Here is a 257,100-nt window from a genome sequence, read left to right on the forward strand (position 1 = left end):
ACGTACACACACTGACAACAGCCTGTACCTATTCATTTTATTTATTTCGTTCCAACCACTGGTGCTGACCGAACTGTGTTTTGTGCCACTGTGAGGGTTGTGTGCTATAATAGGCCTTTTTGTGGATGCAATGTATACTTGTGATTGTAGTGAACACAGTGACACAGTTGGCTCCTGAAATGACACATATTCAGCTTATAGATAAGACCTCATGGTACCATGTTGGTTTTTTGTTTATGTAGCAGTTGGTTTTAGTGACTAGTATGTAAACAGATATCTCTGTATTATAATACATAGACATCTTCGACATAATGCCTCTTATTTCTTCACATTCTGCTGATAATTTTTGAAGTTCGGATGTGGAGGTCTGACAGGATCACTGAGAATGTACTCCTTTGTTTTTTCAAGCAAACAGCAGTTTGTTTTTCTTCTGTATGGAAAAGATGAAGAGCTCAGTACATTTGATTCGGGAGAGACAATTCCCAGGGTGAAGATAGATCTGGCTGTCACTTCCACTGAATCCATTTATCCACCACACGTGCTTCATTATGCATTTGCTGCCCATTAAGATGGAGCTATCCTATGGGAAATGCAGCTGTGCCCTCCAGGATGCAACAGCCCGCCCGGTGACAGTAAATATCCACTGACATTAACCAGCCTAAGCAGCCACTTCCTGTCTGATGCGTGCCCGTGGCAGCTGCTGTTTTTTGCCCCGGCTGCTGTTTTCCTGGTAAGCTGATTGTTTAGAGCTGGCTGCCAGGAGCTCCCAGGCCCCAGCGTATATATCGGAAAATCTGGTTTTCCTGCATTGCACAAGCTTATGAATTAAATATGACTCCTCTCCCTTTGTTTTCATGCACCCCTCCTGGTGTTTGAGATGTTTGTGTTTCTGCTGAGTCACCCTGCTTTGAGCTCCAGCCGGTGGAAGAATGCAATGGCGGCAAAAACCCCAGGGTGAGTGGGAAGTGAGTCAGATCTTTATTTGGCCGATGGCAGGAGAAGTTTTTGTTGAGTGTCTGAAATGTTTGCAGTGAATTCAATAACAGCTGCGGTCAGCAGATCTACTGCATGTGCCACCCTATAGATCGAGCACCTGTTAGTGGATATTATCAGTTGTTTTTAAAGGACTTTTAGGGCATCTAGTTTTAGGCTTGCCAGGGATCAGAATGTCAGTTCACACATGGAGCTCTTAGCACAAGTTCAATCAGGAAGACTATCCTCACATTTTCATCACTTCTTCCAACGCCTCTCCCTTTTCATCCTCCTCACACTTTATCGCTCCTTCTCCCTCGCCCCTCTTCTCTCTCTCTGCCTCCCACTTTAATCAGGTGGTTAATATTGAGCAACTCCCCCTCCAATCTTCTGCCCTCTTCTGCCCAATCACAGCTCAGCAAAAATCATTTAAAAGTTTTCCATCCCCCGTCCAGCTGTCTTTCAGATCGATTTCGGCAACCCTTCTCCACCCAAAGCTCCACCAGTTCCTCAACAGCGCAAGGCCTCTTATCCCCTGCTCTTCAGCTCCTTCACCACCACCAGGTCTAGACCCGGGGGGATTCCTGCTTAAGCGGCCTCATCTCCTGTCCTTTTGGATGTTGGTAGGTTGCAGGATGTTGGCAGCAGTGGCTCAGTGGTAGAGCAAGGTTGTCTAATAACCAGAAGGTTGGTGGTCCCAACTCCTCCCTAGTCACTGTTGTGTGTCCTTGGGCAAGGCACTTTACCCACATTGCCTCCAGTGTACTCACTGGTGTATGGCGCGCCTTGGCAGGTCATTGTATGACATCGCATGGCAGCAGCCTCAAGAAATGTCCCCTCTGTGGGACTAATAAAGGATTATAAAAAAAAATCACATCAGGGTCTAGAACGCCAAAGCACATTTTATTCATTCATTGTACTTCAATAAAGATTTTGTCTCATCTAATCATCCTAGTCTCTCCTGATTGAAATCACCTTTGTTGGACGTTCATGGTTCTATAAGCAGGGATCCCATACACTCCAGTATTAAATGACCAGTAATATTTCCGTATTAAAATGGGCTCTATTGGTGGTGTCACCCCCCTGCTTGTGGTTGGACAGACGGTGGGCATGTCTACATTAGCTCCACTTTCCAGAAACTACATCCACTTATTTAATACAGTCTGTGGTCTTGCTCTCATGGACAGATGCCAGGAAGTTACTGGGACAATATAGGAAATGTGATCTTAATGTAGTTTGCAGAAAGTTGCGCTAACCGAGCTACTGCTGTGAGACAGCCATCATCCGAGGATGCACCCTCATGTCAGATTCTATTTTAGTTCAGCCTCTGTATGTAGATGTGTCCTGCTGTGACTAGATGACAACATTTGCACTGCACTTTGGGGGTGCACACACTCCATCTCTGTTTATGTCTCACAGAGTGATGCAACAGCCATTTCAGTGGGGCAGTAAATGCATTACAGTGTGATGTGCTCACACTGTCACAGTAAAAAGAAGCCCTGGGCTGAAATAAAGCAGCATTAAATGAACATTAAAAAAAAAGTGGATTCATGCATGTGTCTATAAATAACCGTCGTCACACTGATGAAGGGTTTTGCTGCAGTGCAACATTAAAAAAAAGTAGAATTAATTAGTTGCTATCGCAGCATCTGTGAATGTGTTTGCATCCAGAGGGCTTGGAGCTGGACCACAGCTTCTCATTAATGTGTAATTAGCTTCAGCACAATCCTGGGATTTGTACATTCATTTACACGGTTATCCATGAATTCATTAAAAGTTCTCTTAATCCAGCTTTGTGCTATTGTGATGCTGTTGTCTGGGGAACAAACCGGAGTGCAGTGTCATGATTAGGCTCTGGGGCTTCATGGTAATATGCAGAGTTTGTCATTTCTTGGATGTAATGTTGACTCATCCTTTTTATTAGAGGGTGCACACTAATGTAGCCTCCAATGACATTTTTTTAAATGGTGGGCGGAGACCTCTCAGACCGTTGGAGGGTACCAATCAGAACAGACTGTTAGGGTGTAGGGGAGTGGTCTCTGTAGCTCTCTAGGAAAGGTGTAAACTGACTGAGTGGGCAATAATTAATTAATTAATTAATAACCTATTAGTCAGTTGGGGGCAGTAAAATGTAACAACAACATGGATATTGGTTTTGGAAAATATCTCAGCATAAAGTTACTTATTTGCTTATACATAAAGCACAATTTTAATAAATTAAATCTTAACACTGCATGTTAGAGCCTATACATAGGTAATATTCAAGTCTTATATGTAACAATAGTAGCATTTTGGTACAGTCATTTTAATATTCAATTTATTAATTTACTGGCAACAGAAATGTGATTAATTAATTTATCAATTAAATAATAAATGTCCTCCTGTTCCCCCAGTTTATCCTATAGGTTATAAATCCCAAAATGTTGATGAGCTTTAAACAGGACTGGAGAAGCACATTAGAGGGTCTTTACTTAAATAAAGAGAATTTCATATCTAAACAGAGAATATACGATTTCATAAAAATGTTGGGGTTAATGTTATTACTTTATTTTAGTAGGCTATTTATTATCTGTTTGACAGCTTAATTGTACCTTCAGCCAATGAGCTTCAGGAATCGACTGCAGTAATGAACATACTACACCCCTCAAGTTCCCAGCATGCATTGTGGAAGAGAGAGAGACAGAGCGTGGGGGCTTGGCTGGGAGGCTGAGGAGGACCGTGGACCTGAGCGCAGAAGAAGAAGAAGCAGCAGCAGAAGAAGAAGAAGAAGAAGAAGAGGAAGAAGAGAGTCATCTTCCGACACTTGCTTATCACTGACAGCAGCCCAGGTAAATTGTGTGCTTTTCCATCATAATTTCCATGTTTTGTTTCCAGCTTTTGTCAGCGTGTTTGTTTTTCCTGTTGTGGGGAGGGCTGTTTGCAGAAACAAGGTCTTTTTTACACAATGGTGCTTATCTGTCCGAGAATTGAATTATTATCATCTCCCCCCCCTGCCACTAATTAGCCTTTTATTCCACGGATAATCTGTGGCGTGAACCAGTGTTTCAGTGTTTCGGTGTGTCAGGCTGACGTGAATAGGCATCTTTGTGATACACAGAGGGTCTGTGCAGGGATTCCCTCAGCCGTGTCTCTGCAGCCCACAGTCCAGTCACTCCTCCGCTCAGCGTTTCACTACGAGAGGGAGGTGAGGAGAGGGGGTATCCATTTCACACCAGTGACCGGGGGGAGCCGCTGCACTGTTGATGCAGGTAGTTTATTTTTATAGGCTGTGATCTTGCAGTGTGGAATCTCATTTCAAACCGTGACACAGAGACAGATTAAGCTGTTATGTCACCCAAACTGTGCATTTCTCTGCGATAGCAGCTAGCTTTTATTATGTTCTATGTTTTTTATTTGTGTTAATAAATGTTATGAATGCCTAGTCATTTTTAACTTATTAATAGTTATCATTTTTAACTATTTTTGGCCAATTGAGGGCAGTGGAAATTGGTATTGACACATTAGGTTTACATATTAGCATAACGTTAGCCATATTCAACAGTCACAGTACAACATTAAGTATTCATTTAGAGTCAGGTTGTTGGCCACCTGGGAAATATATACTAACATTCACAAAATGTTTGCAGATAATAAAATCAAAAGAGTTGACTGTTTAGCTGTTAATGTTTCAGTAGCTATCTTTCTGGAGGCTCACATGCTAGCTAGCTTGCAGCTCACACTCAAACTAGCTGTTTGATGTCAAACAGGTGGTACAGAGAGACAAAGTCAAGTGTAGCCATAAGTTGGATTTTTAACATGCTAAACAGTCATGTAAGACACATTCCTACAATGAACACCTTCTATAGCTGGTCTTGCATGCTAGCTGTCAGCAAATCTGTCTAATACTGTATTTTGTGACGTAATTATTTCCCTAGCACATTGTAGAACAAGGGCAGGTTCTCTACATGATCTCAGTGTCTTTCCAAGCAGTCCAACATCTTGAAGTGCTGCTAATATAATTTGAAAGTAGATTACATGCTGTACTTCCTGTGATGGATAACTTCCGGTCTTTTCCCACTTATGACACCCATGCATATTTACACACACAGAATATCACACACATATCAATAATTTTAGAATATTTTTATTGCTAAACACAGCCCTGTTAATAATTCAAAAGTTGCACAAAAATCTAAATAATGGGCACAAAAACGCTAAAATGGGGACAAGCTTCTTAGGTTTATCTCAGTAAGTAGCATCTTTGTCCACTGTCAATGTAAAAATAATGCTTTAATTTGGTCTTACCTTATTTTTGTGAGTAAAACCTCCAGTTACATTTCTGCTTCTTACCTTGTATTTTAGTATAAGGTATCCCAATTGTCACTTAGAGATAACAAAATGAAGGATAGCTGCTGAACAACCAATAAATATTATTATAGTTTGTTTAGTCAGGTATTTAATAGCATAAAAAACTGTAACCATGTAAAATGTAGTTTTCAGTAGCTATAAAGATTCAAACATCCATAGCTATAGATATAAGGTGGATGTTGTATTATAGCTCAGTTCTGAATATTGACTGATAATGACGGCATACTTTAAACACCATGAAATATTAACCAGGCCATCAGGAGGTGGACACAAGCGCTCTGTCCGCAACCAGTTATCAGCTTTTCTTCCAACAGATGCTCCTCAGCATGAAAGGATGGCTGCAGCCGCTAATGATCCTCGTTTCTGGCTAAATGATGAATTGCAAAATAACACTGACCTTTCTGTCCTTAATTAGCTGCTGCATCTTGATGTGCACCAAGTCCAGGCAGAAAACAAGGCTGATTTGTGAAAGATGACCACAGTGTAGCGGGAAGTTATAGTAATGTGGGGGTTGTTTTGTTCTGAATGAATTGATGTGCTGTTGATGCTGTTTATATAGTAATGATTCATCAACACAGCTTTACTCATAACCAAGATATAAAGGGAATGACTGGTCTGTTGTAGTAAGAATGGATGTTGTTTCATTTTAAGTGCTGAAAGCAAATATTTTGTAGGCATCTGTTTTTACTGAGTTACAAAAGCTTGTTGCTTCTTAAGCTGTTTTAAATGGGCCAGTTTAATCTCTGCAGTGGTACAGAACATATAGACAGAAATACATTTCTGCCACCAGGCCTTCTGTGTGCATGTGAACTAATGTGGCATCTGCAGTGTGAGGTGTGGTGAGGTCACTGCATGTGACTCCGTGTCTCACCAGCCTGTCAGCGCAGCAGACACTCACAGTGAGCTGAGACTGTTGTGTCACAGAACACATTCTGGCTCTGCAGTCATCGAGGTTCACAGTTCAAGAATGACTTTGGCATTCCTGCTGGTTATTCAGGAAACACAGAGAGCTGTGAGAGATCCAGATAAGGGCTTATACTTTGTGTTCTTATTTTCATATTCAAAGATTACTTGAAGAGTCAGAACAAAACAGAAGCATTGTGCTCAAAGTGATTCACAGCATGTTCGCATTTTGGTGCAATGAAGTCAACAGCCTGAACCTAATGGTGTCTTCACAAGCTGACATTTTACAAGGTTGTAATAGCCGATTAAAAAAAAAAATGAGAAATGAGCAGCAGACTTCTATGTACAGCCTTCCCCAGCAACTCAACAGCATGTCTGTGGACATTTTAGCCGAAATGCATGGGAAGTTAAAGATGCGTGAAATGTATGTACCATCCTGTATAGTTCCTTGATGTTATGATGTCAGTGGACTGTGGACAAGCTTAAGTCCTTAATCTATTCAATTCTGGGGCGTTACTGTTGGTATTATAAATATATGACAGTGGTTCGTAAGGAGAAGTCTCTACAGATGCTTTTTCCACAGGATATTTATCCTCCTAGTACGTACATTAATAAGATTGCAGAGTGCTGCTAGGCACACAATGATGAGTCATAATGTTAACATCACTGTTCCCTGTAAAGTAAGAGCAGTGTGTGACTTAGACGGGATGCTGCCCTGTGTGTAGGACTACAAGTAAAACACAGTTGCCAAGTGACTGTAGAAACGCTGTAGCTCATCTGGTGCTGTTGTGTTTTAACAGTCTGGATCTGTTCATTAGCAGAGGGCAGTGCATGCAGGCAAGTCTTGAAAAAACTCAGATTAGGACGTCTCTGCCTGTAGCCTCTAACTGAACCAAAGTTTGGGACATATATGTAATTAAAGAGGATGTGCAACATCACTGTTTTGTAGATATTTGAGTAGATTTATGAACAGAAAACAGTGAGCACAGCTCAGACAGGGACATGATAACTGGTTAAGATGACATAAGGTGATTGCTTGAGCTAAATGTAACTGCATGAAACCATAATTTTAGGTTGTTAAAGATGGAGTCAAAAACAAAACAGTGATTACTTAAGTGTGAAGCAAGAAGGCAGGACGGCAATGCAGAGGGATCAGAGAAACATAAATTGATTGGTATATATTGTGTGTATAATATGTGTCTGCCCTCTAGATGTACATTATTTTACATATTTCAATTTGCCTTTGACAAGTTGAAGAGAATGATTTACAAAAACAGCAAAGGGTAGGATAAAAATCATTCTTTAGAACCATTAATAGTTTCTGTCTTAAGTCAGAGCTGGACATATGGACAAAGAATAAAAAATATAAATATAATCCATAGTAACCATGACAACAGCGCTGACTCCAAGGAATTCTCACTTTAAAACTCCAGGATACTAACTGTTGAGAACATCCATCTGCCAGCGAGTCCCACACGTTTATTAATAATCCCCCAGAATCCCTCAGGGCAAGTTGCCGCTACCTCCTTGTCCCAGCATTACTGTATGTCTCTACGCTCTCCCACTCTGTCGTCAATTTAATTCTCCTCACTGTGACTGAGGTCCAGCCAGTGACCCACCACACCCCTCCAACCCCGCTCCAACCAGTCGTATTCCCAACCCCTCCGCTCTGACTGTCATGAATAATAAAAGCCGTGTACGACTGCTCGTGGTGACATGCCGCACACCAGGGAGTCAGACACTGATCCCTTAGCTCGTTCTAGTTTACCAGTGTTGTTACAGTGTCTGTTGGAGTGGGGTGAAGGGAGTGTTGTATGTTCTTGTAAGCTACAGAAGCTAAAGGCACTAAGGATTGTATCAGTATGCTGGTGTATGCTGTTAAAGTCTCATCACAGTTTCCTATATCCAAATAACACTTTGAGACCAAAATCACTTTTTTGTGTGTTTTTTTTACACATGAACAGAATAAGTCAATTTCCTGAATCACATACAGTAGGCATTTGGATGGACGGAAAGTGGTGATGCCTCTGAGCAGTAAACACTTTGGTAAAAATAAACAGTATAGACATTACAAAATGCATCCATTTTTTCCACAATTTTCTTGGCAATCATGATGATGAGCCACATCTGACCAACATATTTTGCATGCACTTGTTAGCCACATAGCTTTAGAAATCACCCTTTGCTATCTGTGATCCTCTCCCTCCCTCCCTGTCAATTAAAGACTGTTATGCCTGAAAATATAACTTAAACATGGTGAGGACAGGCTGTTCTAGCAGTAACAGAGGACTTACTCACGTTTTTTTCTGTCACATCTGATGTCATGAAAGCACTGCTGGAAATCTTGCAGCTATACATTAAGTAATCAACAATGATAAACCATAGGATGCAGCATGCAAACCAGTGACTTTTTTTACACCCTTCAGTCAAAGTCGAATGCATGTGCTGCTTGAATGGGGACAGATAACATTTGTGGCTAAGACAGCAAAGAGTTTTTGAATTTAGTAAACACCTAGTAAGTGTCCTGCCATGGTGCCAATGGACGAAGGAAATGGCACATGTCACAACAGTTACTCGAACAATTGTGGCGCATTTGATGTGTAAATACACAGAACAGCCAGTCAGAATAGGTGATAGAGTTAGCAGATTCACAGCCAGGATGTGAAGAATGTAGGAACAGGAAAGGCGCTGCTATGTCTCTTGTTCTCGACTCTTCATCAATTACAAGATTTTTAAATATAGAAAACTCACATCGTACGTCAGAAGGTCTCAGATTCTGGTGTGGCATTATCCTGTTCTTCCCAATCATTATAGAGCAAAGCCTGTTACGGGTGAGCTGTAATAGTTGCTGTTGGAGTTTAAGGACTTCTCTAATGATTCCTCAGTATGACACTCATAGGCTGTCAATCATGAGTGTACCTTAGAAATGATCTGACATTGTTTTATATTGAGCTAAAGAAGGCTATTTGAAAGGTTAACACACAACGGTTATTGAAAGAGCATGAGCATCCATCCAGCTCTCCCTCTTTCAGTCTCATCAGTGATGTTTGTCATCAGGCCGGCAGTAACAAAGCATGGGGTTCCTGTGGATTCCTCCCCCATGTGGATATAGTGCAGAGAGGCAAAGCCTGTAAGGATTTAATAGCTCCAGGCACAGAGGGAAAGCAGATTATGCGATGTTGAGAAAGTGGAGAATGTGAAAGTGGTGTAAAGATAGTGATTTTCAGTAGACAGCTCCTTATCTGTTCAATAGGATCAAGCGTATCCCAAGAGAACAGAGCCAGCAATCAGTGGCCCTGGCTGTTGCAGCTGTTTGTTGTTTGTCTTTATTCTGTCTGTTTTCTAGTAATTTTCTGTAATTTGACATAAGCCCTGCTCTTGAACAGCTTTGTGGTGATTAATACACTATTCCCGGGGGGAAGGCAGTCCAACTGCTACAAGACATACTGTATTACATCTTCAGTTTTGCTGGTATTGCTCATGAGAACAAGCATCTTGCTGACTGAGGTGAGCATAGTGAGATGACTATGACTATACTATGACCAAGTCAGTCCTAGATGCTTCATCTTGCTGCTGCGTACAAGGGGTCAAGTCAGCATCTTGGACCTCCAGAGGGGTCCCCACACAAGCAATGATCATCACATAATGCCCAATGAGCCTCTTGAAAGTCATTCCTGTCACCAGGAATGTGGATCTGAACTTATCCACCTTCTATGTAAAGGCGATGATGATGATGGTGGTGTAATTCTTTCTGAGGTCCAAGCTGGCAACTTCTGCAAAATCACAATTCGCTAACTGCTGACTTTTTTCTTTCTACCTTGATACCTAGATTTGCACTGTAACATATATTCTGAAACACATCCAAGGTCGAAACAAGTTGTTTGCTGCTTGAATGGACATTATTACACTATTATATCAGCTCCCGGAGCTAAAATACTACAATACAGGTTCTATGGCGCTCAGATATAAGTTTCTTTTTGTTCTACATACGATCAGACAAAGACTTCCTGATGATGATCGCCTAACTACATTAACTTGTCAAAATTAAATATTTGCTCCAGATCCTCTTCCCCCTGTCATAGGCCTGTAAGATCCTCCTCCCCCTTTCTCTACAACCACACTGCCACAAACACCAGGCACATCCGCCTGAGACATGATGCCTCAATAAGAAATGCACTTTTATCTCACCCAGGCTTCACTCGCTACGAGAGTGTCCTAGTTTTTATCAGGTTTAAAAGTTTCTGTTCCCTCTGCTAGCATGCTTGCTTCCCTGCAGTTTGATAGCTAATCTGTTTGAATGTCTCACACTGGGTTTCATGTGTTATGTAACTGTTTTCTTTCTCCCAATGGGCTTCATCTGCCTTGCAAAGAAAAAAGCTGTGAATCTCATCCAACTTTGCATCATCATTGCTGTGTCACTGAATTATTTGCCAGCGGTTTGTATCCCACCCTGCCTGGGTAACTTCATCGTATGCAAATCAGCTTTAGCAGATTCACAACTGCTATAAAAAATCACAGTAGAACACCTTCAACAACATGGCAGTCATATCTGTTCCTGTATAACACCTTCATACGCTGACACTTCAGTGTTTTCCAAGTCCATTCTTTCACTCAAGATCTCATGTTTGTTAATTGGTGTGAATAACAGAAAGTAGAAAAATATCATGTTTTGCTCTAGACCATCTGTGGCATAAAATCCAATCCTGAGCTACATGTGCATTGCTGGTAGACAGCTGAAGGTTTAAAACCAAAGTTATTGTTTCTGTTAACATCGTAAGTGTCAGTGTTAACTGTATTAATCATCAGCTGCTCTCTCTTGAGTTTATTAGTTCTTTCTTGTTTATGATATCTGCCTCCTAAGGCTTGAATTATGATTGAAAGCAGCTAAAAACTAAATCTTAGTGTGAATCAAAATCACACATGAAAGTGTGTAAAGATGTGAAACTGTGTGTAAACAGGCTTTCTGTTATGCCTTGTCTCCCCTGTAGGACCTCAGGCATTCTTCCCCCTCACCTCGTCTGGCCTGACTACCCACCAGCCTGTCACCATGAACTACCTTCGCCGGCGCCTGTCAGACAGCAGCTTTGTGGCTAATCTCCCCAATGGCTACATGATGGATCTGCAGAGGCCAGCCCCTCCTGGTTCTTCCACATCCTCTCCTGCCTCTCCGGCCACAGAGAGACGGCAGCCCCCGAGTGTCCCGAACCAGGCCCAAGGTGGAGGCCCTGCTGCCGGCCCGGCCTCTGGCACAGGGAGCTTCCTCAGCTCCTTCTCCAGCGTGGTGAAAAGTGCACAGATGGCTCAGAATGTAGCCGCCGCTGCTCATGCCAAATCAGCGGCAGCATCAGCAGCTGAGGGAGCCTCTGCAGGAAGCAGTCAGCCAGCCAAGCCTGTGGTACGCAAGCCCAAGATCCTTCTGGTAATCGATGATCAGCACACAGACTGGTGAGTCGTAAGTTGTAGAATTATAGTGTGTGTGCAGAAATTGTTCCTTCACACTATGTTGCCTGGTTTTTGAACTTTGAAATAATAGATCATAAGAATCCTCCCAAATCAGTACTGAGTTCAACACACTATGACAAACTGAAAAACTTTTTAGTTCATTTGAAGTTTGTCCCCTTGAATACTTCCTATGAAGAATCACTAAAACAAATGAGCATCCTAGCTTACTTACTGATTGGAAGTATCATCTCTAAAGTTATGCTCTGTAGGGTCTAGGTTAGAGCTGGCTCAATAAGGAGATGATAGAATCAATTGGGCAAAGTATTGCTTTCTAATAGTTAGTGGAGTTCAAAGCAGAGGCGGTTAGCCTCCCAGCATGACCTTAGCCTAGTGGGGTGTGCCTAATTTAACTTGATTCCCAGGTTGTTCCTCACATAGAATATATGCACTGTTAGTATGCATAACAGACAGCAGTTCACATAACCGCCACAGGTGTCACTATTAACAAGGGTTTTATTCTTACTTTTACATTTAATCTTCTCTTCTAAGTCTAGACAAAAAGTAAATGGGTGAATTTTACAAAATGTTACTTTGGAAACAACTTCCAAGTGTCGATTAAAAAACATCAGCATATGAAGAGAGGTTCCATTATAGTGCTCTTTTAAGTTTTATTTCCTGCTAAATCAAAACATTCTTTGATTTTAGTTTTGAAAGGAGTGAAACAACTCATTCTTATACGTGTTTGTCCTTGGCTTTACCGTAGCTCTCTGTCATGGAATAAGAATTGTCATGGTAACGGGAGGACTTTTTGGTGGAGATGACAGGAAAATAAATGAGCTTTAATGAGAAAAGACAAGTTCATCTTTATGAAAGCTGAGATCAGCTGCCTTTTGCTCCACACTATGTACGCATTGATTTCCAGAGCTGTAGTCAAGACGCACAGCAGCCAGTTTATAATGTTTGTCTTGCTAAATCGATAAACCACTCTTACGTTTCATGAATTGTTATTCTGTTGCCAGACATTTGCTGGTGGATTGACCTCAATGAGGCAGTTATTAGCTGTTTTCTGCCCTTTAAATCTGTGAGCAAAATTAGCAGATCTTTATGTACAGAAGCATCCTCTGTGGGGAGATCAGGCTGGGGTCTAAAAATGATTACTAAATTAAAGCGCCTCGCTGACAGCTGTTTCAAAAGCACCAAGATTGCTCTCAATTTTCTGTGAAGCTGGGTGGCCTCCTTTATTTAAGCCAGTAGGATAAAATCCCCAAAGGGCCTGTTCCTCTTCACACCCTGGTGTTTTTGAAATAAGTCGTCCAACCTCTGAGGAAGCCAGGCTCATTCAGTCTCTCTGAAGGAGCATCCTTACTCTCGAGAGAACAGCAGGGGCTTTTTATTCACCTAAACAAACTCACTTACTTAAGTACAGAGAGGATAATGGAGGCTTTGACAAGTGGTCTGTTGCTTTTTTTAGTGTAAAGGACACACACGGTTGAACGGCAACAACACCTGCACAATATAATACAACCCAGTGAAGTGTGGGGTTGTGCTGGATTATACTGTGATGTAGTCTAAGCCTTTGATTTAAACATCATCCTTTTACTTTAACAGTGGAGGGCTGATTTTAAGGTATAACTATAAACCAGTCATAATGCAGTTTGCTGCTTACAATGTGATGTGTTACTAGATTCACATATCTTGAGCAGCTCTTTGACATGGTTTGCATTATTTTAATAAGATTTTGTGGCAGATTTTTACAAGGGAAGGAACTCATTCCCCTGTTTGGAAAGATGTGGGAAGATGTTTCTATAATCCATATGCAAGTGTAACAAATCTCATTTGTGTGAGGTGGCTCACACTGTCTGTCTTATACCCTCATTTCACTAGTTAGATACAAATGCTTTCTGCAGAGACAGAAAGATTTGCTCCAGCTCTTGAATGTTTGGCTCCTAGTTTCAAGTGTAGCATGTCATTTTGTTTTTACTATTTTAAAAGCAGCAGCACAAAATATATATTTTTACTGCTGATTATTAGCATTAAGATTGGATTTGTTTGTGTTTAGCTGTCCCATTATTAGCCATAGTGTGGCACTATAGTTCAGTTGAAGCCTCACCATCCTGTCTTGAAATTTTAGTGTTGTAGTGAAGAGCTTTGTCCAGTAGATGGCAGTATTTGACAGTTCTGACTCTTTCTCTGCCGTGGTTCTTCATTTGTAAGAATATATTGACAAATGTCAGAGAATATTTGAAGCTGTTTTAGAGAAGAAAGTACCAAATGACTGCTGTCTTCCCTAAGATCATTTTTTAAAAAAAAAAATGGAGTGTAATTCTTTCTAAGACTTACGAGGGCACCATAACATAAATATGTCACAAGGGGTAAAGGTACAACATGAACAGGCGTCTGAATAGTTATTGCTCAACTCCCAGATGCAAGTAAAACTCAGAAAAAGCCAAAGGTTTGGGCTGCTGCTTTGGAAACATATCTGTGATGATGTGCAGCAGAGCTGGCTTGTGTCATTCTGAACATTAGGAAACAGGTATGTGCAGCTTTACTGTTTACAATGTCTGTGCTGGATTGCTCTAACAATAGCAAAGTCTGATGCTGTAATGATTCCAAATATAATCTCAGTTTTATTTTTTCAATTTAAACTACATAAGTCTAAATGCCATCCAGGAGTCACCCTCTAAACCAGACTTGGGCAAAGCACAGCCCGCGGGCCACACCCGGCCCACTTGCATCTTCAATGTGGCTGGCGGACCATGCACACAATATTAAACAAAGGCAGCAAAAGTCAGCTTTTGAGCACGGCATTACCGGTAACGTCTTTTCAACCCTCCTAGTCTGCTTCAAGGTGCTGTACTGCATAATCCCATCTACTCTCTGAAGAGACAAGGTCATGCTGTGTACACTTTAAAAATGCTGTGCGACTATGCTATATACGGTAAAGCACACAGAAAGTCCACGGCGCATTCAGATGTTACCGCGGTGCTGCAGTCGACATATTTCCTCGTCATCTGCTCTTAAAAAGCACAGATCTTGCCCGACTTTCAGAACTCTGGGATTTGCTACTTTACCTTTTACTTTAACTCTGTTTTCTCCTGTAAAAATATCTTTACATCATCTGTGCTGCTCTGCACTGTGTGTGTGTTTCAACATACAACCAGCACACACTCAAAGTAGACATGGACACACACACAGAGGACAGAGGAGTGAGCAGTAAGTGAGCAAAAGATTCTTACAATGATGAAAATGTAACAGGAGCATATTTATAATATTATCTACAATTTATAATATTATTTATGAAAAAATGTGGCTCTTTGATTTTCTTATGAAAGTATGTGGCCCTTGCAAAAAACAATTGCCCACCCCTGCTCTAAACAGATGTGTTGTGTTTTTTAAGCATTTCCATAAATCAACATGGATCTAATCCTGTTAGTGGCCACCCGGGTTTAACAGGGACCGCAGCATCAACAGAACAGCTTTATCTGGAGGAAAGCCTATGGTAGAAGGAGAAAACCACAACACAACTTTATTCAGTTTTGTTGGCAGATGTTCATCGCGATAGGTGGTAAATGGTTCCAGTTTATCTTCTGTCAGCATCATTACTGTTTCAGGCTATGTTCAGATCAGCAGGTTTCAGCAGCTGTCATCAATATGCCTCTAATCAATGATGTAAACTTTAAAAGTATTGATTATACTGTTCATTTCGTGTAGTTTACCTCTGCGGAGCATTGAGGCATCATTGTTTTGGTTTAAATGACATGTAGCTTCACTGTTTTTGTTTCCAATTTAGTTACATTTAGACGAATTTCTTCAGGAGTTGGTAGATATACATAACCTGAGGGATAAAACATGTATGTTATACTTTCTCCCTTGGACCTATGTGCTAATTTTGCACACACACACCAGCCAAGATGTCCTATGAATATTTATGTGTAACACGTATGTATGTAAGTGCTACTTGGTTCAGTGCCACAAACCTTTCCTTGAACTTTCACTATGATGACAGACAGGTCACTTATCAGTTTGTCCTGTCCCTCCGTATAGCCATGATGGTGTCTGTCCATCCATCCTTCACTCCCCCTGGGGCTGAATTTCCTCCTGGGCATTCCATCAGAGAGGCTGGGGTCTCTGGGGAAACCCTGCTCTGTCCTGACAGGCTTGGCCTCCAGCAATGACTGATGCACAATAGCAGTACACAGCAGTGAGAGCATCACTGCAAGCAACCAACAATCCCTCCTTTTCTGTCTCCATGTCCCTCTCTCACTCTCTTTCAAGCTGGCATGCAAGACAATTTGCCAAGTAGCTGTCAGTCTGTTTGCTCTGTGTTCTGAATAATATGAGCATCTGATTGCTCAATTCAGCCCTGCTCTGGCAAAGTGTTTACTTCTTCATGTATGCAGCAGAGTTCGATGAGATCCTATGGTTGCCCTGTGCCGTGAAAGAGGGGTTTCATTGTGTTTTGAAACCAGAAGGCCACACTGGCAAAAATAGCTGAAAATCCTCATGTTTTAATCAGGGTGGTGCCTCAAGAAGGCAAAAACTGCCAAGTATTAGCATCTTTAACATAACCTTAATGTTAGATGCAGAGATTGCTGTTTTCCAAAAATTCATAGAAAAATGGTCCACAAACGTGTTGATCAGCGCTTTTAAAATGGCAACCACTTCATGTCAGAGAAAAGGCAGTAGTCTGAGGGTGATTGTTAGGAATTAAAACCCAAAATATCAACTGTTAATCACTCAGGTGATTCTTGCAAGGAGGAGCAGTCACATACACAGACAGAAGTCTCTGAAGGAATGTTTAAGGTCTTTTCTAAGCAGCTCGCTTCTTATACCCTTTGTTATCTGTCATAACAGCTCAATACACAGTACATGAAAGGTCACAGGAGCATAAGTATAGTCACAAGAGTAACTTAGAATACAGGACATTAGACTTCACATGTATATGATTTAGGATAGAAATCACCAACAGTGATAAACAGGTGAATTGGGCTGGTTGGATGAGTTAAAATCCACATTCCTGGATGACAGCCATCATTACTGTGACCTTGTGGAATCTCAAATAGTGCTAAATAAACTTTGTAAATGTTTGCCTGATTTATTAGCACCACAGATATAGGCAGCTCAAGGCATTGATTGTAGTGATTAATTTACAAAGGTTTGTAGCTTTGTTGGCTAATTGCTTTGGGTTTCTGGCCTCAGCTTTACTGTTGCTATGCAGTCTCACAGCCGTCATGATCATAAATGAAAAGTGGATGTGCATTCACCATGATGTAATGTTGCTATGTAATGTTGCATTTGTGTTGACAGTTTGTTTCTGTTGGCGTCCAGTGCCCAAAAGAATCAGTGGTTGCAGGAACCTTGTGAACCTTGTACCATACAAAAGAGAGAACACAGGCTAAACCAACACGTGGAAAATTTAATCTTCATGTAAAAATATGTGGCCATTATAGAAAATCTCCTCTGTAAACACAGCAGTATTAGTATAACTTCAGGAGTGGATACAAATGGAAGCAGTGATAACTGTAAGGAAAAAAAAAACCCTGGAGCGGCAATTGGTCCTGTGCATGACTCATACACTTTCTATTAGTGGTACACAAAAGAAGTAACATATTCTCATGGTAAAAAAAGGAGGAATTCAACTTCATGGTGTTTATACAGTGGGTGTGTGCACGATTGAGACGTGGAAAGCCCAGACCTCTTTGCAGTTGAATGTTTACATTTGAACACATGTAAAACGCTTGCTCAAACCAGACAGCCCAGCGGCCTATAAATTAAATTGATCACCCAAAGTGACGACATGTTTTGCAATACATTGAAATGCATACCAGTCATTTTTAAGCAGTGAGGCTGCAGGTCCTGCTTAATGCTCTGAGGCGGCGGTGGTCCCAAGTGACAGGGGGCACTGCCTGTTGACTATGTAGGTCAGCCGTGCTGAAGATTCACCGCTTCCAAAATTACAGAGAATTAGACAGCTATGGACCTAAAACTAAAAAGTCCAACAGCTGGGATATGTCAAGAGCAGGATCCTCCTCAGTGACTGTAATAAACGCTAATGAACAGACCTAAAAGGACACATGTAGGCAGATGAAAAAAACAAGAGCAGGGAAACATGAAGAAGACAGGAAGAGGAGGCTTTGTTTGATGAGAGGCAAAAGGGAGATGTGTTTTAGTATGTGAGTAGGTTGAAGAGCACTCAAACTCTCAAACAGCATGTCCCAGTAACATAAGGCCTCTAGCGTGTAGCCTAGATCCTCCGCTACTCAGCCTGAGGCCCTTGACAGATTGTTAACTGTCCCACGCCTGGGAGGGGTGAGAGTTCAGCACTGAGACCCATAGAGCACTGGGACATGGCCGTGAAGACACAACAATAATGTGTGCTTGGAAAAAAAGACATGAAATATGGTGCTTTTCAGGACACGTTGTAACATTAGTACTAATAAATGCATTCTAGATCAGATTAAAAATGTGCTGCTGCCTTCAAGACAAAAAGTGGGTCATCATCAGTCAGGTAATCAGATCTTATCAATATATAAATATATATATACTAGACTGCTGTTGCAAAAACCTTATAGAAAAGGAAAAAATTAAGTTACTAAGAACAGGTAGTAATGTCAGCATAAATTCTGTGGTGCACAAATATCTGTTGTCTCCACCCTGTTTTACTTCATTTTAATGTATTAGTACACTCAGCTATAGTTTGGTGTGGTTAGTGTCTAGTCAGAAATGTTTGATACAGTAAAATAAGTGAACATGAGCACAGATTGTGATTAATTGTTTAGCCCACAGTCACCCAAATAACTACTCAACATATTCTTTTTGAATATTCACAAATTGCTGTTTTCAGGCAAATCAGGAACATTTTAGCTGTGATTTTGCTACTAGCTAATTAATATCTTGCCAAATCTGATTTTTATTCAGTCAGTCTATCCCTATAACTGGCTTGGTCCTGTACAAGTCACGGTGGGGTGGAGCCCCAACAACAGAGACAAATAACCCCTGACACTCACATCTATTGCAAATTTAGAAACTCCAGTTATCCTAACATGCAGATCTTGTGTGAATGTGGGCAGAAGGTACAGAAAGAATGTGCAAACTCTACACAAAAGGCCACTGCACCACCCCTCAAAGTGGTTCATGAATGCTAAACGAATGAATGTTATTTATAAGTATAAACTCCATACAGATGCATGAATTCTAACATGTCATTTCAACCCGGTCATTTAGGAGAGATTTTATAGCTTTTCATACCATTAGCCCTGGTTGTAGTGCCTCATCTTCTAGTGGTAGAGTACTTCTGATGACACTCTGAACATGTTAGAAAAAAACATTGTTGAGAGAGAGTGAAAAAAACTCTAAAGACAGTCAAGTGACAGGATTTGAATCAGATTGTTTTTGACTCAGGCCTGGTGGGATTGCATGTTAGCATATCTAAACAACCAGTAAACAGGTTTTATTGTGCAGTGTAGACCTAAATCAACCAAAGAGAAAAATGGAACAATGTCAACTTTCCACTATGGTTTCACTGGGAATCCACACATGTCTCCTGGTCAGTCTAAATACAGCATGTCTGATGGTCAGGCAGATAAGTCTTCCAGTAACTGGAGTTTCATTGTCCCAGACTTCAAACAAACAGATCTATCAGGGCAGGATGATTTCTCTATTCTATTTCATGCTGTGGTCACAAGGCTCCTGAACTGTGTGAGCTGTGTGAGAGATAATTGAATGCATGCTGTGATTTATTGAGTTGTTGATATAGTTTGACCATACACTGCCGTTAGACACACACGGACAATCTCAATCAGTGAGTTCTCTTTATTAAAAGCATTTTATTTCATTAGTTGCTCTTTGCCATGGGATTCTGTTTACTTGAAGCCCTGTAGGGTCAGATTCTGTAATCATGGAAAAAGTGAGTCATTATTTTGCCTACTTGCAAGATTTGTTGAAGGTCTGTTGAAATTTCAGCTCTCTTTCGATCAAATAAACAAAAAGATATTTTAAGGTTGTTTTGACTGTTGGAGTGTTTGAGCATGTACGCTTTGCTGCAGGGAGGAATCCACATGCTGAAGTGCACATATGACCCAGAGAGACACAAATCAGTCTATGCATCAGAGTGATTTATCCTTTAAAACGTGTAGCACTGCCATATAGTAGGTTAAATCACATGAAATGTGTCAGTTCCTTCACACTCTGTCTTCTTTTTCCATGCAGGGCGAAGTATTTCCGAGGAAAGAAGCTGAACGGAGAGTATGAAATCCGAGTGGAGCAGGTGAAGTATAGTTAATAAAGACATTTTGTCAAGTGAAAAATTAATATGAATAATCAATCATTCAAAGGCTTCAATTGCTTAATGTATGTGTTCCCTTTTTAAGTGAATAAAGTCTGCATGGCTAAGTGCATTATTTAGAGCACATACAGCGCATTATCATGTATCGTAAACTATACTAATACATTTTGCCAGGATGACAGGGTTGATGCTACTCTTATGTCTGCACATTAAACAGAAAGCTAACAAGCTTAGGATAAAGGTAAGCCATTTAGCAACTAACACATTATTTTGTGCATTTCTTTTTGCAAGGGTAGCCACTCCCAGAAATAATATTCCACTGCTTCATGGAACTTAATGGCTAGCACCAGGTTCATTGGCTGTAGCATGTTAGCAGGGTTAGTGCTAAAAGTTGGGCTGACATGTTTTATCAAACATGTGCAACTTGCATGGGCAAAGTCTGCAAAATCTGTACTCCTCACCTTGGTCACTTTTGTCTGGAGGCACTTACAATAATGTTTTCTTATAACAGGTTTTACAGCTAAACCTGCACTGATAGCCTAAATGCTGCATTTAAATTAATCATATTTCATGTAGGTAAACAGCAGTCTTTCAAGAGGTTGGAGCAGGGCAACTGGATTTGTTGAGTTTTCATTCTTAAAATTTTGACGTTTCGCTGCTCCTCCAAGCAGCTTCATCAGTTACCCTGCTTTAAGCTCTCAAATGAAAATGGAAACCTGGATGACTGCAGTATTTGAGTGCCTAGACTGTCTCAGTGAGAGTGATGGCTTCATTAGGCTGTATTGAATATTTTCATTTGTGTTACACCCTTAATGTAATGCAGCTGTTTCTTCTTGAACTGTTCCTCCTGTGCCTCCAGGCTTCATGCTAAGCTAGGGTTAGTGAAGCAATCCCAAGTTGCAATTCCATACTTTATAGACAGAAATATCAATCTTCTCATTTAACTCTAGAAAAGAAGAGAGCCAAATGTTGAACTAATCCTTTAAAGAGAAGCCTACATTTAATTCAATGCAGTTGAGCTAATATCTCATACAGTATGCACAGAAATATGTTTATATGTCTAGACACACAGTATTTACAGTGCATAGATAGCATCTAATTTACCTCAAGTAACTGCTCAGTTGTACATGTGCAAGCCATTGTTAAGACTGAAGCTCTCTTTGAAATGGAGTGCTGGATTTTTATGGGAGAAGGAAAAGGGACCACAAAAAGCTGGACCGGTGATTTGCTCAAACCGACTGTTGTGGTCACATCTTCTCTGTGGGACAGAGCTGGAGCTGCAGTGGTACTTTTCTATGATATATAATTTTCTTTTAGATCTTGTGTCATTGTACCTCAATAAAATGTTGAGTTAATTAGGCCAACAGTGGATATTGATGGGGGTACACATCCCCCCTCCCCTCTATAGCTTCAGCTGACCTACATCGTTCTTGCTGGACCCTCCACTCTTTCCCAGAAGCCCTTTGTGGCAACGCTAACAAGTCAGTTGCTAATTGCCTTCAGCAGCCAGACCCTTCATAGGCTGTTTGTGCACCATGCAGGGAGCCTTTGGATGATGGAAACCCGATCTCTGTGTGAAAAGTTAGTGACACGCTGGGATGAACCCTTTTAGTCTATGACAATAAAAGTCGAGGGGCCCATTGCACTTTCTCCTCCTCACTTCAATCCCACTTTTGTTGGCTTTCAGCATCTCCACCCAGCAGACATTTGGACAGTGATAGTCATTTTTTTTGACTGTACCTACTTTGAATAAAAGCAGCAACTCTAATGTTAAGGTAATTCATCAAAGCTCCTAGATTTTTATGTTTAAGTAGATATTTGACTTGTCATTTGCCATCTTCATGGGTAAGCTCTTTCAGGTACATCTACCTAGCCCTAAACCATCATAACTCTTCTCTGGTTTGCTTGCTCCAATATAAGGTACCATCATCGACTGGGGCACAGACTCACCGCAGCATGTGATGCCACAGTGTGGAGGCCTGATGCCAATCTGTATGAAAGAGAAGAAAAAAGAGAGAGCAGCTTTGATTCTGTGATGTGATATCTCTTATTAAGGCTTGTCTGCCACCACAACCTCGTCCAGCCACTGCCCTCCACAGCGTATTTGCCTGCCCATTATTGTGGATTACCCCCTCTTAACCCACTTTGAAGATACATTTGGTAGTTGCCTGAGGTCCCATGTCCACTAGGACACTAGAACCACTCTTCTTTTAACCACAAAACAGATGCTCATGGGAGCTCTGGTGGTGGTGGCTTTGTACACTTAGGTGACTAATAAAAGCAGGCTTGAAGCCATTGCTTTTGTACAAAATCATGACATATTTTTAAAAGTACTTCTACTTCTTGATCTGGATGCCAAAACCAAGCCTTCCTGACAGATGGATTTTAAACAAACAACAGATAGAAATTAGGTTTCCCTCTAGATCTCTAGATCTATTAAACGCATAACTTGTAAAGCTGGGAGTAGTAGTGTCAGTTGGTCCTCAGTGGGCTGAAAGTAAAGTTAATGTGCAGTTACATCAGGTCAGCACTTATACATCATGAGCCTATGAGTCACAGGAGATCAACAGATGTGATAACACTTAAGGCACCAGAATGGCCTGCATCAAACACATGCTTCATTTTCTTTACAGTACTGTCATGATACTGACTTTGTAACATTTTAATTAGCTTGTTACAGCTGAGTAGGCTGTACTCGGCTGCCATCAACTGCCTTTGAAGTTAAATGCTAACATCTAGATCTGGCGTGGCAAACCAGTCTCTGAGTGGTCGGCCACCCCTGATTTAGATGTTTAGCATCACTGTAGTTTAGCTAGTAGTAGTAATTAATGTATATAATTATACATTATAGGAAGAATGTCATTCAGTTTGCAGGATTTTAAACAATGTGTGAATCCAAGCCCTTTGTATAGTTGTATAGCTATCTAAGGCAGATGAGCTACATGTAGTGTAGATTGGCTAAATGGTAGAAAATTGTGTTGTTTTTTCTTTGCTCCTTACAGTCCCACTCTGACCTCAGTGTCTGACCTACTTGTGTCTTATTTTATTCATTGATATGTCCCCGGGGAATTTTATCGTGTAGTAGGTAGCGGAAGATATTTCGTCTCTCTGACTCACTCAATTTGCTCTCTGAACACATATGCCCACTGCCTTACATTTGGACTTGGTGCATTCATTCACAAGACTGATGCATTCCACAAATCTTTGCAGCTTAGGGGATTAGGCTTTACCTACAGTGCCTTTTGTGTGCCTTTTGAAGTATCTTGGATGCAGCCCGGTGGCAGTGCCAAGCTACAGCACTCCTCATCTGGCGTTTTGTCACCATGCCTGCATTACTTGTTAGCATTTTTAAAATGATGATAGTCTATTGTAAAAATCTCAAAAATGCTCCCGAGCTGCAGTCAAAGTTGATCACATATATAATGACACCCAACAGAAGGCTGCCAGACAAACTGCCTGTTTACTACCCACAAGTCATAAACACTGCAATTTACACAATTGGGAAAATTAAACAGAACTGAAGAGGTCTGTTGTTTGTAAAAGAACAAGGGGCAGTTCTGTGGGGTTGCCGGCCCATGTGCGGTTTGGGTCGTGCAGTGCAACATCTGCTCAGCAGGCATATGGCCTCAGCCCTGTCCATGCTCCTTTCTGCTGCAGTCATGGCAGCTCACAGTCAGTTGGCTGTATGTTATCCGTACCCATTTTTGGCCAGTATTTGCCCATGACATAGGGCATCTGGGGAGTGCTTGCTTGAAGACTGATGACTTGGTTTGTGACCTTGTGCAGACATTTTGACTGATCCTGCTCTCTTGCCTTCTGTTCTATTTCGCATCTGTCTTTCAGCATTTAGTGGCCCAGTGGAATATTGCATTGTTGTAAAGGTGATAGTTATTAACTGCAAATTCTTGTGTGATTCATTATAAGTAGTCATCTGAGCTTTACATTTCTTGATTGCATCATGTATTTGTATGTGATTTAGCAAGATTATCATTAGAATTTAAAGAAAATACACGAGGGAAGAAGAGATGATGAGACACATTAGAGAGGAGCGGGTAATCACCAGGAGGAGGGAGCACACAAGTAAGGGGAGGACAAGACATGAAATGAGAGAAGTCAATGATTTCAGTGTAAAATACAGGAAATAATACAAAACCAAACTAATACAAAATAAAAGCCCCGCCTCAATGCTGAAGCCCTGCCATGGTCAATGATTTTCCTGTTGAAACTGAAGTGGTAAAATCATATAAGAATCACTTTGTTATAGTGAAATATCTATTTTTTCAGGTGAAAGGAAACCACACAATGGGAGTCTGGGATAGACTGATTTTTATCAGCAGCTTTTCCAAAAATAAAAAAAGGACTTATCATTGGAACAAGGTCAGTGTTAAAAGGAATATAATAGGCACTTGTAGGGAGGAAAAGTTGAAGTTCAGTTAATTATGGCTTAGATTTGCCTAAATAGTACTGAAACATCTATTTTCTCACATTTTCATGTGCTCCCTGTAATCCCTGACTCTAGTGCTGTTTTGCATCATATAAGTAGTACTTTATACATAGGGCGCGTATAATGTCCAGAGCACAGAACACCCTATAGAAGTGTGTTTTAGTCTAATATTTATCTAGGATTTCAAATCTACAGACAATGCTTCAATTCCTTACACCTCAATACAACTGTTTTTATGTCTCCCAAGAATTCAAAGAAAGTATCTGCGCTGCTGTAAACTCCGTGTGCTTACACTTTAACTGCTTTTAGCTCCTACAATTCAACTGTCCATTCAGCTGTCATGCCACATTGTTTTCATGTCAACTAACACTCCATAGTCTTTAGTTTTGTATTTGATTATTGGCATTTTATGCTAACAGTTGCTTTTATGGCTATGAAATGTTGTTTTCACTGTTTTGACTTCTAACACCTCAGGTGATAGTATGTGTTTGTAGTGTGGTAATTTAGTTATTGCAAATCTTGCAAGGAAAAGGCAACACACTGTTTATTTGTAGCGTTTGCAGTCCTTTCCAGCTGTTTTTGCCAAAGGACAAAAGCTAACCCTGTTTACAATTTGACTCATGCCATAACAAAAGGCACCTTAACCACCTGAACTTATGTGACACAAGTTAGTCCAAATCTAAAAATACTCACAAAGATTCCAGATGAGCTGTTGTCAAGTGGTGTTTACTGCACAGTACACAGGTTCACATGACTTTGCAGGAAGGACAGAGTGCATGCTACAGCACGAATAAATGTTTGACAACAGTAAAAACATTTCTATTGGTCACAAGGTGGAATAAAAGGTTGAGCTTGACTGTTATTTAAAAAATGATGTAGTATTGTGTCATGAGAGAAACTGTTGCCTGCAGAAAGATAGTTTAAAAAAGTTGAAACAAATTCAGTAGGGAGCTCATTTTAAGCCACATTTGAACTTAATCATGGGCCCACTCAACCTTCCAAAACTCTGTCCCTACTAGCAGTTTGGCTAAAACCCATTCTCAGCCTGAATGCAGGTCAACAGATGAGAAGAATCAGCTCTGGAGGCAGTTGTCTTATGTATTACATCCTGTTTTCCTTTCCCAGGGCAAGAACTGCTCCAAGACAAGTGTCTGAATGTGTTACCGTGATGGTAACCATGGTGCTGTAAAAAGCCTCCTGTCCTGGCTTCTGGACCTGTGCCCTACACCAGCCACTTAATGTATTACTGGCCAATGATGGTGGCTGTTCTCCCCCTATACCCAGAACCAGCCAGTCAGGGATGGCATAAAATACTCTGCCTTTGCCAAAATGTTTTTTTTGGTTGCAGGAAAAATCCTAGTAGGCCCCAGTGTTTGGGATGGGATTTGTTTGAAAAGTGCATTGTGTGTCACAGATTTGGGTGTGTATGCTTTTTAGGCGTCTTTTTTTGGCAAACCATGTGCTGCTGAGCACACAGATGTTTCTTTCAGAGGCGGGTATCAGTAGAAAAGGACCAGAGCCAAGTGCATGTCCTTGAGGCACACTGAGCTTGATCGGCGCCTTGTTGTCCCTTAAATAAGATTATGGCATTTACTCGCCCCCTGCTCTTCCCCAGAGAGTGCAAGCAATAAATACAAGAGGTGGGTGGTTTTTTTCACTGTCTTGGCAAAAAACTGAAAAAAAAAACCCTGTTTCGTTACGTTGGCACATTCTTTCAAAGCCGACTCACTCCCCCATGAGTTTACATGGGCCACAGCACTGGATGAAAGGGAAATTTATCTCACAAGAGAATATTGCTGATAATATTTCCTTTTTATGTAGATGAAAGCCCATGTAAAGCAGGCTTAAAGTCTGAAACGACAATCACAGCATGAGAATGTGTAGATAGCAGTTAATTTAACTTGCTATGCAAATGAACGCAGGGTTGAGTGGGGGGTCAGCTGTAGGATTTGCTTCAATCTTCATATATGTTGGCGTTTATGGAGGCTGATCTGTGTGGTGCAGAACTTGTCTGTGGAGGCACACAAAGCAGAGCAGTGTCCTTCAGGTTGGTGGTGTCAGGATGCTGTCAGCCATGTTGTGCTTTTTACACATCCAGCTGATATGGAGAGACACTGGCTTATATTGTACAAATGGTTTAGGGTTTGGTGAGTGTATCTTAGATAATCAGTTCAATTTTAACTCTGTTGTCTTCTCCACTGACCTGTTAAGGAAAATATCTAACAGGTTATAGTACAGTGAATGTATCAGAGCTTACCACTGACAAATGTCGCTCCCAGATCATCACATTTGGATGCTTGATTACAGGAAGGGTACATGCAGGGTAGTCTGATAGCCTTCAATAGAAGTCCGTATCAGCAAAACACAACATGAGGCCATGGATAGAAAGTGCTGTTACTGTCACAGTTGCTCCTTTTCAGTTAATGAATCATGTTGCAGATGGGTAGGGCTTATTGCTATTGAAACTGAGACCCAAACCCAAACCTAATCAGACAGCGAAATAAAATAACGGAAAAGCAGCATGGGTAAAAGTCCTGTGTGTTTGTGCTAACATAACCTGTCCTGCTGCCTTACAGTGACTTTGAAAAAGGCCTCAAACTTCATCAGACTTCCCAAAATGTTTTAAACGTGAACTAGCTGCAAAGAGTTTCCTGCTCTTGTATTAAGTTATGTATTTGTTTAACTAGTTCAGGATTTAATCCATCAACCCTCCAGGTATAAACCTTTTTCTCTGATTAGCTGACTGCCATATGCCATTAGCCATGTGCAGTGCATGTGTGCAGGGCTTCACTCCAAATATCCTTTTCCCCTCTGTGTGCTTGTGAAAGGCTTGAATAGTAAAAATGAGCTTGTTCCCACTATGTTAACGCAATGTCTTAACATACTTTTCTATAACTCACAGCAATAGGGATTTTACAGGAAAAGTGTGATATACATTAATCTAGTGCCACTCCTTTTAGACGAGCCTCCACCCAAAAGCAGTACTTACCAACACACATGTGTTGTGTGATTCTGAGTCTTCATGTGTGTCATGGGATATTACCACCAGAGTTGATAATCAACTGAACATGGCAGCATTTGAATATGTGATTGAATATGATCCACAGCTGACTTGGGGTTATAGTACTTGCAGATAAATGAAGCGGAGCCACGCTCCCTGTGTAGTGTTGTATTTGGTAGTCGACCACGTCACGTCAAATTGAATTTTAGTTTTTCCAACTGAGAGTCAGCAGGCTACTTGTTTAGGGCCCATTAAATCCACTACATTAGTGTCATGTCTCATACTTTTAAGTGATGTGAGGAGTAGCAAAAGGCAGTGCATCATGTCTGAGGTCAACTGGTGGCTGTTTAGCATTTCTCCAAGCTGTGCAGTACCTGAAGAGGAAAAGGAAGTTTAGGAAGTGATGCAGCCTGACCAAGGCACAGAGGACTCTTGTTAGGGGTGCATAGTTTTCATAGTGCTTCAGGCCAGCCATGGAAATGGACCGACCCTGACCTACCCTGCCTTCTTTTTAACCATACTGCAACTACAGCTATCCCCATAGCACAAGAGGGAAGCAGTGACTCAGTGGTAGAGCAGGGTTGTCCAATAACTGGAAGGTTGGTGGTTCGATCCCAACTCCTCCCTAGTCATTGTTGTGTGTGCACTTTACCCAAGTTAAGCAATTTCCCTGATGGGATTATTAAAGTATTTCAAAAAAAAAAATTCCCTGTCCTGATTTTTTGCCTTTGAGGCTAAAAGGCCATTTTCATGTGCCCTCGACCACACCGAGCATCTTCTATTGGTGCACAGAAATTTCCAGGGTTTACAAACTTTTGACTGTGAACATGTAATAGAAGCCTTTGAGCTATCTGGGTTGAGTTATCTGTACTAGAGAACCTGCACTTTTATTTCACACTTTTACACAAGTGAAAATATAATCATAATGGGAAAGCATAATTCTTTTTAGCAAAGCTAAATTTGTCACATCAATAGATTCCTGGACTGTGGTGACAATCATTACAAGGAAAATCACATTTTCTCTCTCTGTTAAGAAAGTCCATTCCCAGAACTGCTGCTCTCCTTTTTGAGTGTTTCTGGGAGTTTGACAGAGTCATTAGGTAGCCCAGCTACAGCCTTTCACAAGCCCCTCGCTGTCCAGGAGGCACCAGACTGGGGATAACTTAATTTGCCTTCTCTCACCAGCTCACTCCCTCTCTTACTCTTGTCTATTACTCTCTACAGTGTGAATGCAGAAATGATAAATGAAGTGAAAGATTATTGTTGCGTGGTCTTGTAGGTACTTTCCTGTCATGGTTTTCAATTTAATGGAAGATAAAAGTTCCACCCATAATCCACACAAAAACACTTTACTGAACTTGACCTCATGCAAAGATGGTGGTGTGAGATGTAACGTGTTGTCTTTGTTTTACCCAGGCGGAGTTTTCAGAGATCAACCTGGCCTCCTACGTGAACTCGGGATGCATGGTGGACATGCAGGTCAACAAAGGCGGCACCAAAGTGGTCAGGTGAGCTGTTCTAAGCTTTAGTCCTCTGAGACACTGCCTGCTACAGTAAGCTTGCACAAGGACAGCATTTAGGTATGGCTCTGTATTACGAAATGTCACCTGCACTCAAAAAAATCAAGGGTGTAATATGATTATGCCAGTGGATGACCTAAAAACAGAACACATTTTCACCTTGCTGGGAAATTTGTGTGACAGCAGTACAAAAAAAGAATGTCTCAAAATATTGAATCTTGTCACCAGTTTTAGCTATAGTTCTCATAGTGTCTCCTTGACATTTGTGTGCAGGTAAGAAGCACTTGGGTCAGTATTTAAACTGAAAACAACATATATCATTTTGCAGGGCTTGGCGTGCCTTCTAACATTTTTTGTGAAGCTCTCTATTTACTTTATTTATTTCTTGATTCCCCCTTGGGGAAAAATAAAGTAATTCTGATCTGATTCTGATTTAAAATGGACAGTGCTCAGTTTTGTAAAGATCACTGGTGATCCAGTGATGTGGGTGACAAGGGTGACTTCCTATGTCAGGCATGCTTTTCACAGTTGTCAAACCTGACAGCAATCAGGTTTGACAACTGTGTAGAAAAAATCAAATCAAATGGTCCCTAGCCACCTTTGATCTGCACACAGTCAGCATTAGCAGCTTGCTTAATTGAAAAGGATGGACATACACACAATGCATCTCACTGCTAGAAATAAATAATAAAAATAAATGGTGAATAACTTCAAGTGGCAAAAAATTACTAAATAACATCACATTTTTTTCAGCACCTTGTACATTTACACACTTGTTCATACATATTCCTCCTTTGTATTAGTTGGCCTCTTCGACCTTGAATTCTTCATGCTGCTGTAAAAACGAGCACCCTCCAGTTGTGCTCCCACCATGAAACTCCTTTGATAAAAAGCCCTTGAGGCAGAGGTAGCGATTGACTGCATGGAGGCTGAGGTCTCAGTTTTTCTCAGATAGTACTTGCTTGCAGTTTATTAAGCAGGGTACCTCAGTTTTACCTTAGGCCAAAAACAATTTTGGCAGCATGATTTACATTCAGTGAAGTGCATTTTACTATTGCAATCATATACTGCTCTATCTGAATATTTGTGCATGTGCATGCTATCCAGTGTCATTCTGCCTTTGCCGGGTAATAATCAGGTAATATGTGCTTTTGGCCTGGACTCCGTGCAACAGTTACTGGAAATGGCCTGACTAAATAGTACAAATCTAGTCAGAATAATCACCGACCAGGGGCACTACTAATGTGGCTGATGTTACAATGCAACCTGTTGTCAGAGCTGACAATGAGGTTATTGTGTGGGCTGAATATTTTGGGGATATTGCTGTAATGATAGAGAAGCTAAATTGGAGGCAGATGGTGTGACTGCTGCCTTGCTCACAAACACTGGCTTTCACTGCCAAAGTGTTGCGGTTAAGCTTATCATTTATGACTCTGAACTTGACTGCAAATGGTTTAATGTTTGATTCAAGCAAGCCATCTTGGCTGATGACTAATACTGTGTAGTGGTCCTGCAGCAAGAAAGGCAAAAATTCTGAAATGTTTTCATCATAGTCCCTCATTAAGTAAGACACCAGAGGGTTGACCACGTCCAACGAAAGCTAATTATTTCTTTTTTAGCTATATGTTTCATTTTCAGCCAGAGGAATGTCGTGAGCACAATTAAGCACACCCTGTGTGATTACACACATGCATGCTCTTTATTTCTGCCTTTTCCACACGTCTCCTTTCTGATGTGTTCCCTGTGACCTCTGACCTCTGTCCACGGGCATGCTCACTCTCTGAGCACATCTCCCCCACTGGCTCCATGCAGCAGGGCGCTTTCTCACAGTTCTGTGGTTTCCCTGCTGTTTATGCAGGCAGTTTTCTCTCACTCATGTCATGTTCGCTGCACATTAGAAAAATATATCTGCTGCCGGGTTAAACAGTTTAAACGTATGAATAGATTTGTTTTGTTTGCGAGCAATAATTTAAAGTTTAAGCTGTATCCTTCAAAACATTACATTTGAAATAAAATAATGGTTAGCTTTAATGTAGAAAAAAAATACCTCAAAAGTAATGGGACACCAAGATAATGTTTGGCTAGTGTTTCATGAACTGCTGTGTTATTTTAATATTAGTTCATGCACTAATATTATGCACCAATATAAATTGCCATTTAGACTGAGGAAGATTTGTCTCTCAGAGTTAACAGTTGGCAGTGCAAGTTAAGGTGGCCCATATAATATAGGTTTATAGCTGGACATATTTTTTGTCATCAATCAAGATTCATACCTCAGAGGAGAACCCAATGCAAATGGTGCTCAAAACTATTTTAGTCAAGAAAATAAAGCTAATATATAGAAAAAAATCTGATCCATAAAATCTGCAGGACAATACACACAGGGTAGAAGCAAACAAAGATCCTTCAACAGTCACCTGCACTCTGACCTGCAGTCCACCTGCTGAAGAGCAGAATAAAGGAGAGACCTCTATACTTTTGGCACTTTATTTATTAGTTTTATCTATAATGATGCACATTTAAGAATTTGGCACCACAGTGTATTCCAATTAAAGGCACAGAACTGCAGCACAACTGTCCAAAAAAACATGTTCTAAACTTCTCTTCTACGTGCAACGTGGCACTTGCTGTTCATCCTACAGTACAGCAGAGGGACATGCCACGAGTTACAGTAGTTGAGGCGTGCTGTTCCCTGCTGCACTGCTGTAGTCAGCCCTTTGGCTTCTCCGCTTTGTGCTGCCAAAACCTCCTGCAAGCTGCTGGGTTCAGAGTGGGAACGCTGGTCTGGCTGAACGACAGATCGTGCTGGCCAAACATGATAAGCCACAGAGCGGCCATCGTCACAAAGCTCCTCCTGTGGTTAATGAAACCAGATGATTAATTAGTGATTTATGTTGGGCAGCGGCTGCATTGACTGCTGCAGATTGAGGAGTTCGTTTTACTGTTGCTCTTGGTGGAAGTATTTTACTGCAGTAAAAATATGCTTGACGTGAATGTTCATGTGATGTTCTAACTGTTGAGGTACAATGGGCAAGCATCTGAATTCAGTATTATTCAGTTTATATGCAGAATAATGAAAATGAAGGCGGTAAAATGTTTGCACAATTTATTTTCAATATCGTGGTGCTAAGTGGTGCAGGACAAAGTTGTCCGATATCATAGAATAGACCATAGTATAAATGCAATATAGTCAGTCAAGGATTGACATTTTTTCTCTTCTGATGCCAGAAAGTAATCATTTTAATGACTTGAAAGTTGCTTTTCAGCGGATTTTAATTTTTAATAAATCTTCATAGATCTTAATTAAATTTGGCTAAAGAATATTTAACAAGATACCTATAAGCCTCATACAAATGACTATTGAATCACATGGGCCATTTTTGTAGCATGTGTGGGGTTCCTGTGGGCCTAATTGCCTCCTCACATTCCTTCTACCATTCTTGGCCCTACAGATGGGTGGAGGGAGGGATGCAGCCAGATTACATTAGCAGATCCTTGTCTGATTTCTTTTTTTTTTTCCTCCTTCTGTTCAATTTTCTTTGCTGACAGCTACCAGTCTCAGCCAGACAGGGCCACCCCCACTTAACTTCCCAATCCCTTCAGCACACAGAACAAGTCTCTTCTCCTTTGGTTTCCTCAGGTAACACAGAGACAGTTCACACACACACACAAACACACACAGACAACCCTAAACCCCTCCTTCCCTTGACCCCCTCTTGAAAGCCCATTTTAATCAGGGAAGAAACCGTCTGCCTGGAGCAGCCTTAACACCTAATACCTCAGACAGGTTCATCTTGTTACCAAGCAAATAAATCCCACTCACAGACACGCTGAGTTCAGACATGGCTTTAGGAGGCCTGAGGGTGGTTTCCTTACGGAGCCCTGTGACAGAAAATGAAAGCATACAGCGACCATGAGGCCCACTCCTCCATCTCTGCTTTTGTAATATAGCCATGAATACAAATGGCCCCACTAATTCACTCAAACTCCTAACAACACTCATTTCCCTTTCTGCCAGAGGTCATTTGGTGCTCTATTGCTCTTGCAGCTCTTTTCTTCATTACATCTGCCTCCCATGGGACAATTGTCCAAATCCTCAACATAATCACATTCTCTAATTTGTTTTACACAATCTCCTGTTTAAATTTCACACGTCTGATTGAAATAAATCATTGTTATTTTAGTAACTGGCGTCCAGTTTTTTGTTGACCTTCAGTGTGGTGTAGAGATGAGCCCTGGAGTGAGATTGCAGCTGAAGTGCAATCCAGAGCTCTGGCAACCCTACTCAGGGACGCCGCCCAGGATCTGAGTTGCTGCCAGGTCGCTCTGGTGCCACCAGGCTGGGAGCCACAGCCGCAACCACAAGGAGTCTTAGATACAGCCCAGGGGACCACAGCATGACGCTAGGCTACAGGGGACAGTGTACACAGAGAGGGAAATGGGGCCTTTCGGTACAGTGCTCGACAAAAATATGACAATTTTGTGCCTCCGTGTAAAGTTTGTTTCTGCTCTACAGTCCACGCTCCTATCAGGAACACATTGACTTTTGTCTCCAAGGTGCATTTCCCTCTTCATGATGGAGAGCCAGCATGGCACAATGCACCATTGTGTAGGAGTGCGGTGCTGATCCTTGGTATGTACTGTTTGACATTTGTGGCATTCCTGCCCGAGTTCTACCCCGATTATCCTTATCAATGAGAGACAGGCTGATGGAGAAAGATAAGGCCCTCACCAGCTTACCGAGTCAGGCACAGGGCTATGTTATGAGGACAAATGTTCCCCACAGCTCTGACATCCCTTTGGAGCCTATTAGAAGGTCAGATATTCTGTATGATGAATGGATCTGGAGACCAAAAGGCAACATATTGTCCTGGGTTTGAATTGTTTCCTGTCCAAGGAATGCTGATGAAAACATCCTGTTGGGACTGTTGTACAGTATATTGTGTAATGGTCTTATATAACTGTCAGGCCTGCTGTGTATTCAGCTCCAGACAGAAATAAAGTAAGGTGTTCTTCCTTTTAACATGTTTATGGGTGCTTCGAGTGTTACCTGCCTTTGGCTGACACTCTTCTTTACTGGCTTTTCTCTCTCTCTCTCTTGTCGAATGGGAACACACTGACACACAACATGGTAATGCTAATATAGTTGCTTATTACACAAAAGGAATATACGGAGTAACATTACATAGCTAGCATAGTTTTTGGTCTCAACCGACTCCTGAGAGAAATATCGGGCTGAACGCTCTGCTTGTTGCTTACTTGAACTGTCTAATGCTTTATTTTGGACAGGCAGCATAGAATGGCTTCAGCAGAGTGCTATCTGAGTGCTAAATCCAGCTGTCTGGTGCATCTGGAAATGCCTAATGACAGCTAAAAGACTCTTACTGAAGTACCAGATGCTGTAAAACCAAAACAACGAGCTGAAAGAACCTTTCAGGATAGAAACAAATGGATTTGTTTTGTATGAATTTCTTAACATTTGGGGCAAACATTCAATTATACATGAGGATGAGTGATTAGAATTTGATGTTAAAAGAACACTGTGACCTCACAAACATTTTTGGCAGAAAAAAAATCAAATTAAATTTCACCTCCAATCTAATCTAATTTAATCTAAATCTTACACAGTAAAAAGAATGTGATATTCAAAATGTCAAATGTATACCTCAGTGTGACATCAGATTCCTTACCAGTCTTTATTATGCAAACTGCATTATCTGCTAGATTTTAATTACACTTATGTAGGGCCATTTACATGATTTAATCCAGTCAGATATTCGTGTTGAATGTTATGTCACGTTTTACGATAGCAGCACGTTAGTCCCTATCTGGCTTAGTTTACTATTGAAGTACTGTGCGTGGGCTCTTAATTCTACAATGATCCTTTCTGTCCTTGTGTCCCAATCTATAACCCTGCAATCCGCCATCAGTACCACTTATCTGCCGTTATTGCACCACTGATAACCCATTCAAAGGGTACATTAGCATATCACCCGTGAAGTGGTGCCTCTAGGGCCTGCACAATTTGGATCGTAAAACACAAATGTGCTGCTTTAGTGTTAATTCTTGTTCTGCGGGGAGCGCTGCTTTGACAGACTGAATCTGAGTGAGGAGACACAACAACAAAGTTAATGGGTGACAAACCTCAGTAATGCTCTGCTGCTATAGGGCAGTGCCTCCATTAACCGTAGCCCGGTGAAAACCATCCTAATGTGTGGAATGTCATCTGCATCTGGCCTTTCTGTGGTAATGAGGCAGCACAAAGGTTTTCATACATGCTGTAGCAGCACACTGAACAGTATTACTATAATGGGCAATAGTTAGTTATTGTACTGAGGACATCTCAATATAGAACACTGAGCAACTGACTGTGCAGATGCATGGTAAATATTTCTTAAAAACATGAAAGAGGTGACTGTGGCAGTACATTGACATTCCTGAGATGCTCGTGTTTCCAACCTAACATGGACTAGTGATGTTACCATCACAAGCCTTGGTTGTATGTTACCACCAATAAATTCAGTTTACACCTATATCTGTCACACATTTGTGTATCAGTGTATGAATCTGGCTTATATGGCACCTTTTAAAGGTAGGGTAGGAGATTTTGAAAACTCAGTGAGAGTCAGCCAGATATCGAAAGTAAACACACACCCCTTTCTCTCGGAGCTCACCCTGAAGCCACGCCTTCGATCACATGGACGCGCATTACCTGAAGACGAGCTGCGTGTGATTGTGGGTTAAATTGTGTACACAAAAATCTTATCTTATTTAGTTACTTTTATCTTTGACAGTTGATCCTTGGGATAAAATTAACATTTGCACCAAATTAAAACACATTCGGTTGATGCCTATTGGACCAACAAATGACCAAATCAAAGTACTTACTCGCTGAAGCTTCTATTTCTACACTTGCTGCGCTGTAGAATGGGTTAGTGTCAATGTTAGCATTAACACACATCTTCAGCAGTCATGCCGTGCTCCCTTATTTGGCTCTGCATTTTGTTTTACTCTGATAATGGTTTAAAAAAATAACGATTATGCTGCTTTTGCTCTGAATGTTCGCTTGGAATAACATGTGTCACCAATCATCCAATGTATTTATCAGGAGGTCGTGAGTCTGGTTTGGTGCTGGAGCCTCAATAAACAGCTCTATCCAGTATAAATAGCAGAGGCCTTGGTCTGCTGCCACTGAGTGCAGCAGTAGGGAGGAACAGCTGTAGTCGCTCTGTCGCCGAGACCAGATCGCTCCTCAGCCATCGTGCCAGTCTGTTCTGTGCTGTCTAACATAAGTAACACTTGAGGACCCAGAGCCTCTTTTGAGGGGCTAGCTGTAATTTCAGCCCTCTACCTCATGTGTATACCTGTGCACATATACACGCATACTTTTACTGTGTGATGTGCCGTATCTAAACTTTAGCTGTATAACTTTGCAAGTATTTTACTTACACACTGCTTACAGTTCATTGTGTTGGGTCACTCTCACCATCTACAGCTTTGTTTCAGTTGTTTTGTTTAGAAAACCAACTTCAATTTCTGGGCATACATGTGCACTAATAAGTCAGACAGTCCCAGTCCTTTTTACACAGTACTACACAGTAAAGTTCCTAAGAACTGCATAGATGAAATTCTCCTGTATGTGAATGTCGAGCGATAATAGCCGTAATCAAACCTTGTTTCCATATTTAAATGGTGCACTATGTATGGAGAATGAATGAATGAATTTTGGTTGCATATACATTTCCGCTCCAGATAACTAACATATAAATTGTAAATGGCTGCATAATATCTTTAAACAGCTGCACACACAAACAGCACCTTTAACATGAGTCAACCTGTGTTAAAATTACAGATGAAAAAAATCAAATGGCCTGGAATCTGGGTTGCATAACACCGGAATCACAGTTGGAAACATTAAAAGGTATAAAAAGACTTCATTCAAAGTGAATTACCTGTGTTTAATATGAAATGTGTCTTGATTTAAAGGAAACTTGCAGGTCCTGGTGAGCCAATTGGCCATGTTCCTGGAACAGTTTGTTAAGGAAGGATTAGGCCATGTTAATTGGATAGATGGTCCAAAAGATTAGGTGCTGTGAGGAGCATTTCTTCACCCCTGCAGCCCGCCACAGTCAGTTGAATAATGGAGCCCCTGACTGTAAACGCGAGGCCCAGATACTGTGTGTTAATGTGTCAGCCTGGGAGGAGCCAATGTGCTGGAGACGTCCGATCTGACCTGAGCAGTTAGGTCAGGTGGGTGTTAGGAAGGGGATCTTTTGATGTTTCATTGCGTATTTATATACTATATAAAATATTATTTAATTTAATGATAATAAAATAAATAATGTTCAGAAATGGTGTTTAAAGAACCCTCGTATTTATTTTTAGAAAGTAATGGTTTAGAATTTCACCTTTACACAATTTAATTTAGTAGCATTTACTAAGCATACCTTACATGCCTATTAAATGTTAAGCTGGTCAATCATTTTTTCTTCTTTTACCACTGATTGTGTTTCTTGGAAATGGTCTGTGTTTGTAGAGGACTTTTCTACCTACTCAAAGTTCTTACTTACATTTACTCTTTCACACATTCTATCACATACACTTTCACACTCCAATGGTGCAACCACTGGGGGTAATTCAGGGTTAAGTGTCTTGCCTAGGGACTGGCATGCAGCCAAGGCAGGGGATTGAGCCACCAAGCTCATGGTTAGTGGACAACCACTCTAATGCAGCCATCCAGAGCGTGAGCTGTGAGTGTGATACCGGACAGTTGCCAAATAATTCTGCCATGAAAAGCCTCCACAGACTGTTTCCTCTTTTCACTTCTTGCCTGCTTCTCCTCTTGTTGGCCTAAAAGCAGACAACACCAACTAAGCACTCACAATACCATGTAATGCTCCAAAGTGAGATTACACAATGATGTGGGCTGTGGCTACTTGTGTAGCATGCATGTTTCAGGGATTAATTCTGGAAAACAATATATTGTACATAATGTGTTTGACACTAGTTCAATTTTGTATGTTTTAAACTTGATACAGCACTAGTATACCAGGTTAGAACACAATGTGCATCGTCGTTTCTTCCAATAGTTTATGAGATGCTGGCCTGAAGTCAGTAGAATTGAATGTTGCCATTAATCTCTTAAAAACTGAGCAGTTCTTTTCTATTTTGTTGTAACTGCCTACATGTTCACCATTCACCTCTTCTTTTACATGCATGTCCTTCTGCAGGTCCTTTAAGCCAGACTTTGTCCTGGTTCGCCAACATGCCTACAGCATGATTCCTGGCGAGGACTTCAGGAACCTCGTGATTGGCTTGCATTTTGGTGGCGTCCCGAGCATCAACTCCCTCTTCTCCATCTACAACTTCTGCAGCAAACCCTGGGTGGTAAGTGAGTTTTAAAAGCTCTCTTCGCTCTTCTTTAACCCGCACAAGTGTGTTGCAAGTCCCATCCTCAGCAGCTGCCTCCGACTGATTTATTTGGGCTATTAAACGGAGCTGTAACACCTGTGTCTAGAGCAGGCGGAGCAGGCAGCCTCCGCCACCACCACCACTACCACACATTATTAGTCACTCTGTGCTGAAAGAAGCTACAAAACTCCAGTGAAAAAGTATATGCGTGACAGTGTATAGATGGAGTGATTGTAATTGTAAAGCCATTTACTGAAGCAGATAACTGTCCTCTGGTTGTTATAAATGTTAAGCTGTGAGCACAGGTGTAGCTTCACCTAACCTCTCCTGTCCTCCACAGCTTAAATAATGACGACTTGTATATTTCTTCTTGCAGTTTTCTCAGATGATTAAACTCTACCACTCCCTTGGCCCTGAGAAATTCCCCCTGAATGAACAGACCTTCTATCCCAACCACACACAGATGGTGAGTGCCTCAAAGATATTCTTCTTCTTTCAAACAGTGCAGAGAGCAAAGAAAATACACACAAAAAACATCACAAAAGACTTCTTCTGTGGCCAGTTTTTCATTAAATCTTTATTATAAAAATATAAAACACAGAAATTAAGTCAAACATTTCTATAACACCTAAAAGGAAACACCCCCACCCACACAATTCAGGAATCGGTGTTTACACTTACACACTGTACACAGCTTCCTTTTTTTTAAGGATTAAACTTGACCGAGTGTTTCTGTATTAAGCGGACAGTCTATTTACACGAACATGAACCACAGAAATAATGACACAGAAGTGCCACATGGGCAGAAAGAGCCTCATTATCACTTACAAATGCAACAAATATTTCCCCTAGAGATAGACAATAGATAGGCATGCCAAAAACAAAAAATAAACTTAGAAAGGTCACAACATAAAATCAGTATACAGCCCTGTTCGTTAAATTCTGAAGTCCACACAGTCACTGTGGCATTCTAACAAATGTTTGCTAGCATGCAATTCAGCAACTCTATTCTGTGATACAGAATATAGTGATAATTGGTGAGCTTTAGAGGCGCTAACAGGCAGATTTCATTAGTTGAATATAACCAGGGTCTCTTTCCTGCCTGGAAAGCTAGTATAGCTTAACTTGCGTTGCACTACTGAAGCTTATCTACAAGATCATACTGTTAGTTTGTGGTGTTGATCTAGTTGTATAACAATAATAAGTGTATTCCCCAAAATGCTGAACTGTTCACAATTTTTAATGATCATCACTTGTCAAAAAGGAACTTGGTCAAAGCAACATGTTTGTTCTCAGTGCATAAAGTGGCTCTTACTGCCTTTGAGGCCAGTCTGTGTCTGTCAATGGAATGAACTGAAGGGAAAAAAAACATAAGAAAAACAGTAGATAGGAGCAGGTGAAGAATGAATTTAGTGACAATATTGTTACTTTCTTCTATATATATATATATATAATGTCCATATAATGTCAAATAGTTAAATACAAAATATTGAATATACACTTACAAAATATCAAAATATTTCATTCTCTGAAACCTCTGCTTACTTTTACTGGATCGGTGAAGAGTACCAGTCAGGGCAACTATGATCGAGCAAAAGAAGTACCATGATATTTAACTCGGAGAGGCTGGTCCTTCATTCTGGATGATTTAACATGCTGTGGTGGGTCTCACGATGATGTTCTGGCCTATTTTCTTCAATTTTGCACATAAACCCCACATGGTTACAGTGTAATAAAAAAAAAAACAACATATAAATACATGTATTACAGAGGTTTCAGCTGAGTTGATAGTTCATTTCTGTAGCTTATGTTATATACAGCAAAAAAATAAAACATCACAATCTCTGCAGGAAACAAGCTCTTCCCTGCATTGGCACTGCATCATTTTAGCATTTCTCTGATTTTCATCAGTGCACAGCAAAAAGAGGGGTGCTGTTTGTGGTGCTACACACTACAAACATTCAGGGAAGCAGAGATACTACCATCAAAAAGATACGGTACAGTAAAAACTGTCAACATACTTGATATATATATACTTCACTGTGAAACAATACCATTTTCAGAAAGTTCTTTGAAGTAGAGGTATAATACTACAGAGCCCATACCTCACATATGTTGGCACTACATCTGGCTTGTATTGTTTTTTTAATGATTTAATTTTTCTTCAAGGTTTGGAGAGTCCTTGCTTTTTAAAAGAGGAGCTGCCAAATAGCAGTAGGCTAATTGCAGGTTTCTAGTTAAGGCCAGTGCTCATTGATACTAAACTAAATATTTTTACAAGATTTCATCACTTCTAACTATGACAATAGACTCTTAGTCACCTTGGTAACACTGTTGAGACAGTTTGGTGCAAGGACTGTGACTGTACTATGGAAAAAGTATAATAACATCACAGGTCAATCAGTACAAGAAAAAAAAGGTATTGTTTTCTACCAGAAGTGCTACGAACAGGCACTATAATGGATTTTCGTTTTTCTGCCTCTTTGAAGGAGGCGGTCACCCAGACCAGTGAGCTTCAAAAGTCCTGTAATAATCTAAAAGTGATCAGGGATGGGACGGAGTCGAGGAAGGCGGTGGTGGGTGTTTGAAGAGAACACGTTTAGGTTCATGGGTCGGTGGCATTAATGGTGGTTTTATCGCGGGTTGTCAGGCCTCGGTACCAGCTGCAGTAGCCCTCCTTCTGCTGGATGCAGGCGTAGTGTCGGGACTGGTAGCCGGGATAGCCAAAGTGGGACAACATGTCTGTCCATAGGCACTCGTTCTTTGAGGTCACGAAGCAGGGCAGGTAGTGACAGGGCTTAATCTACAGAGCCGGAAGCAAAAGTAAAGATGAAGCCATGAGCAGGAAACAAAACAATACTAGCAAGAAGAACTGTCCACTCGCCCTTTTTATCAATATTTTCATGATTCTATGACATGAAAATTATGAAATATTGTATTGTTTGTTTTTTAGCACCCATGTTTGTATACCTAAGATGTTAGAGTCTGCAGGAATTAGCTTAGCTAGGATAACAATTAGAAATTGACAAAAAAGTAACTGTTTGGCTTGCTTGCTTACCATTGTTCCTCAGGCTTTAGCATATACACACATGATTTTGATATTTCATATCCTCTTTCTAAAACAGTGAGCCTTCAGAAAGAGTACAGGAGATTACAGGCAGAATTAGCCTAAAAAACAGAAGTGTGTAAGTGAAAAGAGCTTGGATCATTAAAGAAAGTAAGTGAACATGATTTGATTAAACTCGAAGGTGCTCTAGTGCCATTCTGATTTGGCTCTCATTCATTTAATGCTGCAGATTAATTGATCAAGTGTTTAAAAAGGCAGCCAGGCACAAAACCAGCATATGCTTTCCGCTGTGGGATGTTAAATTTAAACTAAACTTGAGCTGCCTCTGTGCCAGTGAAGTTTTTGTAGTTTAATTTTTGTAGGATTCATTCATATTTTACTCAGCCGCCTCTGTGCGTCACTGCTCCAGGTGCTCGCACAAAACGCAGCTTCATGGATGAGACCTGACAGGAAGATTCACATAACTACTCGGAGAGGTGACGAACGGAAACGCTGTGTTTAGTGACACTAGAACTGAGTCATCAGCTGCACTTATCTGGATATGAATGCACCAGTGAATTCAATTAGCACATAGGAGGGCACGCTTCCCATTTTGCCTGTTTCTGGTACTCAGGCCCGCAGAGTCTGTCCTCCGCGGTTCAGAGATGTTCAACTTCCTGGTTTAAGAGCTTTTAATGATCGGTATAGAATATTTTTCTAACTGGTACGACACGCTTCCTGCTTTCCTGCTCAGTAAATTATCATTTGTAAAGGAATGCGGAGGAGGCAGAGTGCGTTTAATAGGTGTGATGATGTTTATGCCTGGTTGTGCTGACTGACTCTCATTCTGAAGCCTTGCATGATGGATGGGCTTCTCTGGATGCCTCTGGGCCACTGCCATGTACGCTCCGGGCACAGTTTACAGGCCCGAGCCCGCATTGGGAACAAACAGGTCTCTCTGTTAATCCACTTATACTGATAGGGGCCGATGGCGTTAGCAGATGTCCGGGACCGTGCTGGAGTGTACAGTAGGACGTTTACGAGGTGGGTCAACAGCTGCACAGCGGCAGGCTACATGTTTGAGTCACATGAAACTTGGAATGACGGCTTGAACTGATTCCAAAGCTGTTACTTAATAATTCCCAGTGATAGTAGTAAAACATTTTTCCTATATTTTTGTCTCTGCTGAATATCCATAATGTATGATGATACATTAGAGCTTATAACTCAGTCTTAATAAAAAAAAAATAAAACCTCCATTTCTTGGCTCGATGAAGTCAAACTGCAGATTTAATAGTCCTGAACTAACTTGACCTGGACATACAGTGCCGCCAGGATCATTTAGGTATTTCCCTTTAAGGAGTGGTCAGCCAGCACTTTCATTTTTGGTATTTCCATCAAAAACAACCCATTAACAACTTAGCTCCTCCTCCTCTTGACCCTGTGACTGACTCACCCTGCATTTGCAGCCCAGCTGGTAGCGATGGTTGATGCCTTTCTTCTGGGCCAATGAGAGGCGCTCCCACCGCTCGTTGAAGTTGCACAGCCCTGTGTAAACCTTGTCATCGTACACGCGACCTGTGAAGGCAGAGAATAGAGGAGATAGGTTACAAGATGATATGAGGTGATGCCTTGTGTGTCCTGCATGCATCTTGCTTGCATCCTATCTTGTTGTGGATGGAGATACACCTTGAAACACCTTTCATTCATTAGTCTGATATTCCCCCTGTGTAACACAGGATACTCTTAACAAACTGCTCAACCAGTCTGACTTGTTTATCTACAGTAAGACAATCTCATATGGTAAGCCCATATTAAACTAACACCACTATTTCTGAATATCCAAAGGTCAGCAGACATCTATATTTAGCATTAGACCATTTGCAGCTTACAGACTCCTGAGACAGGTGCACCACAGTGCTCAGGAACATCACGATTTGTCACTATGTGCCTTCTTCACAGTGTTGTCACCATGTGGGAATTTGACAGCTCACAAATATGTACTTCTTCAACCCCTCCCGCTCAGCCTGCATCCCTGCGCTGGGATTACTGGAGTCACTCTCTGGCTTATTACACGGTGTTGAGTGTGTGACATGCTCCGAAAATACTAATCAGGGCCAGAGTATTCAGGACTCGATCAAAGCAGATTCAAGCAGGTCATCTCGCAGGCAGCGGTGTGTTCAAATTGCTGTTGTGCACTCCTGATCATATGCAGGACTTATTATAGATGCCCTGAGAGCAGCGAAAGACATTGGTGATGTCACTTGCAACAGGAATGGGTAAACATAGCTACCGCTGCCTGGCAACGCCAGCTCGTTGGCCTGCACCGTGCGGTGTAGTTACAGTATTTACAGGTCGGGGACTTAGCGACAGTTATATACACCAAACACCGCAGGGTCCAAAGTAAACTGCACCTCTGTTGGAAATAGCAACTCTTAAAGTGCTTCTGCTGGAAAACAGCAGTCGCTTCCTGCTGGCTTTTAATTACAAGTTGTAAGAGGGAGAGAATGCCAGTGTTTCCAGGCTGAGAACCTGAAGGAAATGACTGCAAGGTTTGTGTGAGAAGGCTGCTGCTTTGCCTTCTTGCACAGTGGCAAACAGGAGGTTATAAATAGCAGGAAAGTTTGTGTCACAGGACAATGATGAAGTCATCTGGGAGGAAAGGAGTGGGGCGAGGGAGTACCTTTGGCCAAACAACAGTTCTAATGCTGGTAGCCAGATGCTGGAAGGACGAGGCTTTTGCTAGTAACAGAATGTCGCCTACAAAGTTTTCAGCATATCTTTGGAGGAAAGGGAGTTTGTACGAGTGACAAATTATAACAAGTGAATTTTACTGCCACAACATTGTAGTAGCAGATTTAGATACTTTAACATGTAAAAACAGTCAAGTGTTGGTTTAATGAAGACACAAACGGCTACTAACATGCACAAAACAAGATTTAGGTCGATGTTGCATTAAAAAAAAAAAACAGAGAACGCTCACCTGTGATCAGATACTGGTACTTGTTGATGTCAAACTTGACCCCGCACAAGCTCTCAGAAGCATCTGTGTAAATGTGCTGCACGTGCTGGACCTTTTCAAATCCTTTGTACATCTGCAAGGGGAAAAAAAGAGAAGTGCAAGGTATTAGCCCTCACCCTGGCACTCATCTCTTACTCAGCCCCTACACATAAATAATGAGAGATGGAAAGAGTGTGATTGCTTTATCAGATGACATTTCTTAAGGAATGCCTCAGGGGAGAAGGAGTATTAGGCTCTGCCCTCAGCTAAATCATAGATAACACAGTACAGTTGTGTAATGCACTTTTGACTTTGATGCTGTTTTGGACCTCAGCTCCACCTTTTCAGTTCAGGTATGCATTGCCCAAAGTCAATATTAGCTCTGAAAACTGTTTTTTTCAGTGTAATTTATTTGTCTGGGAACAACAGGAAATCCCTGTTTAGACGTGTCGCTCCCACAAAAGCAGAACAAACCATTACTTAGGCCTGAAACTGTGGAGCTTGGGGATCGCCAAAGGCATCTGTCTCACAGGATTTACTGAAACTTGGAAAATTCTTTAGACACAGAAAGCAATGTTGCAAGCAATGCAGTACAACCCATTAGACTGTCATACAAATACATAACCAAGAGGTGCAAGGGTCACATCTATTAATCCTTATAGTGATAATTGCTATGCTTTACCAACAAGAGGCCACTTAATGCTTTTGTTACAAACTGAGTTTAGTGATGCAGTGCATGATGTTTACACTCAGAGCGAGGGGTTTGGTTGAACTGTAATGCCAGTAAGCCTGTTAATCCTCTGGCCTGGCTCCTGGCTGAGCAGCAGGCCCATGTCAGCATCTGTCAGAAATATGCAGCGTTATGTAAGAATATAGAGGAAGTGAAGAACGGGCTTTCAGGCTAAGTTTCCCAGACTGCTTTTCAGCTATTACCCAGCAGCTGAGGGGGCAGAGTGCCTGCATCATACAGTTCACAGTTATATCAGTTGGCCGATAAAATAGTAGGCCAAAGAGTGGAAAAAATAACAATACTTTGGTAAGAATTGGTAATAATTTAAACCAATTTGATTCTGTAGAGGTACGGGGCCTAAAAATTCTTTCAAGCAAAACTTACAATAACCTGATTTAATGACCACCTGAGTGAGCTAAAGGACTTGCTAAATTATTGAAAAAATACATTTCTTTGTTAACTTACAGATATTAAATAAGACTGATGCACAGTTTGTGTGTGTGCAAAGTGAAGCTAGAACCATGTTATGTTAGCTTAGCTGAGGCATTAGACAACATGTACAAACAAGTAGGTGAATACTGTTACCATGCCAATAGGTTTCACTTAAGAGTGAAGCCTGCTGCTCAGCCAGGAGCCAGGCCACAAACACACAGCCTAGCTTAGCATAAAGACTTGAAGCAGGTGGAAATGCATAGCAAGGCTAATGTTCAATATCCTCAGTGTAAGAAGTTTACCTGTTTACCTGCTAAGTCTGTACGGTAGTTAGATTGAATGGTTAGCTTGACTGAGCTATTAATCAGTCATGTTAGTTACAGTTGCAGGTAATTGGCAAACTGTGAACAAGGCCAATTTTTGTGAGAAGCTATGCTATTAGTACTCCTAGCTTTATACTTAACTCACAGAGATGAGCCAAGTATCAGCAATAAATAAGACAATAGATTTGCCTAGAGCATCAGTGTTTTGCTCCACAGCACCTAAGCAGAGGACTGATGGTCTAACCTTCATTTGCTTGACTGTGTAGCGCATTGTTCCAAAAGGTCCATCTCTCAGGAGCTTCTTGCCCACCACTTTAGCTCGAATCACTGTGAAGAAAAGAGACAGTCACATTCCTTTTAGCATACAAGTTTGAGCTTTCCATTCCAATCCATCAACTAATACCAGCACGGCCAGTAGGAGGCATTAGCAAACCCCTGATAAATACCATCTCAAGACCAAGTTGGCACCACAGCTAATCCATTTATCCGATTTTCTGCATAGCTGCACTGTTTGCCAAGAAGCACCAATGGAGAAAAAACACTGAAGAGACTTCTGAAGTTTATACAGAAATTAGGAGGAATAGGAGTAAAAGAGGCCACATCCATGTATTATAAAACCATTGTGATTTGTTCTGATATTGGAGTGTTCTTGGATGACCATCACATCCACTTTTTCTCCCTGTGATTGTGTGGAGTTTGTATTCAGATCAGCAACGAAAAAAAAATAGTGACTCCATTTTGGCTGATTAAACTACATCACGTGTGTCTCGTCTGTTTAAACAGGCTTCTGTCTATATTGGGATCAGGACTTGAAAAAGATCATATCTGTGTGCAGGACCCTCATGTAAACGTGAGGCAGGTTTAAATGCCTGGTGGTGATTTTGATTTGTTTGCTTTCACTGCTGTCCTGAGTGAGGGGGCTTATTGTTGAAGGCAGGAATAAGTGATCATTTGAGCTGCTGCAAAGCCTCTAACTGAGTCTGCGGGTCCTGCATAAGTGTTCAGACCTGTGTGAAGTTCACCTGCTGCAAAAGGCGAACGGCCGCAGACACAACTAACACTGGCCATGTTTGTTATCTTCTCCCGGTGGAATTTCCTTCCCAGATTCTTTGGGGGCTCACATTCCCCCAGAAAGGGAAAAAATGAGCAGGCTTTCATTCTTCTTAACTGGAGAAAGAAATGAGGCATGCAGCATTTTCTATTAGGTCTAGCTGTCTGACTATGTGGCAAATGAAAATTGTGCATAAAAAATGACCTAAAAGGGAAGCAGTCATTGCATGCCCACCAAAAAAAGGGGAGTTTTGACATAATCTCCTAATTTGAACCAAGAGTTTATTTAAATAGTGCAGAAAATCTTATTTTCAGTCAGTACATTTTATATTCATTGGCCAAATGAAGTAGTGAAGTAGTAACTCCATAACATCAGTTGTACAATGTAGAACAATTTGATCTTTTCAGTGAAGACTCAATAGTCGCGTTTCCCTTTTCAGTTGCATCCATTAATAGTGCAGCACAACTGAGCTTCCAAACTGCATGTAAAGTGGTACTTTGCCTCTGTAGCAGAACTCCTACATGATGTTTTTATTTTGTCACTCCCTAGCATTGTGTAGTCACTCACTGTTTTACACTGGTCACACAGGCCACTGCTGTTCAAGTGCTAATTATTTGATCCATTAATCTGTCAGCTCTTTTAATATCAACCTAAAGGCACTATTAAGCAGTGCTAAATGCACTCGAATGCTGTTTGACAGACATCTGCTTCTGCAATTACAGAACCAGAGCACAATTACACAGGAATGTGTGGATATAACAGAATACTTTTGCCTCAGTTGAATACACGGCTGTTTTTCAAGTGGCACCCCAAGACCTAGTTTCCTACTCTGTCCTGACCTCAAAACCAATCCTCAGGAGAAACAAATGTTCACATTTGAAGGGCCACAGGTCAGCCGATTTAACTGAAGTACATCCAGATAGGACCCCTCTTGTTGGACAGCAGCCACTAATTGGCTGGTGATGGTGCCATCACCCAGAGGAATGTGTGAAGGGCTTCAGCTGCTCCGGAGACAGAGGATTTGTGTCATTCCCCCTGAGGTGACCTCTTGACCTCCTCTGCCGTTCAGCAGTTATATTTCCATACAACCACAGGGCTTCAGCCGGCTCATGTCAAAAAGTCTACATTACAAGTGTTGATTTAACCCAGTTCCATAATGTGATCTCACATCAACCCGATTCAAACCATGGGCATTCTGTGTGGATTATTCTCCCTTCCAAAATTTTTTCACATAACACCTGCTGATGTACATATATTTACCAGTAAGACAAGCTAACAAACAGTCAGTTGGTACATTAGCCCCGCTATATATTCCTGTACCGTTTGACACGAGGAATTACAGGCCAGCACTGACGCACAACGATTCATTTTCTGCAGACACATTTTCTATTTTCTTTTTTCTTTGTCCAAGAGTGGGAGGCTTTTTTGTGATAAGAGAGATAACCAGGGTCTGAGAACAACAAAAGAAATGAAATCTATTTTTCTTTTTTACACTGTTGCCTAAAGCAGCAGATTACACAAGCATGGATGCAAATGCTAAATCTTAAGGTGTGCATGTAGCTAAGTTAAACATTTATTTCAGCCTACGTACAACGTGGCATGACAAAAATAAGGTTACTCATTTGTGTGTGTGTGTGTGTGTGAGGGAGGGAAAGAAGACGAGACCTTTATTTTAGTATGCAGAAAGTTGTCCAAGCTCAAGGAGGTGAGTGGGAGGAAGAGGAATTCTCAGGACGACACAGTACCACGATCAAAAATAAACACTGAAACCGAATCCCTGCTGCATGTAACGTTCACTTGCAGGATGGAGACTATGCAGCTTGATCAACGGTAGAACAAGAAGACTGACATGTCAACGTCAATGCAGACCTCAAAAACGCCTGCTGTCTAAGCTAAAATTGCTGCCTTTAAGTAGGCTCTGGCCAACGTATGTCTCCAAACATGGGAGTATCCGTAAGAGACAGGCATCCATGCCACCCTTGCACCTTCTTTGCATTTGGCTCTTTTACCTCTCTATCACACACTCAGACAGATAATGATGCAAATGTCAGTGATATTAAATAACATTCACATCTGTAGGTAGTTCTTACCTCTCATTTGTAAACCGTCTAATTCTTATTTCTGTTACTATGGTTGCATGGTCAATAAAGGTCACAAATGGCATTTTAGACAGACTGAGGATGATTATATTATTGGCTTGTGATCTACCATTGTGGTCTTCATTCATATGTGTTTGGCCTTTGTCCATCTCCCTTGTGCTGGCCCCCTGTTTGTAACGGTGAACCCCAGGGGGATGGTGTGGTCATCAGAGAGGGGAGGGGTGGAGATTTGATACGCCTGGCTCAGAAGACGAACATCCCAGGCTTGTAGAGAATCCAGATCCTCGTATTTTAAGTCACTTTTGGAAAAACTAGGGCTATCTGATCCAGGCTTACATAATGTGTCTCATAACAGGAGTCCTGGCTTTACTCAAGTCATCATCTGTCACCTGTTGACCTAAAGATCAGTGGGGAGGGGATGAGAGTAGTGATTTAACCAAAGACTGCATAGCTCATTACCAGGAGGAGGAGGAGGACATATTGGTACTAGGAAACGCGTATCGCAGCAACCCAGACCATGCATAACACTAAAAGCTCTACACTACACTTGCAAAATGCCCAGAGCAGGCACTCCATGGCATGATCTCTAATCTCAAAACTGAGCATAAACTCATATCACGCTAATCCACATCGACTAAACCGGTTCATGGTGCAAGCATGTAAAGGTTTGTTCCTGTCACCCTGAGCGATATTGGATTTCAGGGTCAAAGCTTACTACCTCGGCCTCTAATCTTGCTTTGGGAGGGCTTTGGAAAAACAAGCGCTGCTCATTTCCCCTTATGAATGGACTGCTTTAACCCAGTTGCTTAATAGCAGCCAGTTAGATCTCTGCATAAGACTGCAGCTAGGTCATTGCCTGGGGTGCAGGTATGGGGCAAGGGTAGTATGAGGGAAGGTGAGTTCTCCAACCTGATCAGAGTTCAACCACTGTGGAGGATTTCTGACTGGCTACTCATCTAAGTATCCCAGTGATGAAGTCGATACTAAAAAAAAGGAAGGATGTACCAGACGCCAAACAGGATATCATAGCTGTTTGTTCGTCAAGCATCTTACATATTTAAATTCAAATTCTGTCAAGTAAAGAGACAGACTCCAATAACCCAATTTCCAATCCTTTAACCTAATTGTGATTCATCCAGTCGAGTGCCTGCGGGTGATTATGGGTCGGGGCCAAGAAAACAAGAGCAAAACGCTTTGAACTCCTCTGCGGCTCTTAAATTGGGAAGATTCAGGCCTGCTGGCTTTGATGTTGATGGTAAGAATTACAGGGTTTCTCCCTTGTCACATTAGCATTTCCGCCTCATAGCTTGTTGTTTTCCTGCATGGGTGATGAAGCACAGCTTTTAGTTCAAGGTCAAAAAGGAAGACATTGAACACCGATGACTCTTTAGACCTGTGACCTGTCACAATTCACTTGAGAATGCACAGATGATGAAAGTAAAGTGATTTTTAAAACCCTATCACTTGTCAAAAATGAAACTCAAACAGACTAAAGTCGATCCACGTGAATCCTGGTGTGACCTTCCTGTTCATCCAGTCACTATTTTAGAAGTGCTTCCCTTAGAGGACAGAGTCATCAGAGCTCAAGCAAAACAAGCACCTTGGAAATGGGACTTGTGGAGCCCACAACTGATCACTGCCCCCATTGAAGCCAGTCCCAGATTCTACATTGGCAAGTCTCAGCAAGTGTTTGTGGAAGGGGCACTTTCAGTCACTCCAACCGGGTCACTTGGCTAAGAGGCACTGCTGATCAAAAGACAGATGTGGCCATTTTTAGGTCAGTGATGTCACATTATCTGTATCCTAACAGCGTCCAAAAGGGGCTAGTAGGCTGAACCTGCACCTCTATATGTTTCAGAGACGACAGAGGATTCACCAGAGCATCATTGTCAGTTTCCGCCCACATCAGAACCAAACGAAGTGCCTTATGCCTACAACAAGATATGTGCCAAATTTGAGTAAAATAAGCCTCTCTTTCACAGTCAGATTTGACAAAGAATGTGGAAAAAGAAAAGCCTGTTTAGCAAAACAACTGCAAAGTAATATTCATACAGTATGACAATTATTATTTTTATGAATTTAATTACATAAAACAGCCAGGAAGTTTTGGTAAATATGATCCTAAAAACGCAAGGGTAACCCAGAGGAACAAGGGTAAATAAAATAAATAAATAGTAACAATAAACAAATATATATGTATATGTTAATGTTATTGTGAATTTAAGGCATCAGTAAGCACTGTTATGCATCATCACTATCAGCCTCTACTGGTGACCAGTTATAAGTACACTGTCATGAAGTGATCACTGTGTGTGTGTGTGTGTGTGTGTGTGTGTGTGTGTGTGTGTGTGCTCAGTTTGGACTGAGAGATTATTGTTTCATTTTTTTGGGGTCAAGTGATACTGTAACTGTTCCTACAAAAACTGACCATGTGAAGCACTTCAATCAGCCCAGACCACCTGCAACCCTCAAAACATAATCCTCCAGTCTCTACCCGTGTTCTCTAAAAACAGGAGGCCTGGTAGGGCAGGCGTTCCAGGCTGAGCCTGATCCTAAGATCATATTATTCTGGGAAGGCAGAGAAAGCCTATAAAACAAGCCATGCAAAGCCCGTCCACCCTTCCACTGCTGTTTGTGGACCACGGGCCAGGCATATCATGCTGTCCAACACATAAATACCAGAGCAGGTAAATAAGCAGGTTTTGAACTGTGGAGCTGACTGTGGGTTACTTTATTAAAGGTGTCCAAAGCCCAGATAGACCCCAAGCTAAACCTTTGGTGTGAATGAAAAGAACTTTTTAGGCAGGAGATCCTCGACATTTTATCATGCTGAGTTAGGAGCAGTAAACCAGAGAGGGAGAACATCAGAGGGCAGTGGAAGAGAAGAAAAGTGAGTTAATTTCTTAGATATAAACAGGTTTAAGTGTTTAAACCAATGCACTGGAGTCAGCACTGTGATGATATCCTTCTCTGGCATAAATGTATAAAATGTTCATTATATCATTAAAGGAAACAAAGACGGACTTCTGACATCTGTTCCCTGCGTGCGCAAAGTCTTGGTGCGCACAGTAAACAAGCAGCAAATCTCCCCGCTGTCCTGACTGACAGGCTGCACTTGTGACTCAGAATGTGCTCTCGGGTAAAAACACTGAACGCTCTATAAAACGCTGTGTGTGCAGAGTAATCGGTTACTCACCTATGTCGGAGTTGCAAAAGGCGTCTTGTGGGTGCGTCAGAGCGCACGAGCAGCCATCCGTCAGCTGGTTAACGTGGAGGCTGCTGAAGACAAACAGCAGGCTGATCAGGTGCTGAAACACTGACTGCATTTCTCCAAACTTTTTTTTCCCACTCCTCTTAGAAACGGTATGGATCCGCTCTGGTCACGGTGCACCGCCTGCTGCTACACTGGCGACAGTAGCGATGGTAGTAGAAGGCTGTGTATGTAACGTCCAAGTGCTGCTGGTTGCTCGCTCTTTCCTCCCTCTCCTCGCTTTTGAGCGTTTCTCTGATCCCGGAGAGAGGCGCACAGCCCGTACATATAGCGCGCCGAGACACGTTCACGCCGCCCCCTTTGCCCCTTAGCGGTCGGGAACAGCCAATCAGAGGCCGGTGATGCCAAGCGGACTCACAGGCGCGATGACATACTGGAACTTCAATTTATTTTACCAGACTGACCGAATAAAAGTGCACAAAAACAGTGTATGACAGTGTATCTTATTTTGGAAAGATAGGTAGAGGAAAAGATGGATAAAAGATTAACAGAAGTAATTTACACATTGAGGTGTTTTTTTCCTCTCTAACAAACAAAACACTGCTTTAGTCTTTTATTTTGTGAAAAGAATGCTTCTTTTTGCTCACATATCTCCCAGAAGTCTCACTTAGTCATCCTGTCCACCCCCTGACGCCCCCTTCATTAGTAAGACTTAGTAAACAGTCTGCAGCAGGCAACCAGATGACTGTTTTTGTATCTATAACCAGTGGAATTATTACATATAAAGTCACATAAAGGCATCACTTGTGTTGAGTTTCCAGAGTAATCTCCTGCAGACGCTGAGTGTGTGTGCCTGCTTTCACTATTGCCTCATTTTTCTCTGACAAGGCTTCGCTCAAGTTGCTCGAGAGACTTAATCAGTCCAAATTAGCCAATTAAACCCTCTTTTCTCTCTCTCCCCCCTGACTGTGTTCACGGACCTGCTGCGTTATCGCTGCAGAGGCTTATCTGCTGAGAGACTGACGGAGCTATGTTAGGAGTTGATGCTACACTTGCGATTATATAAGCAAGTCAGAAATAATCAGGTCGGGGAACTCTGACCCTTAATGTGCCTTCATTAACAGTTATCTCAGTTTAAAGGAGCTGCACAGACAGAGGCTTTATTTTTGTTCTTAGCGTGGCACTGATAACCTTGTGCTTCAGTTTTATGAGTGTTTTAAAATAATGGGCAAAAAAGATTTGATGGCCAGTTGTGAAGACTTTTTTTGTCAGAGCATTGAAGATTAAGATCTATTGTTAAGCGTAAATAACACACGAACATTTCCACGCACCATCCACTTAATCATGACAGCTACTATTGTCCTTTCACTTCCATTCTGGGCCAATTGCACTTTCATGCGTAATGCATCGACACATATCTATTCAGACCTGCAGATGAGAACAGCCAAAGTCTGTGGAAACGTCATCACCGTGCTCAGATCAGAAGTATGGCCCAATTCGAAGTTTGTATTCCTCCAGACACACAGGAAGTCAAAGGGGAGCCGGAGAAAGGAGTGAATCACATATGACTTCACTCACACACAAAGAGCCCAGCATTCCTAACATACATCCCAAACATAACACACTGAATCAGGACGAAGGAGGGAACAAACCTCATAAGGTAAAATCTGACACATGACAGATACTATTAAAAAAAGGCTCCTTTTACACAGGCACTGCACACCTAGACTCATCACCATGCTTGACCTTTATGTGTGAACACATTATATATTAACTGGTCTTGATCCTGCTGCTCTGCAGTACAAAGTGTGGGTGATGTCTAATAAACTGATGTATAAATGCAGCCGGTGTAGCTCAGAGGATTTACAGTAAATGTGTTAGCAGTGTTGATGCTATCTCACATATTCAACTTTTTCTGTTGGCTTGCATCGCTTTCCACAGGTTTGCTGATGTCATTCAGATACATGTAGTTACGATATTGACTGCATGCTCTTCCATCACATGATCTATTTAAAGTAATGGCAATGACATTGGCACATTTGTCTTTTTTTCCTCTGGCTCAATTAATAACTGGTTAAATGAATCACGATGACTCCACGTTGTCTTCATCTAGTGTCACCTCAGGGAAAAGAAGTGGCAGTGGCTGCTTGAGGCTTGCAGCAAATAGTACACGCAATCTAGTACAAAAATACTTCGGGGCTCAAACTTGAAGCCCATGCGGAAGTGTCAAAACTTGTAGTTCACGCCGCAACTGCTGGGGGCTGGCTCCAAAAGCGAGTCATTTCCCATAGACTCCCATGTTAAAATGGCTGACTTCACAGCAGAAATAAACATATTCACAGCCTGGTACTAAAAAACATTCTGGTCTCAAATGATCGGTTCTCTTCTAGTGTCAGTTGTATGGGGAGTGAATTTTTTTATAACTCACTTGTTTTAAATATATATTCGGACTTAAAATTATGCATAATTATGGGCGTTGCCGCTTGAGCGACAGACGGTTGCCGTATCACAGCGCGAGTTTCCTGCTTCCACGATCGCCCGCCCCCCTAAACTCCGCTCGTGCTCCCCCTCTTTGTCCATATTAGGAGTTTTAGCAGATGTGATGCTGCCAACATGGCGCGGTCAGAGCGTCCCAGAGCCTCCCACCGAGCCTCAAAACGGCTCTTCAGAAACAAATGGGTGACGTCACGGAAGCACTGTCCATAGTTTTTACTGTCAATGGTGCAGACACTTTGGCACCATGGCTTCATTGTAAGCTGGTATTTTTTATTGACTGGACCTTGCAGAGTTGCTTGCAGACTTAAGTGAGATAAGGAGCTATAAATGAACCTTTCTCTTTCTTTAATCTGGACAGAAAGCAGCAAGTTGACCTTGTCCTTGGTGATTCTTTAAAAAAACAGTCATATGTTGATGGTTAAAGCAGGCTTTAACGCACAATAATGTCAAAGCCGTGCATCTCTTCATCAGAAACGAACTCTTGGAGTGCATCTAAAAGTGATTGATTAGGTGTGAAAGTATATGAAGGCGAAGTTGGCAAAGCTGTTCACTGTATGTGTGTGGGATCAGTGAGTGTTTTTTTGGCTGTTGCAGAATTGTTCAGGCAGTGAGACAGATGAGGAAAGATGTGTCAGAACAAGTTTTCTTTATTTTAATTTTCTAGTTCTACTGTTAAAAATCAAAGCATGTATGTGCCAAACTGCATGCTCTACTTCTACCCTCAGAAATGGGACAAGATAAAACGGAAGAGAATATTCTGGATAGTGTGTCCCTCTCAGCTTGTCACTGTGGGGCTTCATCCACACAACTAAAAAAAAAAAAAAACATCTCGAGACCCTCTGGAAATGATGTCGCCAAAGTAGGCCACTATACTGTAAGCATAATGCAGAGCATAGTGCATTTCATCCTAAAAAGTCCAATTATAGAAATAGGGCTGTTTTGAGGCTGGCCGGTCGCCGGGGGAGCAGACAACAGCATTGTGTACCAGAGGTCTTTAAGCCCTGCGTGGTTCTGTTTGACAAAAGGGAACAGAGCAGTGACTCAGAGGAAATACCTTTCATCCGACTGACAAGCCGCTAAAGACACACAGGAAGAGTTGAAACTTGAAAAGATAGCACAGCCGGGAGCGTCGGTCACCGAGGGAGAGTGTCCAGCCCTGACTCACCCCGGCCCTGTTGCGCAGCCCACATGCCATTCTAGTTAAATGGGACAGACAGAATGACCCCTGCTCTGCAGCTCTGCACTGTGTGGAGGACGAGTGGTAGAAGTCGTGCCACAGGAGGTTAACATTCAGTGGACGCTTCCATGTTGTACAGAGCGGTGACTGTAGTTTTCAGGACGTGAGGAGGATTTGGGATCTCGTGGTTTGGTGATGCATCTCTCTCCAACTTGTTGGGTGGCTGCTCTGACGGAGAGGAAACACCTGTAGTCAAATGTAAATGCACTGCATGGATTGCTGACCACCGTTGTTGTGTTGTTGCTCAGTGGAAGGATAATGATATATCATGTACAATAATTATGGGATGTTTCCTAAGCAACCTGGTTATGTTGCTTCAAAGGCTGTATTAACCCCTACATCCCCACGGCCCTCTTATAAGGGGGCTTTTTCATGCACCCAACAATAAAAGCCATATAACACTATACTAACCAAGTAAAAAATATAGCATATCAAATTAAACAGGAGAAACTCTACTACAAGCACATATAAGCCATATTTACACACATCAAACATAACTTCAACACCATGCAAATTAATTATCACTCATCATAATAAAATTCTCATATCAAAGTCGACCCTCTTGCCACATGGCTATTGCTAGCTCTCTGATACTTTAAGTCACACCAACAAACAAGGTGTCATATGAAAGCTGAGACTTTACCAATTGGCACTGTTACATTTGTTTTGCTATATTATAAATATTTGGTAAATTAGTTTAGAGCGAGTAACAAAAAATCTGTCTTTCTTCTGTAAATTTGCAATCAGAAGTCATATTTGAAGGCAATAAATGCTTGGTCCAGCTAGACCAACATGTCTGTGTTTATTCAAGACTAAGAATATTAGGATTAGATTATCATCCTAATCAACCTGTCCATTGTAAGGTTACGAGCCTGCTTATTTGTTGAGGTATTAGCTTAGCAATATCTGGGCATGGCCTATCTGCTTTATACATCTGTTATAACCTATAAATGTGTAATAATGTATATACAAGTAAAAAGTGATAGCCCTATAACTAAATATTGGTGTGTGTACAGTAATCTTTCTCATCTAATAAATCCACACGAGAGTTTAACTGCTGTTAAAAATGTCTGAAGTTAGTTTGTGTTAACAAAAGTATCACTGATCATGTGCAGGCTGTAGACTCCACATCTGTGTGCACACGAAGGTCTGTTTCAAAGGTACTCACAAAGTTGTTGTATCTTTACTGACTCTCACAGACTGTGGTTATTAGCTACAAGGGCAACAGCTGCACATCAACTGAAATGAGCACAAAGCACAGCATCTGAGAACTGTTGGTGCTGTTAGATATTAGTTGTTTCTGTCGCCACCCTGAATGGGGAATATTATGGCTTGGTGGTGCTTTCATTAGCTGTTCAGTCACTGAACATTTCAACAGATGCTCACTGGTTACAACTTGTGCACGACTGTCATCTGATGTGGAGTTGAGACATCAGTGGAGGAAAAACAAACATGGCCTTGACCCATGATCCCACTCACAATGGGACTCCCCCTGCAATAAAATATGATGAACGGTCAGTAACTTCCCATTCAGGCGGGCCAAATGCAACCACAGCACTCGCTGCTTAGACGCAGGGTCCCCTGTTCTACACTGTACATATTTGGTGTGTGTGCGGTCAGGAAACCCCACAAAATGACTATGTTGTATTACGGCATGAGACAATGAGACACCAGGCCTAACCATAAACACGGCCATATGAAAGCATGAAAATAGCTTTGAAGAATTCCTCAGGGTTGAGGGAATGCCTAAATTGGGTTTGATGCTGAGCACAGAAAAAATATGTCTGTTCGGTTTAGTCTCAAACTTGGTCATCATAGGATTAATCTGTGACATGTTTATTGTAGGTACACATAACACTGTAAAGTTACTTCTTTTTACTTTTTTACTTCTGCATTTTCACAGTAACGTTTGGAGGAAAATTATAAACTAAAGTCAGAGTTTACATCTATCTGCATAGCATTTAGTAAGAAAATCTCCACCCATAGCCAGGGTCTGATTGTTATTTTTTTTTTTTTATTACCGTGTACCCCATTAAGTACTTTAAGTAGAGCTCATCTGGACCATGCAGTAAACTGTCTTCCGTTCAGAAAATGAATAAAAAGTCAGTGTTTCCCAGAAACCTGAGCAGTGGCGAGAAGGTGCGTGTAGGAGGAAAAAGAAAGTTAATTTAAGGAAGATGTTGGAGTGAGTCAACAACAGGTCAAAGTTCAAGGGTGTCAGCAGGGTTCACAGGATGTTACAAACTGGGAGGGTGGGGGGACTTGGGTAGGGTTAAATTTAGACATTTAGAGATGACATCACTCGGTCAGGACGCCCCTGCTTTTTTTCCACTTGTGTAAGCATGCTCTGCTGTATGTGACGTTTAATTCCAAACCCCTTTCACAGCTCTGGTATCTACCCATAATGTGTAGTTGAAAACTGAGGCAGTAGATGAGTTACTGTATGAGGAATGAGTCATCCAACCTTTTCTTAAGAAGAGCTATTATTTTAAAAATAGTACAATTTCATCGTCTCTGTGGGAAGTGAAAAATGCCACAGAAATGACTGTTCATCATTAAACTCTGAACAAGGAGCAGATGAATCCTCTGAGCTTTGGGGGTTACCAGCTAATCTAAACATTCAGCACACATGTCCTGCTCAACTACTATGTTACACTTAGTTATGGCATATTTTTTACATTTTATATGTTCAGTGTAGACTTTATATGAAGATAAACAGACCCCTTTTCCTAACCTGTAAAGTATTTTTTAAACCTACACGTATCAGTGTTTTTGTATTAACTTTACCTGCTCAGCTGCAAACGGCAGACAATTAAAGTAAGTGAATTACAACTGTATATAGAATGGCACAGGGACGAGGTAAATTTGGGGAACTGGAAGGAACCAGAAGTGCTAAAATTAGGGTTAAAGGAGTCATTCCTCTACAGTGGAGCTTTTAGCAACAGATAATTGACAGAAAACAAGAGCTGGTTGAGGGAAAACTCAACTTTAAAGCTGCAAGCAGCAATAGGCGGGCCCTCGCACTACTCGCTGTCCGTGGGACTCGCAGCCGTCGCCTCCCCTGACATCTCGTGGCTTCTGTCCCCGTTACTGTCACGAGCTGTGGTGTGCAGGGCAGAGTAGTACACCAAAATACACATATACAAAAGACAGGTTCTCCGGCCAGTAGGTGGCGCAGTGACTGTAGCATATTAGCATATATCAGATGTTCAGCATGACTGTAAAGTTTCATCCACATAGAAAGAAGTATGTGGGAGATGCAGGCAACAACACATCAATTTCCTGTGTGCTGGCTAAGGGTCAAAGTCATGGCAGTGTCACAGGCAGAGCATGTAATAATCTGGCATTTTTTATGAAAAAGTGTTGACGCCAACTACAGTCTACAGAACCTGTCAATAGGCAACTGTTATCATTATATAACATCTTTTTATCAGCCTCTAATTTGTCAATACCTTTGACTAATTGGCCAATACCTCACTTTTGCACTTGTGGACAGAAATCAATTATGTTCCTATATACAGCATGTACAGTAAATATCATATTTCTTTTCTATATGAACTTGTGACTTTGTGCCTCCTACTTTGTTGGCTTTGACTCCACGGCAGAATAAATGTCTGGAAGTGACGTCTTATCTGCAGCAGAAATAAAGTCTGACAGTTGTTAGAGAGGTATCCCACATGTTGAACCAGTGTTTGTTTTGATGATAAGCTGTTGTTGGGAGTTTTTCCTTTAAAAGCTCTTCTTTTAGATGGCTCAGTCTTTCTGTGGGTAGTGATTAACCGCAGCCCTCTGAGAGCAGAGGGTGTGATTGTTGTTGTCTGTAGCTGACCATGATTTGCTGTACAAATCACAGCAGGAGGTAAATCCCACATGTATTTTTATGGCTGGAATCCCCCATTAAGTAGACAGGAGACTCTACACAAACATTTATGCACAGCATGGAAACCGGTCACATTACACAATTATTTTTGTAGCTGTTAGGAAATTCATAATGGGGTTTAGATAAGACAACAGGGTCTTTGTCAAACTTTCAGTTAAGATATGTAGCTGTTATCTCAGTCATGTCACTCTTGAATCTTTGGCGTATTTGTTCCTTTGGTTCTTCAGAATTTGACATATGTATTCTCTGTGTGTATGTCCATAATCTCCGTAAAGCAAGGTCGAAAAGTGCAGAGGTTGCAACATTATTTCAATCGTGAGAGACTCAGCAAACTGAATGAGAAAGAATTTATTAATACAATAATTGTGTATGTGCATTGGCGTCGTGAGGACCACGTCCGAAGGGGGGGAAAGCTTCAGAAGACCCCAGAAGCAGGAGAGCAGGAGAGAGGAGGCCTTGAACTTCATGGATCGGGAGGTGCTTGGGGTGGAGGAGGGTTGCCGGATTCGATCAGGAGGCAGCTGGAGAAGAGACAGAGGCTTTTAAAATTCTTGCTACACTACGATTGGGCAGGAGAGGGACAGATCGACAGCTGATTGGTGAGGGAGGTGCCATCTATTAAACACCTGACTATGTGGGAGGTCACTAGAGGGAGTGCAGTGCAGTGAAAGAGAGAGAGAGTGCGAGGATGGTGAAGAGGGAGAGGGAAGCGGATAGAGATAAGTGGTGGATGATGTGAAATAGAGTCTTCATGATTGAACTTACGCTGAGAGCTACATTACTGGGCAATGAACAAAGTAAAAATAGTGTGCTACACATAATTGTGTTTTTTCCCCCTCACTGTATACTTAATAAAATTCATAGACAACAAGCCATGGCTCAGAGAAATGAAGCCCCAATCAACTGATCAATGTGCTTTAGGCGTTTGGTGAAATACAATGAAGGTAGGCTACATCATCATTTATGATGACTATTTATTATCTTATTAGTGCATTTGAGTACTTTATGTCATGATTGCTTATGTTGTTTGGCTGTCACTCAAAAGCTTGGCAGACCCGTTGCCATGGCAGCCATTGCAATATGGTAACCGCTGTAAATTGTTTTGTTTTGTCAAAAGAATCGACCCATGTGCCTAATCTAGGACATACTGTATGTTGGTTGGCGTGCTCTTACCAGGGCTTCCCCTTTACCTTTACTGGAAGACACCCCACTGGAGAGACATACAAGTGTAGGGACGAGCGGACGTTATGCCTCCACTACAGATGTGGTGACCCCGGACAGATTTGAGTGTTACACAGTGGGGAATCAGCAGCTTGGGCAGCTTGGTGTGGTGACTGGGTTGGTCACAGACACTTTGTCCATAGCTGTAAATAGTCTATGCAGTTTTTATAGTATTAGGAATAAAAACAAGCTGGGATCCAATGCTGGACAGTTCCTTCACTTTTGTAAGATTAAAATGTAACCTGTACCGCTGCAGGACCCTTTAGTTATGGGGTGCCTGCTTTGCCGGGTGAGGAACATGGGTACACCCAAAGCTCAGTTTTTGAGGTTTCACAGCAACAATAGCAAGAAAAACTTAGGCTGCCTTCATCAAATGTATAAAAAAGTCCAATCAAAAAGGATGGTTTTCTAATTCATACATTTATTTCTTGTTGCTTATTTAACATACTGGCCATTTAAGATTAAAGGAGTACATTTGTATCTGCTGGTAGTGACCGTAAAGCCTTTAACTACGGTACTACAGCATCCACTACAAAGTCCATTTAAATGAGCACCACTCTATTTTTGCATTCTCAATAACTTTATATTTATTAAATTATATTTAGTAGATCATAAAGCCTGAGTTCAACAATTAATGTGTGAATACTGCTGCATTACAGAGCACCACCCGTTCCTGCTGCTTGTACAGCTAGGTCTATAAATACAGACCAACTTTACCACATCCAGCTGTTCCAAAACATCTTCCTCCTTGATGGTTCCTCCTCTGTCCTCCCTATGTACCGTGTCTTAATTGAAAACAGTAGCGGTGCTGACATTTGGGCCGGGCCCTGGTATGCATTCTGCAGCAGGAGCAGCCCGCCTTTCCTTCCTCTGCTGTCAGGAAAAGTTACTGACTCACTGAATTCACGCATCCCCTCAATTACTGCACCCTATCAAGAACACAAGACAGGAAATGTTTTTTTATTACTATATCCTGAGTCATTTTGTAAGATTTTTATTTCCAAGTTCCAAGTTGCACTTTCCTTCCCTTCACATATTCACAACAATGCACAGGAGACAGTAAAATTTCACATTTTCTGAAACGCATTAAAAACCGTTGATTAATGGTTTACTCTTTCACACATAACAGTGGGTGTAGTGTACTGTTTGACTTCCCACTCACTATGTTTAAATCACTTGATACCACTGTGGAGGGATTTCATTTATGCTTTGGCGGGCTGTAATTTTCTTAACAGTGTTGCATGAAGCATTGGCAAACAACTTAGATAAGTTAAGGCAACAGTCCATCTGCTTCCTCAGATCCAGACACTTAACATCTGCTTTATATCCTAAATTTTGCAATCTTCCTGCATATTTTTAGCTTGCTTCATGTAAGGTACATTTAGTGGAGGGAAAAAAAGGATATTGAGGCTGGAAATATTCATAGGACTGTGTTGATGTTTTCTTTGAAATTGGAGAAGATGGCAACACCTGCCAGCAGTGTGTCACGGTGACCTCTGACCTTTCAGAGTGTGTAGTTGTAAAAAAAGTACCAAAAGCCAGCTCTTGTGCACATTTATCTGTCACATGGATCACAGGTGCAGGTTTGGCTCTGAGATTGTTTTCGCCAATATCACTAAGCTGAAAGGATTGACTGGATAATTCCATTCAGTCCATGCATCATGGGACTGGGAATCCAAAACTACACACAGCCACCTCATTTCTGCTCAGCCTTTTCCGAGACCTAATACTGCCGGAGCCCTTGGAAAATGGGAATGAAACATCACTTTTCCTTCTTAGACAGAGAGGAATGTGGCACAGTGTTGATGGCTTTAGCAGGGTTGGCCTGTCTGTCCCTTTTCTTCTGAAGCAGGAATGTAGGTTAGTGAATTGATTATCACTAATAAGGCCTGTTCAGGACCCTATTACAGAACCACCACAGAGAAGCTGGACTTAAATAGCTCCTCTTTAGGACAGTCTGGGCATGTACTTAAAACTGACTTTCAAACAAATCTGTGTTTATTTAAAATGAATAGAGTGGACCAAAGCAGTGGCTGTGTTCTGTTATTAAAAGGTATTGGTTAACCATCTGTAATATTAACCACCTGTGACATCACTGAGATATTACAAGCTGCTCTCTCATGATATTTTCTCAGACAGGATAAAGGAGCATTTATAGTGGGGTTTCACTTTTAGCTACATTATTGCTGACATGTGACTCATGGAGTAGGCCTTTTTTTAGGGGGTTACAGGGGTAGTCAATGATGAATGAATAATAACCATAATAACCATTACCTAATACATGAATGTGTGGTGTTTAGTGTTTTGATTTGAATAGCTCATTTTAGTATTTGCCTTAGCAAACATTATTATATGATTCATTATATTATTCATCTCCAAATTTTACTTGACGTGAATCATTAGCTAAACCGGGCCTCATATGAAAGAAACAATCTAGCCTTCATAGCCAGTGTCTGCATATTTGGCTTATAAAGGGATGCTACATGCTGTGTAGTAAACCGTTAACATCTTTTGCATGCAACAGTTGAGTTAATCTGTCTGCAAATAAACTCTGCCCCAAACAAGTTGTGATGACAAAACAGGTGGCGCTTGACCACCAGAAGACACCGCTGGCTGTTTCCGTCACTTCTCCATCAGCACCTCAGTGTTGTTAGGAAGCATCCGCCCTGGAAACTTCCAGGACTCAGTTGTGTGTTCCAGACAGCTGCCTGCCTCATGGAAATACACCAGTATGGAGCCTAATGGAAGCCAGATGAGCTCAAATTCCACAACAATAATTACCATACCCGCATTAGACGGCTTTTACTGTATACACAATGCAGTGGGCATCGGTTATAGCTTGCTTGGGCAGATGTTAGCCCAGGGGGTTACTATGACAACTTGTAAATGTGTGTTATGGGGGTGTATCCAGGAACTATGTGTCATGGTGATGTCACTTACGTTGGGGACATGTGTAAAATTTGTTTAAGTGGTTTACAGTCTGACGCATTTAGCCTGCTGGGGCTTTGTAGACTCAATGCTCATTTCTAAAAAGGATTATCATTTAGAATTAGTATTTTTATTTACATGTGTTCAGATTCAAACACCAGTCCTACGTAGTAAAAATCTACATTTCACAGGGATTTTTTTCAGAGCCATCTTTTCAATGCTGCTCTCAATAAAAGGCTGCCCTCACATGTTTACACTTTCAAAGAGAGCTGTATTCACTCCTGTCAGGTGTATGAATTCAGTCAGTAATGTCGTAGGGACTCACGTGATAAACGTTACTGGTCCTTTGTGGCTCACTTAATCTGCAGGCAGGGTTTGATGTGGGCAGGCTGCCTTTGGTCCCACTGCGGTCGGACTCTTGAAAAGGATTCTGGGTCGGGGTCCCCCTGCTCTCTCTGTCTGCCTAAACCATCATGCCTCATGTCTTCTCCTTGATGTGGCAGGTTTGAGTGGCCATAATAAAAATTAAGAGATCATAAATGCAGGATGGAAGCACCATGTGTTTTGGTTTATAATGCATGTGCCCCTGAATGAGAGGTTTAACGCCCACTGTTCTCTACGAGCTTTAGATAAAGTGTGTGACCCACATATTATACTTTACAGGTTATATAGATTTCTTTTACTGTATGAGTACAAAGGTGCTGTAAATACTATTTTATCACCGTCCAGTTTCAGATGGGGAAATTTTCAGGAATGTCACATAAAGCTGTTTTAAAGTTAGGGAAACATGACTCACCTCAATCCCTAACCAGAGGGACACAGAGGGAGGGGGTGTGTAGGTGGATGGGTTTCCCTGAAGTATTTCCATCTTGTGCCAAATCTGAATGTCTGGCACTTTTTCTGTAAAAAGAAGGGAACCTGTGTGTTTTCGAAAGAAAACTTAGACTGGTGAAATCACCCACCATATAATTAGCTTTTTTAGCATATGACTTCTTAACATCTTTACCACACTGGATGCTGGGAACAAAAGCCTGTGTGGTGCGCATGCAGCTCAGATGAAACAGAAAACTAGTTTCAAACCAAAATTTCCACATCTGAGAGCTCAGGCCACCACATATGGTAATGAGGATAAGATGCACAGCCAATCATCTGTATCTTTCAGTAGAGAATAAGGGGAATAATTCAGTGATGATAAGCAAGAATTGATTGATTGGCCATCATATTTTTCCACACTACCCTGACTTTATTGTGTTACATAACATACATACAGTATAAAGGAATGCTACATGCTGTGTAGTAAACCGCTAACATCTTTTGCATTGATAAACAATTAGTTATGACAAAACATGTGGCGCTTGACCACCAGAAGACACCACTAGCTGTTTCTGTCAGCTCTCCATCAGCACCTCAGTGTTGTTAGGAAGCATCCGCCCTGGAAACTTCCATCCCCAGGACTCACTGGATGCCTTTTACAGATTGCTGCTGGGAACAAAAGCCTGTGTGGTGCGCATGCAGCTCAGATGAAACAGAAAAACTATAGTTTCAAACCAAAAGTTCCACATCTGAAAGCTCGGGCCACCGGGCTTTTTTAATGATGGAAATTGTTTTGTTGAGCAGTCTCGTTAAGAATGTCAATCACCATAAAGTACAGTATTTCCCATAAAAATGTACGCCCTCGTGAAGGAAAGCTCCCAGCCACAGTCCACACCAGTGACACTAAGATGTTTTCTTAAAACTCCTATTTACAGCTTTAAGGTAGGGTAGGAGATTTTGAAAACTCAGTGAGAGTCAGCCAGATTTCGAAAGTAAACACATGCCCCTTTCTCTCGGAGCTCACCCCGAATCCACGCCTCCCAATCACATGGACGTGCATTACCTGAAGACGATCTGTAACTTCGGCCATCATGCACGTACCTCTCTGGTGCGTGCAGAGCAGGAAGAGAGTGACAACCAGCCAATACGCAGGGTCCACCCGGAGGAGGCTGATGTTTTTAGCATTTTATAGCTTCCACCGATGATTAATATTCTTCGTTTTAATGTCAAACTGCCGAACTAATTCGTTGCTATCAGATTGTAAAGAGAAGTTACACTAATTTAACAAAAAGTGCATCAGAATGAAATCTCCTACCCTACCTTAAGGCTTCAGTGTGGGGCTATGGTTACTAAGCTCTGGTTCTATAAGAGAAGAGTCAGACAATAAACAAAGATACATAAAATTGTAAGACATAAAGGTAACATAAGAATCAGATCATCACTTAACAGATTCCTCCACTGAATGCATTATTAATCACTTTATTATTACCATTGAAAGTTTATGAGTTCACCTACTGGCTATGGAGCTTTGAAGCTCAGTTTAGCTTCCAAAACTCTTTCTCTCATGTTAAGAACATGTTTTAGTCTTCAATGGGACAGGAGTTGACTTTGAGATTCTGCCCCAGTACCAATTAGCAGTGCAGGAAGTATGGCAATGAGACCATGCTAATTTGCTTGGTGGTCAGTGGATCAAGTAGAAAACAATAATGAGGGCGTTTCTCTCCCATTTCATCGGTGGTGGAGGATGTGGTCTCACCTCTACTCATCTGCCGTCATTGACATGGTGATGGGAATGACTGGAAGTAACATGTCCAGACAGAGTGGGTGGCTGCAGCCCCTTCCACCCAAAGCAGACAAACATCCACACACACCATGCTGCTCCCAGGCTCTTCTCAGATATGTGTTGAACCTCAGGCATCTCATCCTTCGTCATGTGACGCACACATGTGCTGTGATGCACATTCTGAACTGCTGACTGGTCTCATACTTTCTGCTGTAAAAACACAGATCTCCTTTAAATTATTAAATTAAATTAAATTATCTTAATTTATTATAAGAGTTGAGGTAAATGCTACAAAGAGGACTTCTCCATGCAGCCTCACTCGCCTTCTGCATCGTGGCATTTGTAAAGTGATTATGAAGACAATTAGAATACATTTTATCATGGCAGCAAGTCGGCCAGGCCTGTCCTATCAAAAGCTGTCAGCAAAAGTGCTGCTCACACCCTTAAGGAGCTCTGTGTCAGTTCAAGACTCACTCTAATTTGACATGAGCATTAAGATGAGCCGTGGTCCTGTCATCCCTCAGGATAAAATGATAGCAGCTGTTTGGGCGTTTCCTTCCTCCTTTTAGGCTTCATCTTATATTTTCATGCACAACTTGCCCTCAGGCCTCAGGCCAGAACTATTCAGTCACTGTCTTTATGTAATTGTGGACTTCACCTGGAGGTATCTGCAGAGATAAACATTGTTAAACTGTGTTTGGATTATTAATGATGTGTTTAAGGTTATTACCTGGACCTCTGTACTGCCCCTGAACACAACACAGATGGAGTTGCTTGTCATACTATGCCACAAAGTAAACGGTGTTATATCGATGTGTTTGTGAGAATGCCAAATGCACGGAAGCCTTCAAACACTGCAGAAAAAGTAGGTCTTCATTAGCATGCCATTCCAGGTGATTTTGTACAGAAGTGTATCAGTATTTTAAACAGTAATTTGCTATCAACCAGACCTTAAAGCCCTTTTGTGTAACTTGGAATGGGTGCCTGAGAGCTATTTCACACAAGAGTGGGAGACATACTTATGAAACTGGAAAAAGTCCCTCTTTCGATTACATCCCATTTACAATCCTATCAGTGGATTTATCTGGGCGTTTAAACCGCACGGAGGTTTGAAGTAATCTGTTGATGTTTCATCTACTTCTACAGACTATGAGAAATAGCATGTTTGTGGTCTTCCTGGCTTGTCCATCCCAATGAGCTGTGGTCGTCCACCCAACTTCCCAGAACCCCGCTCTTTTGTGTAATAAACCAACATTCTTCCGACTCCTCCTCATACTTTCTAAACCGGGCATCTTAACATCCAGTAGGATGGTTTCCTTACAAAGCTACAGTTCTGGACACTTAAAGCACACGTCCAAATAGAGGAAATAGTTTTCCGCTTTTGGTGGTGTCTCCAATGTGGTGTTTACCACATGTCTGTCTTACTGTATATTTAAAGTAGTTTTGATTGTCCCTACTTAATGTGACATCCCTGCCTGATTTTACTTTGTATAGTCCAATTCAAAAGATTATTTTTCCAGACTTTATTCCCAGAATTGTTTAATTTAGAGAAAAAAGTCAGGATTCTGACTTTGAACGTCTTTGAAAAGGTCAAGAAAGGTCTTTCTATAAGATTTATTCAATCTTATAATTTAGGGAACAAACTCAAATTAAAAATTTAATTAACTTAGTTAATTTAAGAATTACAAATAATCTTAATCTCAGAAGAATTTGGTTTCATCATTCAGAGAGGAAAAAAAACATAATTCTGACTTGAATCTTAGAAAAGCTTAATCTCAGGGGAAAAGGTCACATTTAGGATTCTGGATTCTTCATAGGACTCAGTGTGTGACACCCAGCTCATACTGTGATGTGTTTGTCTGCAGGTTGCCACCCCTTCCTACCCTGCGGTCATTAAGATGGGACACGCCCACGCCGGCATGGGAAAGGTGAGTTCCTTCGAAATGCACAGATGCAGACTCACACACATGATTTTGCTCTTTTATCTTTGTGAGAACATTGATTCAAAGTCTCAAACACCAGATTGTGAAATGGAGGGGCGAAGTCCTCTTCCTGTAGACTGCCATGGGACAATAATATACGTTTAATGACCAGAGATGATTTGTTTTTGATCTTGTTTGAATTGTTGTATGAATTACATACATGATGTTTGTCAGTTTGAACTGTGATTTTGTAAGTCACAGTTTTACTTTCACACATGATGTTGGACACCTGAAACCTCAGCTCATCTAGTTTGTATAATCAGACTGCAGAGTGTGTGAAGTCTTTCTGCTTTTGCTGTGGCTGAGCAGATATCTGATTGTTAGAAAGGCAGAAGAACACAGACATACTGATAAGGAGCAGCCTGCTGGTAATTTTACTCTTGCTGAAACTGTAGACTGATGTGTTTCTCTGATTACATAGTTATTACCAAATAGGTGTGGCGTTTTCCCCTTTAACTTATTTAGCGTTTGTCATTTATTTATTTAAAGAGGAGTTACACAACTTGCAGAGTCAGTCTCTGTCTTCCACCCCTTATTTAACTTCAGGGTGACACTTTCTCAGTGTTGTGCCCTTGTCTGTCTGGATAGGCTGGGTTTCCTGTTAAGGAGCCAGACATGCTATAGGATTTCCCATAAGGCTCGGGGGGGACTTGTACCCTTGTAGACCAGGACTTTGCTGAAACTCTCAGACCTCACAGAGCATAGAAATTGGACAGAAATATGTGAGAAATATGTGAACACCAGACTTGTATGTCTGACTTCTGAAAAAATACTTAGTGGACACAAAACAGGAAGTGGGTGCTATAAAATGATGTGTAACATAAAACAGAACACTATTTGCAAATAAAAAAGTTGACTTTGTAAGTTATAAAATCAGGGCTCTAGACTAACTTTTTGCACTGGTTGCACCGGTGCGCCTGACCTTTTTTTCTTGGGTGCACCGGCACAAAAGTTAGGTGCACCGCATCACACATCACACAGCAGTTTGTTTTTTAATTGCTGTCCATATATTTTATGGATCAGGCCTTAACTTGACACCTATCCTAATGCAGAAGTTCTTTTCATCTTCTCTCATCATCTGCAGCTACATCTACTGTTTACCTGACGGCCTTGCAGGGCTGTAGCCAAAGTTTTAGAAATACTGAGGTCCAAAAATTGATGTCTAGGAAATATGAACAGGCTTAATAATCACATATCATCCTAAACTGACTTTGGACCTTGTTTAATGAACACAGGTAAATACAAATAAATAAATACATGTACCGATAGTACTCATTCAAATTATGGACAAACAAGCCAACAGGTCTGCCTGTCAGAAATCCATAATGAAGATTCAAAGTTCATACAGCACTCTTCAGTTCCCTGTTTGCTTTCTCTCTGTATTTTCTGGCTGTTGCTCCTCACTTATCTATCTGGCAATGGGAATTAAAAATGATTAAAATCATATACACCTTTTTATTTATTTATTTAATAGTTGTGATTGAGATATATATTTTGTTTTCTTCAACACATTTCTAATGCAGCTACAGTATCTCTTCTCTCATCTTCCTCACCTCTTCCTCTCTTCCTCTCTGTCTCCTCTCTTTCTAAAGCTGAGCTGCAGCTGACAGACTTTTCATTCTGTTACAGTTTAGCTGTATGCAGACATCATACTGGCAGACAATGCTCTACTATAGCAGGATAATAACAATACTGTTTAAATGGGCGTTCGTCATGTAACCATGTACTATAACTCCTTAAACCAGTTGACTGCTGTCAGTCAGTGACTCAGCCTTCATGGACGAACCTCACAGGTCAGATAACACTGTCCGTCAGACCTGCTGTTCTGTTATAATGCTACGAGCACGTCACGCCCCCTCCCTGAACATGACCGGCTCGTTATCATCCGTCATTCAGGTCAACAGCAAATTAGCAAAACCCGCATAGTAGCAACAAATCCTGCTCCTTCACTTAAACTGCGGTTTCTGCAGCGAAACGTCTTTAATACCTGTCTGTCTGTGTGTGTGTGCGCGCTGCAGTGAGAGGGTCGTATGAGTTCTGCACACACGTTTGTTTTAAAAAGTCCGGGCCGAAACGAACTTTGTTCATATCTCTCTGTTCTCGTGGAGTATGGAACAAGCTTTATCACACAGCATCAGCTCTGCGCAGCATATGTCCGCGTTCTTCTCTGAATGTTCGGTCTCTGCTGACCGCAGCAGACACGTTTTCAAAGACACACACACGGAGGTCCCGCCCTTCACCGTCTCTGATTGGTTTAGACCATAATATGGGCCCGATGTGTGTCTGTTGCTGGAGACTTTTGAGAGTTGCGGAGAACGTATCTCCCTCTTACAGCTGGTCGTACCAGTGCGACCTCTGATATTTTTTGGTTGCACCTTTGAGAAATTAGGTCGCATGTGCGCCCAAAATGGTCGCACTCTAGAGCCCTGAAAATACATTCTTCAGTTTGCTATTTTGATGGATTATACTGCTACATCCTGATGGCTTATGTTTGCTATAGTTTGCCGATTGTATTTTGTTTATTAAATCTGCTTACTTTTCTTTGGACTAACAGAAGTGACTGTTTGAAGTGACTGATTGTTACTGACATTTTCCATTTTGTGTTTTTACACCAGTATCCTCTGTTTTGCTAGTGAGCGTGTCATTTTGTCTGGACACTGACCAGCATGACAGGTGTTTTTCCAGCAGGCATGGCCCTTCATCTCTGTGCCAGTGTTTCACCTTCTCTTTGCATCATTACAGTTTGTTTGGTTTCTCAGAAGAGTTGTGTAATTCTCTGGATGAATCCTTGTACTTGTACCTCAGAGCTGGACTTGGTGCACACTATCAGGTTCTTTCTCTGGAGCCATGATGTGAACTGTGTCTCACTGGTACATTGCTTTTTGGCATGCCATCATTTAAAAAAATGTCAGCTAATATTGACAGTGGGTGCTACAAGCTTATGGCTGTGAAAGAAGGCCTCAGTGCACTAATATGAGAAACAGTGTGTTTATTGCTATGAAAATATACATTTGAATTTTGTAACAGTGTAGTTGCTTTCCCTCAATTTGGATGCCAGACTGTGTGTGCTAAGAGAGGCAGCTGTACATGCTTTATCTTCGAGTCAACAGAGTTGACTCGAAGATAAAGCATGGTCTGACTTCTGAGCTTGTTTAAGAGACTAACTAATCAAGTTACATCTTCATGTGGGTTCAACAAGCACATCATGTTATTACCCATCAAAGTGACAACACTGTTTACTAGACCACATCAACCGTCAAAGTCGCCCGCCCTTCTTAAAATGCACTTTTATTGTTTTGGTACCCAATCTCACTCTTGCTCAGTTTTTCCTTATTTGTTTTCCTGTTGTCGATTCTCTTGTTCATTCTCTGGCGCAGCGTTGCATCACTTTTAAAAGCAACTTGGGATTTCTTTGTTCCACCCCAACAATTTGCAATTCTTTTTCAGTGGTTTGTTTGTGTGTGAAAGTGCACTGAAGTTAGGCTCTTGTAAACACACCATTAAACTGACCTCACAAACTGCAGAATGGGTCGCCTTTCCATTCCATCATCAAATATCTTTTATACTTTATTTGAACCGCATTATAAAGAAACAGAAAATGTTACAATGCCCAACATGCTTAACCTTAAAAGAAGAGAATAAGTAGGCTGTCATTGAGTGCTGAAATAATGTATATGATCATTTGCAGACAAAGACTGATAATTATGGGTTTCAAAGTCTCTAAACAAATTAGGTGAGGTGAATGGTGTTAGCATGCTTAGCATTAGGACACAGAAGTACTTGAGTAAGTTAAGCAATAGATTTCTGTTTTCAACAGCCTTCCTATAAAACCTATGATCACCAGGTAAACATGAAAGGGCTGGCATGTGTCAGACGCCCTCCTGTGGCTGTATGAATACATTGTATTCTTATAACTCAGTCTATTGCTAGTGAGAAGAGAAGTTAAGTCACAGAAGCCTCTATTTGTGAACTTTTGGTGGCCACTGGAACCCTTTATGCCAGCCGGATTTGTCAGTCTGTCCATGAGTTGTTAGAAAATGAACTCATTTGTGCGGCTTGCCTTTGTGTTGTATGTGGCATATAGCTGCAGTTATTTGATCATTTATAAATGAGACATAACTTTAACCCTTTGAAAAGTGCTCCAGCTGCACCATTTTTTTGTACTAAGTCTTGAGTCATGCAATTTATATCTGGCTTAGTGACCTCCTGCATGCCATTGTGTTGAATAGTATCTGTGGCACAGTTACTGTCTTATCCTGTACACCCCTAATAAGGAAATGTAACCTGTAGTGGCTGACTTTTCCATCCCATTTTAGAAGCAGCTTATATTCTTTCATTTAAATGTATATTTTAGGATGTGCAAAACACAGCAAACACAACTTTTGGGACCTCCTTATCTGTTTTCTTTATCTGGTTTATCTGTCTTTTTTCATGATGGCACATCAGTGTTCCCACCATCTCCCCTGTTTGAGCGGGACAGTGATGAGTGAGTGGAAGCTCTGGAATAAATCATTTTGCATCTTATACACTGGTCACTGACAATGAAGCTGCTGGTTGATGAGTCTGCCTGCTAGGATGCCCCTTTTCCCATGACCTGATGGAATACACCTCATTAATCTTAGTATCATCTGCTGAAATATCATCCACAGAAACACCCTAGGGGAAGTGACGTTTTTTTAATTGACAGGGAATTGACAAATGTTTGAATTCAAAGTGCTAGAGTCCTGAAAATATTACCTGTTAGCACTAAATTTCTGCATTTGTGTGATCACAACACATTGTTGCCTAGTTATAGTGTAAATACCTTAAACAGGTTCCCCTCAGTCTGTGTCTACAGTCTAATAACTTGATGTGACGTAGTTCAAAGCTGGCCCTGGCAGTGTTTCCCCCCAGGGACCCCTCATTATTCCGCCTGTGTACAAGTGTGAAATTCCTGTGGGACACTAAGCAGCCGCTGCCTTCTCTGATGCTCGCATGCTTTGTAATTAGCCCCTCACTAACAAGTGGCGTCTCTCCCACAGATTAAAGTGGAAAACCAACAGGACTTCCAGGACATCACCAGCGTGGTGGCTCTGGCCGGGACCTACGCCACCACAGAGCCCTACATCCAATCCAAGTACGACATCCGCATCCAGAAGATCGGCAACAACTACAAGGCCTACATGTAAGATGCTTCACACCACTGCCATTTGGTTCCCTGTAAACTCAATCATTTAACCGATAATTGTACATGTAAACATGGGTTAGACATGTTTACACGTTTCGTGCATGCTTAGGACAAACAAAATGTAGTGTGGTTGCACCCTGTGAGGGTCTTGGTGGAGTGAGTCCTTAACCACAAACATAGTGAACTGAGAGTTTGTTTTATGAATATAGGTCTGAGCCAACTTTCAGTCATAATTGGTAAACAGTCCTTATAAAGCCAAACAATTAATTACCAATACGACCATTATTACACTTATAAGACAGATGCTTTGAAAGAGGAGTCAAAGATCCTCTTTCAAACCATAGGTTTGTCTACTTTTTTGTCCACTGTCTCTAAGGTAGATGGACCGTTGAGTCCTGGCCTGAGGAGCCGCCTCCCCTGTGCTGTGCCATCCAGGGTAGACTACATTGCTCTGCCTTTCCCTGCATGTTCTCTCCTTGGGTGAAGCGGTTTATGTCTGCTACGGATGTGATGTCTATTAAAAATCCTTCTGAGTCTTCCTAGGAAGTTTAACTGCCATTCACACAGTAATTACATTGGGCCATTAACACCACACATGGCCTCAGCTTTGGCCTGTTAGCTACCCATAACAAACACAACTATATGTGGAGGCAAGGGGTCATCAGCCACCTTTAGTCATGTGAGTTTCCATGGGGATCCACCCACAGAGGTACTCGGCACATAAACCAGTCTTTCTATGTACCTAAATGTACATTCTGCTTTGACAGTTTTTGAACAAAACATTCATTGTTTAGATCATTAATGCAGAAAATGGATTGACATTGCTCGTCTCTGATTTTCGTCATCAGTGTTTTCATGGTTTCATTCCTCCTTCTAATACACAAACACAGTCATTTTGGAAGTAATGCATGTTTCTCTGTAAATTCAGCTGACCCTTTAGCAACACAGAATGTGGGCTAATATTCTCTTAACTTTCAATTTTCTTTACGTAAACAGCTGCTTGATCTGAGATAGAGAAACAGAGAAGCCAAGACTTATCTCATCTTGTTTTTTTCCCCTGGCCTTGCCATGAAAGGGTGTTTTTAATTGACTCTGACACAAACATAATGTAGGTGTGGATGGTAATCATCACCACTGATGAACTGACGATAACTTCTCTCATGAGGGCTGCCATTCACAAGCAAAGGTGGCGAAGTCTGGGTGAAGTATTGTAAGACAGGTTGACGCATTTCCTGATGACTTTTATCTTCTGACTTTAAGGAGGACGTCCATTTCTGGCAACTGGAAGGCCAATACAGGTTCCGCCATGTTGGAACAGATTGCGATGACTGACAGGTGAGCTGACCCAAAGCTTTGTTGGGTAAATGTGGACCTGCTGGTGCGACACAGAGCTTTTTGTATAATTTCTTCCAACAAAGAAATCTTTAGAAGTCTTTATATTATCTTTAAACTGGCGCTGAATTAGTGCACATCTAAGTGCCACTCCTACCAAAGAAAAATGTGTCTTCAGTTGTTTTTCTGCTGACACTGCGTTCCAGATATCGGATGTGGGTGGACTCCTGCTCTGAGATGTTTGGTGGCCTAGACATCTGTGCTGTGAAGGCCGTCCATGGAAAAGATGGCAACGACTATATCATCGAGGTCAGTGTGTTTTCAGGATGACCCTCAACTCCATGCAGATTGCAGCTAAAAGAGGAAAGGGTGCCAAAAAAGTAAAATATACCTATATGTCATCTAAATTTTCACTGGATTATTGCAGCACTTTTTCACCCATTTAAGGAAAGGTAGCCTGGTGGATGTGAACTGATTCAGTCTCTTTCCCTGCTGATAATATTTTTTGGTCAACAGGGAAGGGTGTAGCCAGACTTGATGGCACATGATCATCAGAGCCTTGAAAGAATGATTAGTCTGCAGACCAAACACAGACAGCACAATGAAAACAACATCAGGAGTCAGTGGTTGACTCACAAGCATCTGCTAACACTGCCCGATTATTTCAATCCACCCTAATAGAGTTTGTTATTAGACAGTATGGAGACAAAGGAAAATGTCATGGTGTGATCTGACAAAAGTGAATGAGTTAGTGGATCCACTGGGCCATTGCTGCTAAAGCATGATCATGGAGTGCAGTGTTACAGCAGCTTTCTAAGAGAAAAATATTACTCAAGAGTTAGCAAAGATGGACACAAAGCTGTGTCTCAATTCAGGGGCTGCACCCACCGAAGGAGGAGATGTATAGATATATGTATATCTCATAGACTAGAGTTAACACCAGTTGTTGTTAAAAGGGACTGTTGACTGTGGAAACTTCCTGTTTATACACAGATAACACTGTCCTGTCACCTAGCAACCCGCTGTTGATAAAAACAATAATTGGCCATTTGAGTTCAGTTTGTGTAGTTTGCTGTATTAGTGGCTCAATGGTAGAGCAGGGTTGTCCAATAACCGGAAGGTTGGTGGTTCGATCCCAACTCCTCCCTAGTCATTGTTGTGTGTCCTTGGGCAAGGCACTTTACCCGCACTGCCTTCAGTGCACTCACTGTTGTGGCACTCCTTGCTGGACATTGAATGACACTCCTTGGCAGCAGCCTCTGGGATTATTAAAGTATTTAAAATAAAAAAAATAAAGAGAATCCAACCATCAATGGTGTGCAATGAATCCTGGGTTATAGTCATTGTGAAGGCTTCACTTGATACATCATCATATACAAATGATTAAAGAAGGTCTTATTTGTTGGCTGCATTTGAAGGCGTCTTGTGAAATGGGACAACTGTGTGGTGTCTGACAAGTGCGTCCTTATAAGAATGCAGCCTATAACCTTGGGTACTGTGAATATGTCACCATTACCTTTTCTTTCTAACATTTGTGTACATCCAGTTCCTCCATTGTTGAAAATTTCATACAAGAAGACGGCAACAGAGGAAGCACAAACACCAATGTTCAGACCAGCAAGTGCTGAAAATAGACTCAAATTTAATAAAGCAACAAGACGAGGGAGTTTTGAGTGAGGAGAATAAATTGCTTCCACACAAATGGAAGGCATCTCAAAGTGCTATCACACTATTGTCACATTGTCCATGAGATTTTTTTTATGTATGTGTTCATATATGTCTAGGCTTGTTCTATATAGGCAGGAAAATTAGTGAAACTGAACTGGATGGGAAGGCAGAAAGGCAAATGTTAACATAGCCTGACAGCCCTCACAGAGTTATTGAGATAAACTGTGTAAGAGGCTGCTTTTAGAGGAGCCTTTAGAGGAGCCTTTGAGAATTATACCCAGGAGAGAAGCAGGAGACAAATAGCTGTATCATCTGCAATCAGTTTTGTTTTTAGTACAGCTTCCTATTCCCTCAGATCTGAGGAAACAGGCCAGTCTGGGACAGTCTGAATGCCCATATTTAGGCTGAGAGCATGACATCACTCTTCTCTCTATCTGTACGCCGGGTGAGGTCAGCAGCGAGAAAGTACGTTTCTTTTTTTAAAACAATCTCAGGAAATATCTATGTGCTCCCGCGGGGATGCGTAGTCTCAGAGAAAGCAGTGACACAGTTGAGTAACAATGTTCCCTGACAAGCATCACTTCCTCCTCTTCTTCGTCCACCATGTTGAGCTGCCTCTTTCTCTACCCCTTGATGGAATTTAATTAACCGTGACGGAGAAGAGCTGTCGGTCCATCACGGCTGGAATCAGTTCTTTTTTTTCCAAGTCAAACACTACAGCCGTGACACCTCTCACTAATGAGAAGTAATGAGCCTCTCATTAACAGTACTACAGCTAGTATTGACGTGACTGTAGCTTTGTGACACTTTTGACTGGGAATGTACGAAGATAATCGGTACAGTGTTATAGCATTACAACACAACCTAATGACAAATAACATATTATTTATAGTATGACATGACATTATGCCAGCCAGAATAAAATGACACTACTATGACAATATACTGGAGTGTGAGCACACACTACAGCTTAACAATATAAAGTAATATGATATACACAATACTTGCTGGGCCGCCTAGTTTGTCCAGATGTAGTAATGCTGCATTAGATTGTGTATATAATAATATGAACTGACATGACAGGAAATCCACAGCATGACAATGACAGGACAGGATGAGTGCACTCTGGCCTGATGTAGTGAAGTGGTTAGTATCATACAGTACTGGGAATGTAATATGTAAGAACGCTCACTTCTGTCAGAAATGACATCACATTACAGGAAGGAGCAGTGGCCTGTTATTCAATGATAAAGAAACATGGCAGATGTATGACCCTTGTCATGAACAAAAACCTGATAAAAGTGAATAATAAAAATGATGACAGGAGGGAGGAGGTCTTAAACTTTGTTTTCCCCGAAGCCTTCACCCTTCCTTCGCCCATCCCTGTGCATCATCCCTGCATCATATTTTTCAGTGAACACATTTCACATGTTGTGCTGTGTGAAATTTCCAATGCAGACGGGTACATTGTCTAGACAGAAAGCTGTGCAGAGAATAACACCTTTGTGTTCCAGTGGTAGCTCCATGTCCTGCTAGATGACTCTGTATCCTAATAAATCAGCAGGGTGGATCCCGGCTCTGCTCGACACCACACGCCGTTTGAAGTGGGGCCTGGCGGTTGCTTGCCAGGCCTCCACTCAGTCCCCTGTGGTAATGACTCAACTGGCCAAAACACCGTGCCACACCCAACTTCACTGCCAAACCCTGTAGCCAAGAAGCCTGGGTACACACAGGAAAGGAAGGGCTGCAGAGGGTTCTCTGGTTCTGTGTAGAACAGTATGAGATCTAAGACAGCTTTGAAAAGTACAAGTGTGAGGTTACTTAAATAGACAGGACTTATTGTTTCATGCATTCCATAATTAAATAGAGAGCAAAATTCTAAGGTTTCTTCTTCTGCATTAAAAGTCACTTTTATTGCAGTTTAACCAAATACCAGAGCTGCTGATGTGTCCTTAGAAACAGCCAACATGGCATTTCCCCTGTTTTATTCAGATGATACCACCAATAAAAACAGCTTCCTCCCCTGAGAGTTGTTGTTGCTGAGGTGCATGCCCAGCACTGTGTTTACAGCTTGCGGTCGGATGCGGTGCAGAAGCTTCGTCCACACGCTGGGCATCTGCTGCACCCAGCCTGGCAGCCACACTCCCCTGCTCCTGTTTTGGTCTTCAAGGGAGGAGGACGGTGGGTCTCTGAGTCTCGTGTGCACTGTGTTACTGCTGCACACGTGCATATGCATGTGAGCTTGAGTGGTGGGAAAGTTGTTTTTTTTTATTATTATTGGTGGTAGTGGGTTTGGTTTCTGCCCTTCCAAGTCATGCCTGGCAACATAATATTTATAGATGGAGTCACATTTTATCTGCAGCTCACTGGAACTTTGGTTTTTGCCCATCTGAGGGTAGCACAGAAAAAATAGCATCTTGAAAGATTAGATTTTTGCTGAAATATATAAACAGCTTCAGGGTGAGGAGCTTTCTGAGGTGCACTACAGTGCATGGGAACATGCAGAGCAGTCAGTGTCACGCTCAGTGCGTCCGGCAGTTAACTAGATTTAAGGCCACCACAGGGTTGTAGAGATTATATCTTCTGTCCTCCACAATGACGAACTGCATATTTGTGCATGTGATCTGCTCATAATGACTCATCATGTTTGGCCACAAACAAATGAGTCCACTATCTCAGCAGTGGACTCATTGGCCCTGAACAGGGCTGCCCTACTCTACATGGTAAGAAGAACAGCACTGCCATCTGGTGGGTGAATTGTAGCATTACAGTAGTGAAGGAAGCTGACCAGCTGATTTTGTGCTTCTGCAGGTGATGGACAGCTCGATGCCTCTGATTGGTGAACATGTGGAGGAGGACAAACAGCTGATCACAGAGCTGGTCATCAACAAGATGGCACAGGTGCTGCTGGGAGTGTCCACGCCTCAGCCTTCCTCTGTGAAGGTACTTGATGCCCCACTACTAACTTTTTAATTACCTTACAGTAACTATAACCACTACTACAGCTGCATTACCAGTGCTGTAACTAAATGGGTATGTACTATACAGTAATGTTATTACTACGGTGTAATTGTAACACCAACACTACCATAGACTATAACACATAGACATTATTTTCACATGTTGTAATACTGTTCATACTACAACTGCTATGTCTGTTACCATCAGTAATAATTACAGTAATACTATTACTGCTACCACAGATCCAACAAACAGGTTATAGTTACCATAGAGGTAACAGGTAAAGTCAGTGACAACCTTATCATGTCTCCAGCTGCCTCAGCACATCCTGTCAAGATGTGGTTCAGTGTGATTATAATGTTTGCTGAGTGTGGGTGCTCTGGCCATTGACTTCTTTGCAGCAGAGAATTCTGCCTTCTCTTCGGAATATTGGATGCTGCTTATGATCCAAAACAATACAAAAAACTCAGTAGAACTACAACGAAACACTGTTGAGAGCCATGGCCTGCTTCCATGATGGACAGTATGGCTCATCTGGTGTTTTAGATTAATGCCCCCAAAACAGCCAAATTAGCAGATTGAAAGTAGTTTTTTCTGTAAATAATTTTCTCTGTTTTCCTGCATCCCTGTGTACACAGACCACACAGCCCAGACGAGGTAAGACTCCTCACACACTCTGTTTTGATCTTCTAAAGTAGTACAGTGAACCAGTTTATGTACGTCGTGTGTGTCTACATACTGCAGGGGGACACCGCTCTGGGTCTGCCTCTCCGTCCCAGTCAGCCCAGGGGTCACCTCAGAGAGCGCGCTCAGCCACCACCTCTCCCAGCCAGGCCTTCCAACCCGGCCCCATCCCCGCCTCCTCTGGGCCCGGAGCTCAGAAACAGTCACCACAACTGAAGTGAGTCCACCCTGAAGCCCTGCTGATAGCATTCATTCTGGTTAGGTGGACTAACCAAACTACTGCTCTTTTAACTACACAGCAAATCCCAGTCGCTGACCAACACCTTCACAGAGACGTTACGGGGAAGCCTGACCGATGACGAGGCCAAAGCCGAGACCATCCGCTCTCTCCGACAGTCATTTGCTAGTCTCTTCTCTGACTAAGAAGCTTCCTGTCACTCGTCAGGCTAAAAAAAATCGAATCTCTTAGGGAGTCACTCCTCTCCTCTAAACTTCAGCTTCCTGTTCATTCTCTTTCATTCTCCATGTTAGTGAAGTTTAACACCCAGTGCAACCTACTGTCATCCAATCAGTGATGAATCTATCACCAGAAAGGCCAAAGAGACTAAAGATGTCGGCAGTTTTCTTTCTTACAGCATAGATGTCAGCGCAGAAACTAACAGAGCTCCATTCATTTTTCAAGTAAATGTGTTTTCACGCTCTTTATGTTACAGGTAACATACACTTCTAGGAATTCTGCTGTAAGTTTAGAGTTGGTGCACCTCGAGTCAGCTGACAGCAGTTTGATAAGAGCTTGGCCTTTCTAGTGATAAAGGATTACAGTAAATAGTCATATTCTAGCTTGTACTGCTTGGTATATAAACGTTATTCTGCAATCTCTTTGTCCCATCAGTGAGAGTATTTACCTGTTCACTTTTTTTGTTTACTGAACATTGAGCTTCTTCAATTTAATTGACACACAGCTTCCAAAATTCTGTCTGCGGTAATACTTCCTGATCCAAAACAGTTCCACTTATGAGAAATGTTCTGACTCCTCACGGGACACCAGCATCTCAGCCAGCATTTCTCACACATCGTGTGCTGTAGACACGGCTTATGTAGTAATAAGACTCCTCTACCTTGGCCTAACATTACCAAAGTGCTTTTTAATAAAACATTCAAATCCCTCCCTCTGCACTAGATCACAGTCACACAGCTAAGAAAACCTTCGAGCTTGTGATTTTTTTAAAAGGTGCAAAATCGCTGTACTGGCTTACAGCCATCGTCTTCCATCACAGCTCAGATCGTCCCCGGCAGCCCTGTTTCATGGTCTGTGAATAACACTATCAAGTATTTGTTGTAGGGGATTTGTATCATGACTGTGTGGTATCTGAAGGCAAACTTTTAAAACTTATTATTTACACTAGAGGTTTTATCTTTAGTCACCACATCCAGTGTCAGCTGTGAGTGCAGACTGTCAGACTGCATCAGCATCCTTTACTTTATTTATTTATTTATTTTTGGTGTGTATGTAGCAGCTGTGTGTGTGTGTGTTCTTCAAAGTGCATGTAAATGAATGTCATAGGTAGATTCAAACACAAGCTCATCGTCTTAACTCTTCTGCAGTGACAGTTTAGTTAAATCACATAAAAGTGCTTTTATTAATGAGCATTTTTCAGCCCAAAATATTAACCGCAGCTGCATCCAGCTGACAGAACTGATTGTATATTTGCTTTCCGTGCAGAGCACAATCATGATCAGATTAACCACATAATTAGTCATTTTATGGAAATGTATCTTCACAATGATCTACATACAGTGAGAATACACAGGATCTTTCCACTTAGACCCTGGACAAAAACAGCAAATAAGGCCTTTGAATATATCTGTCAGCAGTATTCAGGAGTTAGAAATAAATATTGATAATAATAATAGTGGACCCAGTTTTACTGTGAAATGTGCATGAAGGTGTGTAACATTTTGTAGTGGCGTGTGAGTAAATGTGTCCTAAATTTGAAATCCTTATTACTACTAACTACACAAAAGTTGTTTTTGCAATAATTATGTTTAAAATAATTTTGTTGCCATTTAAAAAAAAAAAAACTAAAACTGGACACTTTAAGAGAAGCTGTCACTTTTACCAAACTTTTATTTTTTGCAATTTATTTTTATGTTTTTGTTTGTTTGTTTTTTGTTTGTTTCTTTGTTTCTTTGTTTGTCTTCTGAGCTGTTGCTCCAGAGGCAGAAATAATCTGATTTGGTGCGATTATCAGCAGCCCACCCCCTCTTTGCTATTTGCATGTCTCAAGCTTTCTTTCTACCATAACAAGGCTAATAACCACATAATATATTAATAATAATTTATTGTTTTTATTTAGATCCACTGAGAAACACTTTGTACGACTTTGTATTGTCATATATTTTTACTGTTTTGCAGTCATTGGCTGTAATATTTCTGCCTCAGAGGATTCGTTGTAAAAGTAAAACCTGAGCTGCTGTTAGCTTCGTCTCTGAGTTCATGCAGCGTCTCGTCACTGAGCACTGCTGCTGTCCTTTCATAAACGTGGGCACTGTGTCAAAATGGACCAAATTAGCATCTCAATGTGTGAGACCCCTCAACGGCTTAAAACATCATTTTCTGTCTTTGTTGTGAACACTATGTAATACTGCAGTGTAATAAGCCATAACCATGAGGATTTACTGTCTTTACGTGCCACGCAATAATGGCTGTGACATCACTGATTACTGATCACTGTGTCCGTGGCCCGTCCCACCCTGCAGATACTCACAGCAGAGCGAGATCATATACTTAATGTTACTAGTACTTCTGGCAGGAAGAAGCTTCAGATTAACTTTGATGTCACAGTTCTCTGTTTTAATGCACTTTGGGTTTAGAATGCAGTTTATGGACTAGTACTGCATGGACTCACCTGTGAGCTCAGACCAGACCTCAGATGCATCTGCTTGTGTTTTAGTTGAGGAACAGATGAAGTCTCTGTGCGATTGCGTTATGTTTTGTTGATCTGACTCAATCGGAAGCGAGCTGCAAAGTTTACTAGTAACTACCTCAAGTTCAGTGAGTGATAGTGCTGGAGAACATTTTGTGAAATGAGCTATGAGTGATAGACAGACTGCAGAAAGAACAACGAGTCCTGAGGAAGATCATCATCTACTTTGAACAGTTCTCAAGGAGATCTCTAACAGATGTAGCTCGCTGAGCATGTTCACACAAATTAAATGTCATTGTCTTCAGAACAAAATAATCTTTAAACTGACCAACATATAATGTATAGATTATGGTAGCGATTAAAATTAATTTCCCATAGGGGGTTTTCTTCACCCTATGGGCTAAAGAGAGGAGTTTTGATTGAAACATGTGTTAGCCAATGACAGCAGTGCTCCCCTCAGTAACCTGTTGCTGATGTCACATTCTGCTGTAGAGTTTGTGCTTGTTTCACAAAATGTTGTGAGGCAGTCGCATCACTTCACCCCATCCCATGATCTCAGTTATTTCCTTTGGAGAAAAGGCAATACTCTGCTTCATTATTTGTTATAGTGACATGGTGGAGTCGTCAGGTTGTGCGTCTGTTGCAGTGACACTTAGCCTAACACTGAATCAATATGCAGCTACAGGGACTTGCCATTAAACACAGCTGAAACTGAAGCAAACTTAAGTACACTTCTAACGTGGTGTGTGTTCATGAGAGAAATAAGGCCATTGCACGGGTTTATTTGCCGACCTCTCGGTCTACTGTGTCCCTTCCTTTCTCCTGAACGGTGGCTGGTATTGTATGGTACTTTTAAGTGTATTACCGTTCTGTATATTGGTGTAAATGTGGCATGAAACCAACCCCCTCTTGTGTGCCTCAGGTGTGTAAATTTGGTTGTTATGTGAACTCAGTGTCTGGCTGCTTATTTGTGAGAAATGTGATGCATCTCATGTGTTCGTGTAATTTATTAGTATTGCTATTATTTCAGTTCTTTTGTCTGAAAATTAAGATTTCTGTTATTAAAAACGTTTATTATACCTGCGGCTGTGCATTCCAGTCTCTGTCAGTCATCCACACAGCTCCACACCAACGTTTCCCTCCATATATGGTCACTGCGAGAGCCTCTTAATAAGTCCTGTTTGAAAAACGCAACTTTTAGAATATGGTGCAATAATCCCTGAATCCCTTCATCTTGGATTAGTACCTTGTTTTATTCCTCTTGGCATGAAGCTCCGGGTGTTAAAAGTTGACTGGCAACATAAGAGGGAAACCTGCCGGTGATTCCTTTCATCTGCTGCCCGCTTCATGTCAGCCTTTGAAATTAATTGTGTTACACGATAATATGAAACACATTAATATGAGAACATGTCACTTGTGCACATTATGACTTTTCAAACAATGCCATCATTGCTCAGATATTTCAATTTGAACATACTTGTTATTTTTAAAGCAGTATACACAGCTGACTGTGATGATGGACAGTATTTTTTGTTGTAGTTTTTTTAAGCTGCACTATATTTTTTAACCACTTGAGAGCAGCACAAAAAGCTGTAAACACAATCCTGACATAAAATAGGCAAAGTTAAAAAACAGACATCTCTAACAGAGCTTGTCCCATTCCATCAGTGTCATTTTATTGCAGTTAGCTGTAATTTAGCTAAAGGGCGCTAACAAGAAAGTCCTTCTTGAATAGTGGTGTGTGTGTGTGTTGGTCTCTAGGAAATCTCCCAGAGAAAATAAAGTGATGACATGTTGAATAAAACACTGCTGTTGTTGTTACGTCTACAAGCTCCATAGTTTGTGCAGTGCGTGAGGCTCATAGACTGCAGACCACCCTGGCTACACTACACCATGTGATTCTGAGATTAAATACTGTGTTATATAACACAGCATCACAGTGTGCTTCTTTGGAAATTCTCTTATCTTCACCTTTGATGCAATTTGCTGACACGTTCACCTTGATTTCACCTCACATATCCTGATTTAGATTACCTTTCAAAAAGGGGGATTTAAGTCTCCACCTCTGACCTCTGGCTGCACCCTGAAACTTCCTCACAGTTTGTCCGGCGGTTCCCATTTGTTTCCCTGAATCAGACACATGTGCTGCATACCAGACCAGCCTGATGGTAATCTGCTGCCAGTGTGATTTCTTGCATTCTTAAGGAATGTCCAATCTCTGATCTGCCACAGGTCCCTGCCTGCCTGGAGCCCAGGAATCAGAAACAGTCCGGCTCAGTGATCGCACATGCACACCATGCTGCAGTGTTCAAAAGAAATGCAAATCAAGATGTTCATTTATGCATGTTTTTCTTGAATTGTTACACACTAAAGATTAAATTAACTCACCCAGCAGGGGGCAGTGTGCTCCCTAACAAACACATTTCATTGTCAGTGTAATCCCACCTTTACTTTAGGAGGTTTATGTCCAGTGGTATAGTTTGTATGCTCTAGAGTCTTATATATTTGGTCTACACTTATTTTGTGTATGTAATATAGCTACGTTTGTATGCATTTTTATAAAAGTGGCAAAAATAATGAAAGGTAAAAGGTGCTGTTTGTGGTTTTAGTGAAGGTGTAGCTCTCTGTCCATCAAATGTATAAAAACAGAAAATGTCAGACTGTTAAAAGGCAAATGTTAATGAACTTGTCCAGGTAAATGTGAACAGGAAGGATTCAGGATGTTGCCTAGCAACCAGTGGAGAGTGATTAAATAATAAAAATATACACAAATACATTCAATTTTCAATGATTCCTTAAATACAATAACACCATTATGTGTGTCTGTTGTGATGCAGCTGCACTGCAGTTAAACAGCTGCTGCCTCAGACTGTACATACAATACAATCGCTGTGGTGATGGACTCTATGGCAACACAGCTCAATATATGGACACACAGTCAGCTGCAAATTTCAGATAACAGACACCTTGGAACCATCATGAGGGTTATTTTCATTTATTAAAAGTGAAGCATTGCATTGTGGGGGGTTTTAACAGAAACCCAATAAAACTTACGCTAAGGATAAGAAATGATGCATACTTCCTGTTTCCTGTGTGGGCGGGTCAGAACATCACACAAAATACGCATCTGATGACAAAAGAGTCCAAACATGCAATTTTAGTGCATCAATGGAACCACTTAGCAGAAATGTTCTGTTGGAGTCAATGGACTCAGAACTCATTGATAGTCTCTTAAAGGGACAGAGCATGACTGTGTCCAAAACAATCACCTATATTAAGTGTTCACCATTTGGTAGTGCTGTTCAAATGTAAAGTGATAATTATTAAGTCCCATATAATGCACTTTATGTATCCCACAATGCATCATGAAAAGTAAGTGTATGCAGCAATATGTACCATCATGTGTTTTGCTTAATAGTTAATAGGCAGCGATAAGGCTCGCTTTAATCAGACATGACAACAATAATGCAATTAATGCTGTAAAAACAAAATAATGGGAATAGTCTCTAAAATGTATTTTTCATTTTCTAGATGAGCTCACTATATTGTCCTCTGAAAAGTGAGTGGGTGATTTCAGACACAGGAGATGCTGTGATACCATGATGAAATACAAAACCATGATGTACTTCATGCTGCAGACCCGGCCCGCTTGAATGCGACCCGCGGACGGTGCACTCAAATATTAAACAAATATTTGAGTGCACGGTATTAAACAAATATTTGAGTGCACGGTACATATTAAACAAACAGCATTACCAGTAACGTCTTCCCAACCCTCCTGGTCTCTTCCACGCTGCTGTACTGCATCATCCAATCTAATTTTGTAGAGACACGGTCTATGTAGCCTGTGCAAAAAAATAATTGCCCACCCCTGCATTATATGGACCTGTTTCTTGCCCTCTGACCCCTATAGGCAGCCATCTTTGTTTTTCCCTTGAACCTCTTTAGGAGGAAGCACATGGTGAAGTCATAGGATCCACACCTATCTGAAGGATTGGAATCACCTGTGGAAGTCTGTATGGATGTATGTTAATACATTAAGAGCTACAGTACAGTTTATAGAGCTTTGTGTCTGTCTTTTCAAAGAAAAGACAGGGAAGGACAACCACTGTAACTCCCTGTCCTCCTTTTTTAGTGAAACTGGTTCCTCTCTTTCTGCTACAGGCTGCCACACATTGAGGGTGAGTAATCCAACGTTATACACTCAACATTTTGACTGGCACGAGCACACTATGTGCTCGTGTATAAAGAGGAGAACACATTTAGAGAGACAGTGTACATTTACTCTAGTATGCAAAGTGTAGCGTATGATCATGGATGCAGCATATGAATGCTTTCCTTGGCGGTGATGTTGTAGTCATGAATCATATTCTCTTGTGGATGCTGCTGTTATACAGCCAGCGTTTGGTTTTAAAGGATGGAGTGCCACTTCTATATTTAACCTACAGCTCAGGTTCTATGTCAGACCCTGAAGCGCTCAGTATGCACCAGTGGTTTTATTTAACCCCTGTGTTTAAACATATTGTACACTCTGAGTGGGTGGTTCTGAGTGTGTGTGTGTCAGTGTCTTGCATTAGCATATGTGTGTGCATGTGCTTCAGAAACCCACTCCTCCTCTCTTAGACCTGCCTATAAAACAACACCTCGGTCACCATAGTGAGTATCTTTAAAACAAGAAAAGGCCTTGGTTGTCATAACAACAGCAATGCTTCATGGTTCACAAGCTGAGCAGAGAAAGATGGAAATCCTCAACTTTGGTTTCCAGTGCTGATCTGTTATGGTTTATTGAAAAGGACTGAATACATTGTGATCTACATGTTAAAGTATATTAAAGAAGCTTTAATGCGGAGTCCTGCTTCTTCAGGAAGTTTTTATGCCTCATGATACCTCATGATACCTCATCTGTATCTATTTGATTTGTTTTTTGCATAGTGTAGTTTTAAAGTCTTCACACAAAAAACTTCCTTATCCCCTCACTCTCCATTAACGTGGCTACTCTAGTCCAAGAACCTTTTGGTAGCTCATTCTTGCCTGTGTTGTTTTATCCATGCTACATGTGGTTGCCCACAGAGCTGAAGCCTCCATTACCTGAACTTTGCTCCCCAGCTGCAACATCTATCCTAGTGTCAAAATACTGCACATTTATTACTCAGATCCGGCTTTATATTGTGAAGCTGCTGCCTGAATGTTCCCATTGTGGCTGCTCTGTAACATTTATCTGACGCTGAATGATGAAACTGAGGCGATGAAGTTTTTCTCCTCTGGTGGAGATGTGCTGTGTTTCAATTTGGAAATAAACTCTTCAAGTTGAACCTAAACAGCATGTCAGTGGATCTTTAGCCCACTCAGGAAAGAATTATATGTTATTGGTAAGAGATTGGCCAGAAGAGGAGCGTCGGCCTGTTTACAGAGGGAACGTTAGCTGCCTTTTATTTCTTCATTGTCCTCTGTTTGTCCTCTTGCTTTGTCTTGTTTGGGAACATTCCACCTCCTTCAGTCCTAAGTCCTAAGAACAACCTGCTAATCTAAATAAACATACCTTCAGTGATGAAATCTGGTTTGTGTTTGTATCTCATGCTGTCTGTCAGTCATACAGCTCCTCCATGTTTTAAGATTGTGTCAACATCACTGCAGAGCTCATTTTCCCCATGATTGCATGTCTAAACAGGATGTATGGGGGCATCATCATCTGCAAGGATATGGGAATTATTTTCGCTCTAGAGACAATGACTTCTCTCCAGAGATATTAGTAGCTTTCCAAGAATATTTTCCCTCCAGTATAGACTGGTCCGTCTCTTCCATCCACCCTATTCACCTTTTCTCAATCCCATAGAGGAGTTGTTTTTCTGCATGGAGGTGGAAGGTTTTTGACCATCAGCCACATCACTCCTTGATGCCATGGATGCAGGGACATTGCAGTTGAAGACTGCCAAGCATGGATCCGTCATACCAAGCGGTTTTATCCCCCGTGTATCGCCTTGGATTACATCAGGTGCAAACGTTTCTGTTCTATCATAAACAATATTTCTACTGTGTGTCCTGTTGTATGCAGTAAAAAAACCTGACTTTTTACTGGAATGCTTTAGAATGTGAACATTACATGTGGACATACAGTTCCCAACCAAGACATGTAGTGTAAAAAAGACCTGTAAAACTGAAACATGAAAGTCTATGCAGTTTTTGTAATGATAACAGTTGCCAGTATTTTTAAGCCTGGCGCACTTTGATTGACTGCATGTACCTTGTGAACTGAAAACACGTGTTTTTGTGTGCCAGAATAATTTCATTTTGAGTCTGATTTCCAGTGGTTTGGTGACGTTTGTGTGTTAGAGAAAGATGTATTGTATTTTGAAACAAAGAGTTAGTGTATATTTAACAAAATGTGTTTTTGAGAATAAAATTAACCATTTGGCCGATGTGTTTTGTCGGTGTGTGTCTGTGTTAAGAGTTTAGAAAAAGTATCTGAAGAATGGGTAAGCGCTTGTTAGCGATTGAAAAAACTGTAAAACTGCAGCAGGACTAAGAATGAGGACTAAAAAGAAGACACACTCTTTATTTCAGAGCATCGCAGCATGAGAAGTCCTTGAGTCCATGAGAATCCCTGCTGGTGCTATTGAGCACTTGTAGTGAGACGACACAACCAGTACACTCCCATATGTTTATATTATGTTCAATGTTAGCATTGAATAATGATAGAAAATGTATATAATGTCTGTAATGAGTGGGGCACCTTTAGCAGCAATAAATGTGTGTGTGTTTTATCTAGAGGAGCCTGAGAGATCACCATCTGTATCATCATAGCTATGGTGTGACCTTCAGTATGGTAGTAGGTCTTCATTCAAAACCACACTAAGTTAAGAGAGCCGATTGAAACTTCAGTGTGAACACATCAGCTCACTTATATTTATGTCACATGGCAAGACTGTTTTTTTTATCAGAGAATATATATAAATGTCTTGTATACAAAGTGCAGTGACATGGAAAGTGTCTCTCTAGCTGGTCAGGCTGAGGAGGAGTACTGTGGGATTACAGACTCTAGTAATTATCTGCAGATAGCTGGGCCACTCCTTTGTGCTACACCCAAATTAAAGAAAGCCCATTTTTGTTTTCTTTCTTTTAGCCCTGTGTCTATCTGAAGTAACAGGGTGTGTGTAGAGGGACTCCTCTTTCTGTCAGAAGTGGCTAACCCTTAGCTTTGATCCATGTGGAGTCCCGCCCCTAAAAGTGGACCGCCAGACCTTTGTTTTGGAAAATATGCATCAGTGTCAGTGAGAATAGATTTTTGATCCCCCTTTTAAATGACACAGACATGTATAGTTTGTCAAGGAAGAATGAAACAACATGTCATCCTCCTTTCTGAGGCTTTGTATGAAGCCAAGGGCAGACAAACATGATGCTTTTAAATGATGTCACTGCTACTTTGTTTTTATGCATACCGGCTAACATTACCTTGCTCATTACTAAGTGAGAGTCAGCAAAATTTTAAATGTAAACACACGCCCCTTTCTCTCAGAGCTCACCCCGAAGCCACGCCTCCAATCACATGGACACACATTACCTGAAGACGTACATGCACGTACCTCTCTGGTGCGTGCAGAGCAGGAAGAGAGTGACAACCAGCCAATACTCCATGCAGGGTCCACCTGGAGGGCAATCCAGTTATTTTTGTGTTACACTTTGGGAAGCTGTCATGTCATCCATCTCTTTATACAGTTTATGAGTTGGAAAGTTCTGCCCTCCTGGAGATCGTCACTATGTTAATGTGACATTTGTCGGTCTGACTCCTGACATTTAATGGTCCAGTTAAAGATGTCCATATCAGTCACACTGATTATTATTTGAAACTTGGCTCACTGCTGAGTGCTGCTGTTAAATATCATGCACAGGGCAAGGACATTTCCACCAACGTCGACCAAACACACAGAGTCATTAAGCGAAGCAGAGGCTGGTGGGATATATTCGCTTTTAATTACAAGTGCACAGTTTTGATCAGAGACCACTCACATCAACCAATCCCACATCGGAACAGTTACAGTATACTCTACTGTAGATATGCCTTTGGGTTCTGTACACATCTAAGACACAGCAGTGCTTAAGGCTACACTATATCATACACACTGTAGTTTACAGTATTAACATTACAGCCATGATGTGATGTTGCTTCCCTTCAGATATTTGGCGAAAAACAGTGAAAGCGTTCATCTTTGTTTTGAGGAAAAAGTTCATGTCCTGGACGGGGACTGGGCTCCAGACTGCAGAACAGTTAACGTCAACAGAACATCATCACAAGGTTTGCTTGCACTGCAGACAAACAAACAGCTCTGAGGGTTTACCTAGGACTGACATGGGTGACGCACATTTGATCTACCTTCATTGAACAGTACAGTGGCTCTCTGATCATAATGTCCTTTGACCACTGCTGACAGAAGCACACGACAGTATCCCCCCAACAGACAAGATACGAAGAGGAAACTACAGATCTGCCCGCTCAGTATCAACAGATACCTGGATTCCCTGCATGCTAAATAAGACAGCTGGGATGCATCGCTTTCAGCCCCCTGGCTTAGAGAGAATCTAGATGAAAGAGTAAAGGAACCATAATATAGCACTGACTCGTCTTAGTAGGTTCAAGGTTGCAGAAATAAGTAATCCGTTAAGGCTCCTGTGCCAAAGTGACATAATCATTTACTATCATTTAGTTCCAGAGGGAGGAGATATTGCACTCAGGGCTTTTTCACTGCAAAAATCAGAGGATAACATTGACACACATTCCACATTAAGTCAGATATATTTGCCCACTGCTGAGGCGGTAATCGTTCAAAACGTTTCCTTATCATCTGACTGTAGGATGGCTCTTTTCTAGCTGCTGATCTTGGTCAGCATCTTGTTGATGGCCTGTTTGACATGGGTGGTGGAGCTGCGGCGTCTGGCCTTGCCCTGCACAGCTTTGCGGCGCCTGACCTCTCGGCACAGCTCGTGGAACGCCTCGGCCACGGCCCCACCCTCGTCTGCACAGGCCGAACATTCGTAGAAGGCACATGCCATCTCGGCTGCCAGCCGCTCTCCTTCCTCTGTGCCGACCTGCCGGACGTGGTCCAGATCCGACTTGTTGCCCACCAAAACCAGAGGAACATTCTTTGGCTTCTTCACCTCCTCGAGGAGACTTCGGAGTGGTGCCACCTCCTCAAAGCTTCCTCGGTCTGTGATGTCATACACGATGACAAATCCATCGCCCCAGCGCATGTGACCCTCCTTCTGCTGGATGTCCTCCTGAGAACAAGGCAGTTAGATCCATGTTAGAGGAATAGTGTTGGCACTAGCTTATTTCCAGGTGGTCTCATAACACCTGGAGAGTCTTAAACATGTAGCTTGCTTATGAACTGAATGTTATAAAGCCACAAAATAACAGATATATACTGCTTAGCTAAGGTACAGCTAACTGGCTATAGTCTCCTGTATTGCATTACTCTTGAATGGATTTTTTTGCTTTGACATAGGAACACACCAAAAAATATGCAAGCTTGAAAAAAAGTTTACCCTGTGTCTACCTTGGTAACAGTCAGTGTTAATTTTGTTGACGAATCATTTCCGTCATAGTTTTCATTAACGACCTTTGTTTGCTGATAAAAATGAGACGATAACTAAATAGAAACTGACGCATGGTGCCAAAAACGAAGACGAAATGTATTGACACTTTTGTCAACGAATAAAAACGAGACGAAATTATTGATGGAGACGAGATCCAATCAGAGCAAATTTTGTTTGTGGAAGGGAGGGACGAATCAGGAGATGGCGGCAGAGAGCCAATCAGAAGTGATCTCTCTGTGTAAAGACGTTACCCCGCGATGCTGGAAGAAGGCGTCCTCATGCATGGTCACACAACACAGGAGAAGAACAGACACATGGACACGTTTGATGTCAAGACAAACAAGACGGTTTGCAAAATGTGTGGAGCGACTATCAGCGGTAAAAACACAACAAACCTGAAGCGACATTTGCAGACGAGTCATCTTAACTTCCGTTCATACACGTGACAAAATCTATAAATGAAGACCCCGCTGCTGATGGTTTTACAGCATGCGACCTGTTTCTAAGCTGTCACTGAAGTGTTTTGCTGTAGTTATGGAGTATTCATGAAGAAGGTCATGACTGAACAGTGTATTCAGGGAGAGCAGCTCACTGTTCACTGGTTCTTTGTGAAAAGGTAATAGCAATTAAATAAAGAGTTTGTTTGTTTCAAATAACAAAAGTTAAAGCTGTGCCTGTTTTTATTGCACTTAAATGTTTCATGAAAAAACATATATCATAGAATTTTGGTCGACTAAATCCACGGCAGATTTAGTCGACTAAAATTATTTGATATTTAGTCGACTAAAACTAGACTAAAAGTTAAAAAAATGTTGATGACTAAAATGTGACTAAAATCAAATGACATTTTAGTCACAAGACTAAAATAAAAACTAAATCCGAAATTGCTGCCAAAATTAACACTGGTAACAGTGAAGGATTGCATGTTGGTTATTTTGTACTATTAGCTGATAAACTGGAAAGCTAGCCGTAGCTAAGCAGAGCATCTTATGCCCGGTTTACACTGTGCGATTTTGGGCTGTTGACCAAAGACGAAAGATGACCATCGTAGGAGAATCGTGGAGATATCTTTGGTCGTCGCTCTAAATCAGTGGTCTTACGCCGTACTGTGAGACAGGTTCCATGATGGCCGTTGTCAGCATCTTGCGACCAAAGACAAGCTGAGAAAAAATTCTAGCAGAAATTTAGGATGACTCACAGTGTGACAACTGCTACGAACTGTCACCCCGCATCCACGTCTTCCTCCTCCTCGCATGTTGACGTATGACATAACCTGTGATCGCCTGCGATTCAGTAAATGGTCATCGTACAATCTGCACGCATCAAACTTGACGTTGTACCAAAGCTTTTTAGATTCACGTCGTGTAGTGTGTCATGCAATGGTCTTATAAGATTGCTAAAAATCGCACAGTGTAGAAAGGCCATAAGTTAGCTATTTGTCCACATTAGCAGGCAGGATGTTAGGTCACATACAATTAATACACTTCAAATGGAACCTTTTTCTAACTATCTCAAACATTATGAAGGATGTTTCTTAAAAGCTTTCCTTCATTTGCTTGAATAGTTTGTGTAGTTGTGTTGTGTAGTTTTGGAAGTGTTTTTGTTTGATTCTGTGTCTCTGCTCTCACACCTTCTTAATCCATAAATTAAATTGTCCAGCTGTCTGAGGAATGTGAACCGTAGACCATGTGCTCCTAATTTGATCACGTCAGGACAAAAACAGTCGCCCAGTTTTAACAGGACCTAACTGGTTGTATGGACTGGAAATCATAACCTGGCAGGGTGGATGCAAACCGATTCTGATCTGATCTTATTGGTAGAGGAGGATGAAGAACTGCTGCGTTCCTTCAGAGGACAGATGAGACAGTGGGACGTTTGTGTACCTGACCGACTTCTGAACCTGGAATTTATGAGAAATTCAGGACTCCAACTCCCACAAATCACCAGAGTTAGGACAATGCTATGATATGATATGATCGGAGTCATGTCTGGAAGCGTTCAGACCTCATCCTAATGCCAACTGAAAACAGACTACAATGTAATGAGCGAGAGATGACTTGGCTCAAGTGTCGCAGGGGAAATCAGCTGCCAGCAGAACACCTACGCAGCACTGCAGCATATTTATCTCCAGGCCGAGGACTTACACAAGCTCTCCCTCATGGTCAGTGCCTGGCTTCTGTTAGACTGCAGGAAATTGCCATCTCAAGTGCCACTCACTCACACACCCACTCCAACTATTATTCAAACAAGTGATGAATATCTCCAAGAAAGGCAGCAAAGGGAGGAGAGCACCTGAGCTGTCTGAGGGCAGGTTTATCCACAGACACGCTCCCAGACCAAAAAAAAAGTCCCTAAATCCCTGCAAGACTTTCTGTTTTATGTTCTTTATGGAGTGTGAAAGTTCAAACGAGTCTCACTTAAATTCATTTTTAATGAACTAATTAATCATCGTGTCGTATTGACCCAGGAAATGAGTTTCATTTTGTCTTAGAGCCAAATAACATTTTTACAAAGGTAAAAACACAGATGGGGCACAGACAGTGCTGTTAATGTAAATGCTGCTATACTACCATATTTTCCGGACTATAAGTCGCACTTTTTTTCATCCTTTGGCTGGGTATGCAACTATACTGAGGTGTGACTTATCTATGCAAAAATATACAATTACTTAGCCTTGTGTCCTGACGTCCCATTACAAATATAATGGCAGCTGTTCTGTCCCTCTCCTGACAGCGACTAATAGTCCGGTGCAACTTATCTATGTTTTTTTCTTCTTCATCACGCATTTTATGGCTGGTGTGACTTATACTCCGGTGCGACTTGTAGTCCAGAAAATACGGTATTTTATTATGACTTATTCCTAAGCACATATCTGTCATTTTTAACGATCCATGAAATCCTGAATGCTGAAAATGATACGAGGCCCATGTGTAGTTTGTCTCACCTGTCCTGCAGTGTCCAGAATCTCCATGGTAACAACCTCATCATCAATATTGGCTTGGTGACGATATGTTGACTCTGTGAAAACACAAAAAAAGTAGAGAATAGTGTGTAGGAATTCAGTTCAGAGCCGGTATAAATCCGCCTACTGCTCTTTTAAATATTCAGAGGATCACTCATACAACAGAGGAGTCAAACATTACACTGTATGCTGATGATTCATCCTGCACCAGTGGGCCTACACTAATTATGAGTCTAATGAAACACACTCCCTCTACCTCTCCTTCTTCACCACCTGAGGGCAGTGGAACTGACCAATCAGAACAGATGTATGTTTTGTCCATAGCAGTGGCGGTTTTGGGCATCCAAGTTTGATCCAAGTGCTCTAGTTTACATGCCTTATGTTAGTTTAATTTAAAAAAAAATATAGACAATGGGGAATTAATTTTTTATACCATTTATCATCATATTATCCATTTTGCAACCTGTCATGTTTGTTTTCTGTAATGTTTGTGCATGTTTGTTCCTCTCTCTCTCTCCTTCATCCTCTCTGTCCTGTCTCCCTCTTCTTCTCCTCTCTCTCCTTCATCCTGGCCGACTTTCAGCAGTAAGGTTCTCCTTATGAGCCGGATCCTGCTCAAAGTTTCTTCCTGTTAAAAGGGAGTTTTTCCTGACACTGTGGCTCTCAAGGGGGTTCGGGCTCTGGGTCTCTGTGAAGCGCTATATTAATAAAACTGAATTGAATTGAATTGCAGCCTTCCCCCTTATTTAATGACCTCCGCTTTTTTTTTTGCTTTTTTTGGGGGGGTGGGGGCACTCATGGGGGGTCTCACCCAGGGAGTAATTCAATGTAGAACCGCCACTGGTCCATAGATATGTAGGTCATAGCAACAAGACATGCTGCTTCTACCTGACTCAGACAGACACTGCGATGTCTGAAAAGGACACCATGTTTTTATCCATCCTGGTTCCACCTCCATCGGATCATTAGCTTACATTTTGGAGCAAAGTGCTTCAGTTTTTCAGCCTGCTGGTTGCTGGCTGACAGCTGACTCTTAACATGAAACAGCCTGAGATTCACCTTTTAGATCTGTTTAAAAAGCAGGATGACAGGTTCTTATTCCTGGCACAGGAACACAGGTGTGAACTGTGACCCTGACCTTTCATTCCACTTCAGACAGCTCAGGAGATATCTGCTTCAATTGCCCCTTGCAAAAACCTCATCTGTGTAAACACCTGACAGAAAGCACTGAACCCTCCGGAAACCCTCCTATAGTTAAACAGACTGCTGGATTTTGCCTTCAGAGGCCTGAAGCTCTTTCTGAAAGCTTCTTAACTTCCTGTCTCAATAATGCTGCTCTGCTGTGTTGTCCTTCAGTTAAAAGTACAGATTATTATTTGACAGTGTGGTATAGAGAGGGTCCAGTTGATGCACAGAAATACCTGCTTTCTTTACTAGTGTGTACCCTGGCAAAAGTAAAGACTTATATTGTTAGTGAAAGCACAAGTTCAACTGTGCTTATAAGATGTCTGATTGCAAATGGAAATCAGAGAGTTTCAGCTACTGTTTATACATATTAATTATCATCTGCCTTGGGCCAATCAAACACAATTAAGTATAATTTCAAACTCCTCCAATATTTATGACTCATGTCATTAAAAGTTATGATTACAAGATGTTAAAACTGTGAATTATATTCAGAACAATTGATAAATTATGATGGCATTACCAGCAGTTCAGATCACTATAAACAATGTACTGTATGCAACCATAAATCCATCCATTTTCCACCGTATGATACTTGTTGTGTTACTTTAGTGATGACTTTGTACCTCAGGTACAGAAACAATACAGACCATCTGTCAGAGAGATGTTCAGATTCTCAGTGAAAGCCGAGAGTTTCCTCCACCATGCTGCATCACAGGGGCACTCACCTCTCCTGGGTATAAACTCTGTCCTGTGACGTGCATGAAATGTCACGTAGCGCCCCGAGGCAGACATACAGCAAGTGCAGCTGTTCAGCTGGAGGCATGAGGAGCATCTCCGAGGAGAAGTCTCACACTGCGACTCCTGGGACAACCTATTTTCAGCAGCAATCAAGCTTCGGCAATCTGTCCACATCCACCCTCCAGTGTCTTTGTTGCTAAATGCTCTGACAGGAGGCAGGGCTGGGATCATTTAACCAGTCCCACCAACCTTTCTAAAGGTCCAGGAAAGAAAACAATAACAGCAATTTTCCTGGCAGCAAGCAATTCATCCCTTATAATTTAAAACCTCTCACAGCCTGAAGGCTACAAAGACAGAGAGAGAAAGTCAGCCGGAACTGGAGGCACTCCAGATTGTTGATAGAGCTTGGTTCTTCCACAAACAGCCCCAGTAAGCCACATGTTGTACAGCTCTTTATTTTCCTCTGAGATAACAACAGTTGATGTTATTGAAGTAGATCAGAGGTTCTTTCAGTGAGCCAGAAGGAAGAACTGGATAATGGGAAGGAGCAGAAATAACTGCTGCAATATTGTGGCCATCTGCATTCTGAACAGCCACCGTTCCCCACAGAACTATGGAAAGGAGACCCAGCTGTCATCTTGTAATATCTGTGCAGACTTGTACCTGCTGGTAGCCAAAAACTCACAACAGTGAACAAATCTGTGTGTTTTACTTCACTTTCAGTGTAGGTTGCTGCACTTAAATGAATATATACATGTATATTCTTCTTCACAACACCCTGTATTGCATTAGTCTTCATCATTTTATTTATTTAAAACCTAGAAAACTACAGAGGATAGCCTCCACTGGTAGGCATTATTAATGTCCATGAGGTCCAGTCATTGTTTTCGAGGTGCATATTATTAAAGTCGTGTAATAATTGCTGTATAATACCTAGATTCACCGATTCAGCACTGCTACTGATTGCTAGTGTTGAGACAGAAGCATCAAATGAATGCTTCTGTCACTAAAACAATATCTTAAAAAAAAATCAATAGTTAAATCAAACACATTCAGAAAATCATATTGCACAGTAGCCCAGTAAATCCATTCATAAGAACCAATTTACCAAACATAATAAAATCAAAATGGACATTTAGACAGAAATGATTAAAAGCAATCATTATGATTAATAAGATTTATAAGTATCAGTGTAGTGCTAGTAGGTGTTTATGTGGGTGGATCTGGGGTGAAGCATCTAAAAACAGGTTTTCCTGGGAGGATTTTAGGGACCTGCACCGTGTCTTCGTTTTGTGTCTACATTTCATGTAAGCAGGCCAATTAGATGGAAAGAAGCTCCTGTCAGATCACTTTATAAGTAAATAGGAACAAATGTGGTTCTCCTTCCAGCAGCTGGCCAGGTTTTTCATGTGCATCATATTTATCACCAGTAACAGATCTCCGCAGAGTGATAAACTGCATCACAGATAATGTTAACCCCTTACATAGACAGGAAAACAGGAAAAATGTTAGCTTCTATTGTTAACATTAGCTCACAAACACATCTCATATCTTGCTCGTTTTTTATTTTTTCATTGACTAGAAGCTAGCGTTTGCACAGTGGGCTCCATGTTCATTTGTTAGCAAAGCAGTCAGCAGTGTTTCTGAGACTCTGTACATGCTGTAAATGAGAGAGTGTTACCTTTGCTGTTCCTGCTTTTAGTTTGGAATAAAATCCACGAAACTAAACATGTGCTTGCCTAAGTCTGTGCTGAAAGGACTCCTTGCCAGCCTGTGAACATCTATCATAAACCTGCTATAAGTAAATAGGTTGATAATAAATGGAGATAAATGTAGAGCTGCTGCCAGTGGACAGCATATTGAAACAGATGAAGTGCTGCCTGTATTCTGGCAGTAATTCTGAGACACACACACACACACACCCTAATGTACCTGTGTGATGTGCCCATAATGGTGTTTTAATAACGTTTCATCCACTTCATGGGTAATTTCAGCCGCACCGTCTGATTGGTCACAGGCACCCTCCAACAGTGCTGCTATTTCCATATTCCCATTATGGACCTCAAGCTGTGCTTTCATAGTAGTGACGCCAGCTCTTGTGGTAACCAAGGAGGCACTTATCGCTGTTTTAATGATTTCTAAAGCATATGCTACTCAGTTTAAACAGCGTGAAGGTAATGGCAAAAAGACACACAATAATAATCTCCATTTTGTTGCTATAATACCTGGAAACATCTCAACAAGCCATATGTTAAGATTGAGAGACGGCAAAATGAGCATAACGATCAATTAAATATGTTCCTGAGTGCAGTGTGTATTCTGCTGCCCCTCCCATCAGCCAGACTTGGCATTGATGCAAACACTATTTGATCAATCCAGAGGCTCTGACCTGTCACATACAGCCAGGAAATAACAAAAAAAAAATACCTCACACAGGAAATGTCATGTCTTTGTTCCTGTAATTACAGAGTCACCAATTGGTTTGACCACCATCAGTGTATGAAAAACACAGTTCTATGTTAAGCACTGATGACGAAAGAGAAAATCAAATCCAGTTAGTTAACCATATGTCACCTAATCCACTGCAAGATTTATTCATTATATTATCAGATATATTTTCTGTCTATGTGCATGTTTTCAGCAGCACTATAGAGATGAGCTATGTACTGTCTTTAACTAGGCCAGGGGTCGGCAACCTGTGGCTCCGGAGCCGCATGAGGCTCTTTCATCCCTCTGTTGGGGCTCCCAGGCGGCGAGCTCATTTTTGGAAAAAAAAATAATAATAATAATGTGAATAAATAATGGCCGTTTAATTTAAATATATTTTATTTTATTCATTTAGTTTTTTCATAGTAATAGTTATTTCTTTGGAGATTGAGATGCTCTTGTGATATTAAAATAAAACTTTTAATATTTTGTCAAAATATGCGTCATGGTCGCGTCCTGTACGCAGCACCTGTATCTTCAATTTAGTGGTCAAATAGGTGTAGGTTAGGAGTTCTAAGTGCTTTATTCAGTGGGAAACCGGCCCAAATAGTTCTTTTAATGCTGAAGGTTGCCGACCCCTGAACTAGGCTAACCTGCTGCCTGCTTATGAATCACAGAGGCCTTGGTGTAGCAGGCATTACAGTTTTACAGTGGTTTTAGTAAAGGAGTGCATCTGTTCGTCTTACCAAGTGTGGGGTCGTACTCCCAGATGAAGCGTCTGGTCAGAAATCTCACCACCAAAGCTGCAAAGAGACAGAACAAAACTGTATATGAGGACAGGACAGAGACAGAACAAAACTGTATATGAGGACAGGACAGGAAAGGACAGAGCACTCTGCTGTTGTCTTCCTGTGGATTTAACTGCAAAAAAACAAAAACACAACTCAAAATGTATGACCACCTACTCCTAGTGACCTTGATATGCACACTGACTGATAACATGCTTCAATAGCTAATAAGCAGTGGATAAGCCACCAAGAGGGCATGAGATCCAAAGCTCTTTAATACTCCCCTCATCTAAATGCTAATACCTGTTTGAGCAGTTCCAGATCATTAATGCAGAGTTCAGGATGAAGGATCAGCTCTCAGTTCATCATCAGCTTCTTCTCTTCAATTGGCTAGTTAGCATGGGCCAGCCTCAACAATAAAATATCAACATCCCCACTGGACCGGTGAGTCACTGTCTTAATGGTTTACTGTCAACGAGTAATCTGCCGCACGGAAATGTTGCTCTGTTTGATCTTCAATCAGATGGAATTAGAAGGCCATTAACAGTGTATCACACAGATACATAACCACAGTGTGTGTGCATGTTGTCAGTACAAACAACAATGTTGAATGTGCCTGTTTATTTCGACACAGCAACATTTATCCCTTCAGTTAATGCCCGGGTGCTGCTGAGGATGGTTTAAAGCTCACAGGCTTCACAGAGAAAGTCAATCATCAATGTTCTACAAAGTTTAGAGAACAGGACATGTGTAAAGTAAGGAGCTGAAGGTGTCTATCTTGGTTTAGCATTAGCATCTTTACTTCAGCAGTGTTTTTCTTCAGATGAGTGTTTGATAATAAATAGAACTGAGAAAATCTCATTTTTTCTTTTGTATTGTTTGTTTGTTTATTGTTTGTTTGATTAAATTACAGTTTACAGGTCTGGCTGGGATACAGGACTCCCCGCATCTGAACCACACAATGGGTAACACATCAAACTGCTGTAGTTCAGGGTTGGTTTGCAAACACCTCTGCTGGCCAACACATGCATAATAATTATAATAATAATTGGCAGTTTAACTTAATTGCTACAAATAATATGTCATGCCCTCTTTTTGAAATATGTGGATTATTTTTCATTTTTCAGACACACCACTGAAATATCATATCGTAGGAGGAGCCGTCATGTCCCTGAGTGATTCCCATGGGACTGAGTGGTCCTTTTGAGTCTGTCGTCATGTCAGCTTCACTGAGCTGCTGTAGCAGAGACAGAGGGCAAACAGCTTTGCCTTTGAACGCTGCCTTTTGAACTGGGATAAAGCATCCATCATAGCTAGTCCTGTTTAATTAAATCCTACAAGGGGAGTGGAGAAGGCCTATGAAGTCATCCAGAGTGTCTCTGACATGTTTCATTACACTGCTATAGAAGTCATGTCCAGCCTTCGAGCACAAGGAGGTGGTTGATGACTATGTGTGAATGACACGTCTCCTCTAACACACACATGTATGTATATGTTCCAAGCAGAACTGCAGCCGATAATTTGTCTTAGGCCCTGAATTTGAGGTTATTTGTAGTGTTGCCTGAACTCATGTTGGACTGAACAACCAATGGGGTGTGAAGTCTTCACCTCATTAGAGGTAACTGTATCTTCAGCTTTTCACTGCCACTGCAAAGAAATGTACACACGGCAGAGAGGAGCCTTTGTTAAGGTGCGTCAGTATGGACAGCATGGCCCAGATTCACTAAGGGATTACAGAGGGAGGAGAGCTGGATGCACCTGTTGTATTCTGCTGCTCAGAGGAACAGTTTTATGGTTAAAAGTGGAGCCACCACCCCTGATGACAGCACATGATAATGCTCTAAAAGGCAGGTTTCTGTTTTTGATTGATCTCACAGTTCGATGTCTGTTACACGCCTGCATCTTTGTTGAGTTTACTCAGGTGACAAATGCAGTATTTCCACCTTTTTGTTGTATGTTGTGTCTTTATGGACGGGCCCTCCTGCACAAAACATGCTTTACAATGTGCTGCTGTTGTTATCTTCTATAATATCAGGTATCTAGGATACTAGCCAAATCAATACCGGGTCACCTTCCACAGCCAAGCTGAAGTCTGAAGCAGCTGATTTTATCAAACCATGACGGGCGGTTGGAAGAGTGCTGGGTTTCCAAATTTGCCTCGAACACATCATCCGTGAGAGGTGTCTGCCAAAGGCCGCTTTTATCCAAAGTGACCTAATCACATTAGCGATAGAATGTTGGACTAATTGCAAACAAAGCAAGAGCAATTAGTGGCGCCCATGACCCTGTTCTGAGCTGACGCTGTACTACTCATTGAACAGACTCTATTGATTCCCCGCGGCCGTCAGACAGACACCCATGGCTCTTTGGTTCCCTTTTGGCCACAAAAACACCTCTTTAGTGGTCCTCGCAGAGCTGTGCCGCCGCAGTCAACCTCTTTATCTATTGTTTTCATGTCACAGTGGGTCATGTCCCACGCACGGCAGACATGGTTAGACTGGAACTGCCTGAGAAATCAGGCATCAAGAGCAAGAAAATAAATGATGTGTTAACCTTTTAGTAATACCAGTTGATACAAATAAATTTAGAGATGCCACAAAAACACGCCTGCAGATTAGAGACAAGTCCCTGAGTTGCTGCACTTCCCGCTGGCTCGTTCTGGTGTATGATTTAACAAGACAAAAACACTAAAAACACTAATAATAACATTTTATCTTCCACTGCTGTTAATGACATAGACTGTATATAAAGATGAATGACATGACAGCTCCTCAAAATGAGGCCAAAACATCTTGATTGCCCCCTGGTGGTTGGCTGCAGTATAGGTCATACACTCCCTCGTCCTCTGTGTGGGACATAGACCTAAAAATCTCAAATAATTTTTCATGGCACTTGCAGACTAAACAGCCTAACCAGAGCTGGGGAAATGACTAGCTTGCTGCACCTAACATTCTTAAATTTCTTCATTTTAGGGACTAGACTGCCCTCTACCTTTGTAGAGCAGCATTGTTTGAACTTTTTGACTCATATTCATTTTCTGTATGACCAATATTTATCTGGATTTATTGACTAGCTTGATTGATGCTCAAAAATGTGCAGAACATCTCCTGCAAAACACTAAAAATAATCACGAAGCATCCAGTTTTGAATCAGATTTGGAGCGACTGGGCTGTGCTGATTGATGTCATCAGACCCGTTGTAAATTTGCTCCTTTTCTGGCAGGAAGCTTTGTTTGTCTCATGTTTTATGTGAACAGAGGAGCGGTGAATCATTAACCAGACGAGCTGTTTCTGGGGTTTTATTGCATTTCTGTTAGACGATTACCGTCCTGCTGCTCTGCTGGCAGACAAGACACAACAATTTGCACTATGTGGCCTCGGAATGCTTGTGAAGCTCTGAAATACGATGTTAGCGGGAATCTGTGAAGCAAAATTGATTGATTTTTGTTCCAATTCTTTTAAACAGTTTGAGCTTGTAAGACTAGATGACCATTAAATGACTTTATTTGAAGCAGTCTCTCTCCACTGATCAACAGCCTCACTACTTATTAGCAGAGATGTTGACAACAGGATCATAGATCGCAGCTATTTAATTATTGATTAATGGTTTCCTGCAAATCCAGCCAGCAGTTAAACATGATCTAAGACAACATTTTAGTCAGCAGCTTTGCGGATTCCGTTTTGCAGAAGTTCAAGGATTACTTTTGAGCATCTGAAAAGCCTCCACAAATCATTGAGGAATCATTAGAGAAGACAGACAGAAGAGAAAGTATTGCAGCAGCTTAGAAATGGAAAACTGTGCTGCTGCTTGTTTCCAGAGTTCATGTAGATTTATTTTTTTACTTTTTATTTTTGGGACAGATACTTTAAAGTGCTGTGATACATCTGTTGGAAGGCCGTCAGCAGAGCAGTTTGTAATTAAATAAAACAATGCACATAGAAAAGCAGTTCAACTCTCCTTTCTCTGGAAGCAATGTTAATATTGGATTGTGCTTGCGTCCACACAAAGTGATGCTGAAAACAAGCAAATAAATGAGCTCCAAAACCACTTCCTGGACAGTAGGTCAGGCCTCTGTTCCCAGTCTCAGCGCTTTCCCAGAGTTCCTTTCACCACGACGCTTTCCCTAAGGGCCTGTCTGCATCCCAAACCACCAACGTCAATCCTCTTTGCTGAGCTGAATTGACTTAAAGCATTTTTCTCAGTATAAGGAAATACACGTATGTCTGTAGAGTCCTACTGGTGCCAGGGGAAATATCCTGTCTATCTGTATCGCCCAGTACAGATACAGATCACCTCACTCCCTTTCCAGATCAGATTACAGCCAGCCAATGAGGCTCCATTCTCGTTTTTTTTCCTAAGATTTCACCACTACCCTATAAAAACGGATGTGGGAAGCCTTAAGTGCGCAGGGTAACAATAACACACAAGGCAACAGTAAACATGTCATCTCCCAGGATTGATGGCGTCACCATCTGAGCCAGTCAGGAGCGCCCAGTGTGAGCTGAGGTTCAGGAGCCAAACACTAACCCTTAAGATAGCACCAGAGCTTTTAGCACCCCTGTTTGGTTTATTAATATAATAACACATGAACTGAGCCATAGAAAAAACATTTTCAGAATAGATATAATACATATATTTTTTTAAATATCAGATCAAGGATTATATGCTTTAGGCTCCAATAGTTAGCATGCTGTTAACTTGCCTTGAGTCTGGTTCCATTGTTGTGACAGACCATTATGTCCAGAAACAATGGGCATATTGTGAAATAATGCTGGATACACATGGGATGGCAACCCATTTTGAACATTAGTTCACCTGCAATTCGTTCACCAATTTCACATAAGAGATGATCTGAGATAGCACAATATGTAACCCACGGAGTACCAGTAGAGACTGTGTGCAGTGATTACCCCTTATGCTTTCACATTAAACAGGTGCTACATGACACCCTTCTCCTTCAAACTACTCCACCATTTTCTCAGCTACCGTGGTGATGAATTCATAGATTTATTAGCACTTATTCACAGGACCACATGCCAAAACCCTAAATGTAGTTTTCCTTTGTCATGTTATTTGTCTCCACTACATATCTCTACAATTTTTTTAACCCAGATATGAATGTAAAAAGATTGTTGCTTTCTTCAAATGTGAATATTTTAAAGTGTTTTTGAAGAACAATATTCACTCCCAAAATACCAAACCAGTACTATATGAAAAATCTCATCATGGCTCCTGATCAGCTTACAGTTGGCTGATTATCAGCACATGACTCATCACTTTCATCCCCATGCCTGTAAACTCATTAGTGATTGAGGTCTGCAGATTCCTGGTTATTATGCACTATTTAATTTGATGAGATGTGGGGCATAATCACCTACAACTGCTCTTCTGGGAATAATAGAGCAGCGTTCCACTTTCTGCCATGTTTATTTTATCATCGCAATGTTAATAATTAACCCTCATGTGTTGTTCGGGACATTTTTGTCCTCTGAGAGAAATTTTTCTGTTTATTTTGGCCATAACTTTGTCAATATGTGGACAAATTGAATCATTTTTCCTCAATAAGCTTAATTTTACATAAATTTTGTTAATATGATTTTAAAATTTTTCATAGGTCAACGGTACACTGTGGGCAAATTTTACCCCCTAATGTGTTGTTCGGGGACAAAAACGTCCCCTAACTTTAACGGTTTTAAAAATATATTAGATAAATATTTTTTTGAATTTTTTTTGCATAGACCTTTTAATTAACTTCAGTTCTAATCAACAGTAGTGAAAAAATCATTTTCCCCCAAGATTTTAACCCTTTAATCACCAATTTTATAAGGGGTGGTGCTGAAAATTGAAAAAAAAAAACACAAAATGGCTCATTTTTAATAGAAAAGGTGAATGTGGACTGGATTCTTTTTAACCTTTATTACAGTCTTGGTCATGTCAAACATCAGTAAAAAAATTGACTTTATTGCATTATTAGTTTTTGCACAGCACTGGATTTTCTTTTTTTCTCCCATTTTGTCCCATAGACTTACATTATACATTATTAGACATTATAAACACACTTTTTTTGACTGCACAGCCATGGCACTAAATAATCATGCATTCTTGATTGTTGGTGGTTTACCCTGTTGGTAGGAGGTAACATTTGTGATTTTTACAGTTAACAACTTAATGACCATATTAACCCTTTACCTGCAGGCCTGTGCTCATGTAGTGTAGTTTCTGGCTTGTATATGGAGTTATAGGGAGTATTTTAGCACATAATTGTGTGTCTACACACTGTGTGTGTATGTTAGAGAGGAAGAGAGCCATTTGCACACTGTCAGGGAAGGAAAGTCAGGAAAATAAAGTTACTAAGTAAGTGAAGTGTACCTAATTCAGACGTACAATGGCGATGCATAAGCATGTAAAATGAAAACATCCAGGAGTTCTGGCGTCTGAAGTTGTGGATGGGTAAAATAGCTGTTTTTTTTTTTTTTAGCTTTCGGAAAACACGTCCTCCAGTAGAGTGACTTTACTTTTAGGTTAGTGTCTCAGTTGAGATCACTTAGAATTAGTCTAAGTGAAGTCTAAGTGCCCCTTTTCCATGGTGTGTTGCGCTCCACACGACCATACGTACATGTGCATGTTACTAAATAGACACCATAGATAGATAACTTGATAACATAATAAATAATCATTGACTAACCAAATCTAATCTACAGTTTAGTCCCCTACTAAAATTAGTATTAAAAGTAGTTTAGTAAAGTAAAGTAAAGTAAATTTGTTGCAGCCCTAAAAGTAAGTGCCAGGCCCTTTGATGCTGAGAGGTTCAGACTAAACAAAACAAAAACACTAGTGGACTTGCATGCATCCTCCTGGTCATTTAATGGTGACAAGAGCAGCAAGCAGCATGAAGAGAGGATTCACCTGTGCATGAGTGAAGGATTCACTTGTGAACGAATGAAGGATTCACTTGTGAACGAATGAAGGATTCGCTTGTGAACAAGTGACGGATCTACTTGTGCAGCCTTCACAGCTTCACAGCCTGGCCCTTCATAGAGCCAGGCTGCACAATCATTTCCAGAGATTGTGCACAAGTGAATCCTCTCTTCATGTTGCTTTCTGCTCTTCTCACCATCAAATGACCACAAGGTCACATGTAAGACCACTTGCCTTTTTGTTTTGTTTAGTCTGCACTTGTAGACATCAAAGGGCCACACATGCATAGCAACACTTTCTTTGTTTTTGTTTACTATGAAGACTCTGTGGTTGTGTGTACTCACAGACAACAAGATCAGTGTGCAAATGGCTCTCTTCCTCTCTTAACATACACACACAGTGTGTAGACACACAATTATGTGCTAAAATACTCCCTATAACTCCATATACAAGCCAGAAACTACAGTACATGAGCACAGGCCTGCAGGTAAAGGGTTAATATGGTAATTAAGTTGTTAACTGTAAAAATCACAAATTTTACATCCTACCAACAGGGTAAACCACCAACAATCAAGAATGCATGATTATGTAGTGCCATGGCTGTGCAGTCAAAAAAAGTGTGTTTATAATGTAAGTCTATGGGACAAAATGGGAGAAAAAAAGAAAATCCAGTGCTGTGCAAAAACTAATAATGCAATAAAGTCAAATTTTTTACTGATGTTTGACATGACCAAGACTATAATCATTTTCTATATGATACTATAATACATTTGTCATTAAAGTAGCTAAGTTAAATTCAATACATTTGTATGCTTTATTAATTTATTCTACTCAGGTTTTGATCGAGTAAAATTAGCTCTGATACACTGAGTAGAGGTTAATTAGATTTGATCAGGAATGCAAAAGATACAGAAAATTGATGGATTTTACTCATTGGGAGCTATTTGGTTCCAATCACTTTAACTTAAACCCTGTTTCTGCCCACTGCATTTAGCGCGGACATCCTCACTCTGCAAGAGCTGCAGTCATCCAGCTTTCAACAGGTAAGACCACTTTTGTACTTTTGTAGAACAAAACGTTTCTTATTCATGCAGCAGGTGGCTGTTTTGCTGTACAACGCACCTACTTTATTCACCGCGCTGTAAGTTTGAATGTAGCTGTATAGTAATGCATCAGCCTGTGTTATGCATAAGATGCTCCACTTTAGTATGTGTCATGTGCTTGTTCGCGTTTGTTGTGTACGTAGGAGAAGACAAGAAGAAGAAGACAAGTGATGCTGATTGATTTAGTCACTTCAAACTCAAAGCTGTTTGCACATGTTTTTTTTTCATCCACACCACCCCGCTTTATGTAAAGCTTTCACCATTCAATACCTTTGAGTGCAGTTTGCCTTGGCACCAGCAGACAACAGCGCATATCAAGTTCACCGTGAATGACAGTAAAGGTCAGATGAACTCCCCTCCACTCCTCTTTGTATGAGTTCCATGAACAAACAATGGCAGAAAGAGAAGCAGTCATTCTCCTCAGGCCCCTGTGGCTCTGTTAAAATAGGACACCAGCAAGGCTTTGATTTCAAATCTCACAAGATGCAAAAGGACAGAAGCCTTGCACTCTTGGGGTTAGAACAGGAAGGGCGTGTGGATCTGAACTCCGCATCCATCCCTTTAATTTAGTGTCCAACAATAGCACCGTGGCACTATTCATCAAGAGCCATGTATCAGGCAGATGAGGGCTGAGATTTGCTGTGACAACCACACCTTAGAGAGCGATCTTGACTGAGATTACAGGAATAAAGGTGAAGCACCATGCACTGAGAACAACTCAAGTGCTCATTTACACCAAGAACACTGTCAACCAGAATACTTGAGCCTCTCTGTACATCCTGTAGATCAAACAACAGGAGGATGATCACCTGTCAATCATACACAGAACTAATGATCAAACATTAATATTTCATTTTAAAAAAGACATTTGTTAAATGACAAAAACTTTAAAATCTTTGTGTCTGGACTGGACTTGTCTGGTAGCCTAGAAAATAGTTGTTTGGTAGCCTAGAAAATAGTGACAAAGCAGATGGGAGAAGTTTCCCTTGTGTGTGTCCAATGTCCTAAGAGCATCTATTTTAACCATAGACTATTAAAAATATGGCCAAGCCTTTAGTAATGTCATAAGTTCATGTGTCTGTGTGGGAGGTTCTGACAGTCCTGAGCTGAACTGAACTCCTGGTTAATGCACATACAGCCAGAGAGGTGGAGCTGAGATGGATGGGCAGTCTGCTCCTGTCTGTCACTCACGGTCATGCCCTTAATTATGTATATGTGAAGTTTAGTCTGAATATAATTACAATGAGTGTTAACGTAGGATTCTGACTCACTTTCAGAGCCAGCTTCCAGAGGCTGAGGACAGAACTGCATGTTTTTACTGCTACAACAATTTTATTGAGTCAACTTTACACTGTAAGGCAAAGACCTTGGAGTATTATAGACAATGGTATGGTATTAAAGATATTTTGCGTGGTACCTCATCATGCATATGCAGAGTCCAGCATCATATTAAAATTCAAAAATGATTAATAGGAAAGCTGAATGTGTTACATAAATGTGTCTGCCAAAAAGAAAAAAGATGGTGGTGGTGGTAGGGGGGGTGGCACTGAATATTACCATTAACATTAACCTGAACCTCTGCTGATAACATGCCTTCACAAACAAAGAAGGAAATACTTTCTGGATCCATCATGAAATTTTCAAAGGGCTGCTAATCTCCAGAGAGAAAAAGTGTTAAAAGCAAGTAAGGGAAATAGCCGGCGATGACTCACATGCCGGCCGAGGACAGCGGTGGCCGTCAGAGTACATGAGTGGAGAATGGACAATATGTGGAGGCTGAGGAGAGTCAGAGGTGCACTCTAAAAATAGTTCAATGCAAGAAATGAGCACGACCACTCGAGAATCCCACCTTCCTGTGACTCAGTCATTTCCCTTTATGGGTCCACCTCTTCTTTGTATATGTCAAGAGACGATAAATTTACTTAGCAGAGGCACAGAACACTACCTTCACTCCAGAAATATCTGCTGCGACAAAACCCGCTATTAGTCAAACCTGTGTGAGTGTGCCAGGTGAATAGAAACACGGGGGAGGTTCGGCTCTCTGAAGCAGGCAGATGGCCTTCAGAGAGCCGAACACGAAGTGAATGGCAAAGACTCTGTGTTGCTTTCTGAGGATAAACGGAGGCTCCAGGCAGCAGATGTAGTGCATTCAGGGGAGCAGGAAGTGGAGGAGGATGGCAGGAGGCTAGCAGAGTGGGGGCATGCCAAGGGGATTCATTTTTTCCCCCACATATTAATGAAAGACACGCCATCCAGAGAGTCCTGCTCCTCTCTGTTGATTAGTCTGTTAAAGTTATATTCATGCACCATAACAACTGTACAGACAATGAGGGCAGTTTGTATTTTTATATAATTTAAAAATATATATTCAGACTTAATATTTTGTATAACTGAGGGTGTGACTACTTTGAGTGACAGGTACAGATCACAACTTCCTGTCTGTCTTTACTAGTGCTGCACATCTTTGCCTGTATTTGGAGCAGCCTGGTGTCAGGCAGACTGCAGTGCTGCTAACATGGCAACAGCCCGAACCGCTACAGATGATTTCATGTTTGTCACATTTAGAAAACATTAACAAGCACACTTGGTGCTAATGATAAATATACATTAAACAGTGTGATATTACGTCAAGGTATAGGCCTACTAAAATAACCACCCCACCATAACTCTGGGAGGCGGCACCTGTCATTATATTAGCTGAAAAGGATGCTGGTAGATGTTTTAACCTAATGCAGACTTTCACGGCTATAATAATCCCATGGTCAGTACCCAGATGTGCCATCCTGGGCCATCAGGCATGAATGTCACCATGTGTGGTAAAGATCTGAAGATGATTTTTAATTTGAATCAATGTTTGCATTGCTTTGTTGTCTTTGTGTTTATGTAATTTAAATTATGAAATACAATCTGCTATTTATTTTATAAAAAACACACTGTAGGCACCAAGGAAATGTATGTCCTTTATGTTAATTTTTAATTCAAATCAAATTTTTTATTTTAATATTTTGCGGTCACTTTTTCCCTCACAATCCTGCCTTGATTGCATGCTTACAAGAGGCTACTTGACATTTTACCCAACTACCAACAAGATGTCATGAGCTTTGAAGTGCAACACACACTAAACAAATAAGAACAATTTGAAAGAATACAGCCTTGAAGACATGGTAAAGTCTTGTGTAACATGTTCAAGTCACTTAGCATCTTGTGCAGCACATCAGTCATCTTCTGAAAGCCACTCGGGAACCTTTTCACATCTCTTATCTAAAGGTCTGTGGATGCCCTCATCTTATCGAAAAGAGTAAAATCTATCTCTGACATGCTACAGCATAATGTTTTCTATGACTCACATCTTGTGGCTGCTCACCAGATTTGCCATGCCAAATGCAATCATGATGGGAGTCAAAACAGTCGGCTGGCTCTGCAGCTGTGGACTCTCTCGGCTGTCAATATCTAAAGCCTGGAACCCCAGAATGAGAATGAACTGTAACTCTGCCTGTGCAGCTTGTTAATAGCTGGAATGTATGGAGTGAAAAGGCAAAAGCAGCAATAATGAAGGTCAAATCAGTTACATCTTTCAGAAGGGATCAAAGGTAGTTGCTCTGAATTAGAATTATCACTGCTCTTTCCTGATTGGTTTATTTATTTACCAAATATAGAAAAGGGGAATGACTGAGTCACAGGAAGGTGGCTTTGTTTCTCCTGCCTGCCCTCTGAATGACTGTTTACATCACGCGTCAGACCGTACATCATACTTATCCCCTTCCTGGCACTGAAGGTGGTGAATGGTAGTATTTCTCAGGCAGACATATGTTGGCTTGCCTCCCCCTTGTTCTGGCCATCAGAAACAAGGTTGGAGGGAAGGAGGGGAAGACCGGGTGGCATGTTTGAGGAGCGGCGAGACAAGATTTTTATGAGTCTGTGCTTTGCACTCCATAAAGTTAATTTTCCGGACATGTTCTAAAACATGCACGCTCACTACATGTGACAGAAAAGATATAAACAGCTACATTTTATTTATAGTACTGGATGGAAGGGAACTACTTTCTGGGTTTCCAGTCTGTCTTTGCACCTCACGGTTGAGGACATACATTAAGAGGCTTCACTCTCTGGGGATCTTTGTGTACTAGTTTCTACTCTAACTAAATGTTCCTTTGTGTTCACTAGCTATTTGCTAACTTTGCCCCTCTGATGGTTGATGATAAACAGACTGTAGTGATGACTAAAGACTCCAGATCACCAACACAATGAGCTGAAAGACACTAAAAACTCAGTAGAAACAACTACAGGTGTTCATTGTAGTTATGACTTTTAATGCCTTTTGCTTAAAATAGATAACATAAATAACATAAATAAATGAATGCTTATATGAATGGTTACACAAAACAAATGGAACCTCCATTAGCAGAATGTCTAAGTCTATAATAATCTCAGTGTAAACAGCAGCAGCTTGTGCATTTAAAGACGGAGAAAACTATTAAAAGTGGCTCAAAGCACAGATATTGATTCAGGCTCTCTTCAGCACTGCACAAAACATCTGTTGATAATACTTTCCAGGCAGTGCTGTATTGGGTACACTCATTCTCTGTGTGTACAGGCACACATCTGTGTGCAGCAGTGACGAAGTTGGAGGTGCAGCAATTGGATAAATGTATCCTATTTCCTAACCCCACTTTCCCTCCACTGAGTCAATAAACCAAAAGGATGTGAAGAGCCAGAGTGGCCACACTTGAGTTATTACACTCTGTGCTATATAAGCAACAACTCTCCCCAGGTCAGGCCATCACAAAGGGTCCGGAAAAGCCCCCAACAACGCAGACACCACAAGCAGGCCTGATCATTAGGAAAAATCTTTACTCAAGTGGTCCAACTAATACAGGATCCACCGGCATCACACAGTTACTGTTGTCCAAAGTAAAGATGGAAATATGAGGATAGAACTTCGAATCTGCCCAAGTTTAACCAAGTCTGATGAGGTTACTTTAATTTTGCCTCATTTGTCTTGCGGCCTAACCGGTAGTCAGACCAATCAGTCTCTTGTAAGTAGATACTGATAGTTATGAATAGGGATGTCCCGATCAGGTTTTTTTGCCCCCGAGTCCGAGTCATTTAATGTAGAGTGTCTGCCGATACTTTCAAGATTCTCTATAAAGGTGGCAAATAGCAAGTCACTAGTTGCAGCAAAACGTGTGTGTGTGTGTGTGTGTGTGTCACGCTACGAGATTTCAGACACGCAGCAGCTCATCAAGACCTCGAACCCAGGACCTCTCGCACCAAAAGCAACTGTCATACCCCTACACTACAGGACACAGAGCCACCCTGCACAGAAGGCATTAACCTTGATAAATATATATCCGAGTCCTGATTGGGACTCGATCAAGTCTGAAATCACGTAAACGGGCCCGATTTCTGATCACATGATCGGATCGGGACATCCCTAGTTATGAATATGTTTAAGGTGTGTCAATGGCATTTTTTGTTTGCTGATTTTTTGTGTGTCATTTATCCTCAAGCTGCAAAAATGGCTATGACTTTTAAAGATTTTACATCACATGATTGGTTATACATAGTGCGTGATAGTGAAGAGTTTTATACAATCACCTGGAGCATCAGTAGGTATCCATGGCACTGACAAGATAAGGGAGTGGGCAGTTAAAGCTATAAACATCAAACCAGCCCATTTGGATGTGTCTTCTCAGCACCTTTGAGACTTGCATGAACTTGTTAAATAGAGATATAATATGGGACCATGGCAGCTCTAAGATTTCCAGCCACGCTTGTTACATGGTGTTTTTGTAGTTTGTTTTGCTTATACAAGATGCCAAGCCCATTTAAAAGACTAAAAGCTACAAGGCTGGAATTTACTGTTTTCCTCAGCTGGGTAGTTAGACAGAGGTTATATTATTTGTGGGTTCAAAGCACAGTCTGAAAGCTCGAACACTCGGTGTATAACACATGAAGCTAAATGGTACTAAAATTAATAGTGACTTATAAACTGCAATGCCCGATGAGGCTCAAACATGTGAAATCTGCTTCACATCATTGTTTTGTTTTTCCTCTCTGTTATATTGTGCATGAAGTGGGAGTGAAATGTATTGCTTGTTTTTTATTGCATATTGTTATTTATTGCAGATGTTTGCCAACTGCAGAGAAAAGTGATTCATTAACATCTGTTGGTTTCCACTAAAAGAGCTGTGTTTGGATGAGGGCCGCTCATTGTTAAAGAGATCACCAGGGCTACATGTAGCGTCAGATGTGACAACACTATCCTGCCTACTATCCTGCTGTGTCCGCTTTTGTGCATAGAAAAACAGCAAAGGGAGGCACGCGGGTGGTGGAAGAGGATCGGGCAACTGCAGAGCTGCATGAATCAAATGCCCACATGAAAATCAAATGTCTGTATGAGGGGGAGGCAGCTGGTACCTAAATGATTTAATGAGTTTATCACCATAGAAAAAACACAAATAGTTTAGAAACTGTATCTAAATTTGACAAAAGATGTTTTTCCACTGCAGGAACTAAAGAACTTTTTGGGACACCAGAACTTTGGTGTTTGTTCCCACCACTGGAACCTTTCAGGATGGTCCTTCAGAACTGCCAAGAGGTCACCACAGTCAGTGCTGTTTAAGGTGACCCAAAGATAATTAAGTGTCAATTAAAGTAGCAGGATCAGAGTGAGAACTGGCCTGAATAAGCACTGTAGGTCCTGTTGTCTTGTTATCTTGTTATACCACAGACGAGTACCACATGTATCGTGTGATACCAGAGGACCCTATGTCACAAACTGCAAGAAGACTTTCCCACAAACAATCACACAACCTAGCACCTGCTACAAGTTCCTGCAATGGAAAAATGCCTTAAGACACAACAGATTGGCCTGGTAATATCAGTTTTTATTAGCATTCTGCTGGCATGTCTGTCACCAGAGAGTGAAGTCTACTAACTCTGGCAAGCCCTGACATTTTATCACTGAATACATAATAATAGACTGTAACACTATGAGACTCCGGGAGAACAGAAAAAAAGTGATGTTTGACATTTCCCATCAGCTTAGGGAACACTGTGTTTCATAGAGTAACATAAAAGTGCTGAGATAAGATGTGGGGCTGTATCAGCCCATGGCCTGTGGCTTTATATCAGATAATCACACTTAGACATAGCCAGGACCTCACAACTGTAGCACACAGCAGCTGAGTGTTCCTGTTAGATGTCTCTACCACTAGAAATATTCTGTTTAGTTGCCAGGGTGGACTGAGAACCTGGCAGGATGTCTGCTTCTTGTGTGATTGATTTGGACTTTTGCTGTGGATGACGATGTCAGCATTATTTAAAGGCTGCAGTGCATGTGTGAAATGGACTTGTGATGTAGTGCACTTGTGTCACGTCTTGTTATCCTCTGTTATTTGCAGGAAATAATCAGCAGTGATTGTTTTCATTGACATTTCAGCTGTGAAATTAGAGGGGAGGCGAACATTTTCTTGGACGTTTTCAAGTTCAATAATCATGACTGAGGTGCTATTTTAAAAGAAAATGATCAGTTGACGTAAAGTAGAGTCTAAAGCCAGAAAAATAACCTAATCAGCTATTCCCAGAATTTCAGATGGCAGGTACAGAAGAGACATGCACATAAAAAATGAAGGAAAATGTAGAAATGACAGCAACAGTGAGGACGCCAGCTTGTTGAGATGATTGACAGAAGGGGAATGAATTTGGCTGAATGAGTAGAAGATGGGCAGTGCTTACAACATACACTTTTCTGTTAGAGGTAAGATTCCTCTACAACAGTCTCTGCTTTCATGTCAGACGTCGTCAGCCTCGCAGTCATGTTTTACCACCACAATCCTTTCAGCTGCAGGTTATGAACTCCCTGCTCTCCATACTTTTTAGTACAGCACTTGCTTTGACCTCCTCTGACATTTTAATGGCCTCTTTCAACATGGAAGAGATCCCAATGTTTTCTAACATCTGATTGCTACATAGAAGCAATCTGTTTTGATTTGCAGCTGATGGGAAACACGTGGTCTGTGCTGTTGTGGAGAGAGCATACAGGGTGCCAGCTGAGGCCAAGCCACTGCAGCCTATGGAGGAATGATAATGACTCGACGAAACTATCTGTGGAAGTGGAGGCATTTAAGCAAGACCTAAAACAACCACCTACTGTAACGTTGACTAGAGTAGAAAAGAGAATTTATGGGACGCATTAAAATACTGACAGGAGAATGGAGGAAAACACTGGAAAGCACTAGTCATGAAGATGTAATGTAGCAGGAGGAGATAAAAGTCAGTTTGACAACTATAAATACCCCGCAGCAAGTCATCTGATTCTTGGTTGGGTTTAAATCAGCCTGAGCATAGAGGCTTTTTACAATCAGTTTTGTGAAGGGACAGTTCTTTGTTCTGATCCACAGTCACATCAATCACCTTCAAACAATGGTGGTCAACACACCTCTGGTTTGGAAAAAGCATTTTTATTGGTTAACCCCAAGCCACCAGACTCCATTAAAAATCTGTAACTTTGCCAAATAGAATACAGGAGATTTGCTGGTCTGTTACTGTCTGACTCTGGTGTCGTTAACACATAAATCCAAACTGGATGCAAACAGTAACACAAACAATAAAAACATCTGAGGCAGCAGTAGCTCTGTTCTGCAAAGGTAAAAGTGCCAATGAAGTCTGGTGCCCTTGAAGCTTTAGTTTTCTTTTAAAGGCTGTCTGTTGGCAAGTTCTCAAACTGACTGACGTTTAAAAGAACAGAATAACATGCTGCATGTTTTACCTGACTTGCCGACCCCCGCCCTGCCAAAGACGGCCAGCTTCACCTCCGGGCTTTTGGCCATGACAGCTGCTGCGACAGGTGATGCTCAACGAGCTAATCGGTGTTCCCCGAAGTCAGCCGTCCATCCTCTGCAGGACGCAGCGTCTGAAGAGACAAATTTAGACACACAGCAATGAATTTTCAGTTTTCGAAGTTCTGCAACATTTTGAATCCAGAAGTTTCCTTTTCACACACAGTATATATTTGGAGGTACTTTTAGCTCAATGATATATTTCTTCCACAGCCAGTTGTGAGTCACACCGTTACAAACGAGCAGAAGTGACTCCACTGAGGTGGAAGGGCGGAAAACATCAGGCTTGTTATGATTTCTCCAAATAAACTGAACAAACTGGAGCAGATATGATCCTTGTGATGCTGATAAAATTATAAATCATATCTCATAATGTTTCTGCAACATATCGACAGTTATAAGTTATTATATAATAGAATTTCTAGGAGGAGACAGGTGACATGTGAGAAGGCAATGTTCCTAGCTGAGAGATGATTGTTCTATTTTCATGAGGCACAAATTCAGGACAATTTTTGCTGCTGAAAGGAGCCATTGCGATCCTGACAGAGTGTGGCTCAGTCTGGAACAGAGCGTGGAGCACAGGGAGTACATTGTTCAAGGTGGTGGACAGTATCAGTGAGAAAATAGCATACAGGAACATGCAGAACCTGAAAATCTTATATAATCTAATACTTTTAGGGTTCTCTACAAAGGCAAATAGCAAGTCAGTCGTTGCAGTCGTTTGTGCAATCGTGGATTTCCACATGTGCGCTGCTTCGCCAAACTGCCCGCCAACTTTAAATGCTTCGGGACATTTCACACACGCAGCAGCTCATCAGGGTCTTGAACCCAGGACCTCTCACACCAAAGACAATTGTCATACCCCTACACTACAAGACACAGAGCCACCTGGTACAGAAGGCGTTAACTTTGACAGCCCTAATAAATATATATCCGAATCCTGATCAGGAGGTAACGTCCGATTCCGATCGAGTCTGAAATCACGTAATCGGGCCTGATTTCCGATCATAGCGCCTTTTGGAAAAGCTGATGACTGATGATTTAAATGTGAAAACATGAGGGTTGCATGTTTTTGAAGATGGTTAGAAGCCTTGGGAAACTATGACACAGAAACCCTTGATCATTCCTGACTGTTTTATCAGGTACTTTGTGTTCCTCTTTGATTCAGAATGACATCAGCCTTGAATGATAGTGTTGAATTCAACATAGATAACAAATTACAGGCATTGCTGACCTTGTTGTGCAGTTAAATTCTGTATTTTTTCCCCTGCAGCTACAGCCAACACACACATTAGGGAGGATATTATTCATATGATTTGTGACAATTCTCATGTAGGAGTGTGGTTGGTATGGATGTTCGATTGTTACCTTAATAGGCCGAGGACAATGTCCCACACACACTTTTGACTGTCCATCCACAGGAGAGAACAGAAATACCACAGATCAATAGGGCTTTAGTTTTAAAGAGCAGAGTGAGCAGTGTGCAGGGCGGACAGAAGTGCGTCTGTCTGTTTTGTGTAGTTGTTGACTTCCCTAAGCTGGGAATCTTCATGGAGGTGCAGGAAAAAATGTGAAAGGGAGATAAAGATTGCAGAAAACGCAGCAAGCAGGGGAGAGCTCAGACTGTCTATTCAAAAAGAAAACACAACCGCAGCCTGATTCAACAACCAAGCAAAAGTGTCTGTTTAATAAGAAAACAGCCCACTGTAAAGTTATCGCACCAAGTATTTGACTCCTAACTTCAGACCTGAACACACCATGTTTTCCTCCAGCCTACTGCCCCAACTTTAAACCATAAAACAAACATACACAGATGACAGTATAATTGAAATCTTTACCTCCATGACACCAGAGAAATTCTGTCATTAACAATAGTGTATTTCCAATTAACGTCCTTGTTGACTGAACTAATACATCAGGAAACACATACAGAGGCCTGAAAGAAGTGAATATATGCTGATCTTCCCTAAACGCAATCTCACAGAACATGGCCGACAGACATGACTCAGTGCACCATATACTAACCACACATCTACTGCGATCACAGCTCATAAAGAAAGAAGGGTAGTGTTTTACTGCTCACTGGAATGCAGCATTAAGCAGTATATGTACATATAGCTTCTGCAGAAATGTTTGCACTTGCCATAAGGTAGTGAGCATGTGCAAAGGAATAGTCTGACATAAACACAGATAGGAATATAAGACTAAGGGCTGCAGGGAAATGGAATAATTGTGACAGAAACCAAGGCCAGAATCTGCAGCTCTCATAATGAAAGTGAAAATTAAATCATCCACTGTGTGTCAGAGCAGCACTTTATAGAGAGATGAACAGTTTATCTGACATCTTAAAAATATGATATTTTCATGTTTATGTTTTCACATAATGCAAAGTTCCTCAGCCTACATAATCTACTTTTATGTGATTGCCAGTTCTTTTTTGTAAAACACATAAATACAGCAGAGGATTAGCATCATTATTGGGACATAATGCTGTGTGCACACCAGACAACTGTTAGCAAGCAGGGACCTTTTGTATCTCATTACAAGAGCACCAAACTCCAGCGGTAACAACACAAACACTTTTCCCGAAACATCTAACTACTGACGGATCAGCTCACTTTAAAATGTAACCATGGGGCATCGTGTAAAATCCATCTAAATCAATGTAGTTGACATTAGGGGTGTAAGAAAAAATTGATTCTGTGATATATCGCGATATTTTATTTGGAGATACTGGTATCGATTTTAGTTAGTTTAGGCATGTGTATCGTGATATGTATCGGATCAGATTCTTGCCAATACACAACCCTAGTTGACATAAATAACTACATGCAATGTCCCACATTTGCAGCTTAAACTGCAAAGAAGAGGGGTCACAGTGAACTGAAAGAACCAATGCTATCATTTTCAATTGAAAGTAAACCAAATTGTGACACCAGGCAGCATAAAATAAGCAAATAATCAGATTTAGTCAGGCAGCAGAAGAATATCTAATATTCAGAGGAGCTTCACACTATAACACAACATATGAAAAGCCACAGAAACATTTTGCTAATCAATAGACTACTGAAGTTTGACCATGAGAGATCTATCACCAGCTATTGTGTAGATTAGATTGTATGAGGAAATCTCTCCACTTTTTTCTTCTTCTTCTTCTTTCTGGGTGAAAAAAATACATCCAGATAACAGGAAAAACTAAAAACACATCACAAGCTTGACACGCACTGCCCAGTTCATGTTTCTGTGCCAGAATCATGTTAGCCAGCCTCACACTGATTGAAGTTATGAAGTGGCAAACATCCAGCTTTCTGCTCCTTCACTTCAGACACACACACACAGCTAACCTTTTCCCTTTTGTACCAACACACATGCCTATATATGGTATCACTGTGTGGCTCAAGTGGAGGTCTATCATCCATCTGTGTCTGTGGCGGCTCAGCAGGGGTCATCACGGCAGCCGCCAGCATCTTTAAATATTTGTTTTGGTCATCATTAATGTGGACTCCAGTTCAGTCTGGGAATTTGTAGAGAAAATATCACCAGCTTTGAGGTACACAGGTTTGGTGAGCAGTGACCTTTATGTCCTCCAAGTGTGCCACATTGTGTGTGTGTATGTGTGTGCATGTGTGTTTTTTTACCTTCAAAAACTGGTCAAATGCAGAAATGATGCTCTCAATATGACATCAGTTTGTATCTGATTGCTAGCAACAGACCTAAGTGTCATCCATGGTTACAAATGATGGGAGAAATGTCCCACACTGTCTGATTCTTCTATCTCATCAGTTCAGGATGCAGAGAGCTGCCACCTTGGTATTTTAGATTGTGTTGTTTATAGCTGCTCTGACCCCTTGTGTTGGAAAGATACACAGATACATGACATGTTCTGTCTTGACAATCTGTGAAGATCATGGTATGGCTCTAATCAGTGTTCTCCTTTGTGGTGACAGGCTCTCTGTGGCATGTTTGAGTTTAGCACCCTCATTGGTTGATAAGCATTTGGAACTGAGGTGTTAGATGCATGCACAAAGGCCAATAATGTCTTGCAATTACGCTCAAACACATGTAAGAAACACGGCTGTTCAGAACAGACTTTTGGTTTATTTGCTGTCTTCTTGTCCTGTTTTTCACGTTTACATTCTTGTTTCCTCTCACACACACAAACACACATATCACTGCAGAGATCCCTCACTCTCCCACGCAGCAGCAGGGAATCACCACTGAGAGGAGGAAGAGGAACACACAGCAGTGTCTCCCTGCCGACGCGGCCATTCGTCTTCACATTTTGCCATTTATGTCCTCCACCCGTTCCACCCATCATCAGGACACACAACTAAATCTTGTAATGAAGTCACAGCTACAATGAAGCTAAACATGACACATTGAAGACAGGGTAAAACAAACTTCCACACATTGCCATCACAGCACAGATTTAAGACCAAAATATTCCACGAAGGTCCAGGACTACACCAACAGCAGGGTCATGCATTTAAAACACACACTTAGCATTCTGGGAAACACTGGTGTGCTAGTTTGACCTCTTTATTTGTCAGACCAGATGATCATTATCAACTTTATCTCAGCTGTATGCAGCACAGAGATAGACACGCCAGCACCAAACCTGGAATCAGGAGCAAAGTGTTATCCGGTGCTGTTTACATGTTGTTTCTTGTTGGACACTGGGAACTATATAACATAAGCACTGAATCATGATCTGTGGTGGTGTTCACGTCTGCCATTGGACCTGCTGCTTATATCTTAAAGTTAAAAACCATGTGACACAGATGACATGATATTGTTTTGGTGTCACACTGGTGTCATTTTTGATGCGTCCACTGGGGACACATAGAGTTTTAGTCAACTTATCTGCTGATTTCTACAGCCTACACTGTAATTGTAATTACTTAAAAATATCAAGTGGTCTTAACTCATATGTGCTTACTTTGTTGACTCTAAGTTGCATTTAGTTAATAAAACATTCTAATAAAGAAAGTATTAAACACATCAGCCTCGAGTTACCTTAATTAAAAAACTGTGAGTGATGAAGACAGATCCAATGCAATGTAATGTGACAATGTAAAAGTGTGGTCATAAAGTAATTCATCTGTGTAGTGTTATGATCAAGACAGTACTAAATTAAAGGTAATAATAGTCATTGTGTTTTTTGTTTTTTTTTTCTGTAGACATTTCTTTACTCTCCCAACCACTTTCACTCATGGCCCCTCCATTCAGGGACATAGTGTCAGCCTATTACATTCTACAGTGCAGTGAATAGCTGAAACATTGATTTGTACCATCAGTGAGGAGGGCTGTTAGGGTATACATGTGTACATGTTAACATCAGAACAATACACGGTTTAGGTGGTTGTGTAAACCCCCGATTCTCACCTGATGTGGCCCTTGCATTGTAGTTTTACATTCTACACACGCACACATGTTAATAAATGTCATAATAACTGTGTGTGTAACATACCCACTATCATTACCATACCATCTCGTTTGTATTATTCAATGTTATTTTTAAAATATAAAATATATATTTTATCATGGACTTTTGGTGCTCTTGGGGGCCCTAAGCAACCGCATATTTCACATATGCCTTGGGCCGGCCCTGCTATATTTCATCTTAAAGCCAAAATCTGCTGATAATATTGTGCATGTTTGATAGATAGATGTTTGAGAGAATTGTCCTACCTTTCTTAATAGGTGTTGATATATCTATATAGCCTAGTTTAATACATTAGGCCTCTGGGAACAGCTAGCATAGGTCTGTTCATCGATGGTATAAATATATTAGCTATATAAAAAGATAATATAAATTAGTCACTACTCGTGTCTGTCTTACTTTTTTGGCAAAAAGAAACCTTTAAGTCCTAAACACGAGATCCGCATACCCGATGTACTCCGCCTACTTAGCTTTTTTCCTTCCATGAACCTCAGCTGTGCAGGGACTCCATCCAAACTGTCAAATTGCGCACATGTATGTTTTTTTTTTCCACTGTGTGCCCAGCTGGGGTTTGTGTCATTTTTACCCTGCGAAGTGAATCTGGGTGGTGGTGGTGCTGTGGTTGAGCAAGATTACAGACCTCAGAGCTCCAAACCATGGGAGGAGACCTGCTGCTGCTGCTGCTGGCTATAGAAAGATGGCAAACCACAGGCCTGCCATCAAAATACATAGAGAGAAATGGTGCAGGGGAGGGGACATTTTTCTGCAGAGTCCCACTCAAACATCTATTAAAAGTACAGAACACTGGACAACAGATGAACAATTTAAAGGTGCCCTTGAATTCAAACAAAAGTTTACATTTGTGGAGACCCACACTAACAAGTCTCCTGCTGAGACTACTGCACTATACAATTACAAAACATTACGCAGAATCGACACTGGATGTCCGCTATTCACTCTCATACTAATTTATGAGAGAGACAAATTTTTTAAGCTTCACCAGGACTGGGATCGACAGCCTCCCTCCGTGTCCTCTGGTCCCGGCAGCACCTGGATGGCTGTGCTGACTGACCTTAAGTCTCATTCAGATGTGGGCTGTTATGCAACACTCAGAGCCGCTCATGAATACCAATTAGGCGGAGAAGTAAGATAATGCTGCGTGTTTAAGACAACCTGAGAGAAGAGTACTTCGTGTTCAATCTTGTCTTTGTTCTAAAATGTGAAGGGTAATATCAGTAAAGTGAATCATATTTGTGCCCGTTAGATACAGAGGAAACAATACATCCTGACCTTCCTTAAAGGTCTCGCTCCATCAGTATAACATCAGCTACTGGCCTGACCACAGGTTTGACTGTGTCCACACCTCAGCGCTGCGGTGCTGTCTTACATCAAAATACCGGCAGAACGACTCACCAGCGACCGCTGAATGCAATGACAATCCCCCGGCGATGAAACAGGTGGAGAGGAATGAAGGGAAAAAAAAGTTCCGCTGATCGAAAATGAGGTCTGACCTTCTCAGTTGCGGACGCGGCTCGCCGCTGGATGGTGCGCGCAGCTGGAGGTGAAGAAAGGTGGATGAATGGAGGGATCCTGTCCGGACAGAGCGAGCAGCAGCTCGGGCTGGGATGAATGAATGTCTAAAACAGAGGGTCAGTGGAAATATACGGAGCGGAGCTGCTGGAGTTCCCAACACGCTGCGTGCCGCTGCACAGCACACGGAGGGAGGACAGCGACCTCTGGCGGCAGGAAGAGACAACACAAGCTCAGAGCCTTTTAAAGGAAAAATCCAAGTTAAGATTAGATTAGATAGGACAGGCAGCAGAAAAATAAAAGGACCAGAGACGTGATAAGGGGAAAATACAGTGGTGTTGAATGTATCATGAATATCATAAATACTAAAAACTCCAATAATAGACTTACAATATATTGAACATTACATTAAACTACATTTAGGCCTAAAACTTTTTAAACAAATCAAACGTCGCTCATAGATCTTATTTCCCATGTTAACATGTTTGGTTTGTACTCTCTGGCTTTAAGCTGCTAATATTATAGACTATTTTGAAAAAAAAAACACTTGACATGGCACATGCCTGCAAAGTGTTGATCTAAATGACTTGACTTCTGTGTGCCAAACCACAAATTTCCTGCAGAAGGAAATAAACAAAAAAACTTTCATATATTCTGGCTGTAAAACAAACCTTTAGATGTACAGTCAATTCTATTCAGATTGAAAAGCCTGCTTCACGAACAGAGTCATTCTAATGACAAATCTCTGTCATCCTGCAGAAAGAAACCAAACTGTAGTTTATTTCATGTACATGCTGCATGTTTTGTTTGTTTATGTGTTGATTGGAAATAGGTCTTAAGCCACACACCACAGGTAGGCCTCTCTAGATGAATGTGCAGTTTGCTTTCTGTAAGGCTATCTTTAGTTTTGTTAAAGAAAAAATACACCATACACAACAGATTAAAAGCAATGCTATTCATTAGATTTTACAATGTTTGGTATTATTAAACCCTTAATAATAATCTTTTTAGTGAGTGGACGGTACAGAATTAATTAACCCTCATGTGTTGTTCGGGACATTTTTGTCCTCTGAGAGAAATTTTTCTGTTTATTTTGGCCATAACTTTGTCAATATGTGGACAAATTGAATCATTTTTCCTCAATAAGCTTAATTTTACATAAATTTTGTTAATATGATTTTAAAATTTTTCATAGGTCAACGGTACACTGTGGGCAAATTTTACCCCCTAATGTGTTGTTCGGGGACAAAAGCGTCCCCTAACTGTAACGGTTTTAAAAATATATTAGATAAATATTTTTTTGAAATTTTTTTGCATAGACCTTTAAATTAACTTCAGTTCTAATCAACAGTAGTGAAAAATCATTTTCCCCCAAGATTTTAACCCTTTAATCACCAATTTTATAAGGGGTGGTGCTGAAAATTGAAAAAAAAAAACACAAAATGGCTCATTTTTAACAGAAAAGGTGAATGTGGACTGGATTCTTTTTAACCTTTATTACAGTCTTGGTCATGTCAAACATCAGTAAAAAAATTGACTTTATTGCATTATTAGTTTTTGCACAGCACTGGATTTTCTTTTTTTCTCCCATTTTGTCCCATAGACTTACATTATAAACACACTTTTTTTGACTGCACAGCCATGGCACTAAATAATCATGCATTCTTCATTGTTGGTGGTTTACCCTGTTGGTAGGAGGTAACATTTGTGATTTTTACAGTTAACAACTTAATGACCATATTAACCCTTTACCTGCAGGCCTGTGCTCATGTAGTGTAGTTTCTGGCTTGTATATGGAGTTATAGGGAGTATTTTAGCACATAATTGTGTGTCTACACACTGTGTGTGTATGTTAGAGAGGAAGAGAGCCATTTGCACACTGTCAGGGAAGGAAAGTTAGGAAAATAAAGTTACTAAGTAAGTGAAGTGTACCTAATTCAGACGTACAACGGCGATGCATAAGCATGTAAAATGAAAACATCCAGGAGTTCTGGCGTCTGAAGTTGTGGATGGGTAAAATAGCTGTTTTTTTTTTTTAGCTTTCGGAAAACACGTCCTCCAGTAGAGTGACTTTACTTTTAGGTTAGTGTCTCAGTTGAGATCACTGAATTAGTAAGTGAAGTCTAAGTGCCCCTTTTCCATGGTGTGTTGCGCTCCACACGACCATACGTACATGTGCATGTTACTAAATAGACACCATAGATAGATGACTTGATAACATAATAAATAATCATTGACTAACCAAATCTAATCTACAGTTTAGTCCCCTACTAAAATTAGTATTAAAAGTAGTTTAGTAAAGTAAAGTAAAGTAAATTTGTTGCAGCCCTAAAAGTAAGTGCCAGGCCCTTTGATGCTGAGAGGTTCAGACTAAACAAAACAAAAACACTGGTGGACTTGCATGCATCCTCCTGGTCATTTAATGGTGACAAGAGCAGCAAGCAACATGAAGAGAGGATTCACCTGTGCATGAGTGAAGGATTCACTTGTGAACGAATGAATGATTCACTTGTGAACGAATGAAGGATTCGCTTGTGAACAAGTGACGGATCTACTTGTGCAGCCTTCACAGCTTCACAGCCTGGCCCTTCATAGAGCCAGGCTGCACAATCATTTCCAGAGATTGTGCACAAGTGAATCCTCTCTTCATGTTGCTTTCTGCTCTTCTCACCATCAAATGACCACAAGGTCACATGTAAGACCACTTGCCTTTTTGTTTTGTTTAGTCTGCACCTGTAGACATCAAAGGGCCACACATGCATAGCAACAATTTCTTTGTTTTTGTTTACTATGAAGACTCTGTGGTTGTGTGTACTCACAGACAACAAGATCAGTGTGCAAATGGCTCTCTTCCTCTCTAACATACACACACAGTGTGTAGACACACAATTATGTGCTAAAATACTCCCTATAACTCCATATACAAGCCAGAAACTACAGTACATGAGCACAGGCCTGCAGGTAAAGGGTTAATATGGTAATTAAGTTGTTAACTGTAAAAATCACAAATTTTACCTCTTACCAACAGGGTAAACCACCGACAATCAAGAATGCATGATTATGTAGTGCCATGGCTGTGCAGTCAAAAAAAAGTGTGTTTATAATGTAAGTCTATGGGACAAAATGGGAGAAAAAAAGTCAATTTTTTACTGATGTTTGACATGACCAAGACTGTAATAAAGGTTAAAAAGAATCCAGTCCACATTCACCTTTTCTATTAAAAATGAGCCATTTTGTGTGTTTTTTTTTCAATTTTCAGCACCACCCCTTATAAAATTGGTGATTAAAGGGTTAAAATCCTGGGGGAAAATGATTTTTTTTCACTACTGTTGATTAGAACTGAAGTTAATTAAAAGGTCTATGCAAAAAAATATATATTAAAAATATATTTATCTAATATATTTTTAAAACCGTTAAAGTTAGGGGACGTTTTTGTCCCCGAACAACACATTAGGGTAGTGTTTGCGAACAATCCATGAGGGTTAAAACTTAACAATATTATACTAAGTTTTAATAGTTTTATTATATATTATAAAAAGTAGGCTACAAGTAAAATTTAATTCTATGTAATATATTATTGAATAATAATACATTCATCTACATTCACCTGTGCATTGATTTGAATTTAATCAATGCAAGGAAATACATTTAAATATTCTTCTAGTCTGTCCCAGAGAACTACAAATACTCATAAGATTTTTATTAACAATTCACTTTTGTAGCACAACAGTGTGCACTGCACAGTCTCATTTAAAGCCAAAAACAAATAGAAATTCCTTAGAATTTTCAGAGTTGCAGAAACTTCACAGTGATGATGTGTCGATAAATATGCTGTAGGCTGTAATGCTGCAGAAGATCCCCACTTGTTGTGGCTCTGAATCCACAGACATACACTGCACCTAAGGAAAAAGCTAGTTTTAGATTTGAGAAGTGTCTTTCAGCTTCACACATCCCCGTGTGAAAAGTGAAATTAAACCATGCAAAAATATTTAGACATTTATAGATCCTGGATTTCTTTTAAATTCCAGAGATTGGTGCTGGACAGTGATTTCAAAAGCGCAAAATATTTACAGAAACGTCTTAGGTGTACTCTTTAGCCGTAAAATGAGAAAGGTTTGTGCCTCCGTGTTGAGCTTTTCTGCCCTCCTGCTAAGAGCTGGTGCTACCCGCGTTTTGTACCGCACTAAGAGTAACAAACTTGTGCATGAAAAGAAATAGAATTGCGAAGTTAACAAAGTTAATAGACTGACAAAATATGTGTTCAGGATAGTTGCCTTAACATTTGCAAGTTGCAACGAAACGAGCAAAATGACCTGTGTGTAGGTGACAGGGTTATGGACTTCAGTCAGGTGGTGACAACATTTGATTGTAAAATTGGTTTTCTTATTCCGTTCATTTTTCTTATATTCTCCACTAAATTGGGAAGTGATTTATTGATTTTCACAGGCTGATTAATTCCGGGTTTGTGTTATTTTCGGTCGGCGCGCTCCCTCCCACTCCGAGCACTTCTCCTTTCAGCAGAGACGCACTGAGCCTTTACGCACGACACTGTCAAAGCGCAGATGCCGTGCAGGACTTCAGTGTATGAAGGTTTACCTGTTGGAGCTGCCACCGTCTCTAACAATGATCCTGATGCTCGGTCTGTTGTCTGTCCTCTGGACAGAACCGGCTCGGTGCCTGGAGGAGGATGGAAGCTTCACCTTTGATGGAGACCTCCGGCACTTCGCCGTGGCCAACAACATGGTTTACATCGCTACAGAGGAGAGGCTCTACCAGCTGAACCACGAACTGACTCTGATCCACAGTCTGACCCAGAGAGGAATCCCGAGGAACTGGAACCAACCAGGCCAAGAGCGGTTTGATCGAGTTTCTGAGCCGGCTGAGGGGAGCGCAGCTTTCAGCGTCAACATGTTCTTACCCTTTGTTAAGAACAACTCTCTGATCAGCTGCGGTGTGATCGATAAGAACTGTGGTTACTGCGAGATTCTGGACCTGAAGCAGATCTCCAACCGCCTCCACAGTGAAGCCATCCAGGTGGGATCACTGCGGCGCAGCAACGCGTCCGTCAGCTTTCTGGTGGATGTAGAGACGGGCACGTACATTCTGACCGCGATACAGCGACGCAGGGACGAGTCCAAAGACAGCAGGTGCTCTGATGCAGAGACTGTCAACCTGCAGGACACAGATGATCAGACTGGAGGCATATTTTCTTTTTTTGATAAACATGGCACATCTGTGATCAAAAGTGACGGTGATGTGGAGTTTGTGGACGGATTTCAGATCGGTTCAACCATCTATCTGCTCTCTAACGTACTTTCGAACAAAGTCCGTCTCATTTGGTTTGAAGGTAAAGGGAGCAAAACACAGACGATCAAGTCCCTGCGTGGCGCGACGCTCTCTGATGGAGGCAGCAGACTCGTGGCCTCCTCGGTCATCCCGGGTGGGCAGCAGGTGCTTTGGAGCGGCGTGTTCAGTGTGGACGGAGGACAGAGCAACACCCAGCTGGTGGTGTTTGACATCAGCCCTGATCTCAGCAGAGGCTCAGACACAGATCCAGACTTCTACTACACCAAACCCAAGAATCCAGTGGAAGTGAGTCACATTATAAACAAAGCATTATCATGGTTCATGTAGCCTGAGCTAAACATTTAAGGAGGTGATAGAAAATAAAAATACAAGGTTACTTTGTGGGGTAGAAAAGCGCAACTTATACAATTTAAAGGTAAAGTTTTTATAGGTAAACATGTTCAGATCTTCAACATTTCAGATGTGATATATACACAAATTACTTTATTAATAAAAAATAAAATTGTCTTTATTAATAATGCATTTAAAAGATCAGCCACTGTCATCACAACTGGTTGATGACAACTTAAGTAAAAGTACAATTACCCAGCAAAATATATACTCAAGTAAAAGTAGAAGTGCTGCATCAACAATCCTACTCAAGTAAAAGTCTTAAGTACTTACTTTTAAATGTACTTAGGTAAGTTTAAGTAAGTATTAAAAGTAAAAGTACTCATGCATCGAATACCTATATTTGATTTCCATTGCAAAGGATATCTGAACAGGTTAAAATAATCAAAGAAATCATCTTAAAATTAAAATGGTCAAATATGTAGGTAATTTACATTTTCAGTCCAGAAGCAGCTATGAACAGGTCTGTGTGTCATGAGGCAGGCTGTGGGCATCAAGTGAACAGAGAGGCTGCTAATAAAAAACAGGCATTCACCATTTTTACTGTGGAAGCATTTCTGCTGTAGATTCATGTTATGATTCATGTTAATCAGACATTGATTATTGATTGATGGACTTGTGTTAGCAGACAGTAGCTAACTAGTTAGCTAACTGAGCCGGAGCACCGGCATCATGACTGAGGCTCATTATAGAAACACAGCTGGCAGCGTGACACCACCTCCATGCAGAGTCTGACCTCACATCAGTCCAGCGCTGTGTTCATCAAATGTAACAAGTAACTACAAACACTGTAGAAATGTAGTAGTGGAGTAAAAGTATAAAGTATGCTCTATTACTTTTACTTAAGTATAAATACATAAAAAATTAATTAAGTACTGGTACAGTAACGAAGTACAAATACTTAGTTACTTTCCACCACTAATGACAACAGCTCAGTAATTGTACAATACGTTTTTCAGGTGTCTGACAGCTGACCATCTGTGCATTTCTGTTTCTCAGCCAAAGACCTTGAAACCAGAAAAAGTCCTCTTCAAGCAGAATGACGTGACCTCTGTGCTGGCAGTGAGGCAGAGGGCCTGGATGGTTTTCTTCATTGGGACTGGAGATGGACAGCTCATTAAGGTGTTTACTCATGTTGCTGTGAAAAATACAGAAGTGCAGTTTTTAGAGATATGGTGGTCTGGCAGCACTACTGCTGGCTTAGCTTAGCTAGTGTAGTCCTGGTAACCTCTCCTTGTCTCTTGGGGATCAACAAGTAAGTCAGAGCAGCTCAAACAGGCAAACTAGCCTGCATGTAATCTGACTGCAAGATGGAGGTGTAGAACCTGAAAAACACAACACTGGAGAGTTTAAGCATGGGCACTCTGCAGACATCACTGTGGCCTTTCTGCCTAATCGTTTAGCCTGAGCAGCACAAGTTGCATCATATCCTGTGTATTGGTACATGGCTCAGTGAGGCAACTGGGTGGAAGTGACATGCAGCAGAAAGACCAGTTTACAACACACTTACTATACGATCTGCAGACAACACAGTACATCTCAGAGTGAAACACACCCATAGATGAAGGTTTTCCTCGGTAGCCCTAATAGTGGTGGCCATTAGTGTGTGGTGAGACATAACAAATCCCACAGACACAAAAAGAAGAGCAGTTCTACTTCCACGTCTTCACCACAGTCATTGATTTCAGTAGCATCTGTTTTGTTCCATAAGTGTATGATGTCCTGCTGCTATGAATCAAATCTTTATAACTTAAATAGAAAGCAAATACCCTAGTTACACCTGCATAATGACTAACATTAACAGCACATCAAGAGATTAAATGTGTTTGCAACTGAGAGATACATGTCTCTATGCTTCCAGTGTTGTTATCAGACACTATCTAAGCTAGGGGGATGCTAGTTAAAAGGGTGGACAAATTAATGGTATTTGCTTCCCTTTTTTGTTTAGTATACATTTTTGATCACTTGTGATTTGATCAAATTCACCAGTTTTAATTGCTTTTTTGCTTTTTTTTGCAACAGTATGGTTGTTCATCGTTCTAACAAAGCAGTTTTCTTGTTGTCAGCTTGCTGTTGACAGGCACTATCACACAGCATGTCCCAGAGTGCTCTATAGGACCAGTGATGACCGCCAAGTGTTTCCCAAAATGCAGCTGGATCCAGTGGATCATAAACATGTGTATGTGCCCTTTAGAGAGCAGGTAATCACATCAGGACATCATAATGCCACACATACATGTGCTGTGTTTTGAAGTGTTTCTGAATGTCTTGTTCCAGATGAGACGTGTGCCTGTGTCAAAGTGCGACACATACACAAGTGTGAAGGATTGCTGGTCTGCACAGGATCCATACTGTGTCTGGTGTCAGGCTAAGAACAGGTGAGGGAACAACATCTGCAGCGGACATCTTCAAACTGTGAGAAACTCTGTTAACAAAGGCTTTTCCTTCTCAGCTGCACATTTGAAGATGACTGTGAGGATTCAGACTGGTTGTCCATCCCTGATGATTTACAACAGAAAATGATTTCACACAAAGTTTCAAAGGATCCTGATGGACAGGTACAGGTCACACACACACACACTTGGAATCAGTGGCACCATCAGTGATTGATCAGTCGTATCTGGTCCATTCTCAGATCTCACTGAACATCCAGACACACCTGACTGTGCGTCAGAACATGTCATCAAACTTCGCCTGCCAGTTCTCTGTAGCCACTGTGATGCTTTGTAGCGGGAAAAACCCTCGTCCACAGTTCCCACAATGCACCTGCATTTTCTCTAATAACACCACATTTCCTGCTGATGGTAGGTGAAGTTATTTAATTAATTAAAAAAATTAATATAAATATTATGAGAGTCAGAACTAACTGAAAATCTGTGCTACAACGCATTAGTTCATACAGCTAAAATGACAAAAACATTTTTCATTTTATTTCCACTTAACAGGTCTACAAGTCACAGTACAGATTACACTTGGACAAATGCAGCTGTTGGAGCAACTGAAGCTGACTAACTGCTCTGACATCAGCGGGCCACCGAGTTCTGCTTTGTAAGTCTGTTCATATAAAATAAAGACACTGACCGTTGGCTCTGGTAAATCATATAGATGGATTGGTGGTAGATAGAGGGGGAAATTAGTATCCTCTTGCTCAAGCTATTAACACATTTACACAATTAAAGGTAAATATTAATATATATACAACCTGTGATTATTTACTCTTCAGGTGTCGGCAGTGTATGATGGCTGGGTGTGGATGGAGCACAGACACCAACAGCTGTTCCTGGGCTAACAAAAAAGCAGTGCATGTAATTATATTTTTTTTAGCTGCATTGATACATCAATTCATTCATTCGGTTATGTTAAGAAATGTGTACATTGTGTAGTGATATATGGATTACATGTCAAAAACACATATCTTCACATTAACTCAGGTCCTTGGCAGAGAACACGTTTATTTATTTATAATCCTATAAATCCTGTTAAGTTAAGTTAACAGTAGCCCCAGGTGGTCCTGGATAAACTCTACTAGAACCCTAACTTTCACATAAACCTGCTGAATTCATCTCCTGCAGGTCGGTGTTTGCCAAATGTTGGAGTCTGGGATTTCTGTGAGTCTATCCTCAGTTCTTTTGACAGTCACATGCACTGTTAGCATTCAATAAAAATTGTAATGTGTCAAAGCTAATTATTTGTGTGTGTGTTTCCCTGTCAGAGGCCAGAGATCTCCTCCATCACTCCCAGTGTTGTGTCTTTCTATGGCAGAAACCATGCCGTGTTGTCGGGTCATAACCTCAGTCATGTGATCAGAGTGAGGATTCAGGCCGACATGGACTGTACTTACCAAGAGTGAGTCCACTTGCAGCATATTCCTCAGCATAGACATCGTCAGAAGCTTTCATTTTCACTGGAGCAGCTTTGGAGTAGCTTCTGACTATAGAATGATGCACATCTGGTTTCTCATGCTTTTCCGTATGAGTGCACAAGCTTTACAGTAAAGCAGAGTATTTTTCTGCTTTTCTGTTTTTTACTGAATATTAATAATTGTTGTAATGTGTTTTGCTCAGATCCCCTGTTTGGAACAACACTGGTGTGAATCTCACGTTCCACATTCCAAGCACTGATAAAAAGGGTGTGGTCAAGGTGTGTGTCCTCCTCCCAGACGGTAGCTGCCATGGCAACGGTAAAGTCACCTACCGATCATCACCTTCCTGCACCAACATTGCACCAAATAGCACCTGGATCAGGTAGGCTTTGGAATTGCTTTACTGACAAAAAAATGGACATTAAACAATAATTGTACATTTCTATCTGATTCTGATGCAGTGTTTCTGTACAGTGGCAACCTATTTCTCAGTATTTCAAACATGCAGCACTAAGCGTGCTTAGTGCTTTGCTACCACACTACTATGGTAAAAATACTAAAACCAAGCTCCACTGATGTTATCTTGTTGTGAATCATGTAGTATCCTGCCATAAATAAATGATCGCTACAAAGTACAGATCAGTGCTCAGAGCTCCTGACCACACTTTTTTAAAATTTTTAAAACAACTCAAACAGCTAAAAAAACTTACAGCCACCATTTGAATCTGTCCCCGCTGCTTTGTCACCAACTTCAATAGCTTTTTACTGACGTCTCTTCCAAGAAACAGTGTTATGTTAAGGGCCATCTGGTGAGATGAGAGACAGCCACTTCCCAAAATGTTATTTTTTTCAGTATAAGACTGCTTCCCTTTTTTTGTTGCAGCATCTCAAAGTGTCATTTCACCTCCTTTCTGTACAAAAACCAACACAGATGTAAACATGTAATGTTTTACCAGTTGAAGGTCTACAATTAGTCAGTGTAAGATTCTTTTGTGGGATGACTTCTACATTAAATGACCTCTTCTGTGATTCTGCTGCAGTGGAAAGAGGAAGATCACAGTCACAGGGTCCAACCTGGAGTTTGTAGAAGGAGTCATACACAGCCAGGCCCAGCAGGAAGTCAGTCTTCCCAGAAACAGCAGCTATCAGGTGCATCAGCAGACATGAACAATGTACCACATCAGCTATGTCATTTATATATATATGCTGCAATCTTTGTCATATAAATGTATTGTATGATGCTATATCAGCACCTCCAAATCTGAGGCCATGGTTCTCGAGTTTGTCCTCTCTGGGTGGGAGGAGAGCTCCCACCCCAAGTGGAGGAGTTTGTGTATCTCGGGGTCTCGTTCATGAGTGAGGGAAAAATGAAGCGGGAGATTGACAGACGGATCGGTGCAGCTTCCGCAGTAATGCGGTCGCTGTACCGGTCTGTTGTGGTGAAGAAGGAGCTGAGCCGGAAGGCGAAGCTCTCGATTTACCGGTCATGTCCCACTGGGAGGAGGCCCCGGGGAAGACCCAGGACGCGGTGGATGTCTCTCGGCTGGCCTGGAAACGCCTCAGGATTCCCCCAGAGGAGCTGGAGGAAGTGTTTGGTGAGAGGGAAGTCTGGGTGTCCCTGCTTAGACTGTTGCCCCCGTGACCCGGCCCCGGATAAGCGGTTGAAGATGGATGGATGGATGCTATATCATGTTAAATAAATGGTATTACATGGTGTGATATTATCATTGTCACATGCTGTGTATAACATAATGATTTTAATTCCATGCAGAATCTCGCCTATGACACACCTGCAGCAGGAAACACTCACATTTCCAGCAGCCCTGTGGTTCTAAAAGTAGCCAATCAAACCTTGACCTGCTCCACAATAACCTACTATCCTGACCCTGAGTTTACAAGCTTCACATCCACAGAGACAGGGGACAATGTCCGCATCACAATACAGGTAATTATATCTTAATCACATGTTAACAAACACATGAACAAATTTTGTGTCTTTCTTGCAGAAAAAGGCAGACAAACTGGGGATAGCAAAAGAAGAACTGTCAGTGTGGGGGATTCAAGATGGACAGAAACACCCCTGCATCATGGAAGACAAAGAAACCAATAACGAGACAGACTTTTTCATCTGTGAGATCAAGAACACACCCATCACCAAGTTTCAAAACCTACTGGTAAAACTGCAAATACAGCATACCCTTTGAAGTGATCATACAGTATACAGGATGATGCTGGGTTGTGTGAACCTGTGTGTGAACATGTTTAACTCAGGATAATGTGCAGTAAATATATCTGACCCATTGCTCATTAATGAGACTCCTTACTGGATACTTCTCTTTTTAATAATGTCACCATTACTGTTTTCTAGATAAAGTATGGAGGCATGGATGTAAGACTTGGTCCTCCATCTTTACTACATCAGGTCCTTCAGATTGTGCGCTTCTTGTTGATTCCCTGTGTTATTGCCGGTAGGTGATTATGATTTGTTTATTTTTCTCTTTTTCACTGCACTGTATGCATAACACTCTATTTTATGCCGGGTTTGAATCAGAATCAGTTTTGTTTTTCAGCGCTGGTGATTATCTGTCACTGGCACAGAGGACTCACTGCTGAGATGAACAAGCTGTGACTGTGACACCCGTGTCTCAAGCCAGAGGTGACAGGAACAAGTCCTCTCTTTGGTCTCTCATGTTTTATATTAATTTATACTACCGTTCAAAATTTTGGGTCCACAGGCCAGTTCTACAGCTTCTCTGATCAGCATAACAGTTTCAGCTGTGCTAACATCATTTCACAAGAGTTTCCTAATCATCAATTAGCATTTTTAACATGATTAGCTAACACAATGTATCATTAGAACATAGGAGTGATGGTTGCTGGAAAAGGGCCTCTTTATACCTTTGTATATATTCCATTAAAAATCAGCCTTTTCTAACTAGAATAGTTATTTACCACATTAACAATGTCTAGACTGTATGTCTGATTACTTTAATGTTATCTTCATTGAAAAAAAACATTTAAAAAAAGTGACCCCAAACTGTTGAACAGTAGTGTAAATAGTTTTTAAAAATAACGTTTTTGTATATATTGATCATTTTATATAAATGCCTACCACCATCATAAATAACTAAGCATATTTCCTAAAATGGTAAGTAAAATAAGAAAACTGTATATTAAATTTGCCACCTTCTTTTTATCTTGTGGCCTGATGGTTTTTTTCTGATTCTTATTAGCCTCTTTGTGCATATAGTCAGCATGTTTTCCTTTTGTGGGTTTGACTTTCATCTCTGTAAACATCCCATGTGATCCTCATGGTTTTTTTTTCAGCTTTGGTTTTAGATTTGGTTTTTATACATTGGAATCTGCTCCCTGTGTCCCAGATTTTAGTAGTGAGTTTTGAATGCTTTTGGTCCACATTATCTTTGTTCAGGCTCACCAATCAATGTGTGTCATTGAGAAATAAAACTGTTTTAAAAGATGTACAAGCAAGTCTGAGACTGATATGACTTGTACCAAGCCAACACACACAGCAGCAGAAAATGATCAGGTTTCGCAGACATTCTGGCTGCATATCTTTTGATTTACAGTAAATATAAATCAGTTATTACATTAAACTTTATATAGACGCTTGAAATCAAATAGTTCATAGCTTCACATATTCAACATGACTACTAACAGCTGTGTGTTCCTCTGGTGAGAAAGTGACTACAGATGCTAACATGTGCAGGTTTCTCGCATAAGTCTGCTGAGCAAAAAATAAACAACCACATGTTGACAAAACCACAATGTGTTAACACCAGCAAGAAGAACAAGATAAAACTTTCAGCCAGTCCGTGCTGAAATGTTCTCTATTGCAGATTGTAGATGCACTACAAACACAGCAACAGCAGCACCTGCAGGTAGGAAGCATTTATCAGCAAATTATAATTATGTACACAGATTCTTTGGATTCTGTCTGATTCTCATGTTCATCACTGTTTCTAACAGCTAGAGAACATCTGTAAAGTGTCAACTTATTTCTCAGTATTTCAGGCATAATGTGTGTTAAATGCTTTAATACCAAAATAGCAGGTTAAAAATAATATAGCAAGTGCCATTGATCTAATGTTGAAATGACTCTTGTAGCATTTACAAGTACCAAGAAGTACAGCTAAAAACTCATGTAGACAAAGCGCAGTGCTTTCTCAACAACTTCAATAGATTATTATAGCAGCGTCAATGACAGAGGAGCATGGTTCCTCTTCCTCATGCTTCCTTTTTTGTTGCAGCATCAAGAGTACCAGTTCACCTCCTTTCTGTACTTCAAAAACCAACACAGATGTAAACATGTGATATTTTACCAGTTTAATGTCAGAAGTAGCATTTAGCTGGCCATTAGTAACTGTGAGGGTTAAGCTAACACCATGCTAACCATTTTGCTATCAGCGCAGCTTTATCAAACTATTGAATAACATCATGAAAACACCTTAGCAGGTATAAATAATGAAAGCTGACATTGTTACAAACACACTGTTGTTACAATCGTTTGCACCAGCAACCTATTTTGGCAAAGTTGAAGAAGGATGTTTTATCCATTAAGCTAGGTCGTTTAGCTAGCACAATTTATGATGAGCTAGCTGCGCAATCTATGATGAAGAGTAGCAGTGTCACGGAATTTTATACAAGCAGCATGTAAAACTTTTGACACAGTTCAGGAGTTTTCATCTCAGTACTCGAAAGCTGCTAACCAGAGCTGCCACTAGATGTCACCGTTGTTGTACTGTAGGTCGAGCATGTGGAAAGTTACAGTTTATTGAGGGTAGGTAAGTAAATCCTACAATATGGTAGACTGTGAGTTCTGTTTCATGACCTTTACAAATATAAATATTTACAAGTAAGTGTACGAGTGGAAACCATTGGGCATGAATGTAGCTGAGAGTAGGCCCTCTCCCCAGTCGAATCTCTGTTGGCATCTTACCTCCATTGCACACAGAACTATGACGGTGACAGGTCCTACTCTCCCCTCTAAGGCGGACTGCTTCCTGACCTTGCTGACTGAGACAAGCTGGAAGACAGTGGCTATGTCTGAGGGCGCTGAATATGTCATCACTCCTGTTGGCCTACCATGCGGAGCTGGAGGATGACACATCTGCTTCCCCCTCCACGGAGCGTGTGTGTGGTGACAGATCTCTGTCTGCGACTGCACATGTGCGTTGTCCAAGCTACTGCTGTTTACCGCCCTGCCTACCACCACCACAGCACAGAACCCATTCAACCCCAGTGCGACGCTGGGTGACCAGGTGGTCCCTCCTGCCACTACGGGGGCCAAGAAGAAGAGCAGCGACACCTAGTTGGTGAGGGTGAGCAGGCCCATGCCAGACACCTGTCCCACCCCACCAAAAGGATGCTCTGTTCTCCTAACAAAATACTCCCATTTTCCCACTTTCACTTCTTGATCCCTCCAGTTTGCCTACCAGCCCCGCCTAGGAGCGCTCTCATCTTCCTGCTGGACAGAGTCTACACCCACCTGGATAAGCCAGCAAGCACTGTGAGAATCATGTTTTTTGATTTTTCAAGTGCTTTTGACACCATCAGGCTGGCCCCGCTGGCTGAGAAGCTGACAGCGATGCAGGTGGATGCCCCACTGGTGTCCTGGATGGTGGACTGTCTGACTGGCAGACCACAGTATGTACGCCTACAGAGCTGTATGTCAGACAGACTGATCAGCCACACCGCGGCACCTGGAGTGAGAGCAACCACCTACTGCTCAATGTGACAAAGACAAAGGAACTAGTGGTGGATCTGATGAGGACAAAGGCTCCAGTGACCCCTACCAGCATCAAAGGTCTCAGTGTGGAGGTGGTGGAGGAGTACAAATACCTGGGAGTGTACTTGGACCACAAACTGGACTGGAGTAAGAACATGGACACTGTTTACAGGAAGGGCCAGAGTCGCCTCTACTTTCTGAGGCAGCTGAGGTCCTTCAACATCTGCAGGACGATGCTGAGGATGTTCTATGAGTCTGTGGTGCCAGTGCCATCATGTGTGCTGGTGTCTGCTGGGGAAGCAGTCTGAGGGTGAGGGACATCAACAGAATCATCAGGAAGGCCTGCCATGTTGTAGGAGAGGACCTGGACTCTCTGACAGACGTGTGTCAGAGGAGGATGTTGTCAAAAATAAAGACCATACTGGACTGTCCCTCCCACCCACTCCACACTGTGCTGACCAGCTACAGGAGCTCGTTCAGCAACAGACTCCGACTCCCACGATGCACCACTGAGAGACACGGGAAGTCATTCCTGCCTGTCTCAATCAAACTACTGAACTCTGAACTGTAACAGTCACTTAGACACTGTACATTCACACTGGTACATTCTTGTCATGCTCTTTACTATGTAAAGGCTTTTATACAGTAGTAAATATGTTCTTTAGATACAACTCAAGAATTTAAATGCTGTCTAGGTATTTAGATATGTATTATATATTTCTATTTCATATTTCAATTATCTTTTCTTCCATTGTAATGTATGTAACAATTACAACAATTTCTAAAATTTGTTACAACATTGTAATGTATGTAACAAACAAGAATACCACACTACTTGCACAGTATACTGTTTCTATTTATTTATTCAAATATAGCCTTCATACTGCGCACCCAGCTGTGTTTATAACTGTACATATTTCTGCTACTTTTTCTTATTTATTTTATATTGCAAGCACCTGCCAGTCTGCTTTAACTTTTTAGTTTTTGACTTGTTATATTTTTTTGTAATTCGACTATGTTGTAGTTAGCTGCTGTAACGTAACAATTTCCCTGCGGAATCTATAAACTCTATCTACGGACGCAGTGGCGTAGGAAGCATTAAAAATGTGGGGGGGACACCTTCTGTGGGTGGGTGGTGAAAAAAGTACATCAGTATATTATGAAATATAATATAATAATATGAAGTAGTTGCGATTTCCTGTGGATTTTAACAGGTTGTTAAACTATTTTACCTACAGAAGTAAACACTTAATGACTATTTCACAGACAGATTCAACAAGAAACTAATTCCAAGTGAAACAACAGTTTTGTCAAACATACTGGTGCTACTACACTAACAGCCTCCATATCTGAGGCCTTCTCTCATTTACAGAGACAAAAAACTGGCAAATCCCATAGAAAAATGAACCAAACTGCTTAATGCAGATAATACTGAAACACTAAAAATACTAACTTACAAAAAGATGCATGTCTTTATTTTTATTTGCTTATAAAACTGCTGAATTCACAACAAACCTTGTGGATGTGTTTATAATGATGCGCTGCTATATCTGCTGCATCAGTGTTTCCCTGTTCATATAATGCACCACTGTGTCCTGACGGTCCATCACATGTATTTTATTCTTGCTGATAAGAATAGGAGCAGGTGGCTATGTGCACTGGCTAGGCAAGGCTGAAGCTAGCAGGCTAACAGAAGCTAACCTGGCCTCATTACAATATGGGTTAATGCTGAAAACAACTCTAACTCTCCGTGTCTTTGTTCGGAATCTCCTCATGTCCATTGTGTGTGGGGAGGGAGCCGAAAAGGCAACAACATGTCATCAGACAAATAATACCGCTACTGTAACTGAAAGTAAACAGCAGCTTCCTCCCAACTTTTCTAAGTTGATTTAACATCAACCTAACATCACCTGGGGCCATGTAACAAACAGTCAGGCTTTAGCATGAGCTGGACTTTGTGGGATGACACTGATGTCACCTCCTCCAGCTTCGACCAGCACTGACGGTTCTCTTTACGGTGTTTTACGCTCGCTCAAAGAAAGCCACTGGCTTTGTTAGGTCCGTTACTATAGTAACGGTATTGCAGCGCTGTGGTAACCAGGAAAACGTGGAGTGGATTTCAGCGGTGAGGTTATTCTCTTATGAACCAAGTGGAACGGAGTTTTTCACGAGCAATCGAAACAGCGTTAGGTGGAGTTTCCTACTCACTAAATGTGGGGGGGTCCAAACGGGCCGTTTTAAAATGTGGGGGGGACACGTCCCCCTCTGATATAATGGTAGCGACGCTGTGTCATACCAGGAGGAAGTCCCTCCTTTGCGAGCAGACGCCGCGTCTGTCGGCCAGTCAGAGTTGGGGTAGTGGAAACAAATTTTCTGGGGCACAGCACGGAGGGGTGTGTCCCAGGTTGAGATAAGATAAGCAAAGATTCAGTGTTTGTGCCTTTATGACCACATTTGCACATCTACTGTGTTCCAATGTGCCTGCGATACTTCAAACTGTCCGGTGATGAGCTGTGAAGATGCGACATTAAAAGTAACAATAGCAAAGATATACAGACATTGTTAACGAGCCTATTATGCCCGGGTATGTAGGAGTATATAGAATGGTAATAACAGTCACCATCTGGTATGTGTGAATGGCTGTCTGGAGTTATTGGTGACAAATCACCCTGACTAGCCTTTCTTTCTTTTATTGCTCATCATGCAAAACCGGTATGGTCTTATCTAAATCTGTTGAATGCTGTTTATACACCTACCTATATACCTGGAGAGGCTCTTGCGCTTCTCCACTTTCATCACGCCCACAATAAATTCCGACCAATCACAGCATGGTTGCCGCACAGCCTTGAAAAACTGTGTTCGACCCAAACCCTGTGCACAAAAGTGCGGATCAGCGGGCGGGCAGAGACAAAAAATGACGTCATTTTGTGGGCGTCTTTGTCTCGCGGAGTATGGAACAGCCTTAACTCACTCGTGTGTCCGAGAACCAGGGTTAGTTAAGTTAGTTTCTTAACCTAATGGCGGCGCGCTCCCTCCCACTCCGAGCACTTCTCCTTTCAGCAGAGACGCACTGAGCCTTTACGCACGACACTGTCAAAGCGCAGATGCCGTGCAGGACTTCAGTGTATGAAGGTTTACCTGTTGGAGCTGCCAACAATGATCCTGATGCTCGGTCTGTTGTCTGTCCTCTGGACAGAACCGGCTCGGTGCCTGGAGGAGGATGGAAGCTTCACCTTTGATGGAGACCTCCGGCACTTCGCCGTGGCCAACAACATGGTTTACATCGCTACAGAGGAGAGGCTCTACCAGCTGAACCACGAACTGACTCTGATCCACAGTCTGACCCAGAGAGGAATCCCGAGGAACTGGAACCAATCAGGCCAAGAGCGGTTTGATCGAGTTTCTGAGCCGGCTGAGGGGAGCGCAGCTTTCACCGTCAACGTGTTCTTACCTTTTCTTAAGAACAACTCTCTGATCAGCTGCGGTGTGATCGATAAGAACTGTGGTTACTGCGAGATTCTGGACCTGAAGCAGATCTCCAACCGCCTCCACAGTGAAGCCATCCTGGTGGGATCACTGCGGCGCAGCAACGCGTCCGTCAGCTTTCTGGTGGATGTAGAGACGGGCACGTACATTCTGACCGCGATACAGCGACGCAGGGACGAGTCCAAAGACAGCAGGTGCTCTGATGCAGAGACTGTCAACCTGCAGGACACAGATGATCAGACTGGAGGCATATTTTCTTTTTCTGATAAACATGGCACATCTGTGATCAAAAGTGACGGTGATGTGGAGTTTGTGGACGGATTTCAGATCGGTTCAACCATCTATCTGCTCTCTAACGTACTTTCGAACAAAGTCCGTCTCATTTGGTTTGAAGGTAAAGGGAGCAAAACACAGACGATCAAGTCCCTGCGTGGCGCGACGCTCTCTGATGGAGGCAGCAGACTCGTGGCCTCCTCTGTTATCCCGGGTGGGCAGCAGGTGCTTTGGAGCGGCGTGTTCAGTGTGGACGGAAGACAGAGCAACACCCAGCTGGTGGTGTTTGACATCAGCCCTGATCTCAGCAGAGGCTCAGACACAGATCCAGACTTCTACTACACCAAACCCAAGAATCCAGTGGAAGTGAGTCACATTATAAACAAAGCATTATCATGGTTCATGTAGCCTGAGCTAAACATTTAAGGAGGTGATAGAAAATAAAAATACAAGGTTACTTTGTGGGGTAGAAAAGCGCAACTTATACAATTTAAAGGTAAAGTTTTTATAGGTAAACATGTTCAGATCTTCAACATTTCAGATGTGATATATACACAAATTACTTGCAGAAGTGCTGCATCAACAATCCTACTTCTGTAAAAGTCTTAAGTACTTACTTTTAAATGTACTTAGGTAAGTTTAAGTAAGTATTAAAAGTAAAAGTACTCATGCATCGAATACCTATATTTGATTTCCATTGCAAAGGATATCTGAACAGGTTAAAATAATCAAAGAAATCATCTTAAAATTAAAATGGTCAAATATGTAGGTAATTTACATTTTCAGTCCAGAAGCAGCTATGAACAGGTCTGTGTGTCATGAGGCAGGCTGTGGGCATCAAGTGAACAGAGAGGCTGCTAATAAAAAACAGGCATTCACCATTTTTACTGTGGAAGTATTTCTGCTGTAGATTCATGTTATGATTCATGTTAATCAGACATTGATGATTGATTGATGGACTTGTGTTAGCAGACAGTAGCTAACTAGTTAGCTAACTGAGCCAGAGCACTGGCATCATGACTGAGGCTCATTATAGAAACACAGCTGGCAGCGTGACACCACCTCCATGCAGAGTCTGACCTCACATCAGTCCAGCGCTGTGTTCATCAAATGTAACAAGTAACTACAAACACTGTAGAAATGTAGTAGTGGAGTAAAAGTATGCACTATTACGTTTACTTAAGTATAAATACATAAAAAATTAATTAAGTACTGGTACAGTAACGAAGTACAAATACTTAGTTACTTTCCACCACTAATGACAACAGCTCAGTAATTGTACAATACGTTTTTCAGGTGTCTGACAGCTGACTATCTGTGCATTTCTGTTTCTCAGCCAAAGACCTTGAAACCAGAAAAAGTCCTCTTCAAGCAGAATGACGTGACCTCTGTGCTGGCAGTGAGGCAGAGGGCCTGGATGGTTTTCTTCATTGGGACTGGAGATGGACAGCTCATTAAGGTGTTTACTCATGTTGTTGTGAAAAATACAGAAGTGCAGTTTTTAGAGATGGTGGTCTGGCAGCACTACTGCTGGCTTAGCTTAGCTAGTGTAGTCCTGGTAACCTCTCCTTGTCTCTTGGGGATCAACAAGTAAGTCAGAGCAGCTCAAACAGGCAAACTAGCCTGCATGTAATCTGGCTGCTGAACTGAGGTTCAGCTGTGCTGACAGGTGAGTGACACTCCACAAGATGGAGGTGTAGAACCTGAAAAACACAACACTGGAGAGTTTAAGCATGGGCACTCTGCAGACATCACTGTGGCCTTTCTGCCTAATCGTTTAGCCTGAGCAGCACAAGTTGCATCATATCCTGTGTATTGGTACATGGCTCAGTGAGGCAACTGGGTGGAAGTGACATGCAGCAGAAAGACCAGTTTACAACACACTTACTATACGATCTGCAGACAACACAGTACATCTCAGAGTGAAACACACCAGATGAAGGTTTTCCTCGGTAGCCCTAATAGTGGTGGCCATTAGTGTGTGGTGAGACATAACAAATCCCACAGACACAAAAAGAAGAGCAGTTCTACTTCCACGTCTTCACCACAGTCATTGATTTCAGTAGCATCTGTTTTGTTCCATAAGTGTATGATGTCCTGCTACTATGAATCAAATCTTTATAACTTAAGTAGAAAGCAAATACCCTAGTTACACCTGCATAATGACTAACATTAACAGCACATCAAGAGATTAAATGTGTTTGCAACTGAGAGATACATGTCTCTATGCTTCCAGTGTTGTTATCAGACACTATCTAAGCTAGGGGGATGCTAGTTAAAAGGGTGGACAAATTAATGGTATTTGCTTCCCTTTTTTGTTTAGTATACATTTTTGATCACTTGTGATTTGATCAAATTCACCAGTTTTAATTGCTTTTATTTTGCTACACAACAGTATGGTTGTTCATCGTTCTAACAAAGCAGTTTTCTTGTTGTCAGCTTGCTGTTGACAGGCACTATCACACAGCATGTCCCAGAGTGCTCTATAGGACCAGTGATGACCGCCAAGTGTTTCCCAAAATGCAGCTGGATCCAGTGGATCATAAACATGTGTATGTGCCCTTTAGAGAGCAGGTAATCACATCAGGACATCATAATGCCACACATACATGTGCTGTGTTTTGAAGTGTTTCTGAATGTCTTGTTCCAGATGAGACGTGTGCCTGTGTCAAAGTGCGACACATACACAAGTGTGAAGGATTGCTGGTCTGCACAGGATCCATACTGTGTCTGGTGTCAGGCTAAGAACAGGTGAGGGAACAACATCTGCAGCGGACATCTTCAAACTGTGAGAAACTCTGTTATCAAAGGCTTTTCCTTCTCAGCTGCACATTTGAAGATGACTGTAAGGATTCAGACTGGTTGTCCATCCCTGATGATTTACAACAGAAAATGATTTCACACAAAGTTTCAAAGGATCCTGATGGACAGGTACAGGTCACACACACACACACTTGGAATCAGTGGCACCATCAGTGATTGATCAGTCGTATCTGGTCCTTTCTCAGATCTCACTGAACATCCAGACACACCTGACTGTGCGTCAGAACATGTCATCAAACTTCACCTGCCAGTTCTCTGTAGCCACTGTGATGCTTTGTAGCGGGAAAAACCCTCGTCCACAGTTCCCACAATGCACCTGCATTTTCTCTAATAACACCACATTTCCTGCTGATGGTAGGTGAAGTTATTTAATTAATTAAAAAAATTAATATAAATATTATGAGAGTCAGAACTAACTGAAAATCTGTGCTACAACGCATTAGTTCATACAGCTAAAATGACAAAAACATTTTTCATTTTATTTCCACTTAACAGGTCTACAAGTCACAGTACAGATTACACTTGGACAAATGCAGCTGTTGGAGCAACTGAAGCTGACTAACTGCTCTGACATCAGCGGGCCACCGAGTTCTGCTTTGTAAGTCTGTTCATATAAAATAAAGACACTGACCGTTGGCTCTGGTAAATCATATAGATGGATTGGTGGTAGATAGAGGGGGAAATTAGTATCCTCTTGCTCAAGCTATTAACACATTTACACAATTAAAGGTAAATATTAATATATATACAACCTGTGATTATTTACTCTTCAGGTGTCGGCAGTGTATGATGGCTGGGTGCGGATGGAGCACAGACACCAACAGCTGTTCCTGGGCTAACAAAAAAGCAGTGCATGTAATTATATTTTTTTTAGCTGCATTGATACATCAATTCATTCATTCAGTTATGTTAAGAAATGTGTACATTGTGTAGTGATATATGGATTACATGTCAAAAACACATATCTTCACATTAACTCAGGTCCTTGGCAGAGAACACGTTTATTTATTTATAATCCTATAAATCCTGTTAAGTTAAGTTAACAGTAGCCCCAGGTGGTCCTGGATAAACTCTACTAGAACCCTAACTTTCACATAAACCTGCTGAATTCATCTCCTGCAGGTCGGTGTTTGCCAAATGTTGGAGTCTGGGATTTCTGTGAGTCTATCCTCAGTTCTTTTGACAGTCACATGCACTGTTAGCATTCAATAAATAATGTAATGTGTCAAAGCTAATTATTTGTGTGTGTGTTTCCCTGTCAGAGGCCAGAGATCTCCTCCATCACTCCCAGTGTTGTGTCTTTCTATGGCAGAAACCATGCCGTGTTGTCGGGTCATAACCTCAGTCATGTGATCAGAGTGAGGATTCAGGCCGACATGGACTGTACTTACCAAGAGTGAGTCCACTTGCAGCATATTCCTCAGCATAGACATCGTCAGAAGCTTTCATTTTCACTGGAGCAGCTTTGGAGTAGCTTCAGACTATAGAATGATGCACATCTGGTTTCTCATGCTTTTCCGTATGAGTGCACAAGCTTTACAGTAAAGCAGAGTATTTTTCTGCTTTTCTGTTTTTTACTGAATATTAATAATTGTTGTAATGTGTTTTGCTCAGATCCCCTGTTTGGAACAACACTGGTGTGAATCTCACGTTCCACATTCCAAGCACTGATAAAAAGGGTGTGGTCAAGGTGTGTGTCCTCCTCCCAGACGGTAGCTGCCATGGCAACGGTAAAGTCACCTACCGATCATCACCTTCCTGCACCAACATTGCACCAAATAGCACCTGGATCAGGTAGGCTTTGGAATTGCTTTACTGACAAAAAAATGGACATTAAACAATAATTGTACATTTCTATCTGATTCTGATGCAGTGTTTCTGTACAGTGGCAACAGTGGCAACCTATTTCTCAGTATTTCAAACATGCAGCACTAAGCATGCTTAGTGCTTTGCTACCACACTACTATGGTAAAAATACTAAAACCAAGCTCCACTGATGTTATCTTGTTGTGAATCATGTAGTATCCTGCCATAAATAAATGATCGCTACAAAGTACAGATCAGTGCTCAGAGCTCCTGACCACACTTTTTTAAAATTTTTAAAACAACTCGAACAGCTAAAAAAACTTACAGCCACCATTTGAATCTGTCCCCGCTGCTTTGTCACCAACTTCAATAGCTTTTTACTGACGTCTCTTCCAAGAAACAGTGTTATGTTAAGGGCCATCTGGTGAGATGAGAGACAGCCACTTCCCAAAATGTTATTTCTTTCAGTATAAGACTGCTTCCCTTTTTTTGTTGCAGCATCTCAAAGTGTCATTTCACCTCCTTTCTGTACAAAAACCAACACAGATGTAAACATGTAATGTTTTACCAGTTGAAGGTCTACAATTAGTCAGTGTAAGATTCTTTTGTGGGATGACTTCTACATTAAATGACCTCTTCTGTGATTCTGCTGCAGTGGAAAGAGGAAGATCACAGTCACAGGGTCCAACCTGGAGTTTGTAGAAGGAGTCATACACAGCCAGGCCCAGCAGGAAGTCAGTCTTCCCAGAAACAGCAGCTATCAGGTGCATCAGCAGACATGAACAATGTACCACATCAGCTATGTCATTTATATATATATGCTGCAATCTTTGTCATATAGATGTATTGTACGATGCTATATAATGTTAAATGAATGGTATTACATGGTGTGATATTATCATCATCACATGCTGTGTATAACATAATGATTTTAATTCCATGCAGAATCTCGCCTATGACACACCTGCAGCAGGAAACACTCACATTTCCAGCAGCCCTGTGGTTCTAAAAGTAGCCAATCAAACCTTGACCTGCTCCACAATAACCTACTATCCTGACCCTGAGTTTACAAGCTTCACATCCACAGAGACAGGGGACAATGTCCGCATCACAATACAGGTAATTATATCTTAATTACATGTTAACAAACACATGAACAAATTCTACATTTTGTGTCTTTCTTGCAGAAAAAGGCAGACAAACTGGGGGTAGCAAAAGAAGAACTGTCAGTGTGGGGGATTCAAGATGGACAGAAACACCCCTGCATCATCGAAGACAAAGAAACCAATAACGAGACAGACTTTTTCATCTGTGAGATCAAGAAAACACCCATCACCAAGTTTCAAAACCTACTGTTAATGGTAAATCCTTGAGTCATGCTGCACCAAGTGTACAATGCAGAAGTGAATTTGAATCATGTCAAGTCTCAACAATTCTCTAAGGTGCCCTCTCAGTGCTGTTTACTGGGTTTCATTTGACTATAAAATGTCTTTTACAGATAAAGTATGGAAACACAACAAAAACATTGACGCTTAATGTCCCATTAGTGCTCCCAGTACTGCTTGTCCTTCTACTGATACCTTGCATTATTGTTGGTAAGTGCACAGAGAATGGTGGAGTGAGTTTTGCTTCTTTGCAAACCTCCAAAACAGACAATATTTGTAAAATGTAATGTTTGTCTTTCAGTTGTGGTGATTGTCTACAGAAGACAACAGAGAAAACTCACTGCCCACATGAACAGGGTTATGGAGGACCTGGAGCTTGACATTAGAAATGACATCAGACAAGGTCAGTCACAAATAAATCTCAATGTTTTTATAAGGTACCTAACAATTAAGAAAAAATCGAACACACCTCAGAAGTATTTGATTGTTAAAACAGTAAGCAGACATAAAAATGAATCATTTTTACCCAAGGGTGCCTAAAACTTCAGTCATTTTTCCCAATTAACGGAAAAAGAAAGATGCGATACTTGCAGCACACTGGCCACATTCACAGTATATTAATCAGCTTTAGGTGTGTGGAGATGTGAAGTGTTGTTAGTGCATGGTAGACATGTTTTCTACCATCATACTGCATTCAAATACATAATGTGTTCATGTGGTCTGCTGTCTCTAAAAGCAGCTTCTCTGTCCTCCACAGGATTTGTGGATCTGCAGACAGAGAAGGCTGATCTAATGGAAAATGTTGGAGCCATTCCGTTCCTAGACTACAAACACTTTGCTTCCAGAATCTTTTTTCCTGAGGTAGAGTCAAATGACAAAGACATGCTGTCGAACACAAATGGTCACTGGTATGACTCATGTTTTATTTTTCAGAATGAAGCTTTAACAGCATTGTGTATCAAAGACATTGATCAGGTAAGGTTTGTGACAAGCTGTTGTTGGCATGTTGATTTTTGGACAGCTTTGTAAGTCATGTATTGTTATTTCTAAACTGGAACCAGGATGTGGTAAAGATTCAGCTGGATGAGTGTTGCCAAAGTTTGTCCAAGCTGATCCAAGACCAGTTGTTTCTTACCTCCATGGTGCATGCTCTGGAGGGGCAGAAGAGCTTCACCATCAAAGACAAGTCAGTTTGTGATATTGTACAGCATGTGATGTGTCTCTGTAATCTCTGTACTTAATCTACTCATCTATTTTATACCTGTTCCAGGTGTGTATTTGCATCTCTACTCACCGTAGCACTTCATGGTAACTTGTCATACCTGACGGAGGTGATGGAGGTTCTGCTGAAGGATCTGATGCAACAGACCAGCAACACTCAGGTCAAACTGCTGCTGCGACGCACAGAGTCCATAGTGGAGAAGCTGCTGACCAACTGGATGTCCATCTGCCTGTATGGTTTCCTCCGGGTCTGTAACCATCAGTCTTTTTATGTCTTCAATGGTCCTTATCTAATATTTACTGTTAAAGCAATGAGATAGGATAACTACCCCTCTCCAGCTTTAAAGTTTTTGTAAGAGTTTTATTGGACAAAAATAGGATGTATATAGACGAATATGTCATATAAGTTGAAATTTATAGTTCAAGTATAATGTGTTCTAATGAGAATCATGATCAGATCAGCCTCAGTGTTGTTCACTGTTGCACCTGATGAACAGTGTCAAATGAATTACTCCTGCTTAGCATCAGTGTGTTAGCATGCTTTGCTCATGTACAACCTCACAGAACTGTTATGATGACTTCTGACTCACATTTGTTCTGTTGGAAATATTGGGAATATGTGTATGTCAACACCAAGATTGTGTGTGACTAAATAGGAACAAGCTGAGCTGCAAAGGATCATAAAATTACAACAGATGAATGCTGAATGCAAGCTGTCAAGATTATTCCATGACATCTTAGCAGGGCATGCTCTAGAGCAGACTCTTCACCCATTTAGTGAACCATCTATCTCTATTCATACATATCATGACATCATCATAAAGAAAGTGTAACCATAGGTAAAAACATTAGCTCTAGCCACTCCTGTGTTTTTCATATTTACCTATCAGTATACCTTAACTCTGTAATATACACATGTGCTAATTCTAGCAGTGTCTGCACAGCCATGTTATGTTAATTTTATAAAGCTTTGTTTGTTAGAAGTTAGTATGTAACAGAATGTTCTCACTGATTAACCACTGAAAGTTTCAACACACAAACCAAAGCCTGAGACTTCTTTGACCAGCTTAATTTCTCTTTTTGTACAGGAAAGTGTTGGCCAGCACCTGTTCCTGATGGTGAGCGCTCTCACGCAGCAGATTGCCAAAGGACCAGTGGACTGTGTGACAGAGAAAGCTCTTTATACACTCAGTGAGGACTGGCTGCTGTGGCAGGCTCAGGACTTCAGCTCCTTGGTACACATGCACACACACACATCCGTTTTACATCTTAGAACATTTGCACTCTTGAGCAGATTACTTGAGCCCAAACAAGGGGTTCTCTCATGTGTGGACGTTTACGTACTTCACACACAGGGAGTAATGCCCCAACTATGCACATATGTGTGTTGTCAGTGGAGCTTGTACAAGTGGAAGTGATCATTAACACTTCCTAATTCTTAGTTCTGCTTTATCCCAGTTTTGTAAGTACAAAACTGCTTCAATTTAATGTACTATCTGACAGCCCACCAATATAGCCTAAAATATTATCCTGAATATTAAGTTCAAATAGATTTTAAATGCAATAGAGTTTCAGTGTGAACACACTCTGGTGTTGTGAGAGTAAAAACATCTTATCAGGACAGGACACGCCCTGCTCTGTGTATTTTAAAGCCTTTTTTACATGCAACGCTTTGACAGTTCTAAAAAAGATCCCTGGTTATCTTTTTATTTTATTTCCTGGAAGTTACTCAACCTCAACCAGATTACTGAATCTATGTCCAAATATACAAGAGTTTAAACAAGTTTATAGAAATACAGAAGTTTGGAATATATGCTCTTGTGAACATGTGCTGTTTGACTCTTAAGTGATAATGCACAAAAAATGAAGTTCTAAACTCCCTCTGTCTTAAGTGCCGATCACATTAAATGCTAAAGATAAAATTCTCATTTCTCTATATTGTGACAGAAAACTCAATATTATAGACTGCTGCTGCAGCTCTTTGGTCATATCCCACAAGACACACAGTGCTTCTCATGTTACTGAGTGTTGTTTCAGAAAGGGGAACCTCAGATTAAACACATCAATGAACCCACATACACAACAGGCTTTCATGGACACACCTCTCTGCACCCTTGAAATGTGGTAGAAAAACTGACATCTAAACATGTATGAGCTGAGATTTGTAAGTGAAAACAGACAGACGGATTTGTCAAAACACAGTTACAAGACCATATCTATTCATATTCCTATTGGTACTACGTATTTTTATCATTTAACCACGTTGTACAATAATGTTTTACATAAAAAGTTAATATTCTTCCATGAACTGCAAATGTCGCCCAGCCTCCATGTAGCTGTTACATCTTCAGTGCTTCCTCCTTCTTGTACATTTTGGTCTCTCTGCTGCTGCTCGGCTCAAACAACAGCAGTAACAGAGGCCTTAATCTAATCTAACAAACCACTATCTCACTTCACTGCTCATCTCCATCCATTAGATGATGTGTGCATTAGTCACCAAAGTGTAGATGGAAATAAGATGGAGGTTAATGACACTAGCTTTCATCAACCTCACCTCTCCATAAAGCAGCGTACTGTCCAACAAAGAATGACTGATGATGCGACTGTTCTCAGGGGGTCATGAGGGGGTCAGCGAGGCTTCTTTTTAGTTTGTGTAATGTCGGTAAGCTGAAGTTGGCATCGGTGGGTTGTTTGCATGGTTGTAAATGCACGCAAACCGTACATGCATGCATGCTGCACAGCTCACTGGCATTTAGAATGTGCGTATGCTCCTGCAGTCACATATGCATGCTAGCAGAGTGCTTTGGTGAAAGGTGGGGCAGGTTACACAACTAAACAACAAAACAAGGGTCTCAGTGAGCCAAAATGTGTGACATAAAACGGGTATTAGTAAATACATTCACATATCTGTTGTATTAATATATGTGCGTGTGTGTGTTGCTACAGAAGCTGAATGTACTGTTTGCATTGGGCAGTGGTGGAGAAGTGAGTGAACCTCTAGAGGTCAGTGCCCTCAGCTGTGACACTGTGGAGCAGGTCAAGGAGAAAATCCTGTCTACTTTCAAGGCCAAGTTTGGTTTCCCCTACAACACTCCCATCCGGGATGTTTGCATTGGTAAGTAACAGAGCAGTGGTGTAGCTTTCAGTCTCACCTCTTCAATCCTGTTTTGACTATACTGTTTTTTTTGCTTTATCCATAAACCAAATGATATTATCGGGGATAGACTGATATTGCTTAAGCTTTTATGTCTCAAGTGTTTGCTTGCTGTCCAGACGATTGTAATTTGAACATGACAGAAGAGACATATTGAGACACACGAGAAAAGCTGACCACAAAAATAAAATGACAAGTATAAGGAACCAAGAAGCTTAAGGAAGCTGACTGACACTTGAACAGGAAAGAAACTGAGTCAACACGAGGGGACAGATACTTGAAAATACAGGAAACCAAACTAATTACACAGAGCATGAAACTGGCAAAAACAGGAAATGCAACAGAGAACATTTTAAATTGAAAGAAAACCAAGGCTAGTAACATGCCAAACACGCCTCATTTCCAAAACAAAACCGAAAGAAACACAGGGCGCTGTCCTGCTAAACCTAAAAAAATGTAACACACTCGACCAAGCCTTCATTCTTTCAAATAGAAATGACAGAGTATGATACGGTTCAATACTCCTACACATTGGGGATAAGAACTGCATTCATTTTGCAATAATTCCACATATTTACGCAACATTTTAGGAACTGCTGCTGTTTTTAATGTTTGAACTGTTTAAAGTTGGAGAGCGAGTGTAAAAATATATGTAAAAAAAATATAAGCAAAATATTTTGTTGTTTTTTAAATGATGCCAGCTCTGTCTTCAAGCTCAGAGATGATTTAATGTCTAGTTATTTATGTTAAACGTATATTTCATATTTTTATATATTATATTTTATGGCTCTGCATTAAAATGGACAACTCAAGCTGTCTTGAAGTCATATTTGACTTATTTTTCAAGCTCTTTAACCCTTTCCACTTTGTGCTACCAGAGTATGAGAAGGATGGATCATTTGTCCCTCTTCAGGAAGTAGATGCTAGCTCTGAGGTTATCGGGGAAGTTACAATGCTCAACACACTCAAGCACTACAAGGTAAGATATCAACAACATACATTTTTTCATACAGAGGGTACTGCAGAAACATTGTGTTGTGTTGTTTTGGGCCAACTGTGTGTTGGGTAAAGACAGTCAAAGATGCAAGTGCAACTGAAACGGAAACACACCCACATTTGTTGAACTACAGTAATCTCAGTGAACACGTGGGCAGATCACAGAGCTCAGTTTTTGTCATTTAGCCAACAGGTTAGTGCCACTCATTTTTACTGTGCCTGTGTCTGTGGCATAACAAATACATAACACCTTGACCAACAAAAAGCTAAATAGCAAAGACTAGGTTTAAAATGTTACTTTTCTGTTGACCACCACATGATTTCATCTAAAGGGAGTCGGCCTGCAGCGCAAGAGGAATTGGAGGAAGTGGCTCTTGTCTCTGTTTATCATTACAGCTGATAAAAGCAGTAGATTTTTTTTTGAAGGAAGAACCTAGAGGAGGAAGAATGCTTTGTAATGGCTTCATAATGGTATCGCTTGTTTTTATCCATCAGTGCAGCGCTGCCTACAGAGGACATGTTAGTTTTGTTTTCTCGTTTGCAACAGCAACAACCTGCCCACCAGTTTACACCCCAAACTGGGTTGCACTCAAAGGTGATTGTGGTTTCCTTACACAGGAAAAAAGCTAAATTGGCTGAAAATGAAACTAAATAGGTGTTTTTGTTTTTTTGTTTTTTTAACTGCACAGACTGTTTTTCAATTCTGAAACCTTTGTCTTTTCAGATTAATGATGGAGCCACAATTAAAGTGCTTTCTAGGGGAACTCACCCACCTCTGAGCCCACAGGGAAGTCTAAAAGGTGACTTTTGCTTGAATAATGACAAAATCGACAACATTGTCATATGGAGAAAAAAACAAAGTTTTTTCTTTCTTTCTTTCTTTTCTCTTCTCTTCTTTTCTCTTTCTAACATCTCGGAAGCAATAGTTGTTTTACAGCATAATTAGAAAAAGAAAAAGATTGTGATGAAATTGTTAAAATTAAGATATCAGAGACAATGGGGAAATCGCATTATTGCAACTGCACAGATACAGAAAGCAAAAAATAAGATAAGATTAAAAAACTATATACATTATAAAATAAAGTAAAGATAAACTATACAATAGAGTCAAAATAAGAGTAGGATACAGTGTACATATTTACAGGCATTGCACAGATGAGTGGAGGTAGAAGTGGTTTGCAAAACTGTTCATAGTGCATCAAAAGAAACTAATAAATAATTTATTGTATAATGTCACCACATTATACAATAAATCATGAATGAATATTGCACCTATCAAGAGATGCATGACATCATAAGCATAGTAAAAATCATGTTTTAAGGCCCCATCGATATTACAAAAACACTGACGTTAGGGTCTTCTGTTTAATATATATATATGTATATATGTATGTATATATATATATATATATATATATATATATATATATATATATATATATATATATATATATATATATATATGTATATATGTATGTATATATATATATATATATATATGTGTGTATGTATATATATATATATATATGTATGTATATATGTATATATATATATATATGTATGTATGTATATATGTATATATATATATATATATATATATATATATATATATATATATAGAGAGAGAGAGAGAGAGAGAGAGAGAGAGAGAGAGAGAGAGAGAGAGAGAATATTTGCACAATATTGGGGATGATTCTGATGTAGCTTAGCTTTAAAATCATTTCACAACCAGGGAATTTAATCAGCTATGTTTAGGTAAGTGTGGAGTAAAGATGAGAAAAAACGGATGATCAACATCTTCATTAGAGATAAAAGTTTCAAAATAACTAGCTGTGTGTTGGTCTGTGTGAGGAGTGTTAATATAGGCGCGCTATAATTACATGTTTTTTCCTGTTGCTTTCAGCAAGTGTTGTTGCCCTAGTTGCACTCTGGTCACTATTATATAACATGAGTATGAAGTTTCTAAACTGTTCATTTTTCCCCTAGATGATGAGAATTTCTCTGGAAAATACTTCCATTTGGTGAGAGATATTGTTATTTGTGGAATCATCATCATTACTACATTACGACTACACTTTAAGATTAAATATTGACTTATATTGACTGGTGTGCTGATGCAGATTGATCCTGATGTAGTGGAGGACCAGAGAAAAAACCCAGAGAGGAAGAAGTTAAAACTGAAGGAAGTGCACCTCACCAAGCTGCTTTCCACCAAGGTAAGGGGAACCAGTCACAGTGCCTCATTATACCTAAATAAACTGGCACCAGCACTAGCAGAACTGATACCAGAATGTGTCTGTAACTTGGTTATTTTTACCACCTGCAGCAGTGCTGCAATGGAAAGAGAAGCACGCCAGTTTGTACTTGGGAGAAAAAAAATGTGTTTTGTGATGCTTCTCCTTTTTACACAGGCCAGATATATAAATTAAAGTGCATACAGTTCTTGTGACAGTGGGGGTGTTGTATTTTATTATTGTCTCAGATAGGAAATAAAAAATAAGTTTAGACTCAGCAGAAAATGAATTCTTTCTCTTTAAGGTGGCAGTACATTCATTTGTTGAGAACCTCTTCAGGTCAATCTGGGGCATGCAGCACAGCAAAGCTCCACATGCCATCAAATACTTCTTCAACTTATTAGACACACAGGCAGAAAACATGAAGATCACCGATCCAGATGTGTTGCACATCTGGAAGACCAACAGGTACAGCAAAGGGTCATGTGAAAAGCATGAATCATCTTCAGGACATTCGCTGCTTTTTTTTTTATTTCTCCACTCTTTTACAGTCTGCCTCTGCGCTTTTGGGTCAACATACTGAAGAACCCTCAGTTTGTATTTGACGTTGAGAAGACGCCACATTTGGATGGCTGCTTGTCTGTCATTGCTCAGGCCTTCATGGACAGCTTTTCTCTTAATGAGACCCAGCTGGGGAAGGTAAGGTACAGCAGGAACATCTCGGAATTTATATACCTGTTTTCAAAACACTGCCACTGAATATGGAAGACTTTCTGTTGGGTTTAGGGCCCTGGAGGATTATTAGTGTGTGGTTATATAAGCCTTCCAACTTTTGTACTTAAAGGTAAAAGGTGATCCAGATGCTGGTTCCTCAAAAAAATCTAGGATGTGCTGTGACAGTTATTGACCTATAACAATCAGTGTGTTCAGGCTTTATAATCTGTTAACCAAGCGAGGTTAAGATTCGAGAAAGTATAAACGATTTAACCATCATTAGGGGCTTTTTTTGTCAATTTTCTTTTCTCTTGACCTCGCCACCATTTTTTCTCTGTGTTGGTGCATATGGTGCAATTTTTAACGACTCTCACTTGACAAATGTTAGAATTCAATTTTAAATTTTTCTAATACATCAATAGAACACTGTGAAACACATGTGCTACCATTTTGTCATTCAGGACAAAAATGTTCACCTCCAAAAAACTGCTATAAAAACTTAAAATATTAATATTTTTTCTGCATAAATCTCTTAAACAACTTTAGGCCTGCTCAAATCTCAAAAGTCTTTTTCAGGAATTAAACCTTTTAAATGCCAGTTTAATTAGTTGATGTCACAGTTGTTTATGAAAAACAACACATGAAATTAGTTTATTTTCCATTGTTGGCAGATAAAAAGCAGACAGATCTGGAAGACAAAGGTGTTGCAAAGGGAATAATTAGGCCATTGCTTTTATTATTTGGACCATCTCTGTTGCTCAGACACTGAGACTCGGTTTCAACACCATCCCAACTTTTTGGAAACAAGATCTAATACAAGAAGAAAGTACTTGATGTATCTTGCATCCTTTGTGGAGACAGTTGGCAGGGACTAAATCAACAAAGGGAGAATATGAATTCTGCAGAACCCTGAATCCACACAGACCAAGGTTTTGCTTATGTACTTTCCATATTACTGCCTTTCAGCATGCTCCAACCAACAAGCTCCTCTATGCCAAAGACATTCCCAAGTTCAGACAGGAGGTGAAGGCTTACTACAAACAGATCAGAGACCAGTCACCACTCAAAGACAGTGAATTCAAGGACTTCCTGCAGGAGGAGTCGAAGGTAGACCATTTCAGTACAATTATATATTTATATATATATATATATATATATATATATATATATATATATATATATGTGTGGCATTGAGGGTTACATTAGTGAATGGATGACTGCTTTCATTTCAGAAACATGAGAACGAGTTCAATGAAGCAGCAGCTCTCAAAGAGCTCTACAAATTTCTGCAGCGATACTTCACAGAGGTCAGTTCTTTATTTTCTGTCTTCATTGTCTGATGCTCATTGTTTGTCTTTGTGGCTAAAGTTTCATCTTTAGTTCATCTCTAGGTAATACTCATTGATATCAGGGAGGTCACCTATTGTTTTTTTATTGATATGTTTAGTCAGACTCTAAACATATGGCTTTCTTTTCCTCTTGAGTCAAGAGAAAAAGAAAGCCAAGTGTTAGTCAACAGTCTTGTGATTCCTGTCTGCCCTGGTTGGCACAGATTTACCTGCAAACAAAATGGAAACAAGCAAAAAACACGAAAACCAAACAGAGGAGCAATGCTCACGCTAAGCAGTTAGCTGACGAGTGAAAAAACTAGCAAAATTCAGTCCAGTTATCAATGTACAATCTAAAGGCCAGACCACAGCAGATCAGCACTTCCTTCCTTCTGGTAACTTTTGAGCACACGTTAGTGTAAAACGTGTGAAGTAACATGTCTGCAATCTAAGATTAGTTCAACCACAAACATGCCATCTAATCTGTAGCGTTTAAATGGCTCACTGTCACTCATAGTTTGGAGAACGTTTCGCCTCTTTGTCCTCTGTTTAAGGAACTCGTAGGCCTCTTAAAAGTCTTTCTCTCTACTCTGAACAGTTTTTCACTTAAGACCTCTCTTAAGATAAAAATGATTCACAAACATCGTAAGGGTTAAGATGTTTGTGAATCATTTTTATCTTTACTAGGATTTAGTCTTAATTACAAGGAGAAATTTTCAGAATTTCACCACCAAGGGAAACTCTTAAAACTAAGAATCTTATCTCGTTAGAATACGGCCCCATCTAGATACATTTTTTGCTTACATATCATCACGTCTGACACGTGTGTTTCCTGTTCTTGTATGCACTACTTCAAAAACTTAAACCTTTTGATGCTTTAAAAAGTCCTTTGTTTGTGTTCAATGTGCAACATAATATCTGGTATGTCCCCGAGTGGTTTTTAGAAAAGCTCAGTTTATGAGTCTTTTTGTCTATTTTATTTGGACATTCGTTTAGATCAAAGAGAAGCTGGAGCAGGATGGAGCCCCTGCTGAGTTGACAGAGCAACTACATCATGTTAAGGACTTATTTGATGGACTGAAGAGCTGCTCCTGGAACTAAGACACCTGGCTTTTTACTCACATGCATGAACTTTGAATGGCATGATGATAGGAAACCCCTTAAATGTTGTCAGGAGGAGAACTGACAAGACTTGGGATCAGCTGGTATCATCTCTTGTTACTAACATGGCATGGAGCTGGGGTCCAGTGTTGTGAAAGGGAGCTGGTAACCATGTTAGTGACTTTTTTGTGTCTCAGGATTTTCTGCTCTGGTGTAAAACAAAATAGCCTTGTTGCCAAATGAAGCAGACAAGTGAAACTTGCTGAAAATCCTCATCTTTGTGCAATTTATTAGTGTTCTTATCAAGCCATTTCCATACATGTTTTCTCCATAAAGGCTTTAGTACAAATGTAAACAAGCATCTCATAACAAAAACCCTGAGGGAATCAAATAATTAAAAAGGTTCTGATGCACATCACAGCATTTCAAAGCTATGTAAACTGAATCAAACTCATTTCTCCATTTTATGGAAATTTGCAATAAATATTGTTTCCATTTTTATATTTTAAAATAATTGTGCCCTTGATATAAAAAAACGGCACACCATGTCACGCTGTAGTCCATTTGCGATGTAGAATTGGGGTCAGAGTTCAGGCTTGGGTGTTAAGTCCTGGTCTCTTTGCACCAGCGATCCCAGTTCTTCCAGCTGCTGCTGCTGCACACTTTCTAGATTCTCCAGCCGGCGACGCAGCAGAGAGAACTCGCCCTGAGGATGCTCCCTCTGCAGCACACACATACAGTAATTTTCTCATTGTGCATATTAGACAAACACATCAGTAGCTGATGTGTAGGTCAGGTTTCCACTACTTTGACATTTGACATTTTAAGGAATGAAAAGGTGTGAGCTTGTTACTTTCAGCTGCGTGCAAGCAGTTAATTCAAACCTAAAGCTCCTCCAACATTCTGGTCTGTTTTCTGTTGTGTCTGTGTTGTAATTAGTGTTTCTCTGACAGAGAGGATTGAGAGAGAAAAAGAGAAGAACTGCTTACTTGGATGTTAGATAACAGCCCCTCAGACCCGAGAAGGTGGAACGAAGTAGGTGAGGAGGTCAGAAAGGCTGGGGCTGCACTGAAAGAAGCCTGGCCACCTAGCAGCAAGCCTCGAAACTCATTGTGTCGTCGCTGCAGCTCCTTCAACCGCCTGTTGAGTTGAGCTTGCTCCTCTGAGAACGATGCACGTCTGTGCAAAGAAAGTGACAGATTTGAACTTAAAGCACTGTGAGCAGTGACGGATCAGTTTGTGGCAGATTTATCTTTGTTGGATTATATCAATTATAAGATAAGAGAGTTTACTTTCTGGCTGCTGCAGCTTCCAGTTCCAGCTCCTCAATTTTAGCCTCCAGCAGCTGGATCTTATTCTGCAGCTTCTTCTCTTTGTTCTCTGTCAGCATTTTTCTCTAAACACAAACATTATCTGTAAATTCACACTGATAAAGTCTTAAGTATGTCTGCATTACATTGCTTTACTGTCCACTTGTGAACACATAAAATGTTACCTTTTAATCATAACACACATACAATATGTTCAAATATCTGTAAATACAAATGGAGATCTACAAAGGTAGACAGGGGGAAATGGTACCTTCTTTTGGGCCACTGCTGCCCTCTGCAGTGTCTCTTTGGCCTTGGAGTATTTCTGCTGGAGTTCAGCCTCTCGCTCCTGCTGCGTGTGCTTCTCTTCCAACCATTGAACCTGCCGGTCTTCCACCAATCTGGTGGAGATGGACATGTGGTGAAACCATCTCCTATGTAACATATATGCCATTGAAAACTGTCCAGGTCTAAGAGAGGAGCGCTCTACAGTACCTCTCTGACTCGTACTGGCTCTTCTCTGCCTGATTCCGGGCCGTCCTCAGATCCTCCCGGACTCTGTCCAGTGTGTCTCTCAGTCGCTGGTTAGTCTCCTTCAGGTCACTCTCGGACTGTGACAGCATCCCCAGCTGGACCCCAATGTTCTGGTTTTGCTGTTATATCAAACAAACAATAGTTATGTTTCTATACCTACAGTACTTTCAAGTCAGCCTTTAATGTTGCATCAACTTACCTGCTGTAGGTCGGCTATCTCAGCTTTCTGTCCCTCAATCACCTCCAGCTGTGAATTCTGCTGCTGTAGTTTAGTTCTAAGAGATAGAATCTTCCTGTCATTATTAGAGCCTTTTTTATTGTCTTACACTTGTTGTGTTGTGCTGCAACATCAGAGCACACGTTAACCCTGACCACAAAATGGGAACAGAAACTGGCTCAGAGACAAGAAAGGACACTGACATGCTTTCCTAAACTGTAACAGTAATTGCAGCAATAAACACAAAGCTGACCTCAGGGTTTGCACTTCTCTGCGCGCTGACTCTTCACCTTGCTGGGCGTTGCGGAGTCGTTCCTCCCACTCCTCCTTCTGGGCATGATCTGACGCTTCCTGCAGCGCCCTCTGCTGTTCCAGTGCTGCGAGACGATTCTCCATCTCCAACCTAACAACAAACATTTGAAAATGCTCTAAAATGAAACATACACCAGCTAGAAGTAGGTGTATAGTAATAACAAAGCCTTTAAACTGAACTTACATCAGTACATAAATAATATGTATAAAATAAAAACTCACTTTTCCTCTTGCAAGGCTGCCATTTTGCGGAACTCCTCCTCTCGAGCTGATTGCACCTTCCTGACCAGCTCTCTTTCTTTCTCCACCAGAACTTCCTTATGTCGTTCTGCTGCTGCCTTTAGCACCTCCACATCTGCCTGCAGACCTGAGGCGCACAAGGAGAGCTTGATGGGTGGTGCAAGGAATATTGTTGGGTTCCATAAATTAAACAGATGATGATCTGAAGAAATTTAATGTTATGCATACACCCTCCTGCTGTCTATTCAGATATTTTCATCTAAAGTGAACAGGGAGTGGCAGTGTGAGCGTGAAATCTATACCATCAATCTGCCCCTGCAGTGCATCTTGCTCGCGTTCCAATTCTCCTTTAGAGCGGGTACACTCCAGCTTGATGCTGCCTAGCTCCAGTTTGTGTGAATGCTTCAGGCTTTCAATCTAAGACCCATAAAAGTCAGATTAGACAAGCTGGAAGAAACACAATTAATAAAATGACAAATGTATATTCTGTGTTAATATATAGGAGTAGCACATGTACAGTAATTAGCTGTAAACTAGCATAAGTATATTATGACTATATAGAATATATTACTCGGAGTTCCCTTCTTATCAGGGTCAGAGTTCAGGGTCGAATAACCCAGGGCAGCATACCTGACAGGTGAGGGAGTTGACCTCTCGCTCGGCCTTGTGCAGCTGCCCTGTGAGCTGGCTGTTCTGCTCATGGCTCAGCTGAAGCTCACTCTCCACTCGCTCCAGCTGCAGACGCAGTGACTGATGCTCCACCTGTCACACCAGCAAACATCAATCACCAAAATAGTAACTCTGGATATCTGTCACACTTACAGCACAAAGACTTGTCGTCTTACCTCCAGCTCCTTCATTGCTGCCTGAGACTCTGCAAGCTGTCTGATCTGGATTCGCTGGACGTTCTCTGCCTGCTGACCAGAGTTTTCTATCTGGGCTCGAAGCTCGGCCACCTCTGCTTCAAGACCTTTAAGCCGCAGGTGAAGCTGGGCTTTCTCCCTTAGCAGAGCCTCCACCCGACTCCTGTCACGCAACACATCTGAACCCTGATACTGAGCCACCAGGTCCTCCTTGTCTTTCTCCAGACGAGAGATCTGACAGCATGAGAGATATCAGTGTATGACCATCCACTTCAACAATACTAAAGCTTGGTTCTCCACATAAAGAAACCTACTTCAGCCTCATAGCGGATCCTCTTTTCCTCCAGCACACGAGCATGCTCCTCTCTCTGGTGGTCATACTGGGACTTGAGGAAGGTGTAATCATACCGCAGCTTGTTGTACTCAGACCTGTACCTCTCTGTCTCCTGCATGTGGAAAACACATGTATGCACATTAGCCATCCGTCAGTAAGGGGACAGAGGGACCAGAAGAGTCTGGGAGCAATCAAGTAGGCAGAATGGAAAAGATTGGCTATTGTCTTAAGCAGAGACTTTCAAAAGCCAATCAATGCTAAACTTTTGACTGTTACTATGGGGCTGTTATTGCCATGTTAATGAAAAAAAAATAAAGAATGACACAAGCAATTTTAGTCCTTAACAGAAGCTGTCTGCAGCAATTTCACTATTTGCATAAAAGTAACACTAAATAAATAAAAAGACAGATTCTGACCTCCTCCAATTTGCTGAACCTTTCTCTGAATGGAGCCTCCATCTCCTGCTGCACCTGAGCTCTGAGTAACTCCAGCCGCTGAGGGGTCATCACCTAATCCACACACAGAAAAACATTTACACCCAGAGTCAGTCAGTTGGGAATAAACTAACCATGTCTCTAAATAAACATGTTTTTTTCTTTTAAATGTGTTGGTCCTTCTGCGTGAAGTGTACCTGCAGTCTGAGCTCATCCAGCTCCCTGGTTTTGTCCAGCAGCTCTCCCTGAAGCTCTGCCACTCGCAGCTGCAGTCTCTCCTGCTGAAACTGTCCATCACTCAGCAGGTGCTTCAGTTCTCCCTGCTCCTGTGTGAACTTATCCTGCAGGCTGGAAAACAGAAATCAAACATACAGTAGTAACAACACCTGAATGTCATGCTCTACGTTTAAAAAGAGATTAAGGTTCCAACATACATAAATTTTCTTTAAGAACTAAAACACATGCTAATTAGTGTCTACCTGGCATGTTCAGCCTTCAGCATCTGAAAGTTGGTCCTGTGTTTTTCACACTTCATCCTTTCATTGATGAGCATCTCCTGCAGCTGCTTCTCTGTTCCCTCGAGTCCAGCAGACAACCCCAACATAGCTGCAGACCTCCCCATCCCAGGCTCCAGGTTTGGGAAAAGAGAAGGCGACTGGCGAAAAGAAGAGGATGTCATCTCACCTCTGCAGAAGAGAATCAGAGCCAGGAGGGGACAAATAGGAGCTCTGTAAAACAGGCAAAGCTCTTGCAACGTTTGTATTTAAAGAATGACAAAAAGTAGCCAGACAGCTCTGCCTATTTAAAAGACAAAAACTGCCCACACTCTCTAAGTGTGCTAAATGTCTTTCTGGAAAGCAAATAAATGAGGCCTGGCTTTGTTGTCAGTTAGTAACCATGGTGACATTAACAAGAGTCCCTCAGCTACTTATCAAAAGGCTCTGGATCAACCTCAAGTGATTAGTTAGCTGCTCTCGTTGGCTGTTGACTGTTGTGGAGACGAGTCGGTGATTGCAATTATTAAGCCACTGTCTCCACTTACTAGGGGATCCAGGCTTATCATAAAAGGAATTGACAAAAAGCCAATTAGTGAACTTAAATATGTTAACATCGTAGCAATAATTTCGCAGTTCAGTAGTGTCTTATGCACACAGGCTACGTGTTATGAAACAACACATTACGCATTTCTGTATTTGTGCTACCTGTGTGCCTTTAGTGTGAATAATACAGTGCAATATTCTTTGGACTGGCTGTGGCCTTTTCATAATTCAGAAGTTGCCACCTCAAACTCTCGTCTCACGTCGCATTGAATTGTTTTTAAATATCGCGCTCAGCGTGTGCTAACTAGCAAGCTAGCCACGTTTGTGCGTCCGATATCGGACACTCCCTGCCTTGTGTGTTTTCAGCACAATAAGTCAACCTAATAAAGTTTAAGTAATTATTATTCAGGTTACCCTTCACAGTGTTGTGCAAATACAATCAAAAAGACTTTAAAGAACATGTGACGCGGCTACCTAAACGGCTGCTAACTTTGGAGAAATGGGATGGTAACGACAGCACAATTTAGCTTGGCATCGTTGTTGTGTTGAGGGTTATAGCGACAAAAAACGAACCCTTAAGTGTTAAAACACATATTCGTCTTTATAGAAAAGCTGGCGGACAACCCCTTACCTCCAGAGCTCTTCTCCGTCCAATAGATTTACTTTGCTAGCATGTGCTATCTAGCTAATCTGTAAACTACAAACTATGGGCTCATGGGAAATATTTCCCAGAGTGCATTTCTCGGCGGATACCAGAGGTGGAGCAAGTCAAGTCATTGCTCAGGTCAAGCAAGTCAAGTCATACAAAAATCTAATGGTCTTCAAATTAAAATGCTCACAATGGCATGTTAAAAAAAAATATATTGCTCATTAAGTGTCCCTAAAAATATTGACTTTAGGATACATTTATAATGTTAACAAAATCAATATTCACTGACTCACGTAATGATGCAACAACAGCTTGATATGTTCATATTACATATTCAAATTAAACATTTACAAAGCTGGTTATTTTGCATGTAACCCATTGGCTGTATAGAATTGTATACAGTCATCAGTTTTCAATTAAAATGCTGTATTTGGACTGGAGGCTCAGCCTTCATCATGCAAATGTGCAAAGAATGATACTCCATATGCTTCTTAGTTGTTTGAATGTGTTTTACTGATAAAGGCTGAGCCAAAAGTCCAAATGCATCATTTTATATTCAAAATATTTCAAGTTCACTACCTGTACCCTGGAAACCATAGCATGATTTCAAACTGGAGTTCCAGTTTAAAAATGTGAGTTGGGGTATCTAATTATTATTATTATTATTATTACTATTATTATAGGGGATATTTTTAATTTACTAGAGGCCATTTCCTGCATTCTGGTGGATTTTAACAGGTTGTTAAATACCTATTTTACACAGAAAAAAACGCGATTTTGGAATCAGATCTAATTCCAGCCTGTAACCCTTCTCCTCATGTCCATCGCAGATATGGCAAACAACAGATCATCAGCTAAATAATACCATCTACTGTAACTTTAAGTAGACAATAGCTTCCTCTCAGCGTTTTCTTTAAGTTGAGTCTAACATCAATTAAAGTCACCAAGAGCTCTACCGTCTCTACAGTCCCTGGGTTTACACTTCTCTGGTCTCTCTATCACGCAGAGTGGAGTTTGCCCCAATACGCACACACACACACGGCATGTGCGTAAATGCGCACGACTCTCTCTCTCTCTTTGAATAAACGCAATGAAGTTGCACTTATCACTCACTACTGTTGGTACTTACCACGAATCTGACTGTATGAAGAAATATGTTGCTAAGATGTTAACCTCCTCTGCAGCTGTGTTTCCTGTTCTCCCTCTCTGATCCTTCTGTTCTCCGCGTTTAGTCCAGTAATCACGCTTGAGATTATTTTCCTTTAGGACGCCTTTTGCTGTGCACTTTAGGCAGGTTCGTTCCCACGGAACTCCCCAAAATATCCTGCTGTGTCCATCTTTGAAACTGTTCAAACACCTTTATTGCTCAGAGTCATACAACAATTAGTTAAGTTCTGAGCTGCGCTCTCGCACCAACAATAGCCCGAGTCCAGCGCCTACCTTTGATCTTTGCTGTTATTTTGAAAGGTCAAAGGTCAAGGATATACCTTTGACCTTTGAAAATAATGGAAGCCGTTATTTTTGCTGCACAAAATAAATCATTTTTGTTCATACACACTGTGGTGTTATTCAGCGGAATGTTGTGGATAGTTTAAATTTATATGAAAAATTTAAATCTTACATTTACAAAAAAGTTTTGGACATCGTGGTGCGGGCCGGATAGAAGGTTACTGCGGGCTGGATTTGGCCTCTGTCTCCTGTTTTGTCCTCTGCTTCTTTCTTTGCTGTTTTCTCTTGAAGCGTGCTTCCTTTAGTTTAAACATGCTGCTACACCTCTCTGCTTTCTCTGGCGGATACATTCAAATGAAACCTTAGTAAAAGGTTAATTCAGTGAACACTTTAATATTAAGTGTTAATTTGTTGGTGCACAACATGCTCTCATGTTGATGCATTACAGAGACTGTTTCTACATATGTTCAGTATTGTGCAGTGTGCTGCCCTGAATCCTGACAGTTTAACAGTGAAGTCCAATGATAACCAGAAATACTGTCACAAATGATTGTCATCACAATTTCAGTGCAGTTTGACAACTGTTATAAAAAGAAGCAGAATGAAAACTTTATGTTTACAAAAAAATACAGACTATAAACATGCATTCATTTCAATGGTAATATTTTCTTTTATAGTTGAGTGCACAATCAACGGATGACATTATGGACTGTACGTATATGCGCCTCATACTTATGTAGTATTCTGTTATAGCTAGAAATAATTCTGAATTAATGACTTGTGACCTTTAACAGATAAGTGAACTGATGTTACTGCTTTTTGAGAAAAACAAATTACAAAACAAAATAAAAAAAAACAGTAAATGCCCCCTGTGTACAGTAACAAAAGACATAAACAACATGTCTCTTGAGAACAGCTGTATAGATTAACCTTCATAGCCTCACAGTACCATAACAAAACATCATTTTTCATAATCTAGTGGGAGGTGAAGGCATATTCAACCTTTAAAAAATCTGAGATACCTACTTTGTTAGTATAGTCTACATCATATTACATATGGTTAAAACATTTATCAACTAAAATAGCTGAGTGGTTTAAACATCTTTTTGAAAAGGTGGACCTATTTACAAAGTATTAATTAAATACATAAAATATAAATCAACAAATATATATAGGAAATGTACAACTTGTGGCAAACAGCGCCATGTTCCTGAGTCTTTGTCTTCCAGATTCACTGTCCAAATATTTTCAGCCGGAGCTGCAAGAAAACATGAAAATGATTTAATATGATGATCACATTAGTTTCCCGTTATAGAGTTAAAAAAAAAAGTGTAGTTACCTGTCGGCAGCATCCTGGTTGCCGTCTGCACTGCTGCCTGCTTTGGATGCAGATGGTCGGAGTTTACTGAGATCTGAAAACACAGAGAGAAGTCAGCTCCATTTCATTATGAGTGGAAGAGTACGAAAACCACTCCTCTACCTTGAATCCAGCGGATTTGTGTCGCTGGCCCGTACCCCTGCTCGTTCTTAGCTGCAATGCGGAAGACAACGGCTGGCCGGTTGGAGGCAGAGCTGTCGATGTGTGCATTGTCCAGATGTGTGGAGCTGACTGAACAGGATGTCTTTGTGCCACGGTAGATCCGGATGAAGGCCATCTGACCCGGCCGCTCTGAGCTGCTGGACCGGTTCTTCTTCACCGCCATGTACATAGAATATTCCAGGATCCGGCCTGATGGAGACGCTGGGGCCTCCCATGTGATGTGAACTGAATCACTACCCTACAATGAACATTAAATGAAGACACATTGAACATGTTCCCCGTCATCCCCAGACAATCAGATTTCACTGCTTTGTTGCACCTTGCTAATTTTGACAGCAGAGGGAGCTCCAGGGAAGCCGGGTTGGCATGTCTTAAACTCGCTGACTGGGCTGAAGTCTCCCTGGCCAAAACAGTTGATGCCTGCCACTCTGAACCTGTAGGTCTGACCTGGAGTCAGCTCCTGCTTCTCCCTGCCCTGGTAGTCCTGAGACCCAGGCAGCTTTCTATGGAGGGAGGCCTAATGGAAATAAAAAGGATGGACAGACGTGTGAGTCTGAGACAGCGAGTACTTGTGCTGTAAGTGTGACGTGTGTTCAAATTTGTATAAGGTAGTAAGATATATAAGAGTATAATATAAAGAATATCAGTATCAGGTTTGACCTCTTTAGTACTTTGGGTGCGGCTGCTGACTGCCGATGTCACCTGGTCTCCATCAGCAGGCAGAAAGTAATGGCTGACCTCAGAGAAGAGTGTTTTAAACACACCAGCATCAAACCACACTGCATCTTCTGGATTCTGCTAAGCATGAAAGTGACAGTTTAGTCTCAACTTTAAATAAAGCTGAGCAAATACTTGGGTGTTCAGACATAGGTCTGACCTGAGCCGGGTTGGCATACACATCTGTTTTCTTGTCTGCTGAAACAGGTTGTTTGTCTATTTAAAAAAAAAAAGCAAAGAAATTCACTTTTCTCCTTCGTGTATGTGTGTTTATCAGTGGCTTTTGAGCTGAAGCATTATCATTACCATTCTGGTGCTGAGTGGAGCTGCTGACATCTATTGCTAGTGTCTGCTGCCCAACACCTACACAAAGACACAAAGAAAATGTCAGTTGATCAAAACTGAAAATATAGAGTTAGACGTAACTATTGTTAGTTCAATTCAATAAAATCAACCTGGGAAAACTGCCATTCAACTGACAACAAGACTCACTGCTGAGTTTAGGCTCAGACTCGGCTTCCATGCCCCTCCTTTTCTCCGCTTGAGCTAATGTTGAGTCACTTGAGGTGTCCTGCCGACCTGAAGCATCCTGAAATTCAAGGAGAAAATTAACACAGCACGAAACTTTGTTTTTTACATCTGTGTGATACAATCTTGTTTTAACCCTAAATATAAAGCAATCTGTTGTTCCAAATGAGCCATACTAAATTTCCCCATCATATCCTCTCTGCAGATCACCTAAAACAGAATTTTTGATTCTTTTTTATTTATTTCTCCATGTTGCTGATTAGTCTGTGTATGCATTGCTGTAAAGTTAATGAGAATAACATAACCCTGATCCTCATGGCAAAGTAAGCGACCAGTTATAGATAAATGATATGTTTTAAGTATAGTGGTCAATTGATCAGATTTTTTTGAATCCCTAAAATTTACATCGGCCCAAAAAAACAAATACAGGTTATATGGACACACCTACCTGTGCTGACGTTTTCTCTTCTCTATTTGTGGCCCCTTCATTTTGACTTTGAAGGGACTGGACAGCTGAGAAAAGTCAAACACATTTTTACCTAAGTATTCCTTGTATGTTCAACATTAAAGCTCCAAACCGTCCTTACCGGCAGGTTGTTTATCCTTTCCATTTTGTCCATCTGTTGCTGCTGTATCGACAGGTTTGACTGGTGAATCACCAGCTGGAGTGCTGGGAGGACAAACAGGCTGGATCTGAAGGATGTAGCAGTCTGCTGCGGCCAGGGGGCGCCACGCCACATGTAGCATGCTGACTGTGGATTTGATGAGCAACACTGCCTCTGGGGTAGCTGGTCGATCTAAAGGCAGAACGGAGAGTGTTTTACTGAGGGTCCGTATTTATTTCTTTAGCTCTGACCCTCATTGTCTGACTCCTCCTCACCTGTCTCCAAGTACCAGAGGTCCTTGCAGCAGACTTGGTAGTTCCAGCTCTTGCGGTATCCGTCCCGGCCGCTCCAAATGTAAAGCCTGGATCCAACAGCAGTGGCACAGTGGCCAGCCCTGGCTCTGGGCCTGCTGGCGTATGGGTCCTCACTTTGTGGTCCCTGGGTCTGCAGCTGTGACTCAAGCTCATCCTGCTGCTCTGGGCCAAGATTCTGCCAGCACATAGTGTCTATGACAGGAAAACCAAGCAACAGTGGTCATGCAAACCTCTGTGAAAGATGGAGTGAAGCCATGGGTAGAATAAAAATAGGCAGTTTTGAGAGCAGTACTGACCTAAGTTAAGTGCATTTAATGAGTTAGTGCAGATCCATTCGGTACCTAAATCCATGTGTTTGTCGGACTCTGCAATAGGAATCCAGCCACCAAAAACATACATTCTGCATACAGACAGACACAATGTCAAAGTCGGGAAAAAACGATACTTCTATCCTAACAACCATGGTTGCAATATTAAACAAACTTTACCTGTTTCCAATGAGTGTGGCAGAATGAAGGCTTCTGGGAAGCGGTGTGGAGCCCCTTGTTTCAGGCATAGACCAGACCATCGTGTCTGATAGAGAAGGACAAACTGTTGCTTCACAGTGCAAACAAGCTAACCACAGAATTACATCAAAGACAAAACGGCATTTGAGACTTACAGATTTGTAAAAAAAAAAAAAAAGACAAGTCATACCAAGATCAAGTTGCCAGAGGTCATCTAGTCGGCACCCTTGCATCCCTCCAAAGATGTAAAGCTTTGGGGAACCAAGGCCTGTGTAGGCAACTGAAGTGTGGGACTCACGTGCAGAGGGACCACTACCCTTTGTCTCAGGGATGTTCCAGCCTCTTGCCCCAGATACTGACTGCAGCTCCAGCTCATAAAAGTCTCCCAGATACCTAAATTAGAAAAACGTATTAAACCAGGTAATGCCTAGAGGTTAGATACTCAATGAAAGGTGAAAATGAAGCAAGGAGCGAGAGTAAGAGAAATCCACAGACAGACTAGTCATCTTATTTTGCCATACACAGTATCACTCTGAAAACATACAATTAGGTCTCCTCAAATACAAAGAGCTACTTGTACAGCACCTTGGTACGTTTCCATTAGGGTCCTCACTATCATTGGCCAGTCCTCCAAACAGGTAACACTTATTACCCACAAGAGTGAGGCTGTGTCCAAGCCGGGGACACGGTGGTGAGCCATTTCTGGGTGCTCTTGGCTTTAGCTTCTTCCACAGCCAGCGACTAGCCTGAGGACAAAGAGACAGAGGCTTAAAAGGTGCTCCATCGTAGCACATATCCCAGCTTAAGAAATGTGATTCCTTTACCTGAAGTTCATAGAGGCTATTAGTGTATTTCCCATACTCAACCATGCCTCCAAAGACTAGTATTCGTGTGCCTTCACAGACAAAGCCATGAGCAGCACAGCCTGGTGGGATGTCACCCCTCACAGCAGGGAGAAACCATTGTCTTGAGACTGGAAGAATAAGAAGTTGTTAGCTACAAAACACAATGCTGAAAAGTGGCTTAAAGATTCTAAATGCATGTCATTTGAAATGTCAGAGGATCTTTACTCTCTTGACATTGTCATAACAAATAACAATGTTGTTAGAGCATCAAACACTGCACAGCAATGGTGGCAAAGTGCAATTACAAGCGCAGCCAAACAATATCCAAACATACAGAGGGCAGTGCAGACACCAATGTACAAACAGTAACAGTCATCATGTACTGCAGAATCAAAGGAAGGAACAGACATGCGGAGAGTTGTGTGATTGCTGCAACAATGCAAGGTCCAGTTCACACTTATTGCAGCTGTGCTTTTCTTTTTGTTATATTTAGATGATAGTACTTCACAGCTGCACTGTTTGTTTACAGCATCTGTTGTTTTTTTTTTTTTTTTTTTTACAATACAATGACAGGATTCTGCTTTTTTGTCTTTAAGTTTCAGTATTGAACACAACATTTATCGGAGGTTGGTTGTTTAAGCTAACCAGATAAAATAACACAATTCAACTGGACCTATCGGATATTTAACAACTGCAAGCAAACAACCGTGTAACAAATACTGTAACAAAACAAGAACACAGGCAGACATGTCGCTCGTGTGTGTGCACTTTCCCTCTTGAGCATGCTAAAAACATTAGCTGCTAACCTGCTAGCTAGCATACAGCTAACGCTAGCTTACCGGTATTGTATACATGAAGGTCCTCCGCTATCCCTTCGTTACCACCACCGAAAACAATGATCAATTCCCGAACTGCAGCTGCACGATGTCCGTGCCTGGACCGCGGTATCACTCCTGTAACGGAATGAACTTTCCTCCATTGTGGATCGGCGGCATCGGTGGTCATTTTCCTGTTAGGGGAGCCCGAAGTTTGCCGCTGTTGACGTTTCAAAGATGTGGGCGGGGCAAACGGGACAATCCGGAAGTCCAACCAAAGATAATAAAAAACATGAAGAAGTCTCACTCTGCTTAAAGCAATGTCCAGGAAAAGCCTAGTTTCATCTTGTCAATAGGGAAAGCAGAGTAATTTGCTAAAGACAAGACCTGAAAAATACAAATAATTGCTGGTTGTGTTTCTCCGTGTTTGTCTTGATGATTCATTTTATCCATTTTACACCCATTGCTATGTATCCCATAATGTCTTAACTATCCTGTCTAAGGTGGGTTTTTTATTGACATGGACATTTGCATTTGCATGTGCGCCCCTTTCTGCACAACTAAATGTTAGAATTTTGAAACAAATACTTAGTAACAACATGCATCAAAGAGAATCCAGGGTTGGGCAACATTTTCAAGTTACCGAAAGTCCCGAACTTGACCTAGTGTGCGTGCGTGTGTGTGTGTGTGTGTGTGTAGGAACAGGAACCCCTCCCGGTGAGCAGGAAGAAGGTGACGTCAGTTGTCAGTTGGCTCAGTGCTGCTGACTGTGGTCAGAATCACAATAATTGTGTATGTGTGTGTGAGTGTGTGTGTAAGAGAGAAGGGGTTGGACATGTTTTTTGTCGGTAGGCTATTGAGTTAAGAAGGTGTGTGTAGAGAAAGTGTGTTGTGTGTACGGCGCGTGGCTTCTGTGGTCCTGTTGTCTGTATGTGCCACAGTTTTAAAGGAAGGGGCGTGTTTATGGGAATAAAGTAAGGGAAAGAGAGAGGAGAGAGAGAGAAAGGTGTTTACACAGACGGGAATACTGCGCCAGAGGAAGTGCGCCCGTTCTCCGTCTGCGCGTCCTGACTTCCTGCTCTGAGGCAGGAGCGAGAAAAGCTGCGGATCCGCTTTCAGACAGCGGGGCAGCAGCAGCAGCAGCATGGAGCCCCGACACAACACACACGCACGACTTTAAGACACAAACACACACGGGCAGGCAGACAGACAGAGGAGCAGCGGCCGTCCACTGCTGGGTATGTGCCATGTTTGTATCTACAACTTCATGAAGTTGTGTATGTGCGCACCCGTGCGTAATGCAAAAAATACGTAGACGTATATTACCTGTTGGTCTGTAAAATCCTGTAACAGTCAGATATTCAGTATCAACTGAGAAAGCACAGAACAGCCCGCGCGTTAACTGTTAAACCTGTGCGTAAAACGAGGTAAAGCTGTGCGTAAAAGGCGTTAAAGACGCGCCGCTTTGGATTACCTCTTAAATCAATAATAATTCGCTTTGGGGGGTATATATTTGGAAAAAAAGAAGGTTAAAAAGTGGTTAATGTAGCAGCTGCCGTGAAAAGGAATTTGCCGTGGCTCCTTTAAAAATCTAGTAGTAGACTTTCTGGTTTGTCTGGACCTCACAGACTAATTGCCATGCGCTTCCGGATTGAAGCTGGCAGCAGACAACATCTTGAAAATGAGTCACTGGTGCAAAACAAAGAACCATTTCAGTTCCAGCAGAACCCCTGCTTCTTCTCCCCCTACACACACACACTTCCAAAAATAAGAAATAACCTGTTCAGGGGAAAAACGGTTACACGGAGTGTCATGGTTCACTTTATTGCTGCTGACTTTTGAGATGGCACAGTTTAGGTGTAAGGTTTAAAACTGAATGGAAATTTGAGACTTGACTTTTTCTAACCTTGCACAGGCACCTCTGTTGGAGGTTTTTATGTTGTACCTTTGTTTTTATTGTATTGGTGTGTTTTTATTCTTTTTTTGTGTTTTACTGTAAAGCACCTTGGTAGGCCTTGGCTTTATATATGTGCTATATAAATAAAATGGACATTTTGTATAATCTCACAAAGTAAGAAATTCTAAAAGACCACTTGACTGAACTACTTTAATCATGAAATTTTACAATTCAGCATTTCCTGTTGCTTTGTTTTACTCATAGATAAATATATAAAACATATAAATCAAACAATCTGACATCAGGACATAGATCTGTTCTCCATATGTTGCGTGTGTGTTACCGGTGGTGACCAGTGACAGGAAGTCCTGTAGAGGGAAGGCGTTTCAACGGGATTGACGCCCCTGAAGCTGAATGACAGGAAGTCCTCGTTTAGATAGACAGACAGACATCACGACAGTTCTTCCATCACTTCACACACACACACACAGGAAATAGGAAGTGAGAACATGGTTGTGTGTGTGTGTTTGTGATGATGGGTCATTGTTTTTCGCCACATGCACTTTCTGCTGGTTGGTTTCCTGTGTACTGTTAGTAGTGATGTTGGAGGCAGATGTGGTTACTACGGTGATATCTGATACAACTGTTCTACTGTCATGGGTAAAATGTAAATCTTTTTATAGTCAGAGTATGTATACTATGTGCTACAGTGGCACCCTGTAAATGAAGTGAAACTGGCAGACAGACACTCTGCAGACAGTCAGAGGTTTCCAGGTAAACATGTCGGTTAGACCTTTGCTTGTCTTGGCAGAAGGTCATTGACCACATCCTGCTTTATCACCATGGAAACTTCTCAAAACCAACCAGCGTCTGGACCTCTTTCTCTCTCTTACTCATACATACACACACAATATGAGACAAATACAAATGTGAAGTAACAGAAGCTGTCAGACTTTGATAACAATCAAGACTGTAAATTATTGTTGTCATCTCCACCCACCTACTCTACTTTTTTCTTCCTGTTTTCCTGCACTTCAGGTTTTCTCTCAAAAACCCTTTCACACTGGACACAAACCTATTTAGACCCATTTATGTCCAGCTTTTGTCTTCATTGTCAGGTCAAATAGCTCAGTAACACTGATGTAGCTGGGACCAAAGATTTATCACCTTGAATGCTACAGTCATAGCATTTTAGCATTCTTTTTTGTTTGCAGGAGAAACCACACACACGATTTAAAAATAACATTCATACCAGCCAGACATGTCTACCACAACAAACGCTGAGCTGACAACATGAAATAATGCTACTTTACCCTAACAGTCCTCCAAGTGAGGACCACATATCCCACCAGCTTCACTGTGTCAGGTCCTTATTTTTTATTCTCTGCATCAGTAGTTGTCAGAGCAGAGCAAGCCACAGAGCAGAGCAAGCCACATCTTCCTGAACTGTGCAGAAACCAACAGGTCAATATAAACTAAGCTTCTCCTGTGCAGATCCACTGCCTGTGCCCCATCCCATCATGGAGAGCTCCATCACTCTCTGGCAGTTCTTGCTGCAGCTGCTGCTCGACCAAAGCCACAAGCATCTCATCTGTTGGACGTCCAACGATGGAGAGTTCAAGCTGCTCAAGTCAGAGGAAGTGGCCAAGCTGTGGGGGCTTCGCAAGAACAAGACCAACATGAATTATGACAAGCTAAGCCGAGCGCTGCGCTACTACTATGACAAAGTGAGCACCTGCACAGTAATATGAGTGTACATTAACATGCTGTCCCAGGTGTCTGAGTCATCTTTGTTTCCTTCTGCAGAACATTATCAAGAAGGTGATTGGACAAAAGTTTGTCTACAAGTTTGTGTCTTTCCCTGAGATTCTGAAGATGGACCCTGCAGTGGTGGAGTCGGGTCGTTGTAGTGAGGAAAGTGGGGGAGCAACATCGGAACCTGAGCCTGAAGACGAGGACGTGGGTGAGAGAAACCAGTACCTCCACTCTGGTCTGTACTCCTCCTTCACTATCAGCTCCCTGAACCACTCTTTAGAACACAATCGGCCAATCAAGACAGAGCCTGCATCCGACCGCCATGATGACGGCTCCTCCGTCATTAGGTTTGTAACCAACCGTGGCCACTCCTCCGTCCCCTCCACCCCACCCCCATCGTCGAATGATAACTCCAGGCTGTCCCCTCGGCAGACTCGCTTGTCCTCTTGCTCCTCCTCTCCACCTCAAAGCCCCACCTACACACTGGTGAGGGGGCGGAGCCAGAGCATAGATACTGATGATCAGGAGCATAGCGCTCAACCTCTAAACTTGTCGTCTGGTCAGAGGGTGAGGGAGAGGTCACAGAGCACAACAACTCCAGAGAGAAGGGGGCTGACCAATAGCATGCCTCAGAAAGGCAGGAAGCCCAAAGGACTGGACATTTCTGCTTCCTCCTTCCTCCTTACAGGAAGTGACCTTGTCTCCATCAACCTCAACAGCCCGGCAAGGCCTTCAGGCTCCCTGACCCCAGCCTTCGTCACGGCACAGGTACTTACACACACATTAACACCACAAAAGCACTAGGTAGAAGAAAGAGAGAAGATTGTAGATGAAGACAGGCAGACAGGGAGGAGATGGAAAGAGGTGAGCGGAAAGAAAAGGGAGGGAGGAGGTTTATAAGTGAAGCCATATGTTCCTGAAACCCCTGATTCACTGGCAACAACACACTGACCAAACCAGGACAGTCTGACTACACTCAGGCATTCGGCTGACGCTCATAACCAGACACTGCTGTGTGTGTGCATCACTGATGGAAAGGAAAAGTGGCTTTCATATCCAGCTAGTTTTTGGAGTGGCATCCTGTGGCAGGGACACATAAGAACAAATCAGTAACCAATAGTTGCAATGAGCTGATCAAAGCATTTTTAGGTCTGTTTAATCAGATAGTCCGCTGAGGAACGACGACAGGAAATGAAGGTGGAGAGACACCAGACTTGAGAAATGCCCCCAGTTTGTGGTCAGCACTTCTAACTTCCCTCCGACCTGAGCACACCTGAACAGCTTCCCTTTCCTTTGAGTAGAAGTAGGATAACATATAACATTCTAGAAACGCTTCACTTTGCTGTAGAAAGTAAATCTGTGTCAGAGGCAGAAATTAGAAGTCATGAATTGTGTATGAGCAGAGCTTCCTGACCTGCACAGAGACATCAGACATGGCTTTTTGCTCTGGGTAAGACTGAATGACATGACAGCTTCACCGCTGACTGTGAACAGCTCCCTGGGCGGTTTGCCAGAATAAACACCCTCATCTCCTTCTTGGTGTATTTATTCCCTGACATTTCATTTGGGGTTTTTGTCTGTGCAGACTCCGTCTGGTCTGCTGCTTGCTCCCAGCCCTCTGCTCTCCAATATCCATTTCTGGTCCAGCCTTAGTCCAGTGGGACCCCTGAGCCCCGCCCAGCTGCAGAGCCACGCCCCCTTCTTCCAGGTAATAAAAACATCAGTTTTTTAATTTTAATGGGCAATCAACACACTCCAAATAATACTCTAATTTTCTCTCTGATATTTCACCTCAGCATATCCCTCCCTCACATAAACAGGCTCTCTGTAGTTGTTTACCTTTGCATTTGCTTTCAAACAGCTCTGTGTGTGTGTGTGTGATTCAGTGTGCCAGGGTTTCAAAATAAGCCACAGATGTTTCCGCTCTGGCGTGGACTAGAAAAAGGGGGCAACTTCCTGTTGGCTAGGGGGGGAAAGAGAGTTGGTCAGTTAAGAGCTCCTCCCACTCATGACAACTCTCCCCACACAAACCCCAAATAAGCTGTAGGCATGTAGACTTTTAGTCCTCAGAGTAGATAATAAACAATGTCCTCATCACAACACCACGCAGAGAAAGATTTCATGAAACTTACCTGTCTCATTCTGTCGTCCTGCAGTTCCCCGCACTGATGAATGGACCCCTGCCTGTCCCTTTACCCAGTGTGGACGCTCCCTCTCCTCTCCTTCTCTCCTCCAGCGCCCACAAGTCTTGATGCTAGCTTCAGCTCCAACAATGAACTTGACCCAAAGGTCCCAGATCAAGACAGACTGGCACCAAAGCGATCATTATAAACTCTAATGATGAACCACACAGGATCTGGACCAGAGGTCCTAACCAGCCCACATGATCTCAACTTCAATGATGCAGACTGGTTGACATCTTAAGAATTCTATTCTCTATTCTCTTTCTCTAAAGTATCTTTAAGTTAATTTCTGTTGTCTTACCATACAGTTAAATTTAGCACAAAGTTTTCTTTGCAAAGAGTCAAAGTCAGCAGCCACAAAACAAAGCCAGGAGCCAGGCAGGAGACAGCTAGCTTATGCTAAGCAGCTAATTTGCTTTGTCCTTAGATAAAAATCCAACTACCTGCATGAACTGAAATACAAAAATGATGCACTGCTGACAATTTTGTTTTTGTAGGAGTTAAAACATTTAGAGATGTGTTACATATGTAGCTTCACAGGGGCTGTTAAGTGGATTTTGTTGCCTTACTCTCTATCTCTATCACACAGTTATGAGAGAGGTGTCACGCTTTGATAAAAATCTCTGCAAGTAAGCAAAGGTTTTTCTCAAAATGTCAAAGAAATCACCCACATTTAATCATACGGCCCATAACTGCACAATAAGACGATACAGGCTCCGAGGGCCAGTTTGGAAGCCTGTTTTCCTGTACTATGCCTTCATTTAATAGACCAAATCAAAAATGCAATTCTCAGTGTTGCAGGTCTCAGGATTATTAGTTTGTTTTTTTAAAACAATCTCTAGATCTGGATCTTCTTCTTTGATCCAGAAATGTGACCAAATGAGACAGGACGTACACTGACTCCTAGCAGAGCACCTGCTAGCCAGAGCACTACATGCTGTGGAACTCTTTACTTGTATAATTTCCAGTATTTTTTTTAATGCACTGTACTTTTACCTTGTGCCAGCTGTGCCTTCCATAATGTAAATGTATGTAAATGTGTTAAGCCTTTAAAGACCAGGTCAAATTTGCACAAACGTTTTGTAAAAATGCTCCTGGTTATTTTTTTTGATAGGTGATTAATGGACGTGTATTCTCAGTGATTTGCTTATTTTCTGCAATTGTTTTGGAATAAAATGACTCTTGTATAACATATCATGTAGATTCTTTTGCCACACAAACAATGACTGCGGCGCAGACGGTTTATGAAACAGTTTAAATTTACTTCTGATGGTTATGAGAAATAAATAGTTCCAGTAAAAAGAGTCACACACCAACTGTTGACCGGCAGCTCAGTGTTTCAGAGAGGTCGAGTTCACAACACAGCAGGCCTTCCATGCATCAGGCGCACACACACACACACTCAGACATTGTTCACATAAAATTAGGTCATTCATACATTTGAAAAAAGTACAGTTTTACAATGATAAATACTCAGCCATTTTAGAAATCTCGTTTCGTGCATGTTACTGCTGTTCATGTACAAAAAGTCCTATGAGCACACAGTGTGCAGTTTACAGTGAAATAAACCGGCATCTTTATGTTGGAATAAATGGTTAATTTATAGAACATTTGGTGGGGAAAGGGGTCAAAATGATATAGGATATCTACCATTACTTTTATATTTTTTCTGTGAACACTTTCGTTACATCAATTTAAAAGCAGATCAGTTTGTTTGTATTCAATTCTGGAAAATGATCCAAAGGAAGAAATGTCAGCTTGGCAACTAAAAAGATAGAAAATACTGCATATTAACAGGTTTATAACACTATTAGCTGCAAACTGTATTCCATTAATGCTCTCATATATTATTCAATTTATCAAACATTAGTGCTACCAGCACTTTTCTAGCATGTTCTACCAATCAGTATCTTGAAACAAAAACTCTAGTGTTGCTCAGACACAACTTTTAAATCTCAACAGTCTATAAAGTTTAATAAAGTGGATAAAATGAGCTGCAGTAACAGGAAAACCTCCCTCACACGGTCACTGTGTGATGTTCAATGCACTCCTGGTGCTATTTAAATTTTTTAAATTTAAATTTATCCTTCGCAGCTGTGAGTGTAGGAATTTAATTGATTTATTTGCACAACTGTTCTCGACACTGATGAGATGTGACTGACGTTTATCACTCATTTCTTAGAGAATCAGTATGACATTTTGGGAAATTTGCTGATCACTTTTGTGTTAACAGTAAAATGAAAAGATTGACACTGCTCATACTGCTTCTAAACATTTACCTGGAACACACTCACCTTCTGTAAAAATATGAAAATGCCAAATTTTACAGGGGGTTAGGAGCTGCCTGATTTTGGATTCTTATGCTGAAGTAGGCTAGCTCTCTTCACCTAAGCTAAGTTAACCTAACACGGTGCTAAAAGTAGCTTTATATATGGCATACAGTGTGAGTGGTACCAGGCCGGTATAATCCATCATTTGTCTTCTGCACAATATCAATTTATGGTAAATTCAAAGTATCTGCTCTTGAACACGTCATACGTGGTTCAAGATTTCTTATTGTGACACCTAATTGCAATACGTCACACAATATGTCAGTAAGTATAAGCCAGGAGTGCATAAAACAAGAGCATTCATATGTGTTTGTGAGGCTTCCATTAGCTTCAGTAAACATGTAGTCAAAAGCGAGACTTCTCAACAGGCTTCAGCATCTGTAGCATCACTGTCAGTTGCAAACAACACAGCGGGCATTTCATTTTAAAATTTCAATTTGAAATCTTTTCTTTTGTACAAAGTAGAGCAGTGGTCCGACACCAAGTTTAAAAGTAACCATTTTGCTTTGGAACACCCCACCCCCCCAAAACCCACACTATCCCACCCACCCGCCCCGCCTCCGTAAAACATGCCACACATGACACTGTTGTTTCACAAGGTGAGGTCACAGACACAGAGAACATATCTTAATACTGTTGGGTAAACTCGGGCGAGTCCAGACCCGTGTCCCTGATTAAAAAAAAACAAAAACAAAAAAAAAACAAACACACACTGAAGTGCAAGATAAAAACGAAGAGTGTGATCTCCGATTGCTCGCAGAACGACAAAGTGTAGCTTGCATTTTCTTTAAAAAGCATCGAAGTCCTGGCAGTTTTAGGGGTTTGTGGGTAGGCTTCCTGTGGGACGTCACGTGACTTCCTTTACAGCTCCAGTACACTTCCTATTACGTCCTCCCCCCACACCTCGTTTTTGGTCCCATTGCTGAGTCGAAATTGTCAAAAAGAACACAAGAACCAAAAGTTGGATGTGTGCTGAGTGTGCTTCTTGAATCTCTCAGCCGTCAGTCACAGCCACGCCTTCTGAAAGAAGAGTCCATCTGAAATGTTTTGGAAAAATGGGGAATCCAGATAAACCCTCCCCTCCTCAAACCAACACCATCTAGCGTTCCAGTCTCTCAAAACCTGGAAATGATGCGTTGAGTGTTCACTCACGGAAGCTCGAAGAAAAACAAAAGATAATCTCCATATATATATATATATATATATATAAATTTTAAAAAAATCAGAGGAAACTGAAGCGTTCAGTCTCCAAGCACAACAACAAGAACAACTTGGATCACAGCGTTGACATCAACATCAGTTGAATTCTAACTCAAAAGAAGCCGGAGAATCTTGACTGCTCAACTGTGCATGGCGTCTCGAGTTCACATCATGTGCGCACACATTCACACACACACACCCATACACACAGTGTGTTAAATACAGACAGTAGTAGTTTAGCAGCAAAAATTTAACCTCACCCCACTCCCCCCCAATAAATAAACACAGTCTCCAAACAGATTAAACTCAGAGTCACTCACTTAGAGGGGTGTGTGTATGTGTGTGTGTGTGTTTATGTGTGCAGGTAAAGGGAGGCGGGGTTTTGTCACTCCTAGGGCAGGTGGGCTCATGCGAAAAGTTGGTGGGAGTGATGATGCAGCTGACCATCCTCTTCGCGACACTAGAAGAGCATGCTTTGCCTCCTGTTGATCTTGGCATTACCTGGAAGAAGAGGAATGACTATGAAAAGTTTTAATTATATTAGGAGTTAAAATTATGCATTACTAAGGCCATGATCACGTTGAGTGACTGTTGGGTGTACAAGCTTTCTGCTTCCACAACTGCCCCGCCACCTCAACTCTACTAACACTCCCCCTCTTTGTCCATATTTGGAGTTTTGGCGGACTGTGATGCTGCCTCCGACAGAGACTCAAAACAGCACCTCAGAAACCTACAGGTGATGCCACACAAGCTGGCCAACAGGGCCCAACTCAAAAACACCTTCCCAGTGGTCAGTAGGTACTTTTTGTGAACTCAAAGCAGCCCCAAAATGGAAACACAAAAAATATGCAGGGCACACTAAACTGCCCTAAAACTGCCCTGGAGGGAAAAAAACACCTTTTGGTAAAACACATGTTGCAGAGCGGGGCATAGCACTTCCTTCTGGTGAGATATCACAGGCAGTAACCGCACTCTGTTTGAAGCTAATATCTACACGTTGAAAACTTCAACAGGTAACTCACTAATGCCATTTCATATTCTGTCAGTGGTCGTTCAGCATGGTGCACTAACCGAAATGACATGTTTCAAGCTTTAGGCAGTTTAAAAGGAGGATGTACTGTGGCCAACCAGGAAGAACTCTCCATCCGTCCTAGAGGAAGCTTTCTAAACTTTGAATGATGATGTGATTCTGGCTTTGTAGGGTCTAAAGGTTTTTCCTTTATAAAAAGTCTAGAGGTGTGGAGGTTCCAAGAAGTACATACTCAGGAAGGTCTCAATAAAGACTCAATTCAGTTGTATTTATTGGAAATGTAGCAGTAAGACCTTGACCCATAACAGAAATTAAAATTGAAGAGTTCTCAGCCCCTGGTTCAACAAGCTGAGGTACTTAAGTGTTCTCCACCCACCTGACTCTGGGTATGAGGAGTTCCTGTAGCCTGGGTCTCTCTGCAGCTGCACCTCTTTCAATGTGAATATTGATACGCCTGAAGGTCAGGAGACAATAGAAAAAATAATGTATTCAGAAAGAATAACAGTAGTCGTATTAGTGGTTAGGAAAGTTAGCTGTTGTTGAGCTGTGTTTAGTTGTATGTACTCACTCTCAGGTAGTGTGTGGACTCTCATCCCAAGCTGCCTGAAGTAGGAATGTTTCATGGCCTCGTCAGCTGAAATCCTCTTCTTAGATTCGTACTGTGGAGACACAAACAGGAAATATCAACCATCCTGGCAGAAAACCAGTTGTGGGTTGTTGTGTCTGCGATCAGGGATTCTCCGGGATAAATTGTGAAACATCTTAACAAACAGGAACCAAGACAAAACACCAACACCACTGTGCCTCCTGCTGTCTACAGCTGGCACTGAAGCACTTCAAATTAAAACCTGACCATGGATAAGAAAATATTAAACCAGTTTCCTAATAAGAAAAACATGTATTATATAAAAATGCCAGAACACATCATTTTTAATGTGAATCCATTTTCCGGGTATGTAATGGAAGTAAAGACTCACTCTGAGGAAAGCCAGCAGCAGCTCAATGCCTTCACTGTCCAGCCTAAAGAAGACAAAAGGAGGAGCAACAGTTTACTGTCTGCCTGCAGCATGGTTTCATGGGCATGCGGTGCTCACGGGAGGAAGGAAATGGACAGCCATCTCTGCAAAGTGTTACAGGATTTCCTGCCCGTAACGTTCCCACCCAAGATTTACACCAGCACTGTAAGATAGCCGTGAGTGGACACAAACTCCAGTACCTGGGGGCGTGATTGATTAGCGGCTGTGGTTTGTATTTGGGGAAGCTGTAGGATTTAAACTCTTCGATGGAGGAGATACCCGGCCAGTTCTCTTCTGTGGGTGTGCCTGCGGTCACACACACACACAATCACAGCTGATCAGACAGGCTTGTTGAAACAGGTGTGTTACATGAGTGGTGAAACATCTGTGTTACTATGGAGAAGTGGTTTTGGCAGGAGAAGCTTACCCAGTAGCCTGAAAATGAGGTGGAGCTCATCCTCCACAGTGGAGCCTGGGAACAGAGGCCGACCTGCAGCCATCTCATAGAATATACAGCCAACACCCCTGGTGACACACACAGTATCAACTAATGTCAACACCCGATCGGTTTCTGCCTTGGATCCATTGCTAATGTAAATAACGTACCACACGTCAATCTGTGTTGAGTACTCTGAGGATCCCAGTAGGACGTCTGGAGGCCGGTACCAAAGGGTCACCACCTCGTTGGAGTAAGTTTTAGTTGGAACAGACTTGGCCCTTGCCAGACCTGTCAAGAAAGACGCACATATTAGGATTCTTAGAGAAGGAAGCAGCATCTTACACCTCCTCTCTCAGTCACTGCATCATTTGCAGGTCGGGTCCCTCTTACCAAAATCAGCCAGTTTGAGTTCTCCTCTGTCATTGATGAGGAGGTTCTGTGGCTTCAGGTCCCTATGGAGAACTTTCCTCTTGTGACAATACGACAACCCTCGCAAAATTTGAAACAGGAATATCTAAAAAAAAGAAAAAAACATGTTTGAATGTTAATAATGTGCCTGGTTGTGTTAAAAAAATGCATACATCCAAAACAATCTGCCCAATTTGCTGAATAGATAGATAGAAAATGTGAGATAAAGCTCACGGAGTTGAGAGGAGAGTGAGAGGAAATGACATTAAAAAGGCAAAATGAGTATAATAAAGCCCTTCAGGGTTAGTAAAGGTCAGCCTCACCTTCACATTGTGCATGCTCATTATGTTCCCACAATCATCCATGTACTGCTTCAGATCTTTATCCTGTAAGAAGAGAGGACATCATTAGACAGGAAGTATACCTACACATCCACCAGAAATGATCACCTATGACTGACATGTCTGCTTCCTTGTTTTTCCATAGCTGGACATAAATTTAAAGCGCTTTTATTTTGTAAGTATTTTCTGCCGCTGCGTTCCTGAATTTGTACAATGAGCATCTTACATTGTTTGCTATCCTGTGTGAATTAAACATGGTGCTGGGAAATGCTAATCTAAATGCTAATTAAATTTCCTGTGCAGACTAGTTTTAGTCTGTGTCTATTTGTGTGTACATCAACGGCCCTCATCATGCAAAGAGAACATGAGGTGGCAAAGAGTATTACCAGGTATTCAAAGACAAGTGTGAGGCTCTTGTCAGTGTGCACGATGTCATGTAACGTCACGATGTTGGCGTGTTTCAGGTCCTTCAGTAACGACACTACAGAGACAGGCAAACGTTTAGATCGAAAACATCACATCTATTTAATGGCACAAAAAAGGAAGACATCATTTAAATTAAAAAAATATGTACAATTAAATTAATGAGGAGGACAATTTATTATCATAAATAAATCATACAAGAGCCCGTACTCTACCTTCTCTGATAGCAGTGCATGGAGCTCCTTCCTCGTGCTCCAGCCGGATCTCCTTTAGCGCCACCAGGTTGTCTGTCAGCTTACTGCGTCCTTTAAACACCGTGGCATATGTTCCCTAAATGTAACATCGTTTTAATTGAAGTTGTTTAACTGTGGAGTGTATTTTTGTTGTTACTAGTGAAACTGATGGGATTTGAAGTCCTCACCTCTCCTAACTTGTCCAGCTTAATGTACGTCTCCAACTTCCCAAAACCAATCTCTGACTGGGGAGACAAAAGGGAAGGTCAGAATCAAGCATAATATGAAGGTTCACCTTACAATGTATTCAGCTCATTTTATGTTACTTTGGACTTTGATTTTTTAACAGCAGATTTTTCAATGCTTGTGATAAAGTCTTAAACATAGCCACCATTATGAATCTGAGAATACATTATATAATTTTTTTGGCTTACAGTTCTATGCCCATACCAACCAATCAAGTTGCAGTTTACATTCATGTCTACTTTATGTAATGCTGCTTGGAAATGGGATTTTTACAGCTCGTGCTAGAGCCCAAGATTTGAGCCAAGTTTGAAGATATGTCCTCAAGGCAGCCCTGAGATATCCTACCCATGAGAATGGGACATGCAGTCTGAGTACATAATGCCTCTGGCCACATCTATCAGCAGCACAGATATGAGGGACATCATCTACACTTCAGAACACTTGTGTTTTCTCCAGTATCTGCAATGTCCATGTGTCTACAAACACGCACCAATAAAATCTAATCTTGCACACTCATTGGTGGCAATTTAATCTGTTAAAAATGCATAAACACAGCTAAAATTATCTGGAGATATGTTTTCTGTACTTCTTCAGGGCAAGTTTGGCAAAAAAAAAACAAATACACATCAAACTGCATCAAGGAGAAAGATGTTAGAGATGCATCTTGACTTGCTTCACTTGATCCTCAAAAAAAGAACATCAACCTGTTTAAGTGGTGTCACTGCTGTCAAACTCATCGACAGTGACAGACTGCAAAGTAGCACAATTACACCATAGCAGAGTATTATCATCTAATTTGATGGGCTAAAAGCAGGAGGTGAGCACTGTGGAGGTGAGCGGTGACTCCATAATAATCCATCCTAAGGCTCGCATTGGGCTAGTTGCCATGGAAACCAGCACAGAGAGAGTTTTAATAACAGGACCCCAAAGCAATAACGGAACACACAAACATGCACTGACCAGAGAGGCACGGCGGGAGCGCCGGCTGAGCGGCTGGTCGAAGGGCGGGCTGCTGAGCTGCAGCTTCTCCAGGTAACCGTCTGGGATTCGGATGTCAGCAGGCAGCGACAGGCGCTTGTTGAGGTCCTAAAACGCACACATATGCAGAGAAAGTTAAACTAGATTTTAATTCATCACCATTACTGTAGTCGGTGAGATACTATGAAGCCAAAATGACACAAAATTTCATAAACTTCACATACTGATACCCACTGTTGTGTTTCATCACACCATGTGCTCCCTGTCTACAGGTAATATGGAGGATGCTTCCACAGTAGGCAGCAAAAGACAATGTGGGCTGCTGAATCCGCCCCCACACAGACACACACACAGTCACACAGATACATGCAGTGTCTAAAATAACCTGTTCTCATCTCCTCCTCCTCCCAGAGAGATGCGACAGAGATCAGGTCGATCACCGTCTCACGGAGGGCAAAAATAAGAGACAGCCCATTGCTGAACAGCAACGCCTCCATAAGACCAATCATAATGTGATTGTAAAAACCTGTTTCCACCCTCAGTCTGCATACTGTCACCGTTTCTTTTACTTGTGTTATTATTGTCAGACTATATCTATTCTAGGATCAAAATAAATAGAACCACATCTGACAGCATGGACTTACATAATACTGACTGATGTGGAGGAAAAAACTCTGAGTGGATTAAAAATACAACACGAGAAGCTGTTTGCTTGTGCTACATGCTTTAAAGTTTGGCCTCTCCGCAAATACCATCAACACACTCTCTCATCACAGAAGCTCTTTGTCTTCTATGACAACGCTGGCTGCTTGGAAACGATGCCAGTATTATGAGTTCAAACAGAGGCTTGACTATGTTGAACATAACCATAGCAGACATTATACTATTATAGGACATTTAAAGATGCTTACACTTTTATATATTTAGTTCGTTTCCATCACATTGAGATGACATAAGTGGTTTGTCACATAATCCTTTCACTTCTGAGTCCATAGACCAGCTTCTGGTGAATGTTTTGGCTCATGCAGAAATAGCCACAATATACATTAAAAACTTTAAAACTAAGCCTTTTAAATAACATTCTTGGACAATAAGGTGTCATAAACTCTGAACAGGGTTTTGTCTTTTACCAATAGTCAGCAAACAAGTTTCCATTCTGTGTAACATCCATCAGACCTTCATTTAAACCTCCTGCAGCATCAAAACTAACCATAAGAAGAACAACATGCTTATGCGTATGTAACAGGACTTACAGTATGTGTGAGTGATTATGACCACATCCTTGAGTTCCACTTGTTCTATGCATAAAGGAGGTAAACACTTGAAGCAGGCGAAAACTAGGTCAGCTTGTAGATGAGAGAGGAACATCACTCAAGGATGTGGTAAAGGTTGGTTTAGCCATAAATGCTGCCAGTAGGGGGCAGGAAGCCTCCAGGCTGAGACGCCTGACCCTTTCACAATAAAACTTTACTTTTCGTTTACCACCATTACTGCTGACATGTGTGAAACATTGTAACAGCTCGAATTAACTACTGGTTGGAACAAAAATGTTCAAATTCATACCAAACCCAGCGTGAAATTAGAAGCTAGTGTGCAAAGAAATCCCCTAATAATCATGAGTCCTTGTTTAATTTAGCAACTGTTTCTACTGTACCACAAAGGCTACTTTATTATCTATGACCTCAGGAAAGTGTCCTCTAGAAAGTGTTTGGTAAGACTTAAAATGAGTACTTCCTTTTTCCAGCAGTATGACACAAATAAAACAAATTCTGTTATATCAAATAGAGCATACCATTGAATTTTAAATGTTATTAAGTACAAACTAACAAGCAGGTGTTCAACCTCCATTTAAATCACAATTTTAAACAACGTAACTTTCTGATATTCATCTTTACCACAGGAACAAAGGAGGACTCCTATCCCAGCATGCTCTGGAGCTGAGATAGCTGACATGAAGAAAATCACTGTGGTTACAGCGCAGATTATCACATCTCTGTAGCAGCTTCTGTTTTGGTCCTCTGGGAGCAGCTCTGCTATCAGTATCATGACACCCAGACTCCAAGATCCCATTAGCAGAGGAACAATATGCCCCCAACCCCCATCTCAACTCAGGTGGTGAAGAGCACAAGGAGTGGGCAAGATGGCCAGTTTTCGTGCGCGTGTGTGTGTCTTACCTCCATGGAGATTCGCCGGTGGACTCTGTTCCTCAGACAGACGCCGGTTGGAGACTGAACCTCGTCTGAGGACGTTCCTGAAGCCTGGTCGCTCTCCCCATCAGAGCCCATCTTCAGGTTCTCATGCACAATATCTGAAAGAGACAGAAATGGCACCGTTTTGTGTTTTTATCAAGGTCAAAATGTATTAGATTACCTACAACTACTTATAACTGTCTTTATCAGTCAGATGATATATTGTTTGAACCAGTTGTTTTTAAAACAATGTCTAATAAAAAATGTAGGAATCCATTCTTAATATACAAAGACAACATTCACAGTCTTCTTTTTAATGTTAACCCTAGGTGCGGTCCCTTAAAATCACTTTTTATTGTCTTTATGAAAAAATATTAAATTTACAAGCTTTTAAAACAAAAGAAAAAGAACACATTTGCACAGGTAAGATGCTGGAAAAAGAGAAAATGTTTTGCTTGAAAAAAGTGCCTGAGGAAGTCCAATCTGGAGTGACCACATGTCACACACACTAGTGTTATTTTGTTCTATTAAGTCAGTGGTTTCAGCACTGGAAGCATAGCCACTGGCAGTGGATGAAACTTGAGCTTTTTCATGGCAGACATTTTGACTGCTTACACTGCATTATTTATTGGAGGAGAGAACCATTGTCAGTTCCACCTGTGAGTTTCCTGCTATAAGTCCATTCATTCAGGAACAATGTCTTTTGCTCTAATGTCCGCTGTCAAAGGAGTGCAGCAGACATGAATTCTAAAACTCAGCCATGAGTTAGCATTTTAACACTTCTGGTCCACTTGTTATTTTTGATGTCTTTTTAGTCAGAAACCTAAATTTATGTCTGTGGTTGACAAAATGTGATCACAAGCAAGTCAAGTGTGCAATGCTTAGCAGAGGTGAAAGTAAATATGTTGGTGGTGTAGTTTGTTCATAACCCTGACTTTTTTTTGCAATAATCCTAAAGCCAACATGAACTCTTCTCTCACCTCCTTTCAGACCCTTGCAACCCCAGAGGCCAAACATTAAACCCTGCAACCTGCACCACCTCGTCCAGAGCAGTAAAACTACCACTGCTACCATAACACAGCAGGAGCAAACACACTGATGTACAAACCACATGCCCTTCCTCTCCTTAGCGTGCACACACACACACACACAAATGCACACACAGTTAATTAATAGCTATGGTTGAGTGGCCCTCTGTCATCAGTGTGTCAGCACCTACTATGCAGTCTGTCATCGGAGGTGAAGGGAACGGCAGAGAAACAAGAGGAGAAAGAAACCTCTGTAAGGTATCTGTTGATGGAGACTAATTGTGTATAAATATCTGAAGCACTGATCATCTCTAAATGTACAAACAATCACAACAATACATGCATTGATATGACACACTTCATTACATAAGAAGCTACTTCATGACTTGGCTGTGCAGCAAAGACCCAAAGGCATATACAGGATGTGAATCTTTCTGTGGTCATGTGGTTAAAAACAAGTCTGCTCAGATTATAAGAACAGCTGATTCAATTTTAGAAATTTCGCTTCTCCTGTTTGTTAAAAAAATCTGAGGTGCAAGACAATCTAATCTGGAAGCAAACAGAGAGAATGAAGAGAATCAGAGAAGAAAAACTCTGTGTCAACATGTTTTTTTCTTGACAGGGAAGAGAAAGATGGGCGAAGGTGAGGGAGGAAAAGAATGGAGAAGGGGAAATTGCCGTAGGTTTCCATCTGGAGGAGGCTGACCTTTCCTACCGTCTTTCTCCATCTATTACAGAGCTCTAAACTAACTTTTTGCACTGGTTGCACTAGTGCGCCTAACTTTTCTTCTTATGTGCACCGGCACAAAAGTTAGGTGAGTTTTAGCTGTTTGCAGATATGGTATACGGTATGGAACAAGCTTTATCACACAGCATCAGCTCTGCGCAGCATATGTCCGTGTTCTTCTTCTTCAGATGGTCTCGATCTGACTGCAAATGTATACACACGCATGTGGGGTCCCGCCCTTCACCGTCTCTGATTGGTTCAGACCACGAGATGGCATGGAGAATGTATGTATCTCCCTCTAACAGCTGGTCACACCGGTGCGACCTCTGATATTTTTTGGTTGCACCATTGAGAAATTAGGTTGCATGTGCGACCGAAATGGTCGCACTCTAGAGCCCTGTATTATAATTTGTTTTGACTCTGATAGATTAGGCATGTGGAGAAGACTCCAGCTAGAGGTACACAGTTACCATGTGTATACTCTCACCTACATAGAATCCTATTTTTTAACGATTGTTGACTATACCTGTAACAAAACCCTCTGTCACATGAAGTGTCAGTAACTCCATCGAAGCATGATAAAGGATATGGAAATTTAACCAAGGCTTGAATACAGTCACTCCTGGATGATCACAGTAAGGGTACACTGCTAAACCTCCTTGTTACATAACCATTTAGGACATGTCTATGTTTTGATAAATGAGGAGTAAACACCTCTTTGGATTTGTCTTCCTGGTTGGAACCATACAGTCCCTGTCCTAACCTACTTACTGGCTCTCCACAAACACCTTGGAAACAACTCAATCTCGCCCAACTTTCCTTCTTCCACATCTTTTCTCTTCCCCTTTTCTGTCACTTATTTACATATTTCTTCCACAGAAATCTCACCACTTCTTTCACTTCTCATTTCTGCATTTCATTCTCTTATACTCACTTACACCGTGTATTTCTCTTGTTCTCTGTTTGTCTTTTCTCCTTTTCAAGTTTTTTGTTGACGATGGCTCACGTCTTTCTTTCTGTTTTCTGACTTTGCCTTATGTTTCACTTCTTGTCTTTGCTGTTTCTTTAGCTGTTACCAGCTTTGCTAATAAGCACACAGAGTGGCAGCATTATGCGCTGCATCAATGTCCTACTTTAACTGTCCTGTTTTTAGACCCAAGTCCTTCTATCTAGGGCAGAGTCCAGAGCAATGCTCTACAGGTCCTCTAGTGTTCCACTGTCTGCAGAAAACCTCCAGCTGTAAACATTCTAACAATGTGTGGAGCAGATTGTTTGCACAGATGCTGGTTAATGCTGCTTGGCCATGTGGAAAAAAACTTTCAAACAGTGTGGAACGTTTGTTTAAGGTCTAAGACAACATCTGCCTAGGACAGGGAAGCAATCACGAAGGCAGTGAAATCAAAAAATGATTTTTAACAAGACAAGAAGTGTCTTGTTAATCGCTGACCATCTTTCAAAGATGCTGCAAATAGGCAGGACTTTTTCAATGATGTACACATGCATAGTTGTTTAAATACCGGTAAGGAATGTTGCCCGGGAATCTAAAGGTGTAGCCCCACCAAGAACCTTGACTTTGAAAGAGTTTACATCTATGCATCAATGCTTTCAGCTTAATGCTGATGCATGTGCCCACAATACTAACATCCAGCTGTTGAGCAGGTCATTTTTACAGTGTTCACCACCTTAGTGTAACATTAAAGGTCAAAGTAGTGAATGATCAATCCATTTCTTTAGCAGTTAAGACAATTTAGTTAGCAACTAGTGGATACCTTCAGAGGCAATTCATCATCTGGGTAACAGACTTCGTGGCAGTCTGCCAAGCAAATGAAAGAAAAAAAACTTACTAGAAGAAAAGTCAAGGTACAGTTAGTCTGGGCGAAAGAATGAAAAAAGAACAAATAAAGCTCGACATGCATTTCAAACACCAACAGTTAACAGGTAAGGATTATTTTATTAATGACTTCCTATTTTCTCCAAACATCATTGTTCTCTAATTTAAAATCTAACCTCTTGTTAAAAGCTTTTTAACTTGTGTTACTATCATGGAAAGAATTTAGAAACCGTGGTTGAATGAACCACAAATATAAACGGTAGGCACAAGGAAGCTGATTCTAAATAAAAAGGATAAATCCCTGCAACACATGTGCCTTCCAAGAAAGAAAATATATGGCTGCTTATCTAAATGTTAGCTTCTGCACAGCACCTAATTAATCAGTTGTCACGCTTACCTCACATCAAATATTCAAATTAGCAGCCACGTTGACAAATTCTGCCGCCTAAAGCACTTGATATCTCTGTAACACGAATCATCTTGTCACCCTCTGGGCTGTCCTGACCCTGAGATAGAAATCTGCTGCTGCTTTGAATCATCTCAAATTCATCTCTCTTTCAGTCCTCAGGATGAGACTCATTGCTACAGATCACATGTGATGAATCAGTTCTCACAGGAAACTGCGTCACGTTTGACTGAGTTCCCCATCTAAATGTCACTAGGGTGAAAAAACAACTCCTCTGAGGGTAAGGAGAGAAGCTGGCTCCTGGGAAAGATGCCCAGTCGCTATGGTAAGTGTCTGTGTTAGCGCATGTGAGGAATGAGGATGGAAATCTCAGGATCATGACACATTTCCTGTTTGTTTCCAGATGCCATCTGTTCTCCTACTACTCACTTCCTTCCAGGTTGTGTTTTTGAATTTGTGTGTGTGTGTCTCACCCAGGCGGCTGCCGTTGCGTGGCATGGCCATGAAGGACCCCAGGGTGCCACCGATGACGCTGTGTGGCCTGCGCAGAGGTGGCTTCTTGAAGGAACCGGTGTACTGGTGCAGAAAGGAGTGCATGCTGTGGGAGGTGGGGGGGCGGCCATTCCTCATGAAGGGCTCTAAAAGACAACAAAGCTGTCAAAATTCTGCCTGTATAAAAATCCCAAATCTTCAGGTACACACTGAGAATACATCACCTCCCATATTCTCAACCCTTTGTAGTGTGTCGTTGAAATTGACACTGTGTGGCAGAGATGTGTTTAAACCAACAGGACTTTATTTAACATTTAAATAAATAAATGATTTCCGCAGGATTTTACAAAAAACCTGCTGCCTGACAGATGTGGGATACCAGCAGACAAATGGCTGTAAAGCAGTAAAACTGAAGACAAAAGGATAATATGAAACTCTGCTGATAAGAAAGACTGGGGTCTCACTGAGGGGTTGCAATTAGCAATCATATTTCATCCCTGTCACCATGGAAACCCTGTGTATTACCACCCAGCATTCCCCCTGCAGACAGGGTGGTGGATAGTCCATACATGCTTTGTTACATGCTCACCCCCAAATTAACATTATCCTGTCTTTAGGTGCTTGTTAAACTTTAGAACTACAAACTGAGCAAGAATTAATGACATTAGGGAGGAGTTATTTAGGATTTGTGGCAATTTAAGGGCTGAATAAAGAAGTCACATGTTTGCAATTGCAAGCAGACAGATTTCAGCCTTTAATTTCTGCCTCTCCTCTTCTTTATTCAATTCATTTATTTTTTTGCAACTATTATGTAGTCCTCCATCACTGCTGGATGCTTGATCCACCAACTAAAGCTTATCCTCCAGCAGTATTTATTGGGAATGATTCTGGATTGAGAGTGATGGTCAAATGATTGAAATGTTGTGGAAGAGAGGGTTGTGAGGGTCCATTTATTCTGACAGCTGCCAATCACAAGTGGCAGCCAGTCACTTTTAAGGATCTATCAACCTAGATGCCAGGGAAAGTGAGTTTACCTGTGCTTCTTCTCTACAGAGCTGTGTGTGTGTGTCGGTGTGTGTGCGTGTAAAGTAGCACCTCTGCTCTTACTCTTGTTACATAACCTGATAGAGTCCCACTCAGTGCAAGTCCATTACAGCTGTTACTAACACACACTGAAACATCTCTCTCCCTCTTCATCAACTGCTTTATAATTTAAATACCCCAGAGAGCAGTCCAGATACAGAAAGCTGTGTGTAAGTGAAGTTTTTACTTGCCTACTGACAACTGACTGAAATTTCTTGCCCTCTTGTAACTATGGCACAGAACCTTTTTTGAACCTTTTCAGAGTGAAATTTTGCACAGTTACAAAATATTTTTTTTAATAATTTTGACAATTACCATTGTCCTTGGTTCCCCCGTCCTCTATGGTCATCTGCTCAGCCAATTCAGACAGTGACTCGTCTATGGTCTGGCTAGGGCGCAGGGTTAATGACAGACGCTTCTTAATCCTCTTCATCTTTTCCATAACAGGGCAATGCACAGCCTGTAGGAGGACACAAAAACAAACTCTAATGCACAAATACATAAACAGACAAACGTGCACAGCATACAGAGTAGGGTTGGGCGATATTGGCAAAAAAATTAATCACAATTAATTGTGGCATTTAGCCGACAGTTAATTTGATGATTAATTGATGACAATTGCACTTACATGTTTTTGACTCTAAATCTCCACATTGTTCTAAAATGATACCGACAAATCATCAGTCAAGTTAACTCCTTCATTCTAACAGGTTAAGCTGGTTAGTAGTGATTAGGCACAAACCAGCCATGTTGGAGGAGACTTCGCTGTTGTAATGTTTTCCTATCTTGCTGTGGAGTCCATAAATAAAGATCAAGAGGCAGCTTCTCCAGTCGGAGTTCATTCTTTTGATACGAGCAAACATTAATTTACTATGGCAACAACCAACGCTCCACGCTTCACACCTAATGCATGTCGCGTATGCATGCCTGGCACTATATACTACAGCTGTAGCTGGCGTTGTGGCCTCGTTGTGCGTTCTTCGGCTTTTTTCGTACTCCGGCTTATGGTGACAGATGTTGAACCTCTGTTCGTCACGTGCTGCACCGCATCATTTAACTGAATACCACTGCTGGCCAAATCGGTGACAGTTTTTCTGACGATTAATTGCACACAATACGATTTTGCACAAGCCTAATACAGAGGGCTGTTTTATTGTTGTTGTTGTGTCTGTTCCACAGAGTGGAAGATGACACGAGCAACGGCACAGTCCAAAATATCTCAGCTCATGAATTACATAAAGCCGTCTTTAATCCAATATTCATTCACTCAACATTCACTGCAAATGCCTCAACAGTACATGAATAAACCATGAAGAAAGCATGAATAAAGGATGAGTATCACAGACTTGAACACAGCTGTTTTCACTTATACACACATTCACACATCTACACAGAGAGATATTAATGAGCTCTAATTGAAGGAGGAGAAAATCAAATCAGTTTGCTAACACATACACATATACACACACGTCTGCAAGCACATGCCACTGTTGTTCCAGACAAGCACGTTTGTGTTGACACAGCAGTTGTCCAGGTCACAGGAAACACCTTGCTCAATCTGCCTCAAGCCAGCCATGTTCATTGTGTGGCTGTGTTAACGCCCCGTGTGTGTCTGTGTACAAATATTGTAAGAAATGCAATATAATATGCAATAAAATGTAATATTGCAGAAATGCCCCGCCCATCCCACCTGACCCTCGGCGCAAAACAATTCAATTCAATTCAGTTTTATTTATATAGCGCATTTTACAATTAGAAATTGTCTCAAAGCTCTTCACAAACAAGATGTCCCCTGCTGTCGCAATCCATCTCTCACTCTCTCTTCTCTCTCTCTCAAGGTCGTTAGCTCTCTTCTTACTCAGGAGACACCATCTGCCTGTCTGCTGACACACACATCCCTATAGCAATTTGTCATTTGTGACACTGCGTGGCGAGCATTACTTTAATCAATCAGTGTCTGCGCATGTGAACACCAACTTCCACCAGCTCCCACCAACACGCAACCGCAACCTGTTTGTCCGATTCTACACAATACAAACACCGTTTTGTTTTTGTGTAAGGACATGCCCTCAATTTTTTCAGTTAGCTGTAGTTGGTCTAATTAAAGCCCAACAGACTACTGGGTTACTTTTGCTGCTTCTGACAACTAGGCATCTTAATGAATTGTTAGTAACCAAGATGCACCATGGGTATTGTAGGCACCAGAAAATGGGGAATAAAAACAGCAAGATCTAACTTCTGCTGGATCACATTTTTATTATTCATCATTAGCTTTTTGCTAATTGTTCCAGAAGGTACCAGAAAATCATTTGCTGTGTTGTGAACTTCTGCTTGTGTAGGGTCCTAATGCAAATAGATGGTGTTGGTAGAAATGCTGTCACTGCACTCATTAGAAAAAATATCTATAATAACACAACATTAATGTTAACATGACAAAATCACAAACTTGCTATATTTTTTTAATCTATTATTTTCAAACCTATAATCCAACACATGTGCGGGGCCATGTTTTAACCTGTGTGTGATTGGCCCACTTACACATACAAGTGGAAATGTGTCATGCTGGCCGTATCGGTATGCAGATCTTATGACATCACAAGGACACACACACACACTGCAATCAGGCAACCAGTAAAGGGAGAAAAGAGAAAATTCCACTTAACAAGGCTGAAAATGTAGCTTTTAAAAATCACAGTGCATAAATAAAATGACTGCATTGGAAAATACTCTCTTACACACACACACATTCTCTCCCTCATACACTCACACACACACACAGTATGCGAGATAAGCTCTCTTTGTCTCCCATACAGAGAAGTGTAACAGAGCCGGGTTTTATCTCTGCAGCAAACCAAAACAAAGAGTCTCATGTGACGTGTGAGTGTGTGTATGAATCTTTGTGTATGAATCTTTGTGTGTGTGCTGAAAGTACAGCATCTGGCACATGCGAATGATGTGTGTGGGGATATCAACATGAAAAGTAGCACAAGCAATGTGACAGCGATAGACTGACACAAACCTCCTCCTCCTCTTCATCATCAGCATCACCAAAAACTGTCACACACACACACACAGATTTTGACCCACATTCCCGGCATCCCCCATCCCTCTGCTGCCTCCTGGATCCCTCCCAAGCATCCAGGGTAGTCTGGAGAAGGGGACTTCAAAGGACGACAAGGTGGGAGAGGGGGCTGAGGACAAGAGCTAATGATTGGGCTAATTATTACACACATTCTCTGCACTCTTTCCACCTCTTGTTCTTTGCCTTTTTCATTCTCTCTTTTTCTTGTTTCTCCCCTCTTCTTTCCCAACTCCAAAATCAGAGTGAGGTAATGAAATGGAAAATGTGGCTTTACATTTGATCTCAGAGATGTGGGTGAAAGTGTGAATGTGAAGAGGAGGAGGAAGAGTGGGAGGAGAGAGAGGAAGAAGAACAGTGAAAGAAAGTGAGTTTATTTCAGCGAGCAGAGCCATAATGGAGTCTTTGTGTTTGGTTAAAAGCCATGAAATCACCCGAGTGACTGCAGGCATGTACAGTACTGCTGAGAGTGAGAGAGAGAGAGAGAGAGAGAGAGAGAGAGAGAGGCTCACTGAGGGTGGTGGTCGAACCCCACATTAGGTCTGCTTTCAGTAGTTGCATTTTGTGTTTGTGACAGGTTCGGGAATTGAAAGCGCCAACTTTGCAAGTGACCAATCAAGTGTGAGTGTTCCCCAAATCCTGCTGGCCATAAAGTCAGTGTTGCCTTCCTAATTATTAGGGGTGGGACGGTTCAGTAAAAAAATCCAAACCGTTCGGTACACGTGTTTCGGTTCGGAGCGGCGACCGTGAGCTCCTCCCCCACCTCAACGCACTCACAGCCGGTCATTCTCACTGTAGCTTCACGCAGCAGGTTCAGCTGCAGGCAGAGCAGAGAGACCCACACCACTCTGCGTCCAATCGTGCACAAAGCTGCCGCTGGTCCCGTCAGAGCTTAAAGAGTGGGATGTAAATAGCATATTTCAATGGCAAAAAAAAAAAAACGTTAGCACCGTTAGCTTAGCCTAGCGTAGTCATAGAGTTCAGGCTATCCAACTAGCATGTCGTTCTCTGTCTGACAGTGGGAGTATGTGCGCACATGTGTCTCTGTGTTTGTCTGAGAAACTAAACACCGCAAATTCGGCTATATCCAGCTTGATTTCAATCCACCTTTCGGAGGTGGATCTAGTTGGATTGGCTCAAATGTGGCTCAGGTCTGAACGCAAATGCAGACAATCATCTATACACCTCTTGTTGCACCTAATGTAGGGCTGAAAATGCAGCTGCACACAGGAACTGCTGCAAGTAATAGCTCATCTCCTGTACATATGCTGCATTTTATTACATGAAACAAGGCACATTTTAACTAGTTAATGATTATAGAAATGCTCACTTTGATATTTATCAATAGCTCTTTACATCTTCTCCTTAATCTGGCAACAAACACACACAGTATTTCTACCTCAGTTCAGAAGACTCATAAGCAGCTCCTCTGTTAAATTATTCATTTGTGATTACCCTATTAAAAGATATATTGATGTATTTAAGCAAAATTTAATTTTCCCGAAATCTCAATTCAGAGTTTGTGATAAAGTACAAGTACTGAAAGACGGAATCGGAGCAAAATTAAGAGGAAACATGAACAGACGCAGAACTAAAGGAAAGGCTATTCACCACTCTCTCCTTAAAAGAACAAACAACAGGTAATGCTGTTAAATAGCTGAAAATAAGTAGTAAGTAAGTAGCTGAAAATAGAACCTCTCATGTGAGATTCAACATTGATTTAAAATAGACAGAAACATCACTTTCTTTCTAGAGGACAAACATAAAGACGTCTCAACAGAACATCGCCCAAAAGGAAAACGACCTCAAAGACATTCCTTTCTTAATGCTTTCAAAGTTTTGTTTTTTTTGCTTAAGGATTATTGAGTCATTTAGTGCTTTTAGGTTTGGTGATGTCATCAATTTTCTCTAATTTGACAACATATTTGCTTGTGTTCAAAATTTAGCATCTCTATCTCTCAGCCACAGCACACATAGAAAACACACCGATCACAAAAATCAGTTGCAACATAACACTAAATGGGAGTCGCTGGTTCATTGCTACCTAGAGTGACACATGTAAAACACCCAGCGCTATGGCAGAAATGCAACAGATCTGCTAAGGTCTGCAGCTGAAATACACCTTAAACACACACAACCTGGAAATGAAGTTATCATACTAGCTAAGAATTGTCTGTGCAGAGAAAAATGAACTCTAATATTTGTTCATTTTCAGATTATGAAACATAATTCATTGGCCGATTCACAGCCTGCTTGCTGCCTACACATGATGAAAATCACAACTTTTGTAAAAAAAAAAAAAAAAAAAAAAAAAAAAAACACTGACAAAATCCAAATCAAAGCAGTTTAGATGAAAAAATGCATTTTGCATTAAAGATAAGCTGAAAGGTGAAATCTGACCTCACACAGGTGTTGTCTCTTAAGGTTTTATCATTTACAAATGTCTGCTTTTAGGAAGATAGGTGAGGGTAATGTTGGTGCTGCCTCAGGCCCACTTACATCATCAAGAGATCACAGCAGCTCACACACACTCAGAACCCAGGGAGTTTCCCCCATTAACAGGTATACATTACAATCAAAGCACTGACTTCTGTCCTACACTATGTGCACCATAAAAAGACTTCAAAGACCGCTAAAATTGTGTCACCTCCCTAAAGCCTGCAGGGTTCATGAAGCCCCAGATCTGATATCTCTTGACTATCACAACCTGCTTAGATAAACTATTTCTGGGCAATTTCACATTGATGTTTAGCACTGTATATGTCTTTAGGCTCTAACTGCAATAGTAGATTGCCAATTTTCCACTAACTTAAATTCTTCGTGTTGTGGAAGTCTTTAGATTCTTTATTTTAGAGGTTCCAGAAACAAAAATTCTATCCCCCAAAATCTAAAGCCCAAGAATTCTCACCAGGAAGCCTAGTGTCACTGCAAAACACCGACATTGGCCTTCAAGCCACCCATTTCAGCTGAACCCTACTGAGTACAGTCACAAGTATGTGTTTGTGTGCATGCACAAACAGAGCATCAGTGCTGCTGCCCAGTGAAGTGGGTGCTTTCCACTGAATGACCCTTTGTTTTGTTGTAAGAAAACTAAAAAAAGGAGCTTCAGCATGACTGACCCGGAGGGGTGAGCTGAAATAACTCAGTATGCTTGTGCGCCAGTAAGAAGACAAAAGCCTGCAATGTTAATATTAATAGGAAATGACCAATGGTTATGAGTGATGGCATGTCCTTGGGTGGTAAAGAGATGTAAGAGAAGAAAGGAAAGAAGTGAGAGCTGCTTCATTAATGTTTCACACAAGAGAATTCAAAAGATTTATACTGGTTACTAACAAACACCAGACTCACCCACATGTCCATCTGTATTGGATATTCCATCATAACACTTCAGGATGTTGAGTAATTGCAAGTGACTAGCATCATTGGAAATAAGAACTTGTGGCAGCTGCGAATCTAAATGGTCAGCAATCTGTTTTGCTGTGTGACTCTGTCTGTACTGTACTGTTTTATTGTGTAGACAGGAGCTTTAATTTAGATGGAATCTGCCATAACAGGACTGAAAGTATGCAACCATTCTGCCATCTTTATGAAGCTGTGCTGAGGTACAGCAGGGCTGTGAGATTAATGTTAGCATGCAAACATGCTCACAATTTAAAAAAATCATTTATTTGATTTCATTAGGAAACTACTTTTGTTTAGATTTTTCTATCTGACCAATAAAGGGACCAAAAGTTTATTACCAGTAGGGCTAAAAATCCCCAAAAAATGGTTATTTTCCAGAAAATGGTAAATTAAATTTAAAGGTGCTGCTGTTTCAGATGATTATGTTAGCATTGTTTCAGGTAGACTGCTGTGTAAGATGAGTCATGAGATCCACAGGCAGATAACTGTGATGAAGCAGGAAGAGAGAAATTTGAGCCTGAAGTTGAAGCTCACATTTACTACAACTGTTCTTCATTACAACCCTTTCCTATATGATTTCAGGTAATGACCTAACAAATGAGATTACATATACAGTACAAAAGAGTGGAGGGGTAGTCCCTGTAATGCGAATGTGCCCAAGCACATAGTACAGTTTGAGCAGGTCAACATCTAAAAACGATAGAACCACTGTTCGCAACTCAAATTCAGATAAGTGCTGTGAATAAACAGATCCGTTGATATAACCTGGTTATGAAAGTTACATGCTGTTAATCAAATTACAAATAATATCTCAGTTCACCACAGTGGCTCTAATAGCTCTATATATCTTAACATACAAAAACAACACATGCTAATGTTACCATGGAGTCACACAAAGCAACTCATTTACCATACACAACAACACAACACTGAACAGAGAAGAAAACAACCAAAAGAAGACCATAGATCATGGGGTATAATGGAGGAGATGGAAAGAATGAAGATAAAGAAAGAGAGGAAGGGCGAGATGGAAGGAAGATGTTATTTTTAGGTAAGAAGGCTGCAGTATCTCCCAACTGAACACACACACAAACAAATGTAAACACAGCACATGGTACACCATGTCGCTCTTTTGCCTTATAACAAACACAAAGCCCACAGACCACAAAACATACAGGGATCTCAGCTGACACACACACACAGAGGGTTTGACTGCACGCCCAGACACTCCAGTGTCATCTGGTTGCTGCAAGAGGAGGGTGAGGTTCAGAAGACACAAATGCCAAGCACCCTTGGTTATATGTATTTGTGTATATCTGTATGTCTGTGTGTGCTTGTGTGAAAAGGTAAGCCTAAGGTCACACCAAAGGAAATAACACTTTATCCATCTTCCAATTACTAAACACAGGATAGTTGATCCTCTTATTGGTTGTTCACACTGGCAATGCAATTAACACACACACACACAGACAATTGGTAGTAGGCAAGAAGACAGCTCTGGTGCAATCTAGGTATTTAGGCCGCTAATGTGTCTATGTGTTTGTACCATGTGTGAATGCTAACTGGGAGCAACCAAACATATGCAGAGACTAAGCTGAAAGTTTTGTACCACAATTTCTAGCATAGTACGTTTTTAAGCAACATTATTCAATATATTCATATTGCTCGTTTTGATTAGGATAATGGCCTACATTCACCAGCTGACCTGAGCATGAACTACAAAAACAAGCAACTTCTGATTGTATTCAAGCTGATACATGTTTTTTACCTGACTGAATTTTGGTAGTAGCTAATAAAAGCAGTATCATTATTTGTGTGCATTGTATTATCGGTTTTCCAGTTTGCTCTCATGTTGATCGGTGGACATAACAAACCAAACAGGCTGCTAGTGCTATTTTAATCTGGTGCTGCTACTGTTTTCTGTCAGTGCTGCTGTTTTCTCTTCCATTTGTATACAGTCTCTGTTTTGTTTGTGTAGTGAAAGTGGTTGTTATCTAGCGCTGTCTACTACATATACCAGGCAGTTTTATTTGACATGAATGATGTTCATGTGGACCTGTTTACCTCATTGTAGCCTGTGCCTGTATAAACAAGAGACTTGCCATCACCAACTGTACGCTCAGCTGCACAAGTGCTGCAATCCAAAGCCAACTTTCAAATTGGCTTAGGCTGTGTCATACTGGACTAGGCAGTATAACAGTAAGCCATAAAAATTCATTCTAAAGGTCACTGAAGCATAATACCTCAGTACAAAATTACCACTTTGGCCCATGAATGCATAATGTGTAATGCACAGTTCATCTGGAAAATATAACCAAAACATTTTATCTAAATCATTTTTATCAAAACCACTATATTCTACATGTCTCATTAAAAGTTCCTCAGAAACTATTTGGACTAACACGATTCTGTTTTTTAAAAAACTGCCTTTCTCAGCACAACTTGGAAGTAATTACTGACTCATTTACAACCAGCAGTCATGTGACAAAAATTCAGCGTTTTTTTGGCTGATGTGCATGCTTTCTCAGTTGATGTGCAGATTACAGTAAAATATCTGTGTGTATGTTTTGTATAATTCATGATGAAAGGGAATTTTTCTCATTTTTGTATTATTTATTATGGCTCTATATGTTTGTACTGCACAAATCTACTAGGGGTTCTAACAAAAAAACACAATTTAAATTTTGAGGCAACAAAAAAAATTTCAGATGATCATATTTTTATATTAAATAACCAAATTAACAACAAATTAACCACCCGCTCCGTTCCTTGCACAACCAGCAACAATGATCCACTGCTGTAAACAACCCCCCCCCCACCCAGTGTGCTTGTGAAATCAACAACATCCTCCATCTCTGGCCCATCTGTTACATAATGTTTTGTCTATCTCGATGCACACCATTAACAAGGGTTAACGAAAGGCTTCCCATTTATCCAAAACACACACACACACACACACAGCTGGATGAACACAACATCCAAGAATGTGTGTTTTCCTGTCTAAATGTTTGGTTGGTGAATTCAAACACACAGCTGGAGATGGCACATTCCAGTGAAGGCAGATGGGAAACGGTGCAAATTTAGGAGGATACACACTCACGGCCTGACTGATGAGTGTCAAATATGCAAAATTATGTATGTATGTATGTGTCTAATATGCCAAATCGAAAAGCTAAAAGTAGATGGACTAAATAACTAAGGACTAAATAAGAAAACAAAATATTTTACCACTTGAAAAATGCCTACCCTAAAAACGAAACTCTGACAAAAGAATACAGATTTAAAGATAGACAGAAGAAAGATAACGGCACAATATTCAGTATTCGACTGCCACATTTTTTAGTACTCTTAATTTAAAAAGTTGAATAAAAAATTATATTGCTGAGCAGAGAAGTCTAAATAAGACTCTTCTATCTTTGTGCAAAACTGGCAACTGAAGTGCTGCAGCCGCATTAAAGCAGACATGTACACGTGCCCAAACCTAATAACACCAAAACAAAAGCAACATTTAACAACCAAGAGATCTGAAGTTGAAGACACAAGTGAACACCAGGACTTTAACCTCCCTTTTTATTATCACCTTATCACCTTTTTATCTCCCCTTGTATCTGCTTTATGGCTTCCCAGCATGCATCCTCTTTCTCACGGTCTACCACGCCCTCAGACGCAAGCTCCAGATCCACCTCTATTCATCCTGAGGCCTTAGGGAACAGGTGTTCAGTGCCTGAGGTGCCTTCTTTTGTGTGTGTACCTGTTGCTTACATGTTGTTTAGCAATTCTTTCGGCTCTTTCCTGTCATTATACCAGGGCAGATGGACAATCCCAATCCAAAACAGAGAATCAAGATTCTCCATAAATGTATTATGTCAGACCTGTTCAGATCAAAAATTGCTATTTGTGTTGAGAGCTCTGGTGCACAGAGCTTTGTCCAATTTGACAGTTTGAAATACTTTTTCTGTGTTTTCAATGTTCAGACATGGTGGACTTGTCAAGTGACTGGTCTCACCTCTTGTGTAATAGTCAAAAAAAGTTGGAACACAAATAAAGGTGTGGTCTGTTCCTGTAGTGGAAAAGCACCTTAAAGGATGGCACACACCACCCTTTGCTGTTTCTGCTAGGGTGACCTAACTGCTGCTGATGGTAGTTTTGTGTCTGCAGCAAAGACAGATGGTGAGGAAATGGAGTACAGTTCCCAAATTATCTCTCCCAAAATATATCATTCACAGTTGTTAACAGCCAAGTGTTAAAGTCTTTTTCATGTAGGGAATTCAAGTTCTACATCTTGAGATTGGACATATCTATTTTGTCACTCTGAAAACGACACTGCATGGCTTTGCTTCACATTATGATGGACAAGGACCAGTTGCTCCACTATCCTCTTCCCTACAGTCAACAATCAGACAGAACAGATTTTCTATTTCTTGTTTCACTGCAACTCCACAGCTTTTGTGAGGGATGACTGCTGTCAATCAAACTGCAAAGTTCTTCTCTGTTTCCTTTGCCTGATCAGCCACGGCACCTGTCACTACACATGCCTGTGTGCTGCTTTAAAAGGATTACAGCAGATTATCAGTGTGTCCCAAGCGATAATGACCTCCAATTGATCTGACCTCTCAGATAATGATAAAGGAGGCACTTCCTGATGATAATGCAGAGAAGAGCTTGAGATATAAGAACTGTGAAACTCCAGCCTCTCATTAAAGCTACATTTCAGTGGGAATTAATTCAAAGAGGCTGAATCAAACAACAAATGCCTGATTATTTGTGTCTATAGTCAGTATATTTTCATTGCAAGTTTCCTGTGAACCTTTAATGCACTTTGTTGGCACTGATTGTAGATAACACCTGTTTGGGAGGTAATGATTAAGAAGGTAGGGGAGTAATTAGACATTCCTACGTGGATTAAAGAGGAAACTCACTTTTGGACAGACTGGAGTTAGAGGAGGCTGCAGGGTAAGGGAGGGTAATGAGTACGACATTACACAGTTTGTCTAGAAATCCCAGATCTCACAGAAACAAGACACTGTAAGAGGCAAAACTGTAACTGTGAATTTAGTAAAATAAGTCAAGTTCAGCTGAAGGTAACAACTTCATTGTTATGATTATGCATAAAGTGCTGCAAAAATTGTTTGAAAGGAGGAGGCAGATGGTGAGATTCGCGTAGGACGGGATGTACTGAACAGCAGAATGTCAACTACAGCTGACTATTTTCCGACGCTGTACTGCTTATTTCTGGGTTTGTAGCACATAAAATCTACCATTAAAATCTTGTATTACTAAACACTAAAACACTTTCACTGAAAAAAAAACAGAAACATACAAAAATACTGCACATCAGAGCCACAAATTAATCTGCTTATCACGAAAACTAAATCAAGTTCTTATAGATTTTCACCTTAACACGCACTGACCCATTAGGATTCGTGTAGCTTTTCCTGTCAGGTTATGAAGCCTATACAACCTTTTGAACCTGATCTACAGAGGTGCCAGATAGCTTGAGTAGTTTTTGATCCATACCTTGTCTGCGACACATAGTGGATGGCTATTGAAAAGCACCAGTGTCTCACACTGTTGCTACTAACAAATTCCTGTCATGGCTTTTTAGCCGACTGAGAATGGTGGATCTGGCGGAGCCCATCAGTGACAGAAATTATTCTGATTGGCTGAGACAGTAGTGCAACAGTAGTCACGAAACAACAAAGTTAAAATGCAAAGCAGCAAGGATAAGTTTAAACAAATGAAACATCATGTGAGCGATACTGGCACAAGTTGTTTACAAGGTGCATCTTCAGTTCTAGCTTTTGCAATTTACCCTTTTAAATGATGTAAGTAACATGCTATTTCACTGCTGGCTGGGTGGTGTGTTCGATATGCAATAATGTGGCCTAAACACAGGCAATGTTAGGCAAAACCACAGTCAACCAATAATTCAATCATGTTAAGGCTAATTAAAATGAACTAACTAACAGCAAACATCATTTAGATGCAGAAAAATATTAGCATAATTGTATACAGATTGTCTAAAGAATGAATTTAATGCTGTTAAATCTATTTTAAAAACAGCAGCATGATAGAAGGAGCTCAACAAAAAAGGCAGTGTGAAACACCACCTAGCTGCCTGCTGGGTTAAGCTCCTCACTGGTGTGACTGATAAATATTTCAACATTTTCACTGTCAAACGACACCACTTGAGTTTACAGAGTGCTCACCACATGAGGGAAAGTGACTTCATGAACTGTATGCCTGTGTATTATAATGTGTGACCTATGTGTATGTGTGTAATCCCAGTTTGCTTCTACTCCAACAATGCCAGTGCTTAATCTTCAGATTATGAGCCAATCCCATCCTAATTCAACCCGATTTGCAATGTATATAAATACAACAACAAAAGAACACAATGGTATGGTATGACAAAGCAAAGAAAATAAAACTCTTGCCAGTTCTGTTTTACACTAACACACACACAATCAAGACCAAGACCGCACATCCAAACACATTCAAACTAAATGACAGCACACACACACACAAATGGCTTTTTTGATACTGTAAAATGGCACACACACACACCAGAGGGCTGACGGAAGTGTTTGATGATGTGACCTAAATTTTTCACTCTTAAAAGCTAGAAAGAAGCTGTGTTTGTGTGTGTGTGTGAGAGAGAGAGAGAGAGAGAGACAATGAACTCCCACCACTTCACATTCCATGCATGGCTCACATAACTTTCTCATTGGTGTGTGTGTTCATATGGCTATGAATGTCCATGCGTAAGTGTATATTTGCGCTGCACGCACCCTGCCATCACTAACTTTATTTCACTTTAAAACCCTAGAATTACTCGGACTACAAAAAAACCTGATAATCACTACCTTACCTTGCCCACCCTGCAGCAACGCCACAGCCGGAAGATATTTCCCATCAGTCCGTAAGGGGCCATATGAATCCTCCCCTCATCTAACGCATTTTATGTTTACTTTCTGTATTACCTCTCTAAGAAATGGACTACATTATTGCCGGAAATACCGGAAATTCACCTTAGTACAACATTAAAATAGGCACAAAGATAAATGCACAAAAATGGGCTGTATTCACTGGGACACACATATAAAGAAGCATACATGCTCTCTTAAAAACACTAAGAGCACTAGAGTGCGTGCGCACACACACACAGGCATGTATACACACACCTTTCTGATCAATAAAAGTTGGAGTTATATAAAAAAGAGAGCGAGAGAGAGAAAAATAGCAAGCTGCTGGACTGGTTGTCAATAGCAACAGTGTTTTGGAGGCTGACTGTCTCAAGCGGCTCTGTTGCAAAGCATGGTGGTATATTAGCCCCATCACCATTAGAGTTTAATGCTATATAATTAACTCTATATACTTAGAATTTCTCTTAGTAATACAGGGATGTGCTCCATCCACTCTTTCAAGCACATGCCTGCATAATGCTCAAGTCAAACAGCTGTGAAGAAAACATTTCCACTGACAGCAGGCTGTTTGCTCCACATTTGTACACTGTCTATATCTTCGGATGCTCTCATTCATCCAGGTCATAGTCATTTCCAAGAGTTTAAATCGAGGCAACTGGACTCAAGGATTGTTTTTTGAAGACGTTTCGCCACTCGCCCAAGTGGCTTCTTCAGTTCTGCTTCTACACTGTCATCATCCACAATTCAAGTGTAAGTTTAAAGTTATTCAATGACACGGCTGTTCCATCACACTGAACTCATCACAGTACACAGTCTCATTTTCCAGCTGTATGGGACATAATGCAGAGACTGGTCAATACAAGCACTGCTATACGGCCCACTGACATTGTGAGGGGGCTGTCAGGGTAATTACTTTGTCCTCTAGGGGTGTATCACTCCCACAGTCGACAGCCTAGATCTGAATGTGGGTCAATACACACACACATGCAGATACACACTAATTGAGTGGCCAGTTGTTCCAGATGAAGACCAGTGGAAACAAATCCAGGTCAAATGGGAAATAGGAAAGAGCCAAAAATGCACCATGGATGCAGTCATAGATAGATAATAAATTCTCAAAATTATAGCTCATTATTTTCTCTTTATTTTTATAATGATGCTATGATGATATGATATGAATGTGTCTGAACATCTCACTAGTTTCAAGGTGACTGCAGCTTGGTGCATTTATGTACCTTTATCAGGTGGATGGCAAAAACATATTCTTGCCCATCTTCGTTATCTTCCACTTTCAGTTGCATGTCTCAACAGCATGCAAATGCAACCAGGGAAAATCACAGAGCTTGTTAAACAGCTAACTCAAAAAAAGAGGGCATTCCAGCTTCCAACATAAATCTTTCAAATCAGCAATAATAGACATTTTCCCTTATTTGTTTTTCTAGCTGTGACTTAAACACAGCACAAACAGACCTAAAGGTGGTTCCAACAGCAGGGAGGCCAGTCTATCAACTAATTCTAATTCATATTATGGTATATTGGTGTCAAATCAATGTTTAAATTTAGGCACTTGAAAAACAAGCCTCTGCAGCTTTAAATGTAAAAAAAAATCCCTGCTGTGCAAGTACAGTCTGGGATGAGAATGATGAATTGGTGATTGGACATAAGGTGTTATAAATAATGCCTGTAGTGATACATACTGCTTTTACAAGTCACTTTCCTGCGTTCTTCTTCAATGTACAGCAGGATCTGGCTGGTGATATTCTGGCTGCTGATGCATACATTATGTAAACAAACCAAAATATTTGCAGCTGAAATTACGATTTAGGAGATTTTATGATGGAAATATGTCAACAGAACACTCAAAGGTTTCATTTCAATTAAACACGCGTAGCTGCAATATCTGAATTATGGTCTCAATCTGGCTAAAACGTTCTTCAGCAGTCGTTTCCTCTGTTGTCAATTCCACACATCACTGTCGCTGACTTCGTCTTCCGCTGCCGGACGTAACGTGAGGTCACGGAGTCCATTATCGGACAGACCTAATGTTGACCAGTAGTGACATTTTAACAAATTTACCTGAAAATGGCGAATTCCGTCGTTTCAAGCCGACTCTCCGGAGCTGCCAGGCCCGGATGCCCTCCTCCGCTTTATCCGCCCACTGGACTAGCCTAACACACAGCTCCCCGTCTGTGTTCCGTTTGGCGTCCGTTTCTCCGACAGAGAAAAAAATATCCTCTGAAACACACTGTAAATGGATGAGTGTGTGAGGACGGAGAGCTTAAACCCGAACCCCCAAAATGTCGTTGGTTCGGTTGTGTAGGTAGCTTAAAGAGGCTGGAGGAGGATCTGCTGTCGACAGAGGAAACGGGAGGGGTGCGAGGCGAGCACGCTAGCTAGCTCTCGTCAATGACACCGGAGGCACTTCCTGTAACACTTCAAAATAAAAGTCACGCTGCTCTGTTGTTTTGTAGTACTGCTTTCAAAATAAAGGGGTGATGTCAGAGTTTCCGGTCACGCAGTTCGAAATAAGAGTAATTTCATCCCATACAGTTCATACACGAATAGTAGGCATAGTGATACACATTCACAGCGCTGTGTTTTGACACATTTCATGTGATTTCACATACAAAAGGGAAGTTAACCCTTTGTTTATGAAAACTTAAAGCAGCTTGACAAAGCAAGGAGCAGACCTAGGAAATGCACCACAACGAAACAATGGGGATCTGTATTTGCATGGCCTTCTTTTCCGTTGTTTCTTCTAACTCATTCGCCACTTTATAACATTGCGACACTTTGTCTTTCCAGTGGTCTAACACTGCAACACTGTAGTTTCTCTTCATGCAGCAGTTTCTTTCAGTCTGCTTTTAAACAATGAGCAGAACAGAACCAGATGTTTTCTCCTTTAAAAACCACACATTATTCATGGTATTACAACAATAACAATCGGCGTCAGTTGCCAAAAATGTTTGTCATGTACATTGTTTCATTTCATTTATTTGTCTCTTTATTTAGATCATTTTGAAATTGCACTTTTCACAAAGAAAAAAATCAAATGTAACGAAATGCTGTGTAAACCGAGAATCCCCTTATTTTATATAGCCTACTTGTTAGTATTAAGCTCTGACAAAATGCTAAACTTTAGGGACTTCAAACACTGATTACAAAATTGACGAATATTTGTTGTGTGGCGCCATCTGCTGGACAAAAGCTGCCTGATGTATAAAAAGGCCGTTTGATGAATCAGAATCAGAATCAGAATTACTTTATTTATCCCCGAGGGGAAAATCCTTTGTTGTTACAGACAATAGAAATCAAAGATACATTGAAGTATGAAATTGAAACATATAATAAATATCTAAATACCTAGATAGCATTTAAATCCGAGGTGTATCTAAAGAATAACATATTTACTACTGTATAAAAGCCTTTACATAGTAAAGAGCATGACAAGAATGTACCAGTGTGATGTACAGTGTCTGAGTGACTGTACAGTTCAGAGTTCAGTAGTTTGACTGAGACAGGCAGTAATGACTTCCTGTGTCTCTCAGTGGTGCATCGTGGGAGTCGGAGTCTGTTGCTGAACGAGCTCCTGTAGCTGGTCAGCACAGTGTGGAGCGGGTGGGAGGGACAGTCCAGTATAGTCTTTATTTTGGACTACGTCCTCCTCTGACACACCTCTGTCAGAGAGTCCAGGTCCTCTCCTACAACATGGCAGGCCTTCCTGATGATTCTATAGAGTCTGTTTATGTCCCTCACCCTCAGACTGCTGCCCAGGTGCCCCAAAAATAGCGGCTGTGGGGTTCAAAGAATAGAATAGAATACGTAGAGAAGATTGAAGCAAGGCATCTGGACTTCCGTTTGGTGGGGAAACATGGTTTATATGTGGTTGCAGACCTCAGTGGGTGGGTCTGGGTAAAACATACAGACAATAGCACTAAATGTTTCCATAATTACCTGTGATGATCTGGCTGACTGAGCCAGGTGTGTCTAACAACTGGCTATTGACTATGAGAAGGTTGACGGCCCTTTGTTCTTGCTGTGAGTATTTGCAAACTTCCTGGGAATGGACGGAAGCTGCATTGTATGTGGTAGAAAGATGATGTCTGAGGCCACCACCTCTGTTAAGGGAAGGTTTTTCCAGCTTAACATAGATGCTTCCTTGACTCCTCTTTCAAACCACCTTTCCTCCCTGTTGTTGTCCTCAAAGGAGTGTCCTTTGTCTTTGAGGTGGAGGTGAACAGCTGAGTCTTGTCCTGAGGAGTTGGCTCTCCTGTGCTGAGCCATTCTTCTGTGGAGTGGTTGTTTAGTTTCTCCAATGTACAGATCAGAGCATTCCTCGCTGCATTGGACTGCATATATCACATTGCTATGTTGTCCTTCGGGTGAACCAGTCTCTGTCTCAGTGTTGTCAGGGATGTCATGGTTATTGAAGATCCTAAGGAGTTTCTCTGATACTCCTGACACATATGGAATGCCCCCCTACAGGAGGGGCGAACAAACAACAACACAGAACACCACCACACAAAACCCAGATACACAACACACTCAAGCATACTAACAATTAAATATACATACAATTTTTTTTTGTAGTTAGTGCATTTAAACGCATTACCCAGAGTATTGCAGAAAACATGGTGTGGGAATTAGACCCACACTTAGAACCCATTGCTATATTGCTATATGTGGGTTCTAAGGAATCAAAGGACCATTTTTCAGAAAATATTTTTTTTTCTAAAATATGATTCTTTGGGTTTGCTGCAAGTGTTTCTGCAGCTGCCTACTAATACAGGCTCATCAGGGCGAGTGGCTGGACGGTGGGGTGTAGGGAAAACTTTGGTGGTGGGAGTATGAGGTACAGGGTCGATGAGGGAGGGAACCAGTTGCTGCTTCCTTGTCGGTAAAGCTGAAGCCAAATACTGTATGCTTACTTGAGGAAAGGGAAGTGGGTTGTCTTCTCCTCCTCTTCTTTTACCTCGGAGGAGTTAAGCACTACTTGGTTCTGTGGTGCATACTTCTCCTTGTAGTTAAAGAAGTCCCTCTTGGTCTGATCTAGTTGCCGTTTGCAGTTGCTAAGCTCCAGTTTAAACATTCTCGCCTCATCTGACAGGTTATGTTTTTCCTCTTTCAGCATCCGGCGAGTGCCCTCACTTGCATAAAGTTGTCCCTTCAGTGACATGATCTTATTGTTGAGTTCACTGCCAGTCTGCCATCTTTTATTGAGCTCCTGTTTTACACCAGACAGCTCCTGCTTCAGTTTGTCGAGGAGTTCATCTTTTTCTTTCATACTCGCCATCCGTTCCTGTAACATTTGTTTAGCTTGTTCCAGCTCCTGACGCCAAAAGACATCATTGCTTTGACTGGTGTCTTTGTCTGAACTCTGCATCTCTAGGTTATGTTCCAACAGGTCCATATGTTTTTTCTGATCTATTTGCTGCTTAAGGAGAGACTCGATGTGGAGCATTTGATCTTTGATCTTCTGCTCTTTTTCAGCCACATCTTTCTGGCTAGCCTTCTTCCGCTGCTTGAATCTCTCTATGACTCTGCTCAACTTTTCCTTCTCATCATCTGCTTTGGCAAGGGCTTGATCTGCTGCCTCCTTGCCACTCAGATAAGAAGCGGCCAACTGTTTCTCCTCTGAAAGCTTTTGCTCATTCTGCTGCAAGCACTGCTTCACTCTCTGCAGTTCATGCACTGTGTTTTCATGTGCTTTCTTGTTTTGCTCCAGTTGAGAACTTAAGCGTTTGTTGGCACTGTCTAAGAGTCTGAGCTGTTTATTCAGTTTATCTTTAGCCACATTAGCTTTGTTGTGTTCTGACTGAAGAGTTTTGTGTTCTGACTGAAGAGTTTTGAGTTCTGACTGAAGAATTACCAGGTTAGCTTTGACGCCGTCTTTAGCTTTGTCGACCTTTTCAGTCTTCACTATCTGCTGGCTAAGCTCGCTTTCTAGTTTGGTAACAAGAAACTTTAAGTCTCTTATCAATGTGTCTTTGTCTTGAGCTCCTTTTTCCTTTAGCGTTTCTTTTGATTTGAGTGCGTCATACTGTTTAACTATTTTGGCATTTTGTGTTTCCAGCTCTTCAATGACAAGACTCAGTCTTCTGGTTTCTTGGCACTTCTCATCTAACGTCTTCCTTGTAGTGTGCAGATCTTCCTGGAGGCTTTTATTTTGGTGGACCTTGAGTGTGGAAGAGCTCTTCAGTTTATTAAGCTCTGATTTATTCTTTTTCAGCTCCTTTTGCACAGACTTTATTTCTTCATCCTTCTTTCTAATAGTGCATTCCAGTTTTCTGACTATAAGATCATGTTTCTCGTGTCTTTTCAATGCACACTCTAACCTGTTGTTCTGGATTTTCAGAGAAGTGATCTTGAGCCCTTGTACGTCGTTTTCTTCTTTTGCACATTCTAATACTCTGTCTCTACAGATAATCTTCTCCTCTGCTTCTGACAGTTGCATCCGCAGTTCATTTTGACGGGTTTGAGCCTCATCCTTGAATACTTGGAAATCATTTATTTCACATTTCAATTCTTCATTTTCAGCTTCCATCATGTATATTGTGTTTTGCAGCCCTTCTATCTTCATCGCCTTTTCTTTTTCAATGCTGTATCGCTGCTTAACAACTGACAGTTCTGCCAAGTGACTTTCAAGATATTTCCTCAAGGTCTCATTCTCTTTCTCCTTTTTAAGTAATGCAGACTTGATCTCCACCAGATCTTTCTGTAGCCCTTCAATAGTTGCATCCCTTTCCTGGACATCCTGAAGAAGTTTGTTATTTTGTGCTTGTGTTTTCTTTAGACCTCTTAGCTTTTTCTGGAATTCCTTTTTGTCTTCTTCGATTTGACACGTGAGCCGTCTCTCCGAGTTCATTGACTTCGTCAGCTCCTTTTTCAGCTCTTCAATTGACGGTTTTGAGTCCTTAGCTGGGCGAGACATTGTTGCAGACTAATATATAAATATATATATATATTTGTGTGTGTGTATATATACTGTCTGACAAATTGAGCAGTTACAAACAATCAAACAAACAATTATGACATCATAACGTCTTTATGACATCATAATGACATCATAACATCATGGTAATGAGATCAAAGACGTGTGATGTGTCCCATGAGTGTCACTAGGTTAAATTGCCTAGCAACAAGGTGACTCATGGGTATCATGTGACCTCGCACTGTAGTTGTGCCGCCATCATTAGGACCGGATTCCAACATGCTGCTGCGCTGTGGGCTGTGACAATTAAAATTACAAAGAAATGGTTTAACCTTATAATACCCCCAAAAACCCGGAGCATCGCCAGAAATAAATTGCTGACATCAGGAGGGATCACTGGACTCCAACGGAACACTCCAGATGTGCAGTGAGCACTTTATTTCAGTAGCAATAGCGACAACATTCCTGAGGCCAGGGGTCAGAGCGGGAAACATAGCTACTGTAAAGACCCTGTCCTCACTGAAAGCAGTGTAATATGCCCCAGTAAAGTTTGCCCAGCATTTGTGAAAAAACTGACAGGTGAGTGTACCAGACTAAGGGCAGAGGTCTATGAGCTTCGGGACAGGGTAAGCAAGTTATCTTTCCAGCAGGAGTCTTTCAAGAACAAGGATGAGATGGTGCAGGACATAACTGGGCTTCCATCCTATGCCAAGATGAGGGTCGTCTTCACGTTCCTGTCTGGAACTCTCTGGAATTCCTAAAGGAGGGACCTGGGCTGTCTCCTTTTCACTGCTTTTTAACGACTTTAATAAAAAAGAGACTGGACTTACCACTGCATTTCTTGACATATATATTTAATGTGTCAAAGCCTACTTTTTTCCCATTGCAATACAAGAAGTCATCTGTTATCCACACATGTATTGAGGGCACATCCATTTTTTTCCAAAACAAAGCAATCATCCTCCTCGCTTGCAGGAGTCTGAAATCGGCTCCTAGTTTCCTACTACTACTTCTGAGTTTTCTGAGCTGTCTGTGCTGTCTCCCTCTGCAACAGAAGGGAGGGGACTGAGGGGGCTGTTTCCATGGTAACCTCCACAGGTGCTCTAACTGACTTGGAGGCTTCTCTGATTACATCATCTAAGACGGCCGCTCCCATTAACAATGAATTGGGCTCATTCAAACCAATGTAACTACATTGGTGAGAGAAAAAAAAGAGTTTAAAATTTCGACAAAACATAAACTGCCACAGCTCCTAAACTAAACAAAATTGAAACACAAATGTATTTAGGAAAATGTAGGTCTACTTATGCTGACGCAAAAGCTGTGGGACTAGTTACGCGGCGAAATTTTGTCCGGAAGAAGGAGAATAACTAGAAAATTTCACAAGAAATTTTGAGTGGGCCAATGCACGCTCGCCCACACTCTGCTGCTGGTCCATCCATCCCACTTGCCAAAACCTCATAGCCTCAGCACCGCCATCATTGCCACATCTCCATGACTCCACTGATGACATTTCATCCTTTTACAGTGTTTCTGATTGGTTTTATATAAGGTTTAATAGGCCCTAAGGTTCTCCATTCATTCTGAATGGAGGAATCCTAAAGATGTGGATGCAACTTTGGCTGCTGTTTTATGAAGTTTGGTAAAAGACATGAACATGAGGACTCAGTATGATAAAGTTCAACTCCTTATGACCAGAGAAAATTCTGTGTAGAGGCATGCCAGACTAATAGGCTTCCAAAGTTGGCTGGGTTTTGTCAGGGATCTCACCAGTTTCCCATTATTTCCTATGAGGAGTGTTGTGTCAGCTTAACTGGCTTGCCTGTAAATATGTTAGGTGGTACAGACATGGGGACTCAATATGTCAGAGGTCTAATGTTTATCTACATTTTACATTTTGAATGAAGGTTCTGTGATTTGATGCCTGTGGGAAGGGTCGAGTTTTTCTGAATTTTTCAGAAACCATTTGTCCAATCGCTACCAAACCTCAGAGGGCAGTAGTCCTGACCGAGCCGGTCGATTTGATGTATAATTTGTGGGGGTGGCTAGCGCTAGTTAGCTGTGTAATGAATTAGAGGCTTTTATTTTGAAAATCAGTGTGTGTCTGTGTAAGTGTGTGTGTGTGTGCGGGGGTGGGTTGGGGACACTCCCTAATGCATGTTAAAACATATTTAATTGTTTTTTTTTTGAAAATCTCAATGTCAGCCATATCCTGTTATTGTGCATGGTCTTTTATTTTGAAAATCCATGTTTGTGTGTCTGTGTGTTGGCAGGTGTGTATAGTGTGTGTCTGCATATTTCTGGGTGGCTTGTATGTAGTTTGCCAGGCCTAGTAAGCTCTGTAATGATTTGGAGGCTTTTATTTTGAAAATCTGTGTGTGTGTGTCTGCATGTGTGAGTGTAGTTATGTATGTTCCTGTATGGTTGTGTATATATGTGTGTGTGTCTGCCTCTGTATGGATCAATACAGTGAAGTTACATTGGTTTGAATGAGCCCAATGCATTGTTAATGGGAGCGGCCATCTTTGACGATGTAATCAGAGAAGTCAGTTAGAGAACCTGTGAAGGTTACCATGGAAACGCCCCCCCCCCCCCCATTCTGTTGCAGAGGTGTCCCTTCGCTTGAGGGTCACCTGACCAAAAACCGTGGGTACCATGCAAAGAGAGGTGCACCAGCTTGACCAGGACAAAAATCCCTACGTTTTGATAGCATATTTATGTATGTGGAGCACCCACTGTGGCCACAAATTGAAGTCGTTTACCTTTTTTTCTGTTATGGAAAAAGGAGGGAAAGAGAGAAAGGAGAGTGCGTGACATCATCACACACTGGAGAGAGAGAAAAAGACCAATGCATCCTCCGGAGGACGCAGCCTACGATGTCTCAGGAGACCGCCTCCTCAACCGTACTCAAAAAACTGATTCAAGCCCCTCTTAGAGGTGAAACATTATTATTTTGTTTGTCTTATGAAAATATTATTAATTCCAACAATACCCAAATATGTTTAGCAGATGTAACATAAATATATTTGCTTTGACTCCCGTGGCCCTCTCAAACCCAATGAGAACGAGTTCAATTACCAAAGCAAGAGTATGCGCAGGAGATCAGCCTCTGTCCTACCTGTCATCCGCCTCTGCTTGAAACTGCTGTTGCTAAGTTTATTATATTTATGTGAAATAATGTGCATGCCTTAAGATAAATGGACATTGAGTTTAAGAAGAAATGTCAGTCATTGTTCACGTTGGAGTAGACAGGCTACAAGCAGCTAAGATTAGTTAGCATTCGTTGTAAACGTCTATGGTCGTGTCATATAGCTGTCAGAGGTAAGTGGTAAACGCGGTTAGTACTTGTAGTTTTCTACAGGCACGCTGAAACCATCCTTAACACAATGAGAGCGCAGCTCGTCATCAGCTAACGCAATCCAAAAGTGCTTTGCTTTAATTTTGTAGCGTAGCTGGCAGGCTAACATTAGCACAGAGCTAATGCTCTGTGTTATTGTATTGTAAATTGTGAGCACAGTCGTGGTTACCTGGCCTAACGACTTGATAATGTTCAGGGAAGAGGGCGTACAGCATGACAATAGATCAGTGTAGCTGACTGTAGCAGACCTCTGGTCTGTGTGAGTTTAATTCTGTGAATGTGTGGATGACTGCAATAACACATCCTGTCTCCTGGTGTCTAATGTGCGCGAGCCACTGTAACGCCGTGATCAATACTGGGATTCATTTTTATCGCCACCTTTTGGATAGACACTCTCCTCTGTGCGCCGTGCTTCTCCTTCAGGGAGCTGTTTGCCAGCTGCTCATCTAAACTGTCCATTGTCGCTGTACTTCCTCCTTCTGTCTGTGTGTTCTGCACCTGAAGAAGCTCTACGAGGGCGGGCCCCAGATGACGGCATCCTCTTCGGTGCTGCCCGTAGGCGGGCCCCAGACGATGTCGCTCCTCCCGTCTCGGCCAGAGGGCGGGCTCCTGACATCGCCACCTGCCCAAGAGACCTCCATTGTCCCCCGCAGAGGACTTCCTGCCATGTTACCTGCCTGGATACTGGGGGAGCATCCAGCCTGGACCCTGGAGGGTCCTCTGCTCTGGTTTCCTGTTTGGACCCTGGAGGGTCCAATGCCATGCCATGCCTTGTTCCTCGCCTAGTTCCTCGCCTACCATGCCATGTACTTCTGGGGTGCTCCAGGTAGTAGCCTTGTTCATGCTATGTTTTTTGTTCCTGCCTTTTTACGCCATGTGCCTGTTTGCCTTAATCTAGTTTTGCCACGCAAAGTGTGATTTTTAGTTAGTTATTTTGTACTTTTCCTTTTGACCACGCTGAGTGAGATTTTTGGTTTCTGTATTGTTTTGCCCTCCTGACTTTGAATAAAGGAGCTTTTGTTAACCTTAACCGCGCCGTGCCTCCGCATTTGCGTCCTCCTCCTGACAAACCCTGACACATTATATTGTATAAACATACTTGTTTTGAGTTGGGGAAACCCATATTGGATGGAAAAGTCTCCCACAATTTAATTGAGTTCATCCAATGAGTTATTTTTTTGAGTAAGCACTTCCTGATTGTGATGCAACGTCATAACTTTTGCCCCCCAAGCCCGGGAAAAACAAAAGCAGCGACACAATTGTATCTCTGTAAATATTGTACATAACAGAAAAAATAAATCATTTACTGTTGTCACTGAGAAGTAAATGGGTATAAATAGGTAATGAAACACATGTAATGTAATGTGACAAGGTTTGAAGATTTTAAGAACACAAAGACAATAATAATTTAATAAGTAACCATTTAAACAACACAGAACTTTAAACATCCAAAAAGATCACAGCCTGTCCACCATCCTCTCCAATGAGCTGAAGTCTGTCCCTTCTTCCTCTGCACTCTCTCTCTCTCTCCTTCTGCAGCCTCATGTCCTCCGTTATAAATTGTCAGATTTCATCAGTTTCCCTCTCCTCCTTGCTCCCTACAACATTATTTATGTGATCAGGCATAATGATTGTTTGACATAATAACGATAATATTGCTCCTCAAGTGAACTAAGCTTTGTACTATACTATACAGTCAGTAAACTTTACTTTGACTATTTAATCACAACGTTTACAGTATTAACAGCGCAGAAATACAGCTGGGCTCACAGCACGTCGTATATAACATTATCTGTTCAACTGCATTCAGCTTTGAGAGCTTATTGTAAGAGGAGTGAACTGTAGACGTACAGGACAAACTAACCTGATATGAGCTACACGAATCTCAGCACAGTTACAATAAGCTAAGATAAGTTAACATCCAAGCTTGTGACATTTGAAAGTGACGCTTTTAATGTTACGTGAGCTCCTCGTATCAACAGGCTAGCTTACGGTAGCTACGAGTTAGCATTATTAACGTCATGTTGTAAAAAGAAATCATTTTTGTAAATGCTGCTATCACTACTAACATTTCCTTGAACTCCTATCTTTAAGCAAAAAGCTGTTACTTACATGTAAATGTGGCTGCTGCCGGTGCTGCTGCTGCTCGCCTCGTTTGTTGAAAAAAATAAGCCCGCAAAGCATCTTGGGTTATGTGAGGCCACGAAGGATGGTAGCGTTGTAATATTACATTCAGAATAATCCTGTAGTTATGTGGACTGAAGTGATACAGCAAAGGAGATCGGTGCTGAATCATTGCAGTCCGTCCTTCTTCTCTGCTTGATAGGCTGATAAAGAGTGAACTGTAGTGGCTGAGCAAGTTATGGGGCGGAGATCATTAGAATATTAGAAAATGCTGTACGGCGTTGAGTGGCAGTTTGGAAAACGCCGTACGACGTTAAACTGTAAAAGACGTGAAAACGGTGTTTTCTGCAGTGTATAACGTAAAAAACAGTGTTTTAAGTACTGGTGAAATGTGATATGAATGGCTTGCGATACCTCTCTTCTGTTGCAGAGGGAGACAGCACAGAAAACTCGGAGGTAGCTAGAAAAAGCCTGCCAAACAAATGCTTGTAACTAGACAACGAAAAGTCCCAGATAAAAAATTCTTTCACCGTGAGCGTCATTTTCAAATTCATAAGTTTTAATCAACATATGTATCCGTATGAGCAGGTTAGAAATGCCTTGTCCATCAGGATTTTCATCTGAAATCTTTGCCAAGTTTAACATGGGAGCACATGGGAGGAGGGAGTGGCGCTCCCTTCACTTGAGGGTCAGCTGACCAAAAATCGTGGGTCACATGGCAAAGACAGGTGTACCAGCTTGACCAGGACAAAAATTCCTACGTTTTGATATATAATTTATGTATTTGGAGCACCCACTGTGGCCAAAAATGGAAGTACTTTGCCTTTTTTTTCTGTTTTTGAAAAAGTCTGAAAATCTACAGTGCGTGACATCTTCACACACTGGTGAGACAAAAAAAGGCGTTTCGACAAAACTGCCATAGCTCCTAAACTTAACAAAATTGAAACACACATGTATTTAGGAAAATGAAGGTCTACTGCTGCTGACCCGTGGGAATTAGACCCACACTTAGAACCCACACATTGCTATATGTGGGTTCTAAGGAATCAAAGGGCCATTTTTCAGAAAATATTTTTTTTTCTAAAATATGATTCTTTGGGTTTGCTGCAAGTGTTTCTGCAGCTGCCTACTAATTGTCAGCAGGCTCATCAGGGCGAGTGGCTGGACGGTGGGGTGTAGGGAAAACTTTGGTGGTGGGAGTATGAGGTACAGGGTCGATGAGGGAGGGAACCAGTTGCTGCTTCCTTGTCGGTAAAGCTGAAGCCAAATACTGTATGCTTACTTGAAGAAAGGGAAGTGGGTTGTCTTCTCCTCCTCTTCTTTTACCTCGGAGGAGTTAAGCACTACTTGGTTCTGTGGTGCATACTTCTCCTTGTAGTTAAAGAAGTCCCTCTTGGTCTGATCTAGTTGCTGTTTGCAGTTGCTAAGCTCCAGTTTAAACATTCTCGCCTCATCTGACAGGTTATGTTTTTCCTCTTTCAGCATCCGGCGAGTGCCCTCACTTGCATAAAGTTGTCCCTTCAGTGACATGATCTTATTGTTGAGTTCACTGCCAGTCTGCCATCTTTTATTGAGCTCCTGTTTTACACCAGACAGCTCCTGCTTCAGTTTGTCGAGGAGTTCATCTTTTTCTTTCATACTCGCCATCCGTTCCTGTAACATTTGTTTAGCTTGTTCCAGCTCCTGACGCCAAAAGACATCATTGCTTTGACTGGTGTCTTTGTCTGAACTCTGCATCTCTAGGTTATGTTCCAACAGGTCCATATGTTTTTTCTGATCTATTTGCTGCTTAAGGAGAGACTCGATGTGGAGCATTTGATCTTTGATCTTCTGCTCTTTTTCAGCCACATCTTTCTGGCTAGCCTTCTTCCGCTGCTTGAATCTCTCTATGACTCTGCTCAACTTTTCCTTCTCATCATCTGCTTTGGCAAGGGCTTGCTCTGCTGCCTCCTTGCCACTCAGATAAGAAGCGGCCAACTGTTTCTCCTCTGAAAGCTTTTGCTCATTCTGCTGCAAGCACTGCTTCACTCTCTGCAGTTCATGCACTGTGTTTTCATGTGCTTTCTTGTTTTGCTCCAGTTGAGAACTTAAGCGTTTGTTGGCACTGTCTAAGAGTCTGAGCTGTTTATTCAGTTTATCTTTAGCCACATTAGCTTTGTTGTGTTCTGACTGAAGAGTTTTGAGTTCTGACTGAAGAGTTTTGAGTTCTGACTGAAGAATTACCAGGTTAGCTTTGACGCCGTCTTTAGCTTTGTCGACCTTTTCAGTCTTCACTATCTGCTGGCTAAGCTCGCTTTCTAGTTTGGTAACAAGAAACTTTAAGTCTCTTATCAATGTGTCTTTGTCTTGAGCTCCTTTTTCCTTTAGCGTTTCTTTTGATTTGAGTGCGTCATACTGTTTAACTATTTTGGCATTTTGTGTTTCCAGCTCTTCAATGACAAGACTCAGTCTTCTGGTTTCTTGGCACTTCTCATCTAACGTCTTCTTTGTAGTGTGCAGATCTTCCTGGAGGCTTTTATTTTGGTGGACCTTGAGTGTGGAAGAGCTCTTCAGTTTATTAAGCTCTGATTTATTCTTTTTCAGCTCCTTTTGCACAGACTTTATTTCTTCATCCTTCTTTCTAATAGTGCATTCCAGTTTTCTGACTATAAGATCATGTTTCTCGTGTCTTTTCAATGCACACTCTAACCTGTTGTTCTGAATTTTCAGAGAAGTGATCTTGAGCCCTTGTACGTCGTTTTCTTCTTTTGCACATTCTAATACTCTGTCTCTACAGATAATCTTCTCCTCTGCTTCTGACAGTTGCATCCGCAGTTCATTTTGACGGGTTTGAGCCTCATCCTTGAATACTTGGAAATCATTTATTTCACATTTCAATTCTTCATTTTCAGCTTCCATCATGTATATTGTGTTTTGCAGCCCTTCTATCTTCATCGCCTTTTCTTTTTCAATGCTGTATCGCTGCTTAACAACTGACAGTTCTGCCAAGTGACTTTCAAGATATTTCCTCAAGGTCTCATTCTCTTTCTCCTTTTTAAGTAATGCAGACTTGATCTCCACCAGATCTTTCTGTAGCCCTTCAATAGTTGCATCCCTTTCCTGGACATCCTGAAGAAGTTTGTTATTTTGTGCTTGTGTTTTCTTTAGACCTCTTAGCTTTTTCTGGAATTCCTTTTTGTCTTCTTCGATTTGACACGTGAGCCGTCTCTCCGAGTTCATTGACTTCGTCAGCTCCTTTTTCAGCTCTTCAATTGACGGTTTTGAGTCCTTAGCTGGGCGAGACATTGTTGCAGACTAATATATAAATATATATATATATTTGTGTGTGTGTATATATACTGTCTGACAAATTGAGCAGTTACAAACAATCAAACAAACAATTATGACATCATAACGTCTTTATGACATCATAATGACATCATAACATCATGGTAATGAGATCAAAGACGTGTGATGTGTCCCATGAGTGTCACTAGGTTAAATTGCCTAGCAACAAGGTGACTCATGGGTATCATGTGACCTCGCACTGTAGTTGTGCCGCCATCATTAGGACCGGATTCCAACATGCTGCTGCGCTGTGGGCTGTGACAATTAAAATTACAAAGAAATGGTTTAACCTTATAATACCCCCAAAAACCCGGAGCATCGCCAGAAATAAATTGCTGACATCAGGAGGGATCACTGGACTCCAACGGAACACTCCAGATGTGCAGTGAGCACTTTATTTCAGTAGCAATAGCGACAACATTCCTGAGGCCAGGGGTCAGAGCGGGAAACATAGCTACTGTAAAGACCCTGTCCTCACTGAAAGCAGTGTAATATGCCCCAGTAAGGTTTGCCCAGCATTTGTGAAAAAACTGACAGGTGAATGTGCCAGACTAAGGGCAGAGGTCTATGAGCTTCGGGACAGGGTAAGCAAGTTATCTTTCCAGCAGGAGTCTTTCAAGAACAAGGATGAGATGGTGCAGGACATAACTGGGCTTCCATCCTATGCCAAGATGAGGGTCGTCTTCACGTTCCTGTCTGGAACTCTCTGGAATTCCTAAAGGAGGGACCTGGGCTGTCTCCTTTTCACTGCTTTTTAACGACTTTAATAAAAAAGAGACTGGACTTACCACTGCATTTCTTGACATATATATTTAATGTGTCAAAGCCTACTTTTTTCCCATTGCAATACAAGAAGTCATCTGTTATCCACACATGTATTGAGGGCACATCCATTTTTTTCCAAAACAAAGCAATCATCCTCCTCGCTTGCAGGAGTCTGAAATCGGCTCCTAGTTTCCTACTACTACTTCTGAGTTTTCTGAGCTGTCTGTGCTGTCTCCCTCTGCAACAGAAGGGAGGGGACTGAGGGGGCTGTTTCCATGGTAACCTCCACAGGTGCTCTAACTGACTTGGAGGCTTCTCTGATTACATCATCTAAGACGGCCGCTCCCATTAACAATGAATTGGGCTCATTCAAACCAATGTAACTACATTGGTGAGAGAAAAAAAAGAGTTTAAAATTTCGACAAAACATAAACTGCCACAGCTCCTAAACTAAACAAAATTGAAACACAAATGTATTTAGGAAAATGTAGGTCTACTTATGCTGACGCAAAAGCTGTGGGACTAGTTACGCGGCGAAATTTTGTCCGGAAGAAGGAGAATAACTAGAAAATTTCACAAGAAATTTTGAGTGGGCCAATGCACGCTCGCCCACACTCTGCTGCTGGTCCATCCATCCCACTTGCCAAAACCTCATAGCCTGAGCACCGCCATCATTGCCACATCTCCATGACTCCACTGATGACATTTCATCCTTTTACAGTGTTTCTGATTGGTTTTATATAAGGTTTAATAGGCCCTAAGGTTCTCCATTCATTCTGAATGGAGGAATCCTAAAGATGTGGATGCAACTTTGGCTGCTGTTTTATGAAGTTTGGTAAAAGACATGAACATGAGGACTCAGTATGATAAAGTTCAACTCCTTATGACCAGAGAAAATTCTGTGTAGAGGCATGCCAGACTAATAGGCTTCCAAAGTTGGCTGGGTTTTGTCAGGGATCTCACCAGTTTCCCATTATTTCCTATGAGGAGTGTTGTGTCAGCTTAACTGGCTTGCCTGTAAATATGTTAGGTGGTACAGACATGGGGACTCAATATGTCAGAGGTCTAATGTTTATCTACATTTTACATTTTGAATGAAGGTTCTGTGATTTGATGCCTGTGGGAAGGGTCGAGTTTTTCTGAATTTTTCAGAAACCATTTGTCCAATCGCTACCAAACCTCAGAGGGCAGTAGTCCTGACCGAGCCGGTCGATTTGATGTATAATTTGTGGGGGTGGCTAGCGCTAGTTAGCTGTGTAATGAATTAGAGGCTTTTATTTTGAAAATCAGTGTGTGTCTGTGTAAGTGTGTGTGTGTGCGGGGGTGGGTTGGGGACACTCCCTAATGCATGTTAAAACATATTTAATTTTTTTTTTTTAAATCTCAATGCCAGCCATATCCTGTTATTGTGCATGGTCTTTTATTTTGAAAATCCATGTTTGTGTGTCTGTGTGTTGGCAGGTGTGTATAGTGTGTGTCTGCATATTTCTGGGTGGCTTGTATGTAGTTTGCCAGGCCTAGTAAGCTCTGTAATGATTTGGAGGCTTTTATTTTGAAAATCTGTGTGTGTGTGTGCATGTGTGAGTGTAGTTATGTATGTTCCTGTATGGTTGTGTATATATGTGTGTGTGTCTGCCTCTGTATGGATCAATACAGTGAAGTTACATTGGTTTGAATGAGCCCAATGCATTGTTAATGGGAGCGGCCATCTTTGACGATGTAATCAGAGAAGCCAGTTAGAGAACCTGTGAAGGTTACCATGGAAACGCCCCCCCCCCCCCCCCCCATTCTGTTGCAGAGGTGTCCCTTCGCTTGAGGGTCACCTGACCAAAAACCGTGGGTACCATGCAAAGAGAGGTGCACCAGCTTGACCAGGACAAAAATCCCTACGTTTTGATAGCATATTTATGTATGTGGAGCACCCACTGTGGCCACAAATTGAAGTCGTTTACCTTTTTTTCTGTTATGGAAAAAGGAGGGAAAGAGAGAAAGGAGAGTGCGTGACATCATCACACACTGGAGAGAGAGAAAAAGACCAATGCATCCTCCGGAGGACGCAGCCTACGATGTCTCAGGAGACCGCCTCCTCAACCGTACTCAAAAAACTGATTCAAGCCCCTCTTAGAGGTGAAACATTATTATTTTGTTTGTCTTATGAAAATATTATTAATTCCAACAATACCCAAATATGTTTAGCAGATGTAACATAAATATATTTGCTTTGACTCCCGTGGCCCTCTCAACCCCATTGAGAACGAGTTCAATTACCAAAGCAAGAGTATGCGCAGGAGATCAGCCTCTGTCCTACCTGTCATCCGCCTCTGCTTGAAACTACTGTTGCTAAGTTTATTATATTTATGTGAAATAATGTGCATGCCTTAAGATAAATGGACATTGAGTTTAAGAAGAAATGTCAGTCATTGTTCACGTTGGAGTAGACAGGCTACAAGCAGCTAAGATTAGTTAGCATTCGTTGTAAACGTCTATGGTCGTGTCATATAGCTGTCAGAGGTAAGTGGTAAACGCGGTTAGTACTTGTAGTTTTCTACAGGCACGCTGAAACCATCCTTAACACAATGAGAGCGCAGCTCGTCATCAGCTAACGCAATCCAAAAGTGCTTTGCTTTAATTTTGTAGCGTAGCTGGCAGGCTAACATTAGCACAGAGCTAATGCTCTGTGTTATTGTATTGTAAATTGTGAGCACAGTCGTGGTTACCTGGCCTAACGACTTGATAATGTTCAGGGAAGAGGGCGTACAGCATGACAATAGATCAGTGTAGCTGACTGTAGCAGACCTCTGGTCTGTGTGAGTTTAATTCTGTGAATGTGTGGATGACTGCAATAACACATCCTGTCTCCTGGTGTCTAATGTGCGCGAGCCACTGTAACGCCGTGATCAATACTGGGATTCATTTTTATCGCCACCTTTTGGATAGACACTCTCCTCTGTGCGCCGTGCTTCTCCTTCAGGGAGCTGTTTGCCAGCTGCTCATCTAAACTGTCCATTGTCGCTGTACTTCCTCCTTCTGTCTGTGTGTTCTGCACCTGAAGAAGCTCTACGAGGGCGGGCCCCAGATGACGGCAACCTCTTCGGTGCTGCCCGTAGGCGGGCCCCAGACGATGTCGCTCCTCCCGTCTCGGCCAGAGGGCGGGCTCCTGACATCGCCACCTGCCCAAGAGACCTCCATTGTCCCCCGCAGAGGACTTCCTGCCATGTTACCTGCCTGGATACTGGGGGAGCATCCAGCCTGGACCCTGGAGGGTCCTCTGCTCTGGTTTCCTGTTTGGACCCTGGAGGGTCCAATGCCATGCCATGCCTTGTTCCTCGCCTAGTTCCTCGCCTACCATGCCATGTACTTCTGGGGTGCTCCAGGTAGTAGCCTTGTTCATGCTATGTTTTTTGTTCCTGCCTTTTTACGCCATGTGCCTGTTTGCCTTAATCTAGTTTTGCCACGCAAAGTGTGATTTTTAGTTAGTTATTTTGTACTTTTCCTTTTGACCACGCTGAGTGAGATTTTTGGTTTCTGTATTGTTTTGCCCTCCTGACTTTGAATAAAGGAGCTTTTGTTAACCTTAACTGCGCCGTGCCTCCGCATTTGCGTCCTCCTCCTGACAAACCCTGACACATTATATTGTATAAACATACTTGTTTTGAGTTGGGGAAACCCATATTGGGTTCATCCCCAACCCAATTTAATTGAGTTCATCCAATGAGTTATTTTTTCGAGTAAGCACTTCCTGATTGTGATGCAACGTCATAACTTTTGCCCCCCAAGCCCGGGAAAAACAAAAGCAGCGACACAATTGTATCTCTGTAAATATTGTACATAACAGAAAAAATAAATCATTTACTGTTGTCACTGAGAAGTAAATGGGTATAAATAGGTAATGAAACACATGTAATGTAATGTGACAAGGTTTGAAGATTTTAAGAACACAAAGACAATAATAATTTAATAAGTAACCATTTAAACAACACAGAACTTTAAACATCCAAAAAGATCACAGCCTGTCCACCATCCTCTCCAATGAGCTGAAGTCTGTCCCTTCTTCCTCTGCACTCTCTCTCTCTCTCCTTCTGCAGCCTCATGTCCTCCGTTATAAATTGTCAGATTTCATCAGTTTCCCTCTCCTCCTTGCTCCCTACAACATTATTTATGTGATCAGGCATAATGATTGTTTGACATAATAACGATAATATTGCTCCTCAAGTGAACTAAGCTTTGTACTATACTATACAGTCAGTAAACTTTACTTTGACTATTTAATCACAACGTTTACAGTATTAACAGCGCAGAAATACAGCTGGGCTCACAGCACGTCGTATATAACATTATCTGTTCAACTGCATTCAGCTTTGAGAGCTTATTGTAAGAGGAGTGAACTGTAGACGTACAGGACAAACTAACCTGATATGAGCTACACGAATCTCAGCACAGTTACAATAAGCTAAGATAAGTTAACATCCAAGCTTGTGACATTTGAAAGTGACGCTTTTAATGTTACGTGAGCTCCTCGTATCAACAGGCTAGCTTACGGTAGCTACGAGTTAGCATTATTAACGTCATGTTGTAAAAAGAAATCATTTTTGTAAATGCTGCTATCACTACTAACATTTCCTTGAACTCCTATCTTTAAGCAAAAAGCTGTTACTTACATGTAAATGTGGCTGCTGCCGGTGCTGCTGCTGCTCGCCTCGTTTGTTGAAAAAAATAAGCCCGCAAAGCATCTTGGGTTATGTGAGGCCACGAAGGATGGTAGCGTTGTAATATTACATTCAGAATAATCCTGTAGTTATGTGGACTGAAGTGATACAGCAAAGGAGATCGGTGCTGAATCATTGCAGTCCGTCCTTCTTCTCTGCTTGATAGGCTGATAAAGAGTGAACTGTAGTGGCTGAGCAAGTTATGGGGCGGAGATCATTAGAATATTAGAAAATGCTGTACGGCGTTGAGTGGCAGTTTGGAAAACGCCGTACGACGTTAAACTGTAAAAGACGTGAAAACGGTGTTTTCTGCAGTGTATAATAAGTACTGGTGAAATGTGATATGAATGGCTTGCGATACCTCTCTTCTGTTGCAGAGGGAGACAGCACAGAAAACTCAGAGGTAGCTAGAAAAAGCCTGCCAAACAAATGCTTGTAACTAGACAACGAAAAGTCCCAGATAAAAAATTCTTTCACCGTGAGCGTCATTTTCAAATTCATAAGTTTTAATCAACATATGTATCCGTATGAGCAGGTTAGAAATGCCTTGTCCATCAGGATTTTCATCTGAAATCTTTGCCAAGTTTAACATGGGAGCACATGGGAGGAGGGAGTGGCGCTCCCTTCACTTGAGGGTCAGCTGACCAAAAATCGTGGGTCACATGGCAAAGACAGGTGTACCAGCTTGACCAGGACAAAAATTCCTACGTTTTGATATATAATTTATGTATTTGGAGCACCCACTGTGGCCAAAAATGGAAGTACTTTGCCTTTTTTTTCTGTTTTTGAAAAAGTCTGAAAATCTACAGTGCGTGACATCTTCACACACTGGTGAGACAAAAAAAGGCGTTTCGACAAAACTGCCATAGCTCCTAAACTTAACAAAATTGAAACACACATGTATTTAGGAAAATGAAGGTCTACTGCTGCTGACCCGTGGGAATTAGACCCACACTTAGAACCCACACATTGCTATATGTGGGTTCTAAGGAATCAAAGGGCCATTTTTCAGAAAATATTTTTTTTTCTAAAATATGATTCTTTGGGTTTGCTGCAAGTGTTTCTGCAGCTGCCTACTAATTGTCAGCAGGCTCATCAGGGCGAGTGGCTGGACGGTGGGGTGTAGGGAAAACTTTGGTGGTGGGAGTATGAGGTACAGGGTCGATGAGGGAGGGAACCAGTTGCTGCTTCCTTGTCGGTAAAGCTGAAGCCAAATACTGTATGCTTACTTGAAGAAAGGGAAGTGGGTTGTCTTCTCCTCCTCTTCTTTTACCTCGGAGGAGTTAAGCACTACTTGGTTCTGTGGTGCATACTTCTCCTTGTAGTTAAAGAAGTCCCTCTTGGTCTGATCTAGTTGCCGTTTGCAGTTGCTAAGCTCCAGTTTAAACATTCTCGCCTCATCTGACAGGTTATGTTTTTCCTCTTTCAGCATCCGGCGAGTGCCCTCACTTGCATAAAGTTGTCCCTTCAGTGACATGATCTTATTGTTGAGTTCACTGCCAGTCTGCCATCTTTTATTGAGCTCCTGTTTTACACCAGACAGCTCCTGCTTCAGTTTGTCGAGGAGTTCATCTTTTTCTTTCATACTCGCCATCCGTTCCTGTAACATTTGTTTAGCTTGTTCCAGCTCCTGACGCCAAAAGACATCATTGCTTTGACTGGTGTCTTTGTCTGAACTCTGCATCTCTAGGTTATGTTCCAACAGGTCCATATGTTTTTTCTGATCTATTTGCTGCTTAAGGAGAGACTCGATGTGGAGCATTTGATCTTTGATCTTCTGCTCTTTTTCAGCCACATCTTTCTGGCTAGCCTTCTTCCGCTGCTTGAATCTCTCTATGACTCTGCTCAACTTTTCCTTCTCATCATCTGCTTTGGCAAGGGCTTGCTCTGCTGCCTCCTTGCCACTCAGATAAGAAGCGGCCAACTGTTTCTCCTCTGAAAGCTTTTGCTCATTCTGCTGCAAGCACTGCTTCACTCTCTGCAGTTCATGCACTGTGTTTTCATGTGCTTTCTTGTTTTGCTCCAGTTGAGAACTTAAGCGTTTGTTGGCACTGTCTAAGAGTCTGAGCTGTTTATTCAGTTTATCTTTAGCCACATTAGCTTTGTTGTGTTCTGACTGAAGAGTTTTGAGTTCTGACTGAAGAGTTTTGAGTTCTGACTGAAGAATTACCAGGTTAGCTTTGACGCCGTCTTTAGCTTTGTCGACCTTTTCAGTCTTCACTATCTGCTGGCTAAGCTCGCTTTCTAGTTTGGTAACAAGAAACTTTAAGTCTCTTATCAATGTGTCTTTGTCTTGAGCTCCTTTTTCCTTTAGCGTTTCTTTTGATTTGAGTGCGTCATACTGTTTAACTATTTTGGCATTTTGTGTTTCCAGCTCTTCAATGACAAGACTCAGTCTTCTGGTTTCTTGGCACTTCTCATCTAACGTCTTCCTTGTAGTGTGCAGATCTTCCTGGAGGCTTTTATTTTGGTGGACCTTGAATGTGGAAGAGCTCTTCAGTTTATTAAACTCTGATTTATTCTTTTTCAGCTCCTTTTGCACAGACTTTATTTCTTCATCCTTCTTTCTAATAGTGCATTCCAGTTTTCTGACTATAAGATCATGTTTCTCGTGTCTTTTCAATGCATGCTCTAACCTGTTGTTCTGAATTTTCAGAGAAGTGATCTTGAGCCCTTGTACGTCGTTTTCTTCTTTTGCACATTCTAATACTCTGTCTCTACAGATAATCTTCTCCTCTGCTTCTGACAGTTGCATCCGCAGTTCATTTTGACGGGTTTGAGCCTCATCCTTGAATACTTGGAAATCATTTATTTCACATTTCAATTCTTCATTTTCAGCTTCCATCATGTATATTGTGTTTTGCAGCCCTTCTATCTTCATCGCCTTTTCTTTTTCAATGCTGTATCGCTGCTTAACAACTGACAGTTCTGCCAAGTGACTTTCAAGATATTTCCTCAAGGTCTCATTCTCTTTCTCCTTTTTAAGTAATGCAGACTTGATCTCCACCAGATCTTTCTGTAGCCCTTCAATAGTTGCATCCCTTTCCTGGACATCCTGAAGAAGTTTGTTATTTTGTGCTTGTGTTTTCTTTAGACCTCTTAGCTTTTTCTGGAATTCCTTTTTGTCTTCTTCGATTTGACACGTGAGCCGTCTCTCCGAGTTCATTGACTTCGTCAGCTCCTTTTTCAGCTCTTCAATTGACGGTTTTGAGTCCTTAGCTGGGCGAGACATTGTTGCAGACTAATATATAAATATATATATATATTTGTGTGTGTGTATATATACTGTCTTTAGACAAATTGAGCAGTCAAACAAACAATTATGACATCATAACGTCTTTATGACATCATAATGACATCATAACATCATGGTAATGAGATCAAAGACGTGTGATGTGTCCCATGAGTGTCACTAGGTTAAATTGCCTAGCAACAAGGTGACTCATGGGTATCATGTGACCTCGCACTGTAGTTGTGCCGCCATCATTAGGGCCGGATTCCAACATGCTGCTGCGCTGTGGGCTGTGACAATTAAAATCACAAAGAAATGGTTTAACCTTATAATACCCCCAAAAACCCGGAGCATCGCCAGAAATAAATTGCTGACATCAGGAGGGATCACTGGACTCCAACGGAACACTCCAGATGTGCAGTGAGCACTTTATTTCAGTAGCAATAGCGACAACATTCCTGAGGCCAGGGGTCAGAGCGGGAAACATAGCTACTGTAAAGACCCTGTCCTCACTGAAAGCAGTGTAATATGCCCCAGTAAAGTTTGCCCAGCATTTGTGAAAAAACTGACAGGTGAGTGTACCAGACTAAGGGCAGAGGTCTATGAGCTTCGGGACAGGGTAAGCAAGTTATCTTTCCAGCAGGAGTCTTTCAAGAACAAGGATGAGATGGTGCAGGACATAACTGGGCTTCCATCCTATGCCAAGATGAGGGTCGTCTTCACGTTCCTGTCTGGATTCCTAAAGGAGGGGCTGTCTCTTTTTCACTGCTTTTTAACGACTTTAATGAAAATGAGACTGGACTTACCACTGCATTTCTTGACATATATATTTAATGTGTCAAAGCCTACTGCAAGCCAAATTTTAATAACACTTTAAATGTCATGTTGTCATATGTAGTCAAGTATTTGATATTAATAACTCTACAGGGAGCCATATCATTTGTGTCTACTGGTTGAGGTGGGCAAACAAGTGATAAGCACATCACACAGAACAGTGGCTTTCTAGAAAATCTGTCACCTGGTGATGCGGTGCGAGCAGATGGAGGATTTACCCATAGAGATACTGTGGGCTTGTACAGTGCTCATCTCAAAATACCTGCCTTCATTTAAGGGAAACAAAAACTACACCCAAGTGAACTTGAGACAACGAGGGGGCTAGCAGCTGTTCGGATCCATGTGGAACATGTCAGGTCTTGTGAGGAACAAGAGAGAGGGGGTTGTAGTCTGCCAGACTACAACCCCCTCTCTCTTGTTCAGGAGAGCTTAAATCACTTGACAAGATGGTCAGAGTTTGCTGTGCTTTGTGCAATATGTGCCCATCTGTGGTGCCCTCAGAATAGAGACAAACTAACATTGTGTTTGCAGTTTAATTCATGACAATATAAACTGTTTTCTTATACAAGTCTGTAGCTTATTTTTTAATTAAACAAAACAGGTGGCAATAAAATATAGTGCATTTCTTTTCCTCATTCACAATCATTCATAATGATCTCATGACTCCATTTGCTTTATAGACCACATGGTTATTTAAATTCGGTAGATTTTAAAAATAAAAACTACTTTAAGGTAGGCATTGTGGAAGAAAACAGCGTCGCACTGGATCCGCTGGATTAAAAATTCCTCCACTGGTCTCTATTTGTATTTACTTAGCACCTTTCATCTCTATATTACAGCCATGCAACATTTTGTGCTCAGTCATACTGTTTACTGTACTTATTGGATTTTTTTATTGGCACTTACTTTTGTATTTAATGTAACTTGATACCTCTGGTAAAAAGAATTTCCTTCAGAATTAATAAAGTTTTATTAATTCTGAAGGAAATTCTTTTTACCAGAGGTATCAAGTTACATTACATATTTATAGCACCTTTCACAGATAGGATCACAAAAAGCTTTTGCTTTTTTTATTAAAATGAAATAAAAACAACGCAATAAAAAAAGCCCCCAAAAACACGCCTTAAAACCCAGGGAGACTGATCCTTTCAGGCAGTGGCTCCCAGACTCTGAAATGGCACCTATAAAAGTGTTTTCAGCTGCCGTTTAAAAGAACCAACAGAGTCAACCACACGGATAAAGAGGGGCAGGCGTTCCAGAGTCTGGGAGCCACTGCCTGAAAGGATCAGTCTCCCTGGGTTTTAAGGCGGGTTTTTGGAACCTCAAGAAGGTATTGGCATGAGGATCGAAGAGCGCGTCCAGGGGAGTAACACACCAGCATGTCTGTGATGTACTGGGTGGCTTGCCCATTTAAAGCTCTGAAAGTTAGGGTTAAAATTTTAAAATCAATTCTGAATTTAATGGGGAGCCAGAAGATAAAATCGGGGTAATGTGTGACCGTCTGTTTGATCCTGTTAAAAGCCTTGCAGCAGCATTCTGAACCAATTGCAGGCGCTGAGTCCAGAATTGTTAAAACAAGTGAAAAGTGAATTGCAGTAATCTAAACAAGACGAGATAAAAGCATGGATAATCATCTCTAGATCTGCCTTTGACAACATCGGCCTTAATTTTGAGATATTTCAAAGTTAAATGAAACAGTTCTTTACAAATTGTTTTGAGTGGCAAGGGACAAAGATTTATCGAGCATAACTCCAAGATTCCTTAGACTTGGTTGAACTGACATGCCCAGAGAACCAAGGTGGGGAGTGTTGACAGGGATCTTCTCATCTTTTTCATCATTCTACATCAGTAGTAGAAGTAGGGTTTGGTTGGATCAGACAGGAAGAGTGACAGCATCATATTCAGTGAGGCAGCCAAAGCAAACAGGCCTGCCTCCTTGATCAAAAGGATTCGCTATCCAAGCTCTTCTCAGTTTTCTTCTGAGGCAACAAGGTCCATAGAATAAAGGACAATTAAATATGGTGAAGGTTGTTGTAGTTACTTGACATGAAGTAACCTGTTTGGCCATTCATCCATGTTCAGTTTATCAATATATTGTGTATACTTTCAGGTTTAAGCATCAGGGTTTATCATAAGATAAGATAACAAAAGATAAAACTTTATTAATTCTGAAGGAAATTCTTTTTACCAGAGGTATCAAGTTACATTAAATACAAAAGTAAGTGCCAATAAAAAATCCAATAAGTGCAGTAAACAGTATGACTGAGCACAAAATGTTGCATGGCTGTAATATAGAGATGAAAGGTGCTAAGTAAATACAAATAGAGACCAGTGGAGGAATTTTTAATCCAGCGGATCCAGTGCGACGCTGTTTTCTTCCACAATGCCTACCTTAAAGTAGTTTTTATTTTTAAAATCTACAGAATTTAATTAACCATGTGGTCTATAAAGCAAATGGAGTTATGAGATCATTATGAATGATTGTGAATGAGGAAAAGAAATGCACTATATTTTATTGCCACCTGTTTTGTTTAATTAAAAAATAAGCTACAGACTTGTATAAGAAAACAGTTTATATTGTCATGAATTAAACTGCAAACACAATGTTAGTTTGTCTCTATTCTGAGGGCACCACAGATGGGCACATATTGCACAAAGCACAGCAAACTCTGACCATCTTGTCAAGTGATTTAAGCTCTCCTGAACAAGAGAGAGGGGGTTGTAGTCTGCCAGACTACAACCCCCTCTCTCTTGTTCCTCACAAGACCTGACATGTTCCACATGGATCCGAACAGCTGCTAGCCCCCTCGTTGTCTCAAGTTCACTTGGGTGTAGTTTTTGTTTCCCTTAAATGAAGGCAGGTATTTTGAGATGAGCACTGTACAAGCCCACAGTATCTCCAAGGGTAAATCCTCCATCTGCTCGCACCGCATCACCAGGTGACAGATTTTCTAGAAAGCCACTGTTCTGTGTGATGTGCTTATCACTTGTTTGCCCACCTCAACCAGTAGACACAAATGATATGGCTCCCTGTAGAGTTATTAATATCAAATACTTGACTACATATGACAACATGACATTTAAAGTGTTATTAAAATTTGGCTTGCAGTAGGCTTTGACACATTAAATATATATGTCAAGAAATGCAGTGGTAAGTCCAGTCTCATTTTCATTAAAGTCGTTAAAAAGCAGTGAAAAAGAGACAGCCCCTCCTTTAGGAATCCAGACAGGAACGTGAAGACGACCCTCATCTTGGCATAGGATGGAAGCCCAGTTATGTCCTGCACCATCTCATCCTTGTTCTTGAAAGACTCCTGCTGGAAAGATAACTTGCTTACCCTGTCCCGAAGCTCATAGACCTCTGCCCTTAGTCTGGTACACTCACCTGTCAGTTTTTCACAAATGCTGGGCAAACTTTACTGGGGCATATTACACTGCTTTCAGTGAGGACAGGGTCTTTACAGTAGCTATGTTTCCCGCTCTGACCCCTGGCCTCAGGAATGTTGTCGCTATTGCTACTGAAATAAAGTGCTCACTGCACATCTGGAGTGTTCCGTTGGAGTCCAGTGATCCCTCCTGATGTCAGCAATCTATTTCTGGCGATGCTCTGGGTTTTTGGGGGTATTATAAGGTTAAACCATTTCTTTGTGATTTTAATTGTCACAGCCCACAGCGCAGCAGCATGTTGGAATCCGGTCCTAATGATGGCGGCGCAACTACAGTGTGAGGTCACACGATACCCATGAGTCACTTTGTTGCTTGGCAATTTAACCTAGTGACACTCATGGGACACATCACACGTCTTTGATCTCATTACCATGATGTTATGATGTCATTATGATGTCATAAAAATGTTATGATGTCATAATTGTTTGTTTGACTGCTCAATTTGTCTAAAGACAGTATATATACACACACACAAATATATATATATATATATATTTATATATTAGTCTGCAACAATGTCTCGCCCAGCTAAGGACTCAAAACCGTCAATTGAAGAGCTGAAAAAGGAACTGACGAACTCAATGAACTTGGAGAGACGGCTCACGTGTCAAATCGAAGAAGACAAAAAGGAATTCCAGAAAAAAGCTAAGAGGTCTAAAGAAAACACAAGCACAAAATAACAAACTTCTTCAGGATGTCCAGGAAAGGGATGCAACTATTGAGGGCTACAGAAAGATCTGGTGGAGATCAAGTCTGCATTACTTAAAAAGGAGAAAGAGAATGAGACCTTGAGGAAATATCTTGAAAGTCACTTGGCAGAACTGTCAGTTGTTAAGCAGCGATACAGCATTGAAAAAGAAAAGGCGATGAAGATAGAAGGGCTGCAAAACACAATATACATGATGGAAGCTGAAAATGAAGAATTGAAATGTGAAATAAATGATTTCCAAGTATTCAAGGATGAGGCTCAAACCCGTCAAAATGAACTGCGGATGCAACTGTCAGAAGCAGAGGAGAAGATTATCTGTAGAGACAGAGTATTAGAATGTGCAAAAGAAGAAAACGACGTACAAGGGCTCAAGATCACTTCTCTGAAAATTCAGAACAACAGGTTAGAGCATGCATTGAAAAGACACGAGAAACATGATCTTATAGTCAGAAAACTGGAATGCACTATTAAAAAGAAGGATGAAGATATAAAGTCTGTGCAAAAGGAGCTGAAAAAGAATGAATCAGAGCTTAATAAACTGAGGAGCTCTTTTACACTCAAGGTCCACCAAAATAAAAGCCTCCAGGAAGATCTGCACACTACAAGGAAGACGTTAGATGAGAAGTGCCAAGAAACCAGAAGACTGAGTCTTGTCATTGAAGAGCTGGAAACACAAAATGCCAAAATAGTTAAACAGTATGACGCACTCAAATCGAAAGAAACACTAAAGGAAAAAGGAGCTCAAGACAAAGACACATTGATAAGAGACTTAAAGTTTCTTGTTACCAAACTAGAAAGCGAGCTTAGCCAGCAGATAGTGAAGACTGAAAAGGTCGACAAAGCTAAAGACGGCGTCAAAGCTAACCTGGTAATTCTTCAGTCAGAACTCAAAACTCTTCAGTCAGAACACAAAACTCTTCAGTCAGAACACAACAAAGCTAATGTGGCTAAAGATAAACTGAATAAACAGCTCAGACTCTTAGACAGTGCCAACAAACGCTTAAGTTCTCAACTGGAGCAAAACAAGAAAGCACATGAAAACACAGTGCATGAACTGCAGAGAGTGAAGCAGTGCTTGCAGCAGAATGAGCAAAAGCTTTCAGAGGAGAAACAGTTGGCCGCTTCTTATCTGAGTGGCAAGGAGGCAGCAGAGCAAGCCCTTGCCAAAGCAGATGATGAGAAGGAAAAGTTGAGCAGAGTCATAGAGAGATTCAAGCAGCGGAAGAAGGCTAGCCAGAAAGATGTGGCTGAAAAAGAGCAGAAGATCAAAGATCAAATGCTCCACATCGAGTCTCTCCTTAAGCAGCAAATAGATCAGAAAAAACATATGGACCTGTTGGAACATAACCTAGAGATGCAGAGTTCAGACAAAGACACCAGTCAAAGCAATGATGTCTTTTGGCGTCAGGAGCTGGAACAAGCTAAACAAATGTTACAGGAACGGATGGCGAGTATGAAAGAAAAAGATGAACTCCTCGACAAACTGAAGCAGGAGCTGTCTGGTGTAAAACAGGAGCTCAATAAAAGATGGCAGACTGGCAGTGAACTCAACAATAAGATCATGTCACTGAAGGGACAACTTTATGCAAGTGAGGGCACTCGCCGGATGCTGAAAGAGGAAAAACATAACCTGTCAGATGAGGCGAGAATGTTTAAACTGGAGCTTAGCAACTGCAAACGGCAACTAGATCAGACCAAGAGGGACTTCTTTAACTACAAGGAGAAGTATGCACCACAGAACCAAGTAGTGCTTAACTCCTCCGAGGTAAAAGAAGAGGAGGAGAAGACAACCCACTTCCCTTTCCTCAAGTAAGCATACAGTATTTGGCTTCAGCTTTACCGACAAGGAAGCAGCAACTGGTTCCCTCCCTCATCGACCCTGTACCTCATACTCCCACCACCAAAGTTTTCCCTACACCCCACCGTCCAGCCACTCGCCCTGATGAGCCTGCTGACAATTAGTAGGCAGCTGCAGAAACACTTGCAGCAAACCCAAAGAATCATATTTTAGAAAAAAAAATATTTTCTGAAAAATGGCCCTTTGATTCCTTAGAACCCACATATAGCAATGTGTGGGTTCTAAGTGTGGGTCTAATTCCCACGGGTCAGCAGCAGTAGACCTTCATTTTCCTAAATACATGTGTGTTTCAATTTTGTTAAGTTTAGGAGCTATGGCAGTTTTGTCGAAACGCCTTTTTTGTCTCACCAGTGTGTGAAGATGTCACGCACTGTAGATTTTCAGACTTTTTCAAAAACAGAAAAAAAAGGCAAACTACTTCCATTTTGGCCACAGTGGGTGCTCCAAATACATAAATTATATATCAAAACGTAGGAATTTTTGTCCTGGTCAAGCTGGTACACCTGTCTTTGCCATGTGACCCACGATTTTTGGTCAGCTGACCCTCAAGTGAAGGGAGCGCCACTCCCTCCTCCCATGTGCTCCCATGTTAAACTTGGCAAAGATTTCAGATGAAAATCCTGATGGACAAGGCATTTCTAACCTGCTCATACGGATACATATGTTGATTAAAACATATGAATTTGAAAATGACGCTCACGGTGAAAGAATTTTTATCTGGGACTTTTCGTTGTCCTGCATCAGGAGGTTTGTTGATCAGCATGGTGTGCATGGCCATAATGTTCGGTCCAGTGAAGCACTCCACATACTTGAGGATCTGGCATGCAAAGGCACAAGATGGATCAGTGTTCAAGTCTATTAAGTACTGGTGGTAAACAATTATGTGTGCCTCTCCTTCTTACCTCTGGTAGAGTGCAGTACCGGAACAGTTCAGGATCTTCCTGGAAGTCTTGAAGTTTGGAGACTGCCTTCTGATCCGGAACAAACTCTGACTTAGCGATGGCCACGTCCCTCATAACCACCAGACCAGGAATGTTCACTTCCTGGCGACAGATTCTTTCAAACTCCTTCCTGAAGAAGAACATCACACTCAGCACCTCTAAAAGAGTTACAGATATTTTAATATAATTAATATTCAGTACTTTAGTATATGATGGATACCTGAACTTGTTGATGTCCTCGTCAGACACCAGATTCTTGATGAGAATGAATCCATTTTCCTCATAGAAAAGACGCTGTTCAGGTGTCAGCAAGTCTGTACCTAAAGTGTATCTGCCCACAGAGCGACACACTAATATCACATGACCATACACCTTTAACTGGAATAAAAAGCTGTTTTGCACTGGTAATAATTGAAAGATGCTATGCATGAGAATATTGCATTAATATCCACTTTAGATTTAAATTAGACTTCAGCTGCAGTCTCATTCTGGGCTTGTGATGCCTTTCTTTGACTACTACAAAGTACGTGTTGATGAAGATTCATCCAGGTCATAATCAGCTTCATCACACTGATAAAGCTGCTTGGATGAGCAGCGAAACGTCTTTCAAGAAAACTCTACAAGTCCAGACACCTTGCTTCAATTTCTCTTCTACAAATTGAGAAACCTTTATTAGTCCCACAATGGGGAAATTGCTTAAGGCAGCCCAGCAAAGAGCGCCATACACCAGTGAGTACACTGGAGGCTATGTGGGTAAAGTGCCTTGCCCAAGGACACACAACAGTGGCTAGAGAGTTGGGAACGAAGTACAAAAAAGTACAAACAGACTGTAAGCTGAATCTTTGGTCAAAGGCTGTGCTACAGAAACCATGTCAAAGTGAATGATAAACATGGATTTTAGTTGTGTGTTCAGCCTGAGGCAGCAAAATGAAGGTTGTGTGCCTACCTCAGCTTCTTTGGGGGACTGTAGGTGTAGGTTTGGGTGAAAGTGGGTGCAGCTGTCTGAAGAAAATAAGTCAAGGAAGAAACAATCCAGTGAGATGTATCATTTGGAAATTTCTGATCCATTTTAAGCTTAGAATTGTCTCCCACATTGCTCCCAATAACACTCGTACATTGCTAGGGGCTATTACAGCTGTGCTATATTGACCTTTGGTCGTTGATCAGGTCTGCGCAGAGTCACCATTAGTTAGATACTATAAAATGTGCACTGTCACTGCGCTAATGTGTAAAGCTACGTCGTGCAATATGCAAACCCAGCCTCGGCTGTAAAACACACTGAAAACATTTAATGAAAATAAGTAAAGATATAGTTAGTACGCTAGCTTCTTAGTGACTTAATTGCATACTGAATAACCGTCTGAGCTATTCAAAGTGGCGCCTACACCAGAGGTCATCCGTTTATAACATAATAATATATAAACTACGACTTCAAAGCCCTCCCGTTACTGTTATCATCATATAGCTAGCTAGCTTACTACACAGACAGCGACGACAGTCTCGGTTCAGAATAACAGTACCAATGTCGTTTTGAGCATGAAAGCGACAAAAGCATATACAGCTTCATAACAACAGTAGTTCTGAGTTATTCATTATTTACTCTTTCCCCATATTCCGAGCCGGTCCGGAGCTGGGCTACCAGCTCTATCCCCGGCTCGGTGTACCACTATCGGCTGGCGGATGTTCCTGTTTCAGCTCTAATCTCATAGCAGAATACAAGGATACGATAAAAGCGGGTTGTCGATCAAGGTGATTGATCAGCAGTCGGAGTCTCTCTGCAGCCCGAGACATGTTCCTGTCCACCGAGAGCCCAACACACACAGCGAAGGACAGAAAGTGGATCGGATTGTAACGGGAGCAAAGGGGACGTTACTGTTGTGATGACGACATACGCACAACGTACACCGGGGTGCAAACTTCAGTGTACCCAGAAGTAAGTGAGTAAGTAAGTAAACTTATTTATAGCACCTTTCACAGATAGGATCACAAAAAGCTTTTGCTTTTTTTATTAAAATGAAATAAAAACCAGGCAATAAAAAAAGCCCCCAATGACCCGCCTTAAAACCCAGGGAGACTGATCCTTTCAGGCAGTGGCTCCCAGACTCTGAAACGGCACCTATAAAAGTGTTTTCAGCTGCCGTTTAAAAGAACCAACAGAGTCAACCACACGGATAAAGAGGGGCAGGCGTTCCAGAGTCTGGGAGCCACTGCCTGAAAGGATCAGTCTCCCTGGGTTTTAAGGCGGGTTTTTGGAACCTCAAGAAGGTATTGGCATGAGGATCGAAGAGCGCGTCCAGGGGAGTAACACACCAGCATGTCTGTGATGTACTGGGTGGCTTGCCCATTTAAAGCTCTGAAAGTTAGGGTTAAAATTTTAAAATCAATTCTGAATTTAATGGGGAGCCAGAAGATAAAATCGGGGTAATGTGTGACCGTCTGTTTGATCCTGTTAAAAGCCCGCCGATGGGCCCGCCGAAGGGCCGAAAACATACAGGCACTATTACTTCAAATTCTGATCAAATTCTGCCACGGTTGCGGCCATGTTTGTAGTCCAATGAAAGAGGACAAGCTACTGAATCGAATGGTACAAAAAATCTAATGGACTACAATACCCAGCTGACGTAAAATCCCTGTGTAAAGACTAGACGCAACAACACTAACGCTAGCTAACTACGCGTATGTGTTTGTGGAGGTTGTAGTTGCTTTAGTGTGCTTCAGTGACTTTCGGTGACTTTCAGTGAGTTTCAGTAAGTGTCAGAGGGTTTTTTTTAGGTTGTTAGCTAGCGTATCTCTTCATGATACCGTGACGAGAGGGGCATGGAGCAGAATTTCAACGGCAGGAATTTCCGGATTCGTTCGACCCCGTTGCCAGCAACGTTGAACGTTGGAAAAGATAGACCCAGTTTGAGTAAGTTTTGTACATTTATTTTGAAGTGTAACTATTTGTTGCTAATATCCGTGTTGATCGATAAAATGATTTATTATATATATATACGTGTACACAACATAGTAGACAGCAGGGTGGTAGTTGGGGTGAGAGAGGAGGATGCAGAGGATAGTGGTGATGATTGACTGGCAACCCCTAAGGGAACAGCTGAACAGAGATGAAGAAGGATGATTCAATCCTATTCAATACTGTCTTTACATATTGTTTACATAATATGTGTATTTCAATATGTATGCAATTACAGATAATAATAATTGTTATTATTTTCACAGCCAAGAGGGAAGAGAAGAGGAAAGTGAGGTCCCAGGCCCATCTGGGCTCAACACTGAGGCATCACCTCTCCTTGTTGTTATTTTTATTTTCTTTACCTAATATTGGTTGGACTTTCATTAATGTACATTAGTTATTAGTTATTATAATAAAAACTACTCTATTTGGAGACAAAATCATACATTTTGATGTTTTTTTTCTATTGATTTTACACTGTGCATAATGGTAGAAGTTGATGAAGTGCAAGGTAAATTCATACCCAAAAGCTCCAGTAGATGGCAATAGACTAGTGAAATGGATATAAATTGTATTTTCCAGCCAGTTTCCACTGGAAATGAGTAAGCTAGCTATAGCTATAGTAACCTATTTGGCAATGTGGTGCCAAATTGTGCCAAACTGAGTGTCCGCCTGGTGATATCCTTACTAAAACCTTTGTGAAGGCTTTGCTCTTTGTTCAAATTCTATCAAATTTGGTATATTTGTAGCCAAGGAATAGCTGAATGTGATCAATGGCATCTGTGTACATAGAATCATTGTTAGCATAATGTTTTCCTCTGTCAAATAGGAAAAAAACTCAGGCGAGGATAAAATTGTTACATTTCTCCTGTAGTTTTTTCTAATTTACTCAGGCATACTAATAGACACAATATTTTAAACACTGGAAATGCATTCTCTGAGGTCCCTAGATGTCCCTAGACACCAAGAACATGCATATGCACATTATTATTGTGGTGCATTTCCTCATTTTCTTCGGGAATGTCTTTTTAGGTGATTTTTTCTTTTAATATGGCCAGGGTTTAAAGGGTTAAACCTGAAAGTATACACAATATATTGATAAACTGAACATGGATGAATGGCCAAACAGGTTACTTCATGTCAAGTAACTACAACAACCTTCACCATATTTAATTGTCCTTTATTCTATGGACCTTGTTGCCTCAGAAGAAAACTGAGAAGAGCTTGGATAGCGAATCCTTTTGATCAAGGAGGCAGGCCTGTTTGCTTTGGCTGCCTCACTGAATATGATGCTGTCACTCTTCCTGTCTGATCCAACCAAACCCTACTTCTACTGATGTAGAATGATGAAAAAGATGAGAAGATCCCTGTCATCACTCCCCACCTTGGTTCTCTGGGCATGTCAGTTCAACCAAGTCTAAGGAATCTTGGAGTTATGCTCGATAAATCTTTGTCCCTTGCCACTCAAAACAATTTGTAAAGAACTGTTTCATTTAACTTTGAAATATCTCAAAATGAAGGCCGATGTTGTCAAAGGCAGATCTAGAGATGATTATCCATGCTTTTATCTCGTCTTGTTTAGATTACTGCAATTCACTTTTCACTTGTTTTAACAATTCTGGACTCAGCGCCTGCAATTGGTTCAGAATGCTGCAGCAAGGCTTTTAACAGGATCAAACAGACGGTCACACATTACCCCGATTTTATCTTCTGGCTCCCCATTAAATTCAGAATTGATTTTAAAATTTTAACCCTAACTTTCAGAGCTTTAAATGGGCAAGCCACCCAGTACATCACAGACATGCTGGTGTGTTACTCCCCTGGACGCGCTCTTCGATCCTCATGCCAATACCTTCTTGAGGTTCCAAAAACCTCTTGAGGTTCCAAAAACCTAGACTTTTAAACGGCAGCTGAAAACACTTTTATAGGTGCCGTTTAAAAGAACCAATAGAGTCAACCACACGGATAAAGAGGGGCAGGCGTTCCAGAGTCTGGGAGCCACTGCCTGAAAGGATCAGTCTCCCTGGGTTTTAAGGCGGGTTTTTGGGGGCTTTTTTTATTGCGTTGTTTTTATTTCATTTTAATAAAAAAAGCAAAAGCTTTTTGTGATCCTATCTGTGAAAGGTGCTATAAATATGTAATGTATTAATTAAAAAATGTAATTAATAAGGTTTTATTAATTCTGAAGGAAATTCTTTTTACCAGAGGTATCAAGTTACATTAAATACAAAAGTAAGTGCCAATAAAAAATCCAATAAGTACAGTAAACAGTATGACTGAGCACAAAATGTTGCATGGCTGTAATATAGAGATGAAAGGTGCTAAGTAAATACAAATAGAGACCAGTGGAGGAATTTTTAATCCAGCGGATCCAGTGCGACGCTGTTTTCTTCCACAATGCCTACCTTAAAGTAGTTTTTATTTTTAAAATCTACAGAATTTAATTAACCATGTGGTCTATAAAGCAAATGGAGTTATGAGATCATTATGAATGATTGTGAATGAGGAAAAGAAATGCACTATATTTTATTGCCACCTGTTTTGTTTAATTAAAAAATAAGCTACAGACTTGTATAAGAAAACAGTTTATATTGTCATGAATTAAACTGCAAACACAATGTTAGTTTGTCTCTATTCTGAGGGCACCACAGATGGGCACATATTGCACAAAGCACAGCAAACTCTGACCATCTTGTCAAGTGATTTAAGCTCTCCTGAACAAGAGAGAGGGGGTTGTAGTCTGCCAGACTACAACCCCTCTCTCTTGTTCCTCACAAGACCTGACATGTTCCACATGGATCCGAACAGCTGCTAGCCCCCTCGTTGTCTCAAGTTCACTTGGGTGTAGTTTTTGTTTCCCTTAAATGAAGCAGGTATTTTGAGATGAGCACTGTACAAGCCCACAGTATCTCCAAGGGTAAATCCTCCATCTGCTCGCACCGCATCACCAGGTGAAAGATTTTCTAGAAAGCCACTGTTCTGTGTGATGTGCTTATCACTTGTTTGCCCACCTCAACCAGTAGACACAAATGATATGGCTCCCTGTAGAGTTATTAATATCAAATACTTGACTACATATGACAACATGACATTTAAAGTGTTATTAAAATTTGGCTTGCAGTAGGCTTTGACACATTAAATATATATGTTAAGAAATGCAGTGGTAAGTCCAGTCTCATTTTCATTAAAGTCGTTAAAAAGCAGTGAAAAAGAGACAGCCCCTCCTTTAGGAATCCAGACAGGAACGTGAAGACGACCCTCATCTTGGCATAGGATGGAAGCCCAGTTATGTCCTGCACCATCTCATCCTTGTTCTTGAAAGACTCCTGCTGGAAAGATAACTTGCTTACCCTGTCCCGAAGCTCATAGACCTCTGCCCTTAGTCTGGTACACTCACCTGTCAGTTTTTTCACAAATGCTGGGCAAACTTTACTGGGGCATATTACACTGCTTTCAGTGAGGACAGGGTCTTTACAGTAGCTATGTTTCCCGCTCTGACCCCTGGCCTCAGGAATGTTGTCGCTATTGCTACTGAAATAAAGTGCTCACTGCACATCTGGAGTGTTCCGTTGGAGTCCAGTGATCCCTCCTGATGTCAGCAATCTATTTCTGGCGATTGCTCTGGGTTTTTGGGGGTATTATAAGGTTAAACCATTTCTTTGTGATTTTAATTGTCACAGCCCACAGCGCAGCAGCATGTTGGAATCCGGTCCTAATGATGGCGGCGCAACTACAGTGTGAGGTCACACGATACCCATGAGTCACCTTTGTTGCTAGGCAATTTAACCTAGTGACACTCATGGGACACATCACACGTCTTTGATCTCATTACCATGATGTTATGATGTCATTATGATGTCATAATTGTTTGTTTGACTGCTCAATTTGTCTAAAGACAGTATATATACACACACACAAATATATATATATATTTATATATTAGTCTGCAACAATGTCTCGCCCAGCTAAGGACTCAAAACCGTCAATTGAAGAGCTGAAAAAGGAGCTGACGAAGTCAATGAACTCGGAGAGACGGCTCACGTTGTCAAATCGAAGAAGACAAAAAGGAATTCCAGAAAAAGCTAAGAGGTCTAAAGAAAACACAAGCACAAAATAACAAACTTCTTCAGGATGTCCAGGAAAGGGATGCAACTATTGAAGGGCTACAGAAAGATCTGGTGGAGATCAGGTCTGCATTACTTAAAAAGGAGAAAGAGAATGAGACCTTGAGGAAATATCTTGAAAGTCACTTGGCAGAACTGTCAGTTGTTAAGCAGCGATACAGCATTGAAAAAGAAAAGGCGATGAAGACAGAAGGGCTGCAAAACACAATATACATGATGGAAGCTGAAAATGAAGAATTGAAATGTGAAATAAATGATTTCCAAGTATTTCAAGGATGAGGCTCAAACCCGTCAAAATGAACTGCGGATGCAACTGTCAGAAGCAGAGGAGAAGATTATCTGTAGAGACAGAGTATTAGAATGTGCAAAGAAAGAAACGAGTACAAGGGCTCAAATCACTTCTCTGAAAATTCAGAACAACAGGTTAGAGCGTGCATTGAAAGACACGGAGAAACATGATCTTATAGTCAGAAAAACTGGAAATGCACATATAGAAAGAAGGATGAAGATATAAAGTCTGTGCAAAAGGAGCTGAAAAAGAATGAATCAGAGCTTAATAAACTGAGGAGCTCTTTTACACTCAAGGTCCACCAAAATAAAAGCCTCCAGGAAGATCTGCACACTACAAGGAAGACGTTAGATGAGAAGTGCCAAGAAACCAGAAGACTGAGTCTTGTCATTGAAGAGCTGGAAACACAAAATGCCAAAATAGTTAAACAGTATGACGCACTCAAATCGAAAGAAACACTAAAGGAAAAAGGAGCTCAAGACAAAGACACATTGATAAGAGACTTAAAGTTTCTTGTTACCAAACTAGAAAGCGAGCTTAGCCAGCAGATAGTGAAGACTGAAAAGGTCGACAAGCTAAAGACGGCGTCAAAGCTAACCTGGTAATTCTTCAGTCAGAACTCAAAACTCTTCAGTCAGAACACAAAAACTCTTCAGTCAGAACACAACAAAGCTAATGTGGCTAAGATAAACTGAATAAACAGCTCAGACTCTTAGACAGTGCCAACAAACGCTTAAGTTCTCAACTGGAGCAAAACAAGAAAGCACATGAAAACACAGTGCATGAACTGCAGAGAGTGAAGCAGTGCTTGCAGCAGAATGAGCAAAAGCTTTCAGAGGAGAAACAGTTGGCCGCTTCTTATCTGAGTGGCAAGGAGGCAGCAGAGCAAGCCCTTGCCAAAGCAGATGATGAGAAGGAAAAGTTGAGCAGAGTCATAGAGAGATTCAAGCAGCGGAAGAAGGCTAGCCAGAAAGATGTGGCTGAAAAAGAGCAAAGATCAAAGATCAAATGCTCCACATCGAGTCTCTCCTTAAGCAGCAAATAGATCAGAAAAAACATATGGACCTGTTGGAACATAACCTAGAGATGCAGAGTTCAGACAAAGACACCAGTCAAAGCAATGATGTCTTTTGGCGTCAGGAGCTGGAACAAGCTAAACAAATGTTACAGGAACGGATGGCGAGTATGAAAGAAAAGATGAACTCCTCGACAAACTGAAGCAGGAGCTGTCTGGTGTAAAACAGGAGCTCAATAAAAGATGGCAGACTGGCAGTGAACTCAACAATAAGATCATGTCACTGAAGGGACAACTTTATGCAAGTGAGGGCACTCGCCGGATGCTGAAAGAGGAAAAACATAACCTGTCAGATGAGGCGAGAATGTTTAAACTGGAGCTTAGCAACTGCAAACGGCAACTAGATCAGACCAAGAGGGACTTCTTTAACTACAAGGAGAAGTATGCACCACAGAACCAAGTAGTGCTTAACTCCTCCGAGGTAAAAGAAGAGGAGGAGAAGACAACCCACTTCCCTTTCCTCAAGTAAGCATACAGTATTTGGCTTCAGCTTTACCGACAAGGAAGCAGCAACTGGTTCCCTCCCTCATCGACCCTGTACCTCATACTCCACCACCAAAGTTTTCCCTACACCCACCGTCCAGCCACTCGCCCTGATGAGCCTGCTGACAATTAGTAGGCAGCTGCAGAAACACTTGCAGCAAACCCAAAGAATCATATTTTAGAAAAAAAAAAAAAATTGATTTTCTGAACAAATGGTTTCATTTTCCTAATACATCCTAAATACATGTGTTTCAATTTTGTTAAGTTTAGGAGCTATGGCAGTTTTGTCGAAACGCCTTTTTTTGTCTCACCAGTGTGTGAAGATGTCACGCACTGTAGATTTCAGACTTTTTTTCAAAAACAGAAAAAAAAGGCAAACTACTTCCATTTTTGGCCACAGTGGGTGCTCCAAATACATAAATTATATATCAAAACGTAGGAATTTTTGTCCTGGTCAAGCTGGTACACCTGTCTTTGCCATGTGACCCACGATTTTTGGTCAGCTGACCCTCAAGTGAAGGGAGCGCCACTCCCTCCTCCCATGTGCTCCCATGTTAAACTTGGCAAAGATTTCAGATGAAAATCCTGATGGACAAGGCATTTCTAACCTGCTCATACGGATACATATGTTGATTAAAACATATGAATTTGAAAATGACGCTCACGGTGAAAGAATTTTTTATCTGGGACTTTTCGTTGTCCTGCATCAGGAGGTTTGTTGATCAGCATGGTGTGCATGGCCATAATGTTCGGTCCAGTGAAGCACTCCACATACTTGAGGATCTGGCATGCAAAGGCACAAGATGGATCAGTGTTCAAGTCTATTAAGTACTGGTGGTAAACAATTATGTGTGCCTCTCCTTCTTACCTCTGGTAGAGTGCAGTACCGGAACAGTTCAGGATCTTCCTGGAAGTCTTGAAGTTTGGAGACTGCCTTCTGATCCGGAACAAACTCTGACTTAGCGATGGTCACGTCCCTCATAACCACCAGACCAGGAATGTTCACTTCCTGGCGACAGATTCTTTCAAACTCCTTCCTGAAGAAGAACATCACACTCAGCACCTCTAAAAGAGTTACAGATATTTTAATATAATTAATATTCAGTACTTTAGTATATGATGGATACCTGAACTTGTTGATGTCCTCGTCAGACACCAGATTCTTGATGAGAATGAATCCATTTTCCTCATAGAAAAGACGCTGTTCAGGTGTCAGCAAGTCTGTACCTAAAGTGTATCTGCCCACAGAGCGACACACTAATATCACATGACCATACACCTTTAACTGGAATAAAAAGCTGTTTTGCACTGGTAATAATTGAAAGATGCTATGCATGAGAATATTGCATTAATATCCACTTTAGATTTACATTAGACTCCAGCTGCAGTCTCATTCTGGGCTTGTGATGCCTTTCTTTGACTACTACAAAGTACGTGTTGATGAAGATTCATCCAGGTCATAATCAGCTTCATCACACTGATAAAGCTGCTTGGATGAGCAGCGAAACGTCTTTCAAGAAAACTCTACAAGTCCAGACACCTTGCTTCAATTTCTCTACAAATTGAGAAACCTTTATTAGTCCCACAATGGGGAAATTGCTTAAGGCAGCCCAGCAAAGAGCGCCATACACCGTGAGTACACTGGAGGCTATGTGGGTAAAGTGCCTTGCCCAAGGACACACAACAGTGACTAGAGAGTTGGGAACGAAGTACAAAAAAGTACAAACAGACTGTAAGCTGAATCTTTGGTCAAAGGCTGTGCTACAGAAACCATGTCAAAGTGAATGATAAACATGGATTTTAGTTGTGTGTTCAGCCTGAGGCAGCAAAATGAAGGTTGTGTGCCTACCTCAGCTTCTTTGGGGGACTGTAGGTGTAGGTTTGGGTGAAAGTGGGTGCAGCTGTCTGAAGAAAATAAGTCAAGGAAGAAACAATCCAGTGAGATGTATCATTTGGAAATTTCTGATCCATTTTAAGCTTAGAATTGTCTCCCACATTGCTCCCAATAACACTCGTACATTGCTAGGGGCTATTACAGCTGTGCTATATTGACCTTTGGTCGTTGATCAGGTCTGCGCAGAGTCACCATTAGTTAGATACTATAAAATGTGCACTGTCACTGCGCTAATGTGTAAAGCTACGTCGTGCAATATGCAAACCCAGCCTCGGCTGTAAAACACACTGAAAACATTTAATGAAAATAAGTAAAGATATAGTTAGTACGCTAGCTTCTTAGTGACTTAATTGCATACTGAATAACCGTCTGAGCTATTCAAAGTGGCGCCTACACCAGAGGTCATCCGTTTATAACATAATAATATATAAACTACGACTTCAAAGCCCTCCCGTTACTGTTATCATCATATAGCTAGCTAGCTTACTACACAGACAGCGACGACAGTCTCGGTTCAGAATAACAGTACCAATGTCGTTTTGAGCATGAAAGCGACAAAAGCATATACAGCTTCATAACAACAGTAGTTCTGAGTTATTCACTCTTTCCCCATATTCCGGGCCGGTCCGGAGCTGGGCTACCAGCTCTATCCCCGGCTCGGTGTACCACTATCGGCTGGCGGATGTTCCTGTTTCAGCTCTAATCTCATAGCAGAATACAAGGATACGATAAAAGCGGGTTGTCGATCAAGGTGATTGATCAGCAGTCGGAGTCTCTCTGCAGCCCGAGACATGTTCCTGTCCACCGAGAGCCCAGCACACAGCGAAGGGCAGAAAGTGGATCGGATTGTAACGGGAGCAAAGGGGACGTTACTGTTGTGATGACGACATACGCACAACGTACACCGGGGTGCAAACTTCAGTGTACCCAGAAGTAAGTGAGTAAGTAAGTAAACTTATTTATAGCACCTTTCACAGATAGGATCACAAAAAGCTTTTGCTTTTTTTATTAAAATGAAATAAAAACAACGCAATAAAACCCAGTCAACTAAAAGCTTGTGTTACGTGGCTAAGAGACCAGCTGAAGAAGTGATGAGAAGGTGGGTCTAATCGAATCAATTTATTAATACAAATAATCAATCAAACAAAATGAATTCACCCACCTCCACTACCCTACTTCCAAAGAACGGCCGTCGGGAATAAAGGAAAAATCCACCCCACACTTTATGAACACTGTGATTCCACTGCACGCGTGAGTATTAAGGCACTGCAACTAAAAAAAAAAAACTAAAGAAAGAAACGAAATAACAATAATAAACAAATTATTAAAGAAAGAAAGAAAGAAAAACTAGTCCGCCCCAAAGGCACCTCCCAGTTCTTTTGTGCCACACACCGGCTCACTTGCCATGCTTAAAATACCTGCATATGATTAATAATCATTGAAATACCTGGCAGATGCATGACCAAACGACTTGCGATTACCGTCTACTTCTTCCTGAACATCCATCTGCAATGTATAAAAAAAATCAATCCACCCATCAAATAATTTAAAACAAAGGTAGGCTACAGCCAACCCGCATACCTGTATGGCTTCCCTGCACGCCAGTGTGGAGCAAGGTGTGGATCTGCCTTACTCCACCGGGCAGAACCAAAACCCAAACATTTGTTACCCCCTAAAGGGAGCCCTATATATGTGGGTCGACTTGCCCTTCCCTCTTCCCCAACCTGAGGCATATAGCACCTGCTACACTTGTCTGAATAAGATTAAGATTAAAAAACCTTTATTAGTCCCACAATGGGGAAATTGCATTTTTGCAAAGGCATACAGACAGCAAGGATAAGTTAATAAAAAGATATATACATTATAAAATAGACTACCAATAAAAGATATATACATATAAAATAGACTCAATCAAAAAACAGTTTACATATTACAGTTGTTGCACAGGTGAGGGTTTATAAACTGTACATAGTGCAACTAAAAAATAACAGTAAATAAAAGCACACTATGGTGAGTATTGCACCTATAAAAGTGTTTTCAGCTGCCGTTTAAAAGAACCAACAGAGTCAACCACACGGATAAAGAGGGGCAGGCGTTCCAGAGTCTGGGAGCCACTGCCTGAAAGGATCAGTCTCCCTGGGTTTTAAGGCGGGTTTTTGGAACCTCAAGAAGGTATTGGCATGAGGATCGAAGAGCGCGTCCAGGGGAGTAACACACCAGCATGTCTGTGATGTACTGGGTGGCTTGCCCATTTAAAGCTCTGAAAGTTAGGGTTAAAATTTTAAAATCAATTCTGAATTTAATGGGGAGCCAGAAGATAAATCGGGGTAATGTGTGACCGTCTGTTTGATCCTGTTAAAAGCCTTGCTGCAGCATTCTGAACCAATTGCAGGCGCTGAGTCCAGAATTGTTAAAACAAGTGAAAAGTGAATTGCAGTAATCTAAACAAGACGAGATAAAAGCATGGATAATCATCTCTAGATCTGCCTTTGACAACATCGGCCTTAATTTTGAGATATTTCAAAGTTAAATGAACAGTTCTTTACAAATTGTTTTGAGTGGCAAGGGACAAAGATTTATCGAGCATAACTCCAAGATTCCTTAGACTTGGTTGAACTGACATGCCCAGAGAACCAAGGTGGGGAGTGATGACAGGGATCTTCTCAATATATTGTGTATACTTTCAGGTTTAAGCATCAGGGTTTATCATAAGATAAGATAACAAAAGATTTTTTTTTTTTATTAATTCTGAAGGAAATTCTTTTTACCAGAGGTATCAAGTTACATTAAATACAAAAGTAAGTGCCAATAAAAAATCCAATAAGTGCAGTAAACAGTATGACTGAGCACAAAATGTTGCATGGCTGTAATATAGAGATGAAGGTGCTAAGTAAATACAAATAGAGACCAGTGGAGGAATTTTTAAGCGGATCCAGTGCGACGCTGTTTTCTTCCACAATGCCTACCTTAAAGTAGTTTTTATTTTTAAAATCTACAGAATTTAATTAACCATGTGGTCTATAAAGCAAATGGAGTTATGAGATCATTATGAATGTGTGAATGAGGAAAAGAAATGCACTATATTTTATTGCCACCTGTTTTGTTTAATTAAAAAATAAGCTACAGACTTGTATAAGAAAAACAGTTTATATTGTCATGAATTAACTGCAAACACAATGTTAGTTTGTCTCTATTCTGAGGGCACCACAGATGGGCACATATTGCACAAAGCACAGCAAACTCTGACCATCTTGTCAAGTGATTTAAGCTCCTGAACAGAGAGAGGGGGTTGTAGTCTGCCAGACTACAACCCCCTCTCTCTTGTTCCTCACAAGACCTGACATGTTCCACATGGATCCGAACAGCTGCTAGCCCCCTCGTTGTCTCAGTTCACTTGGGTGTAGTTTTGTTTCCCTTAATGAAGGCAGGTATTTTGAGATGAGCACTGTACAAGCCCACAGTATCTCTATGGGTAAATCCTCCATCTGCGCACCGCATCACCAGGTGACAGATTTTCTAGAAAGCCACTGTTCTGTGTGATGTGCTTATCACTTGTTGCCCACCTCAACCAGTAGACACAAATGATATGGCTCCCTGTAGAGTTATTAATATCAAATACTTGACTACATATGACAACATGACATTTAAAGTGTTATTAAAATTTGGCTTGCAGTAGGCTTTGACACATTAAATATTATGTCAAGAAATGCGTGGTAAGTCCAGTCTCATTTTCATTAAAGTCGTTAAAAAGCAGTGAAAAAGAGACAGCCCCCCTTTAGGAATCCAGACAGGAACGTGAAGACGAACCTCATCTTGGCATAGGATGGAAGCCCAGTTATGTCCTGCACCATCTCATCCTTGTTCTTGAAGACTCCTGCTGGAAAGATAACTTGCTTACCCTGTCCCGAAGCTCATAGACCTCTGCCCTTAGTCTGGTACACTCACCTGTCAGTTTTTTCACAAATGCTGGGCAAACTTTACTGGGGCATATTACACTGCTTTCAGTGAGGACAGGGTCTTTACAGTAGCTATGTTTCCCGCTCTGACCCCTGGCCTCAGGAATGTTGTCGCTATTGCTACTGAAATAAAGTGCTCACTGCACATCTGGAGTGTTCCGTTGGAGTCCAGTGATCCCTCCTGATGTCAGCAATCTATTTCTGGCGATGCTCTGGGTTTTTGGGGTATTATAAGGTTAAACCATTTCTTTGTGATTTAATTGTCACAGCCCACAGCGCAGCAGCAGTTGGAATCCGTCCTAATGATGGCGGCGCAACTACAGTGTGAGGTCACACGATACATGAGTCACCTTGTTGCTAGGCAATTTAACCTAGTGACACTCATGGACACATCACACGTCTTTGATCTCATTACCATGATGTTATGATGTCATTATGATGTCATAAAAATGTTATGATGTCATAATTGTTGTTTGACTGCTCAATTTGTCTAAAGACAGTATATACACACACCAAATATATATATTATTTATATATTAGTCTGCAACAA

General features: G+C 41.3%; 14 protein-coding genes and 1 pseudogene across 23 annotated transcripts; 4 read left to right on the forward strand and 11 right to left on the reverse strand.

Annotated features, from left to right (window-relative positions):
- Positions 1–3,685: 3,685 nt before the first annotated feature.
- Positions 3,686–84,197, forward strand: syn3 (synapsin III). The gene is made up of 14 exons (XM_028429898.1): positions 3,686–3,800; positions 11,211–11,667; positions 19,873–19,930; positions 28,810–28,901; positions 38,144–38,300; positions 38,701–38,790; positions 68,441–68,503; positions 73,579–73,721; positions 74,985–75,059; positions 75,263–75,365; positions 79,536–79,667; positions 80,324–80,342; positions 80,430–80,586; positions 80,669–84,197. The coding sequence occupies exons 2-14, from the start codon at positions 11,270–11,272 to the stop codon at positions 80,790–80,792; spliced, it is 1,611 nt and encodes a 536-aa protein (XP_028285699.1). The 5' UTR covers positions 3,686–3,800; positions 11,211–11,269; the 3' UTR covers positions 80,793–84,197.
- On the reverse strand, positions 38,882–52,529 carry LOC114451366 (metalloproteinase inhibitor 3). Its single transcript, XM_028429910.1, has 5 exons — positions 52,203–52,529; positions 46,101–46,183; positions 44,354–44,465; positions 42,827–42,948; positions 38,882–41,127 (listed from the first exon to the last, which is right to left on the reverse strand). Exons 1-5 carry the CDS (start codon positions 52,330–52,332, stop codon positions 40,930–40,932), a joined length of 645 nt encoding a protein of 214 aa, XP_028285711.1. The 5' UTR covers positions 52,333–52,529; the 3' UTR covers positions 38,882–40,929.
- A 7,053-nt stretch (positions 84,198–91,250) lies between the features above and the next one.
- On the reverse strand, positions 91,251–124,919 carry rerg (RAS-like, estrogen-regulated, growth inhibitor). Of its 2 annotated transcripts, none has more exons than XM_028400881.1 (5): positions 124,806–124,919; positions 117,782–117,925; positions 100,946–101,002; positions 95,829–95,902; positions 91,251–92,566 (listed from the first exon to the last, which is right to left on the reverse strand). In XM_028400881.1, exons 2-5 carry the CDS (start codon positions 117,840–117,842, stop codon positions 92,156–92,158), a joined length of 603 nt encoding a protein of 200 aa, XP_028256682.1. In that variant the 5' UTR covers positions 117,843–117,925; positions 124,806–124,919; the 3' UTR covers positions 91,251–92,155. The 2 variants fall into 2 exon arrangements, with proteins under 2 accessions (XP_028256682.1, XP_028256681.1); XM_028400880.1 differs by having other exon boundaries at positions 124,708–124,911.
- Positions 124,920–129,313: 4,394 nt separating this feature from the next.
- LOC114432695 (plexin-C1-like) lies at positions 129,314–137,228 on the forward strand. Its single transcript, XM_028400876.1, has 16 exons — positions 129,314–130,416; positions 131,521–131,643; positions 132,588–132,722; positions 132,799–132,899; positions 132,974–133,079; positions 133,157–133,325; positions 133,467–133,569; positions 133,745–133,826; positions 134,094–134,129; positions 134,234–134,367; positions 134,586–134,765; positions 135,424–135,532; positions 136,155–136,328; positions 136,390–136,557; positions 136,752–136,851; positions 136,954–137,228. Exons 1-16 carry the CDS (start codon positions 129,409–129,411, stop codon positions 137,010–137,012), a joined length of 2,787 nt encoding a protein of 928 aa, XP_028256677.1. The 5' UTR covers positions 129,314–129,408; the 3' UTR covers positions 137,013–137,228.
- Positions 137,229–143,100: 5,872 nt separating this feature from the next.
- On the forward strand, positions 143,101–161,161 carry plxnc1 (plexin C1). 2 transcript variants are annotated; one of them, XM_028400874.1, is made up of 31 exons: positions 143,101–144,254; positions 145,225–145,347; positions 146,328–146,462; positions 146,539–146,639; positions 146,714–146,819; positions 146,897–147,065; positions 147,207–147,309; positions 147,485–147,566; positions 147,834–147,869; positions 147,974–148,107; positions 148,326–148,505; positions 149,173–149,281; positions 149,463–149,636; positions 149,705–149,878; positions 150,016–150,112; positions 150,204–150,305; positions 150,660–150,763; positions 150,836–150,877; positions 150,964–151,088; positions 151,173–151,371; positions 152,212–152,358; positions 154,070–154,238; positions 155,156–155,256; positions 155,998–156,073; positions 157,260–157,294; positions 157,394–157,489; positions 157,812–157,975; positions 158,059–158,206; positions 159,188–159,328; positions 159,454–159,528; positions 160,546–161,161. In XM_028400874.1, the coding sequence occupies exons 1-31, from the start codon at positions 143,256–143,258 to the stop codon at positions 160,648–160,650; spliced, it is 4,551 nt and encodes a 1,516-aa protein (XP_028256675.1). In that variant the 5' UTR covers positions 143,101–143,255; the 3' UTR covers positions 160,651–161,161. The 2 variants fall into 2 exon arrangements, with proteins under 2 accessions (XP_028256675.1, XP_028256676.1); XM_028400875.1 differs by having other exon boundaries at positions 149,705–149,872.
- Positions 160,914–166,658, reverse strand: cep83 (centrosomal protein 83). Of its 3 annotated transcripts, none has more exons than XM_028400877.1 (16): positions 166,566–166,658; positions 165,374–165,580; positions 165,092–165,242; positions 164,877–164,969; positions 164,441–164,572; positions 164,109–164,360; positions 163,894–164,025; positions 163,566–163,680; positions 163,246–163,390; positions 162,965–163,114; positions 162,694–162,769; positions 162,456–162,613; positions 162,232–162,361; positions 161,943–162,046; positions 161,640–161,829; positions 160,914–161,371 (listed from the first exon to the last, which is right to left on the reverse strand). In XM_028400877.1, exons 2-16 carry the CDS (start codon positions 165,571–165,573, stop codon positions 161,234–161,236), a joined length of 2,166 nt encoding a protein of 721 aa, XP_028256678.1. In that variant the 5' UTR covers positions 165,574–165,580; positions 166,566–166,658; the 3' UTR covers positions 160,914–161,233. The 3 variants fall into 3 exon arrangements, with proteins under 3 accessions (XP_028256678.1, XP_028256679.1, XP_028256680.1); XM_028400878.1 differs by having other exon boundaries at positions 165,374–165,622; positions 166,566–166,629; XM_028400879.1 differs by having other exon boundaries at positions 165,374–165,549; positions 166,566–166,617.
- A 2,086-nt stretch (positions 166,659–168,744) lies between these two features.
- Positions 168,745–175,334, reverse strand: hcfc2 (host cell factor C2). 4 transcript variants are annotated; one of them, XR_003672245.1, is made up of 17 exons: positions 173,927–174,120; positions 173,067–173,215; positions 172,828–172,988; positions 172,433–172,635; positions 172,225–172,309; positions 172,033–172,136; positions 171,698–171,928; positions 171,405–171,614; positions 171,266–171,330; positions 170,782–170,878; positions 170,596–170,652; positions 170,450–170,505; positions 170,233–170,370; positions 169,892–170,089; positions 169,548–169,810; positions 169,372–169,444; positions 168,745–169,290 (listed from the first exon to the last, which is right to left on the reverse strand). XR_003672245.1 is itself a non-coding variant. In XM_028431407.1 (17 exons), the coding sequence occupies exons 2-17, from the start codon at positions 173,109–173,111 to the stop codon at positions 169,281–169,283; spliced, it is 2,031 nt and encodes a 676-aa protein (XP_028287208.1). In that variant the 5' UTR covers positions 173,112–173,215; positions 175,229–175,334; the 3' UTR covers positions 168,745–169,280. The 4 variants fall into 4 exon arrangements, 3 of the variants coding, with proteins under 3 accessions (XP_028287208.1, XP_028287197.1, XP_028287188.1); XM_028431407.1 differs by lacking the exon at positions 173,927–174,120 and adding an exon at positions 175,229–175,334 and having other exon boundaries at positions 169,513–169,810; XM_028431396.1 differs by having other exon boundaries at positions 169,513–169,810; positions 170,233–170,367.
- On the forward strand, positions 174,693–180,927 carry elk3 (ETS transcription factor ELK3). Of its 2 annotated transcripts, XM_028431419.1 has the most exons (5): positions 174,695–175,140; positions 177,294–177,526; positions 177,606–178,322; positions 179,140–179,262; positions 179,711–180,927. In XM_028431419.1, the coding sequence occupies exons 2-5, from the start codon at positions 177,320–177,322 to the stop codon at positions 179,804–179,806; spliced, it is 1,143 nt and encodes a 380-aa protein (XP_028287220.1). In that variant the 5' UTR covers positions 174,695–175,140; positions 177,294–177,319; the 3' UTR covers positions 179,807–180,927. The 2 variants fall into 2 exon arrangements, with proteins under 2 accessions (XP_028287229.1, XP_028287220.1); XM_028431428.1 differs by lacking the exon at positions 179,140–179,262 and having other exon boundaries at positions 174,693–175,140.
- Positions 180,928–182,641: 1,714 nt separating this feature from the next.
- On the reverse strand, positions 182,642–211,923 carry cdk17 (cyclin dependent kinase 17). Of its 2 annotated transcripts, XM_028431366.1 has the most exons (17): positions 211,621–211,923; positions 196,453–196,597; positions 195,036–195,200; positions 190,556–190,689; positions 188,364–188,489; positions 187,346–187,402; positions 187,140–187,254; positions 186,888–186,982; positions 186,484–186,546; positions 186,143–186,266; positions 185,920–186,040; positions 185,741–185,838; positions 185,514–185,619; positions 185,275–185,317; positions 184,866–184,956; positions 184,674–184,751; positions 182,643–183,768 (listed from the first exon to the last, which is right to left on the reverse strand). In XM_028431366.1, the coding sequence occupies exons 2-17, from the start codon at positions 196,577–196,579 to the stop codon at positions 183,728–183,730; spliced, it is 1,584 nt and encodes a 527-aa protein (XP_028287167.1). In that variant the 5' UTR covers positions 196,580–196,597; positions 211,621–211,923; the 3' UTR covers positions 182,643–183,727. The 2 variants fall into 2 exon arrangements, with proteins under 2 accessions (XP_028287176.1, XP_028287167.1); XM_028431375.1 differs by lacking the exons at positions 196,453–196,597; positions 211,621–211,923 and having other exon boundaries at positions 182,642–183,768; positions 194,554–195,168.
- A 2,545-nt stretch (positions 211,924–214,468) lies between these two features.
- LOC114444543 (uncharacterized protein PFB0765w-like) lies at positions 214,469–216,475 on the reverse strand. The gene has a single exon (XM_028419197.1). It carries the CDS (start codon positions 216,473–216,475, stop codon positions 214,469–214,471), a length of 2,007 nt encoding a protein of 668 aa, XP_028274998.1.
- A 6,760-nt stretch (positions 216,476–223,235) lies between these two features.
- On the reverse strand, positions 223,236–225,242 carry LOC114444550 (myosin-9-like). The gene has a single exon (XM_028419210.1). The coding sequence runs from the start codon at positions 225,240–225,242 to the stop codon at positions 223,236–223,238; it is 2,007 nt and encodes a 668-aa protein (XP_028275011.1).
- Positions 225,243–231,980: 6,738 nt separating this feature from the next.
- LOC114444557 (uncharacterized protein PFB0765w-like) lies at positions 231,981–233,987 on the reverse strand. Its single transcript, XM_028419220.1, has one exon. The coding sequence runs from the start codon at positions 233,985–233,987 to the stop codon at positions 231,981–231,983; it is 2,007 nt and encodes a 668-aa protein (XP_028275021.1).
- Positions 233,988–240,889: 6,902 nt separating this feature from the next.
- Positions 240,890–243,600, reverse strand: LOC114444565 (phytanoyl-CoA dioxygenase, peroxisomal-like). The gene is made up of 6 exons (XM_028419232.1): positions 243,502–243,600; positions 242,723–242,778; positions 241,997–242,107; positions 241,738–241,906; positions 241,536–241,652; positions 240,890–240,946 (listed from the first exon to the last, which is right to left on the reverse strand). Exons 1-6 carry the CDS (start codon positions 243,565–243,567, stop codon positions 240,890–240,892), a joined length of 576 nt encoding a protein of 191 aa, XP_028275033.1. The 5' UTR covers positions 243,568–243,600.
- A 7,468-nt stretch (positions 243,601–251,068) lies between these two features.
- On the reverse strand, positions 251,069–253,422 carry LOC114447038 (phytanoyl-CoA dioxygenase, peroxisomal-like). Its single transcript, XM_028423009.1, has 5 exons — positions 253,322–253,422; positions 252,550–252,605; positions 251,828–251,938; positions 251,569–251,737; positions 251,069–251,483 (listed from the first exon to the last, which is right to left on the reverse strand). Exons 1-5 carry the CDS (start codon positions 253,385–253,387, stop codon positions 251,334–251,336), a joined length of 552 nt encoding a protein of 183 aa, XP_028278810.1. The 5' UTR covers positions 253,388–253,422; the 3' UTR covers positions 251,069–251,333.
- A 621-nt stretch (positions 253,423–254,043) lies between these two features.
- LOC114447045 (phytanoyl-CoA dioxygenase, peroxisomal-like) overlaps positions 254,044–257,100 on the reverse strand; it is a 22,350-nt pseudogene continuing 19,293 nt past the window's right edge.

Source organism: Parambassis ranga, chromosome 2 (assembly GCF_900634625.1).
Source record: "Parambassis ranga chromosome 2, fParRan2.1, whole genome shotgun sequence".
Classification (NCBI taxonomy): Eukaryota; Metazoa; Chordata; class Actinopteri; family Ambassidae; genus Parambassis; species Parambassis ranga.

What these genes read in the sequence shown, in the direction of transcription:
- elk3 (XM_028431419.1), top strand. Translation starts at nt 177,320, where the DNA reads ATGGAGAGCTCCATCACTCTCTGGCAGTTCTTGCTGCAGCTGCTGCTC. An exon ending in TGCGCTACTACTATGACAAA is followed by an intron (nt 177,527 to 177,605) that starts GTGAGCACCTGC and finishes TTCCTTCTGCAG; the next exon opens with AACATTATCAAGAAGGTGAT. An exon ending in CAGCCTTCGTCACGGCACAG is followed by an intron (nt 178,323 to 179,139) that starts GTACTTACACAC and finishes TTGTCTGTGCAG; the next exon opens with ACTCCGTCTGGTCTGCTGCT.
- LOC114444543 (XM_028419197.1), bottom strand. Translation starts at nt 216,475, where the DNA reads ATGTCTCGCCCAGCTAAGGACTCAAAACCGTCAATTGAAGAGCTGAAA.
- cep83 (XM_028400877.1), bottom strand. Translation starts at nt 165,573, where the DNA reads ATGACATCCTCTTCTTTTCGCCAGTCGCCTTCTCTTTTCCCAAACCTG. An exon ending in AGAGAAGTGCAAACCCTGAG is followed by an intron (nt 162,770 to 162,964) that starts GTCAGCTTTGTG and finishes TCTATCTCTTAG; the next exon opens with AACTAAACTACAGCAGCAGA. An exon ending in AGATAGCCGACCTACAGCAG is followed by an intron (nt 162,614 to 162,693) that starts GTAAGTTGATGC and finishes TTGATATAACAG; the next exon opens with CAAAACCAGAACATTGGGGT.
- plxnc1 (XM_028400874.1), top strand. Translation starts at nt 143,256, where the DNA reads ATGAAGGTTTACCTGTTGGAGCTGCCAACAATGATCCTGATGCTCGGT. An exon ending in AGCTTCACCATCAAAGACAA is followed by an intron (nt 151,089 to 151,172) that starts GTCAGTTTGTGA and finishes TACCTGTTCCAG; the next exon opens with GTGTGTATTTGCATCTCTAC. An exon ending in ATGAGACCCAGCTGGGGAAG is followed by an intron (nt 158,207 to 159,187) that starts GTAAGGTACAGC and finishes ACTGCCTTTCAG; the next exon opens with CATGCTCCAACCAACAAGCT.
- rerg (XM_028400881.1), bottom strand. Translation starts at nt 117,842, where the DNA reads ATGGCCAAAAGCCCGGAGGTGAAGCTGGCCGTCTTTGGCAGGGCGGGG. An exon ending in GGAGTACGACCCCACACTTG is followed by an intron (nt 95,903 to 100,945) that starts GTAAGACGAACA and finishes GTGTTTTCACAG; the next exon opens with AGTCAACATATCGTCACCAA. An exon ending in TTCTGGACACTGCAGGACAG is followed by an intron (nt 92,567 to 95,828) that starts GTGAGACAAACT and finishes CCTTGTTCTCAG; the next exon opens with GAGGACATCCAGCAGAAGGA.
- LOC114444557 (XM_028419220.1), bottom strand. Translation starts at nt 233,987, where the DNA reads ATGTCTCGCCCAGCTAAGGACTCAAAACCGTCAATTGAAGAGCTGAAA.
- hcfc2 (XM_028431387.1), bottom strand. Translation starts at nt 174,092, where the DNA reads ATGACCACCGATGCCGCCGATCCACAATGGAGGAAAGTTCATTCCGTT. An exon ending in ATAGCCTCTATGAACTTCAG is followed by an intron (nt 172,989 to 173,066) that starts GTAAAGGAATCA and finishes CTTTGTCCTCAG; the next exon opens with GCTAGTCGCTGGCTGTGGAA. An exon ending in CCTCTGGTACTTGGAGACAG is followed by an intron (nt 171,615 to 171,697) that starts GTGAGGAGGAGT and finishes TTCTGCCTTTAG; the next exon opens with ATCGACCAGCTACCCCAGAG.
- syn3 (XM_028429898.1), top strand. Translation starts at nt 11,270, where the DNA reads ATGAACTACCTTCGCCGGCGCCTGTCAGACAGCAGCTTTGTGGCTAAT. An exon ending in ATCCCAACCACACACAGATG is followed by an intron (nt 38,791 to 68,440) that starts GTGAGTGCCTCA and finishes GTTTGTCTGCAG; the next exon opens with GTTGCCACCCCTTCCTACCC. An exon ending in AAACAGTCACCACAACTGAA is followed by an intron (nt 80,587 to 80,668) that starts GTGAGTCCACCC and finishes TTAACTACACAG; the next exon opens with CAAATCCCAGTCGCTGACCA.
- LOC114444550 (XM_028419210.1), bottom strand. Translation starts at nt 225,242, where the DNA reads ATGTCTCGCCCAGCTAAGGACTCAAAACCGTCAATTGAAGAGCTGAAA.
- LOC114432695 (XM_028400876.1), top strand. Translation starts at nt 129,409, where the DNA reads ATGAAGGTTTACCTGTTGGAGCTGCCACCGTCTCTAACAATGATCCTG. An exon ending in CTAACAAAAAAGCAGTGCAT is followed by an intron (nt 133,827 to 134,093) that starts GTAATTATATTT and finishes CATCTCCTGCAG; the next exon opens with GTCGGTGTTTGCCAAATGTT. An exon ending in TGTTGGAGTCTGGGATTTCT is followed by an intron (nt 134,130 to 134,233) that starts GTGAGTCTATCC and finishes TTTCCCTGTCAG; the next exon opens with AGGCCAGAGATCTCCTCCAT.
- LOC114451366 (XM_028429910.1), bottom strand. Translation starts at nt 52,332, where the DNA reads ATGCAGTCAGTGTTTCAGCACCTGATCAGCCTGCTGTTTGTCTTCAGC. An exon ending in GTACCAGTATCTGATCACAG is followed by an intron (nt 42,949 to 44,353) that starts GTGAGCGTTCTC and finishes CTGCCTTCACAG; the next exon opens with GTCGCGTGTACGATGACAAG. An exon ending in AGCTGGGCTGCAAATGCAGG is followed by an intron (nt 41,128 to 42,826) that starts GTGAGTCAGTCA and finishes CCGGCTCTGTAG; the next exon opens with ATTAAGCCCTGTCACTACCT.
- LOC114444565 (XM_028419232.1), bottom strand. Translation starts at nt 243,567, where the DNA reads ATGTCTCGGGCTGCAGAGAGACTCCGACTGCTGATCAATCACCTTGAT. An exon ending in AGTCCCCCAAAGAAGCTGAG is followed by an intron (nt 242,108 to 242,722) that starts GTAGGCACACAA and finishes CTCTGTGGGCAG; the next exon opens with ATACACTTTAGGTACAGACT. An exon ending in GGTACTGCACTCTACCAGAG is followed by an intron (nt 241,653 to 241,737) that starts GTAAGAAGGAGA and finishes TTTGCATGCCAG; the next exon opens with ATCCTCAAGTATGTGGAGTG.
- cdk17 (XM_028431366.1), bottom strand. Translation starts at nt 196,579, where the DNA reads ATGGAAAAGATGAAGAGGATTAAGAAGCGTCTGTCATTAACCCTGCGC. An exon ending in GCTCCCGCCGTGCCTCTCTG is followed by an intron (nt 187,403 to 188,363) that starts GTCAGTGCATGT and finishes TTGTCTCCCCAG; the next exon opens with TCAGAGATTGGTTTTGGGAA. An exon ending in ATGCACTGCTATCAGAGAAG is followed by an intron (nt 186,983 to 187,139) that starts GTAGAGTACGGG and finishes CTGTCTCTGTAG; the next exon opens with TGTCGTTACTGAAGGACCTG.
- LOC114447038 (XM_028423009.1), bottom strand. Translation starts at nt 253,387, where the DNA reads ATGTCTCGGGCTGCAGAGAGACTCCGACTGCTGATCAATCACCTTGAT. An exon ending in ATCGACAACCCGCTTTTATC is followed by an intron (nt 252,606 to 253,321) that starts GTATCCTTGTAT and finishes TATTTTCTTCAG; the next exon opens with ACAGCTGCACCCACTTTCAC. An exon ending in AGTCCCCCAAAGAAGCTGAG is followed by an intron (nt 251,939 to 252,549) that starts GTAGGCACACAA and finishes CTCTGTGGGCAG; the next exon opens with ATACACTTTAGGTACAGACT.